Below are 273,308 nucleotides of genomic sequence, written 5' to 3'. Positions count from 1 at the left end.
AGCAGTCCTACTATCATCCTCATTTCCCACCTGCTATTAAGTCTCTCCTGTGCCCTGTAAGCATCCCAGGTGAGCAACACACAGCCAGCTTCTGACAGGCTGACAGCAGAAGGGAGAAGGGACAGTGGGAGGTGAGACGAGGACACTGGTTCCAGGACACTGCTCCAGGCCGATGTGAAGCTGGTGCCTGCTTTTAGTTTCAGCTTTGCAGCCATCACCTTGGGAAGATGTTGTCCAGCTGCTTCAAGCCTTGAAAACAAAAAGGTCTTTAATTTCCATCTTTTTTCTTTTTTAAAAAAAAAAATTCAAATTCAAACACTGGACCTTGATGGGAAAGTCCTGCATGGAAGGAGCAGCAAATGGAGGCTGCTGAGAAATGTGCTCTGGAGCAGAGTGCAGTTACCCTGCTCATGCCTCTTAGATGGCCCCTCTGCATCACACTCTTTGCTGGAGCTGCCTTCTCTCCCTTCCTCTCTTTCTATCCCTCCCTTTGCATTTGGAAGGCAGAGTATGTTGCCTCTGATCTTCTACCAATTTTATCAAAGAAAGGCTGAATAAATAGAGCAATCTGAAGAAAAACAGAGGCTCAGATTAGCTTCGGTCTGCACTTGCCTTGCTATTTCCCACCAGTGCTCTCCTCACCCACAGCCTTTGCATGTCATTTCTCCAGCTGGAGAAGTAGCAAAGCTGCTGGATCTGGTGCTTTTCTGTGCTTCTGGCAGACAGTTCCTCCCCGGTCACCCATGTTCCTGGGGAGCAGCTCCCGGGACTGGGGCAAGGAAAAAAGAGCTATTTCTGCAAGCGCCAGGCGCTCCCATGAGCAATGAGGTCAGGGTCAGAGGCTGATCCCCAGACACGCTCCAAGGGGAATCAGGGATTATTAATTGCTCATTACACCCAGGAAGGTCCCCAGCTCCCCCAGGTACCTTCCACCCTCCTGTCTCAAGTCCATCCCCCAAGAAGTATGGGGTGGTGGGGCAGGAGAACCCCCCACGTCCCCCAGTCCCAGAGATGGCTTTGTTCTCTCCACAGATGAAACTGCTGGCTGCCACATTCTTTCTGCTCTGCTTACCCACCCCCCCCCCCCAGGGAACCTCCTAAACCGATCGCAGTGAGGTACCCTCGCATCCAGCTCCCTCTTGGGTGTTCCCCCATCCTCTCCTGCAGATCCTGGGCTGCAGGTCAGCCTGGGCTCTCCATCTCATTGATCTGCATCAGGTGCCTCAGACAGGGCTGCCTGACCCGTGGTACATGGCCAGGTGCCCCCCAGGAGGTCACACAAACCACACCTCTCCCGAAACCACCCGGCACCCCTCTCTCATGTCGTGGGGACGTACCGCTTGGTCCCATTGCAAGGAGGGTGCTGGCAGGCTGCCACAGCCCTGGCCAGAAACACAGGCGTTTGGCCTCAAAGCACTGGAGAATGAGGAATCTACCAAGAAGAGCAAAAAGTTAAGACACTGATTTGCAGAAACTGTTATGAACCAAAGCCCAGAGCTCTGCTCATTGTAATATCTGACATAATCGAGGTCATTATTTATACATTATCTGCATGAACATTTGACACTGGGAAAATACTTGCAGTTCCTGAAAGACTGGCAAATTCTAGCACGAGTGTTAATTCAAGCCAGAATCTAAACCAGAAACTCATTTTTCTTTCTCGATGGATAAAAACCTGATGAGAGCATGGGCTGTAGTGAGCAGGCAGAGCCTGGTCTTTGCTGAGCCACTCTTGGACAGCCTGCCTGCTGGAGGAGTCTGCCTGGGTGATGGAAAGGGGAACACATTCAGAAACTCATTCGGGAATGAATTCCCAATGAGCCCATGATCAGCTGCAGATCTACCCTCCAGATACCTCCTGGTCCTGTCCCCACATCTCGCAGCTGATGCCCATCAGCAGCAATGGGCCACTTGGGAGATGCTCCCTGATGTGTCCTGGGCAACCTCCCTGAGCTGGAGGTCACAGTGCCTCTGGGGACTTCCACCAAGGTCGTCTTCCTGAAGCCCACCCTGTTTTACTGAGGCATATTGGATGGTTTTGCACACTGGGGCTGCACCACCTGGACCAGGCACTGCTTTCATGGCTGGGGGTGAATTGCAGCTGCGCCCCAGGAACCTGGAGACTCCTGAGAAATACTGGTTTCTCAGGGTCTTCTCTACAGGATTTTGGCAAACTGCTCTTGCAGGGAAAATCTGAACCGAAAGGCACCCTTTGAGAGCCACATTGTAGGCACCGTGGGAGAGCCTGTTTGCACAGAGCATCTTTGCCTCCTTCCCTCCCCCAGCCCCTTGGTGCGAGCAGCGGAGCGTTCCCCTCTTGGGTTATGTTCTTCCCAGCACACTCTTCTGCCTGTGCACCTCTGCCCATTGCCTTTGCAGTTGTGAAGAGAAGCACCCAAACAGAAAACACAAAACCCAGAAGTGCCATTAAGCTGAGGGAGGAGCTGGGAAGGACTCTCCGCCGCCAGCCCCTACATGGGGTGCACACCCAGGGCACAGGGGGACATCCTGACAGAGAGTGCTGAGGAGTCAGGATGGAAAGCAGTTTGGTGGTGGGCTGGGGCTGCAGCAGGGTGGGAGAAGGCGTGAACCCCCCCTCTCCCCCAACGCTCACACAAGGGACCAGGGATGTCATTTCCAGCCACAGACCCCGCAGTCAGACGGCCTGTTACAAGCTCATCCCTTGCTGAAGCTGTCAGGAAACACAGCCCTGGCAGCTGCCCCTGAGGAAGCAGCAATGGGAAAAGCCCTGCTTGCTTTGGCACTGCAGAGGGCTGGAAATAATGCTTTGCTAATTGCAAAGCAAGCCCCGGGTTGAAATTACTTCCTCAAGAGCCGGCATGAGGACCGTGAAGGAGCCCCGAGACGATACCAGGCAAGGAGGGGCTGCCCCAGCCGGTGTGATCATACTTTCATGGCAGGTGGTGGATTAAATGTCTGGGCTGTGAAAGGAGGAGGAAAGAGGATGGCTTTTGAGGTCTTGTCCAAATTGCCTCAAACCTCCCTGATCCAGGGAAGTAGCCTCTGGAGACCCCGGTGCTTTTCCTTATTCAGAGGATTAATCCCACCCCCGTAAGGAGAAGGAGAGGTGTTCCTACAGGTCACAGCCAAAATCCCAGTGGGCAGCTGAATCCCATCACCCCTGGACCAACTCTGCCAGCAGCGATTTACTGCAGGGAAAATCCTCAAGGAAATAAATAAAGAGCAGGAGATAGCCCGGTGGTGAGGCGGGATGAGGGAGCTGCAGTGCGCAGTGAGGGCTGTGCTGGGGGACCCAGCTGCCGCCTGCCAACAGCCTTGCCGGAGCCCTGTGCTTTAGATAAATATTTGAAGTCCCTGTAAATAAAGATCTCACTTGGGAGTGGGGAGAAGCACTTTCGCTTCTTCCCCAGCTGCCTGGGAAAGGCAAGCATGCTGGCCATCAGCCAGGCAGGGAAGTGTCCTGTGGGATGTGCATGGGAAGGGGATGGAGGTGGCAGTGGGTAGGGGTCACTGGCAAACCTAGCTCTGAGCCTCCCGTGGGTCACCCGTGGGGCCTGGGGTGGCCTTGGAGTGATTGGACCCTCTGAGGTCTCCTCTTCCAGCCATGGGAGATGGCACCAGCTCCAGATGCATCATCACCCTCAGCCTCAGACAGGGTGGATTAAATGAAAAACAGGCTGAATGAAAAAAAAAAAAAAATGGAGCAGAGTGCAGGGGGTTTAGCTCCTTGCCCCAACGAGCCTCCACACCCTGGTGAGAACAGCCCCGTTTTCCTTCCCCTCCTGCACCCCCGTGCTTTTGGCCCCTTCCCACTGCAAGGGAGTTTCCATTGCTCCTCTCAAACCACAGCCCCATGCTCGGGAACCTGAAACCTGTATTTGCCAGAGAGAAGAAAATCAGATTGTAGGAAATGCAGCATATGAAAAAAAGAGGGGGGAGTAGAGGGTAGGGGGGGTGGGGGGCGGGGGGAAGCAAAGCCATTTTTTATTGCTCCCAGAATCTCTTGCTGTGGTTTGAAAAGTGCTCCTCGTGCCAACACACAATGGGACAGCATGCCTCCCGGAGCAGCCTCTTCCCTACGGCATCACAGGGGCTTCGGGGGGGTGGTGAGGGCACTGGGTCTGGAAGAGGGTGGCAGGGTATGGGGGTGGGTTTTGCTCTGGGATCTTGTCCCCACCTCCACTCCCTCATTTATTTATTTATTTACATCCCAGCATATTACCTAATCCCTCCCATTTTCCATGGCTGTCACATCCCCACTTCCACAGCCAAGACATGATGGAAAATATGTTTGATTATTTTTTTTCCTGGCAGGTACCCGATTTCTTTTTTTTTTTTTTTAAATCAAAAAGCCACCATCCCTTCCCCCTAGAAATGCAGCAGCAGTCCCGGTCTTCCCTGTGCCCATCCCAGGATGCCTCCCTGCCCCAGCGGCAGCGGCGTTGGCACCGCACGGCTCCTCCAAGGAGCCAAAGGTTGGGCGAGAGCTGGGGCATGTAGGAGGGAAGGTGAGCACGTCTTGTTTCTTGGGGGAAGTGGTAGGACCTGGGGAGCAGAGAGGGGGCTCCCAGCCAGAACCACTGCCTTTCTTTCCCCTACCCTCACCTCTTTAATAAGATCATCCCAAATAACTGATTTTATCTCATTCTGTCTGTCCGATGGGAGCAGCCAAGGCATTGGCGTCACGACACCCAGTCCCAGTGCAACTTGGGAGTGGGTGAGACCTCTCAGAAAGATAAAACTCCTGCATGCCTTCAGCCAGGTAAAAAAAGAGAGCAAAATGTGTGCTCCTGTTAATGAAGAATCTTGCAACCCCATGCAGGGACACCGAGACCCCCAAAGGTGAGAGCCACAGGGAACCAGCCCCACAGGTCCCCCCACCCCTGCACCTACATGTCCATGTGCAGCACCAGCGCCTCCTCCTCTGCTTTGTGTCCTCATTTCCCTGCTGCCAGTGATTTGATACCCTAATTACAACACTTCAGCAGGCTGTATAATTACCAGGCATCCCCAAAGAGCTTGATCACAGAGGCTAGGGGAAGAGGGGCCCAATCCTGTCTCTGCTGAGATGCCCTGCTCACAAGGGAGCTGATGCTGGCTCACAAGGGATGGTCTTTGCTCAGCACCGTGCCTCAGCTGCAAGGAGGGGTAGCGTCTTCATACCAAAAAGGCGGGTGGGCAACATGGACACCCAGACAGCCCTATGCATGCTGGAGCATGGGCCCAGGGGTCCAGGCATGGTGGGCGTACTGGGGACTCTCTCTCTGCCCACCAAGGACCCAAGGGACCGTGATCCCACTCAGACCTGGCCAAAGGGTGCTCAACTGCCACTGCCACGCTTGCCGGGGGGTCTGAAGCTCTCCGTGGGGAGGACCAAGGGTACCCCCAGCCAGGGCCGCTGCCAGGCAGCCCAGCTGCACACAGCTGGCTGCCAAGCCACAGCCATGAACATGGGCTGGGTCCGCACCCAGAGAGGACACAGACTTACTCTGCTGAAGACCCAAATTAGAATAGACCAGTGGTGGAAAATGGCCTTTGAGGAGCCCAGAGTGGAGACTGCAATATCAGATATCAGCCAAGCAGGAGGAGGAGGAAGGGGGAGGCAGTGGGACCCCTGGTCCAAGGTGGGACCAGCCCCACCAGCATCTACCTTGTGGTGAGGAGCTTGATAAAAGCACAGAGGCCATGGGGGCATCCTGCAACAGGCAGGATCTACACCCAGGGAAGAGTAAGTCTGGGAAAGGGTAAAAAATGGGAACTGCTGAATTGTAAAGCACAAGGTCAGAGAGAGCTGAAGCTGGGAGCTGCAGCATGGGCAGAGCAGAAAAGGCAACTGGCTCCAGCACCATGGCTGTGGGGCTTTGCAGTGTGCAGAGCACCTGCAGATGTCACAGCTTCTCGATGACCTCAACCAGGCCACTTCTCTGGGTCCCCCCTTTCCGAGTGGCCCAGGAGGAGATGATAGGGCAGGACTCATCCAACAAGCCCTTCCCTTACCAGGAAGGGGTGAGGGTGCCCTGGTCTGCAGAGCCACCAAGAGGGATTTAGGGATTATCCCAACTCAAAAGAATCAGCTGCAATTTTTTAAGAAAAAAATATATTCTTCATGGAAAGCAGCTGCATTTCTGTTGATTTAAGCCAAACCTCACATGTGGGATAGCTGGCATGGCCAGTCCTCCTACTGGTGCTCAGAAACAAACATGAGGAGGAAAAAGAAGGTAAAAGCAAAACAACAGATTTTAAGTTTGGGGTCACCTTCTTGTTTAGCTCTATTCCCTTTGATTTCCATTTCATAATCTTCTGGGAGCTGGTGAAGCTGGGACCTGTCCCCATGCCTGGATATAAGCACAGGGGTGATGAAGTTTCAGCCTCTGAGTTTAGTAAAGGGAAGGACAGAGCTGCTCATTTCTTTTGCTGCTTGATTGCGTTTTGGAAGACCACGTGTAATCGGGGAGTGTCTGCAGGCAGAGCGGAGCACTGCCAGACAAGTGAGCAAACTGCTCATCTGCTGTGCAGCTGCAGGGAAGCGCTGTGTTTGCACACCTAATGCTTGGAAACACTGGGCCAGGAAAACTGGGGGGGGGACTGGGGGGCATTTGCACACTGGCCACGTTCTGCAGCAGGGAACCCTATGCAGGCACAAGGACACTCGTGTCTTTGCTGGTGCTCAGACTGCCTCGGCTGAGCTCCCCGTCGGCGGTGCTTGCAGCAGTCCTGGCTCTTGGCAGGATGAAAACCTGCTGCTCCACTGCATGTGCAGCCCCTCGCTGTAGCTGCTGTTATCCCTCCTGCCACTCCACGCCAGCCCCTCTCCATCCTGCCCCAGCTTTCAAAGCTGCCTGTTCTCCTCCCCATCCTCTCTGGAAATGGCAGCGACGCTTATGCACACTAGGAAGCACAAGCTTTACTGTGCTTTTCCATGGCGCGCAGAGGGCTGGGGGTGATGCAGAGCTGCTGTGAGGCTTGTGCCAAGATCCAGCTTTGCAGCCCCGCTCCCAACCGGCCGGCCGGCCAGATGAGCCCGTTTAGAGTTTCAACCGCAAGCCACGCGAAGGAAGAAACAAAACCGGGGGGGCAGTGAGAGTGTGACCTGAATTCAACTTTGGGGGGCTGGTGTCTCTCCAGTCCTGCACCCCCCCCTCATTCTTGAGGGGTGATTCCTCTCTATCCCTGCCGAACACCCCACAGGGGTTGTCCAGCCCTGCCGAGGAGGAGGTGGTATGGGAGGGTCTGTGGGCATCCGTGGGTTTGGTGCCTGTGTGAAACCCCCCATCCCACTCCCGCAGGCACAGCTGATGGCCCAGGAAACACTTTTGTTTTAAATACAGAGCTTGGCCCCCTCTGAGGCAGCCTCCTTCCCGGCTCCCACACTGCAGAAATATTTCAATCGCTCTAATCTTCGAATAGAACCTCCTGAAATTTTTGCAGGCTTTTTTTCCATTTCCTTTCCCATTTGAGCTGACAGCACCAGATGCATATCTTGTCAGCGAGACACAGTCTCACTTCCACTCCTGCAGCTTTGCTTGTGATTTGGAAGTTACCCCAGAGCTCCCTAGCAGCAAAGGGATGCGTGGAAGCAGCACCGGTCCCTTCCTCTGCCCTTGCCGGTTACCTGGGGCTGCTCTAAGGCTGGGGAGCAGAAGGAAATACCTGACATTCCTGCTCCATGCTCTCATTTCTCAGACAGGCCATGTACAGCCCAGCTCACTGGGCTCCCATTCGATTATTCAGGGGGGATTTCTCTTTCCAGTAATGCCACAGTCTGTGCTGGTTCCCCTCATTGAGCTGGGTGGGCAGCTGTGCCCAGGGTGACCTTGCAAAGCACAGCCCAGCCTGGGGAGCTAGAAGGATGGACCGAGAAGGTTGGAGGGAGCACGGGAATGTCCTGCTGCTGTGCTGGGGTCAGGCAGCACCGCTGCGGAACGGAGAGCTGGGAGAGAAGGGTGGTGTCAGCAAGGGGAGCCTGGACTTGGGCGCTGCTTTTCCTTTCTGTCCTGGGTTGGAAAGGGAAAAGGGGAAAGGGAAGGGAAAAGGGGAAAGGGAAGGGAAGGAAAGCAAAGGGTGTCAATTCTTTATTTCTTTCTTTCCCCCCTCTGCCGCTGCTGGCCAGCAGCTGTGCACAGCTCCTCCAGCATCTGGAGTCTCTTGGCCACCGGCTGGGGCTCTTGGAGGACGTGTGCGCTCGTGCACACTCGCTGAACTGCGGCATGTCGGGTTAAGGGAGGAATGTGACTCGGGCCAGAAGGAGAGGGGAGGCTGTGCCGCCTGTGTGCAGCCAGCCGCCGGCCCAGCAGGAGTTCCAGCTCCGTCTCCCCCTCTCCTGCCTCGCCTGCCTGCGCCCAGTGGGATGGCAGATCCTGCCCAGATGTGGGAGGCCTGGGGTGCTTCTGACAAGGGGAGGGGTGCCACAGTCTGCTGGGGGTTTTGTGCAGCCCCTGGGCCAGATGCAGGGCTGAGACAGGTAAGCCAGGGGGGGCAAGCCCAGATTTCTACCCCTAGCCCCATTGCTCCTCTACTCATGGCTCCTAGATGTGGGAGGCAGTGACTGGCATGAGGAGCATCCCTGCAGCAAGGCTTGGGAGAAACCCAAGTCCTGGGGCAATGCACAGCAGGGAAAGGGGCTGCTGCCGGCATCGGCCCACACTGTGGGGACAGCACGGTCCCTCTGCCATCCCCAGCCACCCCAGCACCCTCCCATCCCCAGCAGCCACAACTCTCAGGGGTGTTCGGAGGTGGAAAGTGTCCAATCGCATGTACCAAGCACAGCACGAAGGCTCCTGGGAAAATGGGGGAAATCCTCTAGGCTTGTATAACAGCCGTCACGAGGGCTGGAAGGCATCTGGGTGCTGAGGTTTGGGGCACACACACTCATGGGACCCATTACCACCCCAGCTATGGCACTAACTATGCCCACCTTCAGCACACCTGTTGGGGCAAGGTGTTGCTGAGCCCATGGGTTGTAAACAGAAAAATAAATTTCTCTCAGCTGTAAACAGAAAAATAAAATTTCACCCTGCGTCTTGAAGGGATTTCATGCCACCCAATCCACGCTGCCATCCACTGCACCACAGGGCCCTTGGCTGCTGTTCCCCGGGATGTGGTCCGGCCGGCTGCGGGCGCTGGAGCTGGGCAGGAGTGACTGGGAAGCCACGGCTCCCTCCCCATGCTGGGGCTGACCGAGCAAACCCTGGCTGCGCTCGCCTTGGCTGGGGCTGCAGCCTATTTTTGGAAGCTCTTGAGACTTCCAGGGAGAGAACCGCCTTTTCTTTCCCTTCATTCATAGACAGGATCAGTTTGATTTGTTACGTGTTTTCGCGGGGATATATTTTTTTATTATTATTATTATTATTTTATGTCCTGCCTGTTATTTGTGACATCAGAGAAGTGGAGACAAAATGCAGCAGAGGCTGCTACAAGAAGCAGCGTCAGGTTCGCCTGTCTGGGGGAGCAAAAACAGCCAGGCTGCAAACACTGTTGGGACGTGAGCGTCTCTCTGCCATGAAATGTCTGTTCTTCGTGTCTTGCCGGTGGCACTTGCCAGATTTGGGGATGCGGAGGGAAGGAGAGCAGCCAGCAGGCTTCCACCTGGGCCACCGCCTGGTTCCGCACTGCCTGGCAGGGATGCTGTGAAAACTGCAGTTTTCCAAGGAACGGGGCTCTGAGGCTGAGCACCCAAAAAAGGACCAACCTGCCTCTGGCTGGGGACATGGTACTACTTATTCCCCTCGCCACCTGCTCCAGGGTTGCCCAGCCCAGCCTTTTCCTTGCTGGGGGGCTGCCTTCACCCTGCTCCAGGTGTCCTGTGGGACACCCAGGTCCCGTTGCTGAGGAGCCCCTAATTCTGCAGCAATCCTCCCAAAACCCAGGTGCAGCTGTTCTTCCTGGGAGGCAGCAAAGGACCCAGAAAGAGCCAGGCCACAATAGACCCAAATTTTAGGAGAATTTGACCCTGTCTGCTATGGTGCGGGTTAGACCTTGACCTCTTTGGTGACAGCAGTGGAGGGCAGGGAGGCCTGGCTGACTTGTGACCCACTGCAGGTGACGCTAATTTGGATGTCCCAGGAGAGCCAAGTCCCTGGCCTGCCCCAGAGGGTGGCGAATCCACTGGGGATCAGTGGGATGCTGCCGTGGGCACGATGCCTCAGACAGCTTTGGTCGGAGCTCCCACATCTCTGCTGGGGTTTGCAGCCTTCCCCAGGGACCCCCGCCACCCCCATGCACAGGTGGGGAAGTCAGGAGGGGCAGGACCTTCCCAATGGGATTAGGGCTGGATCTGAGCTGGGCTGTTGTAAATCGTTGTGGCAGAGGGGCCAGGGAGGCCAATGCGAGTGCCAGCCCCACTCCTGGGCTCTCCCCGTGGAACGAGTTACCGCAGGGGATGGCATCATGCTGGCTGTGAGCATCTCCTGACCCACGCCAGGAGACCACATCAGATTTTCCTCTTCCTGCAGCTGGTTGCCCTTCCTCTGTACTGCCCGCATCCCGTGATGCTCCGAGGGGCTCGCAGCTCCCCCGGGGGCCGGTTCCCCCCAAGTGTGGCCAGCTCGGCGGGGGTCCTGGCCAGTGCAGCGCCTCGGTGCTGGGCTGTCCCAGGGCTGCCTGGGAGAGGAGGCAGGAAACATAAAAGCAGGCTGGGCTGTGCTTGCCAGTGCTGGAGCTGCAGCACGCACGGGGACTGCCACGTCTGTGAGCAGAAACAATGGGGTCTAAATACGCTCCCTCCCCCTTGCCCCCCTCTCCTCCTTCTCCACACAGGCCCTGGGCTCGGAGGAAAGGGGAAGGGGGGTCTTGGGAAAAGGTCTGGATGAATCCCAAGGGCGAGAAGCCTCAAGCTCAGCTGGGCAGCTGGGGTGTGTGGTTGAGAGGAGTGGGGACTCCTGGGGGTGTCTCTGCAAAGGTCCCCTCCTCCTGCTGCTCCTGGGCTCCTCGTCCCCCCACACCACTCCAGGCTCACTCCTGCTCCCAGTCACGCACCGTGTCCCACAGCCACCAGGTTTCGTCCCTCTGGGGAAATTATGTGCTTGGGGAAAAGTGCCACCGGAGTCCCTGGGAAGAGAGCACCGAGGTCCTGCTCAGCTAAGGGGGTTGGAGGCGGCACTCAAGCAAGTTGGGCTGGTGGGGAGGCCAGTGGGGGCAGCCACTCCACAAGGATGTGGAAAGCAAAAGCAAAGCTCCCAAGCTCCGTCTGCAGGACTTTGCGACATGTGAAAGTGTTTATTTCATTGGATGGAGATGGAAAAACAAAGCCCCAGCAGAGGCGGCGGAACAAAATCTCCTGCAACAACCCCTGGCCGGGAGCTGCCAGCTCCCATTCCTGCAGCACGCTTCTACTTGGGACCTGGCACGCAGGAGGTCCACGGCTCCCAGCCCCTCCAAGGAAACAACAAAGACTGGGGAAGGGCAATAATGAGTCTGCGAACAATTAACACACACAGGGCCAGGCTCTGCTCAGTTAACCTTGGCATAAAGCTGGGACTGGCAGTGTTTCTCCAGCTCAGGGCCAGGGAGGCTCTGAGCAGGCTTTGGTCTTGAGAAGCAAATGCAAAAAAATAGTTGAAATCTCTCTAAAATAGTGGGTTGGAGTGGACCTCAGGGCAGAGGGGAGCAGCAGAGAAATCCCACAAAATGGCATTGCATGAAAGTGCCTGTTGAAGTCATGATGGCTGATGCAAGACTACACAGAGCATCTCTGTACCTTCCTCTTCTGGAGATGGGCTGGCAAAGGACCGCTAGCATAGAACACCTATATTCCCATCATGGGACGTCAGACCAATGGGTATTTGCAAGGCTCTTTCCATCAGAAAAGCTCAAGGTGCCTGGCATGTGCTCAGAGGTGAAGCCTTGGAGAAGGGCGGCCAACTGGGACCTGCCGGGGTGGGACTCACACCACCCCAGCAGTCAGCTGCACTGGCGAGGAATAGTTACGTGACTTTCCCAAGCTCCCCAAGTGACTCATAGACGAGGCTGAACCAGATGTCAGAGTCCCGACTCAGGGACTAAGTGGTCTTGGGACCTCCCAACTCTTTGAAAGAGCAGCTGTGCTGAGAACTAGACTTGGCGTAAGTGTCCAAGCTTTGGAGCAAAGAGAGGAAGGAGGTAAAACAGATAATGTCAACTGCTTTGAGGTGGTGAAAGGGCCCGTCCAAAGTTCAGAGGTCAGATGTATTTCTGTTTTGCTTTTTGCACATGAAAGCAGTCAGATGGAGAGGCTCTGATGCCGGGGGAGATGTGCAGCAATGCTCATTTCAGCCCTCCTCATACGAGCACACCACTCCAACCCAGAAAAAACCTCCTGGAGAGGTGGGGGAGCAGTCTGAGAAGACATCAAGCACCTTCACTGCCTAGTGAATTCCTGGCTTCTCCTCTAATACACACGAAGAACGGATCCAGTGGATGCCAGCAAAGGGGAGCGCAGGCCATGCATGGGACGGGAACAAGGCTGAGAACAGCCTTCGTTTCCCACTGGCTGCAAAACAGCAGATAAATATATATAGAGAGAGAGAGATATAAAACGTGTCTGGAAACTCACAGGGAGATCTGGCCAACATGGCTCTACATCACTCCACCAGGCACTTTACAGAGGGACCTCTGCCCTGTAACACCGTGTGGGATGGGCTGGTGGCTCCCACGCTGAAAAACACCTTTTGGCCCTCACTGGGCTCCCAGTCACTCCCACCAAGGACCTGCCCATGCTAAAGCAGGCGGCAGCTGATGTCCCATGCCCAGCTCCTGCACAGGCAGGTGAAGCTCAGACCTGCCCACCCTGCCTCCTGTGCAGCAGGGACTGTGTACAGCGTCACCCCAGTGATGTGCCCAGCAGAACTACGGCGCAGAGTCAAGCCTGGACTTGACAGTTACTGGACTGGCAGTCTCTTAGGTGGGAAGACGAGGGAATCCGGGACAGAAAGTGGGGAGAGGACAGGGGGTGATTTTCAAGGAAGAAATCTTTTATGATGAGAGTGGTGAACCACTGGCACAGGTTGCCCAGAGAGGTGGTAGATGCCCCATCCCTGGGAACATTCAGGCTGCGGTTGGATGGGGCTCTGAGCAACCTGTGGTAGCTGAAGATGTCCCTGTTCATTGCAGGAGGGTGGACTAGATGGCCCTTAAAAGTCCTTTCCAACCCAAACTATTCTATGATTCTACGATTCTAATGGAGCTGGTGAAATGGATATATGGAGCAGTTTTGCTTTCCAGTGACTGTTTGGAGCAAATCCATCAAGACCATTAGAGCTATCAGCGTGAGCATCTCAGCTGCAGTCCATGAGGCCTGGCACTGGCATGAAAGAAGTTTGCCCTTCTCTCTATTGCATCCACAGAGCAGAATGTGCTCTTTATTTCATGAGTTAAATCCGTCCCCCTCCCATGCCTGGAGCACGTGCTTTGCTTAGCTTGAGACCTTTCCAACAGAAGGGAAAGGCTGGTAGCTCAGTTTCCCTCTCAGTGCTTTGGCCATGAATCCTCTCGGCTCCCCTGTGGCTGTGGGGCTGGGCAGGGGAAGGTGGAGTCCTGGAAACATCCTGGGGATGGACAGAAAGCCAAGAAATTTTCCAAGATGGAAGCCATCCAGCACAAATACAAGGGTTGGGCATGTGTGTGGTCTCCATAAATTAAAGCTACTAATTGGCTTTAAAGTGCTGTTAAAAAGAATATGGTATGGCCTCATAACCGAAGCTAGCACGTGTGAGCTAGGTCCAAGGGATGCCAGTTCATCGGTGCCCATCGCTCACTGTAGGGTGAGCAGCCGAGAAAAATCCTTCCTGACACGCTCTCTGGAGATTTTCCTCCTGCTCCCTCCTCAACACCCTCCAGTGATATCTGCCCCTGTCAACACACACACACGCTCGTTCAAAAGCTCACTAGCAAAAGAGAAAAATCTCTGAAAGTAGCAGGTGTCCTTAAGTCCTGTCAAAATACATCAGCGCTGCCTTTGGAGCGTGACTGGCCCTCGAAGCCTGGCCTGACCCCAGCATCCAGCCACACCAGGCTGGTCCCTGCAGCACTGCCATAATTAGGGTTTGGGAATGAGCAGCGTCGTCAGAGAGGAATTTCCGACACCGTTTGGTCATGTTGCCTGCCCTGCCCTCACCAGCTTGCACCGACTCCTGCACCCAGCAGTGCGTCACTGGTGCAGGCAGGGGAGCATGGCAGCAGGGCACCCACCTCCTACAAGAGCATCCCAGGGATGCGCTGGCTGCCGGCACTGCTTGTGGGGACCGGGGTTATCTGAGCGCCAGGTGTTTGGCAGACGGGCATCCCTGGCACTGTGGCAGGGCCCCGAGATGTTGGCACGGCTGCCGAGGCAGAGGGGACTGACAGCGAGGATGGGGCCACGAGTCCCTCAGGGAGAGGAATGGGACGGTCAGACGGGTGTCTGCAGGGCGGCTGTTAGTTTCCTCACCCATAATTAAAGGAGCAGGACATGTCAAGGAAGATCCTTCATTCAGAGCCTGCTATAAATCTTCGAGGGCTGGACTGCAAAGGAGATTGAAAAGGCGTTAAGCACTCATTTCTCCAGGGCTGATGGAGCTTGGTGCATGTAGCCTGGAGGTTCTCCAAGGGTCCTGATGTTTTATGTCTTTGGGATGTTTTTGTCTTCCTTCGGTTATGTTCAGCGCTGGTATTGTGTTTATATCAGCAAAATTCTGGATTATTGCCTTTTTTTTTAACAAACATCTGCTGCTTCTGCTTGTAGATTGTCATATCACTGTGTCCTGCCAGCAAGGAGAAGCTCCAAGCAGGATGTGGGTGGCAAACGTGATGCTACAATGGTAGGCGGCGGAGCTCGGCAGAGAGCTCAGCCTGCCACTGTTCTGGGTGACACACAGTAAAGCGGCTGTGTCAGCTGCTCCGTAAGAAAAGGCACTGCTGGCTTTGTTCAGGGAATTAGGTGAAGATCCCCTCTGTGCTGGGTAGCAAAGCCGCAGGTTAGACAGCCTGAGCAGAAATAGCTTGTGAAGTGCAACCTGGTGGGGTCCCAGAGCACCTCACAGCTGGAGACCTGGTGGGATGACAGCCCAGAGGAGAGGGGTTGGGCATGGCTGGGCTGGTGGGCAGCTGTTATCCCTCCTGGATGCTTATCTGCTTGGAGCCAGGCATGCGTGGGGTGGAGGGTCCCTTGCGTTAGTGTGCCCACAGCGCTTCGGTGAGGACATTGCCTCCTCGTCTCCTCGTGCCTTGCCAGGAGATGGTACAGCTTCATCTGCTGGGGCTCCTGTCCCTGTTCATCTTCCAGTGCCAGTCCCAGCCCTCCAGCTCACCCAGCTGGTCCCCTGCATTACAAACCCCTGCCCCTGCGCTCTATTCCACATCACCCATGCGGCATCGCCTCCCCCTCCTGGACCAGCTACCAGGGCATGAAGTCACCAGAAGCCAAAGCAGCCTGTCACCCCTTCCGACTACACACACTGCCCTACTGCCACCCCCTGCTTTGCTCCAGCATCCCGAAACCAGTGCACAAAGAGGAATGTGAGCAAACACGGACCCCACCTAGCCCTCTCCCAACCCAAATTCCACTGAGCGCAGAAGAGGGGCTGCTGGTGAGCAGGAGCAGTTTCAGTCAACTCCATATTTACTTATGAATTCCAGCCAAAGAGGCGACAAAGGTGCCAGAGACCTCCCACCCCCCGGCTTTTCACCCCTCGCACCCCAGCATCTCTCCCCCCTGCCCAGGGTGAGGAACCCCCCGTGTCCTGGGCACAGGTCCCCTCTAGTTAAGTAATTTTTCCTTCCCTCCTGACTGCCGGTGCCTTTTCTCGCCTGCCTGCTTGTCTCTCTATATTCCTTTTTCATCTGCATTTACTGGAAAAAAATGTTTCTGCAGAAGAAAATGCAATCAAATCAAAAGAGAAATGGAAAGAAGCGCCTCAGAACTTGCTAGACAGGCGTTTTCTGTGCAAGATCAAGGGCCAAATTCTGCTTTCATCACACTGGAGAAAAATCTGGACTATCTCCCCTTGAATTAATGGCATTCCTCTGTAAGGGGAACAGAATTTCATTCATTCGCGCCTTGTACAGCAGCAGAGGGGCCATTAATCCTTACGGCTTCCAGTCACGTCTCCCCCGGTTTGCAGCTCCAGCAAGTCCTGCATGGGAAGTCCCAGATCATTTTCTCGCATCCTTCCTTGACTTGTCAGCTCATGATAAACAGCATCTCGTCCTGATCCCAAACGTACAAGCACACTGAGTGATTACTTCACCTCCAAACCCACTCCAATAAGATAAAATGTAGCTTGCATCCAATTTGAATAACTCTGTATCCCCAGTGGGCTCTCTCCCCTCATGCGCAGCACTCAGGGGCCAAATCCTGGTGTCTGTTGCAAGGCATCCAACCTGCAGTCCCTCCTTGAATTCAGGGATCATTGTTCCAGGTTCCTGCCAGGATCGCTGCTGGGGAGCCCTGCTGTACTGCAGTGGATGCTCGGTGCTGCTGCCAGGGAGAGAGGCTGGCTTTGCTCCCTGCCGGCAGCAGAGCCACAAAACCACCTTCCTAACACCAGTTCACAGCCCTGAGAAGGTGGGTGAGTGCTGGAGACTCTGATTTTCTCCTGTGCTATTGCACCTTAATGCACACGAATTGCCCTGAGAAGCTCACCTGGGACCCCACCCACACCCCTGCCCACACACTCTGGGCTCTATTTAAGCTCAGCCCCAGGGTACTCCTTTCCCTGCCTGGGCTGGATGCATGCCTCTTGTTTTGGTTTCTGGATGGACCTTGGCCGTGTGCTGAAGATCATCTCCAGTCCTCTTTCTGGCTGCTTTTACTCCTGACCAGGGTCCCTGGAAGATTCTTGGATGTGGCTTGTCGCTCCCTGGGGCTTTCCGGGTGCCCTTTTACCAGCACCCAGCTCTACCTGCTCTGTTTGGTGCTTGCAGGGTTACATACCATCAGTGCAGCTACCGCCTGTGCTGCCATCACCCTTGGCTCCTGGCTCATCCTCCATCCCAGTCCTGCTCTTGCTACTCCCTGACAATGGTGTGGCTTCTTCCCTGATCACTCATCTTGCTCTTGGACTTCGCTCCTGGTAGGACAAGAGCTAATATTTTCCTTATTGTTGTGTTTTTTTGCTGAAAATGATAATGTAAGTACAAATGAGTTGCAGTATTAATGATAAATAAGGTGGTACCCCTCAGCATTAAGGTTCCTGTCTACTTAACGATGGGTTCAGATGTAGGCTCAAGCTCCTTCAAAGCTTCAGTTGGCATCCAAGGTCTGGAATCCTATCTCTGTTAGTGCAGCAGGCCTTCTCCTGTCTTCCAAAGGGAAGTTCCAAAATGGACAGTAGACAGGTACCCACAGGTTGGAATTGTGTCTTGGAGTGATGCCACCGACGTGAGGAGTAAGCTTGTCTATGCATTAAGGCATATGCTGGACTTGCTGGGCAGGTGCTGCAAGGCCGCGGAAGATTTAACCTGGTGCTCTCAGGAGGTGCCTGACTCCCTGTGTGGCGCCTTCAGCGCATGGCTAAGATAGCTGGGAACACCAGACCTTCAGCAATATTAGGAAACGTAGCCATGGGACAACCCATGTGGGAATGAGCCCCACACCCGGCACAGAGGGTCACCGCAGGGCCCCCTTCCAAAACCCTGCTCCAAGCCTGCCCAGGGCATGTGGGAGGGCACCAGCTTGGCACAACCAGCATCCAAAGTCCCACTGATCCCACCTCAAACCTCTCTGAGATGGACACTGTTACTCATTCATGTCAAGGGGCAGCAAATCAATGATTGATTTTCTTACATGGACAAACAAATCTCAGCACGTCTGCACTGAAGGGTCAGAAAAATGCTGCCAGGAGTGATGAATTCCCTCTTAACGCCTCTGAAGAGCCTAGCAGGGGGCTAAGCCAGCTTCACAGCAGCACTGGTAGGGTGACAATGACTGCCAAAGCAATGGCCTGGCTGCTTTATAGCCCCTCCCTTCCCAAGGCATGGAAGGGAGCATGCACACCTTAGCCCTTGGGAGCGGGTGTGGGATTAAAGCAAGGGCAGGAGGATCTGGCAGGCTGAGGTTAGTCTAGGAAAGCCGGTGGCTTTCTGGGTACTGAAATGAGCTGTGAAAGGAGAGCAGCCTGCCAGCCTTCGGGGAGGGCTGGGGTGCAGATGGGGAGCAGGCAAGCGAGAAATTTTCCTTGCATTACATCTCCAGGACTGCTGTGAGTCCCCAGGTAAATAAACAGCTCCAGCTTCCTGCCAGGTCTTAAACCTTTGCAATAAGAAACTTTTTAAAATAAGCAAATACAAGGAATTCCTGCTGTTTGCTGTCTTAGTGTGGGAAATGTTTAGCACAGGAAGGAGCAGTAACGGGTGCCAGGCAAAGCGCTGCTGCAGCATCATCCGGCGGGGCTCTGCTGGTGACAGCAAGGCAACGGAGCTCACCACCTGTCTGCCACGCTCTGCTTGTGTGCAAGGTTTTAGAGCCCCATATTTCTTTATTGTGCAAGCAGGAGTCCAGGGAGCAGAGGGGCAGGAGCACCCTACTCTAGCAGCCATCCGACTGAACCTGCAGAGATGGGTTCCCATACTGGGACAGAAAAGGAGCTAAATGGGCTTTGGCCCAGCACCTTGCATCAGCTCTCCCATTCGGAGCAATGTGGTGTTGATCCACCACTGCAGATATGCTATAAAATGAGAGCGAGGGTAGAATACAGCCTCCCCTGAGTCCCACAGCACTTTCCTTCAAGAGCACAAACTCAGTTTGCCCTGTTAGATCTGGGGTTCTGTGAAAAGTCTGTGGGAATAAGCCTGACCGACCTACTGAGAGCCCAGCACCACATGGGGGGAGCAGGAGCCAGCCCTCTGGGGGCTGCAGGAGGTCAGTCTGATGGGGCACAGTGACTTTCCTACACTTCAGAAACCGTCACCACTTAGGGCAATAGCCCAGTAGATGTCTCCTCTCACAGAAGCCCCTCGGGCCACTAGCAGGTTTGGATGGGGAGGGGGGTTCTTGGTCTTCGTGGAGCTTGATCAAGTCACACATGAGACGAGCAGCCTGGCGCAGCTGGAGTGACCCTGTTGATTTACACGAATTCCTCCAGACACATGCTGGGGTTTATGCTCTACTGGCATTTGCATTTCTACAGTCTGGACTCAGGCTGGGAAATTTTATTGGGTGGATTCTAGCAAAACAGAAGGCAAGGAATAAAAATAACTCTTTTTCTGGGCTGGGTTGATTGCTCTTACACCAGCATAAATCCAGGCCAGCTCTATTGACTTTTAAGGAGTAACTGGGTTTATGCTGGTGTAGCTATGTCCCCAGAGCTGCGTGAAATGTTCACAACAAAACCTGAAATTACATGGAGCTAGCAGAGCTTCACTGTTTTGGGGTTTCATTACAAATCTGAATCTCAGACTGAGCTTGTCAAAAGATTCCTTAGGGTTCATGAACCTTTCAGTCAAGCCTTGGCCTAGAGTCAAGCCAATCCTGAGCTGATTTATAGCTTTGCATGGAAATAATGTGAAATCAGTGGGTTTTGTTTGGTCTTGAAGCTGAAGCTCAATGCTTGCAGCTGAGCTTGGCTTTTGAGAGGTCAATTCTCTTTGAAAGCCAAGCTCAAACCCAAATCTGCAGTGGGAGCTATAGGAGATGCTGTCTAGATTAAAAACACAGGCTAGATTTGCAAGGGTAATGAGCACAGTGATTTTTTGCACAGCCCTCCAAGTATGAAAGCAACAGGGTCTGAGCTGCACTGCTGCTCCGTGCTCGGAGCTGGGCGAAAAATCAGATGTGATTCATTAGGACATAAGGGCATGTAAGGATCATTTGATTCAGCTGGCTGCTGAAGTGAGCTAAGTACTATTAGTCCTAATCTCTGACAGTCCCTGCGACTGCTTCTTGGAGAGGCAGGAGATAGCAGTGTTCCTCTGATATTCCACTTCACACTTCAAAGATGGTGTAGTTCCTGCTGGTTATATATTGCCTGCGGGATTAAGATTCACAGGCAGCAGCGAAGCAGTTGACAATGTGGTTTGGCAGCGCTGAGCCAGCAGCACATGCCGCCTCCCCGGCCAGCGCCGAATGCAAAGCGCTCGCAGCAGCCCTGGGAGGAGAGGGATGTAAAGCTGCCTGAGCTGTGTGAGATGCTTGGAGCCAGCCCAGTCTGCCTGGCTTGTTTCTTTTTGTGGCCATTTTGGTGTGAAGGAGGCCAGGAATGGTACCTTCCTGATCGTCCGTAGCGTTGATGTAAAAATGGCCATGGCTTGGTAATATCTGGCCCCATGAAGTGCAGTGTGAGCCATGGCATGGGACAAATTCTGCTCTGGCGTAGCTCCACAGGAGCAAGGGCTTTGCCTGGGCTTGTAGCTGACCATCTGCATGAGAAGACTTGTGTTCTCTTGGCAGCAAGTGAAAGAGCCCAGTGCAGGGCAGAGGAAGGAAAACATCAGCCCTGGACTCTATGCCACCATGCAGCCCTTTCCTCAAAAGCTCATGGAATGGGGAACAGTGTCCCCTCTGCAAAGCTCCCAGTCGGGTGGCTGGGTTTGTCAGTGTGGTGTTGCTGTTACTGTAATGCTCTGGTGATGCCTGGAGCAGCCCAAGGCAATCACAGCCTTGCACGTCTCAGCGCTTGCCAAAGAGAGTTGAGCCTGGCTGTGTCCCCGAGCTTGCCACCATGAAGGCACTTCTCAAACTGACAATAAATCAGGAGCTGAAGTCTGCAGGGAGGCCCTGCAGAAAGTACTGCAATACCCCAGGCGGGGTCTGAGGACCCCTCAGACGAGGGGTTGCAGTTGCAGAGCTGGGCCATCCTTGCCATGTCCTCAGCAACCATCCTGCAGTCATGGAAAAGATCCCCAGAAATGTGACACAACCTCAGGACGCTAAACCCAAACCCTCCAGCTCCCCAGCCTTGTCTGAGCAACATCACTACCCTTCCTTCTGCAGGACTGTTCAGTTGAACTTCTTGGATGGCTGGGTAAGTGCTCAATAATAGATTGGCAAGTTCATTCTTTGAATAATGTGCTCACCGTGTCCTGGCTGCTGAGCGGCAGCCTCGTTAGAGCATTTTGGGGACTGAGATTCCCTGGCAAAACTGTGCTTATCTAATCTGAGACCAGAGAGCAACATGTAATCTTCCCGGGCAATCACAGCTAATGAGCGCGGTTCAAATGTTAACTTTTGGCCAGCCGTGCACAGAGTAAACAAGCCAAAACGCGATTAATTGAAAATCAATAGAAGGGACTTGACATGTGCTCACAGAGATGGCCCAAGCAAAACTAGAGGCTAAATTCAATGGATAAATAACTCATTGTGAGTTATTTGCTCAGCTCTACTTAAGTGGTTGATTATGTGGGTCTTTGGTTAATTGACTTACTGAGTGGCTGGCGTGGGTTTTTGGCTGCTCGCTCACTCCCTGCACGTTTTTGCTATTAACTCAGCTGTTTGATGGAACAAGTAGACTATTGTCTATTTTTTGCTGGCTAGGTTGGTGTTTGGTTGGATATTGGCTCTTGGGCTAATTGAACACATCTGCTGCTGGCTGTACGGTGGCTCGCCGGGTTCATCACTGGCTCTTTGTTTCATTGCCTGTCTGATGTGTCGGTGGCCCAGTTGTCACGGATCGGATGCTTGCCTACCTAATCGCCTACCTAATTTCCTGCTCTTGCAAACCAGGTTCTCACTTTTTCCTGGTTGCCATTTGGGGTTGCCATTGCCTCTTCCATGATGCTTGGGGTCCCAAGCTGCAGCCAGGACTCCTCCTCCTTGGCGAGCTGCATTCAGTGTGTTATCTCTAGGACATCTGAGGATTGTCACCAGGAAGGATGGACATTTTCTGGAAGTCCATTCCCAGCTGTAATTGTGTTCTACAGCCCTGGCATGGCTCCATCCTGACCTTTTACTTTTTCCATTGAATGCCTCATTGCTTCTGCTGGGAAATGTGGCACAGGAACTTTTGGGTTAGAAACAGGTGGGATGTTGGCTGAGAGGGAGCCTTCAGCTCCAGTGGGGAAAGGGGAAGGAAACAAGGGGAGCAGGGGAGAAGAGACCTGGCCAGGAAATGATCTCTGGAAGTCTATTAAAAAGCTCAGCTGATTTTGACAGGCACACTTCATGCTCTCTTGTTTGCTTTTGACCCTAACTAACTTTAATTTGGGGGTGAAAGAATATTTTTCCACTGTGGTAAGAACCATTCCTTAGAAATGCCTGCTGGGTAGCCTGGAAATCAGCACCGTGCAGTGAAATGTACATTTGAGAGCAGGGCCAGGAGCCAGCTGGGGGGACTTCATGAGGGACAAGGGTGGGAAGGAGGGAGAGCCTTCCCTGTGCCCTTCCTCCATGCCTCGCTGGAGCACCTGAAAGCCATTAACACACCAGTCCCTCCGGGCAGCCTGGCTGGGCTCTGGCTGATGTGAGAGGTGTTGACTGGAGCTGAAGCTGACTTGACAAGGCCCCAGGGAGACACTCAAATTGGCCTGTTTACAGCTCTTCTGCTCTTTCATTTCATCTGCCATGCTTGTAGAACACTCACGGGGGAGATGGCAGTGTGTCTGTCTTGCTGTGCTTCCTGCTGTCTGGGGGAGCCCAGCAGGATGCTTGGCAGTGCTGGGCAGTTGTGCCATGCAATGCAGGTGTCCCCCACAACCCCCTGAATGGCTTTGAGCGACCCTTTCGTAGTGTACCCTGTCCCTCAGGCTGAGCACGGGGAATGAATCTGCTCCTGCTGTATGAGTCCTCCAGGTCAAGGTTAAAGTCATGGCCAAGGGTGGGAATGCAATGAAGTCACCTCTGGGAGCATCCATCCCTCAGATGGCCCTGCCCTGGCTTTTGCACCCCTTGGAGACCTCATCCCCAGGCAGGTGAGCCATGACTCAGTGGGCCATCCTGAGGGGTACTTGTTGCTCCTTTCAGACACATCATGAAAGCCATGGTGTCTGGGCAAAAGCTAGCTGCTTCCCTGGCTAGAGAGTTGGAGGAAGAGCATCCTCCATGTCAGGCAGCTTCTGTTGCCCCAGCCTCCTTCTTCAATGCCACACTTTTGTGTGTGTGACACAAAATATCCTCTGACATTTTATCCTCTGCTCCAAATACAGGATTTTCCCGGTGAGTTGCAGCGGTGAGTTTGGCTCTCCGCCCTGGTGCTGCAGAAGGAGCAGTCCCCTCTGTGCAGCACTGCTGTCTCAGTGACAGGAGGCAGGTCTTTGTCCTGTGATATCCAGCCCTGGCTCCAGAGAAGGATGTCTGTGCCCTCGGGCAATTCCGTGGCAAAGTGCTGGAGGAAAGGGGTGGGATAGTGAGTTACCGCTGAGGTCATGCTTTCTTATCTTGGATTTCTCCAGCTGTACAGAGGCCAAAACCTCCTAGGTGACTACGATGAATGCAAATCTAAAGTTCAGGCATCCCCTTTAGAAGCCAGACTCCCTCAGCAGCTGTGCATGCCCAAAGAGCAAAAACTTTTGGCCTCGGCAAGTGTGAAGCTCCTGGTTCCCATGACAGACTTGTCAGTAATGCCCGTCTCAGTGCATCTCTGCAGAGCCCTGTGCCAGGCAGGGTGGGAGCAGGGATGAGGAGCACACCTGGCACTGAAGGATCTTGCTCCAGCCATTTGGTTGCACAAGGAACGTGCAATGGAAATAATTCTTACATTAGCAGTCAACTCATCTTTTTCTCCCCACCTGTCTCATTCTTTGTCTTTTTCCATTTCTGTAGCTTGTTCCCCAGCAGACAGCCTAGGCTGGGCTGGCAGGAGCTGTCCTGGGGCACACCAGGGAGCGAGGGAAGATGCTGTTTGTCTAAAGCTCCCTGAAGGTCACCAAAAGGTAAGGGAACAGAATAGGCCAAATTCTATGCATTTTTGTTGCTGTCTGAAGTTTCTCCTGTCTTGGAAAACGCCTGCAGGGCCATCTTGCTGGAATCCTGCAGAAAAACACAGGGCTTTGGGAGGGCAGATGAAACGAAAGTGGTTCAAGGGGTTTGGATTTGTTTGTTTAGCTTCTTGGAGAGGCAGTGATGAAGAAAAAGGTGAGTGATGAGGTGATTCCCACTTGATGTCAGCTAAAACAAGGGAGAGAAAGACAGAAGCAGAGAAAATGGGAAGAGGTTAGACAAGCAAGCAATTGTGCCCCCAGTCTTTGGACTTCAATGGGTCAGAGATGCCTCCTGCAGACCTGGTCCTGGGCTCCCACTTGTGACTGGGATGCACCAGGACAGCATCCCCACAGGCTGCCCCATCGCTGTGATGTGAAAATAAGTCCTGGGAGTGATGCCCTTAGAAAAGAAGCCCGTCTGGGACTTGGGTCAATACATGCCCATATGCTTTGGGGTACCCAGCAGCTGCAGCAGATTCTCCCTCCCTTGCCCTGGTCCTGCTGAGTTTGATGCAAATGCAGTCCTTGCCATGTCCCATCCCTTGCTGCACCCACAGCTTGTTTTCACCCCTCCATGGTAGCAACTGGAGGGAGTCACTACCTGTCTGTTTTCCAAGTCAGGGGAGAAATATTTTATCTGTCAGCAAGGCTGCTGATGGATTTTTGTCTCTTAGCAGCATGGGCTGGGGTGGCAGGTGAGGGTGGCTATGCAGGTGCTGAAAGGTGGGAGGGCTCATGTACCAGCACCATTAATAGTTTACGTAGTGAGGCCATAAAACAGGGATGCTTGTCATGGATGCTCTGTGCTGGCCATGATGTGTCTACATTTATGCAGCCGGGATGCAGCAGCTGGGTCAGCTCCACCATGTATCTGCAAGGTGGTGGCACCCAAGTTCCTGTGATGCTGGCACCTCTGTCCTCCCCAGCTCCTGCCAGCATCTGCCAGGATGTTTTCTTCAGCTGTTTCCCCAGCACAGCCAGCAGCCTGTGCCTCTGCTCTACTGCAGCTCAACTGGACTGGTCTGAATTAAGCAGAGAACTTCTTCAAAAAGCTAGGAGCCATCCAGAGAGATGCTGTGAGGATGGGGATGCAGGCGGCGATGAAAGGAGCTCCGAGGTGCCAACAGGGTTTGTAAGTGCTCAGCCTGGCACAAATACCAGTTACCCGGAGCCTCCAAAGTGAGTTTTTTAGCCCCAGTGAAGTGAGGACAAGTATTAATGTATGGATTCTTGTTCTATAGCAAGGAAGAATTTTCTGGATGAAAGCTTTAATTAGATTTGTTTGGACCATGTTCACATGCCTCCTGGGTTCGCTTTCTGTGAATACTTTAAGTAACAGTTTTATTGGCAGGAATATTTGTGCAAACTGCAAATTTAGGGTCAGTATCTCAGCTGATATAAATCAGTGCAGGCCTCTCCGAGGTGGTGGAGGTACACCAATTTACACCCACAGAAAGGCAGACTCCCTAAATGAATATTGAGGAATTAGTCTTGGAACAGAAACTTGGAGTGAAAAATCTCCAAGTGTTTGTACTGGAAACCTTATCCTGAGGCTGCAGCCGCTTTCAAATGCAGCAGGGAGCATCAACCACTGGTCGGCAGGGATCCTGGCATCTTCCAGCATCTCCTCACCTCCTCTGTCTCCCCACACTGCAATGCTCTGCTCCCAGCCAGCCCGTCCCATACCGCTTTACCCTCTTGTTACCACCATCCCGAGTGAGCTCCGTGGTCTGGTCCAGGTGCGTGCAGAGCCCTCACCCTTCCGCGGCTTGATCCAACCCAGGTCCTGGTGGGACCTTTAGGGGTGTTGAGTTTGGAGGCTTTGAGGGCTGGAAACTAGGGGGGATGGGGCTGAGCCTGGGGATAACATGAGAAAAAGGAGGCAAGGGGGCCTCTGATTGCTGTCTCCTGGAGGAACTGGAGCATGCCCAGAAACAATAAATGTCCAGCAATGATTTGATGCGAGTTGGGATGGAAAAGCATCATAGAGGGTGCGTCTGAGACAAGCTCTCACTTTAAACTTCAGTGAACTCTTGAACAAATGCTTGTGCATTTGCAAAGCTGTGCTCCATATGGGCCAGGGCTCCTTGGAGAGGGGGGTGTTCCCTCCCTGGGGATGCAGAACCTGCTCAGGACACCTTTGGCCAGAGCTGCAGATGGGGAGAGGTGAGGTCAGGGCTGGCTGGGCTGATGCAGGAGCACAGGAGGGAGCAGAGGGGATGTGCTGCCTCAGCTCCCCGTTATTCTGGGGGGCACTCAGGACCACACCTGGCAGGGAGCAGGTCCATGCGTGGCACTGCTGGCAGGATGCTTCAGCCTTTGTGTGTGCAACAGCCTTTGCATCCAAAGTGTTCCCCAGAACATCTGCCTTGCATGATGAAGGCTGCAATATATTGTAAGAATGAGCTTTAAATTTAGAGGAAGAAGCAAAAACTACTCCCAGGTTACTACAGGTAAAACTGGAGACACCAACCATCACCATCCATCACCTCTCTGGTCCCAGGCAGTGATGGGGACAGAGCTCCGTGTCCCAGCTGGCACAGCACAGGCTATGAGCAGTACTAGAAGGGGACTCGGGTGGGGTTTGGGTCATCTCCTGGGATCTCACAGCCTTTCAAAGCCCCTGACTGATTTCAGCACCCTTGGCTTGGCTGTGGGGCTGAGCTCTCCTGCAAAGCCCGAGGTCCCTCATGGCATGGCAGCCAGGCAGCTTTCCTTGTGCAGGAGCAAACAGAGCAGCGGGGCCAGCTGGGACCGGAGCCCCTCGGTGCTGCACCTCCATCACAGGGACATCACGGCTCACCGGCTCCCACTGCCCTTTCTAGCAAATTCTGCATATCTGGCTGGAGCCCCGGCTCCAAAACCCTCTCTGCGGGGCTGCAGGTGGACAGCTCAAAAGACCAAGGGAAGGTTTTAATCCTTCACTGACCTAAGCAGATTACTGTTGCTTCCCAGGCTAAGCATCTCTGAGAGGGTGACACTGGGTGTGCACGTGGAGGCGGTGGCTCCTCAGCAGTGAGAGGAGCAGGAGGTGAAGAGTGAAAGAATAACAGCAAAGCAGGAAAACCTCCTAAGAAAATCCATTTCCTAATGTCTACATGGGTCAGATTCCCTGCCTTGCCTGCCCCACTGAAGGCAGTGGTGATGGGGTTAGGGAGATGCTCTGACTTCCCATTCCCTGATCTACCAGACATCCCAAATACTTTCCATCCCAGCAAGTCTCACTCAGCCTAGTCGTTTCTGGGGGGCTAGAGACAGTTGGTCCCAAGGTGGTGGGAAAGGGCGAACTGTGCAGAGTGTGCCTGGAGAACACTGGGCTTTGCAGAGGAGTTTGCATGGCTGGGGAGCCTCTGTCCCCATTACAGGTGTCACAGCATGCAAAAAACACCAGGGAGAACTTCTGGTGCTGCAGGGCCTGACCTCCCCTGTGTCTGACCACCAGCACCACCCAGGGATTTTCCATCTTGGCACAAAGGTGCAGAGCTGAGCTGGGAGCCCTGATCCCACCTGGTCGCAGCAAGTGGCACTGGTGGCAGCCAGCCCTGGGCATGGAGCAGTGCTAAAATCCAGAAAACACCAGTGAAATTACCCCCATGGCTGTAAATACCACCCAAATAGATTAACCACTCATCACTGCTGCTCTGCATGTGTAGCCAAGGGGAGCTGTTCCCTGCATCCCCAAGCATCCAGAAATACAGGGAGTTATTTGGAGAAGGGAAATCCCTGTTTTGTTGTGGGGAAGGGTGCAGGGGAATGAGAGGGGCATGGGGAATCTGGGCCAGGACTTGTCTGTTGCTGTCCATGCCCAGCGCACAGGAGCTGAGCCCTGAGGTCAGGCAGGTAAAGGGCTCTGGGGTCTGTGCAGTCACCTGGAATAAGAGGCAGAGGAATGTGCGGGGACTGTGGCCTCACTGAGCGGGTTTGGGGAGATGCGGGTTAAAAGAGGAGGGTGCAAGTACCTCCCAGGGCCCTTATGGGGAGCAGTGATCCTCTGGGAATGGGATGTCAGTCCTCAAAATAGTGATGCAACAGAGGGAAGAAGAAGCATCTCTCTCCTGCAAGGCTTGCGTGGCCCTCAGGCTTGGCAGGCAGCACCCAGCCAGCCCAGTACCACCTCGCCGAGCCACACGGCTCCTCCTGCGGTTTCCATCCAGGGCTTCTGCAGCACGGCAGGGGGGTCCTGCACACAAATACTCATGTGTAGATGGTCCCTGCATGCACAGCGAAAAGTATCTGAAACAAACAGCACAAGCCCTCCAAATCCACTCCAGCATCGTTCTGGGGAGGGAGTGGAGAGAGGCCGGATGCGGGCAGCCCTGCCCTCACACCCAATAAAGCGTAGCTGTGTCTGGTTTGTATCTAAAGGGGAAAAGAAAGAGAATCTCTGAAACAAGATTCCTTACATGACAGCATGCTGACATGCTCCGGAGTGATTTTGGCAAGAAGCGGGAAAGCGAAGCAGGAGCTGGGGTTTGCAGGATCGTGCAGGCAGAGGGGGGCTGCGGGGCTGCTGTGCTCCCCGGCCCCGCACCGTCCTTGCCGCCCTGTCCTGTCCTCAGTGCTGACCCTGCCAGGGCACTGCTCTGCTGAAAAAGGAACTCTCTGTAATGTGGGTCTTTGGGGTTTTATTTCCCCCCCCTCTTTCTCTCACCGCCATCCCTCCATCCCTGGCTAACCCATCGGTGAGGGGGTGTCCAGCAGCCTGGAGGTTTGGTGCATGCCAGTGGTGCAGGTGGGAATCCCCAGCCACTGACAGGTCAAGTGGGCATGGTAACTCTGCCAAGTTCCATGGGGAAAAAAGGGGAGCAGGGAAACATCAGGCTCCCTGCAAAAAGCCTCCTTCTAACCCCATCAGCCCTTGGGTTTTGCCCTCGAACAGCAGCTGGGAGGGAGCAGGCAGGGCATCACATCCCAGAGTGCTCGGGGAAGCAAGGGCCGCACTCCCGTTGCTCCCTGGGGATGTCCCCCCCAGAGCCATCCCTGTGGTTTAGGACGTCGGTTCCCAGCCTGCACCCCCTCAAGCTGCTTCGCATGACGCGCCTGGTACCCTCACAGTGCGTTTTGGCACAGGACTTGTTTACGAGCTGTGGCTTTGGCGGTGGGCTCTGCCCCATGCGTTAGCCACGGGGCTGGATGCCGGCAGGATGGGGCTGGGGGCCATGGGCACTGCTCCCACCAACAGGCGGGGGGGCGGGGGGATTTGCAGGCACTTTTTCAAGCATCTGGCGGTTGAATATTTATGAAGTAGGAGAGCAAACCAAACACTGGGAATCAAAGGAAACCGAACCTGATACTTGCAGTTGCTAAAAGAGTCAGGAACTGGTTTCTTCCCACCGGCTGTGGGGCAGGAGCAGCGTGTCCCCCGAGACAGCGGGGCGGGAGGCAGCAGACAAACCCATCAGCCAGCTCCATCCCAGCAGGGCCAAGCCGAACTGGTGTAACCTGGAGCAGCTGCATGGCAGCCACGGTGATTTACATCCAGCCCCGAAATATTCATCGCCTTCAGCAGGATCCTGCTCCTAAGGTCTTTTTAGAAATGCAGTGCTGTCCCTGCATGGGTCTGGTGCAAAGAAAGAGCTGCTGCTCCCCTGCCTGCAGACAGCTGGAGCTTGGGGAGAGCTGCAGCCAGTGCTGCCAGGGGCGTAGGTAAATCCCTGCCGTCCCAGCCCAGCCAGGAGAGGAGGAAACCTCCAGGCAACCGTTTCCAAATGGGCTCAGCATTTCAGAAACGTTGGGAGCTCTGTACTGCAGCACTGGCACAGGCAGTGCAGGAGGCCAGGGTTCATGCAGCCTGGGTTTATTTCTTCAATCTTTCTGCATTTATTTATTTAGTTTTATTTTAATTATTTTTAATAGTTTCTCTGAGTGCTCCCTGGGGCCTTTTTTCTTATTTAGGGACTTGAGGAAAGCTGGAACAGAAGGGAAATATTATCAGCCAAGCTGGGATTTCGACCGCATGCAGGAGTTTTGTGACAGGTCCTCCCCCATGCCCGTCACCACCCTCCACCCACACTCATACACTGCCAAAGCCAAGAAAAGGGTTTTCTCCAGCCGCTCAGCCCTGGGGAGCGCAGCAGCCCCCCACCCTTCCCCTGGCCCAGCTGCTACCTCTGCGTAAGCACCAACACTTTGCCTCTGACTTGCCTGTGTCCCTGCTTTGGGGCAGCTGGTAAGATCCTGCCCGCCCATTGCAGGAGGTGTTGCAATGGGTAGTGATGACTTTATAATTTTGTACAACAGAGAGGACCTCAAGCTCAAATATCCCGTGTTTACTGGTGCTGCAGTGTCCTCCAGGCTTCTTCTTGCTGGTGATTCCAGACCCATCCTGGTGCTATCCATCACCCCTCCCAGCCACCTCCACCTGCCCAGTGCCTCTGGAGGGGTCAGGACCCATTTCCCCTTTGATAGCTCCAGACCCTCAGCTTTTTAAAACTCCCAGAGTTTTATTGCCAGCTCCTTTGGCTGAGTTTTTATGAGCCCACACCCCGGTGGTGTCTGTAGAGGGGGAAAAGCTGGTTAGGAAAATGCCTGGTCTTGACATGCTGGAGCCCATGGGAGCTGGGAAAAACAGTAGGTCGAGCAGCGGCATTTCACCTGTCTGCGTCATCCCAGCCTCAGACAATGGCAAGGCAGGTATACAACCCCACTGGGTGTCCCGGCCGGATCCCCCCCTTTCTCCATGGCCTCTGCTCCCACTCCCACCTCCTCTGCTCCATGTCCCTCCCTGCAGCAGAGGTAATCTGGACAAGGAGCCCAGATTTGACATCATCCCATGAAAACAGGAGAGTTTCAACGTGTGTGATGGAAATAATGCAAACGCAACCCATCTGTTGGAGGCTTTCAGTGAGTTCCCATCCCATTCCCAGCTCTCCATCCATCCTCCTGCCCTGGGCTGTGCAGTGCTGGGATGTGGGTGGCATTGCTGGGGCAGCAGGGAACAGGTCAGTAAATCACTTTTCTAATGGGAGATGATACACTGGGGGCTCTGCAGTGTCCTGCAGCACCCTGGAGATGCTGTCAGGAGGGCACGGGATGCTGGAGGCACTGCCAGCTGCCTGCTCATGCAGGTATTGGGCTAACTCAGAGAGCCATGCAGCGGGCAGTGATCCTGGGGATGGGGTGCCCAGGGAGCCCACAGGTGTAACAGCCACAGGGAAGGGCTGGGTTCAGGTCCAGGCAGCCTGGCAGCCCTTCATCCCCTCCTGCCAGAGTGGTCCGGTGGGGCACAGAGTGGGATGGGGAGGATGAACGTCGCTGTGGAAAAATACATAACAACAATTTAATAAGACCCCCCCCCCCCCAAAAAAAAAAGTCTCCCAGCTGGGATTCATCAAGTAGAGTTTTCCAGGAGTAATAATAAGGAAAGCAGACCCCAGCCAGCGCAGTAATACCTTCGTGCGGGCCAGGGCGAGGTGTGCTCCTGGGAAAGCGGGCTGAGCCACCCAGCTCCCACAGCACAGGGACCACGGTGCCTCTCCAGCCAGGACACTGCCGGGATGCAGCGCCGTGGACAAGGGCTGTCTTGGAAAGCCATGTGCATGCAGAAGAGCACGGGCAGCAGCCCTGCGAGCAGCCCCTCCACCTAGAGCTGCCCTGACGGGGGAACAGGCTCCCGTTCCTTCCCAGGACTGGTGGTATTAAGCCTAAAAAGGGAATTGTTGGAGTCTTTACCAAAGAAGGAAGGTTAGCTGTGCTGCCGGCAGGCAGAGCTGGCAGGAGGGATGCTGAGGCACAGCCCGCAGGTTTGGGGGCTCTCCTGCTTGTCCTGGGCTCCCCTTGAATGCATGATCCAGCCCAGAGGTGCTGTGGAGGCTGGTGCTGTGCACTGTCCTCCTCGGGGCACTGCAGGGACTGAGCTGCCCGGACCCTGTGCATTGCCTGCAGCAGGTGTGGGGGGGGGCAGTGGGGGATGAGACCTGCAGTTCCCTCCATAAATTCACCTCATTCCTTCCCTGCCTGCTCCTGCATGTGTTTAAGCAACGTCCCACAGGGAGAGAAGAAGGAGCCATACCCCAGCCCCTCCACCCTCCATCCTCCAAGCCCCTTGGTACCAGGTGGGGCAGCAGAAGAGAGCTCTGCCCTGGGGCATACAGAGACCTTCCACTGCCCTGCACCCCTTGGAGGGGTCCTGGCACCTCTTCCCAAAGTGGCAGATTTATTTGACACCTCCTCATCCCTCTGTCCTTGTCACCATCACCAACAAACTGCAGGTCAGAGACAGGGAAAGCATCCTGTGGCTGGAGAGCCACGCCACAGGACTATGTCCTGTGACGGTCCCAGCAAGGACCAGCCAGAGGTATTGCCTGGGGCAAGGGCTCCCAAGCTGTTTTATAATGAGAGGCTGCAGCTCTTGATGGGCTACAGGTCAAATGCATGGTTATTAGAACTTAGTAAATGCGGTTTTAACAACCATCTGGCACTTCTTTTATATGCAATAACCATCCCATTACATCGAAATAAAATCCACATTTAAGGCACTTAATTGCACAACTGGCCTTTAGCTTTTTCTCTCTCATCTCATAAAAAAAAAAACACCTTCCCATTTCCATCTGTCATAGCAGAAGAGCTCGGCTGCAGGTCTCCAGCCTCCTCTTGAGGCTGGGCTGGTGCATGTGGGGTTTTTCAGCCCCAGAGAAAGGTGATGGAGGTCCTCAAGGGACTTCAGGGAGCCCAGCCAGCTCTGGTGCCTTCCCCTGGGATGGTGGTGGGATCAGCCACCCTCTTGGAGGGGTCCCCAGCATCCCTGGGGATTGTATGGTCATCTTCTGATACAGACTAGAGCAGGGCCAGGGCAAGGTGAGAGACTCATCTGATAGCTTGAACAGAAAAGAAATGCCATATATCAAGGGACGTTAAGATCATTTTAGTTTGGCTTAGCTCCAGTCCTGGGAAAAAACCTTCCCCTCAGCCCAGTTTCTCCCCAGGAAGGGCAATGGGACAGGAAATGCCATCGCAGCTGGCCGAAATGTGTCATTTGGTTACTGCAAAATGTTAAATGATGCAAACCCAACGAGGCAAGGCCATTTCTGGGTCAGAATATCAAAATCAGACATTCTGCTGCCGATCATTTTTTCCTTTCCTCAGGAAAGCTACAGTGACAGGATTTTGCAACATGCTTCAGGGGAGCTACATCTCCCATGGGAAAACGGGGGAGGAGTAACCCAGTGCAAGGGGGGCATCCCCAGCGTGGGAGATGCCCTCGGCACAGATGCATGCCTGTATCCTCATCCTATCATGCCCATCTGTGATAGATAGTACCTGTATCCTCCCACAGGTACCCATCCGTGTCATGAGCATCTTCTGTGTTGAGGCGGTCAAACATGTTCAGGCTCAGTAATTGGAGATTTAGGTGAGATTGGTGGTTTGGCACTGTTGAAACAGAGCTGATGGGCAGCGTGTCTCGGCTGGGCTTTACAAACCACCACAAATCTGTGCCAGCCACACCTTGGTGCCACCCAAAGAGGAGCCAGTACCACATCGCGGCTCCAGTGCAGAGGGAGAAGCAAGGGTGGCTGGCAGAGTGGGGAGCAGGCTGCCTTCTCGGTGGTGGCTTTCCACATTTAGAAGCTCTCCAGCCCTCTCATTCCCCCAGCGAGGCCAAAAGCCTTGTCCACGCTGCACCAAATGCCCCTAAACCCAGGGAGTGCAGAGGCGAGGGGATGGCGGGTGAGCGGGAGCTGCATCGGCTCCAGGGGATCTTCCCTGGAAAGCAAAAAGCACGTTCCCAGTGCCCTCTGCAGGAGGAAGCACAGCCCTTTTCCCCAAATTTTGGGGCCTTCCAGGAGGGCAGTGAGCAGCGGGACGGGTGTCTGTCACAGGCAGCTTGCTGTGTCCCCCATGGGACAGGGACCTGGAGGCCCACATGTCCGTCCCCAGGGGCTGGCACATGGATGCGTGCATTGCTCCACTGCAGGAGCCTGAGGTCCCCGCTGGCGTGGTTGTGGCCATTCCCAAGAGTCACCTGCAATAATCAACGTGGGGCAAACAGACGGGGCTGTTTATTCCCAGAGGGAAATCCAGCTTGGTTAACTGACAGGTTTGCATTTCGCACAGCAGAGCTGGGGCTTAACCTTACACTTGCTTTTTTGTCTCTTTTTTTATTTGGTACTTAGGGAAAAACAAGGGGTAAGAAATGAAGTGATGAAAATAAGGCTCCCCTGAAGCAGGGATTGCTGAAACAATCCCTTAAAGCTTGCACGCCTCCATCAAGGAATATGATGGAGCAGCGTTGCACAGACTTGTTCACTTGTCAGGTCCCTTCCTGACACTGCTGCTGCCCCGGGGAGCTGCCCCCTCCCCACTGACCCCACACAGGAGCAATGGCACCGGTCCCGGCGTCCCACCGATGAAGCTCATGAGAAATGCCCGGTCCAGGCTGTCAGAGCTGGCCCATCCCACCGGGAAGCGTGCAGCCGGACACTGCCCTTTATGCCCCTGTATTGCTGGGAAGAGAAAGCTTTTTGGGGAGCAGCAGCCAAGGAACCAGAGGCTTTGCCAGAGGCTGACTGTGGCGCTCAGCTGCAATTAAGAGCAGGTGATTACAGCAGAGGTGATGGGAGAGGCTGGCACCCACTGCCAGTCACTCGGGGGTGGCAGGGGTAACGGTATCCCAGCGTATCAGCAGCCCCACACTGCTCACTGGCAGGTCCAATGAGTCCCAGGGCATTTGGGGGTTTGCAGATGCCCCAGGAGACCACTGCCCTTCGCTGGGGTAGGCAAGCGCCTTCCCAGCACAGCTGCAGGGAAGGTGCCAAGACACCTGGAGCTGGTGGGACAGCGGGAAATGGTGCACTGGTGCAGGAGCTCCAGAAGGCAGGGGCTGGTGTCGCACGACAGCACGGTATGGCATGACGCAGCACGGTATGGCATGCAGCATGGCACAGGGCAACAGGAACCAGCACGGCAGGAGGTTGCATGACACACCATGGCATGGCACAGTGTCATACAAGGTGACACAGCACATCATGGCATGGTGCGGCATCATACAACGTGACGTGGCACAACACAGCACAGCACACCATGGCATGGCATCACACAGTGTGACACAGCACATCATGCCATGGCACGGAAGCATGATATAAAATGACAGGCATAACATAACGTTAACATAAATTAACAAACCCTTAAGCTAACAAGGGCACTGCACGCGGCCCACCTTCACGCCGCTTCCCCTTTAAGGCGCCCCGGCGCGCTGAGCGCCGCAGACGGCTCGGCCAATCAGCGCAGCCCACATCCTCGCCAGGGGCCGCCCCCGCCCGCCGCCGAGGGCCGCCGGGAGGCCCGTACCACTGCCGCCGCCCAGGGGAGCTGCCGCTGCCTCTTCTGAGGCGACCCCGCCGCCGCCCGGTCCCTGGCCGCCTCGCGCCAGCCCCCTGCCATTTGCGCTTTCTCACAGTTTTTCGCCGTGTCTCCACCGGGCGTCCGTGGGGCTCAAGCCCCCTCGCAAAATACGCCGTCCCCGCCGCCTCCCCGTGGCGCGGGCGCGATGGGGCGGGCCGGGGGGCGGGGCCCGGGGCGGAAGCGGCGCCGTGGCCCAGGTGGTGGGCGGCATCATGGCGGCGCCGGGTGAGGCGCGGGCCGGGCGGGGAGGGGGCTGGGGAGGGCGACGCGGCTGGGAAGGGCCGCGGGGTAACTCGCTTGTCTCTCCGCAGGCCCGCGGCTGCGTGTGGCGGCGGCTCTCAGCCTCCTCCTCCTCGCCGGTGCCCAGGCCCTGGCCCCCAGCCACCGCCTCACCGCCCGCGACCTGGCCCGGCTGCGGGCGGCGCTGGAGCGGCCCTTCGCCGACGTGCAGGCCGCCTTCTACTCCATCGTGGGCCTCGGCAGCCTGGGGGTGCGGGTGGCGGACGAAAAGGTGAGCGGCCGAGGGCCTGGGAGGGCCGCTCCGCGGCCCGCGCCCCGCCGCGGGCTGCCCTGGGCGCCCCAGGCCCCGCGCAGGGGCTAGAGCGCTGGCAGCTGTCGGCGCGGCGCAGCGCAGCGGCGAAAGACGAGGCGAAATGAGTTTATCTATGAGCTGCGCTTCGGCTGCACGCTGAGGAAATGTAAAGCGCACATGTGTGATGTCCTTAGCAAGTAGCGGAGCGAATCGTTAGTAATTACTGACAGTCCTTGGGGTGTGCTGTTTGAATAAACCGCATCTTTGTCAGAGCGGGGACTGCTGTGTGCTCCCGCACACTTAGAGCCTTTACACGGTGGTTTCAGGGCTTGCCGCTCCGTAGACTGTTCAGATATTGCTGTAGTTACCAATTTGTTTCACTGTTTTGTGAAAAAAAAAAAAAAAAAAAAAAGGCAAAAAAAAACCACCAAAAAAAACCCCCAAACCTGCCTGTGGCATGTTTGCTTCACCATCCTGTTAAATAGAGTTTTCATTGCTTTGTTTCGCTTCCAACATCAAATTCAGCCCAGTCATGTGACCTTGCTGGTTTTGTATATAAATATGTACCCTTCTGTGCAGACTAGAAACAAAAGCTTGTGGTATCAGCATGATGCTTACTGCCCTTTCATGCCTTTAGGCATTTCTAGTTCAAATGTTGCAGGCTGTCTTTGTAACAACCTGTTTACATAGGCATGCCTGCTTATGTGCGCATGCATGCTTACCTATGCACATCAGCTGTAAAACATGTGTTTGTTCTTTCCTCAAATTCAGCTAGTTCCGTGGTTCTAAACCCTTTTGACTTAGTTTCTCTTTGAGTCTTGTGCATTTGCACCACAAACTCGTAACTGTGAGAGTCCTGAAGATGCTGCGGTTCACTACACTGGACACCTTGTTGTGGCTGGTTACTGGTCATCTGCGAGCTAGGCTGAGAATTGCTGCTTCCATTTATCTCAGCATGTCCGGGGTTTTTAATAGTTCCTAGTGTTGCCAATGGTAATACACCCTTTGCTTTGCAGGTAAACAGTAATTGTTTATTTGTTCTTTGAAGGTTTGTGATGAGACTTTTTTTTCTGGACAGTATTCCTCTTCATGGGGTGAGACTTTAAAAGGTAGAGGTAATAAAAATAATAGCTAGGCATAGCACTTGAATGTATATCTGTATTCCTAGATAACTGTAGCATGAAAATCCTGTCCTACTTGTAAAGGCCTATGATCCACGTGCTCAAAAAGCAGTGATTTATGTATGAGCAATTGAAATCTTCATTATTTTCTGGTTGAAATGAAATCTTAATGATCTATCTAGCTAGCTGTCAGTTAATAATAAGCTGGCTACAGATTAATGAGCAGTCTCATTGCTTGCCTTCATACGGTAGCTCCTTACCTGACTTGTCTTTCTGTATGCTTTGAAATTTTATATTTTGCAACCATTAATGACTGATACACAGCTGGGAGGGAAACTTGCCCTCAGAATTTCTATTCATCTGTTCACTGTCCTTGGAGATTTTCCCTATTAAGTATACCCAAGGGATTTTTATTTTTATAGGTTCTATAATTATACTCAATTTAAATTTGAATTCTCATTGAAGTAGAGTTTATGTGAAAATCACTTATGTCTTTTAGCAGGAGCCACCTTGTGCAGCACTTAGCAAAGTAGGATCTGGAGGGTTCTAGGCTCTGCTCTGTCACAAATATTACTAGGGATTTTGTTTGCTTGTTTTCAGTATAAAAATGAACACTAGTGTACATGAAATTGTCTTGGAGTATCATTAAATCTCCTCCCAGTGCCTTAAGTCAAGACTGTTGCTGTAAGTTAACTTCTGTTTCTTCACAGGCTGCGTGCAATTTTATCAAATCTCATGTGGACTCCAGCAGTGTTGATTCCCTCTTCTATGCTGCACAGTCCATCCAGGCCCTGTCTGGCTGTGAGGTGAGTTTGGAGCCCTGAGCTCCACAGACAGACGTTACCAAGGAAATATTTACCTTGATATTTTTCTTGGGTTTATTTTATGCATAACTTCTACTTTTGCTTTCTTTTAGCAGGTTGTACTCTGTTGTGTCATATGTAAATAACTTCTGAAGTGTCTGGGATTACTCTGTACAAGGCAAACTGTAAAGATACATGAAGCAAGTATTTGGCCCAGAGTAATTCTGAAGGGATGTTTCTTGATTAAATATTGGTGGCTAAGAAGAAAAGAGCCAGCACATTTAATTAGAATTCACAGCAGCTGTGTCAATTAAAAACTCTTTGGGTGGATGATAAACTGTTTGGATGTAAACCCTTTGCTGGAACACTGCGATAGTACAAATGCAGGCTAGCCTTGCTGAACTGTGGGTGGGTTATCCAAGCCCTGTTTTTCATCGGTACCACCAGCTGCTGCACAATGATGTGATGCCAGATGAAAATCAGTAGCAGGTTACTGTGATAAATCTAAACCGTGGATTATCCTGACTATATGATAATTGACAGCAAAACTTAGGGATTTAATTAATTAAACTAAAAGTTAATGATAAATGGCTTTTCTTCATAAGTTCACCAGTCAAGCGTATTGCTTCAGGAAGAAACCAGTGGTGACTAGAAGGCCTTGTTTTTACAAGTGTGAATCAACATGTTCCCTGTGTTCTTCCTCAGGTTACCATTTCAAATGAGACCAGGGAGCTGCTGCTTGCAGCTGTCAGTGAGGATTCCTCCATCACCCAGATCTTCCATGCTGTTGGGGCCCTGAGTGGCTTTGGCCTTCCTTTGGCATCTCAGGAAGCACTCAGCGCTCTTACTGCTCGTCTTGGCAAAGAAGAAAATGTGCTGGCGTAAGTCTTTCAGATGGAAGTGATTCACTGTTGCATGCTTATCCTCTAGGTAGTTGGATTTTGGAGTAAAGAGTATTGTAACGGTTTTTTGCATATAGATGTAGTAGAGTAGGTGCTGTGTTTTCATTTGATGTATCCGTCCAGTTCATTATTGTCCCTCTGGGTGAATGAAAAATACGGTTTGGGGCTATTTTCTGTGTGATTTTGCAAATGGGCTTGTGTATTCAGTTTAGTTATGGTAATGGTCTGTAAAGAGAACATGCCCCAAAGAAGCCTCCTCTTTTAAAAAAATCACAACAGATTTTTGACTTTATTCTCAGCCATGGTTCTGTGTTGTGTATGGTTGCAGTAGACTTGATGCTCCTCCTCAGCCCTGTTTCTAGGTTGGGATGCCTGTGTTGTGAGATGGAAAAAACACAGCAGTAAGCAGAAGGAATCTTGGTATTTATCACCAAAGAATTAAGTAGTTTTACTGTGAAATGAGAGAACAGAGCATTCCTTAAAAGCTGGGGAAGAAAGCGAAACTAAAACTTGCTTTTTGATGAAAAGAATGGATTTGTGGAAACCTCAGTAGCAAGTCTGGGGATCTGTGCTGTGCAGGGATCAAAGTTTGGTTTCTTCTCTGCCTTTGAATCTCTGAGTTTATTGCAGCATTGATGCAGCTAAGGTGGCACTCTGTAATGAATTCTAAGTTTCCACTAAATCACTTCAGATTCATTGTCTTGAGTCAACTGAATGCAGTAACAGCTGTTTTACACTTCATTCAGAATAGGAACTGTAGTAGCTTTGATTTAAATTATGTTTGGCTTTTAAGGAAGGAAAAATCATACGGTTGTTTTGTTTGTTTTTGTTTAAGAACCATCCAGGCTTTGGAGACGGCATCTTACTTGTCCCAGCAGGCAGATCTAAGTGGCATTGTTGAGGAGATAGAGGTAGGAACATGCTATGCTCTCTAATTATTCAGGAATTTTTTAGTACTACAGAGGTCTAACAGATGTATTGATGTGAAACACAAAATGAAAAACCAGCCTGGCTAATTTCTTGCCTGCATAATGTGGGTTGGCTTGGCTCTTCCTTCCTAGCAGATATTTCTTCTGGGCTTTTTAACTGTTTCATAGTGGCCTGAAACACAGAAAGTCATGACTTTTAAATACCATTAAATCCACTAAATGCTGAAGGTTTCTTTTTCTTCCTGTTTCTAAACAACTTACAAAATACATCGGTGATCTCAGACAGATACTGTTGATTACAGACCTGACAGTAAACTTCTGTGTTTTAAACACAGTAAACTTCTGCAATTTACATTTTAATAACTTTCTGTCAGGATCTTGTTGCTCGTCTGGATGACTTGGGTGGAGTTTATCTGCAGTTTGAAGAAGGAATTGAGACTACTGCACTGTTTGTTGCTGCTGCCTATAAGCTGTCAGACCATGTGGGTACAGAGCCAGCAATGAAGGAGGTCTGTATCTGCCTTTTCCTCCCTTGCACACTAGCTCACAAAAAGGATCAGCCTGGTCATTGTTGCACAGCGCAAGAGGCCAGTATAACTGGTTAGTATGTCTACTGGAAAAAATGAGCACACTCAGTGCAAAGGGACATGTCAGAGGGAATGCTAAGTAACAGAGTCTAGAGGAAATTCCACCTTCGAGCTCACAGGCTGAATTTGGTTTGTTTCTTCCTTTTTCAAATGTACAGAAGGAAATTGCATGTGCAGCCTAGTTTTTCTTTGTTTATTGAGACAAGCTGTGTGAAAAAAAAGTCTTGTTTCAGAGTTTGCTCTGGTATTTGGCACTTGTCTAGCACTTTCCAGTATTTCAAAGTGTTTTGCAAATGTTATTTACCTGTGAGGAAATGCAGGCACCCTAGTTTGGGGTGCCTGAAAGAGGGCCAATATTAGTACCATACGCCTACAGGAATCCAGATGCAAAAACTTGTTTAAAATAAAAACTGTTGGAAATTCCTTTTGAGCTTGATTAAGCTAGAAATCATTATTGCAGGCTGTGCACTCGGTAATTTTTTTTCCCCACAACGAGTTAACTGAGGTAGATGTACTTTTGATTGAGAATGGCAGCTCCTTGAAGCACAAGCCAAAGTGGCAGGGTTGAGACAGAAGCCAGTGTAAGACATCTGAGTTCGTTCCTGGCTCTCTTCCATGCTGCTGCCAAACAGACTAATGCAAAGTAATTTTGCTGTCATTTTTGAGGTGGTGATTCTGCTACACACAATTCAAACTGTCAGCATCCAAATGATGTTTAAAAAAAAGACCAATTAAGGAAAATTGTTTAGTGTTGTTTCAGAATTGTTCTGTCAGAAGTGCTGTTGTTGGGTCTTAAAGCTTTACCTCTTGTGAATGGTGAGAGTGCCTCCAGAATGCCACAAAACTCTCTTTAAAAATTAACATACAGTATTTGAAAAAATAGCTCCCTTCCCCCCCACCATTTGAATGAGTGTCAGTTGCTGATTAGGCTCTGGAGCTATGCCATGCCCTCAATATAAATGAAAAACACTGCAGGATTTGCACTAAGAAGTTTTGTAGCATCTGTCTGGATGCTTTCTCTAGTTGTGATGTATGTTGGTGCTCATTAATACAAGTAGTAGGGTGAAAATTTGAGATGCAGAGGATTTCATTTAAAAGCATTCTTTGTAGGTGTATGCTATTGCTTTATTTGGGATTGTCTTTGATTATTCTCATTTCTGATTAGAATTTAGCCCACAATCCTTGCTTGGATCAAAGTACAGGTTACCAATGCTTCTGTTTTCCAGACTAGCAGGGAATGATGGAGTAATCTATCTAACATGGCATACATACCCTGCGGAGTGTGCTGCAGATGCACTAACTCTACATAGTCAGACTGCAAAACCGGTTGGGGGACATGGTCCCACTCCTACTTTGGAGAGAACAAATTAGCTTTGGCACATCCCAGAGCCAGAGCTGGCTCTGTGCTCCTGGTGGTACTGCTTTAAAGCTAATCCTCTTAGCTTGAGGACACTGCTGAGCCTAAGGGGATAAGCCGGCATGGGCCTAGACTGGCTCTTTCCAGAGCCATTAGGATGCTTTGCATCATCACTCTGTGGCCTTCCCAGCTTGGCAGGTAGCCAGGGCATCCAGCCTAGTCCTCCTCCACTGGATGAAGACAACTGCATGGCTCCTAAAGCCAGATTTGTCTTTTTGCAGCTGCATGAAGTCTGGGTAGTTGAACTGACGGCATCTTCCATTCTGAAACACATAGTTAGAAGCAGGAGATCCAAATTCTGTTTTTGGAAGTTTGTAGCACAATTACAGTGATTGTGGTTGAAACCACCCAGCCAAGAATAAGAATGCTAATGTGACATTCAAAAAGCAGCTAATTTTGGGTTACCTCGTAACTTGAAATACTTTTAAAGCAAATGGGAAATTAAACAGTCTTTTAAACATCAGAATGATGTTTTTATTAATAACATTATAACTGAGCCAGTTTGCAGTGTTGTGGGAAGCTGCTGGTGCTTATATGTGATTTGATTTTCCTCTTTCAGGATCAAATTATCCAGTTAATGAATGCAATTTTTAGCAAGAAAAACTTTGAGACACTCTCGGAGGCTTTCAGCGTTGCTTGTGCTGCAGGTTCTTTATCCCGGAACCACTACCACTTGCCTGTCATTGTTGTCCCTGATGGACCTGCAGCTGTCTCTCACCATCAGCCCGTACTCAGGGTGAGTCCTTAGCCCCAAATCTTAACTCATCTCTTGGCTCAGTCTTTAGTAACATAGGTCTGGGCTGACTGAATGTATAAGGTGATGTCTTTTGTGTTTAGCTCCAGGAGTCAGGTTCTAGTAGATCCGGGGGTTTAGTGCTTTTATAAAGTGATTCTTAGGAGCTTCTGCTTACCCAGGGTTTACCAGACAGCACCTCGAGAAGGCACTGCGTGGAAGTCAGCTCTGCTAATTACAAACTGTAGCTTTTCCAGTTATGTTAGAAAGAACTAGGTGAGTCTGGCATGCTGGGCAGGGGAAAATTCCTGTTGCGTAATACAGAGAGAGGGATAGCAAGTCATCTGTGCCGCTGCATTCCTTCTGGGACAATGGATTCATGGAAGTTCTTGTTTTTCTCTTGTAGCTACAAGTGACCAATGTTATGTCCCAGCCACTGACTCAAGCTTCTGTGAAGCTCGACTATGCCAAGTCTGCATCTAGCAAAGCCACTGTCCTTCAACAGACAGCATTTACTCTGTCGGGGTAAGAAAATAATCTTAATTTTTACAGTTCATAAGGCAAATGACTGTTGTTTAAATAGTGTTGGACTTACTTTCCTTATGTGTTCTTCCACCAGAGAGTTGTTTGTATGATGGAGAACTCAATGCTGTAGTTGTGTTTTGTTGGTAACAGGTGACTGAGCATCACATTTAGTAGTGATGGTGAATTTCTGTTTTTTCTTCTTTTGATTGGGAATGGGAAATTGCAATGCTCTTCTGACTTCAGGGGAATTTTGAAGAATTCTTTTTCTGCTGCACTTGGCAATATGAGTTTTGTGCTCCATTTGTCTGTCAGCCTGTTTAATCTGGCGTATTTGGAAACTTCTTGGTAGCAAGGTGTTACCTGTTTATAGGCTGCTGTTAGTGTCCTAGAGGGTGCTTAACACCTTTTTTTGTTATAGAGATGTCTTTGAGCTGAACTTCATGAATGTGAAACCTGCAAGTGGATATTATGATTTCTCTATCAGCGTTGATGGAGATAAGCGATTTATTGCTAACAAAGTTGAGGTGGGTATGCTTTTTGATGGCGTTTTAATTCTGTGACTATTCACTGAAACAGCTTTTTATTTATACCTGTTAAGGATGTTGCCAGTTGTACAGCATTTTTATCACGTATTTTTCTGTAGTGCAATGAATTTTGACTCGGGAGTATGGCAAATAACCAGATTGGTATATGATCAAAAGAGACTTGTGTAAATTCCAAAACTGATTTATCACTTCGATGCTGATCTGACAGCGTATGAACAAAAGCTAACAGTGGAAGTGTTTATATAGCAGCCCAAAGCAGCTATGCAAAAACAGTTTCTAAGAATGTTAGTTCTTCAGAGCATTCAAGATTGGAGTCTGTAAATCTCAAGGCTTGGCTAGCAGTTGTCTGGTGATTGCCTGATGTATGGAAGATGAGCATTTGTTGTCGGTTTGTATAAGCTCTAGGACGCTAGGAAAGAGTCAGGGGGGTCATCTTGGCATCTCCTAACTGCGTATATGGTGATGCTTTTGTAGTGGAGAAACAGTGACCAAAGCAAATGCACATGAAGTCTTCATTTCATGCATACATAACCCCATTTTTTGGTGGCAAAAGCTGTTATACCACAGCTTTCTGAAGAAAAGTTAAGTATATATAACTCTTCTTTATAAAAGAGTTTTTTACCTTCCTCAGATTTGTTACAGTGGGAAGAACGTGACCTCTGTGACTATTCATATAGTCACCCCAGTGTCAACAGCTGAGAATGCTCTTCTCCAATAATGTCTATTCCCAGGGTTAGTTTTTGCCCTCAGTCTCCTGTTTAAAGAAAAGATTAGCTTTTGAAGTCTTCCGTCATGGTCAGCTTGGAGTGGACATTTATTTTACAACTGCTGACCTTTATTCTGTGTATCAAATTGATGTTGTCATTGTATCAGTAATGGCACTTAGGAGCGTCAAAAGGGGATTGATTGGTCCTGCTTAAGCTTGCTGCTGGCACACAGAGGTACCGGTTAGGAATGTATTAACGCTGGGGCAGCTTTGTGCGAATCGCTTCTAATAAGACACATTGTTACGGGGGAGGACTGCTGGGGGAACTGCTTTTTTTTCCTTACCGTTATTAGCATTAATTGTCCTTAATGCACCATCGTTTTGACAGTAATGAGCTAAACCAGTGGGTTATTACTCCGGCAGAGACTACATTTCCTGGCATTAAAATATTTGAGAGATGTTTGTGTACTGTTCAGCTGGAGGGGCTGTGTGCAGCAGCTCCGAGTTGCTTTCACATAAGTTTAATATTTCATTAATCCACCTTTCTTTGCTCCCATCTTGGAACAAACTAAGGCTTTAATAAAAAATAGTCTACATGTTAATGGATCGATTTTCAGAGGTAACCTCTATCTTAAATTACACTTCTTGTACAGGAACTGCCAAGATTGTTGTGTTTGAAGTCTGACCTGAATAGTTTGGTTTATGTTTTTACATATTTCTCCCACAGGTTCCCTGTGAATTATTTTTCAGGGTGAGGGTGTGGGTCTGGTTCACATGAGCAAACCTGTAATAACAAATCGTAGTATATGATGAAAAATATCTTGGCAATGAAACTTTAATTCTCCAGGGGAGCATTTGTAAGCTGTGAGAACAAATGTGCTAATTAAAAACCACAGACTGCAGTAACTGCTTGTGTTTGAGAGAAGGATTGAAATCAGTCAAACCCACCGAGGTTCACTGCCTAGATGGTCTGTGGTTTGGGACTGGGGAGAGGGCAGGAAGTCATTTCTCTGCTTGGGGTTTATATTGCGCTTAGCACAAAGGAGTGTGATAAATGGCAGGGCCTTACTGGCTGCCCTGCACCAAGTGATGAATGCTGTGACTCCAAAGGAAAGCTTGCCGAACAAAGTGCAGGTCTGCAGGAATGCTTTGACTTTTGCCTGCTGGTAATAAAATCAGCCGAAACCTGTTAGGCTTCAGGAGCCAACAAAGGCATAACTGGTTGCTGTCCAGAGACCTCTCTCATCTCAAATTGCTATCCAGTAAGCAGAAGTACATATGCACGTGCAGTTTTAAGTTGTATCATATGTGATGTAATGTTTTAACAGCTAGTTTCTGCTGGTTCAAAAGGAAAATAGTTGGATCTAGATAGCTGGACTGTTTCACTAAAAACAGTTCTCCAAAGGGCAGCAAACTCCAGCATGACTGAGAAGCTTGTGTCTTCAGAGCTGGCTGCTTGTGCAGGGAGGAAAGGGATGGGTTTGGGTTAGTGACCGATGCAGGGGCTTTGCCAGAAGGTAAAGTGCTGTAAATCCTTCTGGTCAGGTTCTGTCTTTTGCTTAGTGTGAAACTCTGGAAGGGGACAGAAGAGCTAAAGCTTTTGCAGTGAACATGATTGTAATTAGTATAGGCAGAGTATTTTGAGTAATTTTCTGTTGTTTTTTGTTGCAGCTGAAAGTAAAAGTTTCCACAGAAGTTGGGATTACTAATGTAGATCTTTCTACCGTGGATAAGGATCAGAGCATCGCACCAAAAACAACCAGGTAAAACAACTCAGTATGTGTGATCCTTTAAGGGGCAACTCTGGCTCTAGACTGGAGGTCTTCTGAGCTTTAACTGCTTCAGCTAAACCAGAGGAATCTTGTATTGAAATAACTACAGAGTTATATCCATGCTGTTTCTCTTAAACCTGTGTGTTCATTGGGAGAATACTGATTATTTGTATAGGTGGTTTTCCTTAATACTGAAATAAGTACTAACAGAAGCCAGGCAACCTGAGTCTTCTGTTCCTCTATTGGCATCTCCATAGTGAAAGCAAGTTTAAAAAGTGTTTCTGGTATTATTGGGCTTCCACAGAGACGCTCTAAAGCAGCACGTGTGCTGTATTTGGGAGGTGTGGCTGTACCATTGCTATGTGTACTTCATGTAATCGGTTTTTTAACTGACATCAGTTAGAACGTAATGTGTGGAATTTAACTTAGGTTGCACAGCCTCGCTGAAGCCCCTCTGTGTTGGTACAGCCTTCCTGTGCTGAAGTTTGAGTGCCTGTTTTTTCCATTCTGCTTCCTTCGCACCTTTGATTGTAGTATAGCATTGGCTAAGTGGAATGTGGGGGTGTAGTATTAACAAAACCTTCCAGTGTTCCTTTGAACCTTACAACAAACAACGGTTTTACTTGAAAACAGGCAAGGTATGTAGCTCACAAAAATCCTACTACAAAAATGCCATTCATTTATTTTCATTAAATTTGGGGGGAAAGAGAAAGAAATCTTAGTTCACCTGACTTTTTGATAAAATAGCTCATATATGCTGAGTAGACTGCAGTGCTGCTAGAGAGTCTTGCATGCCTCTGTTTCTTTAAACACCAGGCCTTCTCTTGGAAGATCGCCTCAATTCTGTTTGTTTTTTTTCCTCCTAGGGTAGCTTACCCAGCCAAAGCCAAGGGCTCCTTCACTGCTGACAGCCATCAGAATTTTGCTTTATCCTTCCAGCTGATAGATGTGAACAGTGGAGCTGAACTTATCCCTCACCAGGTTAGGACAAATTTTTGTCATTGCTGTTTCACAAAGATGTTCCATCTTGGAAGTATCTGAGGTGACAGTTGCTTTTGAAAAGATTTGATAGGTTTTGAGAAGCCATATGTTTCTGTCATGAACTGTGAAAGATGGCTGATCTTGGTAGATGGGAAGTGGATTCAGTTCATTTGTTTTGGCTGTATGTTAAATGAAGCCTCTTCTGGCTCTGATACTATGTCTTACTTAACTCAACAAAATGGGTGCAGAGAGCCTGCACTGCAGAACCACAGTTCGGATTTTGTATATTGTATAGATTGTTTGCTGAAGAAGTCTTGAATGTAGAAATTTTTTGTAGTTTTATTTTTCCTGTATAAAATAGGGAAAAAAAAGGGGGGGGGGGGGGGGGGGGCGTGGACAACATAACACAACACAACAAAAGCCATACATGCATATGTCCCTATTTCATGCTGTCAGATACATCCAGCTGAGTAACATTCAATATATTGCCCTGTACCCCAAGTGGGCCACTGGATGGTCTTGGTCCTTTGTTAATGTAGTTACTCAGAGAGATACAGAACTTTGCTAATTTGCAGGTATCTAGACACTCAGGCTCCTAGTTTATACTCCCAACTTCAGTTAATGTTGTGCTTTTTGATGTGGGGGTAAATCTCTCATTTCACTGGCATTTGTAAACATGCTATGAGATATTCTGGAGACGTTATAATCTTTCCTTTCAGACTTTTGTCCGACTTCACAACCAAAAGACTGGCCAGGAGGTAGTGTTTGTTGCAGAACCAGACAGCAAGAATGTGTACAAGTTTGAGCTGGATACCTCTGAAAGAAAGACTGAATTTGACTCTGCCTCTGGTACCTACACTCTTTACTTGATAATTGGAGATGCCACGCTTGAAAATCCTATCCTGTGGAATGTGGTATGTAGCTGGAAGCGTGGTGATGTGGTTTTGAGATTACTGGCAGTCTAACAGGAGTGTATGGTACAGGCTTGGAAAGAAAAGGCTCAAATGTTTTGTTCTTTGTAGTGAACCAGAAACCTTTTGTCCATTTATGGGCTCTGAGGTTTGCTGTTCATTTTAAGTTTTTAAGTAAGCATTAAAGCAAGAAAGAAATGAGTATTCATTTTATCATGTGGTGGAAGAGAAACTTCAGAGTGTTTATGTGGTGGAAGAAAAACTTCAGAGTGTTTATGGGTTTGCTTGTAATTTCAAAGCAAGCACTTCAAGGTTTAGCCTTCTGTGCTTGCTATGCTGGAAATAACTCCAATTCTTAGTGATGGGTGAATAGCATTACTGTGTGTTTAGGAGAAATTGCCCCTTGAAAAGTCTGGTGGCTTTTTTGTAATTTCATTTAAAAATCATGTCAGTCATAGATCGACAAATATGGAAATAGGCCACAGTAATGTAATAGGTTTTATAAAACTTTTAATACATTAAGACCAAACTTCATAAAGCTGCATGATTTCTTTTCAGGCTGATGTTGTGATCACATTCCCAGAAGAGGATGCGCCATCCACAGTCCAGTCCAAGGACCTGTTTGTTCCCAAACCTGAAATCCAGGTACAGTCAAAAAGAAAAATTACATGCAGAGATGGGGAGCTAGTCCTACTAGTATAATTTGTTCTGATCATAATTGGTTTTTGCAAGTCATACAATTTAAAAAAAAGTAACACTCTGCAAGTAATATAATTAAATGAAAACCAGAGTAAGTGCTTAACGGGAAGAAATTTGTTGCAGTCCTGGAGTATATAAATAAGCTGTTTGTCCTACCTGTGAGAGAGCAACTGGTGTCACTGTGAAGATTCAAATATGAAAATTTGACTAGGTAAGCACCACAGAAAGCTCTCTGCTTGTGAAGATTTAACTTGCTCCATTCCAGCCATCTGTGCTCATCGACAAGCTAATAAGTGCTTCTGTGAGTGCAAGGAAAAGTTAACTGTACAAGAGGTCAAATGTGCAGAGGCTGGACTGGACAGTACTTTAAAGAGTCAATCTTTGCCTTAAGAGGAATGCTTACCATCCAAAATAGTGCCTGGGAACAGCACCAGGGCTGCAGCTGGTCCTCTGGGGAGGTGAGAAGCTGCTCTGTTGGAATGCTCCTGCTTATGAGTTGGTTTTGTTTGTTTGCAGCACCTCTTCAGGGAACCCGAGAAGAGGCCTCCCACTGTGGTATCAAACACTTTCACAGCACTCATTCTCTCTCCCCTGCTTTTGCTGCTCATTCTGGTGAGTGAACTGGGCCACAGAAGAAGAAAATTTTTTTCTGTACAGTCCAAAGTCACCTAGGAGGTTGGCCAGCTAAACTTCTTACTAAAACTTGGTTAACTATGACTAGCACAGCAGTGCTGGAGTTGTAGCTAGCAAATGTCAGTGCAGAGAGTTGATCTGGTCTTGTCTCTTTCCTAAATTGTTTATTTTTTCAGTTTATGGTCAAAACAGAAAAACACTGCTGCCAAGTGGAAGTAGGTGGGGTGAGTTTGTGAGTTTCTCCAGTGTGCTTCTGCTAGGGATGTTGAATAACAGTAGGCAGATTAAGTTATAACTAACATTAGACTTCCACAGTAAGAAAGCATTGCTTCTGCCTTGCCCTTGGTATGTCCATCACAAAATGTGTTACTTAATCCTATCAGATTGATTCCCATTTATGGACATAATTAGTATTTGTATGTCTGTAGTTGAAACATCTACTGCTACTCACTGTATCATCAGATCAGTGTTTTGAACCTAATGCAATACAAAACTCTCATTTAGGTAAGTTATATTACTCCTTATTGGGAGGATGAAACTGATCCCTTATTTGCTTGGCAGTAATTTCCCATTAGCTAGTCTCACTGAAAGCTGGCGTTCAGATAGTTGTGTCCACTGGCCTCTGAAGTTCACAGTATATGTGTTGGTGACACTTTAATGAAAGATCTTATTGGTGCTGCTCTTGTTTCCCATCCTATATGCCTTTCTCTTTTGTACTTTAGAAACTGAAATTGGTTTTATGAGCAAACATCTTGTATCTATAGCTGTTCTGCCAAGTCCAAAACTAGAACCTTGGCTTTTATGTCTTTTTAATTGAAATGAATTCAGATGGATAGAAATAGCAATGTTTATTTTTTCTGAGAAATGTAGATTTGGAGCAGTATCCTCCTGTCAGTTTAAGAAAGATAATTGAGGAACTGCATTTGGGCAAATGGAAGCAGCAGGAGAAATTTTCACTAAAGGAGCTCGACAGTGCTACTAGTTCTACTAGTCGTAGAAATTACTGCTCTGTCCTCCTGCAGTAGCAAACAAGTGCTTTTGTAGAGAACACACTGTATTCATTGAAGAACTTAAAGCAAACAGACTTGAAAGATACTGAAGTTTAAAATAAAAGCTTATGTTTACAAGGCTGTCGTAACTCAGGTTTTGTTTCTTTTTCTTTTAGTGGATAAAGATAGGTGCCAACATTTCCAACTTCAGCTTTGCTCCCAGCACCATTGTTTTTCACATGGGACATGCTGGTAAGTGTCAGAGGCTTTCTGCTTTGTTTGACCTTCTCACCTGGGAGTTACAGATGAGAGCCTTGGTGGTTAATGGGCTTGTGGTCTATTAACTGTAATGACATAATAGCATAACATTTGTTCTCTTGTTTTCATCTGCCTTCCTGCTTTTCATGATTGTTAATACGGCAATAAACCCTTTTTGGCCATCAGCTTATAACAGCTGTCATTATCTGGGCTCCTCTCTCACACCATTTATCTGTACTTAGTAGAACTTCTTATTTCCAGAGGTCACCTTTTCTTTATTGCATGTTTATCCTTTGTAAGCAGGGAGTTTCTGGGAGGATTGAAACCTGCAGGACTGCCATCTACAGTGAAAGACTACATCTTTTCTTTAAAGCTGTTCCCATGAAAGCTCTTGTTCTTTGGCTGGACCAATATTATTTTTTCATCAATTTTATTGTGCCCTTGGTTGCAGAGTTATTTACTGTCTTGGTAGAATTTCAAAAACATAGCGGGCTGGGAGAATGTTGGATCTACTGTTTCCAAAATGACAGTGTGTTGCTTAATCCAAGCTAGTTTCCTTGGAAGTTTCATGAAGCTGTAAGCTCCTACAGATGTGCAAAGGTTAACATCCTCTACTGAAATCAAAAGTATTCTCCTCCTTTTGATAGCCCTTAATGTCTATAATATGTCCATAATTCTGCCACAAGAGGGTTGGCTGCAAGCCATCGGTGTCACATTTTTCTCCAGTATGGAGACCCAGATGCCTTCTTCCCCTGGCAGTAATGCCTAGTCTTTAGATCTGCCATTTCCAAGCTTCAGAGCTGAGATACAAACCAAATGCTTAGGCCTGGCAGTGCAACACAGCAGCTGTTCTGAGGATAACACATGATGAGTCTTTGAAATGCAATTTCAGCCATGGACTCTTGTCTTTTTTCACAGCAATGTTAGGACTCATGTATGTCTACTGGACTCAGCTCAACATGTTCCAGACTCTGAAGTACTTGGCCATTTTGGGTGGCATCACATTCCTCGCAGGCAACAGGATGCTGGCTCAGAAAGCAGTAAAGCGGTAGGCCAGGGGTGGATGTGTTGGTGGGAGCTGCTTTTAAAATCAGCGGGGAGGAGATCACACTGATGTTACTGTGTGTCAGTAACTGATACAGTAATGAACACTGCTGTTGGTTCTTGGGTGTGGGGATGGGCTGCTTGGTCCCACTTTAGTGCCTGTTTTCAGAATAAGGGCTTGAACTGACTAGGGCCATGCGGTGCCCTCACTGAGGTACAGCTCCTTCAGAGAGAATGGCCCGCTGGCTGAAGCCATCAGGCACACACAGAGAAAGCAAAGAGTGGAAGTATGTGCACTTCGACGTGGGGAAGTCTACATTTGGCGAGATGCATTCACTGACAAATTTGCTTTACTACACAATATATCAAGCTCTTACAATATTGTTATGTAATGAAAGCCGTAAATGCAGAGGAGGCCAAACTCTTCTGTAGCTGTGCTTGTGAGATAAGTTTTAGGAGGAGCAAGGTAAGGCAGTGGTATCTTACTGCTGTCTTCCCCTACCTTAAAGGGAGTTTATAGACAAAAGGGAAGCAGATGCTTATCAGAGGTTGGCAGCTGCAAAGGGAAACACACTCAAGCAAAACCAGGGAAAATTCTGGTAAATGTTAGGGATACAACATTCGTTTCTGTACTGGCACTGTACTGATTCTTCACACTTGTGTCTTTGGCCACGCAGCGTCTTGTGAATGTGCCCTGGCTTAGACAGCCTGCAGGCTTGCTGACCCAAGCTTCCCACACAGTGCATTAATTAGAGGTCAAACCGTTCCCTCTCCTTCATTTCTGCCACACGGGGTTTCCATGTGAGACTTCAGGTTTAGCTCTTTTGTATAATGTAGAGTTTGTCTTTGAAGATGATCTTAGTGACCTGCTTTGCCATCAGACCTGTGCTTTTCTTACTTTCCCCTTTTTGAGCCACTAGCTGTTGTTTATCCTTACATACCGATTTGCATAGATAACCCTGGGTTCTCACTTGTTTGATTACACTGTATTAAAACCAGGATAAAAGCTGTAAGAAAAACAAACCACAAGAATCTAATTTTCAGGTGTTTGGCATTGATTTGTTGTCTTTAAAACAACTCTGCTTGCATGGCTGTGGCAGGGAGGAGCATTGTGGTAATTAACCCTTTCCCTACTATCCTCCCAGCTTTCTCAGCCTTGCTGTCTTGGATGTCCAGCCCTCTCCACTGTGGCACTTTCTCTTGTTAGCATAACAGTTCCTACTGGGATTTTGTTGCCAACGGGGCTGTTATGACATCCAATAATATTTCCTGTTTAATTTAAAGAGTAACGATACAATCGTTATTAATTACAGATTACCTAGGATACAGATTTGGGGAAAAATAATACAGTGGTACAATGAAGCTTACTTCTAAGTGTCTTTGCTCAACCAGGGCTTCTGTTAGCACATAAATGCAGGCGGTTGGTTCCTACTTCAAAACACTGCAGGGGGTGTCTGTGTGCTTTTCCACTGTAAATGACATGAAGCTGCAACTACAATGACAAATTTGAAAGTAAAACTTCTACCTTCAGCTAAAGTTAAACCCTTTGTACATGATTTTAAGTTCAAAAAGACATCTTTTTGTTAACGCGCTGCTAGCTTGTCTCAGATGTTGAAGTGCAGTGATAATTAACTAAATTGCACTTTGAGGCAAAGCTGCTGTTCCACTGTGGAGACTGCTGGCAGGTGTGGGAAGGGGACCGTATAAACCGTCTCTTTACAGAAGTTACCAGAAGGCCTGGTTTTGCTTTTTGCAGTTCTGTCACTGGCTCTGGTTCCTGGAGCAGGGCTGCTTTCCTCCTTCCCATCTTCTCTGAACCTTTCTTCCTCTCTCCTTTTGGCAGGATCGCTGCAGAGCAAAGCAGTAGGTTGGCAAAGTATAGAACGCTGCGGTAAAAGGGGGTTTTGCTAGTGACCAGCTCTTCTAGAAGTAAGGGCCTTTTTGGAATGCATTTCCTGGGCACGCTGCCTGTTTCATTTCACTACATCACTCCTTGTATGAAAAGATACCTGAGCTGAAGCTGCTTCCTTTTGACATCACTTACTGGGCTTTAAATCAGTCCTTGGGTGTCCTTGGCTACAGCTGGGTTTGCATATTAGCAGTATGTATCCTCTGAGACTAAATTGCTTTTGTTTGATTTCCGTAATCATTTGTAGTCTGTATGATAATATGTGTGTATGTGAATATGCTGTCTTAAGCATCAAGCAGCTATCAGGTGATGAAATAAACCTAGTTTAAGCAGTATTGTTGCTGTAAATAAGTTATTAGTAATGTCAGCTGGAGGAGAACACGATGAAGATGGCTGATATCTGGGCTGTTCCTGTCCTGCTATTGGTACTCCCTATTCCCATCTGCAGTATTCTGGTTATTCAGCTTCCAGGCACTCTGACTGCTGAATGACATCCTTGCCTGGGGTGGCAAGAGCTCTGTGTGCAGCAGAGCCAGGTCAGCACCACCTCATTCAGCTGAGAACATGACCCATTTGAGGGTTCATCCTCCTGTTAGACTGAACTGGTCATGATGGCTCAGGCAGCAGCAGCACCCAGCCCCCCCCCCCATTCAATACAATTGTCTAATAGGTCTCCATTACCATTTACCAGTGAAAGTCCTTTGTTTCCTTTCACTCTGAGCAGGTAAGGTCCCAGTTTGCTATATCTACTGTGGCGTGGGAGGCAGGACTGCCTGCGGCTCTGCATGCTGCCCAATCCTGAATGTGTGTGTGTGGCTTCATTTCTCACTCAGTGCACTGTTTTATTTTGGGGAAGGGACAGAGCATCTGGGACAAGTCTTGTAAAGAGACTGAAATCATTGTATAGCATGCTTGCACTGGTACATCTCATGAGCGTCTGCTTGCTCTCATGTTCATAATCAGTGCACCAGGCACACACACACACGGTGCATTGAATGGAGCTCAGTTTTTGTGGTGCAAAACAAAACCGGCGTGGGTGGCTGTGTCACAGAAACGATGTGCGCTGTGATACAAGCTTCTGTCTGCAGATCAGATAGTATGGAGAATGGTTTCATGAAAATTACCTATGGAGAATTTGGCATCACGTCCCATAGAGAAACACCCTGTTAATCTCTTCTCTCCCTGGAGTGTTTTGAGTTATCTGAGCACAGAACAAGCTACGACAGGTAACGGGAGAGGAACTGGAGATGGCTGTTGTTTGTTCTAGCAGATGAATGCTGGCTGCATCCCGGCTGTGTTTGCTGGTACTGTTCTGGACCCTGGACACTTCTTTATACCTTAGCTTGGGCCAGTCATTTTTGGCTTTAGTGGCCTGTTACCAAATGCCTCATCAGTGTATTCTCTAGAGCTTGCATGTTTTCTGTTTCTCGGCCTCATATTTTAACTCCTTAATTCCCCATGGGCTGTGAGTAACTCTGGAAGATCTTGCAAATAAATTGTCCACAAACTAACTGTAAGTTAGTTTTTGCTGCATGTGCAGGCACAAGTGTTTTTCCGTATTGCTGGGTTTTCTGATGCCCCAGATATGCCAGTGTATCATTACCGTCCTAGGGCTGACTGTCAGGTACTCAGCATCCGTGGCTATGCCTGTGTCTGGCATGTTGAAGGCAAAAGGACCTCAAAAAGATGGGTCTGCTGTGCCCATGTTAGACTACTTCATCTTGGGGATATGAAGATCTTTTGTTTGTACATGGACCAGCTGATTCCAAGCAGATAGATTGGCCCTGTTTAAAGAAGGGTGGTTAAAGCACCTGCAAGCTTTGCATTCAACCAATTTTTTGTTCAGTTCTGTAACTTACAAGGCTCATTCATCCCTTTTGCACCAGAAATTAACCTTCATTTTGTCTGACCATTTCCATTCTCCTTGAAATCAGTCCTCCATTCCATTGCAGTACTGGTTTTATCGCTCTGACAAGCTTCCCTTGACAAAGAATGAGGGGTCTGGGGACACCTTTACTGTGTAAGGAAGTGCTTTGTTGCCTGGAAGAGTTAACTTTTTGGATTTTTCTTTCCAGGACACACTAGTACCAGAAGAAAGGAAGAAATGTGGAAAAACAAAGCAAATGCCTTCAGAACAGAATTGAATAACTAACTGAAAGACCAGAAGATGGAAGGCAGAAGCAATTTTCGGGTTTTGGGTTTTTTTTTATATTGAGTCAAAAGGGTGCCAGTTATACTTTTTTTAAAATCTGATTTTCATCGTTGTGTTCATGCTACTTGAGTGCTTTTCATATGAATCCAGAAAATGCTTTCCTCCCTGGATCCTCCCCCCTTTTTCTCCCAGGACATTTGAATTTCCTTTAGAAAAAGAGGAAGAAGAAAATACTGTTCTGCCTTTCCCCAGATGCCCTCTCCTCATCCTAAAAGACGTGTGAATAAAGAGGAAAGAATGGTCCTAAAGTTTGGTTTTTTGGCTGTCTCAGAGGCTGTGATTGCAAGTTGGGCTCACATGAGAATGGAAAGAGCTTTTTCTGGTGGATAATTCTGTGTGTGAGTCATTGCTGTGTGTGAAGCTTCCTGTTCTTTCATGTCCTTTGCTGGAGGGTTGTGCTTACTGGGGGGACTTCCCACTCCTGCCTGTCCCTTGTGCGATGCTGTCATCTGCATTTCTCCGCTAACGGCTGTTGTCTCCGTGCCCTCTGTGCCGTGCTGGGCTGCTGTGGGCCACCAGGGCTCAGGCAGGAGGAGCCCTCGGGGCCTGGCCCTTGCCAGGAGCCAGCTGTGGTTTTGGCATGCCTGGCTGTGTCTGGCCTTGGCAAGTGTGGTGGGTCCCATGAGTGACTTGACTTTCTTTCCAGCCCCTGGAAGGAAACTTTTCATTCCTAGTATGGGTTTGACTGAGGTTATTGCCTCTCTTCCTCTATGAAACCGAATGCCAGGAATCTGCTGGTTGCCATGTGGCTATGTTTGAGTTACTTGAACTCTAACTTCTCTATGAACTACCTCCAAGATCACTAAGCAGTGGTGAAGCAGCAAATTTGGGCTTTATTGAAGGATGTGCTGATAACCAAAGGCCAAAATCTCTTCCTGATGAGCAGCTTCCGCGTGGGAAACTTAAGAGTTGCTCCCTCCCCTGCATCTATGTGTTGGCTCCTGTTTGTCCTATGTCAGACTCGTTTCTTTAAAGGCCTTTTGGCAATGGAACTTTATCAATTGTCTTTTGGAGATCCAAGAAAATTATATCAACCAGCAAGCATGTGGATAAAGGTTGTGGAGCCAAATCCTCCAAAGAACTTCACATGTGTGAGACATGACTCCACTTTATAAAGCTGTCTTGCTTCTTCCCCACTGCAGTAATTCACACTTAGCTCACTGTTTCTGTTCTTTGTAGTAGTTCCTACCCGTTTGTTCATTGTGAACATTATACTGGGTGTGTAGAGGTTTAATGAACTATTCCTTTGACCTCCTCTGCACTCCTTCAAAAACCTGATCTCATGCTGCATGTGAATCCTCTGGGACTAAAGTTTTAAGCAAGAAATAGTTAAACTACTATTTGTAGTATTTTACCCTGAAATTCATTTTCACCCTGGTGACGTTTTTTGAGCCTGATATTTTGTTCTTGCTCACTTACCAGCTTTGGTTTATAACTAATTTTTTCTACTGAAAAAATGCTTCTTGCTAGGACAGTATTTCCCTGTGCCCGTAGAGCCCTGACATGTTATCCATGGAGAGCGCAGATGCAAAAACCATGGAGCGTTACTGTGATGTATCTCCTCTAAGCTGTGTGTGTTGCTATTGATTTTTCTATCTCCTTGGCTATGCATTAGGAAAGGTGGGGTTTATTCTTTTGGCCTCTTATTCCTCAGATGTTTTCTGGTTTGGTTTATTTGTTTTTATATTTAACCTCCCAGAGTCTGGAGAATTTGTTTCCTCACTTCGATGCCAACTGAACTTCCAAAGGACTCCCTTTTATTTCAAATAGCTGCCCTCACCCAGCTGTTCTTCATACAGACTTAGGTCTTTCCAAAGTGTTTTTTGATAGGTCTTTTCATTTTATTGGGAGTATCCAATCTAGTGTTTGCATATGACTTTTATGCCACTTAACAGAATTGTAATTATTTTTGCTGTCATGTTTACCTACTACTTTAGGAAGCTGCTTTGTTTTTTATATTTCCTTTCCTTGGAGCAAGTAAGTCCTAATGGCTTCAAGTGCGTTAGTTGTTACAGCACAGGTTTACAAACACAATTTGAACCAGGCCTACTTGGGTTGTTTTTTCTTTTGTGGGTTCTCTGTCCAGCTGTGCTGTGAAGCAGAAGAACGGCTTGTGTCTCACTGTGACAGCTGCCTGCCTGCAGAAGAGTAACAGATTGCTCATTAGTGCCCTTGGTGCTGTCACAGCTTCCCTGATCTCCTTCAACATCCCCTTGATGCTTCCCATCGTGCTGGGCGGTTAGCAATACTGTCATAGTGCTGGAACTGTAAAAACTGAACAGGGAGAATGTAAGGATTCAGTGCAAGTATGGATTAATTTCCATGTATACTGAAACCTACCATCCTGAAACATGGTCACCTGAGGAAAAATGAGACGGTATCTACTGCAGACTATCAAGGAATTGTTCAGGTGCAAGGAGGCCTTAATATATGTTTACATGCCACTGTATTTCTGACCTGGTATTGAATCACTGGTGCTGGACCTGGTGCCTTCAGTAGCACAGCTCTGGGTCATCTGCAGTGCCCTTGGCCGCTGACTGAGTGAAATCTTCCATTCTGGGCCCAGAATCAAGAAACGTCTCAAGAGACAAAGAGCCATCTTGACCTGCTGTTGGACAGGTTTATTTAGAACAACTTTTATTTCCTGCTAACGAGGGGAAAGCAGCCCCCATCCTGACGTTATTTACATTTCTGAAGACATAATTATTACACAGACAATAGGAGAACTGGGGTGACAGGAAAGGAAATATCTGTATGAGATCACTGGGTTAATAATTTCTTTGAAAACATTTACAGTTGTAACTATCCATGGTGGAGTCCACTGGATGGCACATTGAATTGAAACATAGTGACAGCACAATTTGATGCTCAGGGATCTCCTTTAACTCTTGCAGAGCTGTGGCTTCAGTTTGAACACCTCAAAGCTGAGCAGTAACTGTAGCTGAGCTTTTTAGAGTTCAGTTTTGCTGCCAGGGCTCTGTATCAAGGAGCTAGACAGCAGCAGCCCACAGCGGCATTTCTAATGGGTGGCAGGTGTGTGGATTCACGTCTTACCTTATCCCGATCCGAGCTCTGTGTGTGGTTGTGCCATCAGCATCTATTTAGAGCAGACTGTAATCAATTTACAAAGTTGCCTAAAGGTGCCTTTTGGTGGCCTCATGTTTACTAATCAGGCCCTCAAACGGAATGATGACTTGGCAGAAATTTTGCTACGCTTCGTGATTTGAAAGCCTTAATTAGTAGACAATATGTCCCCAGGATTACAAGTTTACTGGTTGGTTTAGTCTTTGTATGCAAAGCAGCCTGAGGTTAAACCACGGAGGTATTTTTTTTCTGGTTCAGTACACAGACCAGTATTTAGAGTGGGCAGTTAAATGGTAAAGAATGAAGTAAATTAAGTAGTGCATCAGAACTGCGTTCCTTTGAACAGATCTGAGGAGTGTATGCATCAGTTTCTAGCTGCTCGCATCTGGGAATGTCTTGATTGCTGTGAAGGGCTTACTGTACAGTTAGGTCCATGAGCTCTGAGTTATTCTGGAAAGAAGCAGGAGGAAAAGAGAATTATTAGAAAACTTTGTGGGCACGCACAGAAGGTTTTTCATTCTTTGGAGGTTTTTCCTAGCTGACCTTATTTGTGGAAAGGTAACAGAGTTAAGCATGGTAAGAGAAATGCTGAAATGCTGTGCTCTCCCAGCTGAATCTATAGACACAATTTATGTGAAGTTCTGATCTTCCCCTGCTCCCCAGCCTCCTTTTTTTTCAGTATGCACACAGGTCTCTCCACACCCCTTTATACTGTGCTGGCTATGGTTGGACTGGCTTAATGTGTACAGACAGAGGAGCAAGATGAGGTTAGTTCAAACAGGGCAACTGATGTTTGTACGAGTGAAGGTATTCCCAAGGATGGACCCCAGTCCCCCAGGGCTGGTGAGATTCAGAGCATAATTTAAGTTCCAAGTGACCACTTTGAGGACTGAGGGGTACTGAAAACAGTAAGACTTCCTCTTCTATTCAGCACAGGGAAAACCTGAAATGTCTCAGAGACCTAGAGGCAGGTTCTTCTCCTGGAGGAAGACTTTTACCTGCCTTTAGCCTAGCTTAGGCATTCAGGCTTACTGTCTCAGATGGCTTTACAGGCTGCTTTTGGTTGCTGCAAGCCTGTTCCCAGACATCCATGTGCAGTTTCATAACACTCGTGGTCTTATCTGCTCAGACTAACAGGACTTTAGGTACTTGGCAAATTTGATTGGAAGTTTTTTTTCCTCTTAAATTGCAGCAAGCACCCCTTTTCATGGACAGCAGTGGGAGCTGACTTTGCTGAAGAAGAGTCTTCAAACCACTTGAGCAGTGCAGTAGCAGTGTGTTATGTACAGAATTAAGCAGGGAATGTTACTCACCAGAGCATGGGGAGATGAAAAAGGGAGAAGTATTTACATGAGCTTAGCCAGGGTGCCAGGAAGGCCTTTTAACCGACTGCTGGTGATGTCCTGAGGCCTGTGAAAGAAGAGAACGGTGATGGCGTAATTGAGATTGAGAGATAAATCCTTTTTTTCCTCTACTTGTTTACTGAATTATGGGCTTGAGAAGACAGCACAGTGATGGACTGCTGTGTGGTGCTGGCTGGCTCAGGACAGGCTGTTCCTTATTTGCACCCCACTTGCCCACGTTAGGGAAGGGCTGGGTTCTGGGGTCAGCTAGGAGCTTTATTCTTTCCCTGAGTATACCTGAAAGATGATACTTGATCCAGTAGCTTCACATCTGGAAGCCAGACAGCAATAAGGACCTTGTCTTATTCCTGTGGTTGAGCAGATAATGAACTGATTCCCACCTACCTTTGATTCTGCAGAATGGCTCCCAGGAAGTCCCTTAGTACCGTCTGTTGGTGGTAGCGGCTGTCCATCAGGATGCTGTCAGACTGGCGCCTTGTCAGAAATTCATGCACCCCTTCTGCTGGGCTGTTCTCACCGCTCCTGTTATGCAAAGATGAGAAACATCTTTGTTTCAGAGATGCTTTTTAGCCTCTCACTCAAAGCATGGCTCAGGCTGAGCAGCACTGCAAGAGAACCTGCTGGGTCTAAGCCTAGGGCCATTCTACTCGGTTTCAGTAAGAAACTGATCAGCTGTATTTCTGCTGTGTTAGAAGAGGGATTGGAGCTGGCTCACATCTGACTAGTTGGTCTCAGTGGCAGTCACTGATCTATCTAGCCAAAGCTACCCAAGTGTTAGTGGAGGGGCTGTTTTCTGTGTTCAAACTAGACCAGGGATAACTGTTCCCTACCACTGAATGATCATCACAACTATTATTTGCAAATATTATTGCTTGTTGATATTATGCTGAGCTCTCAGCTGATCTGATACTTACAGCCTTAGAGGAAAGGATTAATTAGGCTGCTTAACGACAGTTGTGATTAGGGGGATCTGAGACAGGGATGCAGGGTGCCCTTTGGGATGTGGGACAGCAGGAGAGATTGCTTCTGTTGCAGGGGAAGGCAGCCATTTCTGCCACACGCATGGAAGAAACTGCCCAGTGTGAAAACGTTAGCCCTAGGACAGCAAAACGCTGTGGCTTACCCCAGCCGCTTGCCAATGATGGTCTGTAAGAATTTGCGGGCGGAAATCTGCCCCAGGAATTTCCGGTAGTTGTCAGTGAATATGGCATCAGCGTGGCGCTGCATCCTGGGGATGAAAGACAAGCATAGGGTGTGCTCTTAGAGCTAGTGATGAACCTTCTAGGTGAGAAATGGGTGTTTCGGATGTGGTACTGCTGATATCGGGGGCAGATAACTATAGCAAATGCCTTTCGGTATTGGACTGTTAGTTGTTGGAGGGTAAAAAGGATTTGAGGGAGTTCAGTCTTGATGTGGAAGCAGCAAGCAAAATAAAATGTCTGTTAATCTGTTTACCCACACTAAAACAAGTAAGGAGAAGTGCCTGCAAGCTAGAGATGAGGTCAGAGAACCAGTGGAAGGGAGGAGGAGGACCACAGGATGGGAGTGGGCAGCGCTGGGGCTGGGACATTTCTGTGCTTTGCAGCAGCACTGTCACCCCCCGGGAGGGCTGTGTCTGCGGCAGGGTGACAGGAGCCTCCAGCAGGTCTCTAGCCTGTGGTTAGACCCAGGCTCCCAGAAGGGTACCCTCCACGGTAAGGGAAGCCATGAGATCTGGCATGGTCCCAGCCTTCTGCTCTGGTTGCAGGGCTCAGCTGAGTTCCCCTCCTGGAGCCTGGACTTTGTGGTTCTGGTGGGACTAAGTGACCTGCTGGTCTGCTCCTGGGATGAGGGAAGATTGTAACCGGTGTACTCGTGCTGCAGCGGGGCCAAGAGGTGAGGTACAAACCTTTTCTCAGTGGGTTCTGTTAACAAACCCTCCTCCTCTTGTTCCTCTGCCAAGGGGTTATGGCTCTGCAGCGGGCTGCTGTGCTGTAGCTGGAAGTTCACAGCCTTGCCAGCAACCAGCCCTGGACTGTACCTGCAAGACAAACCCAGGGCATACTACAAGATGTGCTCAATTGCCAGTCGGGGATCAGTCTTCTTGACCACTGCACCCTCTACGCTTGCTTTTTCTTTCTCCTTTTGTCATCTCCATCTCATCAGTAATGCAAATGTTGTCCATCGCTCTCCCCAGCTAGAAAGTGTCCTGCCTCAAACATACTTGCCTCTTGCTGAGCTTCCAGCATCCTCAGGCATCCTCGGCAATTCTGGTATCGTTATGCCACGGCTTTGGCACAGGGCTAAAGAATTTTCTATGTGACGTTGCAAATCCACATTATAGAACCCAATGCTCAGTTTTGTATTTCCATCGATTTGTAGTGGTATGAAGTAATATTACAACTTCTAACAGTTGACAAGGAAATGCTTGAAATATTAATAGGCAGCTGTTGAGTTCATGTACTAGAATATCTGCAGTTCTGACTTCAATGCAGGTGGCCTGCCAGCACAAATCAGTGATGGAGCTGGAGGTGCTGCCTGCTCTGAAGATTGTCATATTTCCCTTTATAGAACCCAACATTCAATTATAAAACCAACTGTTTGGGCTGAAATATTCTGTCAGGTGCCTGCCTTCAGAAACCACTCCTAGGCTAGCAATGTACCCAAAAAATTAAGCCAGGGCAAAGAACTAGGCTTAGCAATGCACATACGGTTCATCTGGCTTTCAGAAGTGCTGGCAACCTTAATTTGGCACGTGCTTATATTGCACAAGGTCAGAGAAGAGGTAGGAACCGAGAGCGTGGATAAAACACTCAGCAGCTTACCTGAGAGCTGGGTAGAGAGGAGGGGAGATGGAGCATGAAACTAAATGCAAGAACAGGAGCAGGGCAGCCTTATCCAGCATCTTCCACCCTTTGGAGTCACCTGAAACACAGAGCAGTCTGAGTCAGCGGCAGTGAGGTGCTCCAGGCCAGGAGAAAAGCCCAGGTGGCACCTCTGTGCATTTGGTCCCCCTGCTCACTTATCAGCACCAAGGGACTGGGAACATGCCTCCATGTTTGTGGTTATGGTGTTTCCCAATGCAGAGGTATCTTGATGTGGCAGAGTCTTCCTCAGGGAGTGCGGTTCCTGGAGGCAGTGGCTGCGTGTGACCCCTCAGGGAGCTGCTGTCTCCCTTGGGTTGGGAGGCAGGGCTGGTTGGCAGGGTTTCACGCTGTGGGACCCTGTTGTTGACCTGTCCTGCTGCTGTGGTTGAAGGAGAGCTCTGAGGCTGGGTTGAGCCCCAGGGACTGCTGCATGGGCTGTAAAAGCACCTGGGTGCTGGAGGGCAGCAGTTAGCAGGGGCTGCCAAAAGCAGCCTTGCTGCCTGCATGGGACCATCTGCAACCAGCCCCTGGGACCTCTCCTGCCCTCCGCTGTCCCGGGGACGTGTACTTGCTCACATGGCTGTACAGCACAGATGCGTGCATAAAAACTGACTGGGATGTCTTGTGGGCATCCAGAGCTCAGGGAGAAATAGGAAAGTCCAAATAAAATTCCTGAGCAGAGGGGTAGTACTGGCCCAGAGGTTACCCTGGCAAACCCATTTATCAAAGGCAGCAGTGCTGAGCTTGGTTAGCCATATGAAACACAGACCATTCCTTCAGTCGTCATGCTTGGGTAGAAGAGGGAATGGACCAAAATACATCCCTTTGGGAGAGCTGAACTGCTGCTGTGTTGAGAGGAGCCCCCCCGTCAGCGCCTACGCAGCTCTGAGCACTGGCTTTGGTGGGAGGCGAGACAGGCTCGAGCCGTGCGTGTCTGCCCTCCAACAGCCGCTGTGGTGCTTCGTGTCCTGCTGCTGGCTGAAGTGCTGTGAATGATTCAGGACAGAGTCGTCTGAGGTCGCACACCCTCCGGAGCCGAATGCGATGCTTTTGTCATTGGAAGCAAAGGACAGTAGGAGGGTATTTCAGTGAATGCTCTTCCTGAGTTTTGATTGAGAGCAATTGATCTTTTGCTCAAAAAAAGATTCCTTAAGAATATGGATATAAATCTTTAAAATACCAAGTTTCCCCGTTCCCTGTCTTATTTTACACAAGAGAAGAGCAGAAAGACGTTTGATCTCCGTAAGAGGTAAAAAAAACCCTTCCTTCCAAATGTATAACAATACTTTGTTGCAAAAAGAGCAGTTTTCACATGGAAAGCGTTTGGTTGGGCTTCTAATTGCCTAACCGAACTTTCCAAGCAGTGACTTTTACTGACGGTGATGGTAGGAGGGGGCCCTTTCTGATGAAAAACATCAGCAGTGAGCTGTGATTCACTGCTGGGACAGAGCTGCCCACTCTCCTGACTGTAGATCAGGATAGTGAGGGGAAGGCTAATTAAGGACCGGTGGTCTTCAAGGGGGTCCAATCTTGATACTGTGGAAGTTAACAGAATTAGTGGCAGTGGCAAAAGTGCATGGACAGACAAGGGAAAAGGTGGTGCACTAAGAAATGACATTTCTTATCACAAACTTATTCTCAGCCCTGTCCCTGTTTCCAGCTGCTCATGCTTCCAGCTGGGGGACCAGCAGCTTCCCCACCTGTTCCCCTGGGAGCAGCACTATTGCTCCTAGCTCCAGCAGAGCTTCTTGTGTGGCATCCCTACCTCCCAAGATCTGGTCTCTTAGAGAATCACTCTGGCCCCCCAGAGAGTGGAGGAATGCTCAGAAGAAGCAAAAAAGTGACTGGGAGACTCCCAGGACTTCTTGTTTTAGAGCAAATTTCCTGCTTGCTTTTTTCCTTGTTCATTTGAACTTGAAAAAGCATGCCTGTTTTGTGCCTCTCCCCTAAATATCTCCAAGACAAATCCCAAATCAGGTCTTTCTAGATAGAGGAAATGATCTAAAGCATCTGTCAGGGGGTACCAGGAGACTGTGGCATCACCATCTACAGGAAGTGTCAACCAGGAGATATAATCAGTACCAGGAAAGCTACTATGTGAGCTGAGAAGTTCAAGTATCAATGTAAATGAAAACCTAGCCCAACATTGTCTGCTTCCCTTTTTTCTTCCTAGGATACAGCGCTGATTACCACTTTCTTTCTGTATCTGGTTTCTCTTTGAATGCTAGGGTTTTCTCTGGAATCATTTTTTGTTCCTTTGAGATTTATTTTTCTTTCTCTACTCTTAGTTTCTTTGCAATATTTTTTTTTTGTTTCTGGCTTTGCCTTTCTTCCCCTGTCTTGCTTTGTCTTCTCTGTCTTCTCCATAACTGGAGTTCACTTCTCATCTTGTTGGGTAATTCATTTCCAAGGGAAAAAGGGAGACACAAAGTCCTACACCCCTTCCCAGAAGTGTCTGCTGTTTCAGAGGAGAAGCTGGGGTGAATTGAAGTGTCACCCTGCATACAGGCAGCTTGACAGCTCTGCAAAACCTTGTCACCTTTGAAATTCTCCTGAGATGAAGGACACCTTACTTTCCATTCTGGCAGCATGTGAAAAAAAAAAAATTAATAAATAAATACCCCTTAAGATGAAGAGCTTTTAGCACCATTCCTGCAGATATAAAGCATAACAGCTTCATTCCATCCTATGCAATGCTAACAGCAGCATTGTGAAAATGATGTTGGAGAGATGGGGTAACTACCCCTTACTGTTTCTGAAACCTTAACCTGGTCAGTCTTAAAAATACCACTATGTCGATGAAACGAAGCTTTTAACATGCCTGCTGTTTTATAAAGTTCAGACTTTTGTACTATGAAATACTACATTAGAAAAGCAGAAATCCTTTTAAATGCCTTACCGTTGCATTTCTCCTCACACTTTGGTTTGGCTGAAACACAGTTTTATTGACAGGTGAGTAAAACAGCGTTCGTTTTCCAGGGGAAAGGAACTCTCATCAGTTACAGTAAAAGAGGAAAACTGTGCTACAGCTAGTAAACATCTAACATGTTTTTACAAGGCTTATCTATATTACAGTTCTATTGGTTTGCATTTATCCTGTAGTTTGATTATTGTTTCCATCTATACTTGGTACAAAAAAATCTTGTATGGTACAAAGGATATCATACCTGGCAAAGCTAATTACTGATGCCAGTTTTGATTGCATTTCAGTGTATTTTAATTGTTTCCAATTTCCAAGTAGGCGTTATCTTGTTAAATGCACATACAGAGACTTACACTTACCGTTCCCTTAGAAAACAAGCGTTTCCTCGATCGGCTCCTGCCCAGGTGTTTCCTTCCCCTGTTGTGAATACAACTTCTTCCTCTCCAGAGCTGCTTTTGTGAGCCCTGCTGGGTTCGTCCCCTCCGTGCAGTGCCTGGGCAGGACCCGGGATGTGTGCTGAGCAGGGAGGACACTCTCAGATCTCCCCCCAGCTGTCCTCTGGCTGCTGGGGAGGTGCAACTCCTCCTTATATACCTGTGGCTCCCTCAGGAATCCTGTGGGCTTCTACACGTCAGAGAATCAATTATCCTCCTGAATTTCAAAGCGTGTGTTTAGCATCCTCTTTTTTTGTGTGTGCAAGGACGAAGGCAGGGAGGTTGCAGGGAGAGGGTTATGCCTGTAGTCGAGGGTCATTTGCATGCCTTCTCTATTGTTCAAAGAATGAAGAGCAAATAATAATGATAATCTGGCAGAGTAAATGACAAATTTGCTTTGCAAGGTAAACTTTCTCTTTGCAATTGCATTTTTTCCTCCTGCTCCACAATGAGAGTTAACCATTAATACTTCCTCACACTGCCTGCTCAGGAAGATTTGTCTTTTTGCTATTTTCTTTGATTATCAGCCTTTTCCTCCTTCTCCTTTGTTACTCACACCTGCTAGCATTAGCAGGGCAGTTCATGCTTCAGTCCCTTGCAAATATCACAGCTTCATATCAAGCACACAGAGCAGCTGGAGAGCTCCGCTCCGTTCATGTGCTCTGGAAAAAGGCAAGGGTCTTCCCTGGGGTGCTGCATGCACTGGCAGCTGTTTTCATTCCTGGAACAAGGTATATGAAAGCCCCATTAAAAAGAACACATAGCCTTGGTGCCCAGAAGACCAGGACAGTTCAGAGGAGTTAAAAATGAGGTGCCAGCATGAGCTCCACCTGCAAGATTTTTCATATTGACTTTATAATGCCCAGAATTGATGGGGATCCGTTGGGGCTTGTGTAACTCGTTGCTGGGGGGAAGTTTCAGCAGATGAGATGACACATACCTGCCTGCTGCGGAATACTTTCCCCTTGCACTGGAGGGCTCATCGCAGCTATTGGTGGCAGAGATGGATTGTAGGGAAGGACAAGTGCATCTGGTGTGCACGTGGGTACCTGCATGTGCAGGCAGTCTGAAGCATTCAGGGCTGGTCTGACTCTGCCATTGCCCCTTTGCTTCTTGCTGAGGTGAGAAATCAGCACTGTGATTATGGCTCACTCCTTTATCAAGCAATATCCTCCTTCCACACCGTAGACTCTCAGTAAGCAATAACCCAACAGTCGGAAAGGCTTGAGTGAGCCTGGCATGCTGAATGACTCTGGTGTTAAATAACAGTCGCTGTATACCTAGACAGATGTACACCGATGCCTTTGGGCTCTCCCGGCTTTGAGTGCTCCAAGGGCTCACATTCCCTTTGGTATCAAATCAGAACCAGGCCACTCCACAGAGAAATCATGAACAATGATTGAATGGACCAAAGCAGGAGCTTGAGCTGACCAGGGCCCTTGCAGTGGAATCCAGAAACAGAACAACAATGTGAAGAGAAGCAAGAACTACTGCCTTCTTCCAGTTGTAAAAAGAAACAGCACTAGCCTGTTCATGGGGAGAGGATCTGCTGTGCAAATCAGGAAGGTACATAATTTGTATCATCTACTCGTGAACGCTGGAGAAGCAGATTTCTGGGTAGCACAGAGCAGGTTTTCCAAAATCCATGTACCGGTTCACACAGCTGCACACTGTCTCTGCAAACTGGAAAGGGATTTTTGTTTGCTTTTTTGAAACAATCTGCTCATGTTCTCTCATGTGTGAGGCTGGTTGCACCAATTTTTCAGCATGACGTTTTTCTTCCACTGTCTTGGTGCTACACTGGCTGAACAGATGAATCAGACCATGTTGTTAAACCAGTTGAGAGCCAACACTATATCAAGGTAATTTCATTCTACAGTGTGGTTTTGAGATAATTCTCTGTCCGCCTGGCCCTTTGCCTTACACAGAGCTGCTGTAAGATACGGGGCAGTATCTCTCAGATCAAGGAGAATCAGTCTGTAATTGACTTGTTTATAGCTGCCTGCTGCCTAGCTTGGATTAGGAGGGCTGTGATCTGTGTTCGTATCTCAAGTGGGCTGCTTTCAAAGAAGGGTCTCTAAAGCTTCATCGTCCTCAGGGTTTCTTTGCACTGCCTGGATTGGGTTTCTGTCATTCACAGCTGGATCCAGCAAGGCTCACACAACAACAAGCTGTCTTCATGACTTCAGATTAATTATGAGAGGCAGCAGAAATTTCTAAAAAACCCTCCAAGCTCTGTTGGGTGTATCCAGCTTAGGAGTTCTGAAATAGAGCAGCTTTTCTGTCCTTGGGATTTCCTGTCCCAGCTTTAGTCAAAACCTTCATGTCTTCATAGGACCCAGAAGGGTCATTTGTGGAGCTCCTCTACCAGACTCTTTGAGCTCTCCTTCTGGCTACCGAGGCTACTTCTGCTGCAGCAGAAATGGCTGTGATCCCTGCTACTGCCAGCAGTTAGCCTCAGCTTGAGTCCCACGATGGATGCTCTGGCTGCTAACATCTCTGAATGAAGATGCCACAGACTGTGACAGGATCCAGTGTTGTTTGGAGCCAGTTTTGCATCCATCTGTGTTGTGTTGCAGTGCATCTTTGGAGCTGGAAACTATGGTCTTTGTTCTCGTGGTCATTTTTTTTTAGTAGAGTAGTCACACAGGTGGAGCTGGTACCCCCTGCATGCTCTTGCTTCAGTTCTGCACTCCACAGCCTGAGAGCTGCTCTGTGCTTATCAGTGGCATTGATTTTAGGGGTAATATCAGTAATAATTTGGCATAACAAGCTTTTGCAAAATGAATGGCTTTTTCTCTTCAAAATGTAGAATCATAGAATATCTCAGGTTGGAAGGGGCCCATAAAAATCCCTTGGTTTGTCCCTAGAACCTTCCCAGTTCCTCCCCACCTCTCGCTACCACAGCTAGTGGTGTCAACATCCATTGGCTCCCAAACCAGAGGTATGTAACCCTCAAATTACCTCCCACAGATCATCGCTTCAGGTTAGCACCGCGCCGTGGGTAACTGTCTATTTGCCCTCTAAACCCAAGCCTACACCAGTGCAAGCCTGATGGAGCCTACAGCCAGGTACGAGCTGCCACAGGTCCTTCTGCAGCTGGAACTGCCCAGCTTTGGAGCCACATCCATGTGGACCCAACCTCCCTAGGGTCCTTGGGTGAAGCACATGCCAGCTACTTTTATTCAGTGCCAATCCTTCACTGACAAAGGACACAGTGTTAGGATCCTGCAGTAATTTCCCAGATATTGATTTCCTCTTAGCTTTACCTCCTCCGGTCTCCATGCCATGCTTTAAAAAATTGCCCCTGTCTATTCCAGGTGCACAACATACAGCTTCAGATAAGCTGAGCAGCATGTGAAATGGTCCTGCTCACCTTGTGAGGTTGAAACTAATGACAGTAAGAGCTCAGCAAATGGCAAAAAAAACCCCATCCTGTATTCTCAGCTATCAAAAGCTTTTCTGCGCTTCTCAAAAATGGCACAGACAGTGGATGTTGGTCCCCAGCTTCTCCAAACTCCACCACTCCTGAGAGAGCCCCACACAACTGTTCTCACTGGTTTTCGTTTACTTGAGAGATGTGGTGGTGACTAACATCACATATGTCCTAATGGTAAATTAAACAGAACTGCCTAAGGTTATATTTTTTGCATAGGTTTGCCATCTTAGAGGTAGGCTGGGACATATTTTGCTTCAAATGTCTTATCCCAAGTGGCAAAACTAAGGCACGTTGTAATTAAGTTGATCATCAGTCATTTGCATTGTCCGTTACTGGTGCATACAAAGTAACTGCATTCCTAAGTTCTTTGCAAAAATGCAGTCATTTCTGTGGAAGGCAAGCAAACAAAAATGAGATGAGAAAGATGAGATTTGGCCAGTGTTGACAGTTTAAAGAGGAAGCAGAGGACCCAAAATTTGAACCCAGCAGGTGTGGGGAGGCTTGCCATTAGAAAATCATATAGACTTGGTTTCTCCACCTTGGAAGGATAAAGTGCTGGGATTTGGATCTTCAGATCCTCCTGGCTCAATTCTTTGAACATCAATAGATTTCCTGGAGATAATTTTCCCTTGAGGAATCCAGGTTGGTAGGAAGGTGAATACAGACATTTATCAAAATAATCTGAAGGAAGGAGTCCCTCTGGATGAGAGCACAGTTTGCACTATAAGAATGAGCCTGAAGCAAGGGATCAGATTAAAACAGACAAAATAAATCAGTAATTCAAAATGTGCAAGAAGAGCTATCAGAAAGGACTGTCTCATAGTGTTAAAAGCCTGCTTGAAAAGCCTACTTAATCTTCAAATGTTAACGTATCACTGAGACTACAATAGAACAAATGACAGTGGCCTGCATGATGTGTATCTGTCAGGAGCCTGATGAGCTCTGTGGGTGAGATCCATTTATAGAGCCCATACCTGTCTGGCTCTGTTTATTTCCTACCAGAGCTGCTGGAGCATTTCAGCATCGTGCGGGTGAACTGCCAAGAATTTCAGCCAGACGTCATCATGTTACACTCAGCTGTAGGCTTGAGAGTTACTGGTTCCTGAATTTCTGGCTCTCTAAATACCATCTCCTTCTCCCAACCCTGGCAGACAGCTCAGATGCCAGCAGTGAACCTCAGTAATTAAGAAGTTCATCTTTGCTCTTACCACTCTCATTTCAGTTAGTAAAGGAGCCTTGGCTAGAAGGTTGCACAGCATATTGTAGCCAGAATCAATGAACAATGAGAGCCGGCTTCAACCCTCACCCTGCCACCAACTAGCAGTGACCAGGTCCTTCAGCTGCCAATTCCTGGGTGCTGGTGCCCCACTTGAGGATTCTACTCCTGATTTTTGGAAGCACTGAGACCTTTATACTCTGGGAGGGAAAGGCAGTGTAGGAAGGGGTCTGTGAACGCCCGCCCTCTACTCAAAGGGCTCTAGTGACTACCTCAATGACATCCCTTCCCATCAGGGCAGGCTGGGTGTTGGTCTATTTTCTGTGACTTGGTTTCCCATCAGAATCCAAATGCTGCTATTACTGCTCAACTTGGGAAAGTGCTTTGAAGGCTTCTGATAAAAAACCAGCATTTGAGTGAAATGTGTTACTGCTATTGAGAAGGTAAAATGTAATTTATGGAGAGGGAATGAGGAAGGCCACATTTCCAGTAAGGGTTGAAAAATGAAAGCAGTTGTTACTAATTTTTTCCTGGCTGAATAATAATATGCAACCTGAGCATGAAAAGACCTTGGTGCACAAGGATATTGTACATGTACGATGAGTGGTAATAAATGGGTCTCACTGAAAAGACATGCAGGAAATATTGCTTTGCAAACCAAAGAAGAAATGTAGAAAGAACTAAAAAGCTAAGGATGGTTTGGAGAAAGAGTTCATGCCCGAGCTCTGACTCTACTTAGAACTGAGTGCTGACAAAATTGCCATTTCCACTTGTTGAATCAATTTTAGCTTTGAAACCCAGTCACATCTTGCAGGCTTTGGAAAAATCTTCCCTGTTTTTATAAAGAACTTCCTTTTTTATCGTTTCACAATCAGCTGAAACAAATGGGTCAGTGTGGTGCTGGTGAAAGGCACGCAGCCAAAGCGGGCTAATGGCACCACCTGCTTGTGGTTCAAAGGCTGAGTGTCTCTGCGCAGAGCCAGGCGTTACTGTGCAAGTGTTTGATGGTCTCAGGGCAGGACAGTGGTAAAGGGAATGGGTAGGAGCTGTATAAAAGCTGCAATTTCACCTACCTACTTCTGCTTAGAATAAGTAGCGCCATTTCTGTTGGGGGAGACAAGGAGAAGGAAAGAAAATGTACGGTATTGGTTGCAATCTAAGTGTGTATTTTCCCCTTTGCCTGCAAACTTCAAACCACAAGGATGAGAGCTCATGAGAAGGTGTGACAGCAGCACCACCAAATTTAGTGCACTGGTAGTATTGGGAAGAATTTAATCTGTTCGATTAACCCATGCTGATAGGATCTCTCCTGACATTCACATGAATTATTTCTCCCTTCTCAGTGTTTTTGTGTCCTAAATAGTCAGTGTTTGGGAGTTGAAAGGGCAGAATTTACCACCTTGCCTGAGCTCTGCATTTATTCCACAGCTGGTACAGCCACTCACCAGGGGCAGTGAAAGCTCTGGTAATTATTTAAGAGTGATTTTTTTTTTTCTTGGGATTTTTATGCTAAAAGAATTTCTTTGTACAAGTGTCTCTGGCCTCTGCAACTCACAGCCGTGCAAATTCTCCAGTTGTCTGTAAAGTCTTCTGCACTACAAAAGATGAAAGGTTTTTAATCCAATTGCTCAAAACCTTTGAAATTGTTTTCATTAATACCCATTTAATTCAAATGCTTGGTAACAGCCTAGAAAATCCTTTTATTACAAATGCCATACCTTCCTCTGTCAGTAGATAAGCAACCGATTAGGTTTTCCCCAGATTATTTAGGCTCTCTGATAATACAGCTCTGCAGCAAAACCTGGCGCTACTGATATTTTAGGGTTAAGAAAAGGGCAAAACAAATCAGATTCTTTAAATACCACAAGCAAGGAAAACAGAGCACAAGCAATTTTTCCCTTTGTAAGTCATCTTATCAAGACATCTTCATTTCAGAGCTGGATACTGAATCAGGACATTAAAAATAAACAAAAAATCCCCTGCAAGAGCAGAGCCAGAAGCACACGTCTTTTAATTGTTGCGGCCAGGGCACATCAAGGGAGCTGATCAAAACCTCTCGGATAAAGAGAAGCCCGCCAGGACTGCAAGGCCACACTATTGATGGTGAGGATTAAAATGCTAGCACAGATTTAGGGGGCGAGTGCATTAACCCTGAGGCCTAAAGGCCTGGGGGGCTTCGCTGCCCGAGGGGCCAACCCAGGCCGGGTCCTGGGCACCCACCGGGGGGTGGCACCCACCGGGGCCCGCAGGCGGGGCGGGGCCCGCGCCAGCGAGAAGCCGAGTGGCTTCAGGGGCCTTTCGGCAGGAACCCGGCGGCTGGGCCCCACCGGCCTGCAGGCCGCCCTTAGCAACGCAGCGCCCTGGGCGGTTGCTAGGGGCGGGGCGGGGTGCACTTCCTGCCGGGCGGTAATCACTTCCGGGGCGGCGCGGCCTAGCCGAGAGGGGCGGTGAGCGGGCCGGGCGGCCGCGAGGGGCTGGCTGGGGGGGCTCCCGGGGGGGTCGGGGGCAGCAGGAGGGGTCCGGAGCGGCGCGGGGATCCGCTGGAAGGGGCCGTGTTGGGAGGGGTGCGGCGGTGGCCTTAGCACCGCCCCGGCCCCCCGGGAAGCGGGTGGGAGGGCCTGGGGCGCAGGGGAGCCTCGCCGGCTCCCTGAGGGCCCGCTCGGCCTGCTGCAGCCAGGGCTGGCGGCCGCTGCAGGCGGGAGGAAACGGTGCAGATCTGCCCTCTCCGGAAAGGAGGAGCTCTGGGTGTCCCCTGCTCTGGGGCTGCACGGCTGCTTCTCCTTACAACCCCTGGGCACGGCTGGGACCCGGCTGCGTGGCGCCGGGCCTGTAAGCCTCCAGGTGGGCTCCTCGGCCTCATTAATGGTCATGTTTTCAGCGGTGCCAAGCACATGCAGATCCTCCTGAAGCCAATAGGAATTGGCCAGTCTCCATCCCAGCACCTGCTAAGTTATTTCAGAAATCTAGTGTGAGGATTTTTTTGCCTCATCCTTTGACAGAAGTGTTCATGTTCTGCACCAATACTGGTACTCTTTATTTCCACCCCAAGAGGAAGCTCATACATATTACTTGAAGTGCTCCTGTGGCTTTGTCCTAAGCTAATTATTTATGTAGTGCTATGTATGTATCATGCTTGAAGATGCCAGCTGAGAAGCAGCACAGGACAGCAAAAAGAAAGGTTTGTGCCTCTCCTAGCTGAGTTGAGATGGCTAATTTATGGCCCTGATCCTGCACATTTATCATGTATATATATTATGGGTGACAGCCGCATCCTCTTCCAGTGGTGTCACCGAGCAAAAGCATGAGCCTGGAGCCCTGAGTAGCCCCTCGCTGGTGCTGTGGTACAGCTCTGGCTTTGCTACAAGTCCTTTTGTGTGGGAGTAGCTAGTTTGCTGTGAAACCCAAATGGAAGCAAGACTGACTGTTTTTAAATATAGTCAAAATCTACTCCTGTAGTGCACTGCAAGTGTTTGTGACCTGTTTCTGTTGCTCTGTTCCAGTGAGGTGGCCAAGCTTGTGGGGAGAGGCAGTACCTGCTGTTAGACCAAATGAGTAAGGTGGAGGGGGAGCTTCCTCTCAGGATCTGAAATAGGAGTACTGATCTTTAAATGCAATTTAAGAACAATTACTTTTAAGTGTAGCCATGCTAATAGGTGAGGCAGTCTGAGGAAAAAGATGGTCGATAACCTGTGGAGAAGATGTTAGCCAAGGAAGAGGTGGTGATGCTGTTAGCTTCTCATGAACAGAGAGGAAGACTCCATTATCATCCAGGGACCTGCAGGATTAGCTGCAAGGCAGAGTGTGAGGGGGTAGTGCTCTTGGTGAGAAAGCTCAATTTCCAAGTTTTGTGCTCGGTGCGGAAGGCTGTGTGCCTGATGTTGAGCCCTGGTTCCTCAGTGTTCCACTTCGGCCTGCTCATTTGTGTAAGGTTTAACCTTCTTGCCTGTGCAGTTTTGGGCATTGTGTTAACCACTGGAGTTTTTTAAAACAGGGAGGAATTTTGCTAATAGTCATTCAGCTCCACTGATAGCTAGAAAACTAATGCTCCAAATGTGGTTGCCTGCTGTGGCTGTTGTGCCAGCAAGGATGCTCTACTATGACTAGCTGGTGCATAATGTCAGATCTTCTCTGAGCATATTTCATGGGGCAACATTTAAAATGGTAGTGGCAGCTGCTGACAGCCTGTGTGAGAGTTCTTGATGCTGGTCATGTCACCTGGGATTTGTTAGACCATTGCTAATACCCTCAAGGGAAGCGAAGTAGAAAAAGGAAAGGAGGGGAGACTTGTGGGAGATGAGGATGGAGATTTTTTTGCTTTCATTTTATTGATTTCCTTTTCTAGTTTATTTTTGTGTGTTGTATTTCAGGTGAATGAATCGGGATTATCAGTCCTGCGAAAAACTCCAGGTGAGGAATGAAGCCACATCCCCTCCTGCTCTGTTTGAGGAAGGGCGTGGGCAAGAATAATGTTTTCAAAAGATATCCCTTTAAATTAAGTTGAGATGAAATGAAACTCAAGAGTGAAGTTTCGCGTGATTCTGTTTCTTGCTGAGGAACTGCTGCCTTAGTGGATTGGGGGAGAGGGTGTTTAAACGTTGTAAGCAGTTAGGGATGACCCACATTTATGCATGGTTTGTGGACGCCATTGTATGTCCAGTACAGCCTTTGGGTCTGTGTTGGGACTTGCTGGGTCTGAGTGGCCCAGTGTGTATTTGACCTTCATGTACAGGTCCCATGCAGCCTTTGCTTTTTGAATTGTAATTGGAATACAAAAAAATTTCTTTCACTGAAGTACAGACCCAGAAGGGACCACGAGAGGTCACCTATTCTTATCACCTGATTCAAAGGCAGGATTATATATACTCACACCCCATCCCAGGCGAACACTTAACTGATACGCTCTTCTGAATCACCAGTAACAGGGATTCTACAGTCTGTGCATTCCAGTGCCTGGCAGTCCGTGCAGTTGGGAATTTTTTCCTGTCTTTTAAAATTCATAATAATATCCTGTATTTCAGGTGAATTAAAAAAAAACACTATTACTATTTCTTGTAATTTATATACCACTCCTTTTAGTATGCCCCCAAATGAGATTTGCCTCTTAGGCACTGGCATTGAATTGTTGGTTGATTCTCAAATTTATCAACTATAACTTTACTGAAATTATACTCTTTAAGTTTTCTGTCCTTCTGAAATGGGTCACATCTGCAGGTTGTAGAAATCTCCTCCTAGCCTGAGAAATACAGAGCCTGCTTTGGAGGTAATTTTTAGGAGGCAGATTACTACCATTCAGCTGAAACATGCATGCAGCACACACTCACGCCCAAGCTTCAGTAATACAGAGAATTGTGAGTATCAGTAAGTAGTGCTGATTTAATAAGTACACACCAGGCTCACACAGGTCTGGAAAACTGAGTGAGACAGTAATCACAACTGAGTTCTGATGGCATCTCAGACTAATTAAATTTCCCTTTTGGGACCTTCTGTGGCGTACTCCAGCAATTCTGGCAGGAGAGTTCTCTGTTGTGGAAAGCCATTAGTCATTCATAGAATGAATTGACAACTCCATTAGCGAAAGATAAAGGAAGGAAGAAAGGATGGTCTCGGCTGAGAAGCTAGCCTGGGACCCAGGAGATCAATATCTAACTCTGCCACAAACTACCTGTGTGACCGTTGCAAGGTATATGGGCTTAATGTAACTAGCCACTAAAGCCACGCTTAACTTCAAACACGTAACTCATTCCTCTGTCTTCAACAGATCTGCCTTCTGTGTGCTTTACCTAAGTAGCAGTTGGTTTTGTACGCCATCTAAAACAACCAGGCTGTGACCACATATAAAATGTAAGTGAAAGTGAATAATAGTAATCTTGCATGGTTGATTGACTTCAGGGAGAAGTATATTCTTGCTTATTAAGTTTTGCCCTCATTGTTTCATGAATATTGTTCATCTTTTTCCTCCTCACCTGCAAATGGACTAATACTAGCGCTTGAGTAATATTTTTGTAGGCAGGTAGTAAAAGACAAGCATCCAAATAAAATGCAACTTTCATTTCCCTCTTTTGTTACTGGTTCTGTAGATCAAGGGTATCTTCAAAAAACCTGCATGAGGTAGTCTCATTTTTTGATAATGGAAAGTGAATACCAGAAAGCATGATGCAAATAATTGCTTTTTTTCCCCCCCTTCTTGTAGTAACCAGTCTTCTTGAGAGCGTTAGAGAAGAAGGGTGTGCTCACGATGGCTGCTGAGCTGGATTTCTCCCCACCTGAAATCCCTGAGCCTACATTCATGGAGAATGTTCTACGCTACGGACTCTTCTTTGGAGCCATTTTCCAGCTTGTCTGTGTGCTAGCCATAATCCTGCCAGTTTCAAAGTCCCATAAAACAGTAAGCAGTGTTCTTTAATATTGCTAGAGATGGGTAGAGTCATAGAAGTTAGGATGGGCGGTAACTCTGAGTAGCTAATGGAGACACAGTGGTTTTCCCCTGGGATTACGGTTTCATTGTTCACTCTCTTTCCTTCCTTCTAGCTTTCCCACCTTCAGCTTTTGTCTTGTGATTTATCCTTGGATTAGAAAGTCAGGAACAAATACCTGAGCCAGGGTCTGTCAGAATATCAGTGAAAAAAGTGACCTGAAGCACCGGCAAGATGTGCTAAATGTGCACACTGGTCCTGACTGTACATGAGAAGGCTTTAGTCCCATATTGTCATCCTGCTGTTGATTTGCTTTATTAATTGCCAGGCAGGGTGTCCCCTTTGCAGGACCTGCCTTTCAGGAAACGACTTTGGGCTCTAGTTTATGTGTGATTTTTGGAAACAAGATACAGGTGAAATTCCTAGTATTTTCTAACATGAGGGGGGCAGTTTTCTGTACTGACACCCAATCCTGTGCCAGCAAGTGGAGGGTCCTTTGATGCAGTTAGTACAGGAGAGAGTTGAAGTGAAAGGTTGCGGTGAGCTACAGGGCTCTGATTCCTCTGGACTGGACCACAGTGGGATGACCTGGCTCTGCCTGGCTTTTCTGATAAAAGAGTTCCACATGCTTGATGATGCCTGTCGTGCTGGGGACAGATATTTTCAGTGTTGGTGATCAAGCTGCAGGTTTGGTGGTTTGATACAGATTTTGTATAAATATGTATGGTATATTTTCAGTAATAACTCAGCATGGGAAGTTTTGGTTTCAGGCTGTCTTTATTGCCATGTTTGTTCCCTAGGAAGCATGGAAATTTTCAGCCTGTCTGGGGAAGGGAATGTCTGTGGGTGAGGTACAGTGTGAGGGATACATACAGTTCATGACCCAACTTTTTCACCTTTAACTGCTGGTGTGATGTGAAGTTGTGTTGATGTACTGGATTAAAGACACTGTCCCGACATGGGCACATGCTCCCTCCTGCTAGTCCTGCCACAAAAGCTGCAGTTCCCAGCAAGGAGATGAAGGCTGCCGGTCACGATGCAGTGACATTGCAAGTCTCGCGCCATTATTCTGCAGCCACCAGCACCTGTCTGCCAGAGGCCGTGGTTTCCCCTGAGAATTTTTTTGAGAAATACTGAGTAGCCTGGTTCTTGAAAGCTGAAAAGAATGAAAGTTTTAGTTGTAAGTGAGAAACTGAAGACCAGGCCCCCAGTTAAAACAGTAAGGCTCGAGGACCTGTCACTGTTCAAGTTTGTAAGCACACTTTGATGTTTGCATGCTCTACTTTTTATTTTCTCTGTATCTATACTGTCCTCTTGAGCCACTGTCCATATGACTAATTTACAAGACCGTAAATGCCAGAAGCTACCCCTCCAGATCTTGGGAATGATGCTTGAGTCTGGGTAGGGTTTTGAGGAGCCTCTGTCTTGGAGACTTCACGCTTTGAAGTCTGCCTTGGTTTGAACATTAGAAGGCAGCAGTGTTCACTTTCCAGCAGCAGTGCACTGCATCCCTGACTAATAACTGCCTGTTGCTCCATTTCTCCCGAGCCTGCCAGCTCCCCGTGCGCCGACTGCAGCCTTTGGAAAGTCAGCCAAGTCTCCTTCCTTGGAAAGCCACACAGATGTGAACTGTAATAGCCCAGTAACTTGAGAGACGTTTGAACCAAGCTCTTTGATTAAAAGGATACTGTCAGATGCTCGCCTCCCCCTCCATTATCTGGAGTGCTGTCTTGGAAGCTTGAAACTAGCACGTCTTGCTCAGCCATTTTTTGTGTGTCCTTTTCCAGTTGGCACACTCTGACTGATAGAAACCAAGATGCTAAAGCAATATTTATACTCAAATGCATTTAATGAAAGGAGGCAATCTGCATGTGTGCGCTTTCTCAGATGAGACTGGCGCTGTTCCCTTCTGTTTTTACAAGATAACTAGACTTTATTTCCCATGGCTGAAATATTATCTGTCATCTCCCCTGAAGGAAACAAGCAGCATATCTAAGCATTCCTTGTTAGTCCAGGTGAAGAAAGCTTTGCCTGCAATTCCCTCCCTGGATTTTAGGCTTCATTTAGAGGCTCTGAACTTTACATTCTTACTACTGTTTTGGGGAATATTTTTTCTCTTGCACATGATGATGATTAACGCTTTGCAGAAATACCTGCTGAAAGTTTCCATGCACACTGGTGATTATATGGTATCTTCTCCTTTTCCTAATTTGAATAGTTTTCATTTAGTGTTGGTTTTCTTCTTGCCTTTAAAGTTGGTTTTGTTTTTCTTCTCCAAAGCCTGTTTTAGACTCCTAAGCTTTTAACGGCTTCTCTGGTAACAAGCTGTTTCTGTGCTTAAACTCACACTCATCAAAAAGCACATGCAGAAGAAGTAGAGATGGTACCGCTTGAGTCTCATTAAATGTGGACTCGGTTTGATATAGAGGTGTTCCAACAGAGATACCCAGCACTTGCTTCCTTTGGCTTTATACTCAAATGCTCAAAGTGAGCTGTCAGCAAATTGTAAAAAAAAAGTTACTGACTGTTTCTTAATTGATTCTTGTAGGACTCGGACAGTTTTGAGCCTAAGAATTCAGAGACAGTGAAGAAGCCAAAGGCAACTGCTCCACAGATAAGCAAGAAACCCAAGAAGGAAACCAAAAAGAAACGATAAAGGCATGAGTGATGAGCCTCAAAAGACAGAATAGTCATCTGTAATCATGCTTCCTCAGAGGTGACATCAAAGGCAACTATCTATATTAAATGGTTTTCTGGCATTGCCATGTTTTACCTTTTGTGGACAAGGGAGAAGGAACTTGTAAGAGTGGAAGGGGTGGGGTTCTGCCATAGATTTCTTACAAGCAAAGAGGACTTCACATATCCAGGACTTAATTTGACATAATTAATGTGTCAGTCACCATTAAAGTGACTTCTGTCATTTCTGACAGGCGGAGAGGCCTGTTGTCCTAGCTCCTCCATGCTGGCTAGGATTGGTAGGAAAGTCCCTGTGGAAGGTGGAGCATGGGTTTGCTACTTTGGATACCGGTTTGTGTTGTACTTTTTGAAGGCGGAGGGATCAAATGGATCAAGGATACCACACTACACAGCTTTGTATTCATCTCTGTTGTCATCTAGTCTGAAATACATAGCTGCATTTTATGGCTTAATAATAATGTCTTTGTCATATTCTTTAATTCTTTGGGTAATAACTCATCACATACCAGACTGCTGTAGATGAAAGCTTTCATTTCCCCAGCGTCGCTGCCTCTTTCTTATTCCCCACCCATGCACTTTCCCATTTCTATTCCCACCCTTGAAAGTGAGTATGTTTCAGGGATTTGAGGCTGTGGCAGGGACTGCAATGACTACAAGAATCGGAGAACAGTTTGGTTCTAGATGGTACAGAATTCAGTGCCTGTGCTAATGGGGTGTTCTTGGAAACTTGGGAAGACCAGGTACTGCATGTTGGAGAAAAGCTGCTCTGAGGCAGAGTCTCGGAGTGCCGCGTTGGTCATGTATGACAGCACTGCCTGGCTGTACGAACCCTCCTGTCAGCTGGACGAGTCCCAGCCGTGCGCTCCGTTTCGACACAGCTGGGGTTTGCTGCATTTGCAAACAGCCTCCCAACCTTACCTGCTATAGCTGCTGCATCTCCTCTTGCTGAATTCTTCCTGGAGTTAAATAGGACCTCAGCCTGAGGAGATGTGGTATTTTAAGATTCAAGGGGTGGCAGGCTGGCTGTGTAGCATGACTGTACGGCAAGAGATACATACACTACATTCCTTCAGGCTCTGGCTCTCCAGCTCCAAGGACAATCTAGTATTAGATTTAAATACGGCTAGACAGGACTGGAAAGAGATAGGTGGTGACGTAGCCACAGAGTCTCTGTAGGGCAGCTCGAGCTTCCCTGTGCCAGCTCACATCTTGGTTTGTTTGATCACGAATGAGTCAATGGGAGGAGAACCTGCTCTTTTAGGCGCACCCAGGGTTCAGAGTGGCTTTGAAGGAAAGGGTTCTCTCTGGCAGGGCTGCAAGTCTGTGATCCTTTTTGCATACACAGACTCCCATCCTCAATTCACAAATGCCTTGTGAGCCCAGATATGGTAGCAGTGTTGTGCTGGGTGTTCTTTAGCAGGAGTTGAGTAACCATTTAGAGAAACCATTGGTGTTGAGAATGGCTGCGTTCTGTGCTCACTGTTGGTTTTGGTGGGCGAGACAGATGAATCCCAGTACCAGTTTGATCCTAACCTCTCACTGCTTCCCTGCTCCAGGCTCTCTGTGTCTGTTAACCAGAATGCTGACACCGGGTTGCACTGCTTAAAATCCAGCTTAGAGTTCTGCTTTAAATTCAGCATTTTCTTTTTCTTACTGTTTTTTTTTTTTTTTGAGCTACATAAAGGCAATACTAGAAGGACAGAACAAAGCATAGGAGACACAAGCACTATAGAAGTTGCTTTGAGTTCTCAGTACAAAGAAACGTTACAAAAATTTCCCACGCAAATAACAACAATACTGTGCTATAAGTTTCCATTACGGACCTGTGTTCTTGTCTGTGATCTGTAGAGAAAAGAAAAGCATTGCCACCGCCCAGGATAGGTACTGCAGGTCACTTCTTCCATTTCAATAAATGAGGATGGTGGTTGTTTTATCTTAACAACCCTGGCTTTCTGCAGGTTACCTAAAGGAGGGCTTAATGCTTCAGCAGAATTGCAACTATTGAAAGAGTAGCACACACATTACCCAAAACATAGAAGCGCTTCTACAGCTGAGAACCAGTTAGTAATGAGCACTGTGTGGCTGTTACCTGAAGTAGCAGGCTACTACATCAACATCTACGTCTAAGCTGTTTGCAGGCTGGCTTCCTCATTGCTAAGTAGAAATCTTGAATATTGGGGTTTGCTTTTGTTGGGAGGAAGAGGGGTTAAGATAAATTTCCCAGTCTGTTCGTAACAGCTTTATATCTATTCGAATGCTTGTGTTAGCTGAATTTATAGTATGATTCTAGAGTTTACCAATATCCTGTGTATTGTAGTTTCTCTGGAAGCGTGTAATAAATATAATCAGAATCTCTTTGTTTAAAAAGAAATCTCTTTTTAAAGTTGCGCTGCCTCTTTCCATGCATTCATTGTGAAAGCTGCCAGAACTCTCAGACTATAGGAGCACAGGGGCATAAGTATCCTATTCATAAAAATGATCCATTAAGGGAAAGCCTTTCAGATCCTTTAATCTGTGAGAAATTGGTTAGCTATACTGTCAGGCATATGTGCATCTGTATCTGTGTTCGACTTGGAAGTAGCAAACTGTCTCCCAGTACAGCTTCACCTTCCTGGAAGGAAGGAGGAAATGGTGCGATGACTAAATTATCCTCTTTGAGAAAGATTTTGGCTTTGAGAGCCCCCATGAAGGTAGCAGTTATAAGGCATCATTTGTTCATAATACAAGCAAGGGATTAGGTGGGGATTCAGTAGACTGGTAATAGGGATTTTCAGTAGCCCCTCGGTGTGTGATTGTAGCTCAGGTTTACATGGCTGGAGTGTGAAGCTGTCTGGTGCCTCTTCTTGGCTGCGGAAAGACCAGGGTGGTAGCCATGCTCTGGCAAGCATCTGTTGGTTCCCTCACCAGAAAACCAAAATGACAGAAGGACTAGTGTGGTGACTCCTTTAATTCCCTAGCCCTTTTCTCCAGGCTGTTTTGTAATTAACATCCCAAAGGGAGCTGAAGACCTCATTAAGTCAATTTTATTGAAGGGGAGTTTTTAAAAGGTCTGCTTCCAGATACCAGCCAGTAGGCAGCACCTCGGTGAGCAGCACCTTGCTCTGCCACCCAAAGCCCAGGAGCTGGGCTGAGGGCTGGGTTTCCTCTGCTAATGTATGTTACAAAGTTCCTTTCCCTCAACAGGCCAAACCTCAGCTCTGAAGAAACAAGAGAATTCCTTGCTTTGTTTTTGATCGTGTTCAAGCAGCTCTGCCTCTCTGGCCACACTCATCTCGAGAGCTGTGGCCATCACCATCCCCTTGAGCTGTCCAACGCTCACAATGCATCCTTGTGCTCCTCCAGTGCAAGCAGCACAATCCCTTGAGACCGGCTTATAAGTAGCTCGTGACGAGTTCCAGTTCACATAGTTCAATTAAATCCCTGTTAATCTTGTTCAGACCTAATTTACTTTCATTCTCATACACACACTCCTCTCTGCTTCAGAGGGATTCTGTGAGGTTCCCTACTGACAGGAACTGAAGAGCCCGAGGCCATCTTTGAAGCGGAATGTTTGCAGAGCAGCCCCCTCGTAGAGTCAATAAGCTAAGATTATTTCCCAGCCTGTCTTGAAGAGTTTGAAAATACTCCTTCAGTGCCTGGATTTTAGGGAGGGTCAAGGCTGGATCTGATGATGCTCGAGGAGAAAATAAGGAAGCTGTAGGAGGGAGGACCTGCTCGGTATCTTTCCCAGGGCACTGCTGAACTGTTCCCCTGTGCGCGTGTGTTAATTTTGGGGCAGCTGAGAGCTGGGGTGCTGGACTTCTCTCCTGGGAGCCACTCTTACATGCTGATACTTCTTTCAGGCAGAAGTTAATGTTGTTCACAGCCTGTGGCCTGCAGGGATTGAGATGACTGTATTGATTGAGTTGTTTGTTTGTTAATCTCATGAGGCATCAGAGACTGACTGCAGAGAGAAAATGGGATGATGAATGGAGAGTGCTGGAGTACAGAGCATGGCTGTTTGGTGATTAGGTTGATTGCCAGCTTTGGCACTGGGGAGGGATCTGACCATCCTCCTCTTCCTCATCCAACCAGAAGGGATGATTCAGCTGGGGAGCATTCCCTTTCTCTCTGGCAAGTGACAACTGGCTGTAATCAATGTTTGCATTTATTCTTAAATTGGCAGTTACTGCAGGTCCAAGATCCTGCTCTTCTTCTCTGGTAGTTTGTGGCTTTTGAGCGGTTGTTTGTGGGGATGTTTTCTGGCTTTTGGTATCTGGCCAGTGTGCAGTAGCTTGGGGCTGGCAATTGCAGGGCAATGAACTCCGCTTCCTGCCTCTCCCTTGAAATGCAGCCGATTTTCCCGTTTCATGTTGATTCTTCCCAGTTTGTGGCTTTTCTGTCACTGTAATTCATCCCCATGCTCCCTCTTGTTGCTTCCACCATGTAGGCTCATGCCCAGTGCAGTTCCTCTGTCCTTGTAGCCAAATCTTACATGCCAGTGACAGACAGTGGGTATCACCTGCTGTTACAAGGACTGATACAAATTAAGAACGCATGGAGAAGCATCCAGGATGGAGAAAGGTGTCCCCTTGTAATCAGCCCCTTCAGCATGTTTCTCTTCCCTGATGATTTTTTCAACCAGCAGATGTAACTGCTGGGGAAGGACAGCTCTCCTCTTTGGGAGCCCCAGGTATACCAGGAAGCTGTGCCATGCACATCAGCCTACGCCTGAGCCACGAGGAGTTAAAACGATCAAATACTGTGCTTCTGAGCTCTTGTGATAAGTGAGTGCTGTGGTGCTGTGCATGCTTCACACCGCCCATTCAGATCCTGCTCCTCGCCAGCACACACAGATATGTCTTGCGCAATCCCAAACCTCTTGCAGTGCTTGCTTCTCTCCTCCAGCTTCCCTGGTTTCATTTAGTGCCTGGAGGCCCCGGTGTGGCTTTGATGCTCCTCGCACCCTGCTTGCTGGAGGCGTGAGCAGCCACACACCGGGAAGCCGCGGTCCTGCTGAGGACCGCAGCAACACAGAGCGGGTGGTTGGAGCAGAGAGGCTGGCAGGTTCCTCCGTGGCTTGAGTCCAGCCTTCTTGGCTGGTAGGTACAAGGTAAACCTGCTTTGGATCACATCTGCTTTGCTTTTTAAAAATACTTGTTGCCTGGCTGAGGTCTCTTGTCGCACTTGAAGAGCTCGGCATGCCAAATGGGGGATGCTGTGGGTGGAGGGGGTTGAGGGGCTCGCATTTCTTCCTGTCTTTGGCTCTAGGCAAGGAGCTGTGTCCCTAGTACTGTACTCTACTGGAAGTCCTGTTTACACGCTAAACGCAGCCTTCCTTGTTTGTGAAACCTGCACTCTGGACCATCCCCGTGTTTCTTGCCAGAAGGCTGTCCAAGCCTCTGAGCTGCTGCCCCGGAAGTGTCAGGTTCAGCCAGTCCCAGTTCATGGACTGGGGCCACAGAAGGCATCAGCTCCGGCTTGACACGTCTCATATTTTGCCCAAGCTGAGGCTACAACCTCAGTGTCCCTGGCTCCAAGGCTGGTTCCTACTGCCTTCCCCTTGGCTGCTGCTTCTGCAAAAGCCATCCCGAGCTCGCCATTCACCTCGGCCAGAAGCCAGAGTCCAGAGTGCGACAGGCACCAGCGAGCTCTCGCAGGGCAAAGCCGCTCCTTCCGCTCAGGGAACCGGCTCCAGACACTTCCCGCTGTTATTTGTGCCTCTGCTCTGGCAGCGCGGGCAGGAGCCGTGCTGGAGCGGTGCTGCCGGCATGGGGCTTGCAGGGTCGTGTCCCTCCAGCTCCCTGGGGCAGCTCTTGCACATCGGCGCGTGCTGGGGGGGGCCAACTGGACCGTGGCTGCTGGGATCTGCGCAGGAGAGGGTCCTCGTGGCTGTGGTCCCCACAAAGCAGCAACTTGTGATGCTGTGGCAGCTCCTTTGGGTGGCTGAAGCAATGTCCCCAAGCATGAGGCCTCTGTGGTGAAGGGAATCGCCGAGGGAGCAGTTTTTGAGAGAAGGGGAGAAGCTGCATTTCTGCTCCCTCCCTCCTCCCCGATTTAGCTCACTTTAAACTGAGCATGGATCCAAACGTCATATGGTTTAAATTTTTCAGATTCAGACTTTGGCCTCCCTAGCCCGTCCCTCGCTGGAAGGACCAAGGCTGGATGATTAAGGGGAAACACCCTTGTGTCTGCTCCGGCTCCGTTTGACGCAGGCTGCAGCCGCTTGCGGGCCGCTGAGCAGCCGGGTGCTGGCAGGGAGACTGCCTGGGACTTCTCTGTGCCCAGGGCATGCCACAGCCCCCAGGGCAGGGTCGCCTGGATGTGGCTACCAGAGCTTTGCGCTAGCCAGCCATCCCCCTGCTGCTCTGTTAGCAAAGCAAGCTGGAACAAGGGCAATAAATCTCACCTGGACAAGTTTCCGTGGGCTTTTCTGAACTGTTCTTTTCTATTGATACTGAGATTGGCCAAAGAGCCAAATTTCCACCGCTGGGAAATGCTAACATTTTGTGTATGGCTTTTCCACTGAGCTGAGGTAAGAAGCAGAAAGTGTCGGATTTTTGCCCAAATGAGCTATTCCAAGATAGCTAATTCAGACGGCATCAAAACGTCATATTTTATCAGTCAGAAACCTGACGGGAAATGTTGTGCCTCTATCGAACATGCAAGTAATTTTCCCCCACAGCTGGTGAACTTCGAGCCTCCTTATCAAACATTTGCACATCACCAAGTCAGTGGTTCCCCCCCTCCTCGCCCCGCCCCGCTTTCCCCCAGGGAATTTTGCAGTTCCGCTTCACAGCTGGGGCCACCTCGGTGCTGGGGTTAAGAGCCCCTTTTGCACAGCAGATTGTCATCGTGCTGAGCGACACGATGGGTCCTGAGCTGTCCTGAACCCTCCTGGTGTTTTCTTCTCGCCTTTTTATACTACAACCTGCGGAACACTGGTGTTTGCCGCTCGGCTCCTGCAGCCCTGATGCTCAGTGTGAGAGAGAATGGCCAGAAGTAGCATTTCTACTATGAAATACTGCCAAATGGCTCATACTACAGGAGTTCCTCTGGTTAATCCCCCTAACTTAGTAAATCAGCTCCTGAGCTCATAACTGCAGCTTCCCTACCAGGGCCAGCAGTGCCGATCGTTTGCTGTCACACACCCACTATTTGCAGGGCTGTAAAGCTCAATGATTGTAAAATCTCGGGGCAAAAGCCGTGGCTGCTTCTGCGTCTGTCCAGCATCTTAAACGTCAACCATTATATTATTAATAGTAATAATTAGTGCAAATATATCTGGAACTTGCAGTGAACAAAATGCAGCTAGCCTCGGGAACAGAATCCATTAGACAAAACTTATTCATGCTTGCCAAGGGGTTGCTTAAAAATAAATCTGGCTGGAAATGAATAGATGTTTTGTTGTAAATCCACAGCTATGTTGGAGAGGTCAGGACTCAGATCAATAACTGGACCCAAACAGCACCCTCTTATTTCACAGGAAGATTTCAGGAGCCCCGTGGAGCAGTTTGATCTGCACACTGGGAGGGGGAAGGAGCCTTGTACTTACCTACTCGTGAGCGTGACAGCACTCTGCCTGTAGTAACTCTCATTCTTTTTCTTGATGAAACTCATGTAAAGCAAGAAGGCGCAGGAATAGCTGAGCACGTCTTGATTTCTTGTTAGAGGATCATTTCAAGACATGCTGTAATAACTAAGCCACCAGAAATATTCAGCGCTACTGGTTTTTAATTTGAAAGTACCTGGTTTTCAGTTTCTGTAACCGTCTTCCTCTCCCTGGGATGGGTTTATATCAGTGCTATTTAAAAGTGAAGATAAAGAATCATCTCAAGAAAGTAAGTTTCAGAGAAGAGACTGAAATCTCTGGTTGGTTAAAAAGAAATATATTTATGAATTAGACTGTTTAAAGATAAATACTTGGAGTGGGGCAGGAGGGAAAGGAAGGTGGGCGGCTGGGGGTGGTGCGTCAGGCTGAGGACCCCACGGCTGAGCCCGGGATGCACTGAGGTGTGCTGGGTTGCTTAAACCTAAATGGTCTTAAATCACATTATCACCAGCGCTGCATGTTTAATGTCAGAGTCTTGTAAGGGCACATTCCTGAATCTGAGCCCAAAAGATAAGAGGCTGGTTTTGGAGAGTATCTATTTGCCATTTTAAATTTACACGTTGGCATCTTCTTCGAAGAAGAGATTATGTCGTGGACTTAGTCCGGCGTGTGAAAAGGCACGGTGCCTTTGCTGTTTGCCTTCCAGCAACAGGCCAGCATCGCCAGAGATGAAAACTACCATTGTAGGACAGCCTGTAGAAAGGGAGTTGATTGCAAAAGAGGAAAACAAAATTCAAATATTTATAAGTCATAATTGCATCTTAGATTTGGGTCTGGATCCAGCAGAGGCTGAGTCATCGTAACCAGCTCACCCGGGGCTGGGGCTGGGTCCCCGCTCCCCTGGGCGCTCTCCTCTCCGGGGCTGTGGGAGCGGGTGCCCCAGGGGTCAGGAGGGAGATGGGAGCGTCCCCGTGTCCCTGTGTGGGCACAGCGGGGAGAAGGTGTGAGGGACCCCAGGTATTGATGTGCCCCCCCTCTTTGGCCGACAGTATGCCCTAAGTATTAAAGTATGAGTGAGCAGGGCAGTACCCCGGGACTGCCCCACACCGTGTGGGTAATTCCTTAATCCCCCGCCAGACACTGGGTCTGGGAATGCCTCCCTGCGCATCCCCACGCCAGCCGGCTGGCAGAGGGGGTGGCTATGAATGAACACCCCCAAAAAGCCTCAGGACAAACCGGGCTGTGGTTTGATGCTCCGGCAAGGAGCAAACAGGGCTGCTACCCCCAGCGCAGCCGCTCCCCAGCACCAGCCGCCCCATGGGTGCTGGGGGAGCTCAGCACCCTCACCCAGCCCTGGGAGGGAGCCGAGAGGCAGGAGGGAAAGCGTCAGCCCTGGCTGCTTGTGTAGGGACCTTATCAGTGGGCAGCTCCTCCCAGGGAAGGGCCCCTCCGCCATGTGCTGGCCAGGGGTGATGGATCGGTGCGTGCGTGACTCCTTGTTCCTGGTGACTCATGGATTTGCTGGCCTTCGCCAGTGCCATGGGAAATATTTCTTTAATAACTCAAAAGAACAAGGCAGGGGAGGGTGGGAAACAGAAAGAAAAACTCCACCACATAGTTCTCTCAAACTTGTGAGCTTCCCACATTGTTTCTGAAGCGTCAGGTCTTGCTCAGCATAATGGGGGTTGCAGAAATCCCCGGTGCGTCGCTGTGAGGGGTGGTCGGAGGGGTGGGCAGGGGGTGGTGGAGGCAGTGCTGGCTGTGAAAATACAGCCCACGGGTCGCCGGAGCCAGCTGGCAGCCGAGCGTGCCTCGTAAGCCAGCCAAGTGGGGGTTTCAGGAGTGGACTGCTTCACCCCGTTTCTTCCTGGAGGACAAAGTGGCAGGGAACACCTTAGTGGATGGCTAATGGAGGAGGTGGGAGGGCTGCGCCACGGAGCTGGTCAGGCAGCCCCGACGGGCTGGGTGCAGGCATCGGGGCACCCGGAGCCTGACCCGCATGTGCGCCCCAGCGCCACTCCATGCCCACCTGCTCCCAGCGCTGGAAGGCGAAGGTGCTGAGGAGCAAGGGGAGGAACGGCTGGAGCTCTCCGTGTGCCCACCTGCCTGAGCAGGACTCAGGGGGACCCACACCTCACCTGGCCCTACGTGGGGTGACGCTGCCAGCCAGGGACCGGGCACCCCAGGAACACCGGCAGCTCCTCTCTGCCTTGTTTCGGAGGCTGGCACCGGCTGCAGGGTGACACCGGCAGGGGCATTAACCCAAGAGCGGGGCAGATGCCCCAGTGGGACACAGCCACCGCTGCCTCCCCAGGGCCTCGCAGCTACCCGGGCGGCCCCAGGAGGTGGTTTACCATTCCTTGCTTTTCCTCAGCGCTCAAGTTTTGCCTCCTCTCGAGTTCAGAGATGGGGGGGGTCGCAGACTGCAGCCCCCTGGGTGGGCGAGGTGTCCCTCCTGGGGATGGAGATGCACAGGTTCAGTGCAGGACGCAGCCAAGCGATGCTCCACCCGCTCACCGCGCGTCACATCTCACAAAACCCCAGACCGGCCGGGTCCCGACCCCCTGAACATCCCTTCGCTGTCACCGGCCCCGGCTGCCAGGTGACCGCCACAACGCGGCGCCGACCCCCCCGCAGCCCCTCACCCGCGGCGCCGCGCAGAGGCGACCGCGACCGCCGCTCCCACGCGTGTCCCCGGCGCGACCAAGCGGTCCCCCCCCTCCGCGGGCCGGGAAGCGCCGGCGGAGCCCCGGGCGTGGGCGGCCCCTCTCTGCTGCGCGCCCCGCGGAGCCCGGCAGCCCGGAGCGCTGCGGCCCGGAGCCTGCCCCTTAAAAACACCCACCCCGCCGGGGGGAGGGGCTGCTGCCTTTTTTTCCCCCGTTTCCGGTTTGCTGCCATATTCCTCTTTTTTTTTTTCTATTTTTTTTTCCCCTCCCCGTGGGTTGCGCCCCCCCCCCCCCCGCCCCGCAGAAGGGGTGAGCGGGGGCGGGCGAGCCAGCAGCGCGCCGGATCCGCGGCGCTGCGCGATGCTGCTGCCGGCGGCGCAGCCCTGAGCCCCGGCGCGGCTCGGCCCGGAGCGGGCACCCAGCGCGGCGGCGGCTGCGGCGGGGGGCGGCGGGGGGCGGCGGCCGCGCCCCCGGCGCGGAGACAAAGCCGGGGCCGAGCGCTGGAGGCGAGCGGTGGGGCCGGCCCCGCTCCGCGCACAGGCGGGAGGTGAGCGGGCGGCGGCGGGGGGCGGCTGTGGGGCCGGAGGGGGGATGTCCGGGGGTCCGGCTGCGGGGCCGGAGGGGCGATGTCCGGGATTCCGGCTGCGGGGCCGGGGGGGGATGCGCGGGGGTCCAACCGTGGGGGCCGGCGGGGGGCTGTCCACACTCGGGTCGAGCTGGCTGTGGGTCGAATCGGGGCTGCTGGCAGTTTGGCGAGGAGGCTGTGTGTCCAGCCGAGGGTGCCCAGGCTCCGGTGGGGCAGCTGTGGGTCCGGCGGCGGGGAATGCCCGCGGCCGGCGATGGGTCCCCACAGGGATGCTCGCGGTCTGGCTATGGGTTTCGGTGGGGCGGCTGTGTGTCCAGCGGCGGGTGCACATGGTGTGGTGGGGCAGCTGTGGGTCTGGCTGGGGGTGCCACTGGCCGGAGGGGCAGAGATGGGCCCGGCCGGGGGTGCTGAGGGTCCGGCGGGGCGGCACCGCCTGCCTGCAACTCCCCTTTGTTGTGATCAGGGGCTGTGGGGGACCCCCGGGAGTGCAGGGCGGGGACAGCCGGGCTGTATGTAGGCCAGGACATGAAATATTCATCGCCCCCCTGCTTTGATGTCTCCTGATCCGCTTCCCTCGCCGTGTTTGCTCACCGGTAATTCAGGGGCTCGTGTCCAGCCCCGGTGGGCCTGGGGGGCCGTGGCCAGCCAGGCTGCTCGCTGTGCCCCTTGCCGGGGCTGGCGGGCTCCAGCCTCGGCTGCGGACCCCCGGTATGCCTGATGAAAGGCTTTATCCACCCGGGAAGTTCCCCCGTTGCAGCCTGGGCAATCCAGCCCCCTTGTGTGGCAGCGAGCGGCGGCACTGGCCTGTCCCCGCTGCCCCTGTTACAGCCCCCAGTGCCACGGAACAGCACCGTGGGCTTTGCCCTGAGCCACCCTGGGGCCGGGATGGGCTTTATCCCAGCTGGCTGCCGGGGGGCCGTGCGGGAGCTGGGGCTGGCAGTGCTGCGTCCTGGCACCGTTTGGGACGGGCAGGGGCAGGGGGGGCAGCCTGCAGGGATGGGGCCCACCATGCAGAGCTGCCTGTGCTGGGGACAGGGCTGGAGGGGGGATGGCATCTCGTGGCGTGGTCCTGTCTGGCACCAAGCATCGTCTTGGGGAGCTGCGCAGCCTCCTGCAAAACCCGCTGGAAATGAGCGGGGATCTGCCGCATCTCCCCACGGTCCGCTGGCCCTGCCCAGCACGCTCCTCCCGCGCCGGTGGCTGCTGTGGCAGCTGCCAGGGCTCAGCCCCCTGGACTTGGGGCCGGGAGGTGACTGTGGTCCTGGCCCTGGTCCCAGTGCCATTGAGCAGCAGTAAAGGTTGTAGGTGGCAGGGCATGAGTTGTGCTACCCTGTGTGCACCGCTGGCTTGCCCATCCTGGCTCCCCAGGACATGATTGTGGCTGCTCAATGCAGCCAGGGGTTCCCCCAGGACAGGTCCCACTGCCCCGTGGCATTAGGAGCTGGGGGCAGTGGAGGGTGCAGAGCCCGGGGGGGTCCTGCCCTGGGCGGTGCTGCCTGCGCAGTGAGGATGGGGACAGGACAGCACGTACCAAGCGGCGCTGCGTGCAGACTGAGCTGCGGGAAGGTGACAACAAAAGACTTGATTTTATTTCCTCCTGCCCAGCGGGTTCTCCCCTGAGGAGGAGGTGTACGGCAGGAGGGAGCAGGAGGGCTTTGTCGCTCTTCTCTCAGCCAAGGGGATACCCGCTGCCAGCAGCGACTGCTGCATGGGTGGGAGAACCGAGTCACGGCGAACCCTCCCAAGGTCCAGCCGTTAATGGTGGGAAGCCATTTGTCCCGGCCAGGCTTGGAGACCCCCCTCAGCACCCAGACATCAACACGTGCCGAGGCCCCCTGTGCAGCACGTGGTGGTCAGACAAGGGCAGGGGGCTGGCAAGGCTTTCTGGATAGGCATGAGGATGGGGACATGCAGGGGGACATCAGCAATCTTGCACTTTAAAGCAGCATCCTTTTTGTTATTTCCACTGTGGGGCTGCTCCTGACACCTCTGCAGCCAGCGAGGCTGATCCTGGGCTGCCCTGGGCTAAGCCAGCTGTTCTGCACCACTTCGTGCTGGCTCAGGATCCAGCCCACAGCAAAACCTTGGCTGCTCGGTGTCTCTGAGATGAGTCTCGTGTGCCGGCTCCCCGGGGAACCGCGTCTCTGTAATCATTAGCCAGTTAATGCTCATTTGTCAGAGAAGGGCACCTTTGCTTGAAAGATAGAGGGTCAGTTCCCGGTTCCAAGCTTTGACCTGGGAGCAGCAGGGCAGAGACTCCTCCAAACACCTCTCCTTGGTGGCTTTGCCAAAATGCAGCCTGATGAATTTATTATTATTATTTTGGAGACGGAGTTATTTATGGGCTGGCGCAGCAGCAGCAGCTCAGGGAAGTCCAATGTTCCCTGTCTCGATCGTTAGTGGCCTTGCAGTGCTCCCTGTGTGATGGAGATGCCCTAACGATAGCTCTGCCCTTTAATGACTTTGTGCTGGAGTGATGGAAAATCATGGAGGTACCACAGGGAGGCAGAAAGGGCCGTCCCGGCCCCTGGCAAAGGAGCTGGGGGACAAGTCGAAGCAAGAGCTGCAGTTCGTGGTGACCGACCTATGCGGAGGCTCTGATGCAGAGAGAGGAGGCTCCTTTGCTGCCTTGGTGGCACGGCGAGGACATCAGCGGTCCTGAGGTAGGGACAGCGTTTAGCAACGTGGGCGGCTCCTGGGAAGGCGTGTTGTTTTGCCAGGCTCACCGAGGCGAGGAGGGGATGGACCAGGGCTCCTGTGCCTCCAAAATCCAGCCTGCCTCTCCCTGCTACTGGTACCAGAATCATGCCTGGCCTTTGAAATCATCACGGAGCTAAAAGTCTTACCCAGTGAGACCTGAAGGACTTGGTCCATAACCTCTCATTTTAACAACCAGCAAATGCCTGTGACGTCTTGAAAGGGAAAAGGTAGCAGCGAGCAAACAGTCTGTGCCTCCTCCCAGCAAGTCTAAGGCGGACAAACCCCCTGAGCACCACTGGGACACAGTGCTGTGCTCCCGGCATTGCTGGGGGAAATTTGAAAGCCTATCTGAAGCGCTATTGTTTCCTGTACTGTCTATTTTGCAGCTCGGTTTCCAACTTGTTCCTTTATCTCTCGGAACAATTCCCATCTGAGCTCACTTCCGCAGCACTCCGCATCTCGCCCCAGCGCCCGCCTGGAGACGCGGCCAGCGAGCATCCCATCAGCAGACAGTGGCATGGCCCCGTGCTGCTCCATGCAGGAGACATCCCTTTAATCCCAAGCCCGGCGAGCAGCTCCGACCTCTGGATGGAGATAACCATCCTTGCAGGGCTGTTCCTGGGACAGGAGCGTGGATCATCACTGTTGCCAGTCCAGGCTCCTCAGCTGCCTGTAGCTGTGGGTGGTGCGGACCAGCTCCCGCGGGGCTCGCGTCTTGCTGAAGTTTCCGCCCATCAGCAAAAGAAAATGTGCAGTGTGTCGTGGGGCTATTTTAAAGCAGGCCTCAAAAGAATAGCAATGCCTTCAGTCCTCATCTTTTAAATGGGCAGCAAGCTGTGAGATAGCATGGTATATTGTGTGCTTAGGAGGAAAAAAAAAAATATATAAATGATTGGCTGAGCATGGCTACATCAGCGTGGGCTGCAGTCGGTGCTCAGGTGCATCCAGGCCCCCAACTTGGCCCCGTGTTGGCACGGGCAACGTTGGTGCTTGCTGCAGCGGGAACCTGTGCAGCTTTGCACATGCCTCTGCACACGCACGCTTTGAAAATACAGCCCTGAAACAGATTTCAGGAACAAATGTGGTTTGAACCTGGGCCAGGAACCAGGACCTGCAAATCTGCGTCTTGCACTGACTTCCCTTCGGGCTACGGATCTCCGGGCTGCCCTCGCTGCAGAGCGGGGAGCTGTTTGGGAGGGCAGGGGGTAGCAGGGCTGCTGTGAGGCGTCAGCTTCTGGGCAAGGGGAGGTGGTCACTGGTTTTAATTCAGACCTTCAGTTAACCTCCCCAAGCCCCTTGGCTCCAGGCGGTCTCGGTGGAGATGCAGCATCTGAAATACCTGTTGGCTGGCGTGTGGGACCGGTGGGATCACCTGGAGGAATGTGGGGAACAGAACTGCCTGGGCGTTTAAGGCAAAAATATATGAAATGGGGCACGTGCGTGGTGAGCCTGCCCTCGCCTCGCAGCCGGGGAAGTAGCAGAGGTTCGGGCAAGGCGTGCAGCCTGGCACGCGTGGGCTCCCACGCTGGGAGGGCGCCAGGATGGCTTGGGGGGCTGCAGCGAAGGGCGAGCGGGCTTTGCTGGGTCACTGCCTCTGCCCACGTGTGATCTGGTGACACTTGTGACTCGGGCTGTGCTGTGCTTCCTTCCCCTTGCTGCAAGTTTTGGAGCCTGGCCCTGAGTTTCCCAGCCCCATCCCATCCTTGACCTGTTGTGGTCTCGTCCAGTGACCGTGAGGTTTTGGCTGGCCCCAGACTTGCCGTGTTAGGGCTGGGTGGATGGAGGAAAACCTGACTGCATGCTGCAGAACCAGCTTCCACCCGGTGTGGCTGCTCCCAGCCTTCCCAACCGTGTTTGGCAATCCCGGCCATGAAGAACCTGGGCAATGAGGGTAAAAGCTGACAGCTGCATTGTCCCCTCCACCGTGGGTGAGGTTAACATGTCCAGCCTGTCGCAAGCCATGTGCCCCTTCCCACGCTGTGCCCTGGTTTGGGGGTAGCGTGACAGGGTCAGGTCGGTGCTAAACAAATCCCAAAAATGTCTTGCCTTGGAGCACCCTTTAGCAGGAATTTGGGGTTGGAGGTGCAGCACCGTGTCTGGGTTTCACTGCTCCACCTTGCTTCCCCACTCGGTGAGAAGCACTGTGTGCCTCAGTTTCCCCCTCTCCCCCCTCCTTCACCAGCATCAGCTGCACTGCTCTACGCCATGCAGGTGCCATGGGCAAAGCTCTTCCTTAGGCAGGGCAAATATAATCTTATCTCTGTTAAGTGCCACCACCTTCCTTGGCCGCGGCGGCTTTCGAGGGCTTCCTCCCCAGACCGTGGCCCAGCTGAGCACTGGTCTCCCCGGCCGAAGCCAGCCCTTGTGGCTTGGTGGCTTTGCAGTGCCACCGGGCTGCAGTTGGTGCCAGCAGCAGCAGGGTCGGGAGGTCCTGTCCTGGGCTCTGGATGCTCTCGGGGCGGAAGCGTGCGCTTGGTGACTTCTGCAAAACAAACCCACACGAAAAGGCTGTCAGAGTCACTTCCAGCTTGGACAGGCCCTTTCCTTCCCCTGCCCATCGGGCAAGCGTTGGTGGGGAACCGCTGTGCCAGGGAAGGGATCGGCACGGCTGAAGGGGAGCTGCTGGTGAGCACTTTGCTGTGCGGGGCAGGGAGGGTGTCGGGGGACAAGGAAGGGTGCATATGTAACTGCAGAAGTCACTGTGACCAGGATGAGTTTCATGCTCCAGCATCATGGACAGTTGAGTTTGGAAGTGTGTGGGGTGGAAAGGCTCGAGGTGCTGGGACCGGTGTGTGTGGCTGGGGCTGGGCAAGGAGGGCAGCACGTGGGGAGAGCTGCCTGCCCACCCCGGCTGCTTGCACGTGTGCACAGCCATGTGTGGATGTGCATGCACACGTGTGTACGTACCCTAATCTGAGCCCTTCTTGGTGCTTCGGGGATGGGCATAGCTCTCACGCTGTGCTCTGGGTGGGCTGTGCTGAAGCCACCGTGAGCTACAGGTGATGGAAAGCAGAGGAGATGCTCTTTGTCCCTTCGTCCCATCCCTGCAGGCTCTGGTGTGGTTATTTTGGGTAGGAACAGCAGCACAAGCGAGGGCTGGAGAGATGCCACGGGAGGCTGCAGGGTCCACTTGCAGCTTGTCCCATGCCACTGACTGGTGTCGGCAGCGCGGGGCTGGTCCCGTCCACCTCACGCATAGCCCATCTCCACTCCCCACCACCGCTGCAGCCAGAGGTGCGTGGAGCCCGGCTCCCCCCTCCAGGAGTGGCAGGGATAAAAGACACCAGCTCAGCGTTTTTCTTTGTTTTTCATCTGCTCAGGCTGTTTATAGTGAGCACCGTCTGGGGCTGCACCTCCTGGCCGGCTCCTCTCCCGGCAGCTCCAGTGGAGCTGCTGAGCATCCCACACCCTGGGAGAGACCGGGGAATCGGCACAGCTTTTTGGATATAGAAACGCTGTCCGGGGCTGGCTGATCTTCTCAAGACCCTCCCGGGTTGCTTCCTCTGATGCATCCTGAGCGAGTTGCTTTGTTTCGGTGGTGCAGATGGGAGTGGCTGTGGAGACCAGCATCTCCTGGGGCTCAGCCACCAGTGAAGTCCAGGCTCCCCAGGCATGCCTCGACATGGGGTCTGATGGTGCTGAGACCAGAGCTATGGTCCCAGGCTGTGCCAGCTGCCACCTGACCCATCCATGCCTGCTGAGGTGAAAGCGGGAGTCGAGCGTGCATGGCTGGAGGCTCATCCTGATCACCCAGCCTTGACCTGCAGCCACCCGCTGCCCCCATAGCATGTGTGCATTAGGGCCGGCGGCCCCACGGTTCTGTGGAACACATGGTTTGTGTCGGGCACATGTCCCAGAGTCCCAAAGTAACCCAGGAAAATAAGCCAATAATCAGCATGAGTTTGCTGTGTGGGATCCTGCTTATTCATTTGAAACTGTTCAGGAGTCTGTGAAGTGGGAAGTGTTGAAAATTGGTGATGGAAGACCCCTGGCCTCTGCTTGGCTTCTCCTTCTTCATACCCTCCCATTGCAGTGAGCCCCAGCACGCATCCTGCCGGGTCCCTGTGACTCCTGGCCGGCAGCGGGGTGATGCACGGGGTTTGTGTTGAGGGTGCAGATATCCACCCTGCATTTTCCCTGGTTTACCAGTGAGCTTTTCAGTTCCTGTTCCATGTCAGGAGCTTTGTTGGGGGGGGGTTGCCTGCCATAGGGGTCCTGCAGGACCCCTTTGCGGGGCCGGTGGGGCTGCGGCTCCAGCCCCGGAGGGCTGGTGTAGCCGCAGGGAGCTCCTCTCCTGGCTGGACTGGACGGGCTGGTTTCTCTGAAAGTGGAAATGTTTTAACAGTGACGCCAGCGTGGCCAGGGGTGGTTGTAACTTGCTCAGATCTGGAGCTTTTCTGCCTCCTGCCGTGTTCCTTGCCCCCTTCCTCCCCCTGCCCTGGAGATTTGCTGCCTGCCTGCGCCGCTGTCCTTGCCCTGGGGTGAAATTTCTGTGGCACTGTTGGGTGCTGTGGGGTGCGGCAGCCCTCCAGCTGGGGCACGCACAGGTGGCAGCACCGTTTTGGCCGGATCTGAGCCACCCATGAGTCACATCAGCCTCCTGCTTCCCCAGGAGCCGGGTGCAGGGCAGGCTGGGTGCTGCGCCACGGCCATCCCCGGAGAGCAGCCAGGGCAGATGGACCTCTCCCTCTCCCCAAAAAGCAGAAGCAAACTTCATTTCCTGGAGCCTGAGGCTGGCTGCGCTGGGAGACGTGCTGCAGAAATGGGGAACAGAAATCCTCCCTCTTGCTTGAGAGGCCAGCTTGTGTCACCGTGTCTCCATCACCCCTTCCAGTGGGGCTGATCCCTCGCCCCGGTGCTTCACCTGGAGAAGGATGGGAACAGCACTGATGTGATGGGGCTGTGGGAAACTGGAGAATTAGGTGGCAGGCAGTGGGAGCTTGTGGTTGTCACCATGCCCGTGGTCTAATATTACAAAGGCATGTTTTGAGGGACACTGAATCCCAGTGCTGGGCTAGAGGGCTCTTGGGGGAGCATCACTCTGCAGCTCCAGGCAGTCCCAGTGGCCAGGAGCTCTGGCTCCTAGCACCGGCTCAGCTTGACATCAGTGCTTCCCTGCCCAGCTTCGGCGCTTCCCAGCCCCACAGGCACTCCTGCCCTTGGAAGCATTTTCTTTCCTTCTCCTTGGCAGGCAGAGAGCAGTGCCCTCGTCACCTGTCTGGGAGAAGCTGGCTTAGGGTTAACGCAGGCCAAAGGCTTTGTGTGTCTTTAGAAAGCATTTGCTGGAGCTGGTTGGGCAATTCCTTGCTTTGGCTGGTGTCCTGGTGGGAATGCTGGAAGTGCAGGCTGAGTCAGGCTGGGAGGCACTGATGGGCATCCCTGCTCCAACGCAGAGCTGCGCCGAGGTCAGGCTGCACAGCACCCGGGCAGCTTTGAGCATCTCCTGCTGGAGATCCCACCGCCTCTCTGGCCCCTGTTCCAGTGGTGGACCACCCTTGTGGTGAGAAAGCTTTTTTTTTTCCGTCTCTAATTGCCAGGATGCCGAAGGGGATGCGTGCTGGCTGGGAAGCGAGGTGCTCCCCGCTCCCCTGTGGCTCCCCTGTCTCCGTGCGTGCAAGCAGCAGGCTTGGGCTGGGTTTGCAGGACGCATGTGTTTGTTCTCCGCCTGTCCCAGAGCTCTCCCAAAGTGCTCATGCATGGATAACAGGGGACAGTGGGGGCTCCAGGAGCCTTCAGTTGACTTTTATCAACCCCAAACACTTTCTAGCAGCATCCTGAAGCCAGGGGGTCTCCTTTGGACCACGGCATGGGGCTGGCAGAGCTGTGGAAGCCCTGATTTTTGGAGTGGCTTTGCTGCTGCACGGAGGTGGACAGGAGCGGTGGGGCACTGCTGGCTGCCCACACTCCCTTGTTGGAGCAGCGGCTCCCAGCGCAGCCCTCTGCAAGGGGCTGCAGCTCCCAGCACGGCTCGGTGTGATGCAGGGGTGTGCCAGGAGCTCCCGCAAGCTCTGCTCGGTGACATGTCTGGCAGGAGGGGCAGCTGCCAGCTCCCTCTGGAGCCCTCCATGCTGCTCGGTGATGTATATTAAAAACCACTGCCGTGGAGGCAGCTTTGAGTGTGCAAAGCTTTGCCAGCTCCCAGGAACTTGAAGCGTGGGGCTGTGAGTGGGTGAGCATCACAGTGGGTCAGCCCAGGCTGCCTGCATCCGCATGCCAGGGGATCTGAAGGTATGGCCCCATCGGTACCCAGATCTGCTGCAATGTGGGGATGGGGGTGTGACACCTTCCCTTCTCCCATCCCTTGGGGGAGAAAAAGGCTTAAAACAGGGCGCTCGGCACCAGCAAGCACGACTTGCTCCAAGCAGCCAGCTGTGTTATTTCGGGGAGATAAGCCTTGCGACTTTTTCCTGCCAGTCTTACACTGTCAGGCTGCCTCTGGCCTCGGCTGGTGTCAGGGTGCTACAGGGATAGCGGGGGGCACTGCCTGCAGCTGTGTGCAGCTGCAGCGTTGGGAGAGCTGCTGCCCATCACCCCGGCAAGCCAAAATCTGCCTGTGGAGGGGCTGGCCCTGCCCCATGGGGAGGGCTTGAGCTCCCTGCATGGCTCCCCCTCTGTGTGTTTGGTGTTTCCCAGTTTCTTGGCCAGATAAATATCCAAAACCTGATTTTGTGCTTCTCAGGGGTTTGTTTTGGTCTTCTGAACTCCCTGTTTTGACACATCTTTTGGGGAGGCATTTTGCCTTGCTCCTGACCACGACTCTCCCACATGCTTGGGGGGCAGTGAATTTGGATGGTTGATTTAATTATCCTTTCCCCTTTTGTGACCCACTGGCCCCTCCTAGCTTGAGCTGTGGAGCTTTAATTAAGATGGTTTTAAATTTAACGGGGGTTGACAGGGTCAGATGGGAGGGGCTGGGACTTACATGTGTGGGGAGTGTGTAGCCAGGCCCCCGCACAGCAGCTGTGCTGCCCTCCTCCACCAGCGATTCCTTCCATCTGGGAGAGGTTCCCATCAGCTGTGGGGAGCCAGGGGAGGGCTGGGGTGCCTTAACTCAGGTGCCTTCAACATGCAGTCGCTGGGGAAAGTAGGGGTCCCAGGAGGGCATCAGGGTCACCTGCCTGCAGCTTCCCTGGTCCCCGAGTTGGAGCCAAGAGATGAAGTGAGCATCTCTGCATCTCTCCTGTTTTAGGAATCAGTGCAGGTGAGAAACGAGTGCCCTTGCGGAGGGGGAAGGCTGGAGGCACAACCCAGGCGTGCCCTCCTTGTGTCAGCTGGGCAGGGAGAGGATCTGCAGCATCAAACCCTGGTTTGTGGGGCTGGGGGAGCAGTTCCCCCATTTCACCAGCACCTGGGACTCACTGCAGCAGAGCTGATCCCAGCTGGGCAGAGATGTGCCTCTGTGTTACCCCCCTTGTACCAGGCAAAGCCCGATGGCATGGGACAGGGGCCAGCAATTGCTTTTTCCATGGGGAACGCTGTGCCCTGCTGTGTTTGGTGGCGGGAGGGGATGGTGGGCTGAGCCGGGGCAGCGAGGCTTTCCCCGAAGCACTGGGGCTGTGCTGCTGTTCGCTGGCCCCAGCCGCGATGCTTTTCATGGGAAAAAGCAAAACTTCAGTAGCATCCCCTGGGACCAAGGGGGAAACTGCTGCGTGAGCGTGTCCGGGGCTGCATTTCCTACCGGAATGTGGGGAGGGAGCAGGAGGCAGTGCAGGGAGGGGGACAGGGTGGTGGCTCTTGGGGTACCACCTCACCATGCTTACAGCAGGGACGACCAAGCAGCAATTCATCACCCCCGGCACGGTGGCCAGCGTCTCCACCATGTCCCCGTGGTGTGGTGCCATGGCACTGACCCCGCTGGCGGTGCTGCCCTCACAGGGGGGACGGGACATGAGGGACGGCGAAGTGCCCGTTGGCTCTTGGCTGCCTGCCTGCCTCCAGCCGGGGATCTCTGGCTTTAATGGCACACCTCAAAGGTGCCTTCGTTTTTTTCTGGATGGATCTGCCCTGGCTGGACCCCAGCCCTGCTGGGAGGGGGTTGATTGTATGCAAGGGGAGATGGAGTGGGTCAGGGTGGGTTTGAGATCATGGCTCCCTGCTCCTTCCCATCCCCGGGAGCTGCTGCTGTGGGCTGGGTGCTGTGAGGCTGCTTTGTCTCGCCTGCCGTCCTGCATGCTTCATTTTTCAGTCTGGCGTGAGACAGTTGCTGTTATTAATCTTGCTGGGGCTTTGCAAGGCGGGGATGTGGCTCGGCTCCCTCTGGCAGCGGGTGGGCACTGGTGCCCCTGGCCCCTCGCCACCTCTCCCCCACCACCTCTCCCATCCCGTCTGCCAGCAGGGATGCTCGGTGCCCACCCAGCTTCTCAGCAGCCCCAAGGACAGAGCCTGTTTTGCCGGAGAATTCTCCCTCCCCAAGGCTCCGTGTCTGGTGTTGGGCCCCAGCCTGTCACGGCATTTCCCAAGGTTTCTGCTGCCTCCCAGAAGCCGTGCTGCTGTGTTTTGTCTGCTCCCAATCAGTGTCTTTTGTTAGTGTCTTTGAAAAGAAGATAAGATCCTTCCCCTTCGCCACCAGCCCCGCTATCAGCCTGGCGATACCACAGGCATTGTATGGATCCTTGAGAGAGCAGGGCGCAGTGGAAAACAGTCCGAGCGGGACTTGATGGAGAGCAGCCGGTTCCCCTCCCTGTTGCCTTTGCAAGAGCATCTCAGCCGTGGGTAGGTAGGGCAGAGGATGGAGCCTTTCCCCGCATCCCAACTTGCCATTTCATTTTTTGGGGGGGAGAAACCCTGAGGATATGGGTGTCAGAGGCATGGGGATGCTGGGCAGGTCAGGCAGCATTTCCAGCACTGGCAGGGGAGGACGGGGATGTTGCTGTCTCGCGTGCCGTGATCTGATCAGAGCTGAGTTGTGCAGCCAAGTGTGCTTCATTTTTAATTGCTTTTGGAGAGGGGAGGGCGGGGGTGGCCTCTCGCTGCAGCTCTCCTTGCTGCAGCCTGTGGCCAGGGCAGGGTGCACCCTTCCCTCCGGCTGCAGAGCCCAGCAGCACACGGGACACACGGGGGTGGCAGTGCTGGCAGATGGCCTGAGCCTGGTCACGGCTGTGCCAGCGATGCGCTGTGGGGGTGGCAGCCCCCCAGCCGAGCGAGTGGCAGGGCTGTGCAGGGCTGCTACCACCGCAGCCACCAAATACCCAAACCTGGGAGCACGAGGGCTGCAAGCGCATCCCTCTGCGCAGGGACCTGTCCCTTCCCCCTCGGAGGACCTCGCACCCCACTGCCCGGGCACGTGGTTGGCACCAGCCTGAGGAATATTTGGGTTTCCCTGGTGGCTGTTTTGGTCCTATTTTGTCTAAACACGCCCATGGCCGCACAGCGTGAGGCCGGGAGCCCAAGTGGCACAGCGTGCAGGGGTGGCGGGACACAGGCACCGTGTGCGTACATGGCTTATTTGTATGTGCTGCAGCCTGGAGTTGAGTCTGCAGCTTCCCCCACCTTCCATCCCGCTGTGCAATTATTGCCAGCGAATATTAGTCAAGTACAAATTACAAACCATTCAAAGTCTTAAAGAGCTGTCAATCAGCCGCTGCTTATTATCCTAATCAAATGCACTAAAAATAGTGACAAAACTTATTAGCGGGGGGGAAGGAGAGGCCATCAAAATAAACCTGCGGTGTGGTCCATCCTCTGCGTGGCAGCCACTGTCCTGGGCACCCCTTCCCCAGAAAGAGGGACATGGGGCAGGTGCCTGGCATCACGCTGACCCCACGGAGGTTAGCTCAGTAGTTTCCACCACCGCGCTGCAGCGGTTGCAAGGTTAACAAGGCTGGGGTGTGTGCTGTGGGGCTGCGTGCCATGATCTGGGGAACGCACAGGCTGAGCAGATCGGGGCGGGATGGCTGGGGCAGGGGAGGCTGCGATGGCAGCCAGCGGTGCTGGGGGAGCGGCAGCGCTTTCTCCTTTACTGCTGGTCTGTACGAGCCCTCTCCTCGCTGCACCTTCATGGCTGAAGGCCCTTGCGTAAAGGCAGGAGGCTGCGGCTGGTCTCGCCTCCAGGCTTGCTCCCAGCAGGGTTAGATCGCAGGGTAGCGAAAACCTGCCTGCCCTGTCCCCATCCGTCTGGGATGTGCCCCCCCCCCCCCCCCCCCGAGATGTGAAGCCTGGGGGGACAGGAGCCTGTTGGGATGCTGCGCAGGGCTGTGAGGCTGGGGGGGCTGGATCCCCTCTGTGCCAGGCAAGCGGGAGCCCCTTGCTGAAGCCTCTGCCCAGCGCTGGGTGAGCAGGGCCGGCTGGAGAAAGATTTTGCTTTTGGTAGGTGAGAGGGAAGAAAGGGCAGTTCCTGCAGGACCTCAGGGCTGGGAGGGGGTGGCAGAGCCAGGCTGTGGGGCCATGCCCTGCTCTACTTTTAACCTGAAGCTCTGCCCCAAACCACTGCAGCTGAGAAGTGTCCCCCCATCGTACACTGTCCTTTTTGAAAAAAATGGCTAAAATGTGCTTTTCTGGCTGAGTCAGGGCACGAGCAGCACCAAGTGCTCCCAGACCTTGTGCTTGGTTCATGCCGTAGCATCTGTCTGTGTGCTGGGGATGGAGAAGGTGACTCTCATATGGGGACAAGGTCCCCAGTTGGTGGCCAGTGCTCCCTGCCACCAGTCCTGCCCGTCCATTGATAGAGAGGCAGGGCTGGAAATGCTGGTGTGTCTGGAGGAACCAGCTTCGCTTCCCCCCCAGAAAATCCCTCGGTGGGCTGGGGGTGTCTGCGCTCCCCTCCTGCCCCGGGACATCTCTGGGGGTGGCTCCAGCCGCCTCCTCTCCCATCCCCGGGTGGGTTTGATGAAGTGGAGCAGAGAATCGTCCCCTCTTCACACATGAGAGATCAGAGCGAGCGGGCGTGCGCTGCCGGCCCTGTGCTGGAGGGATGGCAAGGAGGAGGAGGAGGAGGAGGAGGAAGGCGGCAGCAGCCCAGGGCGCCAGAGGCAGTGCAGGGGGAGAGGGCAGCGGGGTGCGGGGCTGGCGGCGGGTGCTGCGGGTGCTGACGTTCCCTCTGTCTGGCAGGCTGCGGCTGGAGCTGAGCTGACTTCGCCGGCGGCCCCTCCCCACCCCGCGGCGAGGCTGTAGCCAGAAAGCACTGGTAAGGCATCTCCAAAGCACTGGTAAGGCATCTCCGACAGCCCGGGGAGGGGGGACCAGGCTGCTTTGCTGGATGAACCCACCCAGGAAACGGGAAACCCTCCTGCCCCCCTGGGGGGGCTCAGATCTGGGGTACCGGCTGCTCCGCAACAGCCAGATTTGGCCCTTGAGCATCGGTGGGTGGGTTGGGCGCTGGGTGCAAGAGCGAAATGCAGACCCCTCCCGTTGTCCTGCCCACCCCTTGGTGGTCCCACAGCGTGGCCGGCCATGGGGCAGAGCTGAGGCCTCGCAGCTCGCCGCCGCGGTGGTTTGCAGTTTGCCGCTGGTGCTGACCCCCGGAGCGGAAAGCAGGGGAGTTCCTGCAGGCTGCGACGTGCCCGGGGTGTTAATCCCCGCTGCAGGAAAGCTGCCTCCGTACGCTACGCTGCCTCGCATCAGTCAGAGGCGAGCACTGGGAATGCTGGCCGCCCTCCAGCCCGCCGCTGCCGCACAAACCTCGGGAGGGGAAGGCTGGCTGAAAGCCGAGGCACTGGCTGGGATGGGGAGCAGTGCTGAGCCCCCCCCATCGCAGCACTGTCAGGTGTGGAGCGGTGCTGAGCCCCCCCCATTGCACTGTCAGGTGGGGAGCAGTGCTGAGCCCCCCCCATCGCAGCACTGTCAGGTGTGGAGCGGTGCTGAGCTCCCCCATTGCACTGTCAGGTGGGGAGCGGTGCTGAGCCCCCCCCATCGCAGCACTGTCAGGTGGGGAGTGATGCTGAGCCCCCCCATTGCAGCATTGTCAGGTGGGGAGCGGTGCTGAGCCCCCCCCATTGCACTGTCAGGTGGGGAGCGGTTCTGAGCCCCCCCATCGCAGCCCCCCCATCGCAGCACTGTCAGGTGGGGAGCGGTTCTGAGCCCCCCCATCGCAGCCCCCCCCATCGCAGCACTGTTGGCTGGGAAAAGCACGGGAGCAGGGAGATACTGGCTGGACCCTGGCGGCTCCGAGCGCGCCTGCAGCCTGTTACGTGCAGGAACACTGTACATGAGGCACCGGTACAGCACAGCTGTGGCCGTGGGTATCTCTGCAATCTGGTGCTGTGATGCTGTCCCACAGCTCCCAGTGATGCTGCTGGGATGTGCCGGGAGCCACCATGGCTGGCCGGTGGGTTCACCCACTTCTCTGTCCCTTGGCTCTGTGAGGTTTCGTCACCCGCTCTGCTGGAGGCAGGGGGGTTTCTCTCCCCACCGGCAGGGCTGGTGCACACCCCCCCCCTCCTTTCGCCCAGGACCTGAGGGCACAGCACATTCCTGCCATGATTAATAACTCCTCTGCCAGGTTCTTGCACAACCCCTGCATCCTTCCGGGGTGTGCACCCTTCCCTCGCCGTCTGCCAGGCGATGTGGGGGCTGCAGGGGTTTTCTCGGGTCCCCCCCTGCTCCCCCCTGGGGGCAGGTGAGGAATGTGCCCCCCTGAGGCAGCTGCAAGGCTAAAGCCTCATTGCGTTGGCTGAGTTACCTGGGACTCCAGCGGGGTTGGGGCAAGGCTGGCAGTGCCTGTGGGCACGGTTTGGGGTTGCCTACATTTTGCACTAGTCAGATGGAAGCAAGTGTGTGCAGCTGTTTAGGTGCAAAGCTGTTTGCAACAGGAGAGCTGGGAGTGGGGCTTGCTGCTCTGCAGCCCCTTCCCCAGAGGATCGCAGGCCCGTGTCTCCTCCTCTCCCATCTTTGGCTCCTGCAGCCAAAGCCCCGGCAGCCGGATTGGGCCCTGTCAGAGCAGCACATCCCGGTGAGCAGCACAGACCCAGCAAAGCCCTTGCCAAGGAGGCTTGGCACCCAGGCACAAGCTGAGAGCTTGCAATGGGTGTTGGAGAGCTCTCCCTCCCTAAAACCACTGCTCAAGGTGGGATGAACTCATGGTCCATGGCATCCCTGGCCAGGACATGCCTGGAAGGTGCATGTCCTGTGCCCACAGGCTGATGGGTGGGAGGATGAGGACCGCTGTGCTTTGGGGACACTGGGGAAGTGCCTGGGGATCCACTGTTCCCCTTCTGTGCTCTGCTCCTGGCTAATCTCTAGGCATACTGACTATTTCATACTCCGGTTTTTCTCAGCGTGCTGATAAATCAGTTGCCGACCCAGGCTGGCAGTCCCACAGGGCGTGCTCAGGGGACACTCGGCGTCCCCATAGCACTGCTAAATCCGCCACCCCAGCTCGGGTGTTTTCCTGCCTGGGGAAGTGCTGCTTCCAGGGGAAACTCTGAGCGGCTGTACCCCTTGCTCACGGTCGCGTGGGCAGTCACAAGCTGCGCGGTCACAGCCCCACTGTGCTCCCGCTTTTGTCCCCGCACCGCCACTGGCATCCCGGGAGCACCAGTGGCTGCCGGAGCCCCGGGCGGAGGTGAGCAGTGGGCTGGCTGGGGGACAGGGAGGTTTGCTTTCCTTAGCGGTGGGGGCTTTTTCTTGTTTCTAAAGTCGTGCTTTCCCCCGCAGTTCTGCTTTAGCATCTTCTACACCAGGCTTTTGAAAGTGCATTTATTTACAGGATAGACCCCCTCCCTTTCACTGCAGGAACTGCCTCTGGATTGCCGCTGGTGGCGATTTTCAAGCGCAAAGCTTATATTTGACCTTCCCTTGCTCTGAGGGCCCCAAAGCCCAGCACAGATATGCATGGGCCGGGTCCCATGGCAGATAGAGGCACCGGTCCCTCCTCATCGCCTGCATGCACAGGAGGAAGGACGGCTCCACTCTCCACCGAGCAGTGAAAAATCGGTTTATTCTGCTTCCCAAATCCTGGCAGGGTCTGATCCTGCCAGCACAGTGGCAGCTGAAGCAAACCTGCATGAAAGCGGGACAGGGGATGCTGCTGGTTGTCTGTGCAATTTGGGAGCTGGAAAACAGCCGATGGAAGTTGGGTCTTTAGGAAAATAAGCCCCGATTGTTAGGCAAAGCCCTCACTCTGCGGAGGGGAGCAGAGCTTGTGCCTGGCACCCCTAAGCTTCCCCACGGCAGGAGCCAGGGAGCTCTGCTCCACCGACGCTGGGGCTGTGCAGGCTGCTGGAGCTGCCCTGTGGCTCTGCCCCGCTCATGGAGGCTTGGCCCAAGCTTCTCTCAGAAGCTGGGTTGGGAAAACCATCTGTTGCGTGAGGCTGAGCCCTCAGCAAAGCCTCACAGGTGGCTGCATCCAGGTCCACGCATCACAGACAGTGGCTGCCTCCTCTGCTCCTTCCCTGCTCGTTTTTTCTTGTCGGAAATACTCTCCTCCCTGGTTGTTCCACCTCCCTTTTCCCTCCAGCCTAAATATTTCCTTCCATAGCTTCAGGACACTGCTGGGTATCCTGCCATCTTTGGAGACTGCAAATAATTCCCTTCCTTCATTTATGTCATTACCTTGAAGGTATTTATAGAGCATGATCTTGAGTGGAAAGGAAGGCATGACTATATATATAAAGCCGAGATCCCTTGTTCCTTAGCTGGTAACTGCCTGAAACTCTTCCTGTTTTAAACTTTTATCCCATTTGCTGCACGTTTTGGACTTCACGGGAACATCCTCAAGCATTTAGATCCCCATCTAAATTTAAATCCCCATCTAAAGAGCAAGCAGAGTGATGCAGCTATGGGTTCTCCAAACTTCTGCCATCGGAGTAATCCAAATTCGTGGATGTTTGTCTGGGTCTTGCCTTCTCCTGTCCGTGCCCTGGCAGAAACCCTCATGTAGGAGAAACGTGGCAGTATGGGGTACTGAGCTACATCCCACAGTGGACGCCTGGCCCCAGAGCAGCCACGCTCCCAGCACCGGTCCAGGCTCGGTGCTCAGCATCCTCATTCTGCACTCCCACAGCTAAGCTTGCTTCCCTCTGCTCCCAAAGCATGCCTGGCAGCTCAGCTCCCGGCGTTCTGCTGGCTGCTGCGGCCATGCGGGAGGTGGCTTAGCGTTAATGAGGGGCGATGCTATCCCAGGGCAAGGGCAGGATGGCCAGACCTTCCAGCAGCTGATGCTTGAACAGACTCCAGAGGTTGTTTCATTTCCTAGTGGGCAGGCATCTGTCGCACAAGCTCTGGGAAGCAACTTCTTAATAATAATAATAATACTAACAATAATAGAGGCTTTTTGCATGTCTGTCTGTCTCTGGCAGCCCGGGACCATGGGGAGCAGCAAGAGCAAGCCCAAAGACCCCAGCCAGCGCCGGCGCAGCCTGGAGCCCACCGACAACACCCACCACGGGGGCTACCCGGCCTCGCAGACACCCAGCAAGGCAGCCGCTCCTGATGCCCATCGCACCCCCAGCCGCTCCTTCGGGACCATGGCCGCTGAGTCCAAACTCTTTGGAGGCTTCAACACCTCTGACACGGTCACCTCGCCGCAGCGTGCCGGGGCACTGGCTGGTCGGTGTGGGCTGGGGCTTGGTGGGGTGGGAAGGGGCTCACTTGGGTCTCCGTGGGTTTGGTTCCAGCTTTTGCATGTGGTGATGGGGTCTCCTGTTTTTGAGGGACTCTGAGCTGGAGGGGGAGGAGATCTGTGTCTCATCAGCTGGCAGGAGGGCGATGGGACGGGAGGGTCCCCGACAAGGGGCTCCCAGTGCCGTGCCGTGGCAGTGCTGGTGGCTGCGCCTATCCTGAGTGCTCTCTGTTGCAGGTGGAGTCACCACCTTCGTGGCCCTCTACGACTACGAGTCCCGGACCGAAACAGACTTGTCCTTCAAGAAAGGAGAGCGCCTGCAAATCGTCAACAACACGTGAGTGTCCCTGTCCCTGCAGCCAAGCCCACCTGGGTGAGCTGCCACCTTTGTCCCTCCTGCGGAGCCCGTGAGCCCAGCCCCAGCAGGGCTGGCTGTCCCCAGGGATGGGTGCTCAGAGAGGGGCACCCAAAACTCACGGATGCAGTGACTTGTCCAAGGACACTGGTGCTGGAGGCAATCATTTGTCCTCCTGGCCCTGCTGCTGGTCACCGCTGCCTTGCAGCCTTGTCACCAAGCCATCTCCGCTGCTTGCTGGCCAGTCCCTGCCCTCCAGTGCCGGGCCACATCCCTGCTGGTGCCCTGTCCCCATCAGTGCTCAGCGCCCTCGTTTGCCTGGATATATCTCCTCAATCCACAGGTGCTTTCCCTGTGCTTGCACGATGTCTCTGATCTCAGCTTCTCTCTTGACTCTTTTTTTTCTCCCCTCTGTGCCATGCTGTCGTTTAGGAGAAAGGTGGATGTCAGGTGTGTATTGCAGATTATTACTATTATTATTGTTAAAGCTCTTAAATGATATAAGCCTGTCTGCTGCCCACATTAGGGCAAAGTTGGACGGAGCGGGGCTGGGAGATGGATGCCCGATGGTTTTGTGGTCAGTTGTGTTTGTCATCCCTGAGCAACCCGGGCAGAGCTGGGAGCCCTTTCCCATGCCGGGGAGCTGCTCCACCCAGAGCTGTGTCTGCACCCACGAGCTCTGAACCTGGCCCGCTTCCCTTGCCTGCACCCAGCACCCCTGCAGTCCCTTTTCTCTGCTCACTCCTGGCCTTTTTGGCTTTTATTTTTGCATTTTATAATTTTACTTTCATTTTTTGTGAGTGGCTCAGAGACTCAAGCACTGCCTTAGCGGTCTGGCTCCCACTTGTTTGCTCTCCATCCTGGTCGTAGCCACACACCCATCACTTGCTGCATAGAGCAGGGTAGTATGACCAGCTGGAAGATGCTCCTAAACGTGATCCTGTATTAAACCCACGTACAGTCTGTCCTGACACATGGCATACACGGTCTGGAGCCTGGCTGGCGTGTCCCCAGCCATGGGGATCCCTCAGGTCTGCAGCTCCTGCTGGTTCCCCCACTGCTGCCTTCCCACCTGGGCACCCAAAACAGCTTTGCAGAGCCAAAGGGTGGGAAGACAAGGGAACATCCCAAGGGTGATATTTCTCTTGCAATGGCTGGGCAGTGTTGCACAGACGTGTTTTCAGTCTGATCCTTGTTCTCTTTGTTCCAACGCTGTTTATTAATTGTGATTCGTTTAATCCATGAAGTCTAGGATGTGCGGGGCTTCAACACCACAGGGCACGACTGAATTTGGGGGTTTTGGTGCTTCTTGCTTTCACAGCCTCAGCAGCATACTAGCCCCAGGCTTGGGTTCTGGTTTGGGCTGTTACAAAATGAGCTCAGCCCGCTGGGGGTCCAGGTTGGGCCCCTATGTGAGGGTTTTTTCTTTATAGTACTTGTATCACTTCTGGGATTTCCATACTTTTTTTCCTCTGCTGCTGTTTGTCAAAGGCTCTGTCAGAGGGAAAGGTCGGGGTGTGATGGGCTCTGCAACATCCTGGGGAGCAAAAAGACCCTGGAAGGTGCAGGGTCTAGCTGCCCACCTTCTGGTGTCTGCTGTGGCTACGTGGGTGGCATGTCCACAGGGGGAGAGCCAGTGGAGAAAGCTGTGCGGTTTGTGCAGTGCTCGGGGCAGTAAATCTTGCTGAGTGCCCAGAGATGCTCGGACGGTCTGGGAGCAGCTTGGGCTGCTGCACTTCAGGGACAGCAAAAGGCAGGCATGCGATGTTCCCTTCCTCTGGGCTCCCGCCAGGGCATGGTGGGTGCCCTGGAGCTGTGGGGAGAGTGCTTGGGGTCAGCCCGGGAAGGGCTGGCAGGTCATGGGCACAGCAGAGCCCATGGCCACGGGGACAACTGGCTACCAGCAGCTTTGTGGGGTGCCTGTGGGTTTTGGCTGCTCTGATGGGGCTGGGATTGTGCAGGGCGAGAGGAGCAGCCTCCACGTTGCTCATCTCCCTGCTCCTGTGTCCCAGCAAAGCCCAGGCTCTCTGCGGTGACCCTCAGCCTCCAGGACAGGCCAAATCCATCCACCCCAGTGCAGAAAGGCTCTCATGGTGCTCTTTCCAGCGGGAGGAGATCTCCTCCCATCCAGCTGGCTGCCAGCGGGGATGTGGTGGGGTATTTTGGGTAAGATTGTATAGGGAATTGTTGAAATGCTTTGTTTTGATGATGATGATTATTATTATTTTTTCCCCACCAAGACATTTTTGGAATAGTTTGTTTTTGCTGAATTCCCAGCTTGCAGCCTTGCAGCCCAAGTTGGAATAAAGCCACAAGTCAAAAGCTGGGCATTTCTCAAGCAGATGTTTTCTCCAGTCCTGTGGGAAAGGAGCCCGACCAGCCTCCTGTCCTCTTTGGAGCCACCTTAGTAAAGGTGGCTGGAGCAGCAGCTCCAGCTGGGGAGCCCAAGCTACCTGCCACGAGATGCGCTGGGGCCAGGAGAAGCTAAAATACCAGCTGGGGCTGCTGTGAGGCTGGGGACAAGCTCCGGGCTGGTGGCAGAGCCCAGCTCACTGGGTGGGAGGAGATGCCCGGAGGGTCCCTGCTTTCCCCGGCCCCGCTGACACCATTGTGGGGAGCCAGGGGCCATGTCTGGCTTCTCCTGTCTGCTTCAAAGCATCGGTGGTTTAGCTGGGACAAGCAAAAGTCCCAAGCTGCTGGTGTGTCTGGAGCGAGGATGGAGGTTTACACGTCTGCAGGGGTCGGGGATGGGTCTGGATGTGGTCTGATGAGTCTTTTAGTGGTGATTGAGGTTATTAAGGTTTTTCTGTAAAGTGTTTCTGGAGTTGTCCTGCCAAGTTCTTGCATCCTTGTGGTGCTGTTCCCACGAATCTAGTTTTCCCATAGCCTCGTCTCCCTCGTGGTCAGGATAATTTAGGTGACTCCGTCATCATTTGATGGGCGAGAAGATGCAGGTGGTGGGAGGAAGCCCTGCTGTCTGCAGGGGAGGGGAAGCCACCTCCTGCCGTCCTGTTGTTCTCTATTTATTGTCCTTTCCTGCCCCAGCCCGTGCAGTGGGAAGGCGCCTGCTCCCTGCCAGCTCCCGGGGACGTGCTTGGGGCCACCACGCCGGGGGCAGGAGGGATGGCAGGTCAGCCCTGGGTTTTTGGGGTGGCACTGGGGCTCCCGCAGGCACAGCCCGTGCTGGGGCAGTGGGGAAGCTCACGGTCAGGGCTGCAGGGTGCCCAGCCCGGGGCTGCAGACAGAGCACGCAAGCTGGATGGAGCCCGCTGCCTCCAGGCTGGGCATTGCAGTGGGGCAGGTCTCACCCCCACCACTTAAACCTCAGCCCCATCCTGTTGCTTTTCTGCAGCCTGTGTTTAACAAACTCTTGGGGTTTCCTGGCACTTTTTTTTAAGCACTGCCATCATTCTGTTGCTTTTCCTCATTCCCCCTCCCTCGCCTGCGGCTGTTGCTCCCTGCTGCCCTGCTGCCTTGGATCCCCAATGCCCCTCAACCTGCAGCCAGACCCCGCTGGCATTCAGGTGGCTCCGAAGGTATTTTGGCTCGCTGGCTGCCCTGCCCGATTTAAGTCAAGCATCCCGTATGTGGATGGGCAGGGGCTGGCAGCAGGAGCCCTCCTGGCCGGGGTCCGGCTGCAGGGCTGGGGGCTGTGGGGGCTGCACCCCTTCCTGGCGAGGCTCTGTGCTAGCTTGCCCCCCACCGGCCCCGGTGCCTGCAGGCAGGAGAGGGGCCAGCCGTGGGGCTCCTGGCTTCACACTGAGTGTGTTTTGGTTCTCTTGCAGGGAAGGTGACTGGTGGCTGGCTCATTCCCTCACTACAGGACAGACGGGCTACATCCCCAGTAACTATGTCGCGCCCTCAGACTCCATCCAGGCTGAAGAGTAATTGCCATCTTTTAGACAGTTTAAAGACAAGGGATAGCAAACACACCCTGAGCGCTCCTCCTTCCCCCTGCCCCACTCCTGGGCAAAGGCCTCCGGGTTTTTATTTTTTGTTATTTTTCCCCTTCGGATTTGCAAACCCCTTAAACGTTTCCCAGCCTTTCATTAAGGCACGTGAAGTGCGGAGGTGCGGTGTGCTTGTGCGGTGGAGGGATGAGCGGTGGCGCAGCAGGGGCCACGGCGGACCTGGTGCTGGTTTTTGCATTACCTGAGTCTGGTTTTTACATTTCCGCATGGACACGCACCCGTGCGTGAGGGTGCTGCCGGCTCCACCTGTGCGGATCAGGCTGAGCACGGAGGTGACCGTCACAGGGGAGAGCAGACAGGGGCGAAGCCGGCCATAAGTCCCAGAGCAGGAGGTGCCAGCTGCATCCCTGTAGCCCATCCCCAGCCAGCAGCATGGCAACCCCCCCCAGCAAGAGCTTGAGGGGTCCCCAGAGCCCCTCATCTGAGGAGGCTTTTGGGGTAAAGGCATCTCGTGGTCTGTGGTGCAGGGTTGCTCCCTGGGCGATGCCCATCCCTGGCTGTATGGGGGCAGGGTGCACCCCGAGGTGCCCGAGCCCCAGGATGCAGCCCGTGGGCTCCAAAACCTGGGGGGAGAGGGCAGGGCTGAGCCCGCTGCTTGGACAGGCAGCGGAGGGGGTGGGCGAGTGCCGGGCGCTGAGCCGCTGCCTTGCTCCTGCAGGTGGTACTTTGGGAAGATCACTCGCCGGGAATCCGAGCGGCTGCTGCTCAACCCCGAAAACCCCCGAGGGACCTTCCTGGTCCGGGAGAGCGAGACCACGAAAGGTGAATGGGGCTGGGGGGGGCGGCCTGGGGGAGCCCCTGTCCGGGGGGTGGGTGGGCATCCACGGGGGGACCCAGGTCCCCTGGGCCAGTCTGTGCGGCCCCAGTTCCCCTGGCTTAGGCGCACTGGGAGGGAGAAGGGGAAGAGTTGTAGGCAGGCGCCAGTGTTCAGGGTGACTGAGCGATGCCCCTCCGCACGGGCAGCCTCCTGGCATCTCCCTGCCGGTGCCAGTCCCCAGGGAGCAGGTGCTGACGCACCCGTTAAATCACCGGTGACATTTCTGTGTCGGAAGCACTGTGATAGCACCGAGCCTGCAGGGCTGGAGGGATGCGGCTGCTTCTCTCCCACTGCTGCGATGCCCTTCCAAGAGCTGGTTCAGTTTATGGCAGGGTGGGAGGCGGGTGGTTCACCAGTTCTGGCAAGACCACCAGGCAGGATGCTCTTGTTTCCCGTTTTTTTTGTATTTTTACACCCCCAAGTAGATGTTTTTTAGTTTTTTTCCTGGTCCTTGCATAGTGTCAGAATCTTGAACATGTGCTTCCTGGGCAGCCAGGCAGAGGTAGTGATGAATCTTTAGGTCTTTCTTTCGAGTCTAACAAGTCTTTATACTTGTTTTGTGCCTCCCGAAAGTGTGAGTTGTTATCTTCATGGTTTGGCTGCCTGAGGATGCTGTTTCTTACCTGGAAATGTGGTTTAGTTTGGCTCCAAATGCACCTTTGGGAAAAGCTCCTTGATGTTTCTTTCTGGTTTGATGCCTTGAACTTGCCACTATTTGTTTTATTCTGGTGGAAACAGCTCATTCAAGCCGTGGCATAAATCTTCCTTTCTGTTATATGTGGCCCCAGCAGCAGTGTGTTGCTCTCGTAGGGACAGAGCAGAGACAAGCTCCTGAAGCCATGCCCACAGTGGGATTTGTGGAGGAAGGAACAGGGCCCCCCAGCGCCTTGGCTCCCCTCTGAGATGCTAAGATGCTGGGGCTATGGGTCAGCAGCTCCCCCCAGCCTGCCTCCCATCCAGTGCTCCCCCCTCCTGTTGGTGTCCCCTCTTTGCCATCAGAGCCATGTTCATCCCTGTGTTCTGGGGGCTCCTTGCCCTCCCACCTGCTGGGCCCCCCCAAACCCAGTGGGTTCCCTTCTTCAGTGCCAGCCTGGGCGCCACAGTCCCCCCTCTGCTGTGCTGGCTCCCGAGCCGTGACAGCCCCTGTGCGTGCCAGCCAAGAGCAGCGTTGGCTGCGGAGGGAGCGACAGCGGTGCTGGGTGCTGCATGTTGCTGGAGGGAAGGACCTGGCAGGGCTGGAGAGGGTGGTGCTCCTTGTTAGCACATCCCATGGAGACGCTGAGCAGGCTCTCGGCTGCTGGGGCTGGAGGAGCCGCGGGGATCACCCATACCCAGATGACTGACCCAACAGCCACCTCCTTCTGCAGTGCCAGCCCGGCTGGTGGCAAGGCTTGGCAGAGCTGCCGTGCAAGCGGGGGCTGCTGGAAGTTGTGATTACGTGGCGTGGCTGTAGCTGGGGGTACGTGCATCCCTCCCGGGCACGAGTTGCCAGCTCGTGCAGCTAGGAGCTGCTCCCCACCCTCTGCTTTCGGGTGAAAGCAGCAGCCTGCATGCTTAGCCCTGCTTCCTTGTGCCCACCCATCAGCAGGACCCCATGGGGAGCACCCATCCGTGGTGCATCTCCCCCCTCAACCGCTCGGTCCTGCCCGCAGGTGCCTACTGCCTCTCCGTCTCCGACTTTGACAACGCCAAGGGGCTCAATGTGAAGCACTACAAGATCCGCAAGCTGGACAGTGGTGGCTTCTACATCACCTCCCGCACCCAGTTCAACAGCCTGCAGCAGCTGGTGGCCTATTACTCCAGTGGGTAGCCGCTTGGGGTCCCCTTGGGGTCTGGGTGGCACCCTGGGTGCTGTGCCCGCCCTCGCCACAGGACGGGTACTGCTGGGAAGCCAGTGTGGGGCTGGGGGACCCGAAAGCAGTTGGGGGGGACCTGATGAAAAACTTGTTTTAGGGAGGAGGGGGAGGGTGTGGGTACAGGTTCCCGAGGTGTTTTGCAGGGAAGATGTGGGGTAAAGGCATCGTGTGCCTAAGTGCCCAAGTGTCACCCTGGTGTTGTCCCCTCCTGTGCTAGAACACGCTGACGGCTTGTGCCACCGCCTCACCAATGTGTGCCCCACGTCCAAGCCCCAGACCCAAGGCCTTGCCAAGGATGCCTGGGAAATCCCCCGGGAATCGCTGCGGCTGGAGGTCAAGCTGGGACAGGGCTGCTTCGGAGAAGTGTGGATGGGTAAGGACCATTCCCACCCTGCTGTCCCCCCTGTGTCACCACCTGCATCCTCTGCCCAGCCATCTGCAGGTGCCCGGAGCCTGCAGGGGGGTGGGGGAGCAGGCACAGGACATGGCCCCCCAACCCCATAAATGTGTCCTGAGTAGCGTGTCCTATGCTGTAGGGACCTGGAACGGCACCACCCGGGTGGCCATCAAGACCCTGAAGCCTGGCACCATGTCCCCGGAGGCCTTCCTGCAGGAAGCCCAGGTCATGAAGAAGCTCCGGCATGAGAAGCTGGTTCAGCTCTACGCCGTGGTTTCAGAGGAGCCCATTTACATTGTCACCGAGTACATGAGCAAGGGTGAGCGTGGGAGCGATGCTGGGGGACGGGCAGCCAAGGGGCTCTGCTCCTCTGGACTGCGATGACCATGGTCTTCCTCGCAGGGAGCCTCCTGGACTTCTTGAAGGGCGAGATGGGCAAGTACCTGCGGCTTCCCCAGCTCGTGGATATGGCAGCTCAGGTGGGTTTGTGCATTCCTGGGCCTCCGGCATCCCCTGCTCAGGGTGCTGGCTGCCTGAGCACCTCACACTATCCTGGCTAGCACCTGTCGCCTGGTGGGTGCCCTGCAGCTGCAGTCCAGTGGGTGCCACCATCCCCCCTGGGTGCTCCGGTTACAGTCGGGGACCATCATTTTGCCCGTTTCCGCTGCTGCCGGCGCTCCCTGGCCGGCAAACCTGCGCCTGTGTGGGTTTTCCTGCAACCTGTTCCCACACCCCTGGTGGGTCCCGCTGCAGAGCTGTTCCCCTCGGCGCTGCCAGGCGCTCCCCAGGGACCCTCGTGTCACCCCACCAGCCCCCATACCCCATGTGCCTGTCCCCACAGATCGCATCTGGCATGGCCTACGTGGAGAGGATGAACTACGTCCACCGGGACCTCCGGGCGGCCAACATCCTCGTGGGGGAGAACCTGGTGTGCAAAGTGGCTGACTTCGGCTTGGCGCGCCTCATCGAGGACAACGAGTACACCGCTCGGCAAGGTGCGTGCCTGGGGCTCGCCGGGGCTGCCGGCACCGTGCCCAGGCGGGTGGCACCAGAGCAACAGCCACTGGTCCCTGGTCCCCAGGGGTGTGCGTTGCATCTCAAGCTCTCGCTGGTTGCACCGGGGTCCCAGAGGCACTCACAGCCCCGGGCACCCCCAGGCACCGTGGGGCTGGGAGCAGCCCCTCACCCTGCCTCTCCATCCAGGCGCGAAGTTCCCCATCAAGTGGACGGCTCCCGAAGCTGCTCTGTACGGCAGGTTTACCATCAAGTCGGACGTCTGGTCCTTTGGCATCCTCTTGACCGAGCTGACCACCAAGGGCAGAGTGCCGTACCCAGGTGAGGGCTGGCACCCGCTGGCAGAAGCCCCGTCCCCATTGTGGTGCCCCCACCCCAGCTGCCTGTGCCCAGCACTTGCCCCTGGCACTCCGCAGCCCCAGAGCCAGCTTTGCAGAGGAGCAAACTGATGCAAAGTTTCTCCTGCAGGTTGGACAGGGAGAGCAGGTGTGGGGGTGAGCTGCCCCTGCCTGGGTCGGATCCTGCCCTGCTGGGGAGGCTGAGCAGAGCCCATCCGGGATGCGGGGTCACAGCCAGCCTGTCCCACTCTAGCCCAACTCTGCTCTGCTCTAGTCTGAGCAAGGTGACAAGCTGGCAGGCACGAGTGCTCTTGGGCTGGGGGTTCCCTCTCTCCCTGGGTCAAAGGGGTTGCTCATAAGGCTCATCTCAGCACGATGCCCACTGTCTCCTCTGGGAAAGGCGTGGTGCAGGGTCTGGCCTGGTTCTAAATCGATGCAATGTCTCCCCTGGCCGCACGCAGGGATGGTGAACCGGGAGGTGCTGGACCAGGTGGAGCGAGGGTACCGCATGCCCTGCCCGCCCGAGTGCCCCGAGTCCCTGCACGACCTCATGTGCCAGTGCTGGAGGAAGGACCCAGAGGAGCGACCCACCTTCGAGTACCTGCAGGCTTTCCTGGAGGACTACTTCACCTCGACAGAGCCCCAGTACCAGCCTGGCGAGAACCTATAGACCCGGAGCTCCTGGCACCAGGGACGCTGCCCTCCTCGCCGCAGGGCACTGAAGGCTGGCCTCCCCGCCAAGGGGCCATTTTTTTGTGGAGCAGCCCCAGAGCAGGATGGGGCATCATCTCCAGATGCGGCCAGGGGAGGTGCTGGGTCCTCCCATCACTCATTAAGACTTCTGGCCCACGTTTGACAAAGCGGCACCATCCCGCTGGCGAGAGGAGCCTGTGGGCGCCAGCGGAGCCAGCTTGGGAGGGTGAGCGGGGCATCTCCTGCCGAGAGACTTGACTTTCAGGAGACCTTTTCCCCCCACAGCAGCTCTGGGGTGATCCCAGAGGAATTGGGGGACAGCATCACCCCACTTCGGACACCCAGCCCCAGTCTCCTGCACACCCTTTCTAAATCAGCACAAGTTTCCCTGCCCCTTTGCCCCCCCCCCCCATCCCCCTTGGCTCCAGTTCTCCCGAGGGCACTGGCAGAGATGTTTCACCATGGGGAAGGCACAATCCCTGCCTGGTGGGGATGGGGTGATGTGCCAGGGCAGTGCTGGTGGCAGTGGAACCTGCCTGGTGGTCCCCCCTCCTCAGGCATGCTTCAGCCTCGCTGGGTAGCAGGCACGGAGAGATGACATGTGGCTGCTCGTGACTCCGGTGACTGACACCATGCCATGGGAGCACCCGGGTGCACGTTTGAATCTTCCAGCTACATCTCTTCCCCCAAGGGACCCACCTCATCTCTGCTGGGAGCATCACCTGGAGGGATGCTGGCAGAGCCCTCACCCTGCCTGAGCCAGCCCGGCCACCCCGGCTGCGCTTCCACCAAGCATTCCTGGTCTTCCAGCCAGCCCCCTGGGAAGTGCACCACAGCCCACCCAGCCACCCTCCCTGGCTCTGCTGCCAGCTCTGCCACTGGCAGAGTCCCCGAAGCTGGCCCTTCTACCAAATAAGGTGCCACCATGGGGCATGGGTGCATGGCATATGTGGCTGTTCAGGGTGTGGGAGCATTTTGGGGGAAACAGTCATCTTTCACAGATGCTTCTGTCCACCTGGTACATTTTTAGCTGCCTTCCCTCCACCTCTTGCATCTCAGCTGCTGGGCTGCAGTCCCCACGCACTGGAAGAATCCCCAGCCATGGGCCACCACCCTGGAAGAGAGTCCTGGGAAGTGCTGTGCCACACGGAAGACATCTGCATCCTCATCTCCCCCCTGCTTGCTCTCGAAGGTCTCAGCTGTGTTTCGGTGGTGGGTGACTAGCCGTGCCCAGTTTTGCCCCCACACACCTCCTGTGGGGCTGAACCCCAGGGCCAGCGGGGGGGCACCCAGCGCCTGTGCTCTCCCACCCAGCACCTGCTTGTACATAGCCCTTGGGTGGTTCCCACACCCACCAAAACGTTGACTTTGTTGCATGTGTTGGTTTTTTTCCCCCTCCTGTGGCTGTACCCAGCTGGAAACCCTTTGCCCTGGTGGCTCATGGGGCTTTGCTCCCTCACCTCTCGGGTCCCAGGCACCCTCACTCCAAAAGACCTGGGGGCTCTTTGGATGCTCTCCTGGACCAGGGGTGGGATGGGGGCTTGAGGGGATGCTGCAGGGCAGGGGTGCTGGCATGCACTGGTAGGAAGGACCTGGAGAGGGGAGCCAGTGGCTTCACCCATCCGTCAGTCCTCAGGTGGTGGGATTTTTTGCCTCCCCATCACTTGTGGGATGGGGTTTCCCTCCAGAACAGCCTCCTTGCAGGCAGTAGACCCCAATCACCCCTCACCAGCTCCCACCACAGTGCTGGTGTCCCATGAAAGCCAGGTGGGAGGCAAGCATGGGCAGGGGAGCAGCCAAAACTCCCTCCCCCAAACCTCTGCTGGAGCAGAAGCTGGGCACACTGCTGCCTCCCGCTCGCTCCCATCAGTCCCCAGCTGCTTACTTAGGAACCAAGTGCTGGCTTGGTTGGTTGGTGGCTTGTTTTTAACGAGTAAAACCTTGAAAATCAGCCAGAATGGCTTCTTGAGCAGTATGGAGAGATCCTGCTGGCTTGGAGAACAGCAACTAGTTTAATGGTTGGGGTTTTTTTTAAAACATTTTGGGACTTGGAGCCTTTCCTGCCGCCTTTCCTAGCAGATTTGCTGTGCCTGCATTTCTGTGTTTGGGCAGGGATTCTCCAAACCTTGACGTTCTGGGTCTTCCCATGTTTGCATGCCTGGGACAGGTGGCTGCCGCGTCCCCATCGGCACTGCTCGAGGAGCCCCATCCCACAGCCGCCGGTCCAGGGGGTGGCCTGTGCCATAGCTCTGCCTAAATTACACAAAATCCCCATCCCCGGGAGAAACCCCTTAGAACTGTAACGTGCAGAAGCCAGGTTTGATCTGAAAGCTGGGGAGAGAGAAGGCAAGTGCACATGTTGAGGTTTGGTTGTCTGCAGCACATACAGGGTCTTGCATGAGTGCAGCAGGACGGGAATGGGCTTAACCCAGCAGATCCATTTTCTGGCTCTTTCCAGCAAGCAGCAGAGCAGGAACACCCCAGGGTGGCTTAATTCCCCATGGCTTTTGGCAAGCTCTGATGAAGGAGATGGGCTGGGGACGTTTCGGGGCAGAGGACAGTAGAGCAATCCCGGCGGAGCCCTGCCGCGCAGGGCAGGGTTGGTGTGGCTGCATGTCCGTGTGTCCATCCGTGTTTCGGTGCAGCGGTTTCAGTGGGACCCAGCATCTCCAGACTTGCCGCTGCAGCTGGCACCGCCTGGAGGCCCTGGGGATCGAGAGCCTCTCCTCCATCACCATTGTTGTCTGCCAATTTATTTTTTAAGCCAATAAACTCCAGAAGGGAGCCCCCACCTAAGGATGCTCTTTGGTTTCCCAGGGTCAGTAATGCCCTACAAGTTATTCTCCTCTGCTGTTAGTATTTTTTTTAAACTGTTTTGTAAGATCTCCAACCAACTATGCAGAGAACATGTGGATCTGTGTCTCTCTCCCCAGCTCCCCTCTACCCTCACCTGCCTTCTTTGGTGTCTAAGTAAAATATTTAGCTTTTTTTTTTTTTTGGATAATAATAAAATTTTGGAAAAAATACTGAAAAGGTCCAGCTTTGTGGGTGGTGGGGGGTGGAGAGGCTTTGAAACTCTAATGTTGATGTAAATACTTTGCAATTTGATAATTAAATACAAACAGACCTCACAAAAACAGAAAGTGTGGCTCGTGTGTGAGAGGACTTAGCACCCCTGTTACAGGAGCTGGTGGTTCCTGGAGCACGTGCAATGCCCACGTGTGGCTCCTGGTGCTTCAGATGCTGTTTCTGGACAGTGTTCTGGGATCTGGCGCCACTTCTGTGCTGCCAGAGCCATTCCTGTCTCCCCACGTGGGCTCATGGTCCCACACAGTCGCAGTGCTTGCTCCAGCAGGATGAACCTCATCCACTGCATCCCTGCTCTGAGGCCAGGGACAGCCGGGTGATGGTGATGGGCAAGCACCCGGTGCCCGGACTGCTCCCATGGGGGAGCACTGCCATGGTGGGCACAGCATCAGGCCAACAAGCCCCAAGCTGAGCTGGGATCCCAGCCGCAGCTGCTGGTGCTGAGCAGAGGGCTGTGGCACACGCTGCTGGCACGTGCCGTTAGCCACGAGGGACCCCAGGGACTCCTCTGCTGCACGCATCTGTGCTTCCCAGCCTCTGCATGCTGGGACACCTGGGTCCCTGCCCACAGACAGGGAGCACGGCCCCACGGGACCGAGTGACACAGTGACCCTGGTGTGCACATTGATCTGGCCAAAGCTGGGGCCAGCAGAGCTGCCCCAAGAGCCGCAGGCAGGAGAGCGGGCTGCCAGCCCAAGGCTGAGGGGGTGGGATGGGGGGCAGCCCTCCCTTCAGCAGGACCTGCTTCATCAGCAAGGACAAGAATCGTATCTGCTTTTTTAGGATAATTAGTGGGTGCTGATTGGAATCCCCCACTTGGTAATTAAGTAATTGATATATATAGCACAGCCTTGCAGGGGGCAGGCCCTCTGAAAGCACCCTGCCTCTGGCTCCTTGGGCTGGTAAGTGATTTGGTCTTATCACCTTAAATGTTTAATGCTTCATGTTTTGTTTCTTTTTAAAGCAATTAAGTGAGGGATTATCTCAGGCTGGCAAGTCCCTTGGTCTGGGTGCAGTGTGGACTGGCAAGGTCCTCCCTGGGAGTGGAGCCGGGGTTTGGGCTCCTCCAGCCCTTGGTTTTGCACCTTCAGCATCGCTGCTGGGAGTGGGGCAGCCATGGGGAGGGTGTGCTGAGGAGGAGGCAGGGGTGCTGTGGGGTGGCCAGGGTGCTGCAGACCAGCCTGAGCCCTGGGGATGAGGGGATTCAGTGCTTCTGAGCCCTGGCTATGGCATTGCTCGCGTTCTCCTCTCTCTGTTCCCGTTGCTCTGTGTCCAGTCCTCAGCCCTGGTGGCAGCTGAGGCATCTTAAAAAGACAGTCGGGGCAGTCAGCAGTACCTGCAGCCCACCCTGGCCGTGCTTAGTGGCTGTTTTGCCATGGAGTCTCCCCGCCTTGGTGATACCCCTCTCAACAGAGGCCAGCCCTGTGAAGGGGGTGATGTTAGCCTGGAGGAGCAGAGGCTTGCTGGGGCAGGAGGTCTGAAATGGGGATTGCCGCCAGGATGCGCTTGGACCAGTGGGAGCCCCCGCCGGGCGACACCAGCCTGATCCGGACAGATGTGTCTGGGGATTACACCGCGTGCTCCCTTTAATGGACTTAATCTTGCTGTTTGCTTCGCGCTTGTGTTGCACCCTGTAAGCCTGGGAGAGGATTTGGATGTTAGGGGGTGGGGGCTGGGGCTACCCCCACAGCAGGTCTGGCAAGGAGCTGGGGGTCCTGTGCTCGGCAGCTTGGGCTGGCAAGGGGTTTCTAAAATGGCAAGGATGAGTTGTTGTTTGGCCTGAACAAGCCCTTCACTTTCCCCAAAGCTCAGTGGTAGCACCCCCAAAGTGCATCAAGCCTCTGCTCTTGATCCAGGCTCCCTGAGGATTAATGCTTGTGCGCACGCAGGGGGCAGCCCTGAACTGCTCCGTGTGCTGAGGATCCCCCAGAGCAAATCCTGGGCTGTGCTGTGGGTCTGGGGTCTCTCCCATAGCCCAGACCCAGCAGGTCTCTTGGGGCAGGAGCAGGGGGGGGGTGGTTAAAGGGCTGGCTCACAGCAGGGCTGTGCCCCAGTGCCAGGCTTTGGGGTCTTGCTGGCCATGCCGCTATAGCCCCTGCTGTGCCTGCTGCTCGCTGCTAGCAAGGGGCGAAGGGGAGGCTGCTGGCACGTGAAGACCCGGAGGACAAAGCCTGCCTCTGTCCCCTGAGGTCTCTGTCGCTCAGGTCTCATCCCGTCTTAACTTGTCATCAGGTCTGGGCGGCACCTGAGCCATCTGTCCTCCCTTGTCCTTCTACCAGAGGATTTGCCTTTGCTCAAAGGAGTAGCAGAACCGTCTTGCCAAGGGTCAATCCCCAGGTTCTGGTGAGGACTAAAGTCTTTACCTGAGCGTCGGGCGGCTCCCACGGTGGCGAGGGCTAGGAAACCACTCCGGTGCAAGGAGCAAGAGACGGGCAAGACCAAAGAGCACTGGCAGGGCAGAGCTGTCTGTGGCCCTGAGAGATGTTTGCGACTTCCCTGGCTCGGGGGGGTTGGCTGGACCAGCCCCAGGGTAACAGCACGAGGGGACGAGGCTGGGAGCCCGGCGCTGCGGGCAGCAGGGCTGCACCTCTGGGCTGAGCGGCCGCTGAGCCGGCCAGCGGGTGCTTCCAGCCCAAAGGGCGCTTCAATGGGATCAACCGCTCCTCCATCTGCTGCTAAGTTAATAAGGCCACGTTGCTGGCTTGACTCAAGGTATGCAGGGATAGTATCCAGGCAGGAGGCACTGATCACCCAGCAGGATCCGGGGATGGAGAGGCAGATGCTGGGAGAGCAGCATGGTTCCCAACCTGCACCCCGAGTGGTGCTGGGGAGCTCGACTGCAAACATCAGCCCCTGAAAGAGATGCACCGACACAGATGTCTGGCAGATCTAGGGTTCAGAAAGCCACACCAGCCTGGCAGTCACGGCCAAACCGTTTTTGTGGGAAGCCTTGTGGTGTCCCACTTGCTGCCCCTCCCTGACAAGTGGTGAGGGAGCGAGAAGCCCCCAGACCCCGAGGCTGCAGTGAGAAGCCCAAGGACTGCCTGAGCTAAGCTGCGTCTCTTCTTAGGGATCTGAACCTGAGTTTCCTGAGTTTTGGGGATTTTTCTTTTTTTCCTCCCCTTTCCTGACCCTGCTGTGTCACTGATCTCTTACACGACCCAGAAAAGAAAATTATCTCTTCTTCAAATGGGGAAAAAAAAAAAAAGGGGGACAGCTCAAGGCTCCTGCTCCTCATATCTAGGGAGCACCAGGCAGATGGACACTTTATAACACAGCAAGGTGGTGAGACTTGCTCTGTGCCAAAGCCCTTGCGGGCAGTGTCCAGGCTCAGCAGGACCTGGCACAACACAGCGGTTATGTTTTAAACCCCACTGCTTTAAGTCACTTGCGTAGCTTAACTGCCAGGGAGTGACTGCCCACCAGTGCGGTCCCCATGCAGAGACCCCTTGGTGCCTCCCAGATACCAGGGGACAGAGCCACCGCACTGCCTTTCTGGCAGAGAAGCTCCATGAGACCAGGCAAAACATCTCCTCAGAGCTTTCTGCCATGATGCCAGCAAACGCCTACCCGAGAGCACAGGTGCTGCGTCTGTACGGGCTCAGTCCAATTTGCGGTGCGCAGGCAGGGAAGCTGGGGTGATGCTTTTCAAAAGCCATCGGGTTCGACCTGTTCTGCAGTTGCAGGCTGGTTTTTCGTGGCCTCTTTATAGAGAAGGACAAGCAGGGCATTAGCGTGGGATGTGAGACCTGGTTGGGTTCCTCACTCTGCCTGAGGCTTTCTGTCTGACCATGATGAAGTTGCTTCAATTTTCCATCTTTAAAATGAAGACGGTATCTCAGTGCCCTGAAGAGGGTAAGACTGTGCACTGGTGCGGGCTGTGTGCATATCAAAGAGTGCTCTTTATCTGCATTTGGGGTGGGAGGGCTGCAAAAAGGAGGTTTCTTACCCATCAGCCTGCCGAGACCTCTCCTGTTGCTACACTGGCACCCTTCCTCTTTTGAAGTGCTTTTTTCTCGCAGAAGGGAAAGCCTGCAGCTGCGTTTGTCGTGAACCCCATGAACAAAGCCAGGGCTTGCTCTTATCCAAAGGACTGTCTGGCTTGGTGGCTAGGATTTATTTAAATTGCTATAAAGTGCAACTTGGCTAGTTAGCAATTGAAAGAAGTGACTGTGTTAGCTTCAATTAAATTTAAAAGTTGCTCAGCGTGCAGACAAGTCTCGCTATAGCTTGCAAATGGGATGCCCTTCCCTCTCCTTTCTATCTGTGCTGTAGCTGATATGACAGCTACTGGGATTTCCCCAGGCATGACAGGTGACAGAGCTGTCACATCTATTCTTAGTGACGTGGCAAACACTTTTCTTAAACATGTAAACACTAATACACCCTGAACCCCCTCTAACTTGGACTCGGGCTTCAGTGGCGCAAGGGTAGAGGAAGCCCGTTTCAGCTCTGGCAGCACAGCTCCCAGCCCTTTAACCCTCCCAGATGCTTCCTGGGTGCTGCAGTGTCCGATAGTCCTGTGTCCGGCTGCAGCATGTGCCCCCTTCTTCCCCCCCAGTACTACGTGGGGTCATGGCCGGAGCTGGGGACATCTCCCCTGGATGGCTCTGGCAGCCTGGTCTCTGCCCACAGCAGGACAGGTCAGGAAGACACGGTGTCGTGGGACGGGCTTACACTGCGTAGGTGCCCATCAGATAACACCCTGCCAGCACTGGGGATTAGCAGCTTTCAGGGCACAGCTCTGTGGTTTAGTTTCATAAGCAGTAAGGAAAGGGGGAATCTGTCACGAAACTGCAGAGATACACGTAATGCAGGTCACTTCTGGTTGCAAGATGAGCCTGGTTAGGAATCACCAGTATGGTTCTCAGTCTGCCCACGGTCAGGTTGAACCGTTAAGAAGAGTCAGTACTGGGAGCTATGGGGCAAACAGGCTCTGTCTCTTGCTGGAGACTTTCCGGGGTTACTGTGCTGGGAACAGAACAATACAGAGACACATGATCGCTGGGCTAAGGCATCTGCAATGAGCAGTCAATGCATCATGCTGGGCAGGAGGCCATAGACCAAAGTTTATAAAGCTTTATTAAACATTTTGAACAGCTGTGCAATGAACAAACAATACTCTGGAAGTTTCACAACCTCATAGCTTGAACTTCCTCAGGACAGCAACAGCCACTTCTGCTGCTCTCCCCTATGAGACTGAAGTAAAGACAAAGAGATGGCAAAGGGGAGGGAAACCTTTAAAGTTCAGAGACAGTATTTTGTGTTAACCTCTAAGGCTTCTCAAACCTCTGTCCCAGGCTGGACGCCCCAGGAGCCACGGCTGTAGAGTGATGCACGCAGGGTGGAGCTCTGCACAGCTGTGGCTGTGCGACTAACCCACCACCCCCCAGGTTTCTTGACATCCTACTGCCAGGGCAGGTGGAGGCACCGGGCACTCCTCCAGCCTCTTCCCTTCCAGTCAGTAGCACCAGCACCTTCTGTCACCCCTGGCCTGAAAATGCTATCACTGAAAATGGCTGAAGCATTTAATGCTTCAAGCCATGCCTCCACCTCCGGATCCTCTCCTGCCCACGCCTGGCCTTTTGGGCTAGCATCAGTTTTATAGGGTGAGGTTCACAGTGGCTTTCAACACCCCACATCTCACAGCATACCCAACAGTCCTCGGTAAACCCTGGAAATCTAGGAGGAGGGGAAGAGACAGTCTCCACAACCTGTGAGGCTTTATAAAAGCAGCAGCATAACTGAGGCTTTCAGGCTATGATCTCGGAGCATAAGTAGTTCAGAAAGCACTTCGGCAGTGCGCGCATCTCTTTGGCAGGCTGAGCAGGAGGAGATGACTCAACTGCCTCTGGCTCCAGCAGCTTTTGGCCAAGTGCATCTGTGAGCTGTTGAGCTTGCCCTTGATCAGCAAGGCAGGAAGGCTGGCTCCCCGCAAAGAGAAAGACGGAGAGAATCTTGTAGCTACTCGAGCAGGATCAGTGGGCTGAGAGCCCTGAGTTAGACCACCATGGCCTAATGCAGACAAGTGAGTGACACACAACTCCACCACCGTGCAACAGCTGGGCAGAGGCCAGCAGCTCGGGCCTCCACCAGTTCTCAGTTAGGAGGGCTGGTGTCTGATCCTGGTGATACAGGAAGGAAAAAAAAAAAATTCTGCTTCTAAAAAAGCAGGTGGCGCTGCCAGAGTTCACACAGTAAACAAGTCGAGTTTCACAGGCAGAGTGGGAGGAATTTGCCACTCCAATCCACACATAGTTACAGGAAACAGGCTGTTTTTACTCCAGTCACATGCCTAACACCCCCTCCCTCCTCCCTAGCCCTACCCCTTTTTTAAAAGCAAAACAAGAGCCCTCAGCCGACTGGAAGATTATCTTTTTCTAGGTGCCCACTATGCTGGGATCATGAGCCGATTCTGGCAGCTGGGATCCTGTGCAGTGATACAAGAAGCAGTTCCCCCAGCAGCTGTAGCAGATGAGGAATAGAGCTGCCAGGAAGACCAAGGCACAAATCGTGCAAGGTTTCCGTTCCAAGAGGAAACTGAGCAGGTAGAAGCCCATGAACATCGAGTGACTGAACCACAATGCTGGGTTGAGGGGCTTGGGTATGAGCAGGACAGGTAACAACCACTGCAGGCAGTACATTGTGGCTGGCTGGCTGGGGCCTTGCGGCAGCAGCAACCAGATGTGCTCCAAAACAGTGTCCAGCAACTCCTCTGGCAGGCAGGCTGTTCTGTAGGGAGGGGTAAAAAGTGAGACCATCAGAGAAACAGCAAAAAAATCAACATCCTTCTTATACAGCTTCATTTGCTCCCAAGAATCATATGCTGATGCTTGAACTCCCAGTACTAAATCCTGGCGTGTCTCACTGCTGGTGGAAAGTTTCCTGCTTTCTCTGCTTCTCAGCTGAAGATACAATTATCTACTGCTAGTGTAGAAGCGTATCACTTGTGCACTCCCCACCTCAGCCTTTTACCCAGGCTAGGACCTATGAGACCCTTTTCCTCAGCATAGTTCAGGAACAGAAATGGAGAGGGGGAAATGGAAAGGAAAACAAGCTGCCACAGCCCTCCCCACACACCCATCTATCCAAACCGTCCATAAACTTCAGTGATGATATAGAGGAATGCAACTGAGGGGTAAACTGCTAGGCACTACAAGGAAGGGTTAAGGAAGCATTAATGTAAAAAATGTCTAGGAAGCGTTAAGCACGCAGACTGCTTCCTCCCTGGACACAGATCCATTATAAAGTCTTCTACCAGGACAGCATGACATTCAAGCTGTACATGTAGCTACCCAGGAAAGCCCTGACAGTGTCCAGGCTGCAAAACAAAGGGGAGGACAGTCCCTGCTTAAGGGATTTATAATCCTTGCCAATCAGCTAAAGTCGGAGAAGACAAAGTATGTGAATAGATCAGAGAGGGGACAGTCTCAAAACGGCAATTTTCCTAAGTGCTGTAAACACAGGATTTCCTCATTTGGATTATTATAAAACCCTGTGGAAAATAGTGAGCTTTAAGGGCTCTAAGCAGCAATGGCAGCACACTACATGTCCAGAAAACATGCTTCTACTTTTAGCAACCACATCAACTACACTAAGCATGTAGGGTTTTTTAAGTTCTAAGCAGTACAAACATCTTCAAGAACTTCAGATGGCTTTAAAAGTAATAAATGCCTTACAGGTGTTTTTACAGAGCCAGAACTGTTGAATGGGGACAGCTGAGTAGAGTTTAGCAGTCTGGGACTGGGGTAGCAGGTCAGGCTAGAAGACACCAGTATTGCTGGGAGGGAATAACTGCAAGTTTTCCTTCAGTTCATGCAACAGGGAAACCATCAGAGGAGAGTACTCCTAGCTCGCTGCCCCAAAAAGGCAAAACCATGCAGGGGAGTGCTGGAAAAGGGAAGAGTTTGGGAAGCGCCCGGTTCCCTGCCATCCTGCAGGACATCATGATGATATGCAGCAACACTGAACGAAGCAGCTGCCAGCCAGGGCACAGAAAGACAGGCAGGAGGACAGCTCCAGCCTTGCAGAGTGCCACAGCCTCACCCCCACTAAGCAGACCCTGGTCAGTACAGCTTCTCGCAGCAATCCTTTTATCTGAAAATACTCAACTGAGCAGTGCTGTCAGAAGGAAGAAGGCCTGGGCCCAGCCTGCTAGGGATTACAAATGGGGGGTGGGAAGGTTAGTAGGATGAAGGAGTGAGAAGGTAAACAAACAGCACATTCCACTGGCTCCTGTTGGCAGGAGAAGGGATTTCCTGGAGAATGGAGAGAGAATGAGGGATTGCACAGAAAAGCCAAGAGAAAACCACGCGCAGTTCTCTTCCAAAAAAACACTAAGGTCAGACTTGTCTTACAGCTCTGCAAGCTCGCAGGTACCACCCTGCTCCGTTGTCAGGAACGGGAAGCACGCTGCCATCCACTTTGCATGTTCTTAGCAGCAGGATCTAATTTAATGTTAGCAAGAGAGAATGCAGGCCAAAATCTCCACCAGGGCAAACAGAAAAGAGTATTTTGGGGAAAGTATATTGTGCTGTCACTCCTGCAAGAAAGTGTTCTCCAGCAGAGAGAGGGCAGCTGGGGTTCAGTTAGTAAAACTAAGCTGCAGTTAGGCAACCGAAGAGTAAGGAAGAAGTTATTTTACATTGCAGTATGGATAAATTAAAGTCAAAGGAATAAAACTCCCAACATTAGTCCTGTTTTATGCGGGTCAGTTGTACCTTTAAGGGCAAGTCTAGTCCCAAGCCTATTCCCCCATCTATAAACTGGCAATAAGGATTATTTATTTCATAACAAAACATGATGTCTGCTAGCCTTTGTGAACCACGTAGATGTTTCTGGAGTAAAAGTACTGCAGAAGCATTAGGTAACTTTTTTCCAAGGGGAAGAATGGAGGGAAAAGATTTAACAACAAATACTTGATCAGAAAGGTAATTAAACCCCACCACCCAACTTTTTAGTTCAGACTGCACTGAATACAACAAAGCTGTACCAAATCAATGCTCTGCAACCGCCTTAATCCTCCTGAAATGTTCCTTCCTTGAAGTTTCTTACAGTCTTTCTTTCTGAAGTGCTCCAAACATTGAGCAGTACAAATCACTGCATAAATATCACATCATACTTTCACGAGATCCAGCCCTGAAGTCACATCAGCTGGACTTCTGTAACTGGACATGTGTGGCCCATTCTTGAAGCTTTAGTTTAAGGTGCCTACAGGCAACTGCTTTGGGCTTTCTGTCTCTATAATAAAAAAATGGATAAAAGCCAACCTAAGACAGTGTCTGTTAGAAGAGCACAAGGCTGGAACAAAGCTCTAAAATCTTCCAGGACTAATGTCATAAATCTCTCAGCTTTCATATGGCCACGTGTTGCTATTGAACCTTTAGCCCCTGAACTTTACAACTGACTACAGTTCCAGTATAATCATACTATGTGACACAGCTGCATTCCACTCCATTGTCTGGCCTCCTCACCACAGCAAAGACTTAAGCGATAATGCTCTAAAGAGCAAGTTGATTCGAAGCATGTAAGTGTTGCCTAAACACTTCCTACAAAAATAAATTCATCTTAGAACAAGTTACCCACTTGTAAATCACTGTTATTTCCTGCAAGAGCCAGTGGCTTGTAGCAATCAATGCAACTACTCCGCAGAATAAAGAATGACTTAACAGCAGTTATTTTTACTAACGAAGTTTCACTGTCAGTGCCCTTCAATCTGCAAACCTCTTGGACTTCTAACAAATGCAGTCATTAGAACAGTTAGTCTTGTATCTCTAGTCAGTTTGCTTCAATCTTCTTGCACCCCTTTGCGATCCACCAGTTAAAGGCTCAAGACCCTTTGCTGTATCCCACAGCTGATCCTACAAAGGTACCTCTACTTACTAGAGACTTCTGCAGCTCTGTCTTCCTGAAGGGACTTTCCACTAGTGCTACTAGTTACATACTGTCCTAGCTCTTCACCAGAGATTCCTTTATACAGCTGGCAATGAGACAAAGTTCTCTTTCCATGCTACTGACCAAAGAGAAACAACATCTCCTGCTACCACCAGCTCTTTAGTGAGTTGGGAACTGTAACTCTCCTTGGTGCCCAGGATGGGCAGTCCCATCTCAAAGGCATTCCAATATTCAGTTTTGCCTAGATTCTCAAACAAGATGAAACTTGCAAATGAAAAATTCCTACCTTGTTGTCTTTGTCCCCTCCTGATGATCCAAGCTAAAGATTACCATCTCCCAGAGCAAATAATAACCTGTCACCCAACAGTAATTCTACCACCTCTCTGTTTCACAACCACATCCTGCTTTTCCTCAACCAGTTGCTCTTGTTCTCCCCTGCCTGACTCATCCCTCCTTAGCCAGCCTGGTGTCCTGCTCTCCTCAAGACTGCTCTCGTGCTCCTGCTCAAGTCATCTGACCTGGCACCCACTCTTGTTTAGCAGATGGCTCCTTTTCATCGCACCGCCAGTGCCTCCTCTCGCTCCTCCACGGCTCTGAGAGCCACTTGAACTTGTTTCAGATTCCTCAGCAGCAGAGAGCAGGTGATGCTCCTGCTGCTCTGCCCACAGTCAGCCCTCGGTGGCTCCACTGATCTCCATGTGCTGCCAGAGCCTCCTGCAGGGAGAGGAACAGCCTGGGGAGGTTCCCTGCACACCTCACCAATAAGCAAACACAAAATACTTTTCCACATGCTTATTAACCAGCTTACAATCATGCTCGCATCCCTTCTTTCTGTCATCTTCCCTCCCAAGACCATTCCAAACCAGCTCCTACTGGCACATGTTTGTGGGGAGGATTTTCAAATTCCAGTGCGAGGGTAGCTGCACGCCTTTCCCAGCCAGAAACAAAACTTGAGTTACAACAAGTCAAAAGCGAGTAGCACAGCACAAGTCTATAGTACTTTGCAATGGATCAGTCACATTTTAGAATAAATCCATCTGAGGAGCTAGCAAGCTGTTCCTTAGCATTCTACAAGCTAATTCAGCAATTAAGAGGCCAAGAGGTGCTCCTGTACCATAGATTTTATACATCAGTATGCCAACACCAAGTCTGTACCTTTCTCAAGAATGTCTTAATTCCTTAACAGTCCATTTACCCTGACAGGGGAGAATAATCAGCCGGCTTTCACTAAGCACTTAAAAGGTAAGCTTGTTCAGACCTTACTAAAGCAGCTATTAAAACAGCACCGTCTGCAAGGAACTTCCCCAGCTGATGCTACAGAAATAGTCACCCAGGCTGGCAGCTGAAAGGTCTGCAATAAAAGACCAAGCAACATTTTTATTGAGGGCAGGGTGGTGGTGGCACCAATCTTCCCCTTTCCCAGAAGCCAGAGTTTCTGCCTGGGAATGAAAAGCTGCATTGTCTAAATAAAAAATCACTCCAGTTATATAAACTTAAGAGGGACTTGCACTGAGCTTCTTACCTACAAGGCTCACCTGTAGCACAGTTTGCTTAAAATTGTTTAAATCAAAAACCCTGTTGCAGCAACGTAACTTGAACTGATGTGTGTAGGCAGTCCTTCATGCTGCCAGCTTGTGTTCAAAACCAACTCTCAAATACCAGGTAGCACCCAAAACAGCTGCTAAACAATACACAATATCCAAAGCATTGCTGGGGGGCAGGGGAAAGGGTGAAAGAGACAACAAGTAATGAGTTTGAGGAGTTCAGTTAAAAAAAAGCAACAGGAAACCAGTTTTCTAGATGCCAACCCTCTCTCCCCAAAATGCCAAGAACCGTAACTGTTCAAACTTTTATGACCCATTTGCAGTATCAGGTATTTAACTTCTTCAGGATTTTTTCTGGCCTTGCTGCTATTTTTTCAAGTTTTTAAAGCCTTATATGCTGCTATGACTCAGCTGGAAAAAGTGAGTCTTCAATTTTTGGCAAAGGCCTTATCCCAGCCTTTGATAAGTTCATGCCTTGAACACTTGATGTAGACTAAGAAATGGTGCAACACAATTGCAAAGTTTCCAAAATAGCAGCAAATCCTTGACTAACCAAGCCTCGGGGTTATGAAGTGTTCAGATTTCTCAAGCTAGAGACATGCCACGGCAACCCATTTCATGAAGAGCAGAAGCTCTCTGTTGAGCCACTCCACTGCTGCTCTCCGAGCTTCATTACTGTTTGGAAGATTGATTAGCCAGTCTCCACAGGTAGTGCAGAGTCCACTCCCTTTGGACCGAAGCACACTCAGCACCAGGGTGAGCAAAGCCTGCGAGTGGGAAGGCAGCAGTGTGATCCCTGTTTCTCTGCACAGTAAATCACAGCAGAACCGTAAGTCAGCCAGCTCTGTGGTTATAAGAGATGTCAACATTGACAGCTGTCATCTGTAGTACTGCCACTTTCATTTGCGCTAACCTGTTAATTCTCCGTGATCCTCACTCCTGCCCTCTGCCTTTGTTTAGCTGCTGAATATCATGAATTCCAGGTCCATTCCAAGGCCCCAGAAAAACACAAGTTATTTTTAGTTTTAATCTGGATCTCTTTTCTACTTTTTGTGCCTTCAACAGGCTTCAGAAGTCTGAATACAGCCTGATAAAGGCCAGTTTTCTGTGTCTCCAGTAAAGAGAGGCAAAAACGCAGTACTGGCAACATGTTCTAGGTAGTTATGATGCATAGCTTGGAAAGGCAAAAGTTACTCTGCTACGACAGCATTTACAAGATCACTGTAATGTTTCAGTACGGGGTAATGAAGCATAGTAGAGTTCAGAGAGCTGCGGGCTGCGTTCAACAGCTTCGTTTTTAAATCTTCTCTTGAACTTCTGTGTTTGGGATGGAATCAGCAGCGTTTATACAACAGAACAGCTTGCAAATTTGCTTTGTCGTCACCAGCCCGAAGCATCCGCGGGGTTGCAGGGAGGGCGCCCGGCCGGGCAGAGCAGCGCTGCGGAGGGCCGTGCGCTCTGCCAGACAAAAGGATGTCGCAGGGTCGCCTTGCCCTGGGGGGACACGGGCCTGCCTCCGCTGTGGGAAGGTGCCACAGCGAGCTACGGGATGGTCCTGCTGAGGCCAGAGGTACGGGGCGGGGGGGGGGGGCATGCAGTGCCGTCCTGAAATGCCACGTCGGGTCGCCAAGCCCCTCGGCTGCCCTCGGGAGCCTGAAACCGCATCTCCGCAGCAGCGGCTGCCCCGCCGCCCCCGCGCCGGGCCCCGCCGGGCCCCAGCGGCCACGGCCGCCCGCGGCAGGCCTGCGCTGGCAGCCGGGCCGCTTCCAGCGGGCTCCTCTCCCCCCGCCGCCGGCCCGGGGGCAGGCTGGGCCCCGGCGGCACCCCCCGCCCCGGGCACCCCCCCGCCCCGCCCGCTGCCCCCCGTACTCACGGCGCGGTGCCGCCGCCTCACGCCGCCGTGCCGGGCCCGCGCCGCACCCTGAGGAGGGAAGGGAGAGGCCGCGCCGCCCGGGGGACGCCCCCCGCCCGCCCCGGCAGGGCGCCGCCGTCCCACCGGGGCCCCGCCCGCCTGTCCCGGGGCCCGGCCCGGCCCCGCCGCGCAGCAGCTCCGGCGGCGGCCGGGGGTGGGGGCGCCGCTCCGGCAGGCAGCGCCGAGGGCAGCCCGGCGCGACGGGCACTGCGCATGCGCGGGGGGAGGGGGGCAGCGCGGCGCACGCGGCCTCGCGTGGTGGAGCGTGAGCGGTCCCTTGCTTCTTCAAAATGCAGACGTATTTACATATATATATATAGGTATAGGTATATATATATATAATTATTTTTTTTACGTAAAGTACCGTTTGTACGCTTCTTTGCACCCCGTGGCACGCTCCTCGCCGGCCTGCCTTGCGCGGGGTTTGCATGCACATGGCGGGGTTTGTGCTGTGCATGCTCGCACCGTGCTTATGGCGCGCCGTTCACTCAGATTTTCGCATGCTCTTTGCATGCTGTTTGCCTGCTCGCTTGTACAGCGAAGGGCACTGCGTTTTCGCAAGCAACTTTCATGATTCCGTGGAGGGCAGGCTGTGTTTTGTATGCTTGCTTACATGTGGTTGTATGCTGTTTGCAGGCTTTGCTTTGCATGCAGTTGGCATGTGTCCTTGCACACCATTGCATGCTGTTCGTGTGCTCGCAGAGCTGGCACTGTGTGGCATGCCAAGTCCATGCTTTCTTGCACTGCACTGCATACTATTTTTAGGCTTGCTTACATGCTGCTTCCTTGTCATGCATGGCAATGTGCTTTTGTTGTTGACTTGGCCCCATCCAGCCCCAGTTGGCCCCAGTTTTTGATGCTGCAGGTGCGTGGGCACCTGCACCCTTCCTGGCGCAATGTCTCAGAGATTGGTAGAGCAGACACTGCTCTGCGGCTTCTCCCCTTCGATGCTTCCCTGAACCCCAGGTTGCTGGCAGCCCTCCAGCCGAGTGCCAGGGGGCTGGCAGCAAAGCCTGGGCTGCCACGAGCGCTCCAGCTCTAGCCCCTCTTGCTGAGGACACCCAGCAGCATGTTACCGAGCACAGCTCAGCCATGCCCAGCTCCGGCTGCGTTCCCAAAAGGGCCATGGAGCAAAGGGAGAGAAACATTCCAGGACAAACACCCCAAACACTTTTTCCCAGCTGTTTAAAAGCCACCTAGCTGTGATTGCAGGGCCACCCACATTTCCCGCAGGGTTTTCCACTTGGCTGGCCCATGCGTTTGATGGGTGTGATAAGACCCGCTCCCTCCATGGCCTGTCAGGTGTGAATCTGGCCAGGGACAGTTTCCCCCCTGCTCTGCTATTACCCTGGGCTGGCCTCTTTATGGGCTGTTTAAATTCCTGATTTATGGTATTGCATGGGAATGGCCCCCAAAGCCTTTGGCTGATGCCAGCTCTGGCACCCTTTCCCGGTGGTCACTCCCGGCTGGCCCCGGCACAGGCTGCCCTCATCGTCCTCAGCACAGAGACCTTTTTTCCTGCAGGAGTGACAGCTGAGTTTGCAGCAGTGCTGTGGGTTTTGCGCTATTTTTGATTGGTTTGGCTCGCGGTGCCAGCAGCATCCATGGATGCTGTCCTCAGTGCTCAGGGGGGCTTTGCCAGATCCCACCTAACACACAGAGCATGCATGCTTCACCCAGGGAGCCGGGCTGGGGGGACCTCGGCTGCTCTGAGCTCCTCTGGCACATGCTGATGGTTGCAGTCTGTGGGATTTATACCGGACCCAACCTGAAACAACTTGAGCTCTCCAAATCCTTTTGCCAACTGCAACGTGGACCCTCATGCCTGAGACTCCTGGCTGCAAGCCCCTGCCTCTGTGCTATTGTGGGAGCTGCATGCTCGCTTGGCTTTTGTTTGGTTGTAGTTCTAGCTTTCTAGAAAGAAATTCCGTTTTGCACTGGAACCCTGGCTAGCAGAGCTGTAGCAGCAGTCCTGTGGCTGGAAGCAGTGTGAGCTCCCAGGATTGTCCCATCTCAAGCTCCCCTACTTCAGCAGCTCTGCAGGCTGCATGGAGCCATCCAATGGAGCAGATCTGTAAAGAACTGCAGAGAAGGGCACCTCCAGTAGGGAAGATAAAGGTAATTCCAGGCCAGTGGGAACAGACTGTTCTGTGCAGGACAGGAGGCAACAGGGGTTTTGTGGTCTTTCTGTTCAAGCGGAAGCTTTTAAAGGACCCCTGGCTGTGTTTCGCATTGATTCTGGGGAATATTTCTTCTAATGATTTCCTTGTGCTTTGTTTAGCTGCTTGTAGGCAGGTGTCTGTTCCTATCACAAAAGCCACATCCGAGATGCAAAGGACATACCCCTGGGAACAGCACTGTTGGAGGCCGAGCAGCACCACAGAGTCCTCTCACTGCTCTGTGTGAACTGCAGCAAGGCGGTACCTTGTATTTTATGAAAATATCTGAAGAGCAGAGTGGTGCCAGTGTTCCTGTATTCCCAGCCCAGGGCTCTGCGAGGGCTGAGGCTGCCACCCACCAGCAGAGCTCAACTGGCCGCAGCTCAGCACATGGGGTGTGCAGAGCCCGGAGGCTCTCCGAAACTTTGGGGACCCTGTGGGTGCAGGGGAGCTGTCAGGCAGATGTGTGGAATTTATACTGAGGAGGCAGAGGAGGATCTTGTGCTGCAGCAGAGGAATGAGCTGGTGGGTGGGTTTCAAAACACTGCAAATAGAAGCTGGGAGCAAAAGATGCTTTTTCCTGAGAAAGTAAATAAATCCTTGCCATGGCTGAGGGGACAGACTTACACCATGTCCAACAATTAACTTGCAAACTGGCTCAGATGTGGTGAAGTGTGGCAGGAGGGAGTTGTGAAATGTGGCAGTTGTAGAAGGTGAGATGGTAGAGCTGATGAACCCATCTGTCTGCTGCAGATCACACCCCTTCCCCTTGCCATGTCTGCCTCTCCTCCCAGCTGACTCGGGTAGCGTGCCAGAGACTTAGCAGCCTGCAGAATCTTACAGGGTCAACTCTGCCTGTGGGGCTGAGAAAGTAAAACCAACCAGGAGCAGCAAAAATGTACAAAACAGCTCAAGTTTACTTCCAGCATCGTTCCCAGCACAGAAGTTACCCCCTTCTCAAACAGAAGTCTTATACCTTTCCTAATCCTGTAGCAGTGCAGTTCAGTAGTCAGTGGGTTTAGAGCATCTTCCCATGTTAGCAATCTCTCAGCTTGTTGGATCCCGAAGAGAGACTCAGGCAGCAAAATGGAGCAGGCTGCTTCCAGCAAAGACGAGAGGCAGCAGCACTCTGCTCCCTGGGTCTCCGTGGCCAGCGCCAGCTGCCCTGGTTTCTCTCAGAGGGGGGGCACACCCCTGAATTTGCGGATGACGTTGGCCAGCCGCTTGGCCAGCCCACCCCGGCTTGGCTCTTCCACGTGAAATGTTCTAGTCAGCAGGTTGTAGAAGGAGCCGTAGCACACTGCCACCACAGTGCAGGTCAGGCAGATGACGTTATAGGGCATGCTGAAGTCTGGCGTTGGCAAGTTCACCAGCAGTGGCTCAGTGTACAGGCGCACAAAATAGCTGGAGCCATCAGAGGAAGGAAACCTGGAGAGTGGAATCAGGAAAGGGAGTGTCAGCCCGCACAGGACCGCTGCTTCATGCTCACCAGATGGGATGACAGCGGCAGCATGCAGGCACTGCTGTATGGCCCCGCTCCCCAGCACAGGCACACTCACAGTGAGGTGAAGAGAGGGCTCTGCTCCACATCCACGTCCTTCATCGCAATGACGCTGGGCACCAGAGCACTAAGCACAGATGAGCTAAGGAGACAAAGGATGTGCTAGTGTCAGTTCTGCCAGCAAAGAGATGACAAGAGTTTTTCGCATCCCCAGAAACCTGGGCAGTCCTACCCGAGGCCCAGAAGGGAATGAGGAGCCAAGTTATGTCATTACCTGACGTAAAAGCCATGATTGGGGTCAGGTGTGTACTCTGTCCACTTCAATAAGGCCCTCTCAAACTGGATTGTGATCTTGGTTACAGAGTTGGCTGGCAGCTGGATCAGCATTTCCAAGAGGTGAGGCCGTCTCCGGTCCTGGGCTGGCTGGTAGTGGATGTAACCTAACCGCAAAGAGACACGTCAGTGGCAGCGGGGGGCACCTTGGACAAGTTCACGTTGCCTGGACATCTCCCATGGGGTGGGTGCTCCTGCTTCCACTGTCCTAGGAGAGGTCTTCTGGGCAAGTGAAGATGCACAGCTAGCAAAAAGCATGTGTTAAGGCTAAATCTGGCATCTTTAGAGCTGATGACCCATGAAAGTCAGGTGTTCACAAGGAAAGGTAGAAATGCAAAGTAAGACCCAGTCATCTGTTTTAAATTGAGCCTCCTTTACTATGAAAATCAATTCAGTTTTGTTTAGACCCTTGTTGGATTATGAAACACCATCCATGTGCCTCTTACAAAACTTAGTATAAGATTTAATAGAGTCTCATCTGCTGTGAGCATTGAACTGAAGGCTAGAAAAACATCCTGAGATGTTTTTGTTTCCCAGTCCAGTTTCCCAGTGATCACTGGGGCCCAAGGGAGGGACTAAACCATCTCTGGAATGAGCCGCTTGTGCCAAGGGAATCGGGTGGCATGTGCTCTCCAGAGGGTTTACTTACTTGGCTTGTTTTCCTTTCCCTTTGTGATGATAGTCAGAGTGTGCACATAGAGCCGCAGATACCACGGCACGGTCTCCAGCAGGATCACGGGGAAGGCCCGGTACGGGTGGGTGTTGTAGATGAGAGTGCTGATCTCTCCGGTCTGCAGCCCGTATCCACTCACGTAGCGCTGAGCATGGAGTATGGGTGTCGGCAGTTCGGCTGCGAAAAGATAAAAGGACACAGGAACGGGGGGGGCACGGTATGGGATTTTTAGGCCTGGAGCCCTGACCGGAGGTGTAGATGGAGTGAAGTTCTGGTCACTCACAGCTGTCTTGGGGCCGCTTCCACTTCAGCTGCACATTAAGGCTGCGAGACGTATTGAAGAGTGAGGGGCTCAGCAGGTCATAGACAGCATAGGTTCTCTTGTCTCCCTGGACAATAGCTTCATGTACAGATGTTGGAGGGGGGGTCACTTCCAGTAGCTCCTTCTCCTGAGAAAGCAAATGGACCATGAGAAGAAAAGTGCCCCTCGAAGTAGCTGGCAGCACTGGGCAAAGGCCCTCTGGCTAGCCCTGGGCTCTCCCACCCCACTGTTGGTGCTCTTACGAACACACACGCGCACATCCCCACAGCCCTGCTCAGAGGAGGGAAACCACCTCCCTTTGTTAGCCCCAGTGGGCTCCGGTGGGGCCCGGCCGTGCAGGGGGTGGAGGCGAGGACATTTCAGAACCACACAAAGTGGCTGAACTGGGGGAGCAGGGGGCCGTTCTCCGGCCCACGAGCATTACCTTGTTCTTAGGGGAGATGTCAACGTAGACTTTGCTCTGTGATGCCAGGGGACATGCGTCAGTAAGTGTGCGAGAGAACATCTTAAAGAGGGACCAGTCTGTGGGAAGCAAAGTCAGTGGCAGGCAAAGTGCAATGCTGCAGGCTGGGGGCACTCGAGGACCACAGCGGACTGCTGCCAAGCTTACCTTTCTTTCCTTGGCCACTGGAAAAGGTGTCGAACACCACAGTAAGGGTCTGTCTGAGCTCCCAGGACACAGCCAGGCAGGAGGCATCCTGGACAAGAGAGACAGGCAGCCCTGATCACACCTAGAGGGGGAGGACACAGCCGGAACTCCACCAGGACTCCCAGGAATCCCATCCCTACGCAGGTGAAACCAGAGAAGCAGGACAACAGCTGTGATAGACACAGCAAACCCACCGCAGGGGAGCTGGGCAAACCGGTGTGTCACCTTGCAGTGTCACAAGAAGGCCTTGGATTTTCTCTTGGGGGTGTTAAAGTAGGGAGCCCTGAGCCTCGCCCTTACCCTGCAGATGGGGCGGATGTGCACTGCCTGCGAGTGGTAGCTGCTGTGGAACAAGCGCTCGGCCTTCAGCAGCACGGCAAGCCCAGCCTGCAGGGAGAAAAGGAGAAACTCAGCCCCTGATCTGTTCTCTGCTCCCACTGAGAGAAAGGCCCTGCTGAGACCTCCCAGTGCACATTCCTGGATTGCTGCTGGGAACCCAGCGCCGTCAGGAGTGGCCCAGTGAGGCAGCAGGACTTGCATTACCTTTGAGCCACATGGGAGCAGCTTCTTCCAAGGTGTGAGGTTCTCTGTGCAGACAACCTCCCGGGGCAGGACGGCGTATCGCAGGAGATGGTGATCTGTCCCTGGGCAGGAAAGTGGAGGGTCAACAGGCTGGTACTGCCACAGGCATGAGAGCAGAAGCGGAGTTGTTCCACCCCATAGCCCACCACCCCCTCAAAATGCCTGAAGTGCCAGAGTTCAGAGTGGTTTGGAAAGAATAGGTAACAGTATATTCTAGTATATTTTTTTTCATGAGTGCCTTAAATCCTCTAGTCCTGTTTCGTAAAATACTTTTCAGAGAGACAGACAAGGGCCTGGGAGCATTTGCCACATACTGCTTGTGGGTTTCCTGTGTTCAAATCCGAGCCTCATTCGTAGGGACAGGAAACACTTCCAGGAGGAGGTTAACAAACCCTGTTGTACACACCCGGACCCCGAGTCATTGCAGGACCTGCACCCAGACTGCCTGCAGTGGCATGGGGCAAAACAAAAGCTAGAGGCAAGAATGAGAGAGCAGAGCTGGATAGCCATGTGCAGGCTGAGCTTACCGTTGGCTAAGCCCAGGGGTTTGAAGGATGCTGTTGGAGTGACTGTGTTGGTTGAGTCAATGAAGTTGAGAGAAGCACAGAATATTCCTGAGAGAATGTTACTCAGTTCTTTCCAGGCTTTGTCAACACTGTGTGAGAACAAATAGCAGAGATTGCTCAGCAGCTCAAATCCTTGGAACAAGCGTTAAGTCAGTAACATTCAATAAATACACCTGGCTGTACAAAAATAAATAAAATGCTGGCTTTTAGAAGCTGTAAGGAGCGTGCACGTAGAGGCCGCTGCTCATGCACTCTCCAGCTCTCTTGGTATTTTATTCCAATGCATGAGCCCTGGGGAATGTTCACCATGGGGGCAGCCCCTGGGCTGGCAGGGCTTCACACATCCAGGGACCCAGTGGTGGGTGCAGCTGGTATGTGAGGAAAGAGCCTGGGAGGAGCAGGGAGCACGCGGTAGGTGACATGCAGTGTATGGGGAAGGGGCTGTGAGACCTAAAGCAACACTTTGGTACAGCTCTGAAAGCTGACCTGACCAGCAGACCTGGAATGGGCCACTTGTAGTGAGGAGAGAGCTCCGTGAGTCCACAGAGAGCTGCTGTGGCTCGAAGAGGGGCTGTGTACTAAGGGAGACAGGTATTGGATGGAAGTCAAAGGAAGTGAGTCATGGATGACAGCTCAGGATATAACCCTGTTGTATCAGTGCAGCAAGGGGTTTGTCATCACAGAGCCCACAGAGGAATTACTTGTTCCTTTAGTCAACAAGGGTTTGCCCTCAGCACCACATTCTGCCCCATGCCCTGAGAGGGGCTACATTCTGCTTTTCCTTGGACCTGCTCCGGGGGTTGCAGGGACTTTATTCCAGCACATATTTTCCCACCCGCGAGGCCTCCACACATACTGTGACTGCCTCATGTGAGAAGGGCAACAGTTCCTGGAAGTGGTGGCCACAGAGGAGACCCAGAGGGGCAGACCCGCAGCCGGGGTACCTACTCGGTGATGGTGGGCTGGAACCAGACCCAGAGCTCAGCACCAGCAGGTGCCTGGAGGGGTGGCTGCCCCCAGGCCCGGGTGCGCCAGAAGCCCTGGGTGAGGGCGAGGTGGAGCTCCCGCACACCCAGCGCCGCCACCAGCTGCCCCAGCGCCTTCGGGAAGAGCCTGTAGTGAGAGACTGCGGGCAGCGTTAGCCCCTGCCCATCTCATCCCCCGGCCCCCTCCCCTGATGGCACACCAGGGCCCGACTAGACACAACATCGTACCCTGGCGGCTCACACCATCACTCACAGCCTGCCTGCATCACCGCACCGAGCCCCCTCGTGCCAATGTCACCGCAACCCTCAGCCCCCACGGCCTCGCTCTGCCCCGTTCCTGCTGACCTCAGCATCCCCGCTCTGACATCACTCCACACGCTGGCGTCATCATCCCAGTGCAGCCCCGCCCCCTGCGAAATAGCCCCGCCCCCTGCGCCGCGCCCCAGCCAATAGCGGCCCGGCCCCGCCCCGCCCTACCTGCGCCGCGCTGCAGGTCGGCGTCCCACCGCGTACGGAACTGGAAGGTGGCGGCCACGTCGCCGGCGGGCAGCGGGCTCAGCAGCAGCTCCTCCCGCAGCGCGTCCCGCCGCGCCCGCCCCGCGCCCGCCCGCCCTGGCCCCGCCGCCAGAAGCAGCAGCAGCACCGCCGCCAACATCCCGCCGCCCCACCGCTCACTTCCGCTTCCGGCCGCGCGGCCAATGGCGACCGCTTCCGGCGTCGTCATGGAGACGCGGCGCCGCAGCCCCGGCCCGGCCTCGCCTCCTTCCTCACGGTGAGGGCCCGGCGGGGCTCCCGCCCGCAGGGGCCGGGGAGCGAGCCTGGGGCCTGCCCGGCCCGGGGCGGGGGTGGGCGGGCCTGCCTAGCGGCCAGGGCGGCTGGCTGTGGGGTGCGCCCCGAGGGCTCCCTCCCCTGGTTTTTCGGATCGGTACTGCAGGGGAAGCGCTTGTGCGGCCTGAGCGGCGCCGGTTCGCTGCAAGGCGCTGCCGTGCGTCAGGGCTCCGAGAGGGTGTACTTGTCCCCGGGGTGACTTCCTCGTCTCAGCTCTTCCCGCTCTCTCCCTCTTTCCTTGACGTCCCCTTTCCGGAGGGCACCGTCTATCTCCGGGCGCAGAGCCGTCGGGAAGCACCCTGCTTCCACTGGCTGCCAGCCCCGGCCACCCTGGGCCCGGCCCGGGAGGGAGCGAGCTGCAGCGAGGCAGTGCTGGGGACAGCGGTCCGATGGAGCTCACCATGCCTCCCGCTCTGGCCGGCCATTCCCAGGTAACTGGTGCACTCCAGCCAGTCTGATGAAGCGTCGGCTGGCACAGGACAGAGTGCAGGAAGGCCTGAACACCCCCTGGGAAGCAGCCAGGATGAGGAGCGTTCCCTGTCTCCTGTCACTTATCTCCTAGGCTCCTTTCCTCATGGGGGTGACCACGGTTGTGCTGACGCAGCCTGAGCAGGGACAGCACTTTCCTGGCCTGCAGCCACTGATAGTGGCAGCGGGCCTTGGGCTAGCTTTGTGCCTGGCTCCTCTTCACCTATCCTGCAGGGAACAAGTGTAGCAGGCTGCAAAATGGTTTCGTTTTGATGGCTCTTTCTTTGCTCCTCTAAAGCAGCCTCCAGCCGGGGCTGCTGCCCTCATGCTGTGCTGGGGGAGCAGTTGCTACTGGTGCTCCATGCGCTGATGTTCTCCACTCAGCTATTTTGCGTGGGAAATCCCCCAGTGTACTCATGGCAGGTAGTTACAGGTCACCAGCAGCTCTGCTTACGTCAGCTGTGTCAGTACTGCAGCCGCTGGCTCTCTCGCTCCTGGGGGCAGCACCAAGTTGCTCGGCAGGGTGACCTGTTCCACTAACAGCAGCTCTTCTCTGCCGAGGTCTGTGCTGCCTGTTCCTACCCCCGGTGCAGGAACCGCCCCTGCGCTGGAGCTGGGCTGTGCAACAGCCAGCTTCATCTGCTTCTACATGGTGCCCATAGCACACTGTCTTTACACTGCTCTCCCTCCTGCAATCCTCACAATAACCCTCACCCCCAGTGCTGTTTTCTCCCAATTAACACACACACCCACTTCTTGTTTAGATTAGAGTGTTATTTTTCTGTATGCCATCGTTAAACGCTTGTCTGGACAGGACCTCTGTCAGCAGCATGGGGAGCCGGGGTCCCAAGGGATGGCTTTCTGGGAATGGCGGAGCTGTGGGCCACTGAGCATTTTGGGGGAGTGAAGCAGGGAGTGTTAGCAGCAAAGCTGGAAGAGTTAATTTTGGGAGCCTACAATACCCCTTTCCTTCTCCTTTGGCTGCCAGGAGAACCTGCAAAGGGAGAGGAGGGGAAAATCATCTCTCCCCTCCTGCAGGGCAGCAGTCCAGGATGGGGTATACTGAGTGCCAGCAGCTTTCCTTCCTCTGGGCTGGCAGGTCCATACAAAGGAGGCTGGGAGCAGGGCAAAGCTGGCTGCTAGCTTTTTGCAAGCTGCTTTTTGGGACTGTCCTCCTGCAGGTCCTCCTCATCTGACTGCACCACAGGGGTCTCAGCCCCCTCCTCGCTGGTGTCCAGGCTGTTCAGATCCGTGGAGACAGAGGATGTGGAAGAAATGCGTGACTTGCTCTCTGCTCCACTGGGCACTTGCAGGGTGATTTCCTCTGGGCACTGGCTGGCATCTGCCCCTGGAGGAGAGAGCGGTAAGAGAAAGAAAAAGGCTTCTGGAGGTTTATTGTTCCCTAAGCTCCATGGATAGTCCCTCCAACACACACACCTTATTCCTTGGCAAGCTATGCTTTCCTGGCTGCCCCTCACATGGCTGCCATGGCTGCTCCTAACCTCACGCCCCTGGCTTGGCTCTGGGCAGGGCTGCACATTCCTTCCCCGTTTTTGGCAGTGGAGCCTTCTGCGTCTTGCATGAAGCATGGGTTGGAACTATGCTGTGTGAAGTTGTTGGCTGCAGCAGGCAGGAGACATTTGGCTTGGCCTCAGTGAATCAGTACAGTGTGTGTGTGGGGAAGAAGGTGCTGGCACCCCGGGTTTCCCTGTGGGACCCAAGCCTAGCTCCCTGGGGTCTGGCTGGGAGATAGAGGGGTCCTACAGCCTTCCCACTCGGTGCAGTGAGCTCTGCAGTGCGGTGGGGACCTGGGAAATCATGACAAGACGCTGGCTGCTGCAGGACAAGAGAATTTGCTTCACAGATTCTGTAAAGTGCCTGGGCTGTCTTCTGCAGCATAAGGTATTTACAGGGATCTATACCTCTGGGCTGCAGAGGTGGGTACTGATGTGGACCAGCCCAGGGCAAGGTCCCTCCAGCCTCACAGACCCCAGCACCAAGTGTCTGTCTTTGTATGAGCATGTGTGGATCTGCACGCAGGGTGGCCAGGGCTGAGGAACAAGCCAACGTGGGCACTGGGGGAAGGAAGGGCTCCCAGCCTGGCCTGCAAAAGGCACACAACTGCACATTACCTGGCAGGGGCCCAGCAACGCTGCTCTCCTCTGTCCCACAGCCCAGAAACACGTCCACAGTGTCATGGTCTGACAGGTCCATCATGTCCATCTGCTCCAGCATGTCCACATTCACCTCCATGGAGGAAATGCTGCCTAAGGGGGCTGCAGAGACAAAGGCCAGTGAAAAGGTGAGTGCTGGCGCCAGGCAAAGGTCATCGTGAGCCCTGTGCAGGCAGGATGCCAGGAGGGAGGCTAGCCTTGCCATGGGGAACTGGATTCTGCTTGCTGTAAGAGGCACTTAGGAAAATCACATTTCTTTAAAACATCCCTCTGGAAGCCCCTGCTGTCTCGCTGCAGTCCTTGTCACTGCCCCATACTGCTGTCTAGAGGAGCCTGTCTGAAGCCAGTGACTATGCAGGGCGCCAGCCTGGGTGCCCATGTGCAGTGATTTAAGTGGTGTGAGTAATCCACAGCACGCCCACACGCAGTGTGTGTGGTCCTGCCTCAGTGCAAGACATGTCCCTGGCTGCCCTTAGACTGGGGATATCTCACCAATCTCTTAACGCCTGTGTCACTGTCCCCTGAAACACCCCCAGCCCAGTCAGTGCTGTTGCCCACAGCGCTTACGTCTTCGATGTTCTATCTGCAGGTGAGACATAGGGAAGAAGAAATCCACATCATGCTGGAACACCTCCTCAAAGAACTTCTGCCGGTCCCGTAGTTTCAGCTGCTGCTGCTGCATCTGCTCTGCATCCAGGCTCCGCTGCGCCTGCTCCATGTCAGCTGGGGAGAAAGGTGAGGGGGGTCAGACCAGGCAGGACTGCCCAAGCCCTTCTGCCTGTCCCAGCTCACGCAGTAAGGCTGTGCTGGAGGGTAGATGATTTCCTTCCCCTCTGCTTTACCAGTTGACTAATTCACTGTGAATAGATGTTATGCACTAGAATGGCAGCGTCACCAGCACTTGTGCTGCAGCTTCAGATCTTGCTTCCGAGATGCAGGATAGCCAGGAGTGGGGAGCTCATATGCTGTGTTCACAACTGCTGAAGTGAATTGTCGAGGAGGGAAAAGGGTGTTATTATGAGATCAGCCATGGTTTGCACGTGTTTAAGTTTCAGTTTCCTTGCTACAAAACAGAGGGTTGTGTGTGAACACTAACAACAGGAAAAACTCCCAGGGACAAGAACTGGCATTAGTGCTCCAGGCTTTCTGGGCTGAGGGGATGCATAAGGAATAAAAGGCATCAGCAACCCTGTCACCCCTGCACACGCGCACCCCTGCTGCCATTGTCGCTATAAATACAGCCGCACCCACGCTCGCAGGCTCCCCCATTCACATCCCTGGCTTGCACAGCCAGCTTGGCTTCTGCCTGCACAAACATTTTCATTCCTGTAATTCCTCCTGCAGTTCAACGTCAGTGCCTGTGTCCTCGGCTTGCACAGGAGGGAGTGATGGGAGCCCTCGGGCTGTTGCTGAAGGAGCTTGTCGCTGCATCTCTGGGCCTGGTACTACCCTTTCCAGTTGGGTACCCAAACAGCAAAGACCCAAATGGCACAGAGGGTCTGCGGTTGGTGGCCCCGGCTGTTCCCAGGCTGGTGTTTGACCTCAGCCATTCCAGATTTCCTCTCTGCTCCTCTTGGCCCATCCGGCACAAGGAAAATGTGATTACTGGAGCAGGCGGTGCAGTAACCAAGGAAACCAAACAAACATCCTCTGCTCTGCCTAAGCGTGGCCCAAACCCTCTGCTCCTCCAGGCTGGGGAGGCGGGAGCAGAGGGAGCAGCATCCCCACCCTGTCTGGCAGGAGTGGGGGTGAGGATAGCAGGGGCCAGGCTGCCAGCAATATGTAGCAGCATAGGACCCAAACAGGGAAGAGATAGTGGGCCTGGTGAGATGTCCTGGAGATCAATGTCACATCTTCCTGAGAGCCTTTCCAGGGCTCCTCTGCACCCTGTTTTTGGGGCATGCTACAGCTAAACCCCATCATCTGCAGGCACCTGCCCCAGGAGGCTGGGTTGTGCCTGCAGCACAGTGTGGGGATGCACCGTGACTCAGGGCCAGTCACCATGTGGTTTCTGGAAGAGGCTCTGGTCCTCTTCTGGATGCTCAGCATCTTCCTGATGCCCAGGGCAGTGATTCTAGCTGCCTGAAGGGGCTTTTGCCTCGGTATGTCCGACCTAAGCACTGGGTGCCTGCTCTGGTGCCGAGACTTGAGATTCGGTGCGCTGTGCAGCACCCAGGCTAACAGCTGTGGTGGCAGATGCACCGTGCTGGTGAAGCAGCTCAGTGCCGTGGGGGTAAGGCAAAACCCTCCTCTCTCCCCTGTGCTACGTGCAAAAGAGAATGGAGCCAAGGACAAGGAGGGGGTGACCAGGGCGCTGATTACAGAGCTGGCTCCTTTCAGCAGCTAGAGCCAGCCCTGTCCTGTCTGTCCCAGGCAGAGCTCTACTCCCTAGCACAGCTGTGCTGAATCCATGGCAAACTCTGGCAGCTCTGCAACCGAGGAGAGCCCATCGGGCTCCAGCTTCAGGATGCTGCGCTCAAGGCGGAGGCTGCTTTGGCTCCCAGCTTCAGGGCGACAGACCGGCTCTCCGTGCAACATCTTGCCAAAGGGACTCCAGCGTGGAGGTAAGGAGGAAAGTCTCTAAATCCTCCTGCATCACACTTACAAAATAAACCAAAATGCTAGTGGGTGCTGTCCCAAGTGCCGTGAGTGTGGTTAATCTGTGCCATTAATGTTTTCATCTCTCCCTGGCACGTGACCGAAACTTGGGATAAGAGTGCTTGGGGAGAGTCAGGACGGGTGCTGGTGGCAGCATTCCTGTGGGCACCGGGATTTCTCTTGTGGGAGAAATTAGCAGGACCTGTTTATGAACTTGTTTTTGAGCTCTCGCCGTGGAGTCGGGCACGAGCACTGAGATCCCATTATGTAAGGAACACCAGCAGCAGGAGATGGCAGCTGGGCTGTGCTTGGCCCTGCCTGACCCGTGACCGCGGTGAGAGTCGGGGACAGAGCCTTCCCTCCTCCCGGGGCTCTTCCGGGCCTGGCGGGGGTGAACAGCCCAGCTAGTGTAGCTGCCTCTCAGCATCCCTTGCCAGGGAAATAAAGGAGAGCGTCGTTCCCTGCCGCGGCCCTTCCCCATGTGACGGGCAGTCACACTCGGCTGTCAGTCGCGGGGATTGTCTCATCCGGCTGGCATGTTCCCACCGCGGGACACGTTCGCACACACAATGCGGCCCCTGTGCACCGTGGGGGATCTGTCGGTACCTGCTGGTGGCCTGGCTTTTATTACTATTATCATGGTTATTACTACAGCCCACTCAGCCAAGAGGCTGGAGGCTGATCAGCATTCAGAGCCAGGCTCTTCCCCGCTGGCTGAACCGCCCAGAGCGGCTGCGAAGGCACCAAGTGCCCCGCTGCCTTCAGATCCTTCCGGCTCTCGTGCTATTAACGAGCACAGCTTGGAGAGGAACTGGGGCCAAACGCTGGTGCAGAGGTTGGGCGGGCAGGGCAGGATCCCCCCTCGGAGGTGCAGGCAGGGATTTCCTTCTCATCTGCTCCTGGGCAACTGCTCACAGCATGGGTTGTGGGCAAGGACGCTGGTCCCACTGGTCCCTCTTCTCTGGGAGAGCACCAGCCCTCGCATGGTGTGGGCTCACGGCCACCACCGTGGTGGGGAAAGGCGTTGGGGGGGCTGGCTGTGAAACAAACTGCTGCAAGCTCCCCCGTCCACACCCTCACCAAAGCAGGCTGGGGGAGGGGCAATTCCTGGGGTGCAAGAAGCATGGGGTGAGGGCCAGGCAGGGCTTTGGGAATGCTCAGAGCACCAGCTCAGGGTGTTCTCCGACCCAGCATCTGGGCTGGGAGTGGAGCATGGTTCAATTATCTGGCTGCTTCAATCATGTTTCCACTGGGAGGGGATGCGTTTTTCATTCTTCTTTAGTCTGTGGGATCCCAGCACAACCACCCCTCTGTGCCAGTGAATAGGAGGGGTGTATTTGGGGGTGGGAGAAGGCTTGTTAGCAGAGGCAGAAGGCCAGGCGAGGATGGGGACGGCCTGTTCTCAAGGCCATGGCTCTGCAATACCTTGCAGAGATTTAGAGGGATTTAAAAAAGGTATTGAAAAATAATCTGGGCTGTGGAAAGGGACAGGGGGTGATGGGGAGGTGAGCAGAGTTTAAGTGAGGGGTCACTCCAAGCATGGGCCAGTTCCCTGGTGAATGAGAGCTGGGGCAGGCTGGCCCAGCCAGCTTTTGCCCTTCTCCCTGTGCTTTCCCAGAGCCCGAACCGCTGGCTCCGCTCCTCCAGAGAGGCCCAGGGCACCCCACAGCTGCCCAGCTTGCTGGACGACGCCTTGGCTGCCCAGTCCCTGCATGCAGTGCTGTGAGGAGATCAGCTGGGGGAAGATGCAGCTCCTTGGCTGCCACAGCATCTTCCAGGAGGCTCTGCAGGATCGCAAGCCTTTCCCTATCACCCTGCCCCAGCAAAACCGCTGTGGGGCAAGGGTAAATCCCAAGGGCTTTCAGCATCTTCAGCCCTGGGAGAAGCAGCCGGTGTGGAGAGCTGGGAATGCCCCAAAGAATCACGCAGGGCCTGGCTGTGCGGAGACGGGATGCCTGAACATGCTGGCTGCCTGAGTGTTAATTCCCTGCACGGTCTTGTCTCGATTGGCACATCTGACCTCGTGGTGCAGCACAGCAAAAAATAACCGTAGCCCCAGCGAGAGGAAATGTACCGGGCAAGTGTGAGGGAGGCAGTGGTTTTGGCAGAGCTGCTTGCTGGGGAAAGCAGGGGGGTGGGTGAACGAGAGAGGGAGGACATGGCACCTTGTAACCCCTGTCTGTGCCGCGGTTTCATCGCCTGCGCTCCTCTGAGCGTTCTCCAAATCCCCTGAGTCTCGGCACTAAAAATATCCCTGCTGCCCAGAGCTCCTTCCCCAGCGGAGGCTGTGTCATAAGACCCTGCTATTTACGGGGCCCTGCCTGGATTCATGCAGAAAGCGGCGTGAGGACCAAAAAGCCAGGAGGGCAGCACGGCGTGCGAGACCCGGCAGGGACCTGCGGCAGGCTGTCCCCCGGCCAGCCCCCCGTCACCCCGGCTGCCGCCCACCCTGCTGCGCTCGCTGGTGCGTTTGCTCTGCTCAGCCTCCTCTTTCCCAAAACCCCACAGGTGCGGGGGGCTCCGCTCCTCCCGGGGGCCTCGGGGCTCCGAGGGGGACCGATGCCACTCTGCCACAAGCCCGTGGGCCAACAGGTCCCCGACCTCTCCCGCTTCCCAGGCAGGAAACCCCCCTCCCCGCCCCGAGCATCCCCATCCCAGGCGCGGCGCCTCCCGGGCAGCCCCTGCCCAGCGCAGCCCGGGGAGCGGGGCCGGCGCAGCAGGTTGGCGCAGCGGGGGCTGGGGGGCGTCCGGGGCTGGGGGGATGCGGGGGCGGGGAGGGGGGGGCACCGCTGCTTTGCTAGGGGCGGCGGGCAGGTGTTGCGGGGAGCATGAGAGGGGCTGCGAGCAGCCCGAGCCCTGCCCGCCCGGTGCCCCGCTCCCCTCCCGCGGCGGGCACTTACCGGGCAGCCGCCGGCCGCGGCTCTGCGCCCCGGGCCCGGACATGCGGCGGGTGGCTGCTGCGATGGGCTGGAGCGGGCCGGGGCGGCTGGGCTCAGCTGGGGGCGGCCGCCCCCCCCGCCGCCGCCGGCCGCTCGCCCATGCTGCGCTGCGGGGCGGTGCTGTGCGCGGCGCGGGGCGGTGCCAGCGCGCCCATCCCCGCGGCATCGCGGCGGCGCCGCCGGCAGCTGCCCGGCCCCAGCTGGGGGGGGTCCTGCGGAGGGGGTGGGGGCCGGTCTGCGGCCCCCGGGGAGGGTCATCGAGAGGGTGGACGGCACCCGGTGCTCGCGGAGGGTCTCTGCGCTGCCGGGACCCGTGGAGAGTCCCCATGCAGGGTCCCTGGGCCCCAAGGAGGGTCCGCGCAGAGCCGCCCCCCCCCCCCCCCCCACCTCCACAGCCGCCCCAGCAGCGCCTGGCTGCAGGTGCTGTGCTCCGGTGAGAGCTGGGCAGGGGTGGCTGTACCTGGGCAGGGAGCACAGTTACCGTCCAGGCTTTGTCTTTTTCGCTTTTCTTTTCTTAAATGCCCAACTCACGCGGGAGAGACAACGGCACGCTGCGTGAATGGGCCATGGGCTCCCTCCCCAGCTCACCTCCAGCCTTGTGAGACCCTCATCCTGCAGCAGGTCCTGCTCTGGGGTGTTTTCTCCCACGTTCAGCCCTGCACATCAGGCTGCTCCTTGGCAGAGAAGTGGCCTTGGCCGCCTGCCCCCTTCCTGTATCGCAGCAGGGTGAGTCAGTGCCTCGCCGTGCCCAGCGCCAGCGCCAGCTCTGCCCGCAGCCTGGGCACTGCCAAGCTGGGCCAGGGGGGCATCCATTCTGCCCTTTTCTCGGGCTGAAAGGGAGTTTCCAGTGTCTGTGGCGTGTCCTGCCTGCCCTGTTCTCAGCATGTTTCTCTCACTGCCTGGTTGACTAAAGATAACTGGGTATTGTTTGTGTCCCAGCTCTGTTTTGGCTACTGTTGCTTTGCTGTCCCCCCAACCCCATGCCTCCTGGGAGCTCCTGCTTTGTGCCAGGGACCCCATGTGCATCCTGTGCACTTGCCCAGAGCTGCTGGCTTCGGCTCATGTGGTGGTTACAGGGGATGAACTTTGTCCATGTGAATGTTTATCCATACCCAAAAAGCACCCTCAGTCCTGCCTGATGGTTTCCACCTGAGCACAGTATGCCTGTGGCTTAGCCCTGAAGGGCTGGGGGAGGCAGGCTGGTGTAGCAAGGGTGGGTGCTTATGGTCTCTGAGGAGCCGCAGGAGCAAATCTCTGCTGTGTACCTGCCGGCTCTGGCTTGCTCACAGCTCTGTGCGGTCTGGCATAGCCTCCGGGCAGCATCAGCCATCCACCACCACCCCCGCTGACCCCCTGCCCTGCCCTGCCCTGCCAGCGGGGAGGCGAGGTGGCCGGGCCAGGGAATGAGCTCAGGTCTCTGCTATGTGCCTGTGTTGGTTGGCACCAGTTACTACTGCCAGGCATGGAGACCGTTTCTGTGCACACAAGTGCCCCCAGCACCCTGCGTTCCCTGGGGCTCACTACGGCCTGAGTCCCCGCCGTAGGGACGACATGTGTGGGTGCTGCCCATGCAGAGTGACACGCACCCGGGTCCCCCGCTGCTGTGGCCCCTCCAGCCTGCCTTGCCGGGAGGGGATTGGAAAAGCAGTGATATCATCGGCACGGAGCCTGACTCATCCCAGCTCTTCAGCACAAGCCGTGCTGCTCAGCGGGGCACACATTTTATTCCAATTAAACCAACACAGGCAAGCCAGCTCCACATAATGATATTTTCGCTTGTGGCCAAGTGTGCCTGCCCCTGGCAAAAAGGTGAGAGGGGACAGAGGTGACACTGAAGTTGGTGGAGAGTCTCCACTTCTGGTCGGGAGCCCTAGGAATAAGCCTTGCCAGATACCTGCAGGGTCTGCCTTGGCCGCTGCAGCACCCCTGCTTCCCTTGTGCCTCCAGCACAAGCTGATGGCACCGTGCGTCTTGTGTCAACAGTCCTCACCCTAACTGCAAATGCCCAGGTCCTTGGGAGGTGTCCCCTGGAGATCCGGTCACAAGCCCAGGTAGGAATGACGCCTCTTCTTTCCACGATGCAGAGTTCAGCTCCTGCCAGAAGTCCCCAGGGAAGCCAGCATCAAAGTGCACCAGTCATCAGGAGAAAATGTAACATGACTTGTTCCTCCTGCCCTTCCCGCTCAGGTTTCTCCCATCTATTAGAGGTTTGGGAGGTGAGTCAGGGAGCTGTGGGGCCAGGATGGAGCTGGGGAGGAGTCGGCAGCTAAGGGAAAGGTGAACCCATGCCAGGCAGGTGAATCACTTGCTGGTGAAAATAGATCTTATTCTCTAGGAGGCGTGCGTGGATGGGGCTGCGAGTGAGCTGCAGCTTGCCTTGATCAGTAAATTGTGGAGTCAAGAGAAAAATAAGGCAAGGCTGCTTTCCCAGTAAACGAGGTGATACATCGCAAGGGAGCAGCCTGCAGCGCACAGCAGGCAAGGCTCCAGCAACCTGTGGTCCTGTGGCTCCCTTAAAAGGGGTGATTTTAGTCTGGGACAGTGGGGAGACAGAAAAGCCATAAACACCCTCGAGTGGCTGCTGAGAAATGAGCATCTCCGCAGGGCTGGGGGGGCGATGCGGGGGAGCCAGGCTGTGCCAAGGTGCTGCCTGGCCAGGGTTCACAGCACCACTCCGTGCCAGAGCCAGCTGGCTCCTTGGCCATGCCCTGCCCAGAGGGAAGGGAGCCCAGTCCTTGTGCCAGTGGTCCTGCTGCGGTGCTGGAGGAGGCTCCTGCCAAGCCCTGGGGGTGTCATGTCCTCCATCCTTGGGCTCCACACCACGCAGATGTCCCCAGTGGCTGGCTGCGGGCACGGGAGCTGGTAGAGATGGGAGGTCGCGTGTGGGCAGCAGGACACCCGGCCCCGGCCCCGGGGTAGAAGGGGTGTTCCTGGAGCAGCTCGACAGACAGCTAAGCAGAGTGAGGAGAGGCCCTGCGTCAGGCTGGGGTGGGGGCAGCCCCCCTGCCGTTCACTCTCACCTACTTGGCCCACAGTTTGGGCAGGTTGGCTCCTTCCCAGCCATGCTCAGCCGTGGTGTGTTTGCCCCTGGGAAACCCACCAGCCTCGCTGGGCCCTGCAGCTTCATTTTATCCCCCTGCATCAAGAGAGACGACCGAGGCCATGCAGCACATCAGTGGCAGAGCTGGGCTTCACCTGATTCGACCTTCCTCAGCCACTGACCCCCTCTGCTGAAGGGATGGGGCCAGCCTGGCCTCGAGAAATCCGACCCAGCCATCAGGATGCCAGGAGCTGCAGAGAGTCAGCACCAGCTGAAGGCAGAGGTGAGGGGCTGGGGGGCTCTGAGGGGCTGGGGGGGAGATGACTGGCTGCCAAGCAGGGCACAGGCGGCATGGTGGGAGCAGCCCTAGCACCCTGCATGGTGGCCCCATCCCTGCCCAACTCGTTTGTAGCCACTGCCAAGCCGGGGGCAGGCAGACCGCAGTACACCTATGCCTGCGTCATACAGACTGCGGGCAGTGGTGCGGCTGGGGGGGTCCCTGTCCGGCTCTGCCCCTGCCCCAGGCTCAGCCCCTGCCAGTGCCATGGGGCTGGCTGGAGACCAGTTCCCTGGCAAGGGCCACCACCGTGCCCAGCCCTCTGGCCTGCCTGCCTGCATGCTGCCTGCGGAGCAACCTCCAGGCCACGGCGTGCAGGCAGCCCCTGGCTCCATGATAAATCTAGGGGTGCCCTCGGGGTTGGACATGCCCCAGCCCCTTCCGCAGGAGCAGCTGTGCCTGGAGGATGCCCGCAGCCCGGTGCTGCCCCATCGGTGGTGCCCGCCATGCTGTCAGCATCCACCACACAGCCTGGCAGGGTGGATCTCACCTGCAGCTGCCAGATCCCCGCAGGAGCCGCTGGCTTTGCCCAGTCGGACGAGAGCCAGGCAGCCCTGGGCAGCACCCAAGCAGCTGCCTGCTGCCTCCTGGGCAAGCAGGGCTGGCAGAGCGTGGCTGCCATGGTGCTGCCAGAGCATGGTTGCCCAGGGCAGCCCTGGGCCCAAAAGGGTTTTCCCCTCCATCGGCTCCCACTTCTTCAGGGGCAGGCTAAGTAGGCTGAGCTGTCCTCCGTGGGGCCTGCTCTCCCTGCCATCGGGCAGCCCTGTGTCCTCAGGCATTGTGTGGGCTGTGGGCAGGTCCCAGCAGGGCCTTCGGTGTGTTGGGCTCAGGTTCTTGTATGGGTTCATCCCATGACGTGCCCAGCTGGGACACGTGGCAGCGCATCTGTGTCCTATGGCCACCTGCATCCACCTGAGAGGGATGAATTCCACCCCCGTGGCTGTATCTGAACTGGAGGCATCAGCAGTGCTTGGGTCAGCTCTCTGGCTGCTTGTGGGACAACGGAAGAGCAAAGGAGATGGTCCTCACCCCGCGGAGCTGGCCCTGTGCCCCAGCCCTTCTGCAGCTTGGACCGGCTCAGTGCATCTGTGGCTGCCATCAAGGTGAAATGGTGGGGAGTGGATGGCAAGCTGGCAGGTCCCCTCCGCCCACACCAGTGTCCTGGGCTGTCCCCTGCCCCCCTTCCCTGGGCCTAGCAAGGGGGTGCCAGAGCTCAGGAGAAGAGGGAGCCAGAGCTGTCCCTTTGGGACTGCAGGGCTGGGTGCTGGCCTCAGGAGGGGCACAGCCACTCCCAGCTGAGCCTCGAGCTGTGTCACCCTCCCAAGCTGATCCCTGAAGGCAAAATTCAGATTGTAACTGCTAAGCAGTGGGAAATTGTGACCAAGGATTGACCTGGCATGGAGGGCAAGATGGCAAAACAAGGGTTTCCCTTGGGGGTGAGAGCAGAAACGGCTACAGCATGGTCCTGCAGCCACCCTGGGAGGGGAGTGCTCAGGGGCCACAGGGCTGCTCACCCCTGCCCTCCCTCCTCTGGCAGATCCACAAAACCTTGCCGCTCCCCAGGCTGGTGAAGCACACAGAGCACAGGATCCTCCAGCTGCAGGTGCTGGCCCATCAGTGGCGGTAGGTGATGGTGGCAAAGGAGCCTCCCAGCCTCCAGCCAGGAGCTGCAGGGGATGTGCCCCGTGGCCCCATATCACCCCATGGTTCCCCCCAGGTGGCAAGAGGGGCCAGGGGTGCCGAGACGCCCATTCCACAGGTGCACTAAGGTGGCCAGGGCAGGACCGATGCACTTTTCTGCTTGATTTCTGGCTTAGGATATGCTGCCTCATGCTGGAGGCTGCAGAGGTGGGTGCCAGCAGTGTGGAAGTGGGTGTGGAGATGGAGGAGGAGGTGGAGGAGGTGGTGACAGACCCACCAGCAGCAGGACAGACATGTGCTTCACATCCACTACCCTCAGCGAGGGTGGGTTGCCTGCTGCTGGGCTGGGGCTGGGGTGAGCGGGCCCACCAGCAGCAGGGACACAGCACTCGGTCCCCTTGTCCTGGCAGCACAACTGCCACCACTGCACTGCCCTGCGCTTTCCTTGGGCCAGGCAACCCAAGTCATTCCATGCAGTGCCCAGCTCCCATGCCCAGCCAGGGCTTAGCTCTGGCAGCAGAGTCCCGCTCGCCACGATGTGTCCCAGCATTGCGGCAAACACAAGGACCACCAGCAGCCTAACTGAAATGATTGCCGCTTGCTTTTCTTCCCGGGCTGATGGAGATGCAGGCCTTGGCAGAGCTGGGGGGGAGCTTCCAAGAAGGTTTGTAGGTTTTTGTGTTGAGTTGTTGTTCTGTAAATAGATTTATTTATGTTTTTCAGACCCAAGCTCTCTCTGCATTTTCCTTGGGCACCCACAGGGTTTGCAGAGTTGTGATTTTCACTTGCTCTGTGTTCTGGGTGCTGGAGGTGGCTGGGGTGCTGGCACGGCCACCCTGGGGGCAGGTGGTACCTGTGCACCGAGGGGCTCCCACTTACGGAGGTCATGGCACTGGGCACCAGTGGCGTTCATGGGCAAGTGGAGAGTCATGTCCCCAACAGCAAAGCTGTCACCAGCAGAGTGAGTTTTGACGTGACCGACCCCTGCAGTAATGCCATCAAAGCAGCCAGGAATCCTTCTGCTCCCCTTCCTGCTGGAGGAAGAGACAAGGGACTCACTAGGCAAAAGCCAGGATCAGGCCATAGCGATGCAAAATCCCAACGAATGCCCTGAAGGCTGTGACAGCCTTGGGAACGGCTGGTGCCAGGATCAGGGGAGAAGGTTTTGTAGGTGCTGACATTTAAGGCTTTGAACCTACACGGTCTCAGGTCTTTGCTTCACGTCCTGCATTGGTTTACCCTGTGCTGTTAAAGAGACTAAACCTGGAGCAAAGCAACCCTGGTCCTGCCCGCTTTCCTGCTTCTGGCAGCGGGCACCAGCCCCTCTTCCCCACTCGGGGTGATGGAGGGTGCCGGTCAAGGGGTGCCATGGGGCCCATGGGCGCAGAGTCCCTGGGTGTGGGGTGCAGGGGGGGGGAGCCGTGGGTGCTGACAGAGTCCTGAGGGGATGCGATGCTGTGAGGTCCAGGGGTGCAGGATCCAGGGAGCCGCGGGGTGCGGGCACGGGGCTGCCCCTGGCAACTCGTTAGCTGCCGTCCAGCCCCCTCCTTAATTAGCCGCGGCCAAAGCTGCTCATTAGCGGCAGCCGGGGCCGGGCGCTCTCCCTGCGGAGGCGGGCGCGGAGCGCTGCCGGCCATGGGGGTACGGGCAGCGGCAGCATTAGCGGCAGCATTAGCGGCAGCATTAGCGGCAGCATTAGCGGCAGCATTAGCGGCAGCATTAGCGGCAGCGGCAGCATTAGCGGCGGCAGCGGCAGCGGCAGCAGCGGGGCTGGAGCCCGAGCCCGGGCGGAGCCGGCGGCGGGATGGGGCAGCGGCGGGGCACGGCCGTGCTGCTCCTCGCCCTGGGTAAGGCTGCCGGGGGTGGCCGGGCCGGGGTCGTGGCCACTTCCCGGGTGACATCTGGGGTGCCCAAGGTGGGGGCGATGCGCGGTCCCCTCCCTCCTCTCTGGGTCGGTGGGTCCTGGCTGCCAGTGCTGCGCTGGCTGTGCACCCCCTGCCTGTCCCTGCCCTCCCTGGGCCGGGGGGTGGGTGCTGGGGGTGGGTGGGCAGGGGGCTTCCCCTGCATCGGCTCCCTACCCACGCAGAGCGGCTGTTTCAGGCTCTCTGCAAACACAGGCAGGGCTGGGCATGGGTGAGGGACGGTGTGTGGTTCACGTGTGTCCTGCATGGAAGTGGGAGCTCGCCATGCCTCGGTGGCACTGGCACTGTGGTGGCCCAGGGCTGCCCAGGTCACCCCAAGAAGGAGGTGGTCTCTGTTCCCAAGCATCTCGGTGCTCATGCTGACCCCCTGGGTGGCTGGCAGGGCACCTGGCTGGGCTGCTGGCATCGGGCACCACCTGTGCCAACGTTTACCAAGGCTTCTCGGACTGCATCCTCAAGCTGGGGGAAAACATGGCCACATACGAGGAGGCGGATGGCATCGAGCTGCAGGGCCTGCACCAAGTCTGTGGGTGAGTACGGCCCCAGGCCAGGACCCCCTGCGTGTCCCACCCCTGGGGCTGATCCCTGGAAGAGAGAGGGTTGGGGCAGTTATCTGTGGTGCGCTGCCCCTGTGCTGGCTGAGCGCCCAGAGGGTAACTGGTCTTACTAGTGAAGACTGAGTCAAAGCATTAAATACTTCAGTCTTTTCCTCATCCCTTATGGCAATGTTTCTATGTCCTCTTCCAGCTCTGCCACCAGGCTGAGCAGATCATTCACCCTGTCACCCCTCACACTGGTGTTCTGCTGCCCTTGGGCAGCACCGACAGGCTCAGGCTCTCCCCGTGACCCACATGTTCACTGGGAGCTCTGTCTGGGTTGCCTGATGCCTTCTGACGCTGGCTTTTGGCCAAGTGGCCACCATGGCTAGGTTTCTTCTGGGAGGGTGATGACCACTCCTGGAGCTCGCCTCTGGGAGCCTCTCGTGCCTGTCCTGTGGCAGCTGCGGCAGCATGCCCTGTTTGCCCACCGTGGTCACCGCACTCCTGGTCACATGTGCCCTGGGGGCTACTTTTGTAAGTGTGGGGGCTTGGCTGCCTTCGCTCCTGGCCTTGCCCATGCTGGGTCAGAGCTGCCGCTCAGCAGGGTCTTAACATTGATGTATGCTGCTTTTTTTTTTTTTTTTTTTTTTTTTAATGTGGCTTCTTGGTATCGGGAAACAACTGAGCCTACAGCCCAGCATGTGCCGTGGTTGATTGCTGGAGGAGTAGTTCCTTTGCTGAAACTTGCACAAAATGTGTGAGTTAAGGTTTTTTTACAGGCTCTGGGGCTCTAACCATCACAGAACAGGTCCTGGGGTCTTCCCTGCTGGCAGGGATGAAACTCTGTGCCTTCTGTGACGTGCCAGCTTCTCCTGCTGGTCCTGGTGCATGGCTAGCTGGGCTTGCCCTGGCTGGAGGAGAAAGCTGATTTCCCAGCTTCCTGCCAGGAAGTATTTCTGAATTATTGACCTTAACTCTCAGCCTTCCCCACCGCTGTTGGCTTTTCTGGTGCCGTGGTCCCCTCTCTGGGAGTGTGGGTGCGGGACAGACACAGAGCTGGGAGCCAGCATGGGGCTGGTGGCATCTCGGCCCTATGTGCAGGATGCTGCCCCAGAGCCAGCCTGGGCGAGCTGTCTGACAGCAGCCTGCCTGGCTGAGCAGATGGAGGCTGTGAAGGCTGAAACATTGGGAGCTGCCATCCGGGCTGAAAGCAGAACCAGACAGGAGCTGTCATCCCTCTTCACCTTCCCCCAGCCATCCTTTGCCTGAAGACACAGGCTAGGTTTAACTCTCACCTGGCAGAGCTGCCTGCTGCTGCTGCTGCCACAGCTCAGGAGCAAGCACAGGAGGTTACTTGTGTTGGCACCAGCTTTTCTCATTATCTGGGGACATTTCTTCTGCCACAGTGACTCAGTTTAATGAACTCCCTCACAGCTGGCGCTCTGATGTAGGCCCTGGTAGGAAAACTAAATAAACAGAGTGCTTGGGTCTGCACAAGGTGTCATCTCCAGCACTGGGCATTTGGACAAAACTGAGCTGTCCCCTTCCCATGTGCAGGGTCCCTGCTCAGCTGGCCGGGCTACATCTCCTTCCCGAGGGGGTGGCACGTGTGCCTGGTGTCCTGGAGGGCACGGGGAAGGTGGCAGAGCAGTTGCTCCTGTCCTCTAAGCAGTCCCCAGCTTGCAGGTAATCTATGGCCTGGAGGTGGTGCCCAGCCCCAGCAATGTGGGACAGGACAGCAAAACTGGGGTGGAGGGGAGGGCAATCGGGTACCTTGGGGTGCAAGTCACTCATCACTCGGTGCTGTGGGCTGGCAGAGGCTGGGGAGCTGGCTAGGACTCGGGGGTGCTGCCCGCAGCTGGTCCCTCTTGCCCTGGCACCGGGTGCCAGGACACGTTGCTCCAAAGAAGCTGCAATAGAAAAATGCTTTTGCAGAGTTCTCTTCAGGTAAAAGAAACCCTGTTTGAAAGAATCCATGGGGGGAAGGTTAGTGGCAAGAGTGGCACAGAGCCTCTTCTGTCTCTTGGGGAAGTTTTTGTTTTGGAGAGGAACCACTTCTAGAGGATGTGATGGTCTGTGGCATTTGCTGAGACTTTCAGGCTCCTGCCATTTTATTTTGTGGGTTTGTACTTACAAAACAGAGACCTCGCCTGTGAATTCAGCTGTGTCAGGACTTGTGGACATGCTGGTGTGCGTTCAGCAACCTGCCAGGCTTTGGGTGCCCTCCTTGTCACAGAGCAGTGCCTACAGCAGCCTTTGAGGGGGCTGGTACTGAGTCTAATTCTCCCATACTCAGCAGCAAAAAAAAAAAAAAAAAAAAAAAAAAAAATATCGGGTGGGGTGCCCATTCTGGTCCTTCCTCACACCGCGTGGGGACACATGGCCCAGCCTGGTACCTGCTGTCCTTGTCCCTGGACAGCTGGAGCCCATCCCTCCCTGCTCAGCTTGTCACCGGTGCACAGGGATCTCGCTGGAAACAGCTCAAAACCAGCTTCTTCAGAGCCACCACGCTTCTTCACCAAGAGTAAGGAAGGAGCTCAGGGAGAGGGTAAAGCCTTGGCAGGCTGGATGCTGCTCTGGATAAATGCAGAGCAGGGCCATCCTGCATGGCGCTGGCTCCAGTGTACCGGACCGGTAGGGTGGTGTCCACTGTGCCCCTCCTGGAAGAGTCTTTTTCAGGGGCTGTGGGTTTTGGCCCCATTTCTTCCAGGGTTTTTCCCTGCCTGGTTCTAGCTCTGGATCTGAAAAAAACAATTCCAAAGTGCCAGCCCCAGGGGATGGCTGCCCAAGGGGGTCTTCAGCGAGCAGCTCCCAGTTCATTCCCACAGGACCATGGGTTATCTTTGCCCGTCTTGTTTTTTCCCTGGTGCTCTCCAAGAGCCTCTTTCCATTGAACAGCTTCTACTCACACAGGGCAATACCCAGCAGATAAATGGAGTTGTGTCTAATGAGAACACAGTGAATAACTCCCCCACACCCCAGTTATAAAGCTGCGACAGTCTGCAGGAGCTGTTGTCCTTCTCCTTGCTTTGTGTTTGCGTTTCGCCCTTGACTCAGCTTGGAGGAAGCTATGAATGAAATGTGCTGGGCCTTTGTTTGCAGCCTGTTTTAGATACTCGGGGTGCTCGGTGCTGAAGGGAAGCATTTGTTGATGGAAAATAATGGATTTTATTGACTTCCAGAGAAAGGGGGGGGAAAAAAAAACCCAACAAAAACAACCCATGAAATAACTTCAGTGTGTTTTGAGGTTTGGAGTTTTAGTCAAGATGTTCTGGGAGATGATGGAGGGGATCAATAGTCTGGGCAACTTGCATAAAACACAGAGGCTGTTTCTGCCTGAAGGGCAGGCTCAGAGCAGCAAGGCTCTGCCTGGCATCCTGGCACTGTGCTAATGCAAAGGGACTGATGGTGTGGTGTCTCCCCTGGCTGCAGGTACTGGGATGAATTTCACACGTGTGCCCTGACAGCGCTCTGGGAGTGCCAGAAGGAAGCAGCAGCCATCTGGGAGATGCTGAGAAGGGAGTCTCAGAAAATCAAATTTCAAGGCAGCTTGTTTGACCTCTGCAGCCCCAGCACGACCCAGAGCTTTACCTGGACCCATGTTCCCAACGTTTCCATCCTCAGCATCCCCCTCATTGTCACTTGGCTGAACTTGTAAACTGCAGCTCTGTAAGTATTGTGACAGAGGTGGTGGCAGCGTGTGTCGTGGCGTCTTTCTGGTCATTTTTCCAAACCTTTGAGGAATACTCTGTGTGGTGCTCAGCAAATGCTCGGTTCCATCCTGCACCTATGAGACACGGAAGAGCTCAGCAGCATCTCCTGGGTTTTGCTGTTTCTCTGTAACTTGGAATAACGCTTGTTCCCTCCTGCCTCAAGACACAGGTGCAGGTCTGGCTGACTGCAGAGTTTGGGAACTTGTAGATAACGGGGCAGAGGATTTGGGGAGGAATGATGATTTGGTTGTGACGCTGGATTCTTTTGTACTCTTCTATGGCTACTGGAAGGAAAACTGTTTACTTTGCTGACTCTTTCCACCAGATCAACTCTCCAGATTTTTTATTTGGGCTCTGAAAACAAGAAGGGTGTTTTTCCCCTGCACATTACAAATCAGTGGTATGGTGTATGTCCTGTCAAAGGCAGAAGGGAGACCTTACTGCCCTGTACTGGCCTTTTTTCTTTGAGGACATGGTGAAACCCCTGCTGAAGAATAATCACAGGTGCATGACTTCATCTTTAGCACACATCTGGATTCCTGAGTAACTCCTGTGTTATGTGTAAATACCTTTTCTAAAGAAACAGAGGGCAAAAATATATTTGGGGAAAGGGAATGTTGAGCTAGCAGGACAAAAAGGATTTATAGCAACTCTTTTGCTTTAGAGCTTTCCCCAAGTTACCTATAAGCAGCTCCGTGGATGGCAGTGTAATTCCAGACTATTAAAGTTTGTTGTAGAGCCTACAGCATGGTAGAAGTTATTTGTCCTGGCTCTTGTTCAACAGCACTGTCTCTTCTTGTCTCCTTTGCAGCTCAGAGCTTTGTTAGTTTTGCAGCTTCAGTGCAAGCATGAAAATATTTGCAATAGAGTGCTTGCAAGTGATTACCAGGCATGTTAGAAAAACACAGTATTATCGGGCAGTACAGGGCAGTTCTAAGGGTGCTAATGAAGCTCTGTGCCCTGCCTGGCTGCACAGGGCCATAGGAGCTATAACTAGCGGGGTATTTCAGCCTGCCTTTTCTAGATGTGTCACACATCACTTTGGCTGTTTCCACAGACTGTTTGGCCCCTTTTCAGGGCACTTGCTCTGTCTTCAGTAGGGCAGGCAGCTGCTAACAGCGAAGGATAGCCCTGTGCAGAGCTGGGGAAGCTCATGGCTCCTCACGATCCTGAGAAACGTTGAACAAGAACCTCGCAGGGATGGTTTGAGTGCTGCCTGCCATGGGAGTGAGCCCAGCAGTAGGTACCACCAGCTGTAAATGGATCAGGAGGTTCTGAAATGGTGTCTTGAAATGTGAAAATGTGCTTTACAGCATGAACAGGGGATCTGGGGCCCTGCTAGCCCCAGAAATCCCACTGGATGCATTACAGGCACATGGGCAAGCTGCTACAGCAAAGGATCTTCTTGCCAAAAGTGGTGTTGGGGCACACTGCTCTCCTTTGGCATTCACATGTTCTTCCTCTGACCTTCCCTGCCACTTAACACGCTGCTCCTGCAGCAGCAGGAAGGAAAAAATTGAGGCAAATTCCAAGAAATAAGTCAGGGAGGAGCAGCTGGTGTTCAGACAACACTTCAGCGCAAGGCACGTAGGCTTTCTATAGACAACAGAGTCCTTAAGCATCTCCGGCGCAAAGCCCTATGGCAAGTAGTGGAAAAAGGGTAAACCAGAGCACTGCAAAACCTGGATTGAATCACTCAGTTGCTTCAGTTTTTTTTCTTATTCTGCTCCAACAGCAGCGTATGCTGTTTGCTTCTGTTCCCCCCCTCCCTGTTAGCTCTTCTCCTGCCTGTGGTTTGTAGCTGGGGAAAGCTGAAGCAGGTGGGTATTGCATACAGCCAAGGCTGGAGTCTTTTGGATCTAAATCCTCTACCTGCTCTTTGTTTAGAACGGATGTTTTAATACCTTTAGGAAAATAAATAAGCACAGCCCCCCCCCCCCCCCCCCCCCCCCCTACAACCCTTAGCTTCTCTTTGGATTTTTTAACTTCCTCTCTGTTAAAATTTTCTACTTTTAAACAGCTTTGGGGAAGGGGAATGTAAAAGCTGCAGCAGAGGTCTCCAAGTATTCTTTTTCCAAACCCATGGATGCAAATGGCTAGCTGACACTACTGCTGTCTCTAAGAAGAGCAGGTGTTGGGGCATATCTTCCCTGGAAGCAAATCTCTCAATTATTGCACACAAAACCCAAAGATTCATTAAGAAACGAAGACCATCTGCCACCATTCTGGTACAGAGCAGCAGATTTTTTTTTAAAGCCAAAGGTGCCTCTAAATCTGACTGAAAGCATGTGAGTGAAAATTAGGTCTTGCAGAATGGGAGTGATGAGTTTCAGAGGTTCCCTTCTCAATTGATTTTTCATTTTTTAACAGAACCTCCCCTATGACTAGGATATATTTCCTTTTAAAAAATAAATAAATATATACATATACAGATTTAGTCTTCATAAGCAGTCAGCAGACTTCCAGAAAGCATTCCTGATCCTGAAAAGTACTTCATGCTGATGGAGTGCAGCTTGTTGGATGTCCCACAGCCTCAGCGTTAAATCCACATTTGTCAAGGAATCTTCTCGTGGCCTTGCTATGAGTTTCTCCAGATCCAAAGCTGTATCTAGACCTCACCCCCCCCAGCAAGGGAGACTGCTGAAGCAGCTACAGCATACCTCACGTATTCAGAAAATAAGGGTGTAAGTGTTCCTTGGTCCACAGTTTTCGTCTCTGTTCTTACCGGGGAATAAAAATAGCACCTCTTTCAATTCAATGTGTTCTCACAGGAACTCGGTCGTCAGCTGCCCATTCTCCTTTAAGAAACGGGAGGAATGTGGCTTTCCCTCCTCACTCTCACAGTCACTGTAATTAAGTCTTCTAGCTCCCACTTGCCCAAAGACTACCCCTGAAGAACACAGGAGTTCACACCGGGGTTTGGTGTGGTATTAAGCCTTGAATTAAACCCCCAGACTTTCCCTGTGTAGGACTGGGCTGTTCTTTCTTGAGAACAGCAACAAAAAGCAGGAGAGGACAAAATGACCCTGAGGGAGTCTTAAAATATGACTGACACCAAGCCAGTGTTTGTCAGCCCCGAGGCAGAGCGCATCCTCTTCTGTGCACCCTGATCCCCATCGCACGCACACTCTCTGCTTGTCTGAAGGAGATACTGGCACCTACTGGAAGACCAGTTTATATCTGGGCAGAAGGTGACTGGAAGAAAGGCAAGTATCCCGATATACAAGAAACGAGCAGATTTCAAGGAGGGATAAACTTGTCTTGCTGACTGCTTAACAGAGTGGCAGGGGAAGCCCTGGGAAGTGACCTCGGGGTTGCAGTCCAGCAAGTGTTGGCTCCTGCCCAGAGAAATACTTGTGTAAACTCCTTGCTGTGAAGGGCTGCTACTGTTTAAAACTGTGCTTAGAGGAGGTTTTGGTCAGGAAAAGGTCCTGGCGAAATCTCAGAATATAAAAAGTTCTGTCTAAACAAATGTAACCAAAAATCCTCCTCTGTGGCAGACCTGCCAAACATTTAAATCATCAGAATATTATCCTGCCTCAATTTATAGCATCTGAATATGAGCACAGGAACTGAAATAATAGCTATCCCAGTAACAAAAGTCAAAAGAGCAGCTTCAAAGAGTATATCAACTTCTGCATGTCAAGTCATCCCACCTCTTTTCAACAAGCTGAATTAGCAAATAATTTATGCAAATGAACACTTACAAATATTAACATACAAAGGAAAATTACTGCAGCAAAAAGCTGCACAGGAGGAAAATCTGTCTTTAAAACTGGCTTTGCCCTTGTTTGGGATGGCACAAATTGGCCATCCCTCCGTGGAAACCAAGCAGGAGACCGGTCTGTGGGACCTGGAGGAACCCTCCAGCTTTGGCCCCTTAGCAGTAAGGTGTCGCTCCTGCCTGCCCACAGGTGGTGTTTATGTGAAGTGCCTCTAAAGAAAGGCACATCCTGTTATTTTGAGAAACAAGCAGCAGTCTCTCACTTAACTAAACATCACCTCCACCAGACCACATCTGTTGCTACTTCTCAAGCCTGACAGGAAGACCGAGACATATGGGGGAGGCAGCATGGCTCCGGGACACCTTTGCAAGCTTCCCCAGGACCACTCCAGCCTCAGGCCGAACATGTGGAGACCCTGGATTGCTGACATGCCTCCTGAAGTGAGGATTATGCTGGCTGACTTCCCAAGACAGTACTCACTGATGCCTTCATTTCAAAGCAGAGGTATGAAATATTTATTGTAGGAAATTTTATGTGCCCTAGACAGGGGGCATCTCACTGCCACATGTTCTCTGGCCACATCTTTCTGTTGCCATGATATAGACACTCAAGGTATTTAGGCGCTCAGCTTCCCAGGAGAACAGTAACACACTCACAGCAACATAATATTTTTATTATTACAAAAGATTTCTTCAGCAAACTGCTGTCTGACATCTCTATGTATTAAACACTGAAACAGCAAACAAACCCATCTAATGTCATAGGTTATTTAGGGTCTCAGCTGGTGATTCAGGTAAGTACAACTATTCTCCTTCTCCCCATTCATTCGCTTCCTCGACATTTTTTCCAACGAAAGCCCAAACAATTACAGGTTGGAAGCTGCAGCTCCCAGCTCCACTGCTCACTGTGCCAGCTCCTGCAAGAAGAGCTGACCATTGCAATACCCATGCAGGGCGCTCCCATGTCTGTTAAATTCAAGATGCTCCTCACGCATAAAGTTTTGCTACCTGGCTTTTAACAGTCTCATGAGCAAAGAGTTTAAGAGCACACTCGCCATATAGTCATATTAAATGCTTTGTGTTAACAAAATAAACATCTGTTCCTCCACTGTTGTCGGCTGATGCCAGAGCATATGCTCACACTCATGCAGTCACCAAGGTCCAAAAAAAAAAAAAAAAGTCTAAACAGACCTGCTGTGCTTCTTTAGTGATGATTCTCAGGTGTTAGATGCACTTGTGCTGGAAACAATGACACAATGCAGCATGTTGTTGCCAGAGCGAGTCTATACGTTGGATTTGGGGGCAGAATTGAGGGGGATTTCTCTGAGTTCTATCCTCATGCAGAGGTACTCCCCGATTGCAGCCATCAGCGCAGTGCACACAATGTGCACCAGCCACCACGTCAGGGTGGAGGGAAAGTGCGAATTATAAATCCAGCAGCCCAAAAGGTGGAAGAAGTGAACTGTGACTGTGAAATCCAGGCACTGCTTTCCTCGGCGGATGAAGTATAGCAAGCCCAGAGCACTGCAAAATAAAGACAGAGATTAATAAATAAACTGTGCCATGCCTGTGGAAAAGCGGATACATCAAGAGCTATCAGCAGTTGCCAGTGCTGATTATTTAGCTGTTTTAAAACTTCTTAACTGTTTTAAGGGTAAGTTGTTTCTGACCTCTCTCCCAGCCGCTGCAGCAAGAATTAAATGCTTACAGCTTTTTAATTAAAAGATGGCAGGGAAATGATTTTTAGCACAGAAAGCCAGGCAGGAATTTTTAAACTATCTCCCCCAGTAATCTTTGCCCAGTGGCAGAGGCAAAATGCATTCTTGTTTACAGATCAGTGTTCACAGAGATCTGTTAATTCTAACTTTCAGTGAAATCTCTCGCAGAAGCAAGAAAATCTCATTCCCACCTGGGACATGGAGGCAGTGGAGTGAAATGACTTACTCAGACTCTAGATAAAGCCAGGAGTCAGCAGTTCCCAACTGCCCTCAGCAAGGCACAGGGCGTTCAGGAGATGTTTCGAGAGAGGCAGTACGCCACGCTGAATTTTCTTAAAGTTTAATGTTAAGAAAGAACAAGACACAGGTGCTCCAGCTAGTTGCCAACTTACCAGGTGAGCGCATTGAGGATGAAAGCCATCATGGAGAGCCTCCCCGGTGGGGTTGAGAAGCCTAAAATCTACATGGGACTGTTAGTAGGGAACAGTGGCACAAATCACAGCACATAATCTCCTCCCGTGGCCCAGCCGCGTCGGCATGGCCCTGCGCTGATTATAAGAGGAGCCTGAGCAGTTATGGCAGTCCTAAGAGGTCTGTCTGGGGGTACCTATAGAAAAGGGACAGGTCTGTTTCTATACTGTGGGGTACCACTTAAACAGGGTGTGCAGTGTGTGTCTCTGCACGGGGGTTACCTATACGGGGGAGGGGGCAGCTGTCTTTATAGTGGGGGTACCTATACAGGGCGTCTGTTGCTATACGGGAGGTACCACCTATACAGCAAGGTGCTGCCTCTATACCGGGGTACCAGCTATTGGGAGGGAGGGGCCTGCCTCCATACCAGGGGCACCCACACTGCCAGGGCTCTTGTCTTTCCACTGGGGGGCAGCTCCGTGGGGTGGGCAGGTCTGCCTCTATACCGGGGTGCTACCCGCGGCGGGGGGCTGCCTGTAACGCTGGGAAATGCCCGCACAGGGCCCGCCTCCCCTCAGGGGAGCCCCGAGCAAGGCCTCGCTGTGCCCACGGCGGCCCCCCGGGCCCGGGCCCGCGCCCTCACCTCGTCGCTGAAGACCTGGTGGAGGGAGGGCCCGGTGCTGCCCAGGGTGCCGAGGAGGGCGAGCCAGAGCCCGAGCGAGCTGTAGTAGCCCGCCTGCAGCAGCACCATCTGCGCCACGATCAGCGCCGGATCCCACACGTAGCTGCGGAACTGGGCCGCCATCGCCCGCCCGCCACAGCGCGCCGGAAGTGGCGGCCGCCGCCGCGCCACAGCGCCCCCTAGCGCGGCGGAGGGCGCGGCACTGACCCCTGACCCCTGACCCCCGCCCTTTGCCCCCGCGCTGGCCGCGCCATGGCGGCCGGCGGCCACCGCGATGGGGGGTGCCGCTGCCCTCCGCCGCGCTGCTGCCAGGCAGGTAAGCGCCCGGGGCAAGGTCGGGCCCGGGGAGCTGACCCGGCCGTTACGGCGCCCCTGGCGGGCCTTGCGGTGAGCGCTTGGGCCTGCGGCAGGGGCTCGGGCAGCGCCCCGGAGTGAGGCCGGGCAGCCTCTGCGCCTGTGTGATTTATTACACTTTTATCGTGTAATAACGCGCGCGTGTGTGATTTATTACACACTTAATGTGTAATAACGCGCGCGTGTGTTATTTATTGTGTGCACTCTCTGCCCCCCGTTCAGCACCGGCTGTTCCCCATGCGGGGGGTGCCCCTGCCTCCTGCGCGGTGCCGGGCTGGGTTTGTTTCAGTGGATTCAATAATTCGGCAGAGCAGCCCTTGCTAAAAAGATGCAGATACTAAGCAAACAAGAAGGGATTGTCCTGGGATATTTCCTTTCATCTCTAGGCCAATTCCTGCAGGCACCAAGGCTTGTTGGTAGCAGCTGCCCAGCTGTGCTCATTTTCGCTTTAGGCCATAGGGCACCAAGATGATGTTGTGAGCCCCGGTGTGCCCCGGCAGCACTGTTCTGTTACAGGGCTGGTCCTGTGTAGGGCCTGACTCCTTTGGGGAGGTGTCTTCTGGTAGGTAGTGGTTTCTTTTTTATATACCTCATGAAATAGCTGGGTGCCAGCATCTCTCATGCTTGGCCATACCCCTTCTGTGATCTGCTCTTGGCTGCTGGAGCTCATTTTAGTAGCCTTAGTAACTGTCCTGCTTGCTTGGCTTCAGACGTGAGAATTGTTGCTATCTGAATGCCAAAGTCCTCAAGGCTGCATGGGTCAATGGAGCATTTTGGAGATAAGTTCTCCACTGGAAAAAGGAGAGTAAGCACCTCTGGGTTGCTCCGATGGATGGAGGAGTTGCCACAGAGCCCTTTTCACCTGGAAAAGAGAGGAGGAAGGCAAAAGGGGAGCCCAGCTCTTACGGAAGGTGGTAGACTAACATCAGTTGTGAGTGTGGAGTATTTGTGGCTGCAGGAACTCAGGTTAGGATCTGTGATGTTCTCTCACAATGTTTTTTCCATGTCTGTGTATGGGAAGTTCCCTGTGCAGCTTTGCTGCGTGTTTTCCCTTCGTCATTCTGTGGATGTCCCTGTGCTGAGGCGAGTTTGACACATTTTCCTCCCTGTTCCTGCCCTTGATGCTCCTAGAAAGGATTGTGCAAGGCAGAGGCAGCACGTGGTGGACGTGGGCAACCGCTGCTGAGTTGTCACTTGTGCCTTTGCAGAATTTATTTTTGCAGGAGCTTACCAGCCTCAGTCAGTGCAGAAATGAACAGGGGAAAATCCCAGGGCTGCCTGCTGCCACTGTGTTGCTGAGCATGAATTGTGAGACTCAACACTTCCTCTGTTAACTCTTGGTAGAAATTGGTTTCCTTTCCTGAAATCTGCTGTGCCTGGCTGGCTGACATGTGCAAGCCACTGCTTAGATATTAGTTTTCACTCTCCTCTTTCCTTTTCAAACTTTATAGAACTGGCTTTCCTTTGCCAGCTAAAATGTTTCATTGTTTAGTCATAGCTAAAACTCCAAGCTAATGTAAGGTAGGACTGTTGGTATAATTGCTGGGTGTCTTTCTACAGCCAAAGTCATCAGCAACAATACTCTGATTTATCCAGTAGTCCCCTGGGGTCACAAGATATGAGCTGGTGTTTTGGGAGGTGCCGATCTGAATTCCTTCCAAATTTGAGGCTCCTCCCTGCTTGGTTGCTGCCCTATAATTGAACTGATAGACATGGCAGCAGTCATATCAGACACGTAAGTTGAGGCGCTCTCCCACCTTGGGCTGGCAGTGTACCAGTATGGATGCAGTGAAGTGCTGTGGCACAAAGATATTTGTGCTGCGAGTCTGCTGCAACCCAGTTTGTGAATTAATTTCACAGTGGCATGTTGCACGGTCACATCAGTTTGTCTGTGCTCCTGAATTCAGCTCTCCCTCCTCTCTAGGCTGCTGCAGCTTAGGGGACCATGTCCTTCTCATGGAAGAGAGGATGTTCTCCCCACAGGGACCCTCACCTCACACCCCTGCTCTGCAGGAAGGGTTTAAAGTGGACCTGGAAAGCAAACATTATTGGGGAATTAAGTGTCATTCTCAGCTTCCCTTTTCTTCCTTTCTAGTTCAAATGAAAGTCAGAGACAGCTGTGAACGAAAGATGTGCTAAAGGGGAAAAGGATGTTGAAACACAAAGATAGTGCTTTCTCGGGTGTCAGAGTTGCTGCTTCTTGCCTTGCTTCTGGTTAGAATGTCCTTTTTTAACCAGCTGGCTGTTTCATGCGTGACACCTGCGTGTCATGAAGAGCAGCAGGTGGAAGAAGTGGCGACATGCCCAGGACATAGCAGATGCCCTGAGAATGTACCCAAATCACATGCAACTATCGTGGCCACTTCTTTATCAGGAATGTGAAAAAAGAATGCCCTGTTTAGCCAGGGATTCTTTCCATAAGAAATAGCTGTATAGGATGGTATTGATTTTTCTCCTCAGGAATCATTGCACGAAACAGAAGGCTGTTTATTTAGGTGATCCATATTTTAACAACTGATATACAAAGGGCAGTGCTATTTGAACGGACCTTGGCTAGGGCTTGTTTCCCTCTTGCCAGGCAGGTAGGATTTGTGCTAAGGTGACCTTTGCTAAAGGGACAGTAAGGCTAAGTTTGCACATTTCTAGAATAACTTGGCATTAAGTAGTTCAAAATGTGGGATGAGTTTTCAGTCGCTTCTCTCCTACCCACGCAGCGTGCAGGTATGTCTTTCCAAAGAGCTCAGCGTAGTGAACAAACTTTGGGAGTTGAAATTTTTTTTAAAACTCCACTTAAAGTTTCTTTGTGCTTGAGGATTCTGCTCTAAGCTTATTTTAAAATCTGCCTGTAGGAACTGTGCTGAGCTTGGCTGAAGAATGTATTTTCCTGGTTAGTACAGTAGCATTTATGGTTTAGAGTTGTTTGATGGGCTCTGCATGTGGCCTTCTCAAGGTTAACTAGATGTTTCTTATCTGCCGTGTAAAAATGTGATTCCCCTTGCCCTCCAAGTGCATTGTATTTGGGTGCTCCATTCCACTTCCAGCATGTTTGTGTTGTGTGTTGGGAACTGGCAGGTGTTTATTTTTAATGCAAGAGTTAGGTAACTGTTCACTGGTGAACACTGGGTTAGGAACAATGGTGGCCAGCTTATGTCATTTCTCTGCCAACTGTAATTTTTAAATCGAGAAGGGAACTGACACGCCTTGAATGTGAGAATTCATCGCCCAGAACAAACGTGTGGCTCAACATGTATTTTATTTTTCTTGTTTCTCTCACTTGCGGTGAGGTTTCACTTTTGTGTGTTTCAGTTGTACATTTTTTCTCTCTGGGCCCATTTGTCCTGTCACTCTCAGTGAGTGTCATGTATCTGATTTTTCTGTGTTATTTCAGAGAGAGGAGAATGTTAACATTTTGAGAAGGGGCATCTGAAGGGCAAGATGAAGCAGGCTGTTGTGTGTCATGGGTTCACAGAACCATATTGTAATTTTAGTGGCTGCATTTCCTCCCATATGAATTCTGTGGAGACAGAGTCGCAGAAAGTTTGTGTGTGTGTGTGGGAGGTGGATCTGCACAGTGCACTTTGGAAATGTCATCAGTAAAGTTACGTAAATTTGTTCTCAAGGTTGGAAAATATGTTAAGGTCAAGTTTGATTTTCTCTTCTGTTTCTAGAAGCCCAAGATTTCTGCCAGTTTGTGTGAAGGATCTTGTGTACAGGTGTGACTTCGATGGACGATGTGTGTGGTCCCTAGGCCAGGTGGGCAGACTGGCTCCTCCCCATTCTGTCAAAGCAGAATTCCCTAGGAGGGAAGATGCTGTCATGTGCCGCGCAGGGGGGACTTTTTGGTGGAGGGTGTGTGTGTTGAGGGCTGTGACAACCAGGAGTACAGTGTATTGTGCTTGTTTGAAGAGGAAGTTAACAGGCAAGTTAGCAGTGTTTGTAACCACAATACAGAAAGCTGGTTTTGAAGACATCTTGCTGGTGGCTGCTTTACCTGGAAGGAGGCGTAGAGGGGTCATGGCCACATGCACACAAATGCTGGTGCCATTTAGAGGTTTAGGGAGGAGCGGAGTGCTTCTGGCCACCTTGTGCTGCTGAGGCTGTCCTCTGTCTGGCAGATGTCATGGTATGGACCAGTCTTTGCACATTTGATCCAGCCCATGTGCTCTCATGCCATTCCATCTTCTGCTGCTCAGCTCTGCTGGGTGTCCTGAGCTGGAGACTCACTGGAGCTGGGCTCCTTGCCCACACCAGGAGTGACTTTCATCAGCTCCTCCGTGTGATGAAGTGAGGGTGGTAAGACAGGGTTGTAACACAGCTCACAGCGCAGATCCCTCCTAGTGGCCTTGGATGCTGAGGTGAACTAGGTTAGCACGCTGTCCTGAGCACAGAGGATCATGTGCTACGGGAAACTCCACCACAGCCACAGCCTCCTCCAGGCTGGTTCCTACCCTTATGTGGATGTATGCTGCCTTCAGATCTTACTTTATTTTTTTAAACTCTGAGCGGTGCTTCTTGTCACTTTATACTACACCAGTTGGTTCCATAGCCAATTCAACACGGTGCTGGCAGGAATCCTGCCAGCAGGCATGTGTGCAGGCATGGTCCTAACAAACATTGAGGAGGGATCTCTTGACCTCAGCTCTCAGCCTCTGTACCTATTTATTCCCAAAGGAACAGGTAATGGGGAAGGCTGCTTCACCTTAGGGATCTTTTTGGTTTTAGGTTTAGCATGCTAAGGTGGGACTAAGGAGGAAGGCTCCAAGTTCTCCCACGACAGCGTTGTAGTGCTGGAGTGGGCTGAGAAACAGATCTAGCAGAGTTTGAGTCCATACCTGGCAGATGGGATCATACACACACACACACACACACACTTTGTAATCTGTGCATTGTGTCCCCACTAAGAAAATATTTTATTCTGTACAAACTAGAGGTCAAGTACAAACTGATATCACTGGAGCGTGAACGAGGGACTGACACAGAGGATGTACCAGTGTGGTAGTTCAGGTTGTTGAAGGGCTGAAATGGATGCTTTCAAGCAAATTCTCATGGTCAGGCAAAGTTATTAATGAGAGAAGAAAAACTGAAATAGTTAAACTGTGCTGTTGGGATTTTCCCCTTTTTCTGTGTGGGTTTTTTGCACTTGCCATTTGCAGAGAAAACAGACGGAGCGGTTTCATTTTCCATCTTCAACAACCCTGTGATGTAACACCCTGCCTGATAACCAAAGTGATGACACGCTGCGAGTCACAGAGTCCTGCTCGGTTTTCTGTAAATGTGAGGCTGTCACTTGTGGAATGCTTCAAAAGCGGATGCTGCGTTATCTGTCTCCCCCGCTCCTTTTCCTTCACCCCCCCCTTTTTTCTCTCGCCCCTCCCCCCCCCCCTCGCCTTTCCCCATCCCTTAGGGACGATCCCCACGCCGGCAGTGGGGACACACACCCCCCGTGCAGAGCAGCCTCCGCACCCGCACAGCCGGGGCCGGGCCCTCCCGGTTTCAGGCTTCGGCAGCGAACCGCACGGTGTCCCCGGGGCCCGGGAAGGGGCCGCGCCGGTGCGGGGCAGGTCCAGCCCGCCGGGCATCCCGCCGCGGTGCCGGGGCGCGGGGCGGGGGCCGCGGGCATTCCCGGCGGGGCGGGCGGCGGCAGCGCTCCGCCCCCGCGGGCCGCTCCGGCACTATAAGTGCGGCGGCGGCGGCGGCGAAGGGTGGCAGTCTGCTCCGCAGCGCTCCGCCGGCATAGCCATGCCGCTGCCCCGCGTCCCGCCGCTGCTCCGCGCCGCCCTGCTGCTCGGCCTCCTCCTGCCAGCCGCCGCCGAGTCGGTGAGTCCCGCCGGGCCGGGGGAGAGGACGGGGCAGGGTCGCCCCCCGCCTGCGCGCCCCGGTGGGGAAGGGTGCTCCCTGCCCCGGGGGGTGGGTGACCCGCCTGCTCCCCACGTGCCGGGCCGTGCTTGCGGCAGGTCCCCGCTTGCCGGTAGCCTGAGAGCTAATGCCCCCGCCGCCCGCCGGGGGATCTGCCCCTCTCTGATGAGGGGCGGCCAGAATGGGTTAACGGCAGTGGGGCAGCTCCGGTTCCCTCCTCCGGTTCCCTGCGTCCTTCCTGGCTTGCGTGCTGCTTCCTCTGCTTGATGCCGAAGCAGCGCTGCCCTGGCCCAGCCGTGCCCCCGGAGCCCTCTCGCCCCTTCCCTAGTGCCCGGCCCTCGTGCCGCTCCCCACTTGCCCCTCTCTCCCCTGTGCGCTGCTCAGCCTCGTCGCGCCGCTCTGATAGCGGGGCTAGTGGGATTGGAGCGGTAACAGGGTACAAGGGTATGTGATAGAAATGAACTGCTCGCCGTTACGGCTTTGATCTCCAACTGCTGGTCGTGGACTTTAAGTCCTTTAATCTCTCTCTCATTGTGAATGTGTGATGGGTTAGATATGTGCAGTACAATTACAGCACCTGGGCGGGCTTTCCATTCTTACCTGGGTTCGGTCGTGCTGGTGCCTTTCTAGATGCATCAAACCTTCCTTACTTTTACGCGGGAATAGAAAAGGTGCATTACTCTTGGGGGTTTAAGAGTCTGTTAACTGTTTCCCTTCGTTATACATTTTTCGATGCTTCAAGCAGGGCACGTGTGGGATTTTTCATGGTGAAGCAGAGATGTAGGATTCTGCCTTCCCTGCTGTTTGTTTGTTTTTGTGTGTGTCCGTCTTGCTGATAGTGCAGTCAGGGCAGATTCCTCTGCTAATCTGAAAGAGCTGCTGAGATTAAGGTAACTGCAGGAGATGAGGGTTCTCAAAACCAGGGTTAATCATCGATACTGCTTCATTCTGGACTGAGGGCTGGGTGGGCAGATGAGAGCTGATAAAGCTCTGCTGCTCAGTTGCCCTCTAACAGAAACAGGGGGTTGGGGGGTTGCTGATTGTGGAGTAGGAAACTCCCACAGAGAGCATCTGTAGTAATTGTCAGCTAGTCTCTGCTAAGACCCACCAGCCCAAATCCACTTTAATCTGATGTCTTTATCCCTGCTATTAAGCACTTGAATCTCTTTTTTGAGAACTGGCCCAAACTAGTAGGGCAAACCTTTGGGGCAGACAGCATCTGGAAGTTGCATTGACCATGTTTGGTATGAAATGCAACTTGGTGTCCCTGGGGAACTGAGTGGTCTGCAAGCATCAGATTTCTGCAAAGACAACAAATTTTGCACAGATGTATTTAGTAAATCCTTATATGGAACTTGTACGGGGTATTTGCTTGTATTTTTTTAAGCTACCTAAGATGGAGTGTATGCTTGAGAAGTAACACTGGCCTACTATAAAGCCTAATCCAAACAAATTGTTTGGGTTATAGGCTGCTGGGGAGGAGACCAGGATGACACACTGTTTGGGAGAGTTTGGCTGGCGCTCCTCCCATACTACTGTTTTTTTTAATAGTACTGCCAAAACGTGCAGAGCTGCACAGCGTGTGGCTCTTCATTTTTCTGTGCGGGTAGGGTGAAGACAGGTAGCTGTTTCTTTACAAGACAGGGATTGTATTTCTTGTGCTTATGTAAGAGCATGGCTTTTGAGAGTGATTCGGTGCTTGAATATTTCCCCAAGCCTGTACAAACAAAAATGTCTTGGCTGCTTTCCTCTTCCATGGCTTTCTGGTGTTGATGGGATTTCTCTGCGTGAAGCAATCTTCGATGTGTAAGAGGGTGGGGAGTATTACTGAAGTGCGGAAGTGTGACGCTGGTGCTTAGGCGGTGGGTGGGTTGCGTTACAACAGCCCATCAGTTTTATGTGGGAACATTGTCTTGCTCCCATGGGTTGGGGGAGGTGGTTGGAGCTGTATCCTGGTGCCTCCTGATGTCCCCTGGCCCTCTCCAGCTGAGTGCTTTAGAAAGCAAAGGTGCTGTCGGCAAGCTGCTCCCCTTTGCTTGTGCTGTGCAAGGATGGGGTTCCTGCAAAAGATGCTTTAGTAGCTGGGGATGGGCAGAAAGCCACCAGTGCAGCCACAGGAGATGGGATCGGTGGAGCTGATGAAGATCTTGCGGTCTGCCTTGCTTGAGCAGAGTAGCATTGCTGAGCTCTTCCTGTGCTTTTAGCATCTAGAAGTGCCCCTGGCAGCCCAGGAGGGAAGCTAGGGGTATTTTCCCACAGCAGAGGTGCCTGTCTGCTGCAGGCTTTGCTCTGTGTTTATCTGAGCTGCAAGGGGGCCATTGCAGTGCTAATGGGCTGCAGGCTTGTTGCAGCTGCCCTACTTTTTCCTGCCTTGAAGTATGCAGATAAAGTCTCCATGTAGCACTGCATCGTGTTTGTGCATCCCTAGCAGCGTAGACAAGCCGAAATCCAGCCCAGAAGCTGCTGGCAGAGGATTGCTCAGGGAGAGGGGGTAGGCTTCGTGCTGTTTGTGGGCTCTGTTTGCCGGTTTAAAGCAATCATGCTTGGAGGCCTCCTGATTGGCAAAGCTGGTGTCTTGTTGATGATAGCTGTGTTTGGAAAGTAGTTCAGCATTATTAATGTTAAAACCGGTTTGGCTTGTCCTGCTGCCATTGATCCCTGAGGCCTGTTCTTTCTGCTCTTTGCCCAGTTTCTCATCTGTCCCTCCCAATCAAATCAAGAAATTGCTATCTGCACGTTTAACTTTATTTTACCTTCTGACTCGGCAAACTCACGGGGCAGCTGAACGTGTAGAGCAAATCCTGGCTTTGCTTCAGCCTCCCTAAAACACAGAGCAGCAACATCATGGTCTCTAAGGCAAAGTCCCTTAGTCCTGAAGGGAAGGAGCCTATGACTTCTGATGGCCAAACCTAGAGCTCTGATGAAATGAACCTAGAGGTAGGATGAAATGCCTGTAATGTGTAGAAAGAAATAGCCCCTCTAGTACCTTGTCAAACTGTGTGCATAGCTCATGGGGTGGGAGTTCAGGGGTGCACGGTCCCTCTGCAGCCCAGCACCTTGTCTGTACCATGGAGGTAGCCACACAGGTGGGAGCAGTCACCCCTGCGGTGCCTGAGGCACGGTCAGGAAAACAGCACTGCTGCTGTCCTAAGTGCCTGCCAGCTCCCATGCTGGAGAACACTTCCTTGTGGTTCAGAGTTTTCCAAACAGTTTACACAAGAGGCGAATCGGGGCTGAACTTGGTGCTTTTCAGACTCATGATACCAGAGACTCCTTCTCCCTAGGAAGTTAAGGCTGTTAGCCAACATGATTGCTCTCTTTTCCTGCACCTCCTGGTGTTTGTCTCCCAAGGCCTTGGCACTTCGGAGTCCTGTAAAGGCCTGTATCCACTCCAACAACAGTGAAAATGTTTTTTTTCCTATGTGTCTTCCTCTCTTCCTTCCCCGCCAAACCTCTGTTAATGGCTTTATTAATGTTAACTGACTTGAGCTGTCTGAATGGATGGGCTGGGGAGGCCGTTTGCTGCTCTCAAATGCCTGAAGTGGGGCCTAATGTGACCTTGCCATGGTTTTCCTGTGGTGGCTTACTGCTTTCTTGATACACTTGTGTCCCGCTTCCACTGGAAGCTGCTAACTTGACCTTCGGAGTGACGGCGGAGAGGAGGGACTCTGGCAGGCTGCTTGGCATGCAGACTTCGGCACAACTGCTGCAGCTACTTTTCCCTCCCCTCTGACTCGTGGTGCTGGTAAATGCTCTGTTGAAAATGTGCTGGCTGCTTGAATCCACTTGGCTATAAGTCAACATTAGGGTGTTTTGCATTTTGTGTGTATTAACGTTAAGTAGTTTTCTCTCAAATGGATCGATGGACTTCATCTTTAAAAAAAATAATATTGGTTTTAAATTCAGTGATAGTAACTGTACCAATAAAGAAGGTGTGATAACTGGCTCTATGGTCTGCAATGTAAATGACTTAAGTTGACTCAGAAGATTACTTGATTGAGTTACTGTGGCTCAGTGATCCCACAGAACTCCCCAGCTGTCACTTTGGCTAGACAAAACAGAGTGTCCATCCTTCAAAACACTTAGAACACTTCCTTGCTCTTGAGTTAACATTTATCCTCTTCAGCCTGCTCTTAGATCCTTGCAGCTGCATTCTCCCGCTCCACTCAGTACAGCTTATTCCTTTCTGTGCTGTAACAGCAGCAGGGTTTGTGCTGCTTTTGCAGCCTCAAACCAGAAGCTAAGGCAGTTGAAGCACTACAAAACTGCTGGGGACAAGCCCTGCGCACGCCTGACCTCCGCGCTGCTGTTGCGAAGCATGTGTGGCTGTTTGTTTGAGACTCGGTGGAATGCAAATGCTTTAGATTAAGGATTCAAACGATCTGCGCTAGAATGAGACTCTTGTGATGAGACTGGGCTTGGTGGCTCTGAATAGACAGGGCAGCCTAGTTAAAAAGTTTAACTTGTAATAAGCTGCAGCTCTGAGGAGCTATAAAAGATCCTACATTTATGAGCTGTTAGGGCTGCACTTCTAGATTAGTTCAGACTTCCTTTTTTTGTGTGTGTCTTTAAGCGTGCGCCTGAATGGTTGCCCAGTAAATGCTGCTGCCTCTGGATCAGCTCTGCTGTGTGTCGCTGTCAGCCCTGACTGGCAGCAGTAGTCATGCTCTGACTCAGGGTTTCTGGCACTTGCCCTGGCCTCACAGCTCCCAGAGGCGGCTGTCACCCTCTGAGTAACGGCCCTGGCCCTTCACCCGAAGCAGTGACTCAGACTTCCGAGGCGCAGCAGCACAGAGGTGGATCTTTTCGTACGGGGTTAGTTAGAAAAGGGGTGACAGGCAAAGCCAGTGCTGCTTGGCAGCGGGTCTGTGCTACCTGCTGCACTGAGCGTCTTCCCTGCTGCCTCTCGTCTGGTCTGCCTCGGGCTGTGGCTGTGGTGGGCAGAAAAGCTGCCAGGCTCTGACATACGACTGCTCCAGCAGTTGAGTTGGTGTTGGCACAGGCAGATCAGAAAATGGTCTTGTCTTGAGCAGGCACTGACTTCCCGTGTATCTGCACACAGAGACAGTTGGAAATGAGAGTTGTGTGGGGCAGAGAGGAAAGCAGCAGTATTACCTGAAATGACTGAAAACGTTCGAATCGAGCTAAAAGAGTGGAAAGTCTCAAAAGAGGGGGTTAAATACTTAATCCTGAATCTGGAGAAAATGTCAGCGTAGGAGGGGAAAACACGCAAGATGTAGCTGTGTCCCTCTCAATTTCTGAAGGCTGGCTGACTGCAAAAATAGGTTTCTTGTAGAAGTCTTTTTTTTTTGCTGGCAATATGCGCTCTTGTCAGTTTTATCCTTAAATCCTTTGAGGTTCAGACTTTGCTTATAAAATGCCAAGAGGCTGTTGTTAGACAAATTATTGGGATAACTTAAAAATCAAAGCAGTTAATTAAAATCTCAGAGAGACACTCCTTGGGGTGGGAAGGAGGCTGGGAGACCTGTAGCACCGTTACCCAAGCACCTAGCGTCATGTCAAGCAAAACTAAGGCTGCTTCTTGCTTAAACAAATTGCCTCCTGTCAGGGAAAGCAAAGCCTGCCATGGGAAAGATTTCTCTCTTCTGATGTTGCTCTGCCTCAGCTGCTGAAAAGGGAAAAGGTGTCTTCACCGCAATTCAATTAAAACTGTGCTGCTGTCTGCTGGAAAACTTGAATGCAGAGCAGTGTGGCCTTGTCCCGTTTACCTTGCTGCGAGGCTAACTCTGCCTCCTGCCCTGTAGCTGCTGTTATGGTCAAACTATAACAATAAAAATAAATGTTAACATGTGTTAGCAACTGTGAAATTGCCTGCCTTGGACTTGTGCAGCAGGGTAGCCAGAAATCTCGGTGCATAAGATGAGGTGGCTGCAAGGACAGTGCCTGGTGCAGTGGGGTGCTGCTGCTGCGCTGGAGAGGTAGCGGGACCCGTAGATAAAGGGATGGATCCTGGCCAGCGTGGTGCTAGGGGGGTGGCAGAAGCATCTTTTGTCAGCTAGTGTCCCCCTTTAAAAACAGAGAAACGTGTCCCTCCAAATGGAAATATAGTCCTTACTGATGTCAGGAGTTTTTCATTGGAAGACTCTGTTCCCCAGTGAGATAAATATTTATTACAAATCCACAGTGCGCAGTGGAGCAGAGTCTGGAGCCAGGATCTTGCAGGAGACTGTTTATGTGCAGGCTGTTCTTGGCGCTAATTCTAAATTTCCTGAGGCTGAATATGAGGAGCTGATCCTGCGCGTTGGTTACTAAATGACTTGCTAGTCCAGCCAAGCGCAGGCTTTGCACAGCCAAGGAAAGAGCGACCAAAACAATAGCTGGAGTCCCTCGGCTCCTGGCTGCGACGGTGCAGGTGTAGAGACCTGGTCAGGGAAGGCTGGAAAACTTCTGCCAGCTGCTCCAACCCCTGCTCTGAGAAGGGAGGAATCCTGGCTGGGAGTCCAGAGCTCTTCTCAGAGACAGGAAAATGCTCCCAGGAGTGACAGGTTTCCCAAAGTACAGCTGCATTATCCCCAATAGCACATGCTGTGTGTCTGCTGCTTTCTGGGCCCAAGCCAAACCAACTTCTGCACAAGTTGGGAACATCTCTATTAAAACAAACAAACAAACCAAACCAAAACAATGCCACCATGCACTGAAAACCCCAGCCTCTGCTGCTGTAGCTAACTAGGAAAATCCCTGCTGTTGAAATGTTTGTTTGTATAAATGCTTACACGGGCATAGCCTGATAGTGGAGTGCAATGGCTACGCTGTCTTGAGTGCTTTCATGCTGATAACTTCCTCTGCTACAATTTTTTGCGGGTAGCTTTGCCAACAGAGCAAAACTTTAAATAGCATAACTGTGCTGGCAGAGCTCAGCCACCTGGGCTTAGCCTAAATCTTTGGGCTACTACTTCTGATTAGATTAAAATGGATTGTGGGAGGGGAAGCATTTGTGGAGTGCAGCATTGGGAATCGTGACTGTGCAAACGAGCTGAGATTAGCTGCATGGTGAGCCAGCTAGGAAAGGCACCCTTTGAAGTTGGGTGTCTGCCTGGCTTAATTTTGCTAACACTGGTGTAAGGGAGCATAAAGATCCTGAAAATTCACATCACACATTTCTTGCCAAGTGGATATTCTGCTGGTGTGCATGTCCGGGGAAATACTGGGGTGTAGCGTATTCTAGGAGAGGGCAGTGAGGGCCGGCCTGTTCCTGGTGTGGCGGGGAAATACAATATATGAAATATCCCAGGCCTTGAATATCAGCACGAGAAGTCATTCTTGATGGAAAAGCTGCTTTGCTGGGTCCTGTATATCCCTTTTTTCTTTCACAGCCAAAGATGCAATAGGAGCCTTCTGGTATAGAGTAGGGCAACTCAGAATGAGTCGAGAGCCAGAAAAACTGAATTCCTTTTAACCTTGAATAGCCTTCTCCAACTTCTGAACTGAGCCCTGGGCCACGAAGCGTATGAAATCAGGTTTGTAAATATCATAAAACACAAAGTCTTTATGGACTAGGTGTGTATTGCTGCTCATGACCTGGAGAACTTTCCAGGGGTGTGAAGGGACTACCACAGTCGTTTTCCTCCCAGTCACATGAGAGCTCCTGCTTTCCCCTCCTGCAGTTTTCCTATAAACCTTATCTTTATTTGCTTCAGGGCAAGTGATTGACACACGGCCATCTGCAACTGCCTGCTGAGCTTTATCTCCCCTAGCTGGAGGGGGGAAGCAAGTCACCTCCTTCCTGCTCAGGCTCTGCAGGTCTCTAGAGCTGGGCATTGCTTTTTAGAGTAGATATTTTGCCACTGTTGCAGTAAACAGATCCCAGCATGTGCCTGTCTGGCAAGGGACTCAGTCTTTATGGCTTTGCTCTTGGCTGATAATCAGGCAAGAGCAGTTAAACAAGAACTCATTCCTTTGTAATCTCTCCTTCCTCCTCCTGCTTGCTTCTATGGCATGGCCGGAGGGGCACGTGCGTACGGTATGGTCTGAAGAGAGCAGGCCATGTATAAGTAAGCGCATGCGAGTTACAAAACCAAACCTCAGTTACCTTTTAAGTGCAGGGAAGCCTATTTTGAGCAAGCAGAGCCCTGAAGGATTCATCCCTGCTGCAGGGGAGGCACCCATGACAGCGGGTCGCTCTCCAGAGCCCAGGATTACAGTGTGATTGTCACGGGGATTATGCCTCTGCTGCCGCATGAGCCCCCAGGAGAGCTGCTTGTGGCAACACAGCTTAAAGAATCACGGAGAGAATGGGGGCAAGTAGGGGAGCGACCCAGGCTGAGGCTGTGTTAGTGCTGGACGTGCGTTACTGCATCTGCCCCCCCCCCCCCCCCCCCCCAGCACGTGGGCTGCTGAGTATGAGCACGCAGGACTGGTTATGTGGCTGCAGGGAGACAAATACCTGGTTGGACAGGGACTGGGGATGCTTCTCTTAAGTCACCTTGAATGAGTGACGCTTCTACCAGCCGCACGGTTCGTCAACCTGCATGTTGCTCTTGCTCTGTCTTATTGAGCAATACCTTGCTCCTTGCCTGTATTACTGAGCACAATTCAAAAAATAAAAACGTTTGGATTTCCCCCTTTTTTTAAGAGGTACAAAGGAACTGCATGCCAGAACTGCTCTGGGATACTGGAGATGCAGTGCTATTCCCTGCTGCCAGCCAGGAGCTGCCTGCAAGCCCTGGTCTGTACCTCTGTCTCCGATTTCCCCCTTGGTCCTCAGAAGTGTTAGGGATTTTCCTTTACAGCTCACTGTGATGGGAGTGCACCTGTACTGCTGGAGAGGAGATGGGTAAGGCTGGCCTTGCCCAAAGCCACTGTGCCTGTGGTCCTGCTCTAGGACTGCTCGAAAAGTGTTGAGCAGAGGCACGGTAGTATTTAACCATGTCTGGAAGCCTCGGGGTGAGCCTGTCATGCAAATATGTGCCTGGATGGGAGCTGTTTAACTTCTGTCCCTTGGCCCAGAGGCCAGGTGCAGGCTTTGTGCGCTGCAAATCCTGTGGGACAGACTAACCAGGAATGAGGTAAAATGCTACACACACACACCCCCCCCCCCCAGCACGGGCAGAAGGAGTTGGCACAAGTGCTGGGTTTTTTTGATTGGAGTTTGTTAGGGGTTTTTTTGCTGTGACTGTGTTGAAGGAGTTAGGTGCAACCTAGATCGGAATACTGATATTTGCTTTGCTCTCAGAACAAAAGTAACTATTGTATTTTATATATATATTTTTTTTTTTTTCTGTACACAGAGCTGGGGCACGGAGGGAGTAAAGGGTATTTTGGGAGGAAATATAGACCCTTCCCTTACTCATATGGCAGGAGCTGCCGTTGCCGGAAGCTCAGGTTGCTTCTAATAACTTTCTTTTAATGCTTATTTAATGGGAGGATAGAGCTGTCTTTGCCTGTTACCTCGCTGCCTGCCTTGGAGGTTGGCGTGTTTGGCTGGCACGCACTGCTCTGAGCTGCCCTGTTCCCAGCACTGCATGGCTCCTCTGCTTTCCTGTTTTCGGGGGGCTGGTGTGCTTTGAGGGGGTGAGCTCACTCCTAACCCCTGCTTCTTTGCACACTTTGTGTGAGCCTTAAAACCTTCCTTGTTTGTTTGCAAGACTTTGGTGGAAGTGAACTGTATGGAAATCCCCTCTGTTGGGCTTGGTGGTTTAGAGATTTGTGTCCTCACACTGGAAAGTCTCCGTGGGATGCGGTGCTCTTTGGTTCGTGATGCAGGACAACACAAGGGCTAGGGTGGTGGCTTTGTGAGAACGATCTCTTAATAACCAGGCTCTGAGGCTGGGCCATGCAGGCAGCTGCTTGCGTTGTCCAGGAGCCCTTTCTTGTTCAGCTGATGTAGATGTGCATTGTGGTGGTGTGAGGTGACACTGTCTGTGACAGCACAGCTCTGGGAACGATATTTTGTGTAGTACTGTTCACTGAAGTGAGGTGATCTGAACAACTGTTCCCTAGTACAGGGCACCTGAGAAAAGCCCCAGGAACAGCTTACATGTATCTGTCCCTGCAGACTACAAAGAGTTAACAGGTCTGCCCCCTCTTCTGCCACCTCCCAGCTTGGCCCCACTCCATGTGCTTTTGTCGAGGAAAGATTGACTTTCACCTTGCTCCTGTTTACTCCTGGACTTGTGTACACAGTTCTGGGATGGAGGCGCAGGAGCAAGTGGTGGGTCTCCATACCAAAGTTACAAACTTGCTTAAGAGCTCCTTGCACTTTGGATTTGGATGCCCGAGTCTCTGCGGGTCTGACTCCCTTCGCAGCGTGCTGGCTGTGACCCTTCAAAGAAGCTTTTAGTGAACACTGGTGTGTTTGATCAGAGAAAAGGGCCAGCCGTAAAAGGCAGTTCCATGTCTTCCAGACTTTGTCTCTGCCCCAAAACATCATTTGGGTTTTTTTGAACGGGTTTTTGCAGAGGCTGCGGTGAGGACATGTGGGCTGGGGCAAGCGAGCTGCCTGGGTCTGTTATTTCCCAGAACTAGCCAGCGGCTGGGGAAATTCACACATGGGACAGAAACTTTGCTTGCTGCCTCGGTAAATTGATGCTCTTGCTTTGCGAAGAAGCTACTGCTATGCTGGGGCTGTAAATGAAGGCCCCAGGAGCACGAAGTGCAGTGGGGTGGGCTGGGGCATATCAGGGCTGCGAGCCCCTGCCTGGCGTGCCAGGGGTGTGACTCCTGTGCCTGAACTGAGCAAACAGCGTCTGGCTTCATCCAGTAGTGCAGCCTGTCTGGGGCTCCAACATGAGACCTCTGTGCCCAGCTTTTCCAGGAATGACGCTCATAGCTCACATGCCTGATGGGCTGGTTGCCTGACAGGGAATAAACTCTTTTTATTTTTTTTTGCCACTGGCAGGCAGGAAAAGCTTCTGCTCTCCAGCACGTTGGTTAATCTCCCTCGGTGCTTACTGGGGATAAAGCTGCTTAATATGAGGAAGAAATCCTGGAACTAGACTCTTGCAGAAAAGGTTGATTTCTGTACAGACCCCTCCTAGAGAGGAGTGTATTAATAGTAGGGCTGTACTTCAGCTGCCGGGGCGAGGTGGGGCTGTGCAGCCGCCCAGTCCGACTCTCCCAGCAAGTCCCTGGCCTGGCTCCAGTGCTGGGATAACAGGTGGTGGAAAGCAGACTCCAAGCAGCACCAGAGCCCTTCTCCAGCTGGCAGTTGCAGAAGGTGTTAAACTGAATGTGGCCAGAGATGGCTTGGCAAGGGCTGACCATCCTGCTATGGCAGTCTCCTGTTTTTCCTCTTGGCTGCAGCCTGCCAGCTGAGAGAGAAGCATGGGTGACTTTCGTGGTGCCTCTTCGCCTGGTAGTGGAGCTGTAGGGAGGGCTGAATCCTCTAGGAAAGGGCTGCATTTTTTAAGCAATACTCCCCAGTGCTCTTTGTGGCACTTGGGAAGCCCAAAGCCCTTGCTTTTAAGTTGTGAAAGTGCCTTGTGCCCTCTCGCAGGTGTGTATGCAAGGAATGTGCCTGCTCCAGACATGCCCTTTGAGCACTGCAGTGTTAACTCTTCCCAGGCTGCCCATGCCCCAGCTCCCAGCAGGAGCCTGCTCCCTAGGAGAGAATGTCCGGAAACCTGGAGTGTAAGTCTGGAGGTGCCCAGCAGCCCTTTAACTTCCCTGGCAGACAAATCTGTAAACTGAGGCTCGCTGCCCACAAGAAAAGTTTCCCATATGGTCTGAGAAGCTCTTGTGGCTTCCAGGAACTTCCCTGTCCTTGCTCAAGAGGATGATGAAGAGTGAGTTCAGGGAACGCTCCCATATAATCTTATTTACGCTTGTGAGTCAGTAATTTCCTTATGTTCCTCTGGCTTGTAAACACTGATTTAAATAGGGTTTTCTGATAGCCAAACCTGGTGCGTTCCGCAGCATGTACTAATCACCGTGGCTGTTTGCCACAGCTTTGCTCATGGCTGGGCTGATCTGATAAGGCCAGCCTGCTGTCGAGCTGCTCGGTGGCTTCATTGTGGGTTTTCTTGAGCTGCCCTTGTTCGGACATTAGCTGGCCGTGATTCAGGATGAAGTACGGTGTGAGCTGGCACAGGGGTGCGGCTTGGTGCGGCACTTGCCAATGTTGATCTGCCCTGGCGCAGCAGCTGGCTTACGCGGACCTGCAGCAAACGTGCTCCCAGCTCTGATGCCCTCGCTGGGGCAGACGGGAATTGGGTTCTTCCTGCCCCATGGTGAAATGGTCAGAAGCTGTCCTGGGAACAGCTACTGCACGCTGGCAGCAGTTTCCATTGCAGGTCTGGCTTTGGCTGGGTCTCGCATATCTTGAAATGAATTTGCCTTGGAGCGAGTGATCCATAACATTAGGAATGCCTGGTTCCAGGCCGGGAGGGAGTTCCTCCACAGCTGGCCTTCCTCCCCAGCCCCCTTCCTGTCACATAGTTCCAGGGTTGGGCATAGTGGAGACAGGGGTCTATGAGGAGAGCTGGCCTCGGCACTTCCGTGCCCTCTAGGCTGTTCATTTGGTTATCCTCCAGCGGCATTGATGGGGAAACCAAAGATGCCTCAATAAGCTAATGAAGAGCACATCTAGTAGCCACTGCTCCTTATGCAACATGAGAACCATCTTGTCCTGACCACGAGGCCTTGTTTGTGGCAAAACCAGTATGCTAATGGGCAAGGAAATCTGGGCTGGAAGCAGGGCTGGGGCTGTGGGCAGAGGAAGTTGACACCTGGCTTGCGGCCACCTGATTGTGGCCTTTGCTTGTGAGATTGATGGCCGGTGTTAGATCCTCGGTCCGTGTCACTGGGGGGCTGTAGCATGGGCCGCTCCTGGCCGGGAGAGGAGGAAGGCTGATCCCAGCCGCTCAGGGTCTTGCTGCTGCCCCAATGAAGCAGCAAGCACTGGGGCTCGGGTGGTACCACCCATTTCTACAGGTCCCACGGATTTCTGATCTTCACCCCCCGTGAGGCTGTAGCTTGTGGTAAACCTGCTCATTAAGAAGAGCCCTCAAATGTGCAGGACTGTAGAGTAAAGGGATGTTTTAAAAATGCTCTCCTGGGTAGATAAACCTTCAGACAGACTTCTCAGTCTTGTGTGGGGACAGCATGAAAAAAATGTCAACAGCTTGGCCCCTAGCTATGGGACCCGTCCATCTGCATCGTGCTTCTTGCGGTACAGGAAGGGGTCCGCGGGGGTGACTTCATGGCTGTGGAAGCATCTGGAGCTGCCGGAATCTGTGGGCTGGTGTTGAGCAACCCGAGAGCTCATAGCTGTGGTACCCTCGCAGGGGCTGGCCCCAGGGCTGTGGGGCGAGGAGAAATAGTTCTGGGTAATTGCCTAACCTTGGTGAGGGCAGGAGGTTTGGGCTTGTGGCTCCTTGAAGGTCCAAGTGCAAATGAGCACTGGTGCGTAAATTGCCATTGTGGCCAAACAGCTGGTTCTCAGGGAGGCTCTCTTGCTGCTTTGCTAGTGTGTGTCTGTAGCTGCAGTCATCTGGCCGTAGGATCGAGGATTTCATTTTACAGACTTGTTTGTTTCCTTCCATTTTAAGAGGTGAGGCAGGGCGTTAATGACTTTGGGCAAGTCATTATTGATACAAGTGCTCTTGAACTCACACCCTGTTGCACTGCAGTTCAGCTGAACTGACAGACCAGTTTTTAACCCTTGAGTGATAAAATATGTTTGCTCTTAATATAAGAAGCAATGAATTGCCTTGGTGTGGGGCTTTGGTGCTATGCAAAAACCTGACCTATAGGTGCCAGGCGTTCTCTCGGGGAATGGAAAGTCCTTCCAAATCCCCTCCTCATCACAAACTGAAGGTATTGTTTTTCCACATGCTTTTGCCACAAACTCCTGACCAAGATCCTGTTGTGTTATTTGCACCCTGTACATTCCAGTGAACCTCCTGAATCTATAGCCCTCAGGAAATTCCCCTCCCAGGCTGGCTCGCACTTCTGTTCTGAGAAATTCTAGGGGAATTCAGCTGTTTCCAGGCTGATGAAGGTAACGCTTTTGGTGGAGAGGAAGTTCAGCATTTAATGTTCTTCTGATGGAAGTGATGTGTTCAGCACAGGCTTTGAACTCCTGACCTTTTGCAAAGTGCTTCTGAGGAGTTGCCTGATACTTAACGCTTCTTTACCCCTATTTACAGGTGAGAGAAACAGAGACCATGGATGCCCGATGGCTTGGCTATGCTGCCTCTGGAGACTTGCCAGATGATGAAGACATTGGCGAGTTCAGGCCTCACTTAACTTCGGATGAGTTAGATATAGATGAGGCATCTGGGTCTGGAGGTAAGCGGGGAAGGGGGGAAATAGATCTCCCTCAGCTGATGCTGTGAAATTTCTTCCAGCACCAGCCCATGAGTGATGGGCTAAGTGCACAGCTGGCGCTCCAGAGGGAACTACTGTGTCAGGTGGAGATCAGAAAGCCATGTGAATCGTAGTCACTCATGGATGAGAGCAGGGAAAGTGGTTGTACCATGACGTTGAATCACTTGGGGAGGGCAGATGGAGTTCAGCCAAGCTTGTCTTACTGCAAGTGAAAAGGCATTGCACTGGCTGGATCTCTTTCTTGTTGAACTCCAAAGAACTTCTGAGAAACTTAAAAAATAATAATCTGTTGGTGAAGCAGTGTTAAAAGGCTTACAGTTGGTATCTCAGCTGAGGCCAAACAACGTAAAGAACTAACTGATGTTCAAGTGAACTCTCTGTGATGTGCAAAGCTCCCTGCCCAAACCAGTTTCTGTAGCTCTGTGTCCCCTTTGTGAACATTTGTTCTCTAAAAGGCAAAGAACAAGTGCTGAAATTGGTGCCTGACATGTTTGGGCAGATCCAGTAACTAGAGGGATGGTGAACTATCCTTTAGGGATGGGTGGTGACATCGTTGCCCTCCATTGGCATGAGTTTAGCAAGCTATAGCAGAGCTGCCTTGCTCCTGATAATCTGCAGCAGGAGCCAATGGATCTGGCTGAAGACCCCTCCCTTGTGAGAAGTGAGTGTTGGTCTTAAGATTACATGTCCTGGTCTTGTGCAATTAAAGCCTTTAAATGGTGAAAAGTACTAGTAGATAAAGGGAATTGTAGTAACAGAGAACAAGAGTCCTAGTTCATCCACAGTCACTGGTATTGTGTGAAGTGTCTAAATTCTGGAAAAAATGGTGTGAGATGAGAGGAAGGCTTCAGTGTCCTCTTCTATTTATTTATTTTTACCTCCCACCCCCTGCAGACTACTCAGACTCCGAAGATGCCGTATATCTGACCACCATAGATACTCCTGTGGTAAGTATTGTCTCTGCATGTTTTAAGCAACACGTAGCTACTCTAGTCTGTCTGCGAAGCTTTCTGAATGCCCTTCCCCCACAAGACGTGGCATCAAGATGAATCTACCTGCATGAGCAGGAACACTGCACTCATAATGCACTAAGCAAACGTTCCTTTCCCTGCACACCCTCCTATTCTCAGTTGTAGGTGGGCTGGGTGCTGCTTACTGACGGGTGTGGTGTGTCTATATCCTGTAGATATCTGACAACTATATCCCTGGAGATACTGGGAGAAAGATAGAAGGTGAGAAGAAAAACACAATGGTGGACAATGAAATCATTCCAGACAAAGCTGTACCTGTCGAAGAGAACCTGTCCAACAAGATCTCCATGGCAAGCACAGCCAACAGCAGCATCTTTGAAAGAACAGAAGTCCTAACAGGTAATAATCCGCCTTGTCCTGATAAATCATTAATACTGTAAATCAAGATGGTTTCTGTTGTTCCCTGTTTCTCTGGGGAGCAGTTCTCTGCTGACTGTGGGAGTGAGATGCGTTACCTCTGCGATCAGCTGTGGCAGGGTCACTTCTGCCTTCGGTCCTTACGCAGCAGCAGAGCCTGCTGCTTGCCTTGCTGGGGTAAACAACTTGTTTTGGCACCTGCCAGCTGGCTGTTGGCTCAAGTGCCTCCCAAGTCATGTGGCAGCTGCTCTGCACCCAGATACTAACTACCTCAACAAGAGGCGTATCTAGTCATGAATCAATATCATAGACTTTCGTATGAAATGCAGGCATTTTCCTTCTAACCTCTGCCCAAGTCCTTCCTTTTCTGAGCCTTGCCGGGAGCCAAACAACCCCTCTGAGGGATCTGAACACCTAGTCAACTGTTACGAATTGAAGCACCTCTGTCTAGAGCGAAACCAAACAGCTGGCTTCCCCTTGGCATGTGAGACAGACCTGTCTAAAGGTGTGCTTCATCAAGCACTTGGCCTGATGGTCTGAGTACAAACCTTGGCACATTTTACCAATCTGCAGCCATCCTCCCAGTCGGAGGAGTGACTGGAAGAGTAGGTTGCAAAGCCACCTAATAAAGAAGCCGATACAGTGCAATGAGTAGGTGTCACAGCAAAGGATAAACTTCACTGAAGTCTTGTAGCCTCCCTTGGTGTGAGCAGAGAGAAAATCTTGGTGGGTTTTTTTGCGGGTTTGTGGGTTTTGGTGTTGGGATATTTTTTTGGAGGGTGGTGGTGGTAGCAGGATGTTGTGGTTTAATTGAAATACAGAGGCCCCAGAGCATGGTCACACAGGTAGTTAACAAAGTGTTCGAGTCGGAGCTATAGCATTTTCCTGGAGCTGATGCTGTTTGTGGGTTGTGGTGGGATTTTTTTGGGGGGTGTGTTTTTGTTCTGTCTCCACATGGGGAGGGGAAGTCTTTTTGTCAAAGTCTCTTTCTTGCACTAAACTGGAAGATTAACATAAACTGGTTAATGTGGAACATGCGATTATTCTGTGGTTGGATTGAAAGTAAATTCTGGCCTTTTCCAGTAACATCTGCTGTCACTGAGAATGCCAGCACATATGGTGACAGGCACATGGACAATGCTGGCACTGGAGGCTGTTTTGGGGACTGGTGCTTACTCTTGAGGCAGATGTTGAGGTGTAGCTGATGGTTTGGAGTTGTCCAAGGCTTACTCCTTGCTCTTTTTTTCCTCCCCAGCTCTCATTGGAGGAGGGGCAGTGGGCCTCCTGTTTGCTGTCTTCCTGATCCTCCTCTTAGTCTATCGCATGAAGAAAAAGGACGAAGGCAGTTACGACCTTGGGAAGAAACCGATCTACAAGAAAGCCCCTACAAATGAGTTCTATGCTTAAAGCTCAGCAGCACCTTGTGCCCATCAAAGGACAAACAGACTGTATGGAAAAACTGTGCCCTCAGATGAGATGTGCTGAACAAATGCTCTTTTTGGATTGAATTTCAAAGCAACTTTGAGAAAAAACAAACTTCCTACATGACCCTTCCCATCCCGTACAGCTAACCAGGGCCCAATGAAATACAAAGAGTCTGAAAAAAAACCCTCAGTGTATTTTTTTTCTAAAGGTAGTGTAAAAAAGAATAAAGATGCCAAATTTTCTGCTTGGTTTTATAGAGGGTATATAAACACAAAACAGACTGTATGGAAGCAAAACCACCATGTGTTTGCATCCAGCGTGCCATGCTCAGATTGGCTGCTTCTATAGAAGATGGCGCTTTTTTTATAAACCTTGCTAGTAGATGTCTTGCAGCAGGCTGTTGTGAAGCATTTTTGCGGAGAACTATTTATGATTCTCTTACACTACAGATAATGTTGCCTTATCAGGGAGTAGAAGGCCCATAGGGGCTCAAAATCCCTGAATGCCATAAAGGCCCTATGGGAATGTCCTCCCCAGGAGACTTCTGTCTCTTCTGTCAGCCCCAGGCAAGGGTCATTAGTCCATGAAATCAGGACAGCCGGTTTAGTTTGGCTATGATGACACCCTTTCCTTGCCTTCAGTCTCTTACCTTTTTTTTAAGGATTGCTTGTAGGATTTTTTTAATAACAGAATTTTAAAGAAAATAGCCTAATGTTTATATAAAGTTTGTAGAAATTGTTTTGAAATAATAAAAAAAAAATCTACTTTTTTAATTTCCTCAGATTTATTTTTTCAATCCCTTTGTGTTTCCTTTGGCCGGGCATTTCTCTAGAGATGTTGTTTTATATTCATATTCTGAACCGAAGCAGAGTTAGCTACAGTGTGTTACAGGTTTCTTCTCGTTCTATAGCAGCTACTGCAGACTCTAAAGATATTTATGGTTTTCCCGTAACTTTTTTCAGGATTTGGGTTGTTTTGGTTTTTTTTTTAATGGAATTATTTATAGTTTCTGAAATGGCTGCTCTTCTCATTTGGTAACTTTTATCCATTTTATGTAAAACACTAATATAATGAGTCTCTGTGAAAACTATTTAAGCTTTACTCTGTGAATTTTGATTATAAATTCAAGGCAATAACTTCTAGGATTAATCTGTATGCAATATTGGATTCATAATATGATTGAAGTAGGGAAAAGAAGAGAGTATTTCTAGCCTGTAATATATTATTATCAGTCCTATAGAGCTATATATTATATATTTTACTGAGAAATACACAGTTAAGAGCAAAGAGACTGGAGTTAATTCTTCAGCAGCCTTACTGTGTGTAAGAGGCTTGATCTCATTTGTACTGCTGTTTGTCTGGCGTCTTGTCTAGAGCGTGAGTGGGATGGTGCTAGGAAAGGCAGCCGGGAGCAGCCTGAGCCCCAGGGCTCCATCGTGGTGTCCTGGGCCATGCCTGGAAGCAGGCTGCAGTCGGTGATGTGTCAGGTTTGATCCTCTGAGTTGGAGCAGAGGTCGCCATCTGGGGTTGCTCTTTGAAGTAAGTGTTGGAAGCTCAGTATGGAGAAGACAACTTTTTGTTTTGGGGGCTGGCTGCACTGCAGAGTCCCCTGCGGTACTGTGCCAAGTGCCCGCCCCTTGCAAAAGGCTGGCTTTGGTAGCTGGAAGTCTGCCTTGGTGGCATCTCCCAGCTGGGAGCGCTGAGCTTTTGTAGACGGCTAGCTCTGAACCTGCTGCTGTGGGTCTTTCTTAATATATCGTGTACATAGCTCCTACCTCTACTGAGAGTTAGACCAATTCCCCCAGCGCTCCGAGAGCAAAAGGTAATGTGCGTGTCCGATGCCTCTGTACTTTGCGCAAGTCGTGTCCTCCCGTAGCTCTCCAAGTCTGGTGCGGTTTAAGACAAAAATAATGAGTGTGGGTCCCCAAACGGAGTTAACTGGGTAGTCAGCACAAAACCAGACGTTGCGAAGACTGTTTAGAAATCTCATGGACTCCTGAAGCCTCTTTACTCCAAGGCTTTGTTGTAGGCTTGAGGCCAGATTCATAGAGGCGATAGAACAAAGAAGTCCAGCTTCAGCCAGTGGCAGCTGCTTCTCAGAGCTGGGCAGGCGAAGTGGGGAGTGCAGGGGAGCCGGGTATTGAGGCATCGCTGCGAGACCACTTCTCCCAAGGGTCCTCCTCTGGGGTGACTTAGGCACTCGGCCCCAGTGCAAGTCCGTTGGGGGAAATGGAAGGCTCTGGGAGGCTCGAAAAACTGCACAGAGCTCACTGTAGAATGGGAAGGAGAGGACTTCACTGCCTATGGACGGCACTACCAGGAAGGCAGGAGCAGTTTCTGCTTCTTGGGATGTTTAGACTCTCTTATGTAATTGCTCTTGGGGATTTTCCACTGTTACTGATATTTTATTTTTTTCCTCAAATAAACTGGTACTTTCTAAAATTGGCTTTTTGGACTGTTTCTGGTCTGAAATGACTTTCGGGAGCTGGGTAACAGGGAGCTTGTATTTGTGTCATTTCTTGGTTTGCTGAAGGGGGAGGCGTGCTGGGATCTGGCTTGGCGGTGGCCTGCAGCTCAAAGGGGCTTTGTCAGCTGCTCCTGAGCTGCCTTCAGCATCTGACCCACCAGTGACTCCCGTAGGACCAGCATCACTGGGGGTCTGGAGGTGCTGCGGCTCCTCCAGGCAAGTAAAGCAGATGCAGCATGACACAGTAAGGTGAGTCCATCCTTTCTCTGGTGGTTGGTTTTGTGATGGCACTTTGGGAGGGCTGTCCCCTTGCAGCCAGCAGAGACAGGGAGGTAGAGATGGGCTTGTGCATGTCCCCTGATGGCAGCAACGTGTGCCTGAGCCCTCAGCTGTAGGAGGACCGTGTGCTCGGGGTCTTGCTCAACCAAGTTTCAAGCCAACCCTGCGTATCTGATGTGAGCCTTCAAGGGGGGGTAGGGCTGTTGCAGCTGCTATGGGAGCAAGTCCACAGGTGACTTCATGCCCCTTTGGACTAAAGCAGCTCTTCTATTAAGCAAGACCTGGTGGAAGGTGCTGCTTCTCCAAACCTGTCTGCTCTGACAGCTTGGTGGTCTTGAGGGATGGGACCTGTCTCTGTCCCCTCGGGCACATGGGAGAGGGCAGGCTGTGTGCAGAGCAGGGCTGCTGGCTGGGAACAGTGCCGAGTCTCCTAAGAAGTGCTGTATTTAAATGGATTATCGTCCTCGAGAAAATCTAATTCCCTTCTCCCTTGTGGGAACTCCCACTCTGGGTGGTTAGGATTAGCAGTGACGGAGTAAAAAATCACTGCACAGGGTTTTTCAGGGGTGAGGGAGTAGCAAATGCTTGTTCTGCTCCTGGCTGCTGGGTCTGTCGTTGGTGTGCTCTCAGCAGCCCTCTGAGAATCTGCTCCCAGTACTGGGAAAGCAGCGCCATGTGCTGCCAGGGCTGACATTTGCTCCGTGGGAGCTGCTGTTTGTCAGTATATCGGTGACGTATGTCTGCAGTCTTCGTGTTCTTGTGTCTCGTGTAGCTGTGACAGGTTCTTGGAACGTGCTTCTTGGAACAACTTATGTCTTTTTTTTTTTCTTTTTTTTTTTTTTTTCTTCCTCTTTCTCTCATCTCTCAGTTGCAAGAATCCCGTGTACTTTCCAAAACCACCCTCGGCGTAAAAGCGCCTTGTTTTTGCAAAGCAATCTGGACGGGTACTCTGCAGATCCCCAGAGTGCAAGCCTGGCTGCCTGCCCGTCCTTGCAGAGCTGTGGTTCCTGGAGTGGATTTGTCACCATTCCCTCTGCCTTTCTGCCCTCCCTGGGCAGCCTGCCTGCATCTGGTGTTAGCTGGGGGCAGCTCACACTGGGGCCTCGTGAATTCCTGGTCTTCAGCTCTGACCTGAGAGGTGACGCTCGGTTGTTTTTCCTCCTAGCGCTGCTCTGGTTTTCAAACCGAAACCCTGAGGACCTGCTTCACCTGCCTTGAAAATCGCTGGAACCTTCCCAGGTCCTGATGTGATGGAGGAGCCGCGGGCAGCTCTGCCTTGCCAAACCCTCCCTGGCAGGAGGGACTTGGAGGAGCTGGGAGATGAAGTGTAACCTTCCATAAACCCTTGGACTTTATGGTTTCCAGGAGGATTTTGAGGTGAAGTTCACAAGTGTTTGGGTCCCTTGTTTTGCAGGGTAAGCCATGGGGCTGGGGTGGGTGCTGTGCTGTATGCCAGAGAGGTGCCAAAATGAGTCACAGAGGGGGGTGCAACCACCTCTAGCCCTCCAGGGGGGCACAGGCCACCCACCTCTCCGTGCAGGGCACTCCGGCTGCCTGCAGAGACCCTGCAGTATGGGAGGGGACAACTCTTGCACCCCGGAGCCATGGTGCTTCCCCTGAGCATCCCGCAGCCCCCGGGTGCTGAGCGGGATGCAGGCAGGAGAGAGGGCGAGCAGGGAGAGCGCGGGGGGTCCCAGTACAGCCCACTGTGGGTGGGGGGCACCAGTGGGGGGTCACTGGGCTCCCAGTTAGAGATGAGCAGGGGCTGTGCAGGAGGTAGGTTGTCCTCGGGGCTGGGGCCTGCTGGGTGACAGCCTGCCTTCCTCGGGGACAGCTGACCTTTTGCTACGGGGACGTTCCGCTCCGGGGGGCTAAAGCCATTCAGCTGCCCCTTCGCCTTCCTCTGTCCCCCCTTGCTCGGTGCCAGCTGCCGTGCTGACGTTGCGTCCCAACGCTCCGGTGTCTGGGGGGCTGAGCACATCACCCCCCGCCAGCGCGGCTCCCCCAGGGCTGTGTTTTGCGCAGACCCCCGCCCAGGAGGGCCGGGATGCTGGCGGCCCCGGCACCAGCACTGCCCACACGAGCCGGCCGGAGACACCCCGGTGGGTGGGGAGGGGGGGTTGTGCCCCCGCCGCTGCCCCTCTGGGTGTAGCAGCGCTGTTGGGGGGGTCCGCGCCGCCCCCTGCCCGCCCCCAGCCCCCTCTGCCGGGAGCCCCGCGGCCGAGCAGCCCCCCCCGCTGCCAGCCCGGCTGCCGCGGCGCTTCCCCGCCGCTCGCCGTGTGTCTGCCGCCACCTCCCGGGCTGCCCCGCCCGCCGCAGCGCGGCCCCGGCCCCCGAGCGGCCGCGGGGACCCGGGCGAGCGCCGGCCGCGCGCGTCGTGTCTGGGGTCCGGCCGGCTGCTGAGAGCTTGGCCTTTTGCTCCTTTCTTTTTGCTTCCTCCCCCTCCTTTCTTCTTTGCTTTCTCGCCCCCCTCACCCCTCCTTTCTTTCTTTTCTGTCTCGCCCCCCCCCCCCCCTTTATTTCTTTTTTTATTTATTCCCACCTTCATTTTTTTTTTCCCTCCCCAGGGCATTGCAAGAGCTTCAACTGCTGCAGCTAAAGGCCCTGCGCTCTTGGCACAGATGCAGAGGGACCGAAACAGCTTCTCACCTGGAGGTGCCACCAGCTCCAAAACCCTCAGGTGGCAGCAGGCGCTTCCCGGGGCTCCCTTGCCCAGGTTTGTGCTCCGAATGGGGAGAATTCAGAGAAAGCATCAGCAAGCCATTAGCTATGGTGCTTTTTGTGGCAGGTATCACAGCCAAAGCTTGTGGGCAGCTTCACAGAGGTGGCCTGGGCTCCGAACCACACCTGCAACCCCCAGGGAAGTACCATTTCCCTGCAAAAGGCACTGAAAGAGCCTTTGTGGGGCTTTACTGTGGGGAGGAGCAGTGCGCAGCTGGACACATGCAGCAGACACGTAGGTGGCTGGGGAGGTGGGGGTGTGCTGTGAGGAAGGGGGGACCCCCAGACTGGCTGTGTGGCAGGATGTGCTCAGGCTGAGCAAAGGCCGGTGAGGTGCTGGCCTGGCTTTCCCCGTGCGCGTGTGGGATGCACGTTTCAGGAGCTCAGGGCTGTGTCCTGGGCCCTCGCCCTGTGCCCGGGTCACCGCTGAGCAGCGGTGGGTGAGCTGGGCTGGGAAAGTCTGTGCCTCCCCGACAGCACCCACCTCACCCCCGAGGTAAGGATCCGCTTTGTTTGGTGTCTGGAGATCATCAAATCGTGCTGTGCCTCATGCCACAGCCCATGCAGGGAGAGCACCCAGCTCCCCAGCACCCTGCTCCTGCCCCAGTGCCACGGGGATGGGCTCTGCCCCTCTCCATTTCCCCAGCAGAGCAGATGGAGATGCAGATCCCCTGTCCCCATGTAAAAACCAGAAGAGGCAGGGATTTCTCCTGCCATCCTAAAATACTGGTGGCTTGGGAAAAGCGTGGGTGGGAAAAGCTGTAATGATGTATTTGTCCTGGGATCAGATTAAACTTAATAACATGGGGTCACTTCGGTGAAGAAGCATCTGATTGGTGCAGTGAGACAAGGCAGAACTCGGTGGTGAGAACGGACCCTGGGGGAGCAGCTCCTGCATGTCTGCCGTGACCCTGCAGCACTGGAAGCTCACCTGAGGAAAATCCACCCACAGCTGTGCCGAGCGTGGTGCAGCCAGGGGTGCCAGCCAGCCTGCTCCAGGGAGGCACCCACCACCCACCACCACCCAGCATGGGTGTCCTGCTGGCCACCCCAGCTGCTCCTCCAAGCCCACCCTCTGCTCGGTGCCCCCCCCCCCCCCCCCGCTAGTCTTGGCCCAGGGTAAGTGTGCTGTTATGAGCCACTGTGTTCACAGCTCTGGAAGCTGTGTCCCCGGAGCCACTGGCATGCCCGGACCTGTGAGGGCCATGCCAAGCATCCATCGCAGAGGGTGTGGTGGAGCCAGCCTGGCTCCCAGTGGCACCCCCAGCCTCGGGGCACGGGGCGGCGGTGGCTCCGTGCAGAGCCCCAGCTCCTGGGGATCTCTGGGCAGGAATGTTGGCTTGGCATCTCCGTTTGGCTGCGGGGATGGGTGGCCCCTTGTCCCAGATGCTCATCTGTGTGGCCAAGACAGCCAGATGTGCAGGGTGCTGAGCATCTGCCAGCAGCCAGTCCCTGCCTGTCCTTAGCCTGGGTGGTGCTTGTGCAGGATCTGGCCACCAAGGCTACTAAGACTGTTGGGCTCATTGCGGGTTTGTTTTGTAAGTCCGTCCTTGGCAAAGGTGATCCAAACCCCTGGTCCTCCCCTTGAGCCTTTCCTGGGGCTACCAGGAAGATGATGGCTGGGGGCCCTTCACACACGTCTCCTTGCAGCAGGCTCAGGAAGAAGCACAGGCTAAAGTAGAGCCAGAGCTTGGGGCTGCCTAATTTTGAAGGCAACCCGCCGGGACCAGCATGAGGGTCAGACTGGCATGCTGCTGTACCACCAATGACCAGCTCATTGTTGGAAACCAGTCTGCTGCAGCCACAAGTCCATTGCTGCTCTGCATCCCAAGAGTGGGAGCGTTTCTGTATGGGGCAGGGCAAGGATGGGGTGTCCCCAGATCTCCATGGGGTTTGGCATGGGCAGAGATGGATGTGAGAGCAGATGTCCCCATGGCCCTGCCCAGCTGGGCTGGTGTGAGGGCTGGGGGTGCTGGGGATGCTCCCAGTGCCAAAAGGCACCGGCTCACCTGCGGGCTCTGCCCTTGCTGCTGCAGCGTCACTCTGTCGGCCCTGGGCAACGGGGAAGTTTGGGGTGTTTTGCCCAGCATTGATGCTGCAGAGGGAAAAGACCTGTTTTTTAATCGCAGGCTGGTTACTTCAGGGAAGTGGGGGGTGTGGGAGGTGGGAGGTGGGCTGGCTGCCCCAGCCGCGCGGGAGGGAACAATGGGGCCACTGTGCAGCTGAATGCCCCAGCTCCTGTTAGAAAGGTCCAGCAAGGGGTTTTCAGCACGTTTCTATTCCCCCGCTTGGGTATAATTACACGGGGGAACAAAGAGCCCTTCAAACCAGCCCGCTCCCCCCAGCACAGCCCCAGGGGGCTGTGTGCACACACACGTGTCGGCTGTTGGTGGGGTGCAAGGGGACGGTGACCATGTGCACCCGCAAAGGCAGCCTGGCCGGGGTGGTGACACAGAACAGGGGCATGGGGACAAACCCCAGGTGCATCCCCAGCTTTCCCAAGAGCCTGGCCGGGGTGGGGGGGCTCCTTTCCTGGAGCCATGCTCCTGGTTGTGCACCCCAGGGCAGAAAGCAAAGAGCGAGTCTCACCCTGCCTCTCAGCACTGATCCTGCTTGTGTTGTTAATTTAGCCGCATGCTGGAGTGGGTTTCATAAAGCGCCTTTTCTTCTGCCCTGTGGTGCCTCTCCTGTGCGTGGGAGACCCTGCGAGCTCCTTTGCTGGGTGCTGGTTTGGGGCTCGGCTGGGGGCAGCAGTGGGGGCTTCTCCCTTTGCTCCCGCTCAGACAGGCACCTCCTGGCAGCCCCTCCATCCATTGGGATGGACAGCCCCCCACTAACGGTGTGCTGGGGGCCTCACCTCAGCCTCACATGGGTCTGGTGAGTGAGGACCATGCAGAGCATCACTGTGGAGAGTGGGTGTGCAAAGGGCTAAAGCCCCCGTGCTGCTCCCCTGCGCTGCGTCGCCTGGCCGTTCCCTCTGGGAATGGGTTTGCATTGGACTGAGCTGTGCTCACACATCACAGCTGTAGCGATAGATTTCCTCTATCTTTATTTTTTTTTTTTTTTTTTTTTTTTTTTTTTAAGACCATGGCCACTGCTCAGCCCACCCCCCCGAAATCCCAGTGCTGGCTGGGGCCAGGGAGCAAGGACACATCCCTGCAGGACTGAAACCCTCCAGCTGCTGCTTCTCCTTCCAGACCCTGCTGCCCTTCTCGACATGTCGGTCCCTTCGCAGAGACCAGTTGGAGTGAGCTGTGCTGGCCAGGCCTGATGCAGAGGTGAGGGGCACCAGTGAGGGAGTTTGGGGCTTCACCCCCAGCTGTCCTAGCCCAAACCAGGCCAGGTGCTTGTAGCTGCGGTGCCAGCATGCTCTGTGCATGGCACTGCATGGTACTCTGAGCACACCCACGCCAGGGCAGCACCAAGCCCGACAGCCCTGGGGCTGTGGATGAGCACCCAGGGGTGCTGCTCAGCTCCTCTGCTGGTGGCTCCACAGATGCCAAGCCCTTGCTGGGCTTATGAGGAGGGAGCTGCACCCAGTTTCTCAGTGCTAATCTGTAACTGTCTGCCTGGTTTGCATGCCTAATTACAGCAATGGTGTATGGAAATCAGGCCCGTGTTTTTCAAGCCTGGTTGTTTATTTGAGCTGTTTAAAAATCCACTTTCCCTCCCCAGTGAACGCTGAGAAAACTGTGTGGGTTTTTTGAGAGCGGGACCAAAGCAGATTGGCAGTTCCCTCTATCCTGCCCCTACTAGCTGGGTTCCCCACCCCCCCAGCAGCGCTGCAGTGTGGGGCTGGCTGTGGGAGCCGTGTCCAGCACTGACCCCGCACCCCTAACCCAGCCACCGAGCCACGACTGCAGCCTTGGGGCAGTGGCCCAGCTCTGCATCCCAGCGGGATGCTGCTGGTCCCTGGGCTTACCCTTCCCTGGACTGCAGGGAGTCTAGAGCCTGCCAGGAGTGAACTTGTTTTCAGGGAAAAAAACCCCAAAACCAAAAATAAAGAAACCAAATTTTCCACAGGCTTTTTGGCTGCATGGGCAGGGCTGAGTGCCCGGAGCTGTGGGTGTGGGAGCCTGGCAGTCTCTGCCCCTGAACACCCCGTCTTGGGGCAGGGGCTGATGATACCTGCTCCTGGCATTGCTGGTGATGCAGACACCCATGGGTACCTCCAGCTTGCTCTGTCCTTAATGCTATTTGGTGTTTTTTTTAGTCTGGCCAGTGGAGCTGCATGCCTGGGCAGTTCCTGATGCACTTGGAGTTTCTTGAGCAGGTAATTGCAATTCCTCCACAACCCAGCTCAGCTTATTTTGGCCCCGAAGTAGTTTTGCATCCAGCTGCCCAGCTGGGTTATATATAGTTCTCTCAGAAAAAGGGTAAAGTCAGCACAGGTTTTCTGGGCACTGCCCAAACCTATGGCCCCATCCAGAGGGCTGCGCTGCACTGGGGCCAGGGGTGCCACTGGAGGGATGCTCGGGGTAATGGGACCCCAACTAGGGTCTGCAGATAGGGCTGGGACCAGTGTGGGGGCTTGGTAGGGAGTGGGATTCTTTGGCTATGATGCACTAACTGGCCCCTTGTGGCTGAGTCCCATTTGTACACTGTACCAGCCGCAGGAGCACCACATTTCCAAGAAAGGGGTTTTTCTCTGCCCCTTTCCCCTGGCTGGTGGGCAGAGCAGCATGCCCACATCCTCCATTCTCGAGAGCTGGTGATACAGACGTTTACACCAAGCAGGGTGGGCCGTGGGCCCTCCGGACTGCCCAGAGGCTCTGCCTGGGAACAGGACAGCCCCAGGCGAAGGGCTTAGGGCTGGGGGGGACACGCTGCTCCAGAGGGGGTGGCCCTGCTTGCCCACTGCCTCCAGCACTGGCTGCAGCCACTCACCCTGACGTGGGGTCCCCAGCAATGCTCGCCCACAGCCCTGTGCTCCTCCAAGGGGACCCTGACCATGTTCATGTTGGGGAGGTGACAAAGCCACGGTGCAGCACAGAGACCTGCCCTGGGCTGCCCTTGCCAAGGCTGGTACGGAACAGCCCCATTCCTTACAGCCCCCTGGTCATCTCCCCCCTCTCTGCCCACCCCTTGTGCTCAGGGGTGTGTGTGTGCAAAACCTCCTTTAACTGGAGTTTTTCTGGCCTTTCTGCAGGTGTGGTTGCAAATTGCCCTACAAACAGCCAGCCTGCTGGTCACCTTGGTGCCCAGAACAGTGTGACCAGGCTGGATTTGGGTGGGTGAGCAGGGAAGGGACGTTCCTGCACCCTGTGTGTACCATGGCTGTCCCCCCTGCTCTCTGAAAAACACTCAGCCAACCCACCAGGAAACCGGCTGTATTACGGCTTAGGGCAAAATGCAGTGCAATGACTGTTGAAAAAAACCAGCCAAACCCTCTGAACTGGGCAGAAAACGTCCCCCAGGGGACGGCCAGAGATGCCCAGGGGACCCCCAGCACCCAGCCCGAGCCTCTGGGCGGCTCGGGGGCAGGCGGTGTGGTGGGTGCGGGGGCGCTCGGCAGGCGGGGCGGCGGTGCCTGGGCTCACTAGATGGCAGCAACTCTTCTTCCAAACGGCCCGACCCGCGGCACAGCCCAGGCACAGCGGGGGACAGACCGGGCCCGGACTTCATGTTCCTCTGGGATGCCGTTCCGTGGAGCGAAGCCCATTCCCTCCTGATGTTTCTGAAGGTACGCTCACCTCTGGGACCTGAAATGGCTCCTCGATGTGGTGGGGCTCCGGGCAGCCCCAGCTGCACCCCAGCCCGGTGGGAGCGGGGGATCCCCGTTGCCTTCAAGCCTCACCATTGCCTGGGGATGCTCACGCGTTGCCATGGATGCACATAGCTTAAGTTATTCTCAGCATCCCTAAAGCATTTGACGCTTTTCCTAAATCCCCAGCTCTTGAAGTGACGTGAAGGTTTTTTCGTGCTTCATTTTATACCAGTGTTTCTGACTGCTTTGGGGATGGGGAAAAGCTCCACGTACGATTCAGAGACACAGCCAGGAGCTGCCAGACAGGCTGTGCCGGGCAGCCCAGCTCCGAGCAGGCAGCCCAGTTCTCCCGAGCTGGCGGGACGGTCCGTGCGTGTTTCCCCGGCACGTGCTGGATTATTGCAGGATTTGGCAGACAGGCGCTGCCGACTCGCAAGCGAGCGAGAACATACAACGGGATGGCTGGCGCCTGTCCGAGACGTTTGTGTTAATCGGTGATTATGCAAATAAACAGCTTTGCCGATGCTACCAGCTCCTCCACTGCAACGTGGAGCATATGTTCCCCATGGCAGGGAAGTGTCTCCTCCAGGAGCTGCAAAGATCTTATTTTCCATTTGCAGGTCCTGCTGTGAAAAGCAGATTGAACCATGGCTGGTTGGGGGAAGGCAGGAGCCCCTCAAGGCCCCCAGCCCACCCGCCGCCGCCTCTTCTCTTTCCCCATGTGGCTTGAATTACTGTGGCCGTTTGCTTAATCCATCAGGCTTCAAGAACGAGCCACTCGGTGCTTTCTTGGCCTCTCCAGCAAAGCTCTGCGCCGTAAACATAACAAGGCAGGCTTGTTCCAAGCCCTTGAAGTCAACAAGCAGTGCTTCTCCTGCCCTTCAGGACCAGGCTGCTGCTAAATATAGCTGAGGGTGCTTTCCATTCATAAAAAGTGAATTATGCCCCGGACTCTGAGGGAGGGCAGTGGGCTGAGAAGCCCACGGCCTCCAGACACTGCTGTGTGGGATGCAGGCGGAGAGGCTTGGCCCCGTCCTTTCACTGCCCTCCAGCTCTTCCCCAAGGACATGAGAGAGGAAATGCTTTTGGGGGAGATACGAGGGATCCTCCGTTAAAAGCTTTTCTTTTGTTGGTTAAAAGCGATCTCATCCTCGGTTACATTAAGGCCAGGGTGGATTTGCTGGGGAGGTGAGTGTAGGGGATGGTAAGCATGGGCCGATGGCATGGCCCAAGCAGGTGCTTGCAAAGGGGAAGCCCCTGCTGCCCTCAGCACCTGTATAAGATGCTCAAGCATTTGCGAGGAATGGGAGCAGTAAGGTCTTGTACCACTGCCCCCAACACCTGCCTCCTGCTTGAGGGACTTGTTTCCTTTTGAAGCTCCTGCAGGTCTTCACATGGTTACCCTTCCTCTGTCCTCCAGCCCTTTCCTCTGCCAGCCCTTGGCTGTTGGCATGCACTGTAATATTCTCCCTGATTTTTTCCTCCAGCAGCTGCAGCTCCAGATGCACACAGATGTGTCTGCTAACAGCTTTTCACCCTCTGTGAGGTTCTGGGCAAGAAGGAACCCCATCTCCTGGTGGAGGTTAGGTAGGCGCTGCCCTCTGAGAAGTCCCTGGGTTAGGACCCTGGAGACCCAAAGCTCTTGTGCTCCCACAGGATCCAGGGCCATGCACAAGCTGTAGGAGGTGGCTAAGACACCGGGCATCACTGTGCATCTCCACACTGGGTGGTGAGGCCATCAGTGCCCTGCAGCCCCGGGTCCAGCATGTGGAGGTGCAGCGTGGCAGGGGATGCACACCGGGGCTGTCGATCTGTGTGGTGCTGGTGTCCAAAACATGCTGGATCACACAAAACACACAGGTAAGCTGGGTGATGAGGCCTGCGTGTGGGTCTGGGTGCTCCGCACGCCTGGGGTGCTGTGGGTTGTGGCGCACCGTGCTCCCCCTGCTCCCCTGCCACCACCGAGTTCAGGGTGGGTTGAACACCTCTGTGGGTTTGGCAGTTGGGTTGTTTCGAAACCAGCAGGTTTCCAGGTACACCATAGGTCTTTTGATGCCACGGAGATCTGAAGACTAAATAAAGCTGTAAGACCCACTCTGCATAACACTCAGGTCTGGCTCCAAGAAACCTGGCTTCTTGTTATGGAATCTTTACATCAGCAGTTTCCTGCTGATGCCAGCGCTGCAATTTCTGTGTGTGTATAAGTGTGTAAAACAACAGAGCTCAGCAGAGCCACGCCAGCTAGGAAGGAGCTGGGTTTCACACTCTCTTTTTCCCTTTTCGTTTTGAAATGACCCCGTCTGGGCCTCCAATAAAAAACCAAAACATCTGGTGCCGGGTATTTGGCTGCTGGAAATCAGCTCCTCATTACTGAAAAGCGCAGAAGCGATGCAGGGATTCCTGGTGTATAGGTCAATAACACTTAAGGTCAAATTCATGCATCATCCCTATCCCTCCTGGCCTTTGAATATATGGACTGAGGATATCAAGGGAGCTGTGATGCTCTGTGCCAGCATGGGAGGTAAATTGTGAAGGTTAGTAAGGAAGCGATTGAATCAGTAACGAGTCCTTCAAGCCTGATTTATTGATGCTCTCGCGTAAGATCTCAGCAGGGTGAGATGCTGCCGTGAAGAAGAGACAAGTCAGCAAATCACGGTAACATGGCAGGCGTTCGATGTGTGGGCAGGACCCTCTGCCAGGATCACCCTGAGCCCTGGATGGGGTGGATGGATCAGCCCTTCTCTGGAGCTGGAGGTGAGGCCAAGCTTCTGCCCAGCCAGCTTGCTAGCTCTGCATGAAGAGGTGGAAGTTGGTCCTGGTGAATTCCTGATGGATGCTGTCAAGCAGTTTGTCTGAGCCCTGGGGAACATCCGAGAGGACCTGCTGCCCTGGAATGAAGCTCTGCTCGGGGGTGTAGGTGAATGTGAACGAGCTGGAGTAGATGAGGCCATCATCCCTGATCAGCAGGAGCGGGACTGCGATGGGGTATCGCAGCCACCTCCAGTCACTGCCAAAGGCAGAGACGTCAGGGACGACACACACGAGTGACTTGGGGCTCCTGGGAATGGCGCAGGAGAGGAAAATGTTAACCGAGGTGGGTCCCACACTCGAAGCGGTGCCAGTATGACTCCTCCAGCCTGGAGCTCAGCATGAAGCCTCCAGCCTATTTCCCCCCTTCTCCCGGGTGTTGTGTTCCTCTCTGCCAGGGCTGCTTGGTTGTTTGCAGCCCCCTGAGGTCTCTGTTATCTCCCACCCACCACTACCCCCAGGCTGCATCCAGGGCAGAGAGCAGCCACCAGCCACACTCATCCCTGCCTCTCGTTGCAATGCTCGTGCTTGGTCCTGCAGGACGGGCAGTGCAAGTGCCCCTGTCCCCAAGGCTGGCAGCCACGTCCCTCCCAGAGCTGCCCAGCACAGCCCAAACCTGGCGGCTGTTCCCTGCCTGCTCCCCACCCCTCGGCCACATTACCTGTACATCGTCTCTGCTTCCACGTCTCCGAACCACACCTTGAGGTGTGCATGGAAGTACTCCCCGTGCACCTCCAGCATGGCCACGTCCCCGCCACCCGTGAGCTGTGACAGGCAGTGCGTGTGGCAGTGTGTTATGTGGTGGAATGCGCCAGACTCCTTCTCCTGCAGGATGCTCTGCCTGCGCATCCCGTCCCCACCACAGCAGTCCAGACCTGGGCATTCCCACAGCATCCCAAAGCCAGGAGATGCTGAACACAGGTGCAAGGGCTCAGGAGCAGGAGCCATGGTAGAGGCAGGTGACAGAGGGGGAGAGGTGGCCCGTGGTCGGTGCTGTGTCTACCTGCAGGGCAGTGACGAGGGGCACGGGGCTGACGGGCTTGTGGATGCAGGCCAGGCTCTCGCTGAAGGTGTACTCCACCGTCTCAGTGCCGATGATGGTCCAGCAGGAGCCATCGTTCAGCAGCTCCCGGTTGGCTTCCTTCGGACAGGGAGACGCCTGTGGAGAGCATCACAGCTCCAAGCACACTGCAGTGGGGATGGCAGGGAACCAGGGTCGGGATGACTGGTCGGTTCCAGCAAGAGACTGCTTTGCTCACTGGGATATAAATGTCAAAGACCTCAGTGACGATGTTCCCACCGAAGCAGGCAAGACAGAGGCAGGTGGCTTTGCAGTGATTCTGACCTTAACTTGGATGCAAACCCTCTTTTCTAGAAGACCCCTCCCGGTGACATGTTCCCCAGCCAGCACCAACACAGAGGAGCTGGGAGAGAGGACAGGGAGCACCCTGGGTGTCCTCACCCCCTCCTCGTGCTACCATACCTGGAACTGGATCACTTTCTCTGTGGAGAGACACAGGTACATGTGGTCGCTGCCCTGGAACTGGAAGGCACATTTGTGGAGCTGGGAGATGGGCTCATCCACGTCCAGCATGGCGTACTGCTTCATCACCTTCCGGATGATCTGCGGGCAGCAGCAGCCCAGGGATGGTACCCGTTGCTGAGCCACAGAGCGGCCAGGACCATGTGCCTGACCCCCGCAGGGATGGAGGCTTACCAGGGGAGGCAGGGTGATGCCGGTGGCCGTGCAGACCAGCTGGACCACTGAACCGTAGCGGATATACCCTTCCCGCAGGGGGAACTCACTCCGGGTGCAGCACTCGTTGGCTTGCCAGGAAGGAGAGAGGCAGAGTCACTGCCCCAAGCAGCCGGGGAGCAGGTTAACCTGGGCTGCCTTGCTACACACAGCTCCGGCTGTGCTCCTGGTGCTTTTTTATTGCTTTCTCTGCTCTGCAGGTGCTCACTGCTTGGAAAGACCATTGCTCCCTGGGAGCCCAGCATGGGAGAGCAGAGGTGGGATGTGGTACCTTGGAGGGACACTGCTGGAGGTAGTGTGGGCAGAGATGCTGCTGGGCTTTGGCCTATTCCAGACAAGTTACTTGCTTGGATTTGTGAACGTCCTGACCAAGTCAGCTGTTGCTACCCTGGTCACAGCCCATGTGCCCTCAAGATATGACACCAACCCTTAAAGCCAGTGGGAAATGGCTATCAGCTCCAGGAACACTGGGCAGACGTGAGATCTGAGCTAGGTTCCCACACCCTCAGGCTAATTCCCATCCCTTTTTCCCCCCAAGAACTGGCTTTGCAGGAGGGGAGAGCCAGGGCTGGAGGTGGGCAGCCCTGGGCATCGCTGGTATCAGCAGCCCCTCGAGGGTCCTTACCCAGGTGGAGGGTGAAGGCTGCCCACTGCCTGGCGCTGGCGATGAAGGCTCCCCCCTCAACAGAGAGGTAGCGGGTGCTGACGGTCTGGGAGCGCAGGCGGTTGAAGAGGGAGACTTTGGAGCCCGAGGAGATGCAGACTGTGGGGAGAGGTGGCTGTGTTAGCGCTTGCCAGGTCTGTGCATGGCTTGAACTATGGCTTTGTCAAGCCGAGGGAGGGCAAGTCTTGTTTACTGGTGTTACCCAGCCGGGCAGGAGCCAGCCCCCTCCCAGCTGCCCTTCTCTCTACGTGCCAGCCCAGCTGGGCTTTTCAAAGGTGCAGGTGAAGCCCACGGTGTGGGGAGCATGTTGGCATCAGGGCATTCCACATTGTGGTGGGTGAACCGTTTGGAATTGAGACATCAATATGTCCAGATACATCCTCTTTTGGGGGTGCCCATGGGCTTTGGGTCCATCCTGGACCACTCTGGAGCCAAGCCATGAGCACTTGGACAGCATCCCACCCTGGGCTCACACCCACCTTCCTCCCCATAGAGCCATCCCCATACTCACGGTCCGTGTTCTTCAGCGACTGCTTCTTCTGTGAGGGCTTGGAGATGACCTTGATCAGCTTGCTGTGGAAGGTGCCGATCTCCTGCCCATTGCTGAAGAAGAGCTTCAGGACCAGGCGGAAATGTTTGCGCTTGTCCGCGTCCGAGATGTACAGTGCCTTGGCACAGCCGAAGCCCTGCCAAGGGTAGAGAGGAGCTGCTGGCAGCTCCAGCCCAGCCCCACGAGCCTTCCTCACCCTCCTCGCCCTCCTCAACACCCCACAAGGACATAATAGTACCCTTTCAAAGAGCCCCGGGTTCATTTAAAGGGGGAAAAGACCAGAGATGTTATTACAGGTGGAATGAAGACCTGGGGATCGGCAGAGGCTTTATTTACACTGGGGGCAGAGAATTCCTCATGGAAATGAATGTTCACATGTGATTTATCCCACATAACATGAGAAATCGGCCTGGGTTTATGGTTTCTCCCCCCATCCTGGCTGATACGCTGTGCCTTAGCAGCAATGCAAGCACTGCAGACAAAGGCTCTTTTTGTAAGATTTCTGGCCCGACTCAGACCCCGTGCTCTTTGGGGACCCAGATAATGCTTTTTCTTCTTCTTTTCCCCCTATCCAAAGATGCCAGAGCTCTGCTAAAGCTCTTGAACTTTGGGATTGATCAGGGTGTTTTTTTGATGTTTATCTGCAAATGAAAGACTGGGCTTTCATTTTGCAATAAGCAGCAGCGCAGTTCATCGGGAGAAGGTACTAGGGCTGAGGGAGCTGTGCAGATTTTGGCAGCCTGCCTGCCTGCCACAGGGCCGTCGATCTGAAAAGATGGTGCCGAAGATAGACAGGGCTCTTGGCAAGGCAGGGGAGCCTGCCTGGCTGCTCGGGCTGCTGCATGTGCCACAGCAAGGTGGCAGAGCAGGCGGGGGCAGTGATGGCTAGGAAGGAAGGACCGCAACATCCTGAGGAAGGGGATGATGTGACAGTCCGGGGCATGGGGTGACACTGGGGACAGCCCAGCCCTGATGTGAGTGAGAGGGCTCACAGCCCCAGGGAGCAGCGGCATTACCTTTGCGTCTGGCTGCTCCTCAAAGCTGAGCTTCTGGGTCTCCATCAGGCTGCTGCCCATGCTGTCCAGCCCCATGTACCCGCACACCCGAAAACCCGCCTCTCCCAGGTCCCTGGCTGGAAGAGACGGGGAGAAGCACCCTGCAGCCCCCGCACAGGCATGGGCTCGGCTCCTCCTGGCGCGGTGGGTGGCCCAGGCTCCAGCCCCCGCTGGGTCTGGACCGGGGAGGGCTCAGCCTCAAGGGTGGAAAGAAAACTTTGGGGCAGGGGCAAAGATAAACTAAACTGGGTCACTCTCCCCTTTGCAGAGGCGCAGGGCAGCTCTCTGTGGCACAGGAGGAGAGGTCCAGGGCTGCTGCCGAGTTCTTACCTTTTATCTGGTCTTGCTTTAACTTCCATCCTGGTCCGCTCAGGTAAACGCAAGGTGGGGGGCAGAAAAACCTGCAGAGACAAGAGGGTATTTTCTTATGGCACTTCAGCACCCAGAAAAGGTGCTTGGGGGCAGCGGGATGGCTGCACTGAGAGTGGGGACCCTCACTGGGGCTCACTGGTGCCACAGCAACGCTGCACCTGGGATGTATGTGGGGCTGCAGGATGTACGTGGGGCTGGGGATCCCCAGGCTGGGGGGCGCAGGCAGGGCTGGCCGGAGGAATTGGGCTCTGCTGAAGCAGCTGCCTCAGCCTCTCTGCCCTCCACCAGCTGCCTCCAGCTGCAGAATCTGGCCCCAGCCCGGGGCACGCTGCCACATCTGTTAGTGCCAGTGGTAGCCATCAGCCCACTGGCCACAGGACAGACCCAGGAGGGGAGGACTGGGCACCTTGGCTGCCCCCAGCCCCGAGCCAAGGAGGGATCAGGCCCCCTGTCTCTGCCCGCCTGCCATGTGGGAGTTTCAGCAGGTCGGGAACAGAGTTTGCATTCACAGCCAGGTTCACAGCCCAACGCAAATAAATCTATAGCCAGGGTTTTGGAAACCTGTTTTCCTGTGTTTTATTTGGGTTTCCACTGTCTTTGCACTTGTGTGAATGGTGCAAATTCATCTGCTATTGGTACTGTGTAAAGCACTAGCAGAGAAACCACCAGTGCAGGGGGCTGGATATTTCAGAGCCCTAAAGTCCTGGGCATGGGTTTATTTAAACAAGTCATCCACAGCACGGGCCCCTGACTCCCACCACGAAGGAAAACAGGACCAGCACCTTTAAACTTTAACCTGGGAGTTCTGTGCTGGTTTTCTCTCCCTCTCCAGACCTGGCATCTGATTTTCATGCTCATCCTTTGCATGGGGTCTGCAGCAGGGGAAAGAGGCTGTGCCAAAGGCTCAGCGATATGAAGGCTTCCCTCCTGGCTGGAAGACCCAGTCCCGAAATACAACTTTTACTGGCAGACCAGCAGCCCCTGGCAGGAGACTGGCTGCAATGAGGACTTTGTAGGCACAGCCAGCCCAGCCTAGAGCTCTTTTTTGCTGGGGTGTGGGTGGGTTACGCCTTAGAGGTAGAGTTTGTCGCCTCATAGATATTCCACACTTGGTAATAAGGGAGGAATATTTATATATCACAAGGATTAATGGAGGATTAATGATATTACAGTGCCACAGTCTGACATCACTGCCCAGAAGTAGCAATTTTGGAAATTCAAGCCAGAACCTCAAAGTGTTTTTGCAGTGCGGGAAGGGTTTTCAAAAATAGCAGCTTTTTGGAGACCGTGGGCATTGATGGCAATGCCCCAGTCCCTGCTGTGGCCGTTCAGGTTTTAAGACAAGATTTCCAGAGCACTTAGAACACTAACCTTTCCTCCTCTTCATCTTTATAATTTCATTCTTGGGGGGTAAGATCTGAATAGTCTCTTTCCTTCTTTACTTCATCTTTCCAATCTCCAGCACTCCACGGGAGGAACCTAACCACTGGGAGTGTCTAACTGGGATGGATGCAGGTGGAGGTTAATATCTTTCTCGTGTTACTCAGTTCATGAAGACTAAATTATGGCCCTGGATGCAAAGAGGCTGTGAGTGGATGGTGAGGGGCTATGTCAAATCATTTGCTTCATTAGCTTAGAGAAATCTAGCATGGCTGAAATCGAGCTTTAGGTTGCTGGGTTTGGAAGCTGCTACGGGAGAAGATGGAGCGATCTCCTACCTTTTTTCATTGCCATAGGACTTCTGTGCGACTTTGGCGTGCAGTATCAGTACCGTCTGGTCTGCTGGCAGCTGCAGGTACCTCCGCACACCATCTCGAAGCAGGTTGGTTTGGTACAGGTTGGATCTACAAGACAGCGATCCCCCAGCGCTGCAACACCAGAGCCAGCTCCTTGCCTGGCCCTATGCCGAGTGGGGAGCCTGGAGCTCCCTCCCTGTCCAGCCTGATGGGGCGGCGGAGGTGGAAAGGCTTTCCCATCGGAAAGCACTGGAGCCTTCGCTCTAAGACCAGGGCTGGCGCTGACAAATACAAAGTTTGGATAACTGAATAACTGCTTCATCAGTTTTCCATCAAACACGCACAGGGCGCTACGTTGGTAGCACTGCACCACACATTTCTATGATTTCCAGCCCCATGCAGTGGTGGCAGTGCTCTAATTCTTTATCAGTTTGTTTTATCCACCTGATGTGCTTGTTGCTGTATGGCTTTTTTGTGAGTTGGGAAACGATGCTACGGAGCCCTGAGCGCAGCTGGGGAGCTGTCAGGCAAGGAGGAGCTGCTCGTCTGCTTCTGCGAGGGCTGTTGGGTGAAAATAGCTGCATTTTTCTCCAAGATCTAAGTAGTAGGTAGTTTTGCTGATTGTTTCTGCTCTATTAACTAGAAGGAGTTCCCATACACCTGACATTTACCTCTGCTTAGTAGGCTGGGCGTTAGCTGGCTAGAGGGAGATGAGGTGGGTCTGAGTCCGAGGTGCTCTGCTCTGCCACCTGGGACATGTGTGCAAGAACCGGGGGATAAGAACGGGGGGAGCTATGGGGTGTCTACTGGGGACAACTTCTGTGGTGCTGACGTGCTTTCAGAGGAGGTGAGACGACCCATCTGAAGAACACCAGCTCCTGCCCCTAAGCCCCCTGAGTACCTTCATCTGGATAAGAGGAAACCAGAGGAGAGGGAAGGGGTGCTGCCTGGGCAGGAGCCCCTCCTTGGCACATCTGCCAGTGTTTAGGGCATGGTAGCTGGGAACGCTCAAGAAATTGCTCCTACCAGGGGAACCCAGCCTGGTTGGTTATGAACAGGTTTTGACTTAAGCCTGAGCTCACTTCTTTCACGTGCTGAGCTCCCTTGGCTTGCTGCAAAGGGTTGTTCATGCCTGCTGGTATTTGCCAACAGCTCTGTGTTTCTGCTTGCATGCCCAGGGGATGTTTTTGGACCCACTTGGGTGAGCATCAGACCCAAATCAGATCCAGCATCTTCAGGAGAGAGAAAGCTGTATGGAAACTGGCCTCAGGCTCTGGCTCCTGAACCTCCTAAGGCTCCTGGGGGTCACTCATGACCTTTCCACACAGCAACGGCCTCCCATCAGAGACAAACAGCAGTGGCCAGAGAAGGCTGTGAAGTCCCAACCGCAGCTGCAAACACAGTCAATGAGAGAAAGCAGCCAGGGACTGTGGGCAGCACCTGGGGATGACTCAGAGAAGCAATGAGGATGCGGGGCATCAGCCATGGCCACCCAGGGAAAATCTTTCAGGAGGTGTGCAGCAGAACATCCCCATTAAATACAGCCTATCTTCCTCTTAAATAGGCTAGAAATGGGGAATAATTGAGGGCATAAACAACCAGATGTGTAAAGGGAGGTAAATCTGGTTCTGCCAAGCATCCTAAGGCAGGTTATGGTGAGCTCTTGCTGGGCTCAGTGGCCAGAGCAAGCTCCTAGGGAGAGAAGCAGCAAGCAGACATCCCAAGCAACCTTTTAGAAGAGTTCACCTGCCAATTCTGTTCTTCCCAGTGCAACACGTGTAGTTTAAAAATGCTGTGCCCTTTATAGCTTCTAGGATCCATGTTACAATTTGCTTTAAATGTATATCCCTTCACTTCCAGCTTTCCCATGTTGTGGATGAAGCTGGTGCTCTCCTGTTTGTGGAAGACAAACACATCTCCCATACACACAAATATTTACCCAGCGTCTCCTCTGGGTAGTCCCATGGGGACCTGATGTTTTGCACTCCATGGATTTTCTCATCGCTGCTCTGTTCGGTTATCAGCCAGGCGATACAATCTCCTGCCCTCCTTGTTCTCAAGTCTTTATCCTAGATGTGTTATCTGGATCACTAGCAAGCATAAATCAACAGAGCTCTGCCAAAATCAGATTTACAGCCAGTGCCAGTGTCACCCACAGCATGAGCTGCCTAGCTGTGTCTGGGAAATGAAGGTTTTACGGCCACAGCAAGCCCGCTCCTGACTGCAGAGCACACGCTGCCAGCACACGGCGAGGCAGAAGGAGCTTCTTCACCAGACAGACCCTCAGATCACCCTTGACAGCTCCCGTGCTGAGGCTGGATCTGTCCCCTCTGACCCTCCATCGTGGGGCTGGGAGACTCCTGCTCCAGCATGCTGCAGCTGAGCTTCACCAGCTGGTACCCCACCAGTGCCCGCTCCTGGGTGGGTTACTGAGCCTTGCTGGAAAGTTTCACTCCAGCCTTTCTGTCCGCTGAATGGTTTGTATCTTTGCACAGCCAAAGAGATCCTGTAAGGAAGTTATTTAATCTTTTTCTGTAATGGTAATCTGCAGCTGTCTCACTCTCTGCTGCCAAGCAATAGTGTGATTTCAGCTTTGATCCACCTTTGCTATTTTCCCCTTCATCTAAAAGCGTCATTTGGGAATCTCTTGCAAAAGTCTTTGGTTTTGGTGGTTTGTTTTTTTTGTTTTTGTTTTTTGTTTTTTTACAGAACTACTGATTGTGATCAGGATAAATGTGGAAACAGATTGAGTAAAAGGCTGTCCATCAGCCTAACCTTGGATATTCTTTTGCGCTAATGCACACAGTGAAAAATGAGTTTTGAACCTTGCTGGCTCTGTTCAGTAGCATTTCACCCCCAGTTTGTCAGAGACAACAGGCACAGAGCAGGGAAGAACCAGGCTGGGTGCGTGAATTTTTTCCTGGTGAGTCTCATCATTCAGTATTCAGTGCAAAATGAGGAGCATAGCTTTGGGTCTCAGCTGTGGGGACACATGCTCCATCCCTGTTTGTGTCACTTACTGGCACCAAAGTGTCCATCAGCACCCATCCATATAGCTTGGGATCTGCTGGGAAGCACCAAGCCCCATGGAGCTACTGGGCTAGCAGCCTGTCCCATTAACCCATTGGCAGAGTGAGGAACAGCCTGGTACCGAGGCCAGGCAGCAGCAGGGAGTGTTCAGGAGCAAACTGCCAAAACTTGTGGATTAAGACGTGTGCTGACAGCATGGCCAGCAGCAATGCCTGCTCTGCAGAGCCTCCTGCGGCACTGGCTCCGGGCAGGGCCAGGCTTGTGCAGGTATCACTGCTCCCTGCCATCCGTACGTAATACTAGAGGCACGTGGGTTACTGCCCAGAGCTTATTAAAGAGCATTCTGGAATAATTATCTATATACTATTTACTACTTAAAGTGGGAATGTGCATGCCAAAGGCAGGTAAACAGAGCATAGTTCTTCAGATTTGATCTCTAGCTGGGGGAACATCTACCTAAAAACTTGTTCTTTTTCTCTTTGTCCGTTCTCTGCAGCCATTGCCTTCCAAATTTTGGGGCTAAATTGTTTCAGTGACGCATTTCTGAACAGTGCTTGCCATTCTGCCCACGGAGGCGACCACCCAGCATCCATCATCTGGTTTAAATTTACCTTCAGAGAGTCAAAGGGCTATTGCTAAAGCAGCTCAATATACCCACTAGGCTCCTCCTGGCACCTACCTCCTCCTCAGGGTTACAGGGAATTATTCACTCCTTCTGACATTTATTATATTAAATTATTAAAATGCTTTGATTGTAGTGCAGTGTTAGTTCAGTGTCATGTTAGCAGCCCTGCACAGGCCGAGCTCTTGGAGCTCATGCTAAAAGCCTCCTTTTCAGAGCCTGAGGTCTCAGCTGGGACTGGGCTGCTCTCGCACACAGCCAGGCATTATGTGGAAGCAGGGGGGGAGCAAGGGGGGAACCACCACCTTTCTCCTACGCCGATTTTTGTAAGCCTTTCCCCCTCCCTGCTCAGCCTGGCATCACTTACCACCAAGGTTTTCCCTCGCTTTAGGTTGGGATGTGCCTCAGGGCTGCAAGTGTGCTTTGAGGTGCATCTCTGGGGTGGCTCTGCACTGGTGCTGGAGGTGGGAGACACCCAGGGCACCCGTGGGTATTTGCAAGCCCTGGCTGTGTTGCTGTGCCTTCTTCCATGGGAAATGAAGGAGAAAAAGGAGTGCCCTGTGTGTGAGGCACACAGCTGGACTGTCTTGTGAAGGGCTGTTTCATGTGGGCATGCAGGGAACCCAGGCAGGCACAGATGCTTTCGTAGGGTCAGACCCCGCGGTCACATCGCCGAGTTTAGGAGAGCTGATGTTTAACACACCAGCTGAAAACTACCCCTCGCCATCTCAGCAGTGAGCGTGGGGGGCATCACTCGGCGCTTTTTCCTGCCTCCAGCTGGGAAACACATTTGCTCCTTCCTTGGTCCCAGGGGGTCGGGCAGGGCTGTGCATCATGATGGCCGAGCACTGCAGCTCGGTGCACCCTGCCTTCCCACTCGGCTGCTGCCCTGCGCCGGCACCAGGCACGGCTCCTGCCTCTGGCACCAGCAGGGGAGAACCCAACCAAGGGGCCTTCCCCGCTCAGCCATCCCCTGCCTCTGGGTTGCACATTCCTGCTGAGACAGCCAGGCTCGTGGTGTGGGACAAATCCTGGTCCCCACCGCGCCTTCTGCTCTGCGAGGGCACATCAGGCCCGCAAGATGCTGCATGTGCACCCCTGGGCAACCGCCAGAGCAGAAAAAAGCACTTTTACAGGCACTGGGAGAAGCAAACAGCCTTCTGCACTGCTGCTTTCCACTTCACAGGCGTACAGCAGCTCTGGCGGCAGGGAAAAGGATCCGATTTTTTTGGTCCTCTGGGAATGAAAGTACCTGACTCAGGAGACCAACACACAATCCCGGCAGCTATTGTTTAGAAACTGGGTCTTCAAATCAACTCGTTATACAGGAACTTTTAACTCATGGTAACAGTGTCCCCAAGCACAGGTAACGCTGAATTCAAGCGCAGAGATTTAATTTGCTGCTTTCCCCCCCCAAAGGAGCTGCCGTTTTGCCTCGCTCAGGCCATGGCTGCCCTGCAGCTCACTGGGGACCTGCTGTCACAGAGGGCAATTGTTCTTTCCTCAGCTTGGGGAAACCAAATGTCCTAATAAAAAATATCCATTTTAGAGCTCTGGGTTATATTTTGTACAGAGCAGAGGAGAAAATGGGTATGGAGTCAATGCAATGTTTATGCAAAAGGAAAAGCCATTAGAAATCACAGAAATGAGAAGCCTGCAGTTTCTGGCTTCCCTCATTTTTCAATACCTCCTTTAATCCAGACCAACCCAACCCACAAGCCCTTGTATATGCATGGGTATTTATAAATCCTATATTTTCCTCACTGCACACACAAGTGAAATTCAGCCTTTTCTGGGCTTGGGGGATTTATCGACCACACCAACGGCAAACACCAGCCAAGGGCAGGAAGCACAAAAGCCCTGCAGTGGTGAGCTCTGCAGGGGACCGGGGGCCAGCCGGGGTGGGCACCCTGGGGGGGGGGGGCTCCCCAGCTGCCCTGTGCCTGCCCTAACACCCTCAAAACACCCAAGTTTGATCACGCTGTATTGGCTCATCTACTAGAAAATTCAGAGAATGTGGGTGATTTCCTGAAGTCTTCTCTCTGTTCCTCATGTTGGTGACTGCAAAAAGGAAAGTGCTGGTAAAGCACTAAACCACAGCCCTGCAAAGCACTCAAGGTGGTTCCTACCACCACTAGAGTGCTGAGAGGAGGTGGAGGGCTGGGAAGGTCAGTTCCAGGGTGTCTAAGAAGCCTCTGTTGATGATCTCCATCGCTACAGTTGGGCACATCAGTTGACCTTCTTGGAAGCTCAACCTGAGGCTCTACAGCCCGCAGAGCTCTGCTCTGCAGCCCCCTGGTTCGCACCCACCTCCCCACACTGCAGCCAGTACCTGCAGGGGCTCCTAAACTCAAAGGGATAGCAAATGTGGAGTCCCCTTTTTCCAGGACCTTCTGAGTTTATAGAGTTCCCAGGTGCACTCCCATAGCTGGGGAAGACGAGAGGAAAAGAAAAAAGGGGGGAAGAGGGAAAAAAGAAAAGGGAAAAAAGAAAAAGAGGGGAAGGGAAAAAATAAAAAAGAAGGGACAAAAAAGAAAAAGGGGCCGAAAACAGAAAGAAAAAGAAAAAAATGGGGGTGAAGCAGAAAAAAGAAGAAAAAAAAAAGGGGGGGGGGAAGGAAAAAAAGAAAAAGGGAAAAAAGAAGCCGCCCCTCCTTGGCCGCTCGCAGGGCCGGGCGAGTGCCCGGCAGCGGTGCAGAGCCCGGGGCCGCCGCACGCCGCTGGCCACCGCCGCTTCCACCTGCGCGCACGTCCCGCTCGCCCGTGGGCACCTGCACGGACACGGCCCGTGGGGCGGGGGGTGCCGCGGGCCCCCCAGCCGGGCCAGGCGGCCGGACCCCCCCTCCAGCGCTGCCCCGGGGCCGGGCCGGGGCGCGGCGGCCGTACCCGCCCCGCCGCCCCCCCCGCCCCCCCCCGCCCCCCCGCCCCGTTAAATGCCGCGCGGGGCCCCGCTGCCTCCCACCGCTGCTGCCGCCGCGCAGCGAACCGCGCCCGCGCAGCGACCCGCGCAGCTCCGCGCCCACCGTACCTGGCCCAGCAGCGCGGCGGGGAGCGGCTCGGCGGCCGGCCCGGGTGAGTGAGGGGCTCCGCGGGCCCCACCGCCCCTGCGGAAGGGAAGGGAGAAGGAGAGGAGGGTGAGGGGAGCCCGGCCCGGCCAGGTGGCGCTGAGCCGCGGTGCTGTGCGCGGCGGGGGCTGCGGGGGCTTTTCCTCGGCGTGGCGCTGGCAGGGAGGGGAGCAGCGGTCCTGGGCATGAAGAGCAGAAAGCAAAGCCGGGGCAGGGTGGGGAAGAGCAGAGCCTTTGCAATGGGGTGTTCCCCCAGGGCAGGGGCTGGGGCGCTCCCAGAGCCCCCACCTGTATGGCCTTGGCCCCAGCAGCCGTGCCAGTGGTTGCCCCCCCCGAGTGTGCGGGGCAGGGGGTACGCTTTGGAGAGGCAGTGGCAAGGCGTGGTACCCCGCATGGTACCCCGCTCTGCCCCTCGGTGCGCTGTGGAGGATGTAAACTCTTCCCTGTCGGGATGGCGCAGTTTGCAGGCTGCCTGCTCTGCTTACCTTTCGCCCAGCTTTCGGGCAGGTTCTTGCTTATACAGTCGAGGATTTCTTTTAGCAGAGAATAATAAAGTCTGGTACACCTGGGCAAGGTGTACTGAGCAATAGGAGATCGAGATCCTGCGAAAAGATAAGCTTAAAAGTGCGTCCTAAGTTTGTTATGCACCGTTTCCGCACGACTGGAAAATTGGGTCTGTGCATACTCATAAATATGTTTGCACAGGCTATCACCCACCTTTGGCTTATAATTCCAACCATTTCAGAGGGGAAAATTAGCTTTGGGCACTTTTGTTCCAAGCAATTACATGGGAAAATTTGTTTGGAAAATCAGATTATTCTGCAGTCGTCTTATTTCTGCTAACACGCAGCCACCTGAGATAAGTGGAGCTGAGCAGATCCACGATGTGGTGGTATGTGCTCTGCTGGGGTTTCCCCCCTCGTTTGGTGAGGGCAGCCTTTGCTGCGGTGCAGAGAGCCCAAATCCAGCCAGGACACAGGGCTCCAGCGCGGGAGCTGGTGTCAGTGGCGGCTGGCAGGGAAACGGGACTGTCCCGCTTTGAAGGAAGCCACCACGTGTGTGCAGGGGCTCTGCGGGGCAAAGGGGGCTCCAAAAGAGGAGCCTGTTCACACCCCAGCTCTGAGAGAAGGCACACAACTTCATCTCTTCTGCTCAAACTCATAGGATTTTTGCTTCACTGAAGCCCAGACTATTTATAAAGTTACTGTGAAGTCCTCCCTGTGGGACCCTCTGTAGCGTCTCTTGACAATAAAGATTATTTTTTTTATTTTTCCAAGAACAGGAGCAATTAATCGCAGGCAGTGAGCGTGCAGGTTCTCAGTAACAAGTAGAAACTGCATTTCACAAGCAGATTCTTGTGATCTCTGCAGGGATTCATTAGATTGGCATCTGATATCAGCAAAAAATGTGTGTGGGGAAATCTCCTCCCAGATCTCAGCCCTGATATTTGCCACCAGGATATGGATAAATTTGGCCTCATCTGAAATACAAATTCCCATCTGGAAAGCATGCAAGAGATCTTGGTGTTTGCAGTAAAATGACACTTTCCATCAAAGCAGGCGGGATATTGCTGCATCCAACTGGAAAAAGCTGTTGTTGATTTTTCTGGAAGTTGTAACTTTCTTTTCTCTTGAAGAATTAAAGAAATTTTACGTGATTAGTACAAGACGGGCTTGGGAGCTGCCTTTGTTGGCGACGGTAGCAAACAGAAAAGACGCAGCCAACAAGGCAGCCTGTTGTCGGCAATCTGCGGTCACAGAAGATGTTTGTGCTCCGATTGCTCATAACATAGCATTTTCCTTGAGGTTGGCATTAGGGGTTAAAGGTTTTCAAGAGAAGCCTTTGTTTAAACATCTTTAAAGTTTCCAATAGGGGCCCCTTTGTTCGCTTTTGGAGCAGTGTGCCTGCCTTGTTAAAAACTCAGCGCTCATAAAATGCCATTTACAAACGCTTGATGAATAGGGCTGAGACGTGGAGGGGGAGATAAGTAGCGTTTGTATCTACACACACATGTGAGTTACAGACAAGCCCCGCTGTGAGTGAATAAACGGGACCCAGAAAAAACACCGCAAAAGAAAAAAAAAGAAAGATTGAGTGGTGTTTATAGAGAAACTTAGAAAAATCAGCTACTCCCCCCAGAACCGGTGGGTCCCTCCTGGGCCAGATGTCACTCACGTCTCCTCCAGCTGTGCCAGGAGGCTGAGCGGCTCCTGCTGCTTGTCAGTGCCTCTCAGTAATCGTGTTTCCTCCACTTTGGGCCCAAACAGAAGCAAATTGATCACCTGGGCTCCGTGCTGGAAGGGAGCTGCCATAAGGGCTCCATTGAGCCGCCGGGCATGGGGACCTGGCCTCTGCGTTTTCTGTTACCTGCTGCGGGCTAGCGAGAGTCGCCCCTCTAGGGACTTGCAGCACGTATGTGCCTTTAGGTGTGAAGTAACATTTTTAGCACTTAGAAGGCCTGGCTAAATATAAAGGGGTTTAAACCAGCCCTGCTGAAGCAGGGAAGGGTATAGGCATGTGCTTAGGAGACCCCAGAGACTGGAGCACAGCTGCGGAGTGTTTCCACGCAAGGTGTCCCTGGGCTGCCGTGCCTGACTCTGTGTCTGAAGCAGCTTCTCAAGCAGCTTGCCCTTCCTGGCATTTTTTACTGGAGGACAGATCCATCTTCCCTAGCAACTTTCTGCCTTTGCCTGTGTGTCTTTGTCTGCAGGCTTCTGCTCTCTCGCCTTGCAAGCCCTTGGCTGCACACACGAGTCCATCACTAACCTGGTCCCTCTGGTGCCCATCAGGGAAATCTATAGGGATCAGCTGTGGTCCCTTGCAGAGAGGTGGCAGGAACTTGGTTTCTCTTCAGCCTTCCTGTCTGTGGGCTGTGTCATGCTGCTTTGGTGGTCGATTGCCACCGTGTAAGTTCAGCAGTCTTTGAGTTATAGTCACTGGACCCGTAGGAGTCCGTGGTCTATGGCAGGAGTCAGTAGGGGCAGATCTGTTGATGGCAGAGGTAACCCACTATATAAGAGCCTGTGTCTTGGCTGGAAAATTAGCAGGGTCCACAAGCTGAAAAAGATAGAACCCCCCTGCCCTTGGGTATTCACAGCTCCTACACTTGCAGCTGGACTTGAATGGCTTCCCCAAAGTGTCACATTTGACACTCCCCTCGTTCTTTTTCTCTTTTTGCAGCATCTTGCTTTGGCTTTAACAGTACCAGCCAGGACGAGACTGACAAAACACGCTGGTCTGCGCTCAGATGCCAAGTAGCAGTCTCACTGCTGGTCCTCCATTTTGCTCTCCCTGTCATCTGCTGAACCTGTGTGTCAAGCAGATGATGGGCTGAGAGCAGCTTCCCCATGCCCATGTTCCCTAAAGCATGGCTGGGCATCCCCTCATCTGTCCGGAGCGCCCTTGTTTCACCCTGGCCAGCTCTGTGTCCTCATCCTGGGATGCAGGTGGGAGAGCCAGCTGTGCCACAGACTTCCCACAGCCTTGAGCAAGTGGCTTGGACTCTCCTCCTGGTCTCTGGTTCCTCATGCCATGATGTAGGACTCTTCTTGGAGAGTTTCCTGAGGCCTGAAAGCCTCAGTGAAGTGACCTTGGACTGTTCCCTGATCTCTCTTGGAAGCACAGACCTTGTAGGCACCTTGGCGACGACTTGGTCAATGCAAGAGAGTTGGGTGATTTCAGCCAGTTGCTCACAAGTTGACCAGAAAGGGCTAATCCCACATAGGGGTGAGGTTGAGGACAAGTGCTCCTCAGCCATGGCCTCAAATGCTGCTTTGAGCCCCTGGGAAGGTCTCACAGGAGGTTTCCATGCAGCATTCGAGTGTGCTGAGGAGGCCAGGGTGACATGCAGGTGCTGAGGCACAGGGTCCCCAAGGCATCTGCTCTTCAGTGTGGGAAGAACCAAGGCCACAGGCTGCTGCCCACGCTGAAGATCTTCTCTGGTGCATCTCCCGTGGGGAGAAGGCATCCCAGTCCTGGGACAGCAGGTCTTCTGCTGTCAGAGGGATGTGGTGGCTGTGAAGTTAGGTGGGAGCAGTTTCCTGTGCTACCTTTGGGGTTCTCCCTGTGAGAAGTATCAACCGGCTTGCTTGTCTGTCCTGAGGAGGGATGAAAAGTCTCCACATGCTTTTCTGCAGCCACCAAATGCTCCTCGCTTTCTGTTATTTCAATTAAACACATAAGCAGGATGGGTAGGATAAAGGGGAGAGGCACAGGAATATTCTCCTGGTGTGTTTTCTTATGCCAACACATTGACTCACGTCTCCAGAGTGAGAAATATGATATAAAGATTTAGAGAAGGAGGTCAGGCAATGAATCTATGATTGCGGGGCTGAAATAGCAGGCGTTCTCTGTGGTTGTCTGTGCCGTGTAAGCTTGCTGGAGGTCAGCTGGGGATATTGGTCCCAGCAGATTTGGGAGACGGATGTCCTGCTAGTAACTATCAATCTCATTGCTTAGAGATACTGGCTGTGCTGCGTCAGGAGCTCAGCTGCCAGACTTTGCACCAGCCCAGGAGCTGCTCTGGGCCATTTCTCTTTCCTTTGTGGTTGAACACGCATATTTCTGCTGAAAAAAATGCTAACACCTTCCTCCTGGAATGAGAACTTGGGCAGTGGATTGCTGCCTCAGCTTCTGGATGGCGCAGACCTCCTTCCCTACAAAGTCTGGTCTCTCAGCCCAGTTCAGCTGTCCCCCAGGGGCCTGTTTGCAGAAGAGCATTTGCTTTTTAAAGAGAGTCAGTAATATGGGTCTTTTACCTGTTGATCGCTCTTCATCAAAGTCTAAAAGTATTCCAAGATCCCTCCAGTTTTGCTTAAAATACCAGTTAGGAGCAGGGCTGAGTTTGTCAGTCATGCAGCTCAGGAGACAAGTGCAGCCTGAGGGCTTGAGCGGGACAGAGAGGAACAGAGTAGGAGGAACCTACTCAGAGGAACCAGCAGTCCTGACATAGGAGCCACCTGTTGACATGATTAGTTGAACAAGGGGAATTGGCTGACCATGTTTTCCTCTTGGCTAGATCTTTAACGCGTTCTTTGAAAGGCCATGCTTAATTTGCAAGAGAATACGGCATTTATTCTTGGCAGCTGTTGCCACAGCAGCCCAGGTACAGCGTGTTTCAGTGCAGAGGCTGGCTGGACAAGAGGCTTTGCTCCTGGTTGAGCTGCAGAGCACTGGGAGGTCTTTTAGAGATAGATTGGTGGCAGAGAAAGACCTCATGTTCTGCCGTGGAGAACATCTGAAAGGGGATGCTCTGTCCATTGCTATGCCCAACATTTCCCTCGCAAGGGGACTTCTTATGTCATCTAATAATATAAACCTGTTGGGACGTGTGTGCTAAGTCCATGAGCTGTGAGGCAAGGACATCTGTCACTCAGCCTGCAAATGGACCTGAACAAGAAACCCATCTTCCTCCTGCCCTCGCTGTGCATGTGTTAATCATAGTGAGTGCAGGAGGGGGGGCCCATAAAACAGGGGATTAGCTTCTTTGGGGAGCAAACGGAGAGAAAAAAAGAAGTAATTTCTACATCCAGCAAAGTCTTCCTGTTACGGCACTCCTGCTGATTCGCTCCTGTTGAGTTTGGAGCCATGATGTGCTGTTTGAGAAATACAGCCTTGTTTTTCAAACAACATGTCCTTCCAGGTGGCGTTTGGCCCAGTAAAGCTGCCACAGTGTTGTAACCAGAGAGTACTGCAATGTCCTGGAAAGAGTCTGCTCTTGTTCTCCCACATGCATGTTTGGGAAGAAACAAGGACACATCAGTCCTTAAAAAGGGGGGGAAACCCCTATTTTGGGCTGGAAATTAATGTAATTTCCCTGGTCTCCGTGTGCTTGTGCTCCCTGACTCTTACTTGCTCTGGAAACTGCATTGGTATGCTCTCTTGTGGGATTTGCAGCTCATCATCGAGCTGCTGTGGAGGATGAGCATTGAGCTGCTGGAGCTGTGGTTGAGTGCAAGGTCAACATTGCCTGTAAAATGGTCCTGAGGGTGGATTCAGTGCTCCTGGGCAGCAGAGGCACTGCTGAGAGCCGTGCAGCTGCGGGCAGGGAGCGCCCTGAGATTGTGGATTCTCCTGGGGGAAACCAACCTTTGGACAACCCTCCAGGAGAGGGTGGATCCAGCTCCAGGGCTACCCCGAGCCTCATCTGTTCACATGGCTTGAGGGTCTTGCAAATATGTGGACAACGTGCCAGCAGTCCATTGGAGTATCCACAGCAAAATCTGACATCAGGAGGTGCCTCCAGGTTGATGTTAGTTGTCTGCATCTCTTCGGGTAGCTCTGGTTGCTTTATTGTGCCCTGTGCCTGGGGCAAGACACACTTTGGTCATCCTTTCTTGGTCCCACATGCCCTTTTTGCGCAGCCTGTCTCCTGGGCATCGACCTGAAGGAGGACTTGCTGTCCTGCTGAGGTCATGAAGATTTGTCTCCCCAGCTGCCAGCTGGAGGCCAGCTCATGCTGTCTTTCTGCTGTTGCCCTGGTAGGACTCTGGTGTTACAAGCACAGGGAAACTGCGTCCAGGCTCCTGAGCCTGTTTGGGGTTTTGGTTTTGACTCTTTCATCAAGTAACAGTGATGCGGGGGTTGAATTATGGCCTGCCAAAACTGCCTGGTTGGGTCTTTGCAAAGAAAAGCCCTGCAGAGCAAAACAGGGTACATGGCAAGGCAGGTGAGTCTCAGGAACATTGTGTCTAGGGCTGCTCTACCATCAGCCAAGGTTTCAAGCACAGAAATGTGTTATCAGCTGGTACCGTGGGGCATCAGTGCCATGCACTCCTGCCATGCATGTCCAGGTGTGCTATGCGTGCTTCCTCCTGTGCACGGGCACGCTGCATGGGACAGCCCTCCGGCTTTGCACGTGTTTGGTAACAGCTTGGTCAGAGGCTGTTCCCTTCTCCTTGCAACGCATGGTGATCCCTTGTCCTGGCTTCTCGCAGGGTCTGGAGCCAGGGCAGAGCTGCTGCTGCTGCTCCCGTGACGTGCCAAAAGCCTGCCAAGGCCAGGCAGGTGGCTGGAGTTGTGTGTTTTGTGCCATGAACAGAAATCTCAGCTAAAGGCTGATGTGCCTGGATGTATGAAACCCTGCATGTGGTTGTACCTGAGACCTGGCTCATGACTCCACAGTCATGGTCCGCAGCCTGCTTTCCTCCTCCTGACACTGCACTTGGGACTTTTCCTGGGCTGTGAATGTACTGCCACCTCCTGAACCTTTCATCTCTTCTCTCCATCTGCTTCATCCCCTCTACAATTCAATATATAAAGCCCCCACCCCTGTAACAATGAGGAGGGCAGAGAGCCGGCTGCATCCCTCACCCTGCTCCCTGCCATGCCCTGTCCTTTGGGCTTGCCCAAGGGAGGATGGACCCAGGTCTGACCTGTGCAGATGAACCAGAAGAGGAATATTCAGAGCATTTCTGTTAACCTGTAGCCAGGAGAGAGCTGCCAAGGAGGCTGCACTGAAACCCGAAGCGGCTGTTTTTCCCCGAGACTCAGCACTTGGCAGGGAGAGCAGATGATGGACAAGTGGTGGAGCAGGGAGGGAAGCAATGCCCTGGGGGGTGGCACTGCTGGTGGAGGTGCCTGGGGAAGGCGTGCTGGCTTACCTGTTTGACTCTGGGGATTCATCTCCGTGTCCGCCTTGTCTGAGATCACGAGGAGAGTCAGGTGGAAGCTGGGTTCACGGCTGACTCTTCTGTCCTTACGTGTGGCTGTTCCCTTGGTCACCCTCTTTGTGCCATGTACCGAGCATCTCCTTCAACAGGGACAAGCAGTGGCTGGTTTTCCCCTTGCGTTGCTCAGAAAAGTCAGGAGATGCTCCAAGTGTCTGTCTCAGCTCAGCCGCTGCAGGGTTTGGCTGAGCCAGTCCAGCCAGCAGCACTCGCCCCGCCTGGACCTTTTTTCCTTTATAGCTCAGTGTTATCTCAAGGTCTCTGGTGTTGCAGCCGGCGCTGTGTTTGCTTTTCCTCGCAGCACCTGCCTGCCAGCCGGTCACTTCCCACCCATCTCCCTCCTGCTCCTGCACGGTAGCAAGGGGCTTGTGGGGGTGTGGGACCCCTTGGGGTGGGGGGAACCCCTCCACGGGGCTACAAGTCAGCCCCAGTGCTGCCAGCCCCAGGGGAGTCAGGGCAGTGGGTAGCAGGGAAGCTGCCCAGCGCAGCATGGTGGGAACGATACTTGGGGGCATCTGTCCCATCACCTTTGCTTCCCTGTCCCTATCAGCCTTGCGGCTGGGGCAGAGCTGGGCATGATACTGAAGTAAGGGTCTGGGGTGCTGTCACAGCGTGGGTCTCTGCTGCCAGGACCGGTGCTGGATGTATGGCGGACCCTGCCCTGTCCTGGCAGCATCAGCCCCTCCAGCTGTGGAGAGTGCCAGGACTTCATCCAAAGCTGAGATGCTGTTAAAAATAGATCAGTTGTGAAATGGTTTTCTCCTCCTTGGTTCCTGGCCCAAGAGCTCATTCCTCTCTCTGGCTGGCTTTGAGGCTCTATGGATGCTGTGAGACGCAGGCTGCGTACCAGCCTGCCATTGCAGGGAGGCTTGGAGTCTGGAGAGCTGCAGAAATGTTATAGGTGGCATAGCTGTCCCCAAAATGTTTAGTGGTTAGTGAGTACTTTCTCCCCAAAAAAGCATTGCTGGAAAAAGAATCTGCTAAATAAATGGGGAAACGAAGCTGGGGTAGGAGAGGCTGTTTTGCTCCTCCGCTTGCACATGGTGCTTTTGTGAGTGGGCACAGGTACCTGAGCACTGCTGGTCACAAAGTGATGCTTTTCTTAGCCCTGGGGCTTCCTAGAAAATGCCTGCTAGGCTGCAGCCTCCCCTCATCTCCACAACCTGGAGCGATCCTGCTGGCCCCTCCACTGCATGGCTGTGCCGGAGCTCCCGATGCCCACTGTGGAGCCACTGTGTCCCGGGCTGGCTGGGTTGCTCGTGCTCCCTGGGAAAAGACCATGTCTCTCACTTTGAGACTGGTATTCTGGATCCCAGTTTCCTCTTGTAGCCCTTTTCTGTCCTTCTAATTCTTAAATATCATTTTTCAGGTGTGAACACTGAGTCTGGAGACAATTTTAAGATGCAGCTGTGAAACGTATTATCAGTGTCCCTGCTATCAAATACATGAGGTTCAGGGCTGCACGTAACTACTGAGCAATTAAATGGCAACCCTGGTGATGAATTACAGCTGAGACCTCCTGAAGCTAAATAAATATCAGCCGATAACTACTGATAAAATTAATTTCTCTGTGCTTTTTTTAAAAAGCACCCTTCCAGTATTTGTGGCCAGTCTTGGCGCTGCACATCTCCTGGGGGAAGCTGCATTAACTGTGGCATTTCCCCGCCCCACCCCCCCCCACCCCCCCCCACCCCCCAGCACCTTGGCTTTCCAACCAGAGCTGGAATAAAAATAAACCAAATAAATCCATGTCCCTGCAGGAGCCAGGCAAGGGCAGGGAAAGGCAAGGCAAGGTAACACAGAGGTGGGCAGGGAGGGAGACAAGTGGCAAGCTGAGATTTTGGGTAACTGGTCTAAATATCTTTTCCCCTAACTATCCCGCCTCAAATGCAGGAAAAAACTGGTGGGGGGCAGAGCATCCTTCAGAGAAGCCAGCAGGATGGGGAGAGCTGCAAAGCGCTGGTGACAGAGTGATGAGGTTCCCGGTGGTGTGGAGAAGGCAAGCAGCAGGCTGGCCGCGCCGGGGGCAGCGGGTGCCCATCTGTGCCAGCAGAGGCTTCTGGTCTCCCAGGGTAGCTTGGAAAAAGGCAGAAAAGAAATGTATGCGGGTTCTTGGAAAAATGATCTTTGCCAATGACTTTGGGAGACTTCTGAGCAGGTTTTGTCTGGGGGCTTCTCTTCCCATGTGGGGGGAGTGTCGGGAGGGCTGGTGCTCTGCATCCCCGGGTGCAGCTTTCCCATTCTGGCTGGCTGTGGGGAGCAGCTGCATCGCCAGTGAAAAAGCATTTGGCTGAACATCCCCTCCGCCTGGTGTGCAAGTGAAAATAAGGCTTGTCCGATGGCCAGCTCCACCCAGAGCAGAAAATCAGACCCTTTGGCAGATCGCTGCTACTGTAATGAAATGTAGCTGTGCTGAGACTGCCAGTCCTTGAATGGGAAAAGTTCCACGTGGGTTCAGAGACGTTTGGGGATGGATCTGTCAGAACTGCTGCTGCTGAGGGTTTTTGGCACTGCCTGGGGACACCCACCGCAGTGGCTCAGCCCATCCTCAGCACTGATTGCACATTGTCTTCTCCCTACAGCGAGTCCTCCCAGGCCTGGAATTGTGTGGTATCACAGAGCCATGATGAAGCTCCTGCCCGTTGCCCCTCTCCTCCTACTTCTCCTGACGACACTGGAAGCCAGACCAAAACCTGCAGGTGAGCTCTGGCCGGTGGGGATTGCTTGGAGGAGAGAGAAGTGAGAGCGTCAGGGCAGTGAAGCCCTTGGAGGACTGGTTGCTGCTTGGGGTGGGTGGACCTGATGCCTCTTACTTGGAGGCATCCCTAGGAGGATGGAGGATCCCCCCACATGGTGACCCAAAATTCCCAGCACTGCCCAGGGGAGTGTGAGCCCAAGCCTGGCCCCAGCACGGTGGGTCTCATGCCACTTGCTCCGGGCACGTCCTCAGCTTTGACAGAGCCCAGCTCAGGGCTTGTCACCCTCCTGCGCGGGGGCTCCCGCCTTGGCAGGAGGCACAGCTGTGAGGGATAACCCCCTCCATGTATGGGTCTTCTGACAGGGGGGACAAAGCAAACCCCAGGGTACCAGCCTCTCTCCTCCCAGGGCAGAGGGAGCTAAACCAATTCCAGTTTAAAAACAGTGAAGGCACTGGACGGAGAAAGAAGCAGGTATGTCTCGGAGACCTTCAGAGCAGTTGAGATGACAGCTGGGGTCTGGGCATCATCCCAAAGGGACTCAGAATGTTTGCTTACCGTTAGGGCCAAATTCTCCCAGGCTTGGGTATGCACAAGCCAAGCAAAATATGTTTATTGGTGTTTCACTTGCTAAACACTTTCCTGGTCTGCACTGGAAGTAGCACCCATATGTCCAAGAGAGGCTCTTTGGCTCGATCCCTGCCACGTGCACGCCCTTAGCTGTGCTTTTCACCGTCTCATTTTCTGCCCTTAAAAAAACCAAAACAACAAAGCAAGCCCTGGTTTTAGGCAGAAACTGGTAAAATGCAGTAAAAACTAGGGGAGGCTGGAGCTGCGGGGGGAACAGAAGAGCTGCCCAAAGCAATATTTTCCTGCATGGCACAGAGGTCTGGAGCAGGAGCTGCGGCTTGCAGAGGACAGCCCGAGGCATTGGGCTGTTTTACACTTTAATGCTCTGATTTGTTGTAGAGATCAAGACGCTGCTGCCTAAACCTGTGCCTCAGCCTTGCCAGGGTAGATACCAACAGGCAGAGGCATTTCTGCAGCCCCTGGGGCTGTCGGCTGTAGAAATACAGGGAGCTGGAGCTGGGTCTGGCTGCAGGGACACTACTGGGGAGGAAGGGGACACTGTCATTTCCCCACAGCCTCATGGCCAGGGCGTGTCTCCCCAGCCTGTCATCCCTGCTCCCGCTCTGCTAGCACCCTCCATGGATTTATCTGGCAGTGGGAGGGTGCTGGTCTGTGAGGGCTGCCTGGACATACCCTCTCTTTCCCCCACTGAGCATCCTCAAGCCACTCAGCAGGGATGTCTCTGCTCCCAGCCCTGCTTCCCACAGGTGGCTGTGAGGCTGAACTGTCTCTTTGTCCCCTTCCAGCCCTGAAGTGCAGGACGGGTCCCCTGGACATCGTGTTTGTGATCGACAGCTCCCGCAGCGTGCGCCCCTTTGAGTTCGAGACCATGCGGCGGTTCATGATAGACATCATCGGCAGCCTGGACGTGGGCCCCAACGCCACACGGGTGGGGGTGATCCAGTACTCCAGCCAGGTGCAGAACATCTTCTCCCTCAAGACCTTCTTCACGCGGGCGGACATGGAGAAGGCCATCAACAGCATCGTCCCACTGGCCCAGGGCACCATGACGGGGCTGGCCATCCAGTATGCCATGAACGTGGCCTTCACCACGCAGGAGGGCGCGCGCCCTCTGCACAAGAAGATCCCCCGCATTGCCATCATCGTGACAGACGGACGACCCCAGGACCGTGTCACTGAGGTGGCCACCCAGGCCCGGAATGCTGGCATTGAGATCTATGCTGTGGGCATCCAGCGGGCTGACATGAACTCGCTGCGAGCCATGGCCTCGCCGCCGCTGGAGGAGCATGTCTTCCTGGTGGAGTCCTTCGAACTCATCCAGCAGTTTGGGAAGCAGTTCCAGGACAAGCTCTGTGGTGGGTGAGAGCTGCGGATGTGGGTTGGCAAGGGCAGCGCTGGTGCTCCTCAGCTGGGCTAGAAGGTGACCTTCAGAGGGGTGTTTTGGGGTGGCTGCTCTTGCTAGGAGCAGCGTGGACAGGGAAGCAACCTCCCTGGTGAGGTGCTGGGACAGGTGGCCGTTCACCTTTCCTGGAGCGAGATCAGGAAAGCTTTGAAAGCATTTGCCAGTGGGCGCTCTTCTTCACCCGTGCCTGGTAGCTCTGCCCCAAGCCAGGAGATGATGGGAGTATTAAAGAGCAGGAAATGTGGAGCTGGTTTTCCTGGGTGTGACAGGGCCAGGTGACACGTCCCAGAGCCCTGTACGCCTTTCGACGTGGCTCTAGCAGCGTCTCCTCCCGTGCAGACACATGCGTGGCATCTGCTGCATGCACATTTGTGTTTAATAACACGCTGGGCACATGGGGCTGCTGTGCAGTGTCCAGCCGGTCTCGGCCAGGAGCCAGGAGGCTGGTTCGCACCGTGGCTGTGCTGGCACAGGTCGGGAGCTTGCAGGCTGGGACCTGTCTGTCCTTCGTCATGCTGGCAGGCTTTGCCAGAGACCTGGCACTGCAGCAGACTGGCAAGGCTTTGCTTACGTGCTTCAGCATCTGCTGAAGGGCAGAAGGCAGCTGCCAGCCTCATTTAGGCAGCGTTTGCTAGCCGGGGGCTCCTGGGTGCCTGCAGGGCTGCCTTGGAGATTCTCTGCTTGCTGGGGCGCAGGGCTGAGCAGATGTTGTCCCCTGGGGACAAGTGCTCCTGCACTTGGTACCTTCGCTTACAGCACCCTGCCCGCCGCCTGCCTGCCCCGGTGCCCCCTTCCCAGCCGGCTCTGCGGGCTCCTGGCTGCACGGACACAGACCTGGCTCCTGTAGCACGTTCCTGACGAGCTCAAGCTTTTGCTTACTCAGCTCAAGCTGTCGACAGTACCAATTAATACCGAGCTTTGATTTAGCACTTGGGTAGACCAGAAAGCCGAAGCGGTTCAGAAGCCTGCCCCGCACAACATTCATGTCTGTGCACTGGAAATCAGTGGGTGAGCGCTGGGGCTGGAAGGGCAGTGGCACTGTGGGTCATCCCAGAGGCTTCGGCTACAGGGACGTGGCACATGCTGGAGCTGCGGTCCCTGTGCATCCAGCGTGCCTGTGGGCTGCTTTGATGCCCGTTCTGTCTTGCAGGGGTGGACGTGTGCATGGAGCAGGAGCATGGCTGCCAGCACAGCTGCATCAGCACCCCCGGCTCCTTCTACTGTGAATGCAACCCAGGCTACAGGCTCAACGTCGATGGAAAGACCTGTTCCCGTAAGCCCCCTTTTTTAATCCTAACTCTTGTAGAAGGCTTGTGGTTGCAGGTGTCACAGAGGGAAGCTGAAAAGCAGCAGAGGACCCACTGAGGCCAGCAGCAGCCTCGGTGCTCTGTTCACTGGGCTCGCCGCCTGCCGGGTGTGTACTGACTGCGGACACATGGCATTGCTGCATCCTGGTCACCTTTCAGGGGTGGGACACTTGGGGCTCTTGTGGGCACAACCAGCTGCCTGTCGCTTGAGGGGGCTTTGGGCAGTGGGTACCAGAGGGTGCACATCCCAGCCACCGAAGTACATGGTGTTTTGGCCCTGTATGTTGAGTGCAAAGCTGTATTAATTGGTCTGGCCACCAACCCAGGACTTCTCCTTCTTGCCTAATGGCGCTGGGAGCTGCTTTGAAGCCCTGGAGCGGTCTGCTCGGCTGCCCCAGGGAGGCTGGGACAGGAGGGTGATGGGTGTCCTGTTCCACCGCAGCCATCGATGCATGCGCAGACGGGAGACATGGCTGTCAACACCAGTGTGTCAGCACTCGTGGGTCATACCTGTGCCAGTGCCGTGCGGGTTACTACCTCAGCCAGAACAAGAGGAGCTGCTCTAGTAAGTGGCCATCTCCCTTGCTGTCCCTTCTTCATTTGCTTCTTTTCCCCTCTCCTCTTGTCTTTCCCTGTCTGCCCACCCCTCTCCTTCTCTCACCAGTGATCGATTACTGCAGCTTCGGAAACCACAGCTGCCAGCACGAGTGCGTGAGCATCCCCAACGGGCACTACTGCCGCTGCCGCAGTGGGTTCACGCTGCAGCCCGACAGCAGGTCCTGCAAGGGTACGTCCTGGCACGGTGGCACGGCACAGGCTGCAGTGTATGGCAGATACCTGTATGTCCTGCCCAGTCCCCAGGGGAGGGGCTGTTCCCGGACCACCCCACCTGAGTGGGGATAACCCTGTGCCCTTGGCTTGTCTTCCAGCCACTGACCTCTGCAACGGGGTGGATCATGGCTGCGAGTTCAAGTGTGTGAGCACGGAGGGCTCCTACCGCTGCGTGTGCCCCGAGGGCCAGCAGCTCCAGGCTGATGGCAGGGCGTGCAGCAGTGAGTACCGGACACGGCTCATGGCATCCTCGCTGTCTGGCAAGGGCTTACCTGAAACTAGGCAGGGGGTCTAAGTGGGACTTGGAGCTGGCTTGGAGGAGGATGGAGAGCTGGCCGGGCTTGGGGGAGCACCCTGGATGCTGTGGGGATGGGCGTGCGCTCATGTCCTCGGTGACATGGCCCAGAAGATGTCACAGGAACTTTGAGGAAGGGTTCAGGAAAAGGGAGACCTAGGAAAGACTTTCAGGGGACACTGCAGTGGCAGTGGAGGGTTTTGGGCTCAGACCCCTGGGTGTGCTTAGCCCTGCTTCCCAGCCTCAGCCTGGCTGCAGTTCCAGGGGGTCCACATGGTGTCCTGAAGCCCACAGCTCTGCCCCAGCCCTGGGCGTCTTCACTCCGATGGTGCCCATGGCCAGGCTGGTCCCTTCTCACCTTCCCCCTGTGCCTGCAGAGTGTGGGGCTGGGCACATCGACCTGGTGATGGTGATTGACGGCTCCAAGAGTGTTCGGCCCCAAAACTTTGAGCTGGTGAAGCAGTTTGTGAACCGCATCGTGGACCTGCTGGAGGTGTCCCCCCACGGCACGCGGGTGGGGCTGGTGCAGTACTCCAGCCGCGTCCGCACTGAGTTCCCCCTCAACAAGTACCACAGCGCAGATGAGATCAAGAAGGCAGTGATGGAGGTGGAATACATGGAGAAAGGCACCATGACAGGCCTTGCCCTCAAGCACATGGTAGAGCACAGCTTCTCCGAGCTGGAAGGTGCCAGGCCTCTCTCCCACAACATCCCCAGAATCGGGCTTGTCTTCACGGATGGGCGCTCCCAGGACGACATCTCCGAGTGGGCCAGGAGAGCAAAGGAGTCAGGTGCGGGGGGTTGGGGAACCCCGACTTGCAGTGCTTTGGGCATCCCAGGGTGGTTCCTCAGGGTGGCTGCTCTGGGGGAGGCTGCAGCATCCAGCCTTGGGATGCTGCATCGCCTGGTCCACAGAGGCAGACCTGCCTCTGCCGTGGTTGCAGGGTGCTCCAGGTAGCATCCTTTGTGCAGCAGCCTGCACTGCAGTGGTGCTGCCGTCCTCCTGCCCGTCCTTCCCAAATTCCTGCCGTGTATTTGGGAAGCCCAGGGGAAATCCTGCATCCCCAGCCTTGCTCCCTCTGGGCTTGGGGCTGCTTGATGCAGGGTGGCCAGCACAGTGCTCAGGATCTATCCTTGCCACACAGGGATCATCATGTTTGCTGTGGGTGTTGGCAAGGCTGTGGAAGAGGAGCTGAGAGCAATCGCCTCTGAGCCAGTGGAGCAGCATTTCTCTTACTCAGCAGACTTCACCACCATGACCCACCTCGTGGAGAACTTCAAGCTGAACATCTGCCCAGGTGGGTGCCCCTGGCCACAGTGGGTGGGCTCACCCGAAGCCTGGGGGAGCCCTCTCCCCACAGAGCCAGGGGGGTGGTTTGTGTGTCTGTTGTCCTGCATCATGTACCCCAGGGCTGGGGTGAGCTGGCATGAGCCTAGGTTGCCTCTGCATCTCACCAGCCTGTGTGGGTATAGAGGTGGGTCTCAGGGAAGGATTTGGAAAAGGAGAAAGTGGAGCTGGGACTTTTAATACAAAAGTATTAATGTGAGCAGCCACCCCAGTGCTGTTGCATGGGCAGAGGTTGCACTCTGCCTTGAGGGATGCTGCCCCAGCTCCGAAGATGGCCTGTCTCTTTGTGCAGACCTGTGCTTCTGCTGCTGCCGGGTGCAGGAGGACCAGGGTGGGTTACTGTGATATCCCTGCCCTGGGGCAGGCTGGGGTTCCCCAGTGCCCTTGGGACCCCTGCAAGGCTGCAGACATGGGGTCAGCATGCTCCCTGCCACCCTGGGCTGAAGGCAAAGTGAAGCTCAGCACTGGCTGTCCTTGGCACACTGTGACCATGAGTGTGGCAGCCCTGTGAGATGCCTGGCAGTGAGCTTGCTGGGCTAGCACTGATGCAGCCTGGCAAAAAAGGAGTGAGGCTGGAAAAATAGAGGAAAATCAGAGGGGGGATAGCCCCGAGGCTCAGGTACAGCCCTGGTGGGTGGCTGTAGGGATAAGGGACTCGCGCTGTGTGGGAGCAGGGGAGAGCCAGGCACTGTGGGGCCATGACTCTGACTGCACCCAAACCCCCATGGTCACAGAGGAGGGCAAAGGGAAGACGGAGATCCGCAGCCCATGCGAGTGCGAGGCACTGGTGCAGTTCCAGACAAACACTGTGGCCATCCTGCAGAGCCTGACTGAGAAAAATATCCTTTGGGGTGATGCCTGGGTTTGCTGGGGTGCAGGGCAGCCTGGGGACAGACTGCACACGGGGAAGGGAGGGATGGGTAAATGGGAGCAGGAAAAATTTCAGGCTCCTTCAAGGGGAAGAAGCCCTTGGCCCACCGTTTCCTTAGCACGTTCACTTGCTCAGATGACAGCCAGACTCGAAGACTTGGAAAAGCAGATCACCAACAAGAAGTGATCCTTGCAGAGGGCTGCAGCGGTTGGATGGGACAGGGGGATGTACAGTAGCTATATGGCATTGTTATTGCTAGGTTGTTGTAAAGCATCAGTGTTTGTTCTTGTATCCCAAAAGCCCCAGGGGGATGCACACTGTATTTAAAAAAAAACAAAAATCCTAAAAAAAAAAGTCCCCACCCTTGAGCAAAACTGCTGCAAAACCAAGGGTTTCAGCCATCACTGTTGCCTTGTTCTGCTGAATTGGCAGGTCTGGGATGACTGCAAGGGCAGGCTGGGCTTTGGATGAGGAGATGGAACACCCAGCCTTTTTCCAGAGCAACTGGGATGAACCAGCCCCTGCGCAGCCCCCCATGGCCCCCCAGCAAGCTGCTTTGCAAGGGGGAAAAAAAAAATATCTACTGTGATCACGCTTTGAGAGCTTCTGCTGCCTCAGCATCTGCTGCCCTGTAGTGGGGCAGGGAGAGCCGGGCACTGTGGCCAGTGCATGGGGACGCATGCTGCCAGGCCAGCTCCCAGCACAGCACCCGGCTGTGCACCCAGGGGTGAGTGGGCAGCAGGAATTGTCAGATCCCCTTGCCCCCATTTTGGCAGAATTGTTTGGGAGTTGGTCATTATCTTGTTTGGTTTTTTTAATCACATAGCAAAACGGTAATAATTCTTTCTATAAACATCTATGCGTGTGTGTATATATATTTCATTTTGAGAGCAGGGTAGTGCTATTTTTAAACACTTCTTTTATATAAAGAAATTTCTATCCTGCTAATAAACACCCTGAAGGTTTGTATGACGTGTCCCTCTCCTTTTGGCTGGGCTGCAGGGGTCACAGAGGCATCTCTGTATCAGAACAGGGGCCTCTGGCTTTTGCAAAGGCCCCCATCCATCGGCTCCAAAAATATCTTTGGGGGGGGGGGGGCGGGAAATAAATAAATCTTTCCTCTGTGGACACCCCAGGGTGCTGCAAACCTGGCCTCAGCTGGAGGGAACTGGTGTGGCACAGATGCTGTGTCACCATTCCCAGTGTTTGCTTTGGAACCTGTGCTTGTTGGAGCATGGGGAGCTCCACACCTGCTTTTGGGGGGTGTAAGTGTGCCAAGGCAGTGGTGCAGGGCCACTTACACTCATGGGGGACATGGCCCTGGTGCTGGGACCTGTTTGCTTGGGGCAGGAGAGCCACCAGGGCTCCCTGGCTGGCTGCACGGGAGGGATGCAGAGGCAGCCAGGGCCCCATCTCCAGCAGATGCATGGGGCAGAGGTGGCTTTTTAACCACAGAAGCTCCCCTTGATGTAGCCCCTGTGCCCCGCACCGGGGGGAAGGAGGGCTCCGCTTGGTCCTGTCTGTTGCACGCAGGCAGAGGCTGCTGGATAAGGACAGATTTTTGGAGGGATCCTTCATGTACCCACCTTCTTACTGGTCCTGCACCCAGAAGGTGCGAGCAAAGCAGGACCAAGAGGAGCTGTTCATTCTGAGCTAGCAGTTTGTGCTGGAGGCATTCACGTGCCTGGGGGGGCTCATGGGGCTGTGCAACCCCAGGCTGGTGGGGGGAGGAGGAGGGTTACAGCCCTGGGCTCACACTGCTTCAGCACAGCTCCTTCTCCCCAGGGATGCTGTTAGTGGCCCCAGCACCCACCTTGGCCAGTTAGCTTTACAGAGCCTGGGTGTTTCCACCACCATGAATATTGCTGGTGGGTGTATAGGGCACTTTCAGGGGTGGCTGAGGGGCACATCCTGCTGGTCCTGCTTCCAGGAGCAGTTTGCTCCATGGGACTCATCCTAGGGTGTTAGAGCTGAGATGTGGCAAGGTTTTGTGTGCTTGAGGCTGTGATTTGGAGCCAAGGAGCAGGAGGCTGAAAGCAGATCCTGGGCTGGACTGTGGGGCTTGCTGGGACAGCTCTGGGGAGAGGAGCTGGGAAGTGCACAGGTATTTGTTTTACGAAGCAAGGAGTAGTTTTTCCACATGCAATTGAAAGCAGTGGCTCCCCATTTTGGGGGTGGGGGTGATGGCTTGTGAGCAGGGCTCTCTCCCAGTCAGCATGGACCGGGGCATTTATAGCCTCATTATATCTGTTTGCTGGGCCAGCAAATGAAGCACTGCCGATTAGCTCTGTGCCTATGCCAGCCGGCAGTCCTGTGGCCCTCCTTTCAGCCCTGTATCCCACCCATGCACTCCCCCACCAGCCCCCATCCCTCCCACCTACCTTGCAGCCCAGCAGACAGCCGGAGGTGGCAGGTTGGGAAGGCACTGATGGCCAAAAGCTGTATCCAAGCCAGATCCTGGTGCTGTAGAAGACGGGTACCACCAAGCCACAGCAGCGTTCTGCAACCCCAAACCTGGAGGCTGGGGCTTCCCTGCTTTGTGTGCAGCTCCCTAAAAAAACCCACAGTAATTGCAGAGGGAAAAAAAAAAAAAAAAGAAAAAAAAAAAGGAGGGAGGGAAGGAATTAGCTGCATTTGGCATTTAAAAACAGGTTGCATTAGAGCAGATAGCTGCGTGCCCTGAGGGCATGATTAAGCTTCAGTTGGCCCAGCGTAATTTTGGCAAATACTAAGGGAAGTGGTAGACAAAGCAGAGCTGGGCTGGCAGCGAGACCAGGGGGCTTGAGGAGAGCTGGCAGCACAGCGTGGCCTCGGGGATGGCAAAGCACCGGTGATGAGGTGTGAGAGGGGAGGGGGGAGACACGGGGAAGAGCAGCAAGAGCTGGGCATCAGCTGAGGTGGGATTTTGGGGAAAGTTGCCCCAGGACAGGCTGTGGGATCGCATCCGGGAGCGGGGCCATGTCTGTGTGGTCCTGCAGAGCCTCATTAATGGCTTTTCACTAGGTGGCACCAGACACCAGCGCTAACGCGGGTGCACTGGGCCGGGGGCACCCCCAGGCAGCGGACCCGGAGCATCCTCAGCCATGAGCTGGGGATGGATGGAGCTCGATGTCAGGCTGGAGGCATCGCATCACCTGCGAGGGAAAACAGGCTGCTTTGCAGGGTGCAAGCTGTTCCTCCTGTGCTTTGTGCATCCTGGCTGGGGGACCAGGGGCTGCCGGCCCCCCTCCTTACCATCCCCAGGAAATACAAACTGGAGAGCCCTGGCATGGCTGGAAAATGCAGCATCAGCTGGCAGCATCCTTAGCATCGCACAGCTCAGGCCTTGCTTTGGGAGGAGGCTCACAAAGTGCTTTTCATGGAGGACAGTATGAGCAGTGTAGGATGGAGACAGCTCTGCAGGACCCTGGGGCAATGAGTGTTGCTCACGTGGCAGAGTGCAACACTGGGAAATGCTGGCCATCCTATGCACAGAAATGCCATTGTCTGTGTTATTCTGTGGGAAGTTTGCAATAGAAAATTATTTTAGACTTTTCTCCTATGGATAAAGCACTGTCAAAAGTCCTTCAGATGGACTTTCCCCCCAGCTTCTCTGCAGCTGAATCCAAGCCTTACTCCTTGGTGTTTTCTCCTCTCCTGGAGATGCGGCCCCAAGTACCACCTCAGCCAGATCCTGGCACCAGCTGGGAGCATAGCACTGTACTGTCCAGCCCTCACAGCAGCTGAACCCCAAAGGTTTGCTTAAAAATTAATCTAAAGCTTGTATTTCTTATTAAAAGCGCTAAATTGTTGGTGCATGGCCCAGAAAGTCTGTTTGGGTTGGCTAAATACTCTCCTGGTTATTTATTAAATTGCTTTACAGAGAATGCAGCCACAGAATCATTAGAGAAACTGGACAATAATTACCAGATATTCAGTAAATTAAGGTCAAGTTGAAGTGGCACATTAAGACGTGAGAAGGGAAGTCTGAGCAGAAAGAGCACAGGGAGATGCTCACCGTGCCCTGGATGGAAAGCAGGGGCTCCAGGTGCTGGGGCAGAGCAATGGTGGGGGCTCAGGAGCTGCATGGACCACAAAGGGGTTACATCTGGGCTTTTGCTACTCCTTGCCCTACCCAACTGCAAAATAAGGGCCTGCCCCAGCCTGCCCTTTGCAAGAGCATGGGGTGTTTGGCTGCAGGGTGCCCACCCCTCCCAGGACATTCCCAACGCCTCTTTACAGCGCAGCCTGGATTCCTGCCAGCCTTAGAAATCCCAAGTAAAGGTTCCAGGAAGCTGTTACACAAGGCAAGGGGGACATTGACCCATCGGTAGGAAATGGGGTAATTTCCCATTGCCCAAGAGCACCTGATGGAAACAGCTTTGCCCAGGACAGAGGTACAATGCCCTTGGCAGGGAGGAGCAGATGGAGCTCTGAAGGGCAGCGAGATCTTTGCCATCCAAGCAAGGGCTACAGCCCCTAATCCCTACAGCCACCAAGAGCTAGGGCTCAGTCGTGCTGTCCTTGTGCTGCATGGGGACTTTTAGCTACATGCAGCCTTGTCATCAGCCGGTTACCCTACCCTGGTGAGGCCAGCCACTTTCTTCTAGCACTGGCATTGGCCACCCAGAAAAGATGCAGAGATTCAGGTGACCCCCACAGAGCTTAGGAAAGACTCACCCTTCGCTAAGCCAAAGCCGCTTTCCTCACACTAGCTTACACCACTAGTGGGACAGGAGGCAGGAAAAAACCTTAGGGATCATCCCTGGGAAGGCACAGGCAGCCCCACGCTCACCTGGATCATGCTGTAGGGTTTGGTTTGCCGGTCCATGTGGAAGCAAGGTACAGAGGGAAACTCACATAACAGACACCCAGAAGGGAACACAGTGTGGTCACCACAATGGTTTCTCCTGGAGAAGCATACCTGCCCGGGAGGAAGCAAGCTCCACCACCTTCAGCCTGCTTGGGGGATGATGCCCTGGACCACCTCCCCTCAGTTTGTCCTTCAGCCCCAGGTCTGGCTGCAGGCAACAGTTGTGCAATGGAATAGCTACTTTTTCAGCAATCCCATTGGTATCTTGCGCAAAAATCTTCCAGAAAACACAACGCAACAGCAGAAGCAAAGAGATACAAGCATTGGCACATGCCCAGCCCCATCCCCACCCCCACCCTCCTCAAGGGTTTAAATGTCAGCATCCCCCAGCTCTTCATACTCACACCTCTCAGAGACACGGCAGCATGAAGTCAGTGGCCGCCCTTCTTCTGGTGGGGATGCTCATCCTCTGGACAGACCTGCCAACAGGTATGAGATACCCTATAGTTAGGTACAAGGAAGAAGGGCACAGGGCTGGGAAGGAGCCGTGTTTGCAGGGATCCTGTGGGAGGGGAGTGGGGCATTTTCTGGGGACCTCCTCCCCAGGGTCCCTCAGCTGCTGGTGGCCTGGAGCTAACAACTCCCTCCTCTTGCAGGCAGCACCTGGTCCTGTCCGCCTGTCCACATCACCTGCGCGATGCACAACCCACCAAATAAGTGCTACTTAGACAGGCAGTGTCCGCGCTACAAGAAGTGCTGCAGGGGCTTCTGCGGGAGGAGATGCATATCGCGCCCATCTTCCATCCCCATCAGCTATGGTAGGGTCTCAGGACACCCCGTCCCCAGGCAGCAGAGTGACAGTGGCTCTGGGTAGGCAGCTGGGTCCAGCTGCCAGAGCTCCCTGCTGTCAGGCTGGTGGGGTGGCTGATGGCCAAACACACGGGCTGGGGTTACTGGAGCATCAGCCCCAACCTGCTGTTTTCTCTTCCTTTCCCCAGCGTAAGCTCCCACTCCCAGGGCAGGCTGAAGGCCGCCTCAGCACCCCCATGTCACCTCTGGCACCAGCCACCCACACCTCTGCGAAGGCTTGTCCTGCCCAGTGCCAGCTCCCAGGACAACGGGGACAGCCACCAGCCCACGCTCAGAGACCACCCTGCCGACGGCTGACACAGTGCTACATGCTGCCTGCTTGCCTTCTCCCTCTGCTTCCCCATGGCTGTTTTAACAAATAAAAGAGCTTATCCCAGGGAAGCTTGTGATGTGCAACTCCTTTCCCCACCTCCTCTTGCCTCTCCCCAGGCCTCCGCTGCTCTCACCTCACAATTTCTGCCTGGAGAAGAAAACAAAACCGATCTGGCTGTGCACCTGGAGTGTGGCTGGGGGCTGGCTTGAGGGAAGCAAATCCATCCAGAGGCATACAAACCCTAGAAAGAGAAGGAAAGGGAAGGGGCTGGAGCAAAACATGACTGGACGCTTTAGGGGACACTCCTGGCAGGCTGCAGGGGGTCCTGGAGAGGAGCACATCCCTCCAGGCGCACCCTAAGCTGGACAGGGCCGTGGAAGGGGACTGACCCTGTCTGCCTGGGGGGATGCAGGAGGCACAGCCTCCCTGTGGGTACCCCTCTTGAGGCACATCTGGAGGGCAGAGGAGGGCTACATAGAGCCAAACCCCAAGTGGTGCCGAGCCCCTCACTGAATTTCAGCTGCTGGGGAAAATTCAGCTGAAGAAAATTCCCTGGGAAAGCCTCAAGGCAGGGCACAAAAACACAGCTCTGCAAGGTTCTTGTGGCTTTTGTATGGCTGAATGCTGGAACCAGAAATTCAGGAGATGCCGCAAAACATCAGCAGGAGAGAGTGTGAGCAGCCTGAGGGACCTGCCTGGCATCTGCCCAGTGCAATAGCAGAGCCAGGCACTGCCACCATGTGCTGCAGGGACAGAGCGTCACCCAGCCTGTGCTAATCCCAGCAAGCTGCCTGCCAAGCCCTCCACACCCCCATAGCTGATGCCAGGCTTGCACATCCCATAGTCACATTCTCGACAAGCAGAGCCAGCCCAAACTGGGAGAGGAGCCTGGTCTGTCTGCATACACTAGAGAGCAGAGAGGAAAACGAGCGAGTGCTGAGCAACGGGGGAAAGGAGTGTTGGGATGGATAGCTGGGAGGAGGCAGTTTGCCTCCACCTCACTGACCTGCAGACCCCCCAAACAGCCCAGCTGGCAGCCCCTCAGCCCACCCTGCCTGGCAGGGGCACCCACCAGGCACTGCCCGAAGGCACCTGGTGCAGGAGCTGCTGCTGCATAAGGGCTGAGCTAATGGTCCCCTTTGCCAGGCACAAGCCAGGCAATCTGGAGAGCAGCACCAAGAAGCTCTGGGAGAACCTGCTTTAGCAGCGGGTTGGGCTAGATCATCTCCAGAGGTCCCTTCCAACCCTGACCATTCTACAATTAACTGGCCGGATATTTAAACCACCCACAAATACAACAGGATGAAACCTCTGGCTGTGGGATCGACATCGCACATGGCCCAAGGCAGACACTGGAAGCTCCCTGGCCAAGGCTGGGGAAAGCATATGCTGGAGCGAGTCCTTCCAGTCACCCCCATGGAGGAACTGGAGGGAGGGAGGCAAAGACTCAGAAATTATTCAGTGACTGAGAAGGGAGAAGTCCCATGGTGAAAGGCCACCTCTCTGTTTAGCTCCGGTACAGATAACTGGAGAGCTCCTGCAGCGCCAGGGGAGGCTGGAGACACCAGGGATAGGCCAGACAAGGGCTGGGAGCTCATCAGCCAAATTCAGTATAAAATCAGACATTGCAGTCTGACCAGTGCAGTGTCCTGCTGGGGGAAAAATATCCCCACCACCCTCAGAGCAACCCACCCCTGAGCAGGAAGCACTGTGCCACACAAGCCATGGGGTGACAGGGGCAGAGCCCCAGCACTCCCCCAGCCATCCCCCCACCAAGGCAGCCCAGGCTGGTGCTGGAGCCAAGGGCAGAGGAGCCCGATTACACCTTCCATCAGTCATTAGTCACAGATCACAGCCCTCCCTCCTCCATCAGGACCAGCTATTATCAGCTGTTAAGCAGGCATTTCCATACAGCTGGCTAATTTGTTAATACTGCAATTATCTTGGTTTGTTAACAAGATTAAATTGCTAATTGGTTTAATTAAGCACAGAGCTTTAGGCATGGGGTGCCTCAGCTGGTAGCACTGGTGGCCCCGCACAGCAGCTCCTCTGCAGAGACGAGGGTAAGGCAGCAGCCCACGAGGGGTTCATCCTCCCAAGAACTGCTGCCTGGGGCCCCCACATCTCCATGCGATGGCCTGGAGAGGTCCCTCCTCCTGCCCCAAGACAGAGCCAGCTTTGCCCATGTCACTGCTGTCACCCAGCTGCTGGCCCAGGCAGGCAGGAGGAGATGGCTTTGGGGCCAGAGGATGCTATGGGGACATCTGGTCTGCTTCAGTCCTGCTGCCTTCTGTTTGGGAGCACTGCAAGTTAGAAATCCCGGAGGCGATGCACCAACTGCGTACACCCACCTGCAGCTATGTCAGCAAATCCTCTGCCCTCCTCTCCCCAGGCCCAGGTCCCTACCCCCGTGCACAGCATTTCCAGCAGCACCCAGCTCACCACTGCAGCTATACTGGGGAGCTCACATCATCGTGGATTACACTCACTTGTACCCCCCATGCAGTCAGCACCTGCCTGGGAGGAGCTGGGCAGTGCACCAAAACATGCACAGGGCAGGATCACCGACTGTGGTAAGCTCCTGGCAGCATGCTTTGACTGAAAATCCTTTGGATCCAGGTCTCTGGGGAAAAAGGGAATTCCCCTCTTCATCCTAGGTACGTGCCAGCAAGACAGCAGGAAAAGCAGCGTGTCCTGGGCCAGAAAGGAGATATTTCCATGCTGCTTCTTCCCACGTTATCTGCTTCCACAGGGCTAGAGCAGCCTGGGGAGGGAGGAGATAGTTTTCTCTGCCTGGGGGCTTACCACAGCTCAGGACTCACTGCTGTGGGACCTTCTTCTGGTCACCTTCCCCTTCAACAGGTCCGGTGCCAGAAGCATGGACAAAGGCTGCACTGAAGAACCTGGCTTTGAGTTAGAAACATCCATTGTGGCATCCCACAGCAGCAGCACCACTGCAGGGCAGGGAGCCGTTGGGCTCCTTTTGCATGCAGCAGGTCTGGCTTATTCCATCTTCCCTTAAAACAGGGGTTTTGGGGACAGTCACTCTTGGACCAATCCCAAAGGAAATATCCAACACTCCCTGACATCCCAGGGTGGGATCCAGAGTGGCTCCCTGGGGCACCATCTGCATCACTGACACAGCCTTGGTCCACACAGAAATGTACTTTGGTCCCCTCCAAGATGGAGACAGGGCAAAGGGTGGAGAAGTAAGGTCTCACCCCCAGCACACCTGAACATCTTTTTAATATTTTCTTGGAGCCTTCTCCCTGCATATTTTATGCTCTGGCTCAGGAGCCTGGGTGGTCAGAGTTTGAATACAGAACAGTTCAGTGCTCAAGAGTGATGCGAGACCTTTTCAAGAGATGATTCAAACCAGACTAATAAGCATTACTATGGCTTTGAAAACCTTTGAAAATGGAGGATTATTTAGCTAGCCTGGCCCAGGAGGGGGAAAGTGTAGTCCCAGCAGGATGCAGCAATTGCATCAAATCCAGAGGAGAAAATACCCCAGGCTGAGCAGATCCACTTGGCAGCAGCTCTGCCCATGGCCGGGTGCTGTGCACAGCCCTCATCCCCTCTGCAGAGAAGCAGCAGTATTTCAGGTAGGAAAAGGAGTCAATACTGTTATGGTCCACACCATAAGAGAAATATATATACACCTCTGCAGAAAAATAAACCATCCTCACACTGCCGAATGTCAGCAGATGTATGAATTCACTCTGTGCTTTCTTCTGTAGCATGATTTCTATAAACTCAGTTCCTCACCTGGACCAAGTCACCCTCCAGCCACAGGGAGAAGGTGGTCAGGGCCAGAGCTGCCTCACACCACCTGATGCCCTGCAGCATTTTCTTTCTGAAGACACAGGGATGCCGCTTTCCCCACTTGGGAGTCTTACTCATGACCATGCCTTGGCTTGCCTGGCCAAATGCAGCAGTAATCCTTCCCAGTGCCCTCCCACCCTCCACAAACACAGCAAGGGGGAACACAGGGCACCAGCTGCTGCTGTGCCGGGGAGGGTAGGGGGAGCCACGTCCTGGATCGCAGGTGGAGGGAGGCTGCATCTGCCACCAGGAAGCCTTGGAGCCAGCCAGGGTGGAAGCTGTCCTTGCTGCCTGGCTCCAGCACACCACCCCAGCCGTGCACTACACCCAGCCCCCTGCGTGCTGGGGAGCCCCAGAGCAGCAGGGTCTGGCAGGGGATGGGACCACAGCTGAGGGATGCCAGAGCAGCCTGCTGTGATTTCTCGCCTACCTAAAGTGCTGCCAAGCCTCACAAGCTGCTTGTGACGAAGCCTTCGATCTGGCACAGAAGCAGGTCTGCATGCCCCGCAACAGCCAAGAGGCAGCAGAGCTCTGCTGAGCTGCTTGGCTCCATCCCATGCTTCATCCCACCAGGAATCCTCACCAGGCTGCTCTCTGCTGCAGCCACACAAGTTTCCACACCCAGGAAGCCCGTCAGATGCTAGCAGGACTTCCCTGAGCCAGGGAACCGAAAGGAAAGGTAAGCAAAAACCCGAGGCACTGGCAGCACCCCGTAGCTGCAGGGGATCCCTGCATGTCAGCAGTCCCTTGTCCCCACACAGAAAGGGAGCAGAAGAGACAGAAACCTCTTCCCTCTGCAGTAAGCCACGCTGCATGAAGGCACGTGTGAGAGCCCAGCAGGAGGATGGACAGCAGTGCAGGCGGGGCTGCCTCTCCCATGCCCTCTCTGCAGCCCCAGCTCTCAGCTCCAGGGCCAGACTCACAGTCCCTCCAACAAGCTGATGCCTGCATTCAGCCAAGCAGCTGGGGTGTCACACAAATAACAGCTCTAACAAAGGCTAGCAAAGCACTTGCAGGCTCACACAAAGCAGTTTGCAGAGCAGCAAGCACCAGCAGCAAGCACAGCATCTCCCATAGGCACCTGCCCTGCAACAGCCCCTGCTCACGCACCAAACTGCAGCACAGATCCCAACTCACAGCCCACACACATGCTCTGGACAAGGTCAACATCATAAACTCACCATCACCCCACAAATCCACCAGCACAGGCACCAGGGTACCCGCACATCCCCTCCCAAATAGGGCCACTCACCTGCAGTGAGACCCTCCCAGCTGAAACCAGTGCCTCCCCATAGCAAAGCACTGTGGAAGAGAAGGGTGGGCTATTTATGCTATAGAGCAGCCCAGCCGATCTCCTGCCACTCCCCAGCTCCAGCTGTGGAGGGGAAGCCATTTCCCAGCTCCTTCAGGTGCCGGCACCGGCTCCCTGTCAGCAGTGCCAGCAGCATCGCACTCGCACGGGGGAATTCCTGCCTCTTCAGCCCTGCCTGTGCCAAGGCGCACACAGATGCTCCTTTCCCCGACAACTATGTAGGTTAATAACATGCAATGTGATTGCAAGACACAGGCAACCGCAAAGCGGTGTCAATATTTAGCTTTTACACATTTGGTTAATTAGAGAGCAACCTGTGATTCCCTCCAAAGGAGGCATGGCTGCTTCACCCCTCTCCCTCCCCATCCTATATGTTCCCGGTTCAGATGGGATAAGCGTCAGCTCATTATTTCTGGAGTTTGCCGGTCGCAAACGGTCTGTCCCAAAATGCTATTCCCAGGCACTGGATGTCAGAAATCATTAAACTAAATAAAGCTTCATGCATGATTCATGAAGCTGGGTTTCACATTAATCAGGGAGAGATGGGCAAAAGTAGCACAGCACCGCAGATTGCTGCGTCGTGTTCTTGCACAGGCAGGCAAATGGAGAGGTTTGGACCTTCAAGGTGCAAATCAGAGATATGGTGCAAATCAGAGAAACACCCTGGTCCCAACACGATTGGAGCCTGACCAAGAGGAGACCAAAAGCAGGCAGTGGGCTGTTGCCCAAATAGGTTTCTGCTTCAGGAGCTCCTGTGTCTCGGTCACGTTAATGAGCCCAGGGCAGCCTGCTGCTGCTCTGAGCATCCTCGGAGATGCACGACTGCTTTTCACATTAGCCCCAGTCTCCAGCACGGGGCTGGGTCAGTGCTTGGGACTCACGTACTGACTCCCTGGCTCTGTGCACTATGGCCACTAAAAATAGAAAAATGCTTTTCTGAAATGTCACTGAGAGGCTCCTTTCAGGGCCCAGACAAACGGGGCTTCTGCCTGGATGCCACGCTGCATCCCAGCATGGGCTGTCCACCAGCAGGTATTTTCTTGGGATTCAAATGCTTCTTCCACTACACCAAGACTTCGGAAAGAATGTAGATGTGTCCTCTCTTGGCATCTGAATCTACCTAAAAAGGCAGCCCTGAACTCTGTAAATCAATGAAAGAGCGAGGGGTGCCCCCGATATGGCAGTGTTGGTGGAAGGAGGTGGTGAAGCGTGGGATCCTGTGTGTATTTTGCAGCAGCGAGTGCCTGTGCCTCCCCCAACCAGCCAGGCTCAGCCAGCAAGCTCTTGTCCTTGGGTCTACCCCTGCATCCCTGGCAGCTCCTCTGTCACTTGCTTAAAGACTCCTAGTAAAAAATCCTCAAAACTACAAAAATACTACAAAAATACGGTGACAAGCAGCCAGGCCAGCTGTATGGCAGGGAAAAATCCATCGCTGGCATTGCAAAATCTGGGCTCTGACATGAAGACAGCAGTGATTCTCCATGCAGCAGCAGAGGAATAGCTATCTATCAGGAGGCCAAGGAGCCGTTAGACACCCTTGCTCCCCCCGCTGCGGCTCTGCAGCCTTCCTGGGGCCGGCAGTGAGTCACCAGCCCTGAACTGCGGCGGGGCTGATCTGCTGCTGAGGGCACCTGGGGGGGGCGAGCAGGTCCCCTGCCAGTCTGGGCCCCCCAGAGCCACCCCGCAGCTCTGGGGTGGCATGCCTCTCCGCTCCCCAGTGCTCCACCATCCCACAGGGTGGATCACCGGTGCTGCAGCTCCAGCAGCCCTAAAAGTCCTCCTCCTTGGACTGAAGTGTCCTGCCCATGCAGGGATGATGCCTGCAGGAGGGAGAGACAGAGATGGGATGGAGGAAGCCAGCGAGTCCCCTGACATCCTTCAGAGCCTTGAGATCTGAAGACCCTCTGCACCAGAGCCCCTCTCACCACCCCCAGCACTGCCTAAACCTCCTGCAGGGAGCCCAAAAGCCAGCATCCTTGCAGAGACGGCCAAGCCTCTTCCTCTCAGCACATGCCCCATTAATCTCCAGCTGTAACTGCTTCTGCACTCACACCCCTGCCAGCACAGAGGCAGCTGGAGGCAGAGCTGCAATGGGAGCCAGGTGCCCACCAAGAGCCTCAAATCAGTGGGGCACTTCCACCTGCAGAATGACAGTAGTGACAACACATCAACAATTTATCGTTTTGTCTTGACATTTCTAGCTGTGTTGTCTCAGCCAGGCAGGGACTGAAGGTCCCTAAACAGCGGCCACTGTCCGTCCCCAGCTCTGATGGAGAGGCAGAGCCCCAGGGCAGGTTTGCTGCCCCTGCTCCACCGATGCCAGGCCCTCGCCTGTTGTTTGCTATGAGATGAAAGTAGGATGGAGGGTCAGCTGCCTCAGGGAAACATATCTCCCTTTATCCTGGCCCCCTTATTGCGTGGAGAGACTGATTTCCACCTGGCCTCCTTGTAGCATCACTAAATACTAATTTATAAGGCAGCGCCATGTCCAGAGCAGCTCAAGGGCAGGTGACGGACCTCCCTGCTCCGTCCTGCCCGGCCATGCCCGGCAGGGGTCAAGGGCCACCACATGCTCCCTGCATGGCCGTGGCCATGGCCATGGCTGTGCACAACTATCAAAAGCAAAGTGCAGGGCAAGTGTCTGCACTGCACAAGCCCGTGGAGAGTCAAAGGATTGGCTGCACTCTTTGTTACTCACATGATTTGACCTGCAATATTGTAAGATTTAATTACAATTATATTTGTGTTTCCATCTTCACCTGTCTCCTGGTGGAGAAAGCAAGCAGCGATCCTGCGCTGCCTGTGCAAGCTTGGGTGTGATGGTTAGTTGCTGTGGCTTTGTCCATACTAGTAAATGAAATGTGCCTGGGCTGACTGGCACCAAAGCCAGGTGGCAGGGAACCGAACAAGTCCTTGCTATTAACCTCTCCTCTAACACCACGTTGCCTGCCCTTCTGACAGCATCCCTGCCCACAGTGGCTCCTAGCCCTGCTGGGGATGGTCTAGAGAGGGCTGCCTGGCCCCAAATGCTCCAGCAGGTTAATGATGAGCTTGGCAATGGCCTTTAGTTTTGTTGAATTCGATTTTGGGGATTTGTCCTGTGTGTTGGAGGACAGTGAAACAACCTGGGGCAGAGACAGAGTGGGGGGAAGGGATGCAGCACATGGGAGACTGCAAGTTACTGCAAGCTGGAAGCAATGTATGTCTTCTGGGCACGTGGAAGCCCTCCAGATAGTAAATCATTGCCCTGAAATGCCTGACCTTACGTTGCAGTACCTCCCTGCTCCCTCTCCAGAGGTGCCCCATCTACATAAAAAATAGCCACCACTGTGTTACAACTCTCCAAATTTTCTCATGTTTCTGGATACAGCTTCAGAGTCCAACCACAAGCCAAGGTCTCCAGCAAGTTCAGCAAATGTTCATTAATCTTTCCTGGCTTAGGCACCCAGTGGGCTCAGTAAAACTTCAAGCCAGAAAAGTTTCAGGCTGTCAGAGCCATGGGCCAGGCAATAATACACCAAGAGCCTGTCCTGTTGCTGCCGCAGGTGGACAGCAATGCAGTCACCTTACTGCAGCAGGCTGGATGCCGTGGGTGCATCCAAGGGCTCCAGAGTCCGAAGGAGGTTGATTAAATAATTTCCAGTATGCAGCAGGCTGATATGGCCCCATCAGCAGTGCCTACAGACATCCTGAGGCTCTGGGAGGAAGCCAGGGGTTGCAGGGATGGGAATCCCAGGGTTGGTGGTCCCCGCTCCCCTCCTCCTGCTTGGAGGATGCTGCCGTGATGGCTTGGCTTTCCCCACCCCGCCACTCCGTGAGCTGGCTCCAAGGGGAGGCAAGGCTGCGTGGGGACAGCCAACGGCATGGGCATGGGGACAAGCTGATGGCATGGGAATGGGGACAGCCAATGGCACCGGCACAGGAACAGCCGATGGCATGGAAGGAGAAGCCCAAACCCCTCCAGCCACAGCAACCCCCTCCAGGGGGGCTGGTTGGGAGGCTGGGGGGGACAAACACACCAGCGAGCACAGAAACCACCAGGAAGAGTGTTAAGGAAAGCCCGAGCATTAAGTCTTTGCCCCCCCCCCCCCCCCCCCCCCCCCCCCCCCCGAGAAACACGAGAGCAGGCTTTTGCGCCTGCCCTAATTTAGCTCTTTCCCTCTGGAAAGGGCTGCTTGTGAAATCCTTTGGGTTCATGTCCCCGGCATTAACCAGCCCCCATGGGCAGCCAGCCCTGCGGACCCCTGTGCTCTCAGGTGTGCTAGTGCTCGCCCCGCGCCATCCCACCCTCCACATGGCAGGCACCCAGCGGCTCCCATCTTTCACGCCAGATGTCCAAGGGGCTGAAAAGTAGTTGAAGATTTTTCTTTTAATTAAAGGAGCTCTGCAGACATGCTATATTCATATATATTTCCCCCTATTTTTTAATTTATTGCTACATCAGCTATTAAAAAAAAAAAAAAAGGCAGAAAGAAGAAAGGAAGAGAGCTGCCACAAGCTGAGCGCCTTTCGGGATGACTCACTGCAGTACTGAAATGGCTGCTGGCTTCAGACTCGCCCTGCCTCTGCGATTTGCTTCCAGACTGCAGAAGAGACCATGGCAAGAGGTTTTGCCCCCCATCCCCATGTGGAGGATTCGCCGTGTGGTTGTTGACATCATCACCCCTGGGCTTTGGCGGGGGGAGACCTGCCTTCCCCAAGAGAGGGAGATGGGGGGGAGACATGAAAGGAAGAGATGGCGAGGCATTTCCAGCTGACCTGATTTTCTGCCTGTTTCCTTCTCCACATCACTGCCAGTTAGCTCAGGAGCGACGGCAGAGGCGCGGAGCTGGCCCGTGCTGCGGTGAGTTGCACCCTTCCAGCCTGGCTGCAAACCCGGCTGTGCCAAGTAAGGGCCCTTGCACCTCAGTTTTCTGGGAATGATCATCAGAATGGGAGTCTCCTTTTCCTGCCATGGCTTGCCAGTGGCAGTGTGAAGTCAGGCCAACCAGCTCTGGTCAGCTAATGGGAGAGTCAGGCCTTTTGCTTCTGAGTTTGTGCAGCAAAGGGAAAATTCACCTCAAGTACCATCGACGCTGCAGCCAAGTCCCGTCTGAAGGATGCTGCGATGCCAGCACAAGCCTGCGCAGGGTCTCTGCAGCTGGGAAGGTGAACTTTGCTCTCCTGCAGCCCTTCCAGCCAGGGCTTTGAGTTGCAGCAGGAGACATGGAGGTGTCTCCCCTCTGTGTCCCCCCAGCCCCTTCCCAGGGTGATCCCTTCCACCTGGGGCCATTACAGGCAGAGCCCCTGCAGCTCTCTGCCTCGCTTCCCACTCATGCTTCAGCTCCTCTGCATGGCCCAGGGGATGCTCAGCAAACACCCCGGTGCTGGGAGAGCTGTTTTTTTGGGGGAAAGGGCTCAAGTCTACCCTGCAGTGGTGCATCAATGAGGCTCTGGTGCAGAGACAAAGCGCTGGAGGGAGTGGGCACCCTTGCAGAGCGAGGCATGGCTCCTTCCCTGAAAAATGGGTGGCTGAGAAGTATTTTCAGAAAGGAAAATTCACCCCGATGACCATATGTCAGCGACAGGCAGAGAAAACCCCACGTGGGAGCCAGCCCTCCTCCCACCCCGTGGGCTGCACCCCGCTGGGGCTCAGCACCCGCTGTCAGCTGGGCTTGCAAGTGCCCAGAGCAGACAAAGCTGGGCATGTTTATGTTGCAGCTTCCAGGGATGCTCAGCCATCCCTAATTGCCATAAAAATAAATGCTTTTTGCTTCGTATCACAGAACAGAGGAATTTCCCTCAGGGTATTTTTTTTTTCTCCTCAGTTTGTCTTTTTTTTTTCCTTTTCTGAGGCCTCCCTCAATGTCATCCCTTCCCCCTCCCTCCGCTGCCTCCTTCCCATGTAAACAAGCACATGGCACACACAGTCTGACACATCACACACATGGAAACACACTGATGGCCCCCCAGCAGCAAGCGGTGCCTGGCACCGGGACAGGGCTGGCAGCACAGGCGGCCACGGGAGCAGGGGTGCAGGCAGGGGGAAGGGTGCTCACCACCAAAAAGAGCTCTCAGCTGCCTGTGTGCGAGCCTGGAGAAGGGTGAGCACCCACAGGCTCCAGCCCCTCGGGCTGGTATCGGCAAGGCGAGGGATCTGATGCGCAGGGTGGTGTGAAGTCTCGTCCCGGCTGACACAGCTGCTCTGTGCTGGCTGCCCAGTGATGAGCCATTGCTGTGCAGACACGCGGTCCTGGCCAGCACCCCTGGAAGGTCTCCCATCTTCTCTTTCCCATCTCTCTGCTCCAGCAGCTCACTTTTGGGGAAGCTGCTGTGCTTGCAGTGGTCCCCGGGATGGGTGGTGATGGCCCTGTGTGGCGGTGGCAGCTTGCTGACCTAAACCCCAGCGTGTGCCATGCCCGGGGCTCACTGCCCTCGCCCGCCTCCCAGTGAGCCTTTATAGAGGCAACTGGGAGCTCAGCCAGCCAGGGGGGCTCTTCCCTGGGGGGCTGCCCCCGTGCCTTATGCACCCCCTGGTCCCAGGGAGGAAGATGGAGCTGGACCGCATGGAGGGGCTACAAGGTCTGAGGTGCATCGTCCCCCGAACCCCTGCGGTCCCCCGGCGTGGGACAGCACCACACAGCCCCAGGGGCTCGGCCCCCCCAGGGCACCTTCCCAAAGCGCTGGGGCTGGCGGGGCCGGGTGATGCTCCCCGGGCTGCGCAGGGCACGGCCGGCAGGTCAAGGCCACCGGGGCAGGGGCACCCCCGCCCGGCCCTGCCCGGGGGTCCCGCTGCCAGCCCCCCGCAGCGCAGCCCGGCAGCGGGGCCGTGCTCGCCCGCCAGCCCGCCTTGCCGAGCCCGCTCCCCCCGGGGGTCCCGGTGGGCTTCGTCAGGAACGGAGTGGGCTCCCCCGTGCCGCGCATCCCCGGGCGTCCCCTCTCCCCTGCACCGGCGCGGGGGGCCTGCGCTGCTCCGGCCCCGCCGTGCCGCCGAGGCGAGCACCGGCCTCGCTCCCCGCTCCCGCCCCGCGGCTCCGGGCGGGCGGGCCGAGGGCGGCACCCCCGGGAGGGGCGGCGGGCGGGACCCCCCGGCCCCGCGGAGCTGCCGCCGCCGCCGGCCCCGCAGGGCTCCGCGGCTCCGCGCCGGGCGCGCACGCTGCGGCGGGGGCGGCGCCGAGGCAGGTGAGCGGCGGCGCGGGGCCGGGCTCCGGCGCCCGGGGTGCGGCAGGCACCGGCATCGCGGGGACCCGGGGCGCCGGCAGCCCGGGGTGGGCACTGGGGGCGCCGGCATCCCGGGGCGGGGTGGGGACCCGGGGCACCGGCATCCCGGCGACGCGAACCATCGGCATCCCGGGGTGCTGCAGGCACCGGCGTCCCAGGGATGGGGGGCACCGGCATCCTGGGGTGCGGCGGGAGCCGTGAGATCGGCAACCCAGGGAACAGTGGGGACCGGGGCGCCGGCATCCCGGGAACCCGGGGTACCCGCATCCCCGGGGCATTGCAGGGATCGGCGCCCTGGGGCGCGGTAGGCACCCGGGGCACCGGCATCCCGGGGTGAGAGGGCAGCCGGAGCAGCGGCATGAGGGGTGAGCAGGGATGGGGGCAGCGGCAGACCGGGATGAGGGGGGAAGCGAGGCACGGGCATCCCGGGATGTGCAGGGAGCCGCCGTGCCAGCATCCACATGACGGAATGCTGCCGGGACCGGGGGCACAGGGACACTCCTCCCCGCCCTTCTGCAGGTGGGTGTAGGAGAGTCCCGCTCCCCGAAGCCCCCCCCGCGGGGGCTGCACCTCCTCCTCCCCAGGGACGAGGGCAGGGCGCGGGGGTCCCCTCCGGAGAGCTGTGCACCCACTGCGTGTGGCCCGGGAGGGGAGGCTGGCACAGGGCAGGGCACGATCGGCAGCAGGCACCGGGCCGGCCGCTGGCAGCAGAGAGCCGAGCGGTTGGTAATCACCCCCTCCTGCACCCCGAAGCCAGCAGAGTCCCGTGCCCTGTCGTTCCCCCGTCCCCCCCGTCCCCCCCGTCTCCCCCGCCATCTGCATCCCCAGCCCTGGGCATCTTGGTGGCCTCTCAGCGCACAGCAGCAGCTCATGCTCTGCCTGCAGGGAGCAGCCAGCAGTGGGAATCCCCCTTCCATGCTCGCCCCTGCCCGCCTGGCAACCCCCCCCCGCCCGCCCCCCCCCCCCCCCCCCCCCCCCCCAAGGTCCTGAGCACCTTCAGGCCGGTGGGGACGGGAACGCTCAGAGCTGGGGACGGGGCTCTGCAGAGGCACTTTTGGATGACCAGAAAGCAGGTGTCTCCGCGGTCCTGCCCCAGCCCATGGCTCACGGGGACACCATCCTGCAGGAGCTGGGGGTCAGCCAGCCCCACTGTCCCCTCAGGTGCCCAGCGAGGGACACCCAGCCCTATGGGCATCCCACACAGGACTTCTCCAGCGGTTCGCAGCCACCACCCCTGCACACCTGGAACATGCAGGGTCACAAGCCCGGGGTGACGGGGTGTTTAGGACTGGGCTACAGGCAAAGGATAAGGGTTTCCTCCTTCTCTACGAATTTCTAATGGCTCCTTTGAGACAAGGCACACGACTCCCCGCTGGGAAGCCTCGCTGAGCTGTAAGTACAGGGCTTTTTATTTGGACTGTTAATCTAAATCCATTGTACCTGGCTGGAAAAGCCCCTGTGTGCAATACTCCCTGCACTTGCTGCATACTCACTTGAATGTCTATTAGCATCTTCCTTCCCACTCCCTTGGGTCCCCTCTGCCGGTTAGAATAAATATACATAACTTCTATATGAATGCCTTTAAGAAAAAAAACAACGTTGTCAAGGGAAACTCTTCTAGCATTTCTTACAGATATGCTTGATCTGTTTTTATATTTTTTACTGTCATAAATGCATATATCAGAGATTTTTTTCTCCACAAGATACATATTCATCTGGATGCCCAACACCCAGCTCACACTGGGCTTGTGTAATTCTGATGGTTGTCTCCTTAAAATAGCTTACAGTGTATTTCAGAATTTATCAGAAAGACACTGGACTTATCTGTTCCATTTTTCCAATCATTCATGGAAATCTGGGGTTAGCTAAAGGAAAATTTTGCAAATTCACATTATTCTAGACAGACATATCTGTGTTCTCTGTCCATTGTTCTTTAAAATAAAAAAAAACCTGCCAACCTTCCAAAAGTAAGCTTCTGTTTCCCAGCAGATACCCCTGGAAATGTGACGGGAACATGCTTTGATGATCCAAGAGGGGAGATCACGCCAGGTTCAAACCCCGGGTTTGTTCTGAAGCTGAGCTTAGCTAGTCATGAAACGAGTAGGCAAAAGAGTTATAAAACTATTAATTGCTGCATTAGATTCCTGGATGAAAGCTGTACGTGGGCAGAAATAATTTCCTCCATTCAGAAGTGAACATCAGCAAGGAGCATCTCAGACAGTTCACGACCCTTCTCCTTGCGCTGCTTCCTGCGCGGGAGGGAGGGAGGGAGGGGGAGTGGGGATGGATGGAGGGGTTTCCCTGGAGTACAAAGGCTTGCGGGGTCCTGACACCCACATTTCTTTTTTTTTTTTTTTGAGCTGGGAGAGAGGTGGGAGCTGGCTCCCTCCTGGCTCTCGGGGTTTGGTATGTCTTGCCCGGAGCTGCAGCTGCACAGCATGGCTGTGTGCTGTGAATGGTCCTGCTGAGCTGGAGCATCGCTTTGGACTTGTCCTGCTGTCCCAGCACAGCCCCTGGTACCCACCCAGGCTGCCCTGTGCCCCAGCCCAGCCCCAAAACCACCTCGCCTTTGATTTCAGTGACATTTGGCCTGGCCTCCCAGAGCGGCTGCTGTATAGGGAGGGTGTGGAGAGAGGCTGAGGACGGGCGTGGGATAAATTGGATCCCACAGATCCACCCCCACAGCCCCTGTGTGTGTGTTTGTAGCCTGAATGCATGAGCATCCTTCTGGAAGGAACCTGGATTAGTCATCCCCACCCCACAGATGGGCTGTGTGATGTCTTCCCTGGAAAAGCTAATCTGTCACAGAAATTCCAATTTATCCCTTAGAAAGGAGTGTTTACACCCCTTTTTCTCCCTTGTTTTTGTCTTAAGCATTAAAAAAGTTGACCCTTCTCTCTTTTTGCTCCCCTTTGAAAGGCAAGAGAATGAGTCCATTATGCTCTGAGGCTTATCAAGCTGGTTGCTTCCTTCATACATGGTGTGATGGGAAGTGCTGGCTTGGTGTGTAAAGCCTGTGTCTTTAAGAAGCCCCGGCTGGGAGATGCAGTGGAGTTAGCAGATGCATTTGCCAGGCTATTTCACACAAATCTGGCATTTGCTGCACCCACAGCCCCACTCAGCTTAAAACCACACCTCTGGGCTTTATTTCTAACCATTACTCCATCACTTGTCCCTCTCCAGCTCTGCTCTGACCTCCAGATTTAGACGTGAAAATGTCCCCCAGGTCCCTCCTGGTTTGACGAACCCTTTATGCTGCATTTCTCAGACACTGGAAAACATGCAGAGCCCTTCCCCTGCTGGAGCGTTTGCCCCATAAACCCCACGAGATGTCCGGCGAGCAGCGCAGGGCTGGGGTGCAATGGGGTCCACAGGGGAGCTGGGATTCCCCTGGGCGGGGGGGACCCACCTCGTGTCGCTGACCTGGCCTTGGCCCTCGGTGGCTGCTCTCAGACCCAAATGTCCTGTGCAGGGTCTGGTGGCACCTCAGCATCACCACGGGGGCTGTTGCAGGCTCTTCCCTTGGCTCCTGCTGCCTGTCTGCTTCTGCCCCTGTGTCACCTAGAAGTTTGAAAACTTCAAGGGGTGACACAAGACAGAGAAGGTGATGGATTTTTCTAGTAATCTGCCTGATTAAAACCAGGGAGGGAAGCCTCTGAGATGGGAGACAGCCAGTCTGGAGGTCACAAATGCCTCAGTGACCCCTGCAGCAAAAGCATCAATGGCAGCAGAAGTCATGTCGGTACCAGCAGTGACCCTGAAGTGTGAGCAGAGCTCAGGAGCAAGTTAAAGAATCAGAATCATTTAGGTTGGAAAATACCTTTAAGATCATCAAGTCCAACCATTAACATGCCTAATAGCGGCATGCTTTTCTAAAAGTAGTCACTGCATGGGGAAATGTAATTTCTCAACCACGAGAGCAAAGGCAACATCCTTCCTGACAACACCCAATGCCCCCATGTCAGGAGTGGGGGGACGTGTGGGTACAGGGCTGCTCTGCACGTCCCCAGGCATTGTGAAGAATAAGGTAGGTGGAGAAGTTTGATTTCAAGGTGATGCAGGAAGATCACAGACCTTTTTATCTGCCTTTTTTTGTCTAAGCTTCTGGTCAAGATGGGTAAATGCATATGAAGGTGTGGGAATGCTTCTTTTTGTTAGATGCTTTAGCTGCTTCTCATTGGGAAATGGAATTTCTGCTGCACAGAAAAGCCCAGCTCCCTGAAACTTTTAAAATCCTGAAACCCAATAAAAATCAAAACTTCGGGTTTTATTTCCCTAACAATGTACAGATTTTTAATTCAGTCATCAATGATTCTGAATCATGTTTTTGTTATGTTTCAATGTTACAAAAATCTTAATATTTTACATGACAGAACACACAAGAGGAAACAGAGCAGGCAGATAAATTGTTTTGACACATCTTTCACTGAAATTCTCCCTAAAACTGACACCTTCTGTAAAAACACTGATTTTGGCAAAACTGCCTTTGCTGCTGGGAAGGCTGCACCCTCTAAGGACTTTTTGACCAGGTCTAATTAGCAACATAGGTAGTCGGGCTACAAAGCTCTTCTGCAGAATCGCTGCAGTGGTGACTTGATGAGATCTATTTTTTCCACAGGGAATTTTTCTTTGGGGGATAAATCTTTTCTTCAGTGACTAATTCCCAGCTTGAACAAGGAAAGCCCCATGGGTTAGGTGCTGGAGGTGCAGTAAGCTGCCTTCCTTAGGCTGTTAGTGAGCTACAAAGGGAGAAACTTTAAGAGATAAAAAAAATGAGGTGTTTCACCTGGAAAAATTATCAGCTTTCTTTTTTTCCTTCCATACCACAGAAGAACAACTGCCCAAAGCTGTTTCTGTCTCCCGTCTCCCCTCTCCCTGGTCCTCACTTTTCAAAATGCAAACATCCCTCCTCGCTCCCCAGGGTGTTTCTGTCCCCCTCCCCAGCAGCACCTGGATCGGGGGGGAGCCCTGTGCCCCCTCCAGCCCCGCTGTGTCTCACCCGCAGGTGGAGCCAGCTCCTGCTCTGCTGATCATGGTCAACAAGACCTTAAATTACTGGCGTCCCAGTTTTGAGGAGGACGTTATCAACATCAACGTAGGGGGTCTGAGAAGGCGGCTCAGCTCCAGCGCCCTCTCCAAGTTCCCTGACACCCGCCTGGGACGCCTGCTCTCCTGTGACTCGGAGGAGTCCATCCTGCAGCTCTGCGATGACTACGATGTGAGTGCCAGGGAGTTCTACTTTGACCGAAACCCTGGTTTCTTCCTCTACGTGCTCCACTTCTACCAGACGGGGAAGCTGCATGTCATGGAGGAGCTGTGCGTCTTCTCCTTCTGCCAGGAGATCGAGTACTGGGGCATCAATGAGTTCTTCCTGGACTCCTGCTGCAGCTACCGCTACCACGAACGTAAGCTGGAGAGCCGGCACCACAACTGGGATGAGGAGAGCGAGGTCAGCAGCGTGGACACGTCCCCCGATGAGATCTCCGACATCAACCATGACCTGCTGCGCTACAGCACGCTGCGCTGTGGCAATGTGCGCAAACGCCTCTGGCTCACCATGGAGAACCCTGGCTACTCCATTCCCAGCAAACTCTTCAGCTTCGTGTCCATCAGCGTGGTGCTGGTTTCCATAGCCACCATGTGCATCCACAGCATGCCCGAATACCAGGAGGTGGACGAAAATGGCAACGTGCTTGATGAGCCCATCCTGCACAAGCTGGAGTATTTCTGCATCTCCTGGTTCACCTTTGAAGTGTCTTCCCGCCTCCTGCTCTCCCCCAACCCCAGGAAGTTCTTCAAGCACCCGCTGAACCTGATTGACATTGTCTCGGTGTTGCCCTTCTACTTCACCCTGCTGGTGGACTTGACCATGGGCAGTGACTCAGAGCTGGGCAACCTGGGCAAGGTCGTGCAGGTGTTTCGCCTCATGAGGATATTCCGGGTGCTGAAGCTGGCTCGGCACTCCACCGGACTGAGGTCACTGGGGGCCACCTTGAAGGTAAAGTGGCTTTCTATCTCCCTATCTACTCCTTTAGCCTCTGGGCAAGAAGGAGACCTGTGGTATGGCTGGGGGATGTGGACATACCCATTCCCAGTGAGCTACCAGCTCCGGGTGGTGACTGGCAAGCTTGCTTGGGGTGGTGGGCTGGACTGTTGGTGAGTCTGCTAAAGCAATCAGGTGTGAGGAGCACTGCATGAGTCCTCTTTGTACACACACTCAGAGCCAACAGCAATTCACCCCATTGCTTGCAGACTTTGCTTCACACACAACTGGTGCTTCCAGGGACTCAGCCATCCCTTCCCACCGTGGTGTGCGAGCCCTGTTGCATGGTGTTGGAAGGGACTCAGCCATGCACGGGTGGCTGGAGATGTCCCACCACAAGTGAGTCAGTGCCTAGTTTGGGCTGCAAAAGACCTTCTGAGCAGGGACCAGGCCAGGCAGCAGCTGCTGGGTATGCCAGCACCAGCGTGAGTGGCTTGAGCTGCTCCTGTCCCTAGGCTGGGAGGAGAGGGGAACCTCCTTAGGGCATGCTGCCAGCTGGCCAGAGACTAGCACCCAGCCCTTGGTGTTTGCCCATCTAGGGAGACGTAGAGATCCTGGTCCAGTTGAGCTGACAGCTGGATGCTCCAGGATACGATGAGATTGAGACTGGGACATGGTTAATCACGGGTAGCACAAAGCAGCAACAGAAAAGCAAAGGGTGCAGGGCCTGGGACAACCAGCCAAAGGCAGGGTCCAAGCCCCCAGCAGAGCCCGGGCTACTCTCAGTGTGCTGGAAAACCTCGGGAAAAGCATGGTGTGCAGGGCTGGAGGGAGCTGGCCCCAGGTCCATGAAGTCCTGAGGATGAGGAGATGCTGAGACCTGCAGGACCGGGGCCCAGCGGGTTTGGTGAGAGGTGGTCTGCATCCTCCATCATGTGCCCCAAGGCTATGTTTCTCCAGCCTCCCTCTGCAGCACCCCCAGGCTCCTTGGACAAAGAACAGCTGTGACAAGAATCAAAGCATGAAGCTGTGATGAAATCCTCAGCAGCCCGGTGCTGCAGCCCAGCCCTCCATCGCTCAGCCAGCGGTGCAGACCAGATGTGGTGCCCGGTGTGGCTCTTTGCTCTCCCCCTGCCCTCCCTCCTCCACCCTCCTCGTGCTGAGGGCCACATGCCCGAATCTGGGGGGAGTGAAACTGTCCCCTCACCTCCTGCACTTAGAAAGTCCAGCCTGATGCAGAGGCCAAATCAACTCAGCCTTTAACTGTCTTTGAGTCTTGGTGACCACATCCAAGTGGCCACATCTGAAAGCCAATCCTCGAGCCTGCCAAGACGCAGAGTGACACACGCTCCTGATGCCCCACCAGATGTGGGGCTTGTGCTGGGCACAGGGGGATGGCCACCAGGGCAAACATCTCCTTCTCCTTGTGGGACTGCCTCTGGTCCCCATGTTCAAAGCAGAAGACTGGTTTTTCAAGCACTGCTGATGCAAATATTCCTATGCTTTCCCCCGCCCTTCAAACAAACTGCGCCAAACAAATGGCCAAGGAAAGCCAAGGAAAGCAATCTTCGGAACAGAGCCTGAAATCCAAGCAAAAGGCTGCTCTCCTCCTGCTCAGAGCCTGGCAGGGGCCAGTGCTGCAGCTCCTGGTGCTGCTCCCCCTGAAGGGCCATTGCACGGATGAGGCAGGCACAGCTGCAGCTGGGGACACCTGGTTTCTCGCTGCTGCAGCAGTGGCAGGGCTGGCATGGGATGTCCTGGCATTGGCCCGACTCGACTGCCAGGGCTGGACCCATTCCTGTGGGTGAGCCATGGAGAAAAGCAACCCTTGAGTCTGGCTGGGGATGAGGATGGACAGCAGGAAAGGTCTTCTGCCAACTTCTGCTGTGAAACAGGACCAGCCCAGCACTAATCTTGCAAACCCCACAGAGCACCAGAATAAGTGTGTGTGGGGAAATTCCCTGCAACCTCAAAGCCTGCTGAAAAGAAGATCCAGGGAAGATTGTTTGAAATGAAGATGCCTGAAGTCCTACCTGCATCATACTTCTGAACATCCACCTTGAAAGAGCAATTAGCAAGTGACAGACCCGTGTAACATACTGTTTGTGAAATTTAAATAAAATTGTACACGTGGGAAGGGCTCCCTGAACCCTTTCTGCACTCCGTTTAAGTGTGAACAACATGTTGCAGCAGAGCAGGGACTGACGGGCTCATCTGCATGTTATTAAGCAGCAGACAAGATCCGAGGAGCTGGCAGCATCCTGGCTCCGGCCTCTGCCGAGCCGCTGATTCACCGAGTGACGTGCTGGAAAGTGCCGCTTTCCCGGGGACTCCAGAGTCAGCTGTAAATGGGGATGAGCGAAGACACAAATCTGACGCAGCAGCTTGGCGTTGTGATTTACTGGGCACATAAATTACAACGTCTTGTTAATCATAATTTACTTCCTATCGCAAGAGCATAAAGCAGCAGCAGAGGAGTAAAGGCTGTTAACAGCCAGGAAGTGGGAGCGATGGCTCTGGCAAGCTGAGTAATTGTTCCCCTGCCACGAAAGTGCTAGCAGAGGGATTTCTGCCATTTGAGCATTATAAACTCTGAACAGTCTTCAGATCACTTGGGGCCTCATCCAGGACCCATTTAATTTGAGGAGAGGCTTCCCACGTGTCTCTGCTCTTCCTCCCTGCCATACACGACATCCATCACCATTCCTGCAGCTTCCCTGGTGGGAGTTTGGTGCCTGTCTCCCACCAGCAGTCAAGAGGTGTTCGGCACTGAGTAACTTAGGTGTCTGCAGGGATCTACAGGAGTTGCTGTCCAGCCCCTCAGAAGCCTAAATACACAAACAGGTTGGAAGAGCCAGAGCTGCACATCCCCAGACAGCAGATACATCACCCTGCTGTTGCTACCTGGGCCATCTCTGTCTCGGTCCCCATGCTGGTATCTCCAGCAGGCTCAGACTGGGCTCTTCACACCATTTGTCTTCTGCTGTGCTGGAGGAAAGGTGCATTCAGCAGGGAAGGAGCCCATGCATGGCCTATGGCTGTCCCAAGGGCAGACAGCCCTCCTGCCTGGCAGGAGCCCAGAGGGGCTGCTGCTGGGGTGGCTTTTCTGTTGGAGCCTTTTATCACCCAGCATCACCTGCTGCAAGGCTGGCTGCTCGCTCAGCTGCATCCCACCCAAACCCCAGCTCAGCCTGCATCCCATCCGAACCTCGGCTCAGCCTGCATCCCATCCGAACCCCAGCTCAGCCTGCATCCCACCCAAACCCCAGCTCAGCCTGCATCCCATCCGAACCCCGGCTCAGCCTGCATCCCACCCAAACCCCAGCTCAGCCTGCATCCCACCCAAACCCCAGCTCAGCCTGCATCCCATCCGAACCCCAGCTCAGCCTGCATCCCACCCAAACCCCAGCTCAGCCTGCATCCCATCCGAACCCCGGCTCAGCCTGCATCCCACCCAAACCCCAGCTCAGCCTGCATCCCACCCAAACCCCGGCTCAGCCTGCATCCCATCCGAACCCCAGCTCAGCCTGCATCCCACCCAAACCCCAGCTCAGCCTGCATCCCATCCGAACCTCGGCTCAGCCTGCATCCCACCCAAACCCCAGCTCAGCCTGCATCCCACCCAAACCCCGGCTCAGTCTGCATCCCAACCAAACTCCGGCTCAGCCTGCATCCCACCCGAACACCAGCTCAGCCTGCATCCCACTCAACCCCCAGCTGCAGCTGCCTGCCCCTGGATCAATGAGTGAGCCACATGAGGATAAATGGCTCAAATAGGCGGCAGCCTGCCTGAGGATCAGCTGGGAGATTCCTGGAGCCTCCCCTGTGCCACAAGCCCTGACCCTGCCTGTAAATTAAAGTAGTAGGAGCAATTGAGCTCCTGACTTTTCTCTTGCCTTCACACTTCAACACAATCCAGGGCCATAACTGACGCTCTTTAAAAATGTATAAGGTTACTTGGCTCTGCTGCTCCCGAGCTGGAACATACAGATGTGCTGTTAAGCTCCAGCCAGGAGCAAGTCTTTCATGGCCAAGTGATACAGCCTTGAAACTCAGTGGCTCTGAGCTCTTTGTCCCTCTCAGGGAGCTCCCTCAGAGCTGCTATAGGGCATTTGCAGCCACAGGCGACGGCGAAGGAGGTTATTTCCCCTCAGTGTTACTGGCATTAGCCAAGCAACTTTTGCTAGCAGTCTAAGCAAAGTCTTCTAACTCCCTGCCATGAATCTACCTCTTTTATGTCTCACCTTGATTGTGGAAGCTTTTTTCCCAAGTCCTCTGCTGCTTGCTTTGCTCAAATGTTATTTTGTTTAGTCGTGGTATGGTCTCCAATAAAGCATTCCCTGCCTGTTAGGAGACTGGGAGAAACCCCCCATGCTCAGAGCTCTGCTTTCCTTGCCCTGAAAGATGAAGAGCAAGCTGGCAGATCAGTGGGCAGAAACACCCGAGAAATTCACTTGTGATGATTAAAAAGCGAGTGGACGAGCCATGTGGTGAGGGTGGCAGTGGCTTTGGCACTGGTGTGTGGTTAGCCTGGCTCTGCCAGAATACGGGGGCTCCACGGTCCCCTCCTGGTCTGGGAGGCTTTAAGAGCAGGCTGTGCCGGGGTCCTTGGCCCTGCTGCGTGCAAGGTCTTGGCTCACACCTCCCCAGCCACAGGGCAGGGGTGGGAGCTGGGTGCTGGCTGCGGACCAGCGCTGGCCCATGGCAGTTTGCCTGGTCCCAGCTTGTCCTCCAGCAGCCCCCTTCTTGGCATCACCTGCTGCCTCGTCCCCCAGCCGCCTGCTGATTTTCTCCCCAGGGCTTTTGGCACAGGTTTCTACTTTGTTCAGCAACTAAGGACATCCAAAGAAAGCCTGCGACACAAAGGTTTTACTTTGAAACCAGAAAAAAAATGGCTTCTTCAAGGAGCATGGCACACCCCTGCCATTCATCTGTCCCCCCAGGTCCTGCGTGCCTCCCCCCCCCCCAGGAGGCTGGGTGTCCCATGGCTCCGTTCCTGCCAGGGCTCCCAGACCCCTCGGGCTGGGGCTCATCGAGCCAGGGGGTGCAGCACCCTGTGGGGGTGGGTGCTAAGACCAGCCCATGCTGACGTTGGATGGATCCCCTAACTGACCCGTTGACCAGGGCTGCTTGGATTCTTGTCAGCTCTGAGGGTCGCTTCGAGTCTCCCGTGGAGGAGCAGCAAAACCTGAAGGGAAATGTAATCGTCTCAGGAGCAGTAGCTTCTGCAGGAAAACTCCTCCCCTTACATGTCTGATAAAGGGTTAAACGGATGCTGAGACTGTAGGTGGTGTTGAGGCACAGGAGGAATCAGGTCCCCGGGGCTCTGGCTGTGGGGTTCCCCAGTCCAGCAGCCGGGAGCTTGGGCTCAGAGCCGGGTGGGAGCTGGAGCTGAGCCTGCGGCAGTGGCACACACCCTCCCCCAGCACGCCGCCGCTGTCCTGGGAGGACGTAAACTGCTTTGCTTAGAGGCTGCCTGTTAGGTGGTTTCTGAGGACCTGACAAGATAAAAGGAAAACGTGTCTAAATATTGTTAGCTGAGATCAGGCTGGAGCAAGTGCTGGAGGCAGGGGGGTGGCCTCTGCTGGGGAACCCTGGCTGGGAAGCACGGGTCCCCTTTCCCTGCTGGCACTGCCTGCCTCTCGCGGGCTGCCGGAGGGCAGGGGGCAGCTGTGGCTGCCAGGTGTGGGTCACAGCCACCCCCAGCCCACCTCAGCCCAGCCCACAGCGGGACATCCCACAGCAGAGATGGGTAGAGGCACCGAGATCCCCAACGGGGGTGAGCAGGAGCCTGCATGCAGGGCTGTACTCGTGCTGGGGGATCCAGGTGTCCTGGCATGTGGTGGTCCCCGCTGACCACCGCTCCGCTTTGCCTTCCAGCACAGCTACCGGGAGGTGGGGATCCTGCTGCTCTACCTGGCCGTGGGGGTCTCTGTCTTCTCCGGCGTGGCCTACACGGCTGAGAAGGAAGAAGATGTTGGCTTCGACACCATCCCGGCGTGCTGGTGGTGGGGCACGGTCAGCATGACTACTGTGGGCTATGGCGATGTGGTGCCTGTCACCGTGGTGGGCAAGCTGGCTGCCTCGGGCTGCATCCTGGGGGGCATCCTGGTCGTGGCGCTGCCCATCACCATCATCTTCAACAAGTTCTCCCACTTCTACCGCAAGCAGAAGGCGCTGGAGGCAGCCGTGAGGAACAGTGGGAAGAAAGACCCCGAGGATGTGGAGAGCACCTCAAGTCGCGACCGAGACTCAGAGGCTCTGAGCGAGACCTCGCTGGACAGAGGCAGCCCCGACCGCCGTGGTCTGACCCCCGGCACCCACCCCACACCCTGACCCCACCGTGCCGCAGCACCGGGGCACGCGCGGGACCTGCTCACCATGAGCATGGCGTGGCTGTTGCACCAGGACATGGCAGAGGAGCCAGGCTCTCCCCACCTCGCAGCGTGCCTGGCATCACCCCTGCCCTGCCAAGGACAGGAGGGGTTGGAGGAGATGCCCAGCGGGTGCCGGCTGCCTCCAGCCCCCGGGATGCAGCCCCCAGGTCTGCCTGGACGTCACCCAGCGACAGCCCTGCTCCCCCCACCGCTGCAAAGGGAGGCTGCGGCGCTGAGGTACCCCTGCCAGAAAGGGAGTGAGGAAAAATCCTGACAGGTGACCCCTGATCAGGCACTGCCCTGGATGCGTGAAGGGGGATTTTTCTCTGCCCTGAGGTTTTGTGTTGTCCAGGGTGAGGTTAAATAGCCTGAGGGTGAGGCAGCCCCTGACCAGGCTGACTGCCCTTGCAGCTCCTGTGCCAGGTCAGCATCAGCTCCAGCCCCAACCTCATCCTACTCCCAGCTGGAAACAGCCTCGAAATGCTCAGCTGCCCCGTTGGCCATGGGGGAAAGGGGGTTGGAAATGAGCCTGTATGGGAGGAGAGGTGGTGTCCAGCTCAGTGTGAGCCCCACTGTGCCCAGCCCCTGCAGTGGGATTGACTGGACCTCACATTCCTTCCGTTGCAGCGGGGGTTTAAGTGCTCTCCTGCACTGCTGCTGCTGGGACCCCCAAGCGATCCGGGTCTGGGGCCGTGCTGGGAGGGAGCGCGGCACAGCTGGGAGCACTGTCCTTGAAGGGGGGACACCAGCCAGGGATGAGCAGGCAGAAGGGACGCTGTCCTCTGAGGCAGGAGAAGCTGGAGGGGATCAATCTGGGAGAATCAAGGGGCTACCCCCAGAGGGTCTGTCCCCCCCAGGCCCTTCGCTCTGGGGGGCTCCCATGCCAAGGGCATTTCTTCTGGCAGAGCAGCTGCTGGCACCCAGCCCTCAGGGCAGAAAGGAGGCAGAGACCCTGCAAAGGGCCACCAGGGAGCAGACATGGGGAGATGCTCCTGGGCACAGAGAAGCTGCCTCTGCCATCTGCCATCTGCCATTGCCATTGTGCTCATGATTTCCACCGCAGGAAGAGCTGCCAGGGAGCCCAGGGGCTGCAGCACCCCATGATGGGGTGGGGGAGATGACCAAAGCCAGCTGGGTTTGGCACGTGCCCTGGTCTTCCTCACCACAGCCCCCAGCCTGGCTTCATTCTGCCATCTCATCCCTCCCTGCCTCGAGGCCAGGCAGGGGCAGGAGGCTGTAAGGACACCCCCCATCATCATCACACTGCCCTGGGCATCACCTTGGACCCCACAGGGACCCCAGCTCCCCGGGTGCCGTTGCACTCACCCCGCTGCAGGGAGGGAGCACCCCACATCCATGGGACAGCCGGGGCAGAGGGGACCTTGCACCGCCCCTCGTCACCGCAGCCGCTGAGCACCACAGCCGGGCAGGGACATCTGCCTGCAGCACTGGGCCCCCTTCCCACCCGCGTCCCCAGCCTGGCTGAGCACATCCAGGGCTGCTCCCAGAGCTGTATTAATTCCCTACACAGCTTTTCCTTGCCCCCCAGCTCTCTGTTTGGAAGTCGTGCAGCTCTTCTGTGCACAGAGGAATACATCCAGCTCCTGTTCTGAGCAGGAGAAACGAGCACCCTGCGATCACCTAATCAGCTCAAAAATACGTTGATGGCTGCGGGATGGCCCCGGGTGCCTGGATTGTGGGGTTTGCTGCCGGTTGTCCTGGCTGGCTCTTGGCATAGCCGCAGCTGCCGGTGCTGGCTCTGCCTGTAGTGATGTGCTGATCAAACCCCGGTGGGACCTGGGGAAGGGTCCCCAAGGAACAGTGGTGTGGGATGGGAGGTGCTCACGCTCCTGGCATCATTGAGTCTTCCAGTATCGACAGTTTGTGGCCCGCTCTGTGCTCATCCTTACTGCGGGCTGGGACTGGTGAGCTGCATCATCTGCTCCGACCGGCTCCCGCTGCACTGTTACTTGAAAAAAGGAAGGAGTTTCCTCTTCTCTCCATAAGTATTCCAGTAGCAAAATGTATTCAAATGTGAAGACTAAATTACATGTATTAATTAAAAAGCATTATGCAAACAATTAAGAGCATGTAAATTAATTTTCTATCTATGCATGGGATGCATACTGTATATTTTATTAAAGACCTAAGTGACCCGCTTTGGACGCTGGTTTTCTGTTTCACAGCTGATCGGCGTGCCTGTGCTTGTGTAGCGCATGGGCTGGGCTGGGGTCGGTGCAAGCAGCCCCCGGGGAGCAGGAGCAGCCCGGCTGCTCCCGGGGCGGCTGCACGTCCCGTCAGCCAGCTCCAGCACCGGCTCCCAGCACAGCGGAGCTCCCACCCGGACAGCATCATCCCTGCCCCGGGTGGTGGGCAACAGTCCTTGTACCTGGACCACTGGTGTCATCCAGCCTGGAGCAGTCTCCCTGGAGGCCCAATAAACGGGGTGTCCCCAGGGTGGGAGCCGGTGGGCTCTGGGAATTGCCGCACAGGGAGCCCGGCATTGCGGCTGGGAGGGAGGGAAGCGCAGAGCAGGTTTCAGAGGGAGATGAAAGGATTGCAATTAACATTAAAAACGCAGGATGATTCCCAAAGCAAAAAGCTTGCGCCATCCAAGCATGGCTTGTTCCTCCACCCCATTCATCACACAGCCGTGGAATCTGGGAAGCAGGCAGGGAGGAGCAGAGGCTTGCAGAAAGGCACCCACTGTGATCAGCAGCACCCAGGGACACGAGAGCTGAGCCGCCGGCTCCAGCAATCGCGGCGCTGGGAGCCGAGGAGCAGCAGCCGGCTGCTATTCCCCCTAAGAGCCACCCTTGTTTTATGAAACTAATTTTAACCGCAGGCTCATGGGTCACGTTTTGGACTAGAAGTAGTAAAGGCTCCATTCTAAAAGAAAATACGGTTCTAGCAGCAAGTGTTTGCTGCTTAACAAGGTTTAACAGCGTTTCTGGCGCACCTTTGCCAGCAGCAGGCTGGAGGGTGTCTGTGCACGTTCCCTGCGGCTTCCCAGCCGTTTTCGCTCGCAGCTGCGGCTGTTGGCCACGGCAGGGGATCAGTGCCCAGGATGAGGAGGGAATACAGCCCACGGCAGCTCCGGAGACCTGAGAGGAGCCAGTCCATCACACTGACAGCTGCGTTCACCCCTGCTGCTTTCATTAGCTCCAAGTATGAGCCAGGAGGGCTGAAGCCCACCCAAATTCCGGCTAGCTTGTGCAGGCCAGCAGCTGCTTGAATACCACAGCTGTGCTTAAATCCCATCTGCTGGCATGGAGAGTGTCCCCTCAGCTTTAACGGCCCTAATCACATCCAGCCTCTGATGCTTTCCTTGCTGCAAAGTCAAAGCTCAGACTGGCTTCCAGCTATTGCTAACTGAGCAACGTTACCGTGGGCTGCCTCTGGCCAGCACTGCTTGTAGACTTCAAGAAGTTCAGTAGCCCCTTGGGAGGTTTAGAAGAGCCCTAAGGATAGCACCACACAGCACCAGGATGCCTAAGGAAACACCGTTGCACCTGCAGGGGGTTTTAAGCCCCCAAACAGGCTGAGCACGCAAGGAGCAGCATCCCTAGCCAGGCTGAGCGAGCCCAGCGCCAATTTTCTTTCCAGAGAGAAGATACCCCACCAGCGTGTCCAGCTGCTTCAAGGAGGTGGCTGCTCTTTGGGACCTGGCTCTCCCATGTTTCAGGGAGCGCAGTTTGCGCTCTGATGGTGCTTGGGCTTTATCCATCTTTGTCCTCAAGGCAGCATAAAAGGCTGAGCAAGCTCCTGACACGGTAGGCAGCCTCTCCGATGCTCTGAAATGAGGGAGGGTGGGGGGTGGTGTCTCTAGGCTGTGGCTGGGGAGGGGAAGGCTTGCTGCTGCTCTCCCTGTGTTAAGTGCATTCCTCTGCTAGATGCGTTAGGAGGGGAGGGTTAAAAATAGAGTTTAATCCTTATTCCTTTGAGAGTTTTTCCATTTCAAAGAATAAAAATCCATATGCTGCTAATCTTCCCAAGGCAGAAGCTCCCCTAACTTGGGGGTTAGAAGCAAGGCAGGACCTGCCATGAGTCCCTCTGCCATGACACCGACGGCAGCTGCCCTTGGAGCGGGGCTGGTGTGTGAAAGCTCCAAGCTTAGGTTTGGGAAAGCCACGAAAGATGTTTTCTTTTTTTAGCCTCCTGCTCTCTGTGAAGACATTAGGATTTGTATGGCTGTGAGTAACTGCACTAGGAAAATCCTCCCACTGCTGTGCGGGCAGATCTAGCAGAGCTTGAGTTCTGCAGAGCAGGGAAGAGCCGGGTGCGGGAAGGTGCCCAGCAGCAGGAGTGGGTGATGACAGCCCACGTTTGTGTTAGCAAGACACTTCTGTGCAGCGATAGGTTGCCAGGACTGGTCTGACTTAATATTTCTAAGGCAAGTAGGAAATTCGTGTTCTTTTGCTAATCCCTAATCAGTTTTCCTGAGAGTGACTGTGTTTTCATTTGGTACAGTGGGTAAATCAATTACATACTTTATCAGGTTACTTCTACAGAAACTGCTCTCCACACTCACAAAATGATTGATGAGCGACTCTCTTGCCTCCAGGGAATGGTGATTAAGGGGTGACCTTATTAAGCTATTTCATGCAGCTGAGAATTAGACAACTCTGCTCAAAGAGACAAAGTAAACTTCATTACCTCTGTTCAAAACTTCTTTTCCTTTGCCAGCTTTCAGGTACGCGACTACCCTGAGCATGGTCTGTGCACTCACCTGGTTGTTGGAAAACTGGGAGATTTTAAAGGGTTGATCTGTAGGAAAGAGACTCCTTGCTGGCAGCATTTCTGGGATCTCTCCTGCTCATAGGCTCCTACAGCCCTGCTGATCTCAGCAGCGTTCAGGGAGTCAAAGATCAGAGCTGACTGCTTGAGCATGCACGCCTTACATCAGCGTCACTTATAATTCCTGTATTTGCTGAACTATATACGGACACCAGTAAAGACAAGCAGTGCTGTTAATTCAAATCCGTTTTTACAAAATTATGCTAAACCACTTTCTCCTGGTAGTAAGAAAGCTCCAAGGTCTGCATATACTCATGGGTTTGCTGTAGCCTTTATCTGAACTGTAGCTATTATCTTAGTTTTAGGAAACACATGAACTCAAGGCTTTCATTCTAACCATTCGAGATAACTTAAAGGAATAACCTTAAAGGTGCAGAATTAAATTAACCAAATATGCCTAGGCCACACAATTCCAGGAAATGAAACCCACGGGCCAGGCGTGCAGGAGAGCACAGCACCAGCGATGCACGTTTACATCCAGACCTTGAACGTGGTGAGAACAGCAGAGAGAGAAAAGTGCCTTGTGCTTTTGTTTCAAGATCATCCCCCCTACGGTCAACGCGTGATGGTGCAGAGCTTGTGAGGCTCTCGGGGCTGAGGAAAGGCTGCCCGACAGCTCAGCCGGCCGTGGATTGTGCAGAGGCAGGTCTGCAAGAGGCTGTTCTGCTGCTGTGACCGCTCTGGATGGGATTCAGGGACTCTGGGCTCCATCCGCTTCCAGTACTGTACTGATTTTAATAGCGACAACCTAGAGGGGAGCAGAACAGACTGTGCTTCGTAGATGGAATTGAATTGTTTTAAAGTTTTTAAACAAGTTGGCTGTCTTCCTGGACTCTTAAATTAAAGGGCAATTAAGTCACTTTCTGTCTGGAAAGAGCTGGTGGGTGCTCCCTGGTTTGACGCTTTAAAATTTTGCCAGAGTGATTAATGCAATGAAAAATTGTCAACTCTCAAGTCAGGGCTGTCAGCCAACACTCAAAAGAATTTATCTAAAGCACATGCTCAGGCTCTTTTGGTCTGTGGACGGGAGGAAATGGGACGAAATGAGGGTGTAGGGAAGAGTAGCTGGGCATACAGGACACTGGCACAGCAACACCTGATAATTATTGCAGGAAGAGGGAAAAAAAAAAACCTGCTGGTGCTGCGGGCTTCTTGGAAAGTTGGCTTTTCCCCCCACGGGGGGAGAAGAACCTGGCTAGACATCAGCAGGAGCTCATGGCTACTTGTCAGTGTTGGTTTTCTTAGTTATATGCAATTAATATTTGTGCAGCAGGTGCACTGCCCCCAGCACAAAAGGAGCACACGTGTGCACACACCCCTGGTACAGCTGCAGCGCAACCCTCCCTTCGTGCTGGGGCTCCACGCTATCCTGGTAGTGTTGCTGAGAATATGCAAGAGCTCCGGGCTTTCCTAGTTACTAGAAATGCCCGCAGTCTCCCTCCCTTTGATTTCCATGCTCCTTTTTATCATTTAAAAGCTCAGATCTATTTTGTTTCTTCCGGGATTGCTAACCAAAGCTGACTCCTGAATGAATTCTGTCTCTGCTTTGGTTAGTCATCCCTTCAGGACAGATTTAGT

The 273,308-nt window shown here is 53.6% G+C and overlaps 14 protein-coding genes and 2 long non-coding RNA genes across 34 annotated transcripts; 10 read left to right on the top strand and 6 right to left on the bottom strand.

Annotated features, from left to right (window-relative positions):
• The first annotated feature begins 35,205 nt into the window (after nt 1-35,205).
• On the top strand, nt 35,206-55,580 carry RPN2 (ribophorin II). Of its 2 annotated transcripts, none has more exons than XM_055813701.1 (17): nt 35,206-35,349; nt 35,436-35,635; nt 37,488-37,583; nt 38,286-38,461; nt 39,318-39,393; nt 39,786-39,920; nt 41,975-42,151; nt 42,555-42,673; nt 43,092-43,197; nt 45,596-45,687; nt 46,563-46,677; nt 47,397-47,591; nt 48,147-48,233; nt 48,804-48,899; nt 50,086-50,161; nt 51,086-51,215; nt 53,055-55,293. In XM_055813701.1, exons 1-17 carry the CDS (start codon nt 35,337-35,339, stop codon nt 53,104-53,106), a joined length of 1,941 nt encoding a protein of 646 aa, XP_055669676.1. In that variant the 5' UTR covers nt 35,206-35,336; the 3' UTR covers nt 53,107-55,293. The 2 variants fall into 2 exon arrangements, with proteins under 2 accessions (XP_055669676.1, XP_055669677.1); XM_055813702.1 differs by having other exon boundaries at nt 35,207-35,349; nt 55,196-55,580.
• A 3,363-nt stretch (nt 55,581-58,943) lies between these two features.
• GHRH (growth hormone releasing hormone) lies at nt 58,944-72,741 on the bottom strand. Of its 3 annotated transcripts, XM_027784449.2 has the most exons (5): nt 62,585-62,684; nt 61,669-61,800; nt 60,904-61,008; nt 60,165-60,302; nt 58,944-59,826 (listed from the first exon to the last, which is right to left on the bottom strand). In XM_027784449.2, exons 1-5 carry the CDS (start codon nt 62,662-62,664, stop codon nt 59,763-59,765), a joined length of 519 nt encoding a protein of 172 aa, XP_027640250.1. In that variant the 5' UTR covers nt 62,665-62,684; the 3' UTR covers nt 58,944-59,762. The 3 variants fall into 3 exon arrangements, 1 of the variants encoding a protein (XP_027640250.1); XR_008748737.1 differs by adding an exon at nt 65,909-72,741 and having other exon boundaries at nt 60,165-61,008; nt 61,669-62,684; XR_008748736.1 differs by adding an exon at nt 65,909-72,741 and having other exon boundaries at nt 60,165-62,684.
• A 273-nt stretch (nt 72,742-73,014) lies between these two features.
• On the top strand, nt 73,015-79,810 carry MANBAL (mannosidase beta like). 6 transcript variants are annotated; one of them, XM_013297983.3, is made up of 5 exons: nt 73,015-73,085; nt 75,006-75,045; nt 76,397-76,479; nt 76,829-77,023; nt 79,600-79,810. In XM_013297983.3, exons 4-5 carry the CDS (start codon nt 76,874-76,876, stop codon nt 79,705-79,707), a joined length of 258 nt encoding a protein of 85 aa, XP_013153437.1. In that variant the 5' UTR covers nt 73,015-73,085; nt 75,006-75,045; nt 76,397-76,479; nt 76,829-76,873; the 3' UTR covers nt 79,708-79,810. The 6 variants fall into 6 exon arrangements, with proteins under 6 accessions (XP_013153437.1, XP_013153438.1, XP_027640255.1 ...); XM_027784452.2 differs by lacking the exon at nt 73,015-73,085 and adding an exon at nt 73,178-73,479; XM_027784451.2 differs by lacking the exon at nt 73,015-73,085 and adding an exon at nt 73,500-73,816.
• A 10,436-nt stretch (nt 79,811-90,246) lies between these two features.
• SRC (SRC proto-oncogene, non-receptor tyrosine kinase) lies at nt 90,247-121,299 on the top strand. 3 transcript variants are annotated; one of them, XM_055814421.1, is made up of 14 exons: nt 90,247-90,492; nt 104,278-104,353; nt 108,465-108,714; nt 108,965-109,064; nt 109,515-109,532; nt 112,868-112,966; nt 113,712-113,815; nt 115,523-115,672; nt 115,944-116,099; nt 116,263-116,442; nt 116,526-116,602; nt 116,965-117,118; nt 117,327-117,458; nt 117,937-121,299. In XM_055814421.1, the coding sequence occupies exons 3-14, from the start codon at nt 108,474-108,476 to the stop codon at nt 118,143-118,145; spliced, it is 1,620 nt and encodes a 539-aa protein (XP_055670396.1). In that variant the 5' UTR covers nt 90,247-90,492; nt 104,278-104,353; nt 108,465-108,473; the 3' UTR covers nt 118,146-121,299. The 3 variants fall into 3 exon arrangements, with proteins under 3 accessions (XP_055670396.1, XP_055670398.1, XP_055670397.1); XM_055814422.1 differs by lacking the exon at nt 90,247-90,492 and adding an exon at nt 95,766-95,856; XM_055814423.1 differs by lacking the exon at nt 109,515-109,532 and having other exon boundaries at nt 90,248-90,492.
• A 5,020-nt stretch (nt 121,300-126,319) lies between these two features.
• On the bottom strand, nt 126,320-134,811 carry BLCAP (BLCAP apoptosis inducing factor). Of its 2 annotated transcripts, none has more exons than XM_055813907.1 (2): nt 134,567-134,811; nt 126,320-127,987 (listed from the first exon to the last, which is right to left on the bottom strand). In XM_055813907.1, the coding sequence occupies exon 2, from the start codon at nt 127,897-127,899 to the stop codon at nt 127,636-127,638; it is 264 nt and encodes an 87-aa protein (XP_055669882.1). In that variant the 5' UTR covers nt 127,900-127,987; nt 134,567-134,811; the 3' UTR covers nt 126,320-127,635. The 2 variants fall into 2 exon arrangements, with proteins under 2 accessions (XP_055669882.1, XP_055669883.1); XM_055813908.1 differs by lacking the exon at nt 134,567-134,811 and adding an exon at nt 133,247-134,242.
• Nucleotides 134,812-137,661: 2,850 nt separating this feature from the next.
• PIGT (phosphatidylinositol glycan anchor biosynthesis class T) lies at nt 137,662-143,052 on the bottom strand. Its single transcript, XM_055813903.1, has 12 exons — nt 142,854-143,052; nt 142,339-142,516; nt 141,352-141,479; nt 140,786-140,886; nt 140,543-140,629; nt 140,204-140,291; nt 140,018-140,115; nt 139,555-139,720; nt 139,248-139,448; nt 138,540-138,705; nt 138,324-138,407; nt 137,662-138,192 (listed from the first exon to the last, which is right to left on the bottom strand). The coding sequence occupies exons 1-12, from the start codon at nt 143,029-143,031 to the stop codon at nt 137,940-137,942; spliced, it is 1,728 nt and encodes a 575-aa protein (XP_055669878.1). The 5' UTR covers nt 143,032-143,052; the 3' UTR covers nt 137,662-137,939.
• On the top strand, nt 143,051-148,473 carry LOC114011724 (uncharacterized). 3 transcript variants are annotated; one of them, XR_008748750.1, is made up of 5 exons: nt 143,051-143,148; nt 144,854-145,035; nt 145,846-145,974; nt 146,436-146,581; nt 147,191-148,473. It is a non-coding gene; the product is annotated as an uncharacterized LOC114011724 (long non-coding RNA). The 3 variants fall into 3 exon arrangements; XR_003553784.2 differs by lacking the exon at nt 143,051-143,148 and adding an exon at nt 143,155-143,635 and having other exon boundaries at nt 148,220-148,473; XR_003553783.2 differs by lacking the exon at nt 143,051-143,148 and adding an exon at nt 143,155-143,635.
• On the bottom strand, nt 144,426-151,564 carry DBNDD2 (dysbindin domain containing 2). 2 transcript variants are annotated; one of them, XM_055813905.1, is made up of 4 exons: nt 151,345-151,564; nt 146,414-146,569; nt 145,805-145,948; nt 144,426-145,020 (listed from the first exon to the last, which is right to left on the bottom strand). In XM_055813905.1, the coding sequence occupies exons 1-4, from the start codon at nt 151,547-151,549 to the stop codon at nt 144,812-144,814; spliced, it is 714 nt and encodes a 237-aa protein (XP_055669880.1). In that variant the 5' UTR covers nt 151,550-151,564; the 3' UTR covers nt 144,426-144,811. The 2 variants fall into 2 exon arrangements, with proteins under 2 accessions (XP_055669880.1, XP_055669881.1); XM_055813906.1 differs by having other exon boundaries at nt 144,426-145,014.
• Nucleotides 151,565-158,131: 6,567 nt separating this feature from the next.
• LOC101913663 (neuritin-like) lies at nt 158,132-162,946 on the top strand. The gene is made up of 3 exons (XM_055814364.1): nt 158,132-158,248; nt 158,706-158,853; nt 162,295-162,946. The coding sequence occupies exons 1-3, from the start codon at nt 158,206-158,208 to the stop codon at nt 162,518-162,520; spliced, it is 417 nt and encodes a 138-aa protein (XP_055670339.1). The 5' UTR covers nt 158,132-158,205; the 3' UTR covers nt 162,521-162,946.
• A 4,006-nt stretch (nt 162,947-166,952) lies between these two features.
• Nucleotides 166,953-169,264, bottom strand: SYS1 (SYS1 golgi trafficking protein). Its single transcript, XM_055814649.1, has 3 exons — nt 169,072-169,264; nt 168,410-168,477; nt 166,953-167,823 (listed from the first exon to the last, which is right to left on the bottom strand). The coding sequence occupies exons 1-3, from the start codon at nt 169,231-169,233 to the stop codon at nt 167,583-167,585; spliced, it is 471 nt and encodes a 156-aa protein (XP_055670624.1). The 5' UTR covers nt 169,234-169,264; the 3' UTR covers nt 166,953-167,582.
• A 55-nt stretch (nt 169,265-169,319) lies between these two features.
• SDC4 (syndecan 4) lies at nt 169,320-194,864 on the top strand. 2 transcript variants are annotated; one of them, XM_055814232.1, is made up of 5 exons: nt 169,320-169,426; nt 189,429-189,570; nt 190,504-190,556; nt 190,796-190,979; nt 192,253-194,864. In XM_055814232.1, the coding sequence occupies exons 1-5, from the start codon at nt 169,385-169,387 to the stop codon at nt 192,402-192,404; spliced, it is 573 nt and encodes a 190-aa protein (XP_055670207.1). In that variant the 5' UTR covers nt 169,320-169,384; the 3' UTR covers nt 192,405-194,864. The 2 variants fall into 2 exon arrangements, with proteins under 2 accessions (XP_055670207.1, XP_055670206.1); XM_055814231.1 differs by lacking the exon at nt 169,320-169,426 and adding an exon at nt 175,130-175,281.
• Nucleotides 194,865-196,057: 1,193 nt separating this feature from the next.
• Nucleotides 196,058-202,094, top strand: LOC114011732 (uncharacterized). The gene is made up of 3 exons (XR_003553794.2): nt 196,058-196,545; nt 197,736-197,884; nt 200,974-202,094. It is a non-coding gene; the product is annotated as an uncharacterized LOC114011732 (long non-coding RNA).
• Nucleotides 202,095-202,106: 12 nt separating this feature from the next.
• RBPJL (recombination signal binding protein for immunoglobulin kappa J region like) lies at nt 202,107-225,518 on the bottom strand. Its single transcript, XM_055814233.1, has 12 exons — nt 225,341-225,518; nt 219,739-219,855; nt 219,217-219,292; nt 212,520-212,645; nt 210,760-210,830; nt 210,391-210,506; nt 209,336-209,510; nt 208,786-208,923; nt 207,888-208,231; nt 207,408-207,563; nt 207,066-207,169; nt 202,107-206,654 (listed from the first exon to the last, which is right to left on the bottom strand). Exons 1-12 carry the CDS (start codon nt 225,516-225,518, stop codon nt 206,381-206,383), a joined length of 1,875 nt encoding a protein of 624 aa, XP_055670208.1. The 3' UTR covers nt 202,107-206,380.
• MATN4 (matrilin 4) lies at nt 219,164-237,228 on the top strand. 2 transcript variants are annotated; one of them, XM_055814589.1, is made up of 11 exons: nt 219,164-219,260; nt 229,503-229,619; nt 230,993-231,562; nt 232,760-232,882; nt 233,359-233,481; nt 233,581-233,703; nt 233,846-233,968; nt 234,420-234,833; nt 235,188-235,340; nt 236,125-236,229; nt 236,389-237,228. In XM_055814589.1, the coding sequence occupies exons 2-11, from the start codon at nt 229,544-229,546 to the stop codon at nt 236,445-236,447; spliced, it is 1,869 nt and encodes a 622-aa protein (XP_055670564.1). In that variant the 5' UTR covers nt 219,164-219,260; nt 229,503-229,543; the 3' UTR covers nt 236,448-237,228. The 2 variants fall into 2 exon arrangements, with proteins under 2 accessions (XP_055670564.1, XP_055670565.1); XM_055814590.1 differs by lacking the exon at nt 233,359-233,481.
• Nucleotides 237,229-241,386: 4,158 nt separating this feature from the next.
• On the top strand, nt 241,387-242,304 carry PI3 (peptidase inhibitor 3). Its single transcript, XM_013297996.3, has 3 exons — nt 241,387-241,542; nt 241,710-241,871; nt 242,052-242,304. The coding sequence occupies exons 1-3, from the start codon at nt 241,479-241,481 to the stop codon at nt 242,054-242,056; spliced, it is 231 nt and encodes a 76-aa protein (XP_013153450.1). The 5' UTR covers nt 241,387-241,478; the 3' UTR covers nt 242,057-242,304.
• Nucleotides 242,305-254,421: 12,117 nt separating this feature from the next.
• On the top strand, nt 254,422-269,092 carry KCNS1 (potassium voltage-gated channel modifier subfamily S member 1). 3 transcript variants are annotated; one of them, XM_055814658.1, is made up of 4 exons: nt 254,422-254,534; nt 255,735-255,965; nt 259,579-260,571; nt 266,437-269,092. In XM_055814658.1, exons 3-4 carry the CDS (start codon nt 259,606-259,608, stop codon nt 266,890-266,892), a joined length of 1,422 nt encoding a protein of 473 aa, XP_055670633.1. In that variant the 5' UTR covers nt 254,422-254,534; nt 255,735-255,965; nt 259,579-259,605; the 3' UTR covers nt 266,893-269,092. The 3 variants fall into 3 exon arrangements, with proteins under 3 accessions (XP_055670633.1, XP_055670634.1, XP_005235952.1); XM_055814659.1 differs by lacking the exon at nt 255,735-255,965 and having other exon boundaries at nt 254,436-254,534; XM_005235895.4 differs by lacking the exon at nt 254,422-254,534 and having other exon boundaries at nt 255,630-255,965.
• Nucleotides 269,093-273,308: the final 4,216 nt, after the last annotated feature.

This window comes from Falco peregrinus, chromosome 9, assembly GCF_023634155.1.
Source record: "Falco peregrinus isolate bFalPer1 chromosome 9, bFalPer1.pri, whole genome shotgun sequence".
Taxonomy (NCBI): domain Eukaryota; kingdom Metazoa; phylum Chordata; class Aves; order Falconiformes; family Falconidae; genus Falco; species Falco peregrinus.
Note: the sequence above shows the minus strand (reverse complement) of the source record. Positions and strands in the feature narration are given on the sequence as shown.

Coding starts and splice junctions, on each gene's coding strand:
- RBPJL (XM_055814233.1), bottom strand. CDS start 225,518: ATGCAGACAACTAACATCAACCTGGAGGCACCTCCTGATGTCAGATTT. Junction 219,293..219,738: donor GCCCGAAAGCTGGGCGAAAG/GTAAGCAGAGCA, acceptor TCCCTTCCGCAG/GGGCGGTGGGGCCCGCGGAG. Junction 210,831..212,519: donor TCCTATGGCAATGAAAAAAG/GTAGGAGATCGC, acceptor TTGTCTCTGCAG/GTTTTTCTGCCCCCCACCTT.
- MATN4 (XM_055814589.1), top strand. CDS start 229,544: ATGATGAAGCTCCTGCCCGTTGCCCCTCTCCTCCTACTTCTCCTGACG. Junction 231,563..232,759: donor GTTCCAGGACAAGCTCTGTG/GTGGGTGAGAGC, acceptor TCTGTCTTGCAG/GGGTGGACGTGTGCATGGAG. Junction 234,834..235,187: donor CAGGAGAGCAAAGGAGTCAG/GTGCGGGGGGTT, acceptor CTTGCCACACAG/GGATCATCATGTTTGCTGTG.
- LOC101913663 (XM_055814364.1), top strand. CDS start 158,206: ATGGGGCAGCGGCGGGGCACGGCCGTGCTGCTCCTCGCCCTGG. Junction 158,249..158,705: donor CGTGCTGCTCCTCGCCCTGG/GTAAGGCTGCCG, acceptor GGTGGCTGGCAG/GGCACCTGGCTGGGCTGCTG. Junction 158,854..162,294: donor GGCCTGCACCAAGTCTGTGG/GTGAGTACGGCC, acceptor CCCTGGCTGCAG/GTACTGGGATGAATTTCACA.
- SRC (XM_055814421.1), top strand. CDS start 108,474: ATGGGGAGCAGCAAGAGCAAGCCCAAAGACCCCAGCCAGCGCCGGCGC. Junction 108,715..108,964: donor GCGTGCCGGGGCACTGGCTG/GTCGGTGTGGGC, acceptor TCTCTGTTGCAG/GTGGAGTCACCACCTTCGTG. Junction 117,459..117,936: donor GGGCAGAGTGCCGTACCCAG/GTGAGGGCTGGC, acceptor GGCCGCACGCAG/GGATGGTGAACCGGGAGGTG.
- BLCAP (XM_055813907.1), bottom strand. CDS start 127,899: ATGTACTGCCTGCAGTGGTTGTTACCTGTCCTGCTCATACCCAAGCCC.
- RPN2 (XM_055813701.1), top strand. Junction 35,636..37,487: donor TGCGGGTGGCGGACGAAAAG/GTGAGCGGCCGA, acceptor GTTTCTTCACAG/GCTGCGTGCAATTTTATCAA. Junction 38,462..39,317: donor AAAGAAGAAAATGTGCTGGC/GTAAGTCTTTCA, acceptor TTTTTGTTTAAG/AACCATCCAGGCTTTGGAGA.
- MANBAL (XM_013297983.3), top strand. CDS start 76,874: ATGGCTGCTGAGCTGGATTTCTCCCCACCTGAAATCCCTGAGCCTACA. Junction 77,024..79,599: donor TTTCAAAGTCCCATAAAACA/GTAAGCAGTGTT, acceptor TGATTCTTGTAG/GACTCGGACAGTTTTGAGCC.
- SYS1 (XM_055814649.1), bottom strand. CDS start 169,233: ATGGCGGCCCAGTTCCGCAGCTACGTGTGGGATCCGGCGCTGATCGTG. Junction 168,478..169,071: donor ACCAGGTCTTCAGCGACGAG/GTGAGGGCGCGG, acceptor AGTCCCATGTAG/ATTTTAGGCTTCTCAACCCC. Junction 167,824..168,409: donor ATCCTCAATGCGCTCACCTG/GTAAGTTGGCAA, acceptor TTTATTTTGCAG/TGCTCTGGGCTTGCTATACT.
- KCNS1 (XM_055814658.1), top strand. CDS start 259,606: ATGGTCAACAAGACCTTAAATTACTGGCGTCCCAGTTTTGAGGAGGAC. Junction 260,572..266,436: donor CACTGGGGGCCACCTTGAAG/GTAAAGTGGCTT, acceptor TTTGCCTTCCAG/CACAGCTACCGGGAGGTGGG.
- GHRH (XM_027784449.2), bottom strand. CDS start 62,664: ATGCTGGATAAGGCTGCCCTGCTCCTGTTCTTGCATTTAGTTTCATGC. Junction 61,801..62,584: donor CCTCTCTACCCAGCTCTCAG/GTAAGCTGCTGA, acceptor TTTGTCTTGCAG/GTACAGTCCAGGGCTGGTTG. Junction 59,827..60,164: donor GCCATTCTGCAGAATCAAAG/GTAGGTGGGAAT, acceptor CTTCTTTCACAG/GCCTCAGGACATCACCAGCA.
- DBNDD2 (XM_055813905.1), bottom strand. CDS start 151,549: ATGCCGCGGGGATGGGCGCGCTGGCACCGCCCCGCGCCGCGCACAGCA. Junction 145,949..146,413: donor GCAGATAGAACATCGAAGAC/GTAAGCGCTGTG, acceptor TTGTCTCTGCAG/CCCCCTTAGGCAGCATTTCC. Junction 145,021..145,804: donor CGTTGCTGGGCCCCTGCCAG/GTAATGTGCAGT, acceptor TCTCTCCTCCAG/GGGCAGATGCCAGCCAGTGC.
- PIGT (XM_055813903.1), bottom strand. CDS start 143,031: ATGTTGGCGGCGGTGCTGCTGCTGCTTCTGGCGGCGGGGCCAGGGCGG. Junction 141,480..142,338: donor TTCCAGCCCACCATCACCGA/GTAGGTACCCCG, acceptor GTTCTCACACAG/TGTTGACAAAGCCTGGAAAG. Junction 140,887..141,351: donor ACCCCTGGGCTTAGCCAACG/GTAAGCTCAGCC, acceptor TTTCCTGCCCAG/GGACAGATCACCATCTCCTG.
- SDC4 (XM_055814231.1), top strand. CDS start 175,204: ATGCCGCTGCCCCGCGTCCCGCCGCTGCTCCGCGCCGCCCTGCTGCTC. Junction 175,282..189,428: donor TGCCAGCCGCCGCCGAGTCG/GTGAGTCCCGCC, acceptor CCCTATTTACAG/GTGAGAGAAACAGAGACCAT. Junction 190,557..190,795: donor CCACCATAGATACTCCTGTG/GTAAGTATTGTC, acceptor TATATCCTGTAG/ATATCTGACAACTATATCCC.
- PI3 (XM_013297996.3), top strand. CDS start 241,479: ATGAAGTCAGTGGCCGCCCTTCTTCTGGTGGGGATGCTCATCCTCTGG. Junction 241,543..241,709: donor CTGGACAGACCTGCCAACAG/GTATGAGATACC, acceptor CTCCTCTTGCAG/GCAGCACCTGGTCCTGTCCG.